General features: G+C 38.6%; 5 protein-coding genes and 1 long non-coding RNA gene across 6 annotated transcripts; 3 read left to right on the top strand and 3 right to left on the bottom strand.

Annotated features, from left to right (window-relative positions):
- Positions 1-3396: 3396 nt before the first annotated feature.
- Positions 3397-17956, top strand: LOC136012750 (uncharacterized). The gene is made up of 3 exons (XR_010611934.1): positions 3397-3445; positions 16772-16847; positions 17784-17956. It is a non-coding gene; the product is annotated as an uncharacterized LOC136012750 (long non-coding RNA).
- A 5758-nt stretch (positions 17957-23714) lies between these two features.
- Positions 23715-32034, top strand: ACOD1 (aconitate decarboxylase 1). The gene is made up of 5 exons (XM_065678097.1): positions 23715-23807; positions 25162-25323; positions 26939-27028; positions 29002-29207; positions 30053-32034. Exons 1-5 carry the CDS (start codon positions 23796-23798, stop codon positions 31002-31004), a joined length of 1422 nt encoding a protein of 473 aa, XP_065534169.1. The 5' UTR covers positions 23715-23795; the 3' UTR covers positions 31005-32034.
- Positions 32035-32794: 760 nt separating this feature from the next.
- LOC136013752 (glutamine amidotransferase-like class 1 domain-containing protein 3, mitochondrial) lies at positions 32795-38555 on the bottom strand. Its single transcript, XM_065678096.1, has 4 exons — positions 38282-38555; positions 36608-36779; positions 34539-34743; positions 32795-33083 (listed from the first exon to the last, which is right to left on the bottom strand). The coding sequence occupies exons 1-4, from the start codon at positions 38387-38389 to the stop codon at positions 32891-32893; spliced, it is 678 nt and encodes a 225-aa protein (XP_065534168.1). The 5' UTR covers positions 38390-38555; the 3' UTR covers positions 32795-32890.
- A 3283-nt stretch (positions 38556-41838) lies between these two features.
- Positions 41839-50181, top strand: CLN5 (CLN5 intracellular trafficking protein). The gene is made up of 4 exons (XM_065678095.1): positions 41839-42050; positions 44367-44532; positions 46332-46557; positions 49040-50181. Exons 1-4 carry the CDS (start codon positions 41932-41934, stop codon positions 49549-49551), a joined length of 1023 nt encoding a protein of 340 aa, XP_065534167.1. The 5' UTR covers positions 41839-41931; the 3' UTR covers positions 49552-50181.
- Positions 50182-53850: 3669 nt separating this feature from the next.
- FBXL3 (F-box and leucine rich repeat protein 3) lies at positions 53851-70481 on the bottom strand. Its single transcript, XM_065678094.1, has 5 exons — positions 70304-70481; positions 66176-66533; positions 63721-63843; positions 59336-59507; positions 53851-55774 (listed from the first exon to the last, which is right to left on the bottom strand). Exons 2-5 carry the CDS (start codon positions 66530-66532, stop codon positions 55131-55133), a joined length of 1296 nt encoding a protein of 431 aa, XP_065534166.1. The 5' UTR covers position 66533; positions 70304-70481; the 3' UTR covers positions 53851-55130.
- Positions 70482-80049: 9568 nt separating this feature from the next.
- MYCBP2 (MYC binding protein 2) lies at positions 80050-260559 on the bottom strand. Its single transcript, XM_065678093.1, has 83 exons — positions 259864-260559; positions 233924-233999; positions 224819-225034; positions 220587-220740; positions 219052-219248; positions 218598-218840; positions 218257-218328; positions 215273-215369; positions 210883-210956; positions 209645-209783; positions 208765-208841; positions 207054-207258; positions 204960-205124; positions 204105-204263; positions 203141-203345; positions 202329-202474; positions 199850-199951; positions 192976-193083; positions 188097-188216; positions 187588-187669; positions 181472-181589; positions 180909-181113; positions 180332-180485; positions 178260-178432; positions 177054-177179; positions 176814-176941; positions 175013-175104; positions 173846-173980; positions 173683-173766; positions 172300-172396; positions 170269-170461; positions 169278-169552; positions 168157-168378; positions 166341-166532; positions 165774-165980; positions 164874-165005; positions 164157-164335; positions 161153-161295; positions 160166-160266; positions 158766-158984; positions 157162-157387; positions 156706-156824; positions 153728-153815; positions 151288-151340; positions 149873-150045; positions 149389-149533; positions 148092-148304; positions 146394-146449; positions 145866-145981; positions 145229-145326; positions 141223-141339; positions 140317-140457; positions 132352-132576; positions 131301-131433; positions 129256-129381; positions 114676-116319; positions 113243-113412; positions 112213-112457; positions 111371-111538; positions 109762-109919; positions 109154-109353; positions 107853-108002; positions 105881-106041; positions 105262-105418; positions 104359-104583; positions 103655-103720; positions 101067-101306; positions 100763-100861; positions 99739-99819; positions 98212-98478; positions 96487-96770; positions 96206-96302; positions 92874-92993; positions 91180-91281; positions 89419-89547; positions 86886-87018; positions 86513-86616; positions 85701-85889; positions 85114-85221; positions 83858-84067; positions 82523-82630; positions 82037-82202; positions 80050-80855 (listed from the first exon to the last, which is right to left on the bottom strand). Exons 1-83 carry the CDS (start codon positions 260151-260153, stop codon positions 80740-80742), a joined length of 14028 nt encoding a protein of 4675 aa, XP_065534165.1. The 5' UTR covers positions 260154-260559; the 3' UTR covers positions 80050-80739.
- Positions 260560-288358: the final 27799 nt, after the last annotated feature.

The following is a 288358-nucleotide window of genomic DNA, read 5'->3' as shown; positions in this document are numbered from 1 at the left end:
GACTTTGCCTCAGTCAGTGGCTGGCTATTAGATGAAACCTTTCCCATTTCTGAGTGATTGCTCAGGGTGAAATTGTCCAGCTCAGCATTGTACCGAAGTGATACCAAGTAATGCTGCCAAAGACTTGAATTGTTATTATTCCACCCAAAGCCTGAAGAACTCAACTCCTTCTAAAGAAAGTTCTCTTTCCCTGCAAACTCAGTCTCACATGCTGTATATAGCTGGACAACACAAATGCACAAGTTATAGATTTCCATATTTCATGAGAATTGTAATGAATGTTATTTTTGAAGTTATATCTGATAATATCTGTCCATAACCTGTATGTTTGTATATGTAGTTGAATATGTCTAGCTGGAACTGCATGTTCTAGGAAGTCCAGCTGCTACGAAAATACATATGTTCAAGCATGAAAGATATTGAAAAATCGTAGAATAATTCAGGCTAAAAGCAACCTCAGGAGGTCATTGAAGTGCTCAAGCACTTTCCTCCTGCCAGTGTGATACAGACATTGCTCTGAATAATTTTGTGATGGTAATGCTTTGCAGTGCCTGGAGGAGAGGGAAGGAGGAAGGCAGAGAAGGAAGGAGGGAGGGAAGACAGCCATTAGCTGTCTATTTGATGTCCTTAGATGATACAGAGCTGTGGCTGAAAAACATAATCAAGTGAGCAATTAGTGAAGTTCAGAGCTGTATTAATTTCCTTCAAGCACCTTTGCAAAAATTGGGAGACAAAATGCACCCTCTCAGTGTCGTGGTGTTTGTAGATTGTTTCTGCCTCAGTAAAGAAAAACATTGAAAGGAACACCTTCCACACACATCTTGAGTGTCACTGAAGGACACAAGAAAAGAGGCTATGCACCTTATGCCAAATGTGGAAGTACTCACAGCTCTTTCTTTTCAAGTGATATCTAGGAAAATCTGATGCTTGATTTCCTGTTTCCCTTCTTTAGTTCATTATCAGAAAATTACAGCTCTGTCTGATGCCAAAAAAGCAGAGGACAGATAAGTCATTTTATAATATGTAGTGGTGTGGTATTTTACATGCACAACATGTGAGGTTTTTCTCCTGTGCTAAATTGTTCATAACCCCTATGGAGCAGTTTTAAATCAGGATTCTTTTTCTGAACCTTGACTCTGAAATTAATCTTCTGTATCTCTGTGAAATGTTTCATTCACATCTTCAGATCTCCCCTTGGTGATTTTCCTATCTGTGGATAAATAGCATTCTGACCTAGCTTCTACCACAGCGATAACAGAAAGACAACCAGACCTTTGCAAATGTGAGTGGAAACCACATCGATCTTCTACTTGAATCATCCATGTGGATCAACAGCCTTAAAGCCATCTCCTAGAATTTGGCAGTATGAGGATTCAGCAAAGGAGCCTCCTGTTCAGGAAAGTGCAACTCATTGTCTAGCCAATTAGGATATCAAATACAACCTCTACTCCCACTTCTTATCAGCCTGCTTTCGTGTGGGGTCAGTCAGGCTTCAGAATAGGTTTCAGTGGGGAAAAAGCCCATACTTTTTGGAGGGAGCTAAATCAAACTCTAAGAGCATTGGTTTGCAGGGGAGCATGTTAAGAATTGTCCCTAATACTATTCCTCTGAGAAGCTAATCACAGTGGTGGTATCATTCCTGGGCAGGAGCTCTCTCCAATAAAAAATGCTTTTTAATGACATTTTCAAAATTTACTGGTCTTGCTTATATCCTTTTCTTGCAAAAATGTGTCTTAAATTCAAAATAATGAATGTAATTATTCTTTTCAGCAGAGTGATTCTTCAAAGGTAAAATAGCTAATAACAATGACATTGGTGGTTGTGTGTTTCTAATATATGCATTTGCTTTAGCTGTGATTATTGGAGACATAGTATTCACTAATCTAGTACATTTCAAAATCATACCTGTGGTCAGTGAACAGTAATTAATGCATTTGCTTTTTCTTTCTGCCACTATGTACCAATGCAAGCTGTACCTAACCAGTGTTAACTCTTCAATTTAGATTAAAATAAACAAATGAAATGCAATCATTCATTCTGACAGACTCGTTTGAAAGTTCTCACTGAACTCATTGAAATCAAATGTACTGCTTTGTTCTCTTTACATCTTTTTTTTTCTGTTGAGATCAGTTTAAAATCTGTTATGTTTAATAGAAGAAATATCAGAATCCTTACCAGGGATGCTTACAGCATCTGTAAAAGTATGAAAGAGGTGAAAGCCTTAGGTGAAAGTCCACAGCAGGCACACTAGTGTAGGTAAGTTGGCAGCTGATTTTTTACTACCTTATCTACCTTTCTTCACTACCTAAGAAAACCATGTTTGCACTAGTTTGATTTTTGGTTTTTTTTTTTTTCTCTATGAAGACATAAGCTCATATTCTCAATGGCAGAAGTGACTGTATTGGTGTCAAACCCTGCTTGTTTCACAGTCCATGTAAACTAACAGGCAATATTAAACTGTCAAGGAATGGATATCTTCAAGGAATGAATGGCTGCACAACACTTGCATAGTGTTGCGAAGTCCCCTACTTGCTCATCTCCTACCAGGGTAGTAGTCCCAAAGGATGCTTTGAGTATGGTAGAGGTGGTTTTAGCTTTCTACTGGGCTCCACAGCCAAGTATCTGTCCACCAGATTTCATAATTTCTTGACACAGACTGAAATTAAATTAATGAAGTCTCATTAGAGACTCAGTGTTCACCTTGCCACCCGGAAGATGAAAAACCATTTATATACGCATAAAGGAAGAGACTCTTTATTGTCAGGATACTCAAACTTGTTTCTCCTTTGGCCTCTGAGCACAGATGCTTGTGTGTGGAGGATGCAGCTCCAGAAGCTCTTACTGCTCCAGGCATCCTGGAAAATATCCATTCTGTCAAGATCTTGCCAAAGTACATCACCGACAGCTATAACTAGGGTTCATGCCAGTGGGGACGTCTGTGAATGAAGGCTGTAATTAATCTTAGCTCCTGCAGGCAGCGTAACACAGCTGTGCAACCCATACCAGAACGGGATGCTGGACCTCCTATTCACTGATACCCTCTCTGACCTGCCACGTAAATTAATGTGTCATTGAGAATACATTTCTTTTCACTTATTTAGCAGGCAAAATTATTTGCTGCCTAACTGCCAAAAATCTCCGCCTAGAGAGTGAAATAGCAGAAGTCAGCCTCTTCTAGGGCCAAACTTGAGTTTGCCAGAACAGCCCTCATCCTCAGCAGTGTTTCCAGAACTTTTACCCATTATCCACTGCATAACCCAACTTGATTTTCTGCTTGGGCTGAGCCAAGCTTGAAGAAACTTAGAATCAACTTCATTAGGCATAGCTGATGATTCCCCAGCTTCCTGAATTGCTATGTTAATGAGATGTTACTGCCCAAAGTAATGAAAAGCAGCTGTTTCTTACCTGTAAAGAAAAGCTGAGAGTTACTGTGGTTCATTTGGAGGTGAGTTTTATAAGGCTGTCTTCCTTCTTAGAAGAGCTCACTGCATGTATTTTGCTCTTTAGTTGCAGAGGCCTAAATAGGTTTAATTTAATGTGTCTAGAAAATTCTGAATGTGCTCTCCTGTTTCAAGTGTTCACATAGAAGGATTACCACTCTGCTTTGCAGGAGTTTCCTGTAAGATATCATCTGTCTACAATATGTGGTAGTTTCAGTCATGTATGTTAATAAAATAATACATTATTACTAAAAATTAACATATTGGCAGAATAAATGAGGGATTGTCAGGACGTTTAAGAAATATATGAATGAAGAGTGTGTTTAGATTTAATGAAGTTTTAATGAAGCGAATGTCTGAAATCACAGCCACTTAATTCCAGCTGCCTACAGACTTTTTAAGCCCTCAAGGATACAGGAATTAGATTTTTAAGAGATTCCCCTCTTTGTATACCTGCATGCTATTGATAAAGATTATTTCTTATTTGCTTATGAACTAAGCACAGAAATTATCTTTTTTTTTTTTTTTTTGTATCTGCAATGTCAGGAGTATATGCCGTAAGGTTTTGCTAGCCAAGGAAGAGTTATGCCCATGAAAAGGAAATTGCTTGTTTGTTTTTACCCTTTAATTTTTCATGTGTGTTGTGTATGTAAGGTTTTTGCCAAACTGCCTTTCTCAGAAAAATGGAAAGCTCTCTTCATTATTGTTTATATTTTTTAACTGAATGCCACAAGTCTAGATTGTATCAGAACCTAGTCTTCTAAATAAAATCCTTTCAAATAAAACAAGCAAAAGAAAATCTATTTATCTCAAGGAGGTTAAATCACATAGAAATAGGTTGAGATTATAGGATGGATCTTAGTGAAGGGGGAGCTTATCTGAGAGGCAGTAGATAAGCGTAAAGCCTGCAGTCATAGTGATAAATAGGAAAAGATCTCTTTATAAGCCAAGATGCTGCCTGTGACTGACAGTCTGAGAAAGGAAAAAAATTAAAATTGCCAACCATAAGGCTTGTTAAAAGAGAAGAAGGGAAGAAATGAAATATATAGCTAAGGATAAGCAAAATAAGTACAGAACAATTATTTCTGTATTTTATAAGCCCTGAGGTCCAAATTTTCAGTATTTTAGAGGAGTACAGTAACTATGCAGCCAGGTCTTTAATACTGTATATAGATAATAAATGTAATTATTCAGATCTGTTTGATAGTGGAATGACTATCAAAAGCGAACTGCTCATCAGTAACCTACCCAGGTGACCTCGCAACCTCTTTCTCGGCCTCTGTCATTTGCTGAAGGCTGATGTGTCTGTCCCCTTGATTTCTAGAGGAAAAAGATGATGTTTGGATCACTGCCATTTAGCAACATGAGATGTACTAGGAGGGCATCTTCCAGTTGTTTTCTCTAGGAAAACTCTACTTTCTTCCTTTTTCTGTGCTGGAGCTTTTCTTCCATCATCCAGAGTGAATATATTCAGTGCATCTGTTCCAGGTTTTCTTGTTTTGTAGTAGGAAAAAAATGTTTGGGAAGCCAGAGGAGGTGCTTACATACAACCCTAAGAGTTGGCATCTCTGCAGATAAGAGAGGACAGATTATCAACAGTACCAAATTAAGTACGCGTCATGTGTCCAGAGGAGTCGAGTAAGATGGAGGAGCAGATAAATGGAATGGAAAGAACAAAGGAAAAAACATATTCGTAGCTATGTTTAGTATTAGTAACTGTGTCACCCACAGAAGCCCTTCAGAAGTGAGATGAGCACATTCCAGCAATACATATTTGATAGACAGGTCGGAAATGTCAAGATAATCCCATCTGCACGTGTTATAATGACTGACACTCTGCAAAACTGATTGTGCAACTACTGCCCAACTAGTTTTTTCTCTGCTTCATGTAATTTATTCTTCTGTATAAACCCTTTATTCCCATCCACTGAGCAAAAGTCCTTTTTCTGATACTGTGCTTTCTCTGTGAAGAATGAAATTTGGTTTACTAATCTCAGCTGGGTATTGTCAGGAAGTTTATTGAGCATTTAAACCTTACAGATCACACCAGCTTAAGCTAACACTGGGTTTGTTCCATTCCCCAGTCCTGAATCTTATTTGAGTGTTCTTGTAGGTTTTAAACAATACTTTTTTTATATAATATTCATCTTACCTGGAGCATAAATACTAGGTTCTATAAGAAAATTTATGATGCTGTAAATATTCTTGGTTAAAGACACAAAACCAATTAGCAGTCTTAGCCACACAATTCCCACTTACATTAATTGGAGCTGTTTGGCTAAATCTTGGGGTAAGTGATCATTGTAGGACCCTTCCAACTGAAATATTCTGTTCTGGTTTTCTCTACTTTGAGTATCTCAACTCTTGTTATGCAAATCATAAATCCATCTATACTTCTGGCAAATTGCTGCACAGGAAATGCTAATTTAATTCATTAATCCCCATTCCTAAAGCACAAACATCTCTCACCTGAGGTAGTTAGTAGGTAGTTTTGTGGTCTTTAAAGCACATACTGATATTTTAAAATGTCGGTGAGAGACAATATACTCGTAATGCATATGAAGTCTGTATGTTTTTTCTGCTAACACTGCATGAATAAGCAAATATGAACTAATTTAACCTGTATATTTTTTTCCTAACTTCTGCTTTTCATCCTTGTTAAGTTTGAACTTCATAGTAGCTACTACCTCAAATTATATTCAGATGATTGCTTGATTTATTTTTTTATCATTTTGAGTGTGTGTCATGAGCTTTAACTAGTCTGGAAGTATCACATTCAATGTCATAATTTGTGTTAGGATTCAGAATAATTTGTCTTTAGAAAGGACTCGGTACATTCACAGTGCTTTGGCTGGGCAAACCTCCTAGCCTGATGCATCCAAATGAGGACCCAGTCAAATATGCCACAGCTGGGAAATTCCAGGAAGCTGGCTATCCAAAAAGCAATGCTGTTAGCCTCTTTCTTACAGCTGAGAATCATGTCTGGCTGTGGAAATATTCCTTAGCTCAGCTCTTGTTCAAACCACATACTAGAAGCCAACCTGTTCGAATTTGCACCAAAAGGGGAAAGAAATACATTAGCGTGCATTTGTCTCAGTTGCCTTTTTTTCTGACATCCAAAAAATCTTCCAGGCATAAATAAAACTGACTAAAAGCAGTAGTAGAGCAGGGCTTAGGTTCAGGGATTTGAACGACTTATGAGCAAGGACTTTAATAGGTACAAAAAAATGGGCTTACAAAGCAGTGTTAATAAACCTCGGGTAGTGCAGCTTGATAAGCAGAGATGATACTTATTCAAAGCATTGGAAGACAAAGTATGAGCTGGTTTAATGCCACACAGGGTGCCAAGTGCTGTGTTTAATGTGAAAAGCAGTTTTCTTTAGAATCAAGCACAAAGAAGTGATGTTCCAAAAGCCAGGAAGTAGATCCTGGTGAAATCCACATGCGAATGTAAACACAGAAGTTGAAATTTTGGCCTCTCTCAGCTTGGTGGCAAACTTCCATGTGGTTTGAGCGAGGATTTCAGACAGCATGTGTGACTGACAGCATTGTATGCAGGCCTTTCCATATACACTTCTCTACTTCATGAAAGCATTTCTTAGGGGAAGAGCTGAAATTTAATTTCCCAAACAGTGCAGTGACTTGCTGTTAAAATTTCATATGTGTTGCTGTAAGAAAAAGTCACCACCCGTTTTGCAGTTTCTGGCAACCTTTGCAACTCAGTATTTAAATCACAAATTCTAATTAAATTCTTCAATAAAGTGTCATCAAAAGCTCCAGGGTTGCAGGCACAGCAACCCTTACAACCCCAGTTTAGCTTCTTTAGCACCAATTTTATAGTCACCTTAGAATCACCCTTCACTAGACAGGTCTGTTGTGATTGAATTAGTGTGGATAAACCACATCCTTTGCTAGCCACAAACATTGGTGCTCCATTTCCAAAAAGCTCTTAGCTTGTACCATTAATGTACTATTTCAGTACTACAAATAATGTGATAGTTTCTATTATGACCTTAAATAGTAACTCCTTAGGTGCATTTCTGGTAGTGTTTATCAAGGACAAGGCTTCTAAGACTCAGGTTAACAATTTCAGATATATAGGACAGGTGTTGCAGAAAAAATAGAAATACATGCACTATCACTTTTAGGTCATGCATTTTAATATGATTTTGAAATAAGTTTTCTTGTGTGTTATTCTCTCTATTATCACTAATGTCTATTATCCATCATACCTTTCTTTAAGGACAGCATAGTTAATATAAAGACTTAGTCTGGCAAGATGCTAATTGCCTCAGTTTCAGTAAATTCCTAACAAAGCTCTTTACATTGAACTAACTAAAGATAAAAGTATCAAAGTATGTGACTAAGCTACAAAACAGGGTGGCAAGATGGATTGCTTGGTTTTTTAAATTGTGACAGGATCATAATGGTAGCTTATTTTATTCCCTGATGGTTTGCAAAGGGAAAATTGGGTATTTAATTTTATAGTAAATATTATTTTTTTTAGCTATCTATTTTAAAATTACTTTGAAACATTTACAGTAAATGTATTTTTGTGGTACATGCCAACTTCTACTACCCCAGCTTTGGTTCCCTTGCTGAGTGAGAGCCATGTCCCTGGTAGCAGTAGGTGGCAGTGCTGTGTCTGCGCTCTCGTTTTAAGGCACTGCAGTAGCACAGCTCCACGAAGCCATTTCACGGAGAATGTTTAGAAGTTCAGGTTTCTTTAAACAGAGGCACTTCTGCTCATGGGCAGTGCCAACTAGCCTTATCAGGTGGTATGAACTTAATCATACCTACATGACTACGAACAGTATCATTCTCCATGCGAAATTCCCCCAAGTCATGTATATAGCATTTGCAATAGTGTATGTAGCAAGGAGTAGAGGTGTATAGGTATATAGCAAGGAGTACAAGTGACTTTTCATTACTTCTATTTTTAACCCAAGATTTCTTTACCTAAAAGTGAACAAACCATGTATCTTTACTGATGCTGTTGGCAGCCCTCACTGGCAGGTGCAGTTGCCTTCTGTTTCTATAAGTTAAAGAAAAATGGTACCACTGTTGTGCAAGTAACAAAATGTTCCAGAACCATGTGATTAAATTGTTCCAGAATCACATCATCAATCAGTGATTGCTTTTATTTTGGCTCTTATAGAAGCCTTCCAGTACTTAAAGAGGTCCTACAGGAAATCTGGAGAGGGACTTTTTGCAATGGCATATGGTGACAGGGACAGGGTGATGACTTTAAACTGAAAGAAGGTAGATTTAGATTAGACATTAGGAGGAAATTATATACTGTGAGGGTGGTGAGACCCTGGCACAGGTTGCCCAGAGAAGCTGTGGCTGCCCAGTCCCTGGCAGTGTTCAAGGCCAGCTTGGATGGGGCTTTGAGCAACTTGGTCTAGTGGACGGTGTCCCTGCCCATGGCAGGGGGTCTTTAAGGTGCCTTCCCACCCAAACCACTTTAGGATTCTATGATTCTTTTCTCAGCAGTAAATACAGTAGCAGTGTCATTGACAGGAGCAAACACTACTGATGCAATAAAACTAGTGCTTCACCATGTAACTAGAAGGGCATTAGGGAGGCAGTAGATGGGATGCCTGGCTGTGCCTTTGTCTTCTCCAGACCTGAAACTGTTCACAGTCCTAGCTCTGAGGTCAAGTGAGACTGGCTGGCTCATGTCTGCTCTGCTAATGGCTTGGGAACAGGTTGTCTTGCAGATAGAGCTAACTGCAGTGGTCCAACAAAGAGCCAAACCACAAGATTAATGATTAAGCAATGCAGATAATCCGGGGTCCACAACCAGAGCTCACTGCCTCACTCTTTTGTTTATGCATGCAGATATACCAAATAGGACATCTGTTACCTGAAAGGACTGGAGGAGGAAGGGAGCAGGGACAGAGTGACAGCAGCTGCCTTAGCTTGTTTGAGAGTGGTAGAGAGAGTTTGTTGCAAGCACATGGGAGTAAGCTGGGAGACCAGGTCTTCATGATGGGTGTGATGAGGTATATCAAGCTGGGTCATCCTTTCTTTCTTCTTTATTTGCCTGTGATTTGAATGTTCAAGACAAAAGCAGAACCAGTAAAAACAGGAAATGTAATCTGTGTGGCTTCTGCTACCCCAAGAGGACTCACAGAAAGGACAAATTTGGCCTCTGGAGTTCAAGGGAAGTAAGATAAAAGGCACAACTATAAACTGAGAGAATAAGTGAAGTAAAATATTTTTCTTTGAAAGGATGAGATGTGAATCACTGAGGTCAACAATTTCAATACATGCTAAAACTAGATGTTTGCATAATGATCAAAGCATTTCTGTCAGCTTATTTGTTATATAAATGTGGATCTGGTTTTATCTTTAATATGGACTCCTCGAATGGGACATCTGAGTTACCTGATGGGCAACAGATTTGATATTGTCACCAAAATAAAAAAAATAAAAAAAATCCCTGTTCTTTTAACAGTACACCCTGAAAAGACAAACCTGTCAGAATGGAGACACTTGGAAGTTCTCTCCAAGATTGGCTTTACAATTTATTCCTGTAAATAAGGGAATCTGTTGAAACACATTTTACAGAAAGGGTTTGGATGAGAAGTGGTATTTTGGTTGATCAGCTGAGGAAGTCATGCCTTCCATAAGGGCACACAGAAGCAAGAGAAGGAAATGAACAGAGGATGTTGACCCATGGGTTACTTCCAGGGCTGAGAAGGGGGAGATTACTTGTGCATCACCCTGCTTTGGACTCAAAGCAGATGGAATGCATCTGGCAAGAGGAGAACAGACAGCATCAGCACAGTTCAGCATTAAGTGAGTGAAATTAAATTAAATAAACACACACACAGAGGCCTGGAGGAATTGCAGACCCATCTTCAGGATTTTGTTCTTTTCTGTTCCAGTGTTTTCCAGTGTTTGTTCTTTCCTATTCCAGTTTTTTGTTCTTTCCTATTCCAGTGCTCCACCCCTGGCAGTGTTCAAGCCCAGGTTGGATGAAGCCTTGGGTGGGATGGTTTAGTGTGAGGTGTCCCTGCCCATGGCAGGGGGGTTGGAACTAGATGATCTTGAGGTCCTTTCCAACCCTAACTATTCTATGATTCTGTGTGTCAGTTATTACTGCCCTTCCCATTGAATTATCCCTATAATATGCTTCTCATCAGTCAGGCAGTCACAACCATGTATCACACTGCTGAATCAGGATCACAACAGCTTTAAAAATATGTGACTGAGAAGAAAACTTCAGAGCAAAAAAAATACATGGAGCCCAGAAGGGAGAAATATGGGAAGAGTCCCATTTAAAGCAGAGGAACTGATTATTTTATGATGTGTCTGCATTCTCACACATAAAAAGAAAGAAGATGCTAATGTTACAGGGCAGAATGGGGAACAAGTTAAAAAATATCCTATGCTACATGTCACAAAAGGATGGCAATGCAGACTTCTGACTATTTAGCTCACAGAAGCAGCGAAGCCTTTTGAAGTTTCCTCTCCCTCTGTAATCAGTCCCATTAGAACAAGCAGATCCCAGCTTCAAAGGTAGCAGGGCTTGTAAAAGAAGAAAGCTGCCTGCTCCTCAAACTGTGGATGGCAGCTTTGTGTCCCACAGAGGTGGTTCCCATGTGAGGCTGCACTGGCATCAGCAGGGTGGGCGTGATTGCACAGCAAGTTCTGTGCTCAGATTTCTTTGAAGGGTTTACGTACCCTTCCCAAATTATTATTGATCCTCTCCATTTGACAGGACTTCCAAGGACTTGAAAAGATAATCAATAAAGCTTACTTCTTAGCTTGATCCCTCGCCTGCAAAGTCTTAGATGAATCCACAGACTTGCTGCAGTTGAACTGTTTTGCCTAGTTACTTAGATAACAAAGTTCTATTAATCAATTGGCGTATTTTCTTAATAAATGACTGTAAAATTATTTGGTTCTATTCTTCCTACAGGGCTCTTCCCAGAACTTCCCTACAGTAAAGGGAATAGAGAGTTCTGTGTAGGATGTGGTGTTTTGTTTGTCCACAAAACAGTTCACTAAAGAACTTCACTAATAATAGCATTTCTTGACTATGGGAAGACAGAAAGTTAAGTATATTTCAGTATTTTCCCAATCAGATTCTTTGATTCTGCAGTCTTTAATTTCTGGAAGTTTTCCAAAAAGAAAAAGGTATAAAAGAAGTCCTGAATACAGCACATCCCTCTACTTAATCTTAACCCCAATTTCACACTTCTGCAGATTGAATATGAGCATCATTTATATTTCAACAAAAAATTGCTGTTTGTTATACTTCTGATATATTAATGAAATTGTGTATCTTAGTGTACCCATTTCCCAGTTGGTGACCTGATTTCCAGTGTCTGCAACTGGTTTTCCATCATGCTTGAGCAACTGCCAATGTTGCATTCCCGTTTGTGGAATGAACCATAAGCCTGGGGATCACGTCTGAAGTATGACTTATTCTCATGGGATTATTTTCATGCTGTGTTTAGAAACCAGCTGTGCCAATCTAGGAAGTTTTCCAGAATATAAAGCAGATCATGAGCAGTGTGTTAATAATGTGTCCATAGACAGTGTGTTCACAGATGCTTCTCTGCTCTTCAACAAAGTATTAGTCAAGTAACAGTATTAGAATCTGACACTATTCTTGTTAAAGCCATTTTTCTAAGTAGTACTGAATTCAGTTAGAGCTAATTCAGGCAGGATTAGCCTGAATTCTGGTGAACTCAGTAAATCATGAAGTCAGAAAAAGGGAGGGATGGAATGAATGATGAGAGATCATCCTCCAGTTCACCTCTGTACCAAGGCAGCAAGAAACTTTGGACAGTCCTGGCAGACATACCACACACTGGTAATGATTCCAGTGAAGGCAATTCCACAATATTCTTATTTATGGTGTTTTAATGTTTCAGTACCCAGTACCATTCCTGTTTTAAAGGTGGGGTTTGGTTGTTTTTTCACATAAATCAAGAATCTTTGATAAATACTTAGCAGATTTCTTTTTGTCTTCTTTCTCAGCAGATAGAGCAAAGTTTCTCAGCATCCTTTTCTTCCTAAAATACAGATTGCATTTGTTTCATGTACCCATATATGGTGCACTTTCATATTAAAACTAAGCCGGTCTGAAGGTTAGCTGTTGCCAGAATTAACTACCTAAATCCTTTTCCCTGTTCAGCCAGCCCTTGTGTGATTGTGATGAACTAGTTCAGATGAAAAAGTGGAGAAGCTTTCAGTTCTTTAATGAAATTAATTTTCTGCTGACTTAGTTCAAGCCCTATGGAGAGCATCAGACAAGTGCCAGTGGTCGAGCTGGCTTAGCTGGGATGTGAAACAGCACAATTTCTCTTTTTTCGGGCTAGGCAAACCTCCTCGCACCTCTTTTTGCAGGCCATGCTTTCTAAACCTATTATTGTTCTTATGCTCTGAATCCTCTCAATTTTTTCTGTATCTTTTTCATACATAGTGCCTTTAACATATTTCTGTATCCGATGAATGTTTACAATGTGTGATTCAGTTACGAGTGAATAAGCCATCAGAAGGGTTAAGAAGAGATGTTGCTGCTCATATCTCTTCTGTCCATTTTTCCATGTCTCATTTGTGTGTGCTATTACTGTGATTTTGCCTACAGGCTTAATAATTGTGCTCACAAGATGGGTGACAAGCACAAGTTTGTCACCCCATGCCATGCTTTTGCAGTTTAAGGAAGGTCACCTCAACCTCTGCTCATCATAGAATCATGTTTAATTTTAACTTAGAACATCATCCAGGCAAGAGTTTCTCTAGGTGGAGAAGATAATTTCCCTTTAGTTTCCTTCAGTTTTGCCATGTGTACGCACTGACCTACGTTGAGAGTAGGCACGTGACATTCTCAGTCAGTCTTTCATGTGGTCTGAACTCTTTTGGGGTTAATGGCTTCATGCAAATATAATTTTGTGGCAATGTGTATGAATAAGATGTTAAGATTTCCTGTATTCTGTCTTTTAGATACGCATAAATAATTTATATTTCCCAGTATGGATTCACTCCTGATTTGTATTCATATAGTTCTCTTAACACATAATCTAGAGTCTTGAAGTATTTGTTTTTTTGCTTTTAAAGCCATCACCACCCACAGTCATGTACCCAATTAAGAGTTTAAGTTTTTACTATCATAGTTTCACCATAAAAATGTGGAGAATGTGAAGCCTGAGGATACAGAAACAGCAAAGTTAAAGTAATAAAGGTCCCGAATATAAAGGTCTTTTAAATCCCATCACTCGTTAACAATAGTGAGCTTGGAGTCTGTGCTGGGATGTCTGCTGTGGATGAAACCCGCGCTGTAGAGACGGATGCACTAATAATGATTACATCACTGACTGTGCAGCTGAACTCACATCCCACCACAGACTGTGGTAACCTGTGAGTTGCATTATCCTTTGTAATCAGATCATGACTGAGATGAGCCAGCTTGTTCAGAAACATTCAGAAATGCCTGATCTGAAGGTAAGAATTGCTGGTCTTTCCTGTCCTTCTTGTGAAGGCTCTCATGGCTCTCAGAGTGTGGAATTAACAGAAGCCTATGGGCAGGCTCTGGTTACTGCCCTTCAGGCTCAGAGATGATATGGATAATGGATGACCTTCAAGCCAGGTCTCTCCGTTATAGGCTTCCTTATGCTGTGATGACATGAAGGAAGGAACTCCATTCACGTTTATATGCTGCCCACCCTCTTGAGCTTTTGAAGCTCATCTTTCCATATCCTTACAGGGATTTCTCAGGGACTGACCATACTTTTTTCACATCCCAGAAGCAGATCCTCCAATTCAGCTTCCTCCCCCAACCTTGCACAGTTTTTCTTGAATGTTCCTGAAGCTCCAGGTCCTCTGTCAGAAGCACCCACCCTAATGGAGATTGTTCAGGCTGATGAATTATGGGACAAGACAGAAAAGAGGGCTCACCGCTTTCCAAGTGCCACCTCCAGCACTCACTGCCGGTCCCATCATGATCTCATTCCAGCATTTGTCACTGTCCTGTTTTCGGCCAGTCTGACTGAAGATCACCATTTATTCAGCATCAGTGTGGCATCCACATCTAGGACATAAACTGGAGTGGACTTTTCTGATAAAGTTATGGGAAGGTGTCACCCTGCACTGGTTTCAGGTGGGGAATGGTCTCAGCTGACCTATGAGAATAGGAGTGGAAGAAAAGGAAGGAATAAAGGATGGGCAATTTCTCCACATAAAGAAGGGATACAATACCAGCAATAAATAGCACAGCATGCTGAGGGTGGCCATAGATCTATTGGTATTTTTCACCTGGATTCAGTGAGCAAGCTCACCATACCTCTGACTCTGTCTGGAAGCAGCATCACGTTAAATGATACTGCATTTCATACAATAGATATCAACAGATACTTTCCTCCCTCTCCTAGCCATTGCTTTCCCCACCTTTTTTATGGGCATGTGGAGGGTATGCAGAAGTTTGACCACAAAACCTTTCTTCCTCTCTGTCTCTTTAACATTTCCCTTTGCTGACCCTACAGTGTCGGGGAGGGCTTCACAGCACATGTCCTTCTATTACACAGTAACGAAAGCTGAGTTTGGATGCATGATGCAGAATTGCAAACTTTGGAGCATCTGCCTTAACAGCTACTAGCTAGGAAAGATGCCTATACTTACAGGAAGAGACTGGGTACAGACTACATTTGGAAGCAATCTAATCCTAGGAAGGAATGGTGTGCTTGGGATTTTTGTTTGCTTTGGGGTTTCTTTCTCAGCCACAGCTCAAAAGCAGTCATCAACATGGTCAACTCCCATGTTGCATCAAACCCCTGCGTCAAGAAGTCTCTGGCACAAAGTCAGCTCACAGACAACCTTCTTACTGTGTCTGGAAGAGGCAGGCAGCATTTCTGACTGGAAATGAGAGCAGTGACAAAACTAAGTCAGGAGCAGAGGACAGATAGCACAAAGCTCATCTGCCCTAGGTCCTTGTGTGCATGGCCAAGAAAACAGGGAAGGAGCTGCTGCCTCTCCAGTTGTGCCAGACAGCTGGACACAGCCCTGAGGCTATTTTGAGATGTGCTATACTGTCCAGGGGACCAGGAAGAGGCAAGCCAATTGCTGCCAGCAAGGAAAATGAGGGCAGACAAAAAGCCGTATAACCCTGGCTCGGGAAGCCGTGCAGAGCAGCCTGTGTTAGTGCCTGCCAAGGCCCAGCACCAACTGAATGGTCACAAACCACTCGTGGACTATGGCAGAGGGTGTGGACCTTACTGCAGTGCCCAACTTGGTACTGATCTGTAGAGGCTCTCTGGGCTGACTGGGTACTCCTCCATCCAACAGCTCTGTATACATTGCCCTGCACCCCAGTGTACTGACTCCCTCTAAAACACTGAAATTTTGGAGCAGCTGCCCTTTATTTCGAGGAGGTTGGTTAAGCAGAGGGGCCTCTCTTGTCTCAGCCTGCTGCTGCTGCTGGAGACATCGGATTTGATGCTATTGATTTTGATTGGATAGGTTTCCCAAGTTTGCATGGAGTAGAAGAGTGTGGGAAAACACATCTGGGTCTTATTAGCATAGGAAGAAAAGGGGCAGAGGAAAGCTGGGTTGTGCTTGGAAGGTGGAGGAGAGTCCTCTTGCCAAGGGTAGTGGGGCAAGACAGCAGGAGGCTGTGAGGAAAAACAACTTCTCAGCACCAGTCACCCTGTTCCTCCTTAAGAGCCCTTCCTTTGGCTGCAGTGGCTGCAGAGGAATGCAGAAGCACAAAGCAGCAACAGGTGGGTCAAGCTGAAAAACACACAGCTTTATTTTTTCACTTGTAAGCAGCACAGGCAGCAAGCTGCCTCCTAAAAGTTGGCACCCTCAGAAGCTGCCTGCTTTCCTTACGCAGTGAAACAGCATTGCATTGGCCCTACCCTGTGTATCGCTGGTTGAATAGCATGATTTGTGCCCCGCTGCAATTGTGCTGGCATTTTAGGATGTGCCATATTTCAGTATTCCTTCATTTGCAACCCTCCCCAACCCCAAGTTTAATAAAATACTATACCAAATAAAGGAAATAAAAAATCCGAAAAGAAAACATAAACTTCAAAAGAGACTTCAAAACTGCCTGATTTGATAAAGAATGGAAATAGCCAGATCACAAAAATGGAGAAATCCTCTAATTGTAGAAAGGAGGACTCAGAATAGTTTATTTGCTTATTATATTAAAACCATAGCGCTGGCATTGCACCATGCAGAGCAGTTACCAAAGTCGGTAGGATAAGCTGTGTGAGTTGGTGGTAGCACTAACATCATATATTCTCACTGAATATGACCTGAAGCAACTTCTTAAATCAAGAATGCCATGACTCAACATATTATTTTCCTTACAGCTAACTCTGTTGCTCCTGCAACATCCAAGGCCACATAAGGAGGGACATCTTCCGACTATGGCTGCAGAGCAAAAAGGTACACAAAATACTGCCCACTACCTCTGACAGTAGGTATCTTTTTTAGGTGAATAGTTTTAAACCCTGCTGATGCTGAAGAGTCAGCATGGATGATCAAATCTTACAGAATCATTCCTTTCATGTTGTGAAAGTATTTTCCTTGATTTTTAATGCTTCCTGCATCTGTCTCAATCTACTATGCTGAAGATGAGTAATGTTAGGGGAAAAAAATAGTGTCATTATAAATTCTAAAAGCCAAAATTCGTCAAATGCTACTTATGTAAAAAAGGGCCAATTTAAATCAAATAATTAGCTTCTGCTTAAATGTTCAATTAGAAAATTGTAACAATAAAATCTTCTATATATTCATAGCTCTTGTCTTCAAATTTAACGTCTCTTCTGGTTTTGCTTGTATTTCTCCCTTTCATAAATGTCAGTGTAATTACGCCCATTTTCTCTTTAGAGGTGAATACACAATCACAGCTAGAAATTCTCCGGTATGTTTTACAGTCTGAGACGTGTCATACTCAATCTCACAACTAATAACTACCATGGCATGTTTTATAATTGCACCATAAATCAGAGGCTGCCGCATTCAAAGTGTAATTTTAGGCCATTTTGCAATATTTCCTCTAACTTCTGAAATATATCGGGGTGGAAAATACATGACGTAGCTACGTACAGCCACAGATGAGGAAAAGGAATCTTTCTACAGTTACTGGAGTTCCCCAAGAGATTTTAAAGGGCGGTGATATTTGTGTAGCTCATGGGATGTCCAAGCTGCCTCAGGGACCCCAATGAGAGCATATATTTTGAGCAGATGTTGAAGTCCATGTATTAAGAGAGGGGGGTGGAAGGGAATCAACCCATGGTCCAGGCTTGCCGAGTGAGCAATCCATTAGCAACAAGTACTCTGTGGCTTTTCCAACATGGTTGGTTGTCTGAATCTTTCCAGGCCCTTTATGTTTAGGAGGTACTAAGCTGGAAGGAAGAGAGAGAGCATCTGTGGTGAAAGCTGGAGAAACAGTTCTGCCAACTCGCATAGCGTCTCCCAGTACCTGTCTCAAGTGCTTCTGCATCTGCTGACAGGATCAACTCCCACAAAATTAGATTACTTTTTCTCCCACAGCCTGTTTCTGCTTGAAGGAGAATGTTTTATTATTCATTCTGGGTTTGCCCTATATGCTTTAGGTGTTATTTTAGCCCTGCCACTGCATACAAAAGTTTGTAATGGCATGCGGGATAATTTCCTAGTTGTTCAAAATCCCTGAGTAATAGTTTAGATGCAGAGAGGCTCTTTTATCCCTCAGTTAGTATTGAAGCTTGTCGTACACTAGGACTCAATACCACATCTCCCCACTGGACCACCACTGCAGGCTTGGTGGGACCTGTTACAGCCCGACATCTGGGCTTGCTCTGAAATGATCAGGTGGGGCTCTTTGCTAGGTACCTTTGCACGTACGATGCAGCAGCCCAGCACAGTGACTAATGCCTCACTTGCACCACAGAGATCTGCTGTTGATTTAATTAAAATTGCCACATCCTTCATATGTGCTCACAGTAATCTGGTTTCCACTAATCAAACTCTGAATTTATGTTAGTCAAGTTTTAAAGTCTCCCCAAATGGCACAAGTCCTGTAATGACATCTGGCTGCATTTTTGGCCGAGTACAGACATCATGACTGCTTTTTGATTAAGAGAGCAATGTGTGCCCCAAGCTGGAAAACCATCAGCGAGGGGAAGTTACAGCAAAGTCTATGCACATACAGAAAACCTACGTGATCTCCTACACTTGGTGCTATATTCAGAGTGGAGGTCATGCCATACAGAAACCCTACAGCCACCTGCTACTTGTCTAGGTAACCTTATTTCTTTAGCAAATAGGGTAGGAAGCTACAGCGGGATGAAGAAAAGCTTTGGGAACTTGCCTGCGAGGCATCCCAAGGAGAAGGGGTAGCACTCCAGGGTGCAGAGTGGATCACAGGGGTCTGGGCCTGGCTGTCTCACCTTCCCCTACACCTCCTCCTCCTGAGCTCTGAACCTGGGGCAGGTAAGTACGGTGTAGCCCCCTGCACTGTCAGCATCTGAACACTGGCACTAGTATTACAGGTAAAGGCTATGGTATGGGTGAGACCTAACATTTGCACTGTGCCAATGGGAATTTCATAGAAATATGGTGTCTTCTCGTGCTGTTATAGTTCATGCCCCTTCACATTACTCCATCAGTTATATCAAAGGGACTTGCCTAATCATCCAGCAACATACTCTGGCTTCAAACGTGCTTTTGACTCTACTGCAGTTGCTTGAGGCCTGTTCACAGTATGTCTATACTGAAATGATTGATCTGTCTTGACCAAGATCCTAGATGATTATCCTAGCTACGTCTGGTACCTCTTACAGCTCGTTTAAGCAAATCAACGTCTGCATCACAAGTTTAAATGAACTGCAAGGACTTGCCCTTCGGAATAGCACAGCTAATTTATGAAGGCCATAAGGACTGTGTAATGTAGACCTCATGTGCTGACTTGTAGCAGCCTTTACCAGAATATGGCCTGGCACTTCCAAGACTTGCTGTGAGGAGTTTGAGAAAAGGAAACAAGGGTTTAGTAACTTCTCACAGACCATACTGCTGTTGTAGCTAGTTGTGCAAGTAAAGGGAACAAGGCAACTACTGCAGGCTAGAAATTTCCAGAATTATACATTTTATGGTGCAATCATTGCCTACTACACATGCTATGTATTAGTGCTGGCTGGCTCAGTGTTACATATGCTGTGTTATTATTGCTGGCTGGCTCAGTAGCTGCTGTTGAACATGAGATGGTAGGCTTGTGGAAAAAGAGGCACAGAAGACTATAATGATAGTGGTGAAGAATTGTGGGATCCCAAAATTTATGGCTGTATGGCTGTTAGCAGCATTCAGATTAAACCACCTATTCCAGACCATTTGCTAAGATTCCTACCTCTTTATTGTACTTAAAATATCCTAGCAGAGGGAAAAGGAGCAGGCCCTGCACTTACAAGGTGCTTTCAGACCCTCAGCAATTAGAAAGGCTCTGCAAACAGAGCACATTGGCACCTGCCTCCCATTTTCTCATCTTAGCGCAGTCCATGAACAAAGTCACATCTTAAAAGCTGGCTTAAAGAAAAGGAAGCTTGGACTCTGCATTTTTTGTCATCATTTTTTTACTTCTTTAGAACAAAAGAAGCACAAGGCTAAGGCCAAATCTGCTTTTAGTTGCAACCATACAGCTTGCAGGTGTGGGCAGAGTTTAGCCTGAAATAATTGGAGGCGAAAGAAAGAAAAAAAGCAGCTTAAAAATGTGATGTCAGCAGGAGAAAATAGACTCTGTGGGGCACTGGTTTTCTAAAGCCTTGTTCTGTAATCAACAGAGCTCATTACTGTAGCTGTGCACGATGTTGCAAATGGCATTTGGATGAACGCATTCTGTCTTTCCATCATGCTCACTAGTTAACAAATTGTCTGCCCAAATTGCTGAACCATGCATATAGTGTCGAAGAGGAAAGCAGCAGATTCCCTTTGTCAGGGTGGACAGCCTGTTCCAAACTCTCAGTCACTGCTTTTCAATCTTCTTCTGTTTCGACTCCTACGAATTCTCCTGTGGACTTTGTATAGATGCCTCTTCCTCCTACGGTGATAATCATATTGCTTTCCTTTCACTCCTAAGTCTCCAGTGTCCATCTGACTGTGAGGTCTTCAGACCACATTTTGGAAACTGGTCTCCCAAGTAACTCAATTATTTGCATTTACAGTTTCACTTCATTTTTTGTTTAAAGAAGTCACTTTCTCATATCTCTGTCCAGTCCTTAAATAGTACTGATGCTCCTATTGCAATATATGGGACAATCCATCCTGAAATCAAGGTCACGTAAGGAAGTGATTGTGTATCTGAGATCAGCGAGCAGCGTGTGACCATACATCACACTGCAAGGCACATCACAAATTCTGACTAATCTAAATTACTTTGGAGTCTTGACATGGGATTAAAGGCAGCTATGCACTTATTACTTCCAGTAATAATGTTTCAAAGTGTTTGGGGGGGACGTAAGGCATTGTAAACTGTAAGGTGTTGTATGCACCTGGTTTTGAGGAATAATGAAGGCTGAGGATGCAGTCCTACAGGCTGACACTACACTGTGCCTTCTAGAAATAAAAAGGGTTATGGGCCATTTTTGCTCAATTCTGATTGTGGGCTTTCCAGTATAATGCCAGCTGTATTAGAGCAGTCATTAGAATAATAATTAATCAGGAATTGCATTACTGCATAGTTTTCTCATGCTTTTCAGGCATTCAGATGTATTCACTGTTCTATCCATTGGAGTTGTCAGGGGAAATGAAAAGGGTCCCACATTGCTTCTTATGTGGGGAAATTCTCCTGTGAGGCGGTTGTGTCTCCTTCGTGCCATACAGAAGCACAGAGGGATCAAGGAGATATTAAAACTTTCACTTCAGTCTCACTTGAGGAAGAAATGAGAAACAGAATGAGACTATAACGGATACCCCAAAGGTAAAGGAAGCAAATGACTGAAAAAGGACTGACTTTAGGGTATGAATATGCAATTTTTTGGTGGTCAAACACTGTCACAAGTTTCACAGAGAGGCTGTGGAGTCTCCATCTTTGGAGACATCCAAAACCCAACTGGACACAGTGCTGGACAACCTGCTCTGGGTAGCTCTGCTAGAGTGTGCAGTTTGGATCACATGATCTTCTCCAGCCTCCGCCACTCTGTGATTCTGTGGTTCTGTGATTTAGATATTTTCTTCCATTTTCTGGAGGGAAGAACAAAGTGAAAGTTAAGATGTTTCCTTTTTTCAGACTAATAGCATTAACTTCTACTAGCCTTTCTAACCGTTGCCAAACTTGTCTATATGAGTAATCCTGTTAGCTGGGCTGGATTTTATCAGCACCAAAGGTAATCCTTCAGCACATCCAGGCCACCTGTGAGGTTTTCCTTAGTGTGGAAATGAGGGGGCAAGGAAGACGCATTGATGAACATTCTGATGCTGTCTCCCCATGTGATCAGGATTTGGCCAAAATGCACATCTCACCCAGGAACTAGTAAATGCTGCTTGGATATTGTATGTAGATGCAGGTTATGCATACATGAGTGAAGAAATACTCATATAAAATATGTGGTATACTCAAAAAGAAATGTGTGTGGGAAGAGGTTTAGCCATGCCATGCTGAACAGCTGCTCATACTGAAGAGAAAGGATAAGATTTTTAAACAGAGCTTACACATAATGCAGATTAGCCCATACAAAAGTGTGTATGTGTTTGTAGGGCTGGGGTTTGGGACTCCTGGGCCTCAGCCTCTTTGGCTAAATCTGAAAAAAGTCACATCACTGCTTCTATCATTTAAGGCACTCTTAAGTTTACCCAGTGCAATTGTCAGCATCAAGTTAGGTACCTGAAGATGACATCCATAAGCAGAGCTGGCCCAAGGCACAGGCAAAATAAGCAAATGTCTGGGTTAGAGCTTGCTCAAAAACAGCTGATGCTCTCTCATCTCTTTTTACCTGCACATGCCCTCCCAGAACTTCATGGAATACTGCCAGCCCTACTTCTGTTTCCCTCCATGTGTGCTGCTAGATTTCATTTTGCATTTCTGAGGCAAGAAACTCAGTTTTGCCTGGCTGCTCAGAATCCCTGAGCTGGCTCTGGAGACAAGCTGCTCCAGCTCAGAAAAGGGTCTGCTCAGCATCAGCACTGGCACAAGGAGGATGAAGAGGACTATGTGTCCAGGAACAGGAGAGGGCAGAGGATGCAGCCTAAAACAGGACCTGTTAGTATTAATAGAAGCCACTCAAATCAATGTTTGACTTCACCAATAGACCTGTGCCAGTCTCTACCTGGAAGCACTCAGGGGTTAGACACAGCTTTACAAAATTATTTGAGGCTAGGCTGAGTAAAGGTCTGAGGTTCCTACAGTAAGTTCTAGGCAGTGCTTTAGCATGGAGGTGCAAGACTGCAATCCTGAGAAGACTTGATGCTTTGTTCCCTAATCCAGGAAGTTCCCAAATTTCAGACATACATTACTTTTTCACTTCAGAATTACTCAGTGGCCTCTACTCCTGCTCCTCTGGGGTCTTCTCCCTTCCTGATGGGATGGGCAGGGATTTCTGACTCACTATCTTGTAGTAGTCTGGGATTCCCCTAGATGCCTAAACTGGTGGTGGGAGAATCGCCTCCTTCTTCAGCGAAAGCATCCTTGACTGAGATGCAGAAAACCTGCTAGTAGAAATTACAGTCTCACATAGTGATTCATGCTGTTAAAACACTGTTAAATACCAAGAACCATAGAATAATAGAATCATAGAATAGTTTGGTTTGGAAGAGACCTTCAAAGGTCATCTAGTCCAACCCCCAAGAGCTGTCTTAATACAGCTTATGTTCTGAAGTTCTTATGCCACACTTCCCATGTCTGAATTCTACATATTATAGAACAGACATATAGTGAAGGAAGCAAAAACCAAAACAACAGATTGTTTAAGTTAAAACAGCTTCTGCCATCCTGTAGTCTAGTACTGGGCTGATTGCTCACTCATCCAGTAGAGTTATCCATGGACTACTGTGGTTGCCCACAGTACACTTGATGACCTCTTCTTTCCATACGAACAAATGTAAGACACTCAGTATACTGGTTTCTATCTGGTAAAATATCACATATATCAGTTTACACAACATGTGAACGTGACTGGCAAAGTCCTATAGCACATGTCCCAGCAGTTTATGCTACAGTTAGAGGAAAGTTGAAAGAAAGAAGAAAAAGGAACATTTCCAGGCAGAGGAGGAAATGGGCAGGACATGATGAGCAAGAAAAAAGGCCCAATATCTCTTTCCCCACCCCAGACTTACCCATATAAATAGTGAGAGAATTATTTCTCCTGATCACCGGCTGCCGCTCATTTGCTGCATCTTCCTGGAACCTTGCACCATCCCTCCGTGATGTGGGCAAAGGTACTGTCTTGTTTCTTTGCACTGTAGGATGCACTTTTCTTTTTAAGCTTTTGTATCCTCACTCTCTATGTTTTAGGGAACCACACCATGGGATATGTGGTTCACCTCCTTTAAATGACTTGTGTTCCTCAAGATAGTCTTAATGCTTTAGTACAAAGCTGAGTGAGAACTTATCTGAAATAATGGGTACAATTCTGGTCACCGTTGCTATAGAACAGAAATCAAATGTGAACAACGCATTGAAAAGCTACTAGCATAGTTAGGGGTGAGCCTACTTTATAAAGGAGAAAGCAGCACTGGTTGGTTTGTTTATTTTAGCAAAACGAAGGCTAAGAGGAAATGCCACCTTGTGTGGGTATGTGCAGGGGAGTAGAAGAAGAGGAAGGATGAAGGGAAGGAGACAATTTCCAAAAGGGACAACAACTATATTCAGTAATGCCAATATGAAAAAAAGCAAGTGTGTGTGTGGGCTGGTTGTAAATAATATATACCTCTATATGGGGACATTTCTAATGGTCAGAAAAGGGAAGCTCTAGATTAATTTCTAATAGATGTATTAATGGCAGCCAACAGCTCCAGCCAAGAAGCAGGCCGAACTTGCATAATGGGTTCAATAGGAAAGCAAAGGGAAAAAAAAAAAATCAGAAATATAATTCCCAGATCAGCAGGAGCCAGGAATAAGGAGCCACTGCTTTCAAAAAGGTGAGATCTTGTCTTGGAGAAAAGCTGGGACCCCAGCTGAGTACGAGTTCAGTGAGAGCTGGGAGTGAGGAGCAGCGGGTGCAAGGTAGAGGTGCCAGTCCTACTGAGCTCCAAGCTCAGCAAGATTTGGGAAAGTAAATCTGCTACTCAGGGAGATTAAATCTTTCCTCCTTGTGTGGCAGTGGCTGCACAGGATTGAAATGCTACTTTCCCACTGATTGCAATAGCAAGGTGCTATAGGAAGCCAGGTGGGTTTTGCTTCTATTTGTTTTATGTATGTTTGTATGTGTATAGAGGGGGAGATGAAGATATCTTGCAAAGTTACATCACCTGCAGTGCTTACCCTCAAGGACTCAAGTCAAGGAGGAAGCAGCAGAAATACAGAGCAGAGACTGACACTGATGAAAGTATAAATAAAATGTAAATAACACTGTGGCATTTCTGGGAATAAAAAGAGGAAGAATTCAAACCTTAGTTTTGCTGATGCAATTCATGTAAGCATGGGCAGGGCAACAGAAATGGCCGGTATGCTGAGCAGTAGTCTGAAACTGAAAGAGAGAGGAAAAAAAAGGAAGAAAAGAAATATGCTTTCTTTACATGAACAGAAATATCTTTTTCTTCTTCTTTGCTTTTGTTTTTTTTTTCCTCCTAGACAATTACAGGAAATTTTGCCAATGTTATTCACGGTTTGAATGCAAACCACTTGACAGACCAAGTCATTCAGAGAAGCAAGCGAATGATTCTTGATACTCTTGGAGTGGGGCTTCTGGGTACCAACACTGAGGTCTGCCACAAAGTGACACAATACAGCAAGGTAAGATGCCTGCCATTCATAGCATGCCCTAAAGTTCAGCTTTAAGGACAGTAAGGGAAAATTTGGGCTGTAAGGGGAAACTTCCTCATGCTGAAATTCTTTGGGGAATGAAAGAGAGACACAGGGTTCTTCTCACTTCACACAGGGAAACTTCATTGCTTGAGTTATTTAACTCTGGATGGGCAAAAGCCTCTGTAACAGACTGCATGTTAAGATAACCCCCTGCAAGCACGGATAATTAAGAACTGTTGCTTTATTTCGCCTGTGAGATTTTCTTACAAACATCAGCAAAGTAAATATCCCTTATCATCAGCTTTCAAAAATAAGAGACTGCTAGTGGGATGGAGAGCTAAAAGTGGCTCACTTCCCAAAATATAATTGCTGTCTGGAGTACATTGGTCATGTTTCTCCTCCAGTCCTGCTTTCCCTAAACTAGAGCAGTACTTGACCCTGAGGAGAAGCCTTCCCAACAGAGGAGCACATGAGGAGGAGTTTAACCTACTGCTTTATTGATCAGACTTGCCCAGTTGGACTCGTGCTCCAGAGCTCTGTGAGTCCATTTTGCACAGAGATCACGCCTTCCCAAACCATGGGGGTTTTGTTCTATTGTCGTGGTTTAAACCAATCCACACAGGTCGTCCACTCACCCCCCCCCCCCGACCCTCCCCACTCCCGGAGGGATGGGGAGGAAAATCAGGAGAATGTAACTCCCACGGGTTGAGATAAGAACAGCCCAGTAACTAAGGTATAACACAAACCACTGCTGCTACCACAAATGATAATATTGATAAGAGAAAATAACAAGAGAATACGATACCACCGCCGAACGAGTTCGACCCCCCCGAAGAGCCAGAGCCTCCCCTTCCGGGTAACTTCCAGTTCCCCCTCCAGGCATGACGTGCTATGGTATGGAATACCTCCTTGGCTAGTTCGGGTCAGGTGTCCTGTCTCTGCTTCCTCCCGGCCTCCCTCGTCCCCAGCAGAGCATGAGACTCACAGAGTCCTTGGCCAGAATAAACATTACCTAGCAACAATTAAAAACAATCGGTATTATCAGCTCTCTGCCCAGGCTGGAAGTCAAAACACAGAGCTTGCACCAGTTACTAAGAAGGAGCAAAACGGCTCCTGGTAAACCCAGGACATCTATTTAATTCTGTAAAATCTTTTTATTAGCTACAAAGATCTGCACAGCAAAAGCAAAGGAGCTTGGGGCTACTTGCTCCAGGAGGCTGTATATCATTTACTCAGGGTCTTATGAAAAGTAGAAAACCAGAACCTTTAGCTGGAGATCTTCCCCAACAAGATGATGACAGTATTGAGACAACTGCAGATGGGCTGTGGGAAGGGATACCAATGGCCAGAGGTTGTGTGAAGGTATTGAGTAGCCAGGTGCATGGTGTTGGTCTGGCACAAGAGGTCTGTTTGAGTAGAAAGGGACATAAACCAACAGGAAAGTGAGTATCTTTTCATACTTTCTAAAGAACAAGATTTTTCTCATGAAAGGGAACAGTTGGGTCCAGAGAGGGTACAGCCTGATGTGGGTTACATCAGAGATACAGTGCACGTTTATCCTTGGGTTCAGGATTTTGAATTAATTTATGTCAATTTCTTTCAGATCTACAGCTCAGATATATCCAGTACCATCTGGGGCCACTTGGATTTCCGACTGCCTCCTCTGTATGCAGCTTTTGTGAATGGAGTGGCTGTAAGGGATGCTCTTTTGTTTGCTCTTAAATCACAGTAATTGATGCCATTCTTGCTCTAGAGAGAACAGAAAGCTCCTAAAATCTCGGTTTACTTTATTCTTCTGCCTGAAGCCTGCTACAAAACTTTCCTAGACTGTTCTCCTAATGTGCTTCAACTTTCTCCCAGTGAGACTGAGATCGAGGTATAACACGTATCTGACCCAGCTCAGCAGCATCCCTTACCTTTAATGTGGGAGTCGAGGGTGTTTTCAAAGGCCAGAACTCTACAGCCTGTTACAACCTTGCTACAGCTGCATTATAAGGAGATACTCCTAGCTCTGGCTGATTTCACTGGGATCCAAATTTCATGCCGGCTGGCAAAGTACAATTGCAGAAAAACACAAATACAGACAGATGCACATATACCTACACACACAAGGCAATTTAATCTTTGGTTATGCAGTTTGCAGAAGCCAATCATACATTTTGGACACATACACTGTCATTAAAGCAGTCACTGTTTCCCCATACATTTGTCTAAACTCAGATTAAGGTTGAAACCATTTGAAACTGAAATATGCACAAGAGGTGGGGTAGACGAAATTGGCAATTATGCAAAACTAGGGAAGGTGACCAACCAAGGAAATGGTAATATTAAACCTGTCTGAATTAGTGCAACAACAAGATCAGAGGTCCAGTCTGACACCTCATTTCCAATGTAGAAAAAATTACCTTGAAAAAGAGGTCTGGAGCCTCTCAGCTCCCAGCAGCCCATTTGACATTTAAATCTGGCTTTTAGCATGTGTATGATCATTTCAGTTTACATTTCAGTCAGAGGTTGATTCTGAGTGCTTACTGAAGATGCCAAGAACACAGCTTACCAGGTATTGGGCACAACTTTCCCTATCCAGCACCGCAAGGCATCTTTTCAGCTGGCATCTAAGTTTTTCAAGGTAGAAACCATGTTTTCTTATGCCTGTTCAGAAACACAGTACTCAGAAGGGCATATTCCCTGTATTATGGGGCAAGACCAGAGCACTGGGGAGCCTGACCACCTTCCCAGTCGCTCTGAAGTAAGACATGGGTGAACAGGAGTGAAAGTTCAGCTTTTGAGACATCATTATGTTATTAGAAGTGCTGATGTTCTCAAGTCCTTGGGGATTCTCAAAATCTTGGGGGGAGGTGTGGGGGTCCGTCAAGCAGTACATTGCAAACACTGACTGCACTGCTGGGAGTAGTCTCCTACCATGCTGGGAATACCCAAAATCTTCCCGAGCAGCTGGGCTGTGGGCATGGGAGAGAGGAGGCACCTCTCTGGATACTCTCAAGGACTAAACAGCTTATCCCAGTTGTAAGACCAACATTCTCCTAGTCCTAGCAATCCCAGGGAGTCTGGTTCCTCATGTGACAGGTCAATGTGCTGGGAATTCAGGCTAAAGCCTTGCATACATTTGCAGGCTAGTACCTACTGCTGTGGAGGGTTGCACTGAAGAAGGTGTTCTGATGGTATAACTTAAAAGAGTTAGCAATATGGACTGCACTGCTACAGCTTTAATGGTGTGAGCCCTAATGGCAGCATCAGTTGCAGCATTGGGGAAGTAGTTTCAACACATTTATATACTGTTTTGGGGGAAGTGAAAATTCACCATTCATATGATGGACCTATATTTATACCTTTATACCAGTCTAATTAAAGCAGCAAAAGCCTATTGTAGGACAGATGAATCATTGTCATATTGTTTTTAGACTGCTACAACTTGAATTAGAATTACACTCCTTTGAGGCAAGATTTGTATTGCATTGCCACTTCTCATGGAGCCATGTTGGGAGTAAAGGTCTTTGAAAGAAGGACTTCTGAAGTTTTGCTTTCTAAGGAAAATTTAGTTCTCCGGCCCTTTTTTATACCCATTTCAGTAGTTTCATTTGACTGAGCCAATCTTGCCAACTCAAGAGTTCATTTCTGATGACACGTCAAGGCTTTTCTTTCCATTAGGTGCACTCAATGGATTTTGACGACACATGGCATCCTGCCACACACCCATCTGGGGCTGTGCTTCCTGCTGTGATTGCACTCTCAGAGGCCTTTCCTCAGAAGAAAAAAATCTCAGGTCTTGATCTGCTCTTAGCTTTCAATGTAGGAATCGAAGTGCAAGGCCGGCTGCTGCGCTTCTCCAGCGAAGCCAGGAATATTCCAAAAAGGTACGTAGAAATGCTTCAAGTAGAAAGTTGAGTGGAATGGGTTTGTTTTCTCTGTGTTAATACTCTTAATTAAATGCCAGTTAAAATACAGATGGCATAGTCATTCATATTTGCTATGTTGCTTGTCTGGGAAGTTAAGAAAGGTTCATCTTAAACATAAATACATTTACATGACTCCTTATGGCTTAGCTAATAGCTTTCTTTATGAGAGCATTAAGCAGTTTACAAGAAGGAGGTAATGATCTCCCTATCTATTAAAAACAGCAGCAAAAGGGCGATGATTAACAGCAGAGATTTCAGGCTCTCATGAATACATACGATCATGCCTCAACTGCAAACAGTGCCTTGCTCTCAGCAGAGGGTAGCCACTGGAGCTGGGCCCAGAGCAGAGCCCAGGAATATGGGGTGTGCTTAGGGGAAAGCCTTGAAACATGGGATGGGCTAGATGTCTTCTTGCTATTTTCTGTGTGTTCCTTCTCTCAGTTTTACAAAACTAGTTCAGAATGACAAAACTTGCCTCTCCCAATAAATATAATTTATAGAACACTATAAACTGTGATGCTTTTGCCATTATTCTGCTTGGTGTACCTCAAATTATGAGCAGTTCTAAAGTTTTAATTGCTTTCTGAGGAAGACGTATTGGAAGTAGTACTATTCCAGTTTAACTTATTCCTGAGGAAAAAACAACAACTTTTTCCACTAGAACCACACATGAACTTTGAGTGTGCGTTTCCTTATGGCTCAATCTGTCTTCCACAGCAGTGCTAGGAAATTTGAGCTTTTGTATACAGTGAGTTCAGATGACTTTTTGAAATACGTTAATGCAGGTATTTTTGTTTTCTCAGGTTTCACCCACCTACTGTGGTTGGTACAATGGGGAGTGCAGCAGCTTGTGCTAAACTGCTAGCTCTTGACCAACTGCAATGTAAAAACACCTTGGCTATCGCTGCCTCCTATGCAGGTGCCCCACTGGCTAATGCAGCAACCCAAACGAAGCCCCTCCACGTTGGCAATGCTGCCAAGCATGGACTGGAAGCAGCTTGCTTAGCATCACAGGGCCTTCAGGGAAACAAGCAGATCTTGGATATGGAGTCAGGGATAGGTGCCTTTTATACAGATTACAACCCACAGACTCTGCCAACCTTGCAGTCCTACCCGTGGCTGTTGGACCAGCAAGATGTCGCCATCAAACGCTTTCCTGCTCACCTTGGAACACACTGGGTGGCGGATGCAGCATCTTCTGTTAGGAGGAAGCTTGTGGAGAGCAATAACTTGCTCCCCCTTTATAAAATTGAGAAAGTCATTCTCAGAGTCCCAGAGGTCAAATACGTGAACAGAGCCAGCCCCACCTCAGAGCATGAAGCTCGACACTCCTTCCAGTTTGTTGCATGCTCTACTTTGCTGGATGGCAGCATGTCAGTCCAGTCCTTCACCAGTGAGAACATTCACCGGCCGGCCTTGCGGGAGCTCCTCTGCAAAACACAGCTGGAGCACCCTTCTGATAACACACCTAGCTTTGAGAGTCTTTACTGCGAAGTGAGCGTCATGCTTCAGGATGGCAACGTGATCAGCGACCGCTGCGATACGTTCTATGGGCACTGGAGGAAACCCCTGGAAAAGGAGGACTTGGAGAAAAAATTTCAATCCAATGTCTCCAGCATCCTGTCTGCAGAAGCCACAGAAGGCATCATAGAGACCGTGTACAATCTGGAAAAAGTAGAGGACTCTTCTGTGTTAAGTACATTTTTATCAGGACAGTCAGCTAGAGCTCTTCTGGAGAAGCTGCGCTGCCTTTGACTGCTTGAGCCCACAGCAAGACTGTTCACAAAACAAACACAAAATTCAGGACAAACTCTTATTCAGTGACTCAAGCACTTTTGAACAGGACTCCTGTAACCCAAGAGCCACACTCAGTCAAATACCGTGGGTTTTGACTAAGTAAGTTAGTGATTATGTGTACAGCTCAGGCTGAACAGAAGATCCTCTGCTGGCATGATCGGTGGCACTTCCATTATCTCTATACCTCTAGAGGCAGAGCACTGCTTGTGCATGACACAAAAATGTGCCCGCTCTGCTGCCAGAAGTGCCTGTATATTCTGCCTCTGCTAAGTAAATCCATAAAGGAATTTCTGGAGGAGTATAGAAATGCTGTGTCCATGAGAAACGTCCCTGAAGACAGAGAATAAAAGCCTCTATGTATTTACTTCTGTAGATTTCACTCTAAAACCTCCTTGAAAAAGCCACCAGTTACATCTGAACTTTGATGTTTGCGTTAAAATAAACACGGTACACACAGAGTCAGGAATCACAGGTAAAGGTTAGTGCCCTCCCTGACCACGCTGGCTGCTGAGCAAGAGGCACAACTCAATGCTCCCCATCGTAAAGGCATTATTTCCTAGTCCCATCTTTTGACTGCTCTGTGGTACAGGTTTCTTCCTGCTGTATTCCCACTCCAGGCCCTTGATCAACAAGACACGATTAGCACTAGGGATGATGTTTATACTTCGGGCACTGCAAAGCATGGACTGCAGTACATTTGTTGTGAGTAGTGAAACAGATCTGCAAGCATCGTACCACTTCTTATGCTGAGACAATTAAGTGTCCACAGTGACTCTCAGCTTACCTTCAACAAATTCCGGGAATTTCTAGTTCCTTCAGGAGTACAAAACCTTGCCATATTGTGCTTATTAGAGAGGCTGGCCACCTTTGTTCACATTTGTGAGATCAAAGCACGTGTTACAGCATATGTGAAGTGCACCTTCCTTAGGGGAATAAACTATGTATAAAAAAAATCATAAAATAAATCTATTTCATTTTACCAACTAAACCTCAAGTAATTTCATATATTACAGCAAAACTTGCGTGTTTTCCTTGAACAATGTATTAATTTGTACTTAAATGTCTGACTCTTGGTTTCTAAAGTTAAGTCCATGCTAAAGTTACATGTGCTTAAAGACTTGCATACTTTTTCCCTTCCTATTAGAAGCAGAATATAACTACTCACCTATACTGAAGGCATGCAGACTCATTTAGAGCTATTTCAACAGTAACTATAGCTGAGTAACACCAAATATGAATTACTGATAATCACACCACTGGGCAAAGAGGGTTCCTACATTATCACAGAACCACATGAAGGGACCTTAAAGCTCATCTAGTTCCACACCCCCTGCCACAGGCAGGGACACCTTCCACTAGACCAGGTTGCTCAAAGCCCCGTCCAGCCTGGCCTTGAACACTGAAAAGGATGGAGCAGCCACAGCTTCTCTGGGCAACCTCTTCCAGTGTCTCACCACTCTCACAGTGAAGAACTTCATAATATCTAATCTAAATCTACTCTCTTTCAGTTTGAAGCCATCTCCTCTTGTCCTGTCACTAAATGCCCTTGCAAAAAGTCCCTCTCCAAGAAGGACTGTCTCATCATGACTGAATACATTGATTCATGAGAAAAAAAATGCTGACACCCACACACACAACCTTCAACACATTTTCTATTTTAAAAAAGAAATAATTAGAATAAAATTAGCAATAACCCTGTGATGTACAGATTTTAAAACTAAACCAACCAAACAAAAAGAACTGTGAAGTTTAGTAGTTGCATTATTTTATTACTACATTCAAAGGAAGCTAAATGCTTATTCTCAGTTAAACTTATTTCCTTATAGAAGTCTGTATGATTCCAGTCACGCAAGTTTCAGGACTTCTTGTACCATTGTTCCAATTCCATCAAAGATTTCGTGCAGAGGAGCCTTGCACATGAAGGCACAGGTAGTAACTATTTTATTGGCTTTGTCCACATGGGATTCATTTACATTTTTGCAAATGTGCTTACATCCAAGCTCGACTATAGCAGATGCCGTTTCAGCATCAGGAAATCTGTAAATAAAAAGACTGTCATTAACTTAAAGAGGCAATATGGGCATAAAGTTCTGCCAACATAGCTTGAATGAGAGAAGTACAGTAATATTAAAGTGACTCTTGATGATGACAAGGGAATCAGACTGCTACTGCCAGGTCCTTCCAGCCCTTATGGCAAAACAGATTATCCGATAGCTCTAAAAATGAGGTCAAAAATGCAGAGCCAGAGAGTGGCAGCAGAAGGCGTAATTCTGTTTTTAACAATCTTTCAGTAAGTTTACAAAATGATACCAAGTGATCATAACTGATCCTCAAAAGTTTGAGAGATGCCAGCTGAACTTGCAGACACTTTAGACCTTTTCCAACATCTCCATGTAAGCCCTTTTGCTGGGATTCTGCAGGATTTTGTTGGTCTTTTTTTTTTTTCCTAAGGATAAGGGAGGAGCAGAGGTAAACCCTCAGTATCGCTGCCGAGATGAAATTCCATTCAGACGTTTTATTGGAGTTGACAGTTCCTGAAGCAGCACATACTTCTGCCAGGTCCTGTTCTCAGCTGCCTCCCCTAGACTGGCCCCAAACCACTACTGACTGAAAAACTAAAAATCCCTGAGCAGACAAAGGCCCACAGATGCAATTTAAACAGCCACTCCAATTACCACAGGGTACCAAGTTTCTGAATGCCAGCTGGCCACATGCCTGTTCTTCATTCCCACATTTGCAATATGAATCATGGCCTTCAAAGGCACTGGGTAAGCACATTCTGTGCCTCACTCAGTATGAGCTAAAATCCATCTCTCAGTAACCATGAATATAATGCAGAAAAATATTACTTGATATCCTTGGTCATCTGCATGTTTGCACAGCTATGATTCCATAAAAGTCGCTTTGTTCTGTCCCTTTTAGGACTGACAGATGCTACATCCACTGACTCATTAGTGCCCACACTGCACAATAAAGCCAGTGCAGGAACTTACATTACCTTCAGAAGCTCACAGTGTCAGCTTACACAAGAGATAAGGTTACCTAGAGTCATCAAACTACTAATTGTAGTGTGCCTGTGGATGCTGGTATCAGAACACTGGAGGCATGTACAAGATGCGTAGATGTGGTGCTTAGGGACATGGTTTAGTGGTGGACTTGACGGTTCTGAGTTAATGGTTGGACTCAATGATCTTAAAGGTCTTTTCCAACCTAAATGATTCTGTGATACGTTTTTCTGAATTTAGGGATAAATTGTTCCGATGTTGTAGTGCACAAGTCACCTGGCCTCACAGATTCAGTCTCTCTCCCCTGAAAGCTCTGCTCATTACACGAGAACTATTATGCAAGTGAAAATTATAAATAAGTGAAAAATGTCACTCAGAAGTTATTCAGGGATTACTAGCACCAGAGACCTCAGACTTCAGCACAGAAGACTGGACATTTCCTAATCTGAATTCTCATGTAAATTATCTCTATCCATTTCCTTCTTACCTTCCATCTACATCTTTATCTTGACCAACTGTAACCTCACAACCAGGAAAGACTTTAGCTGCCAGAACCGGTGATATGCAGCACAGACCAATGGGCTTTTTAGCACTGTGGAAAGCCTGGAGTGTAGAGTTCACGTGCTCATTGACAGTACAGTTCTTGCCATCTACAGCCCAGGAACACAGGTTCTTTGCTACACCAAAACCACCTAAAAAAAACCCGAAAACAAACAAAAAGCTCAGATATATGACACTGCTAAAAGTCATTCAATGCAATATCAGACAGAAGTTCTTCTTTGTTTGTTTTTTTACAACATAATCTTGGCATAGATAGGACTGCTAAGTTACTACACCGAAAGCTTTCAGCACCTGAAACATGAAGGGTTTACAGTGTTAAAAGTTTAACTGCACTTTTTTGTACCACGTACGTTACATAGGCCAGAAAGCTTAACTTTGGGCAACAAACAAAACAGGAAAGCTCATCTTCAATGCTTGTCATTGGAAAAGCTGCACCATCTGATACGCATTCCTCAATAAGCAAGAGAGGGATCAGAAAAAAGACCAATGACAGTCAGAAGTAGAAAAATATAAGTCACAAGAATAATGCAAACAGTGATTTGATGCTCTACAGTAATTAATTCTCAAGTTTTAGTTGACTACTTAAGCTTTTTTACTACTTTATTATCATTTTTGGACTTAAAAGAGCAGGCTAACACAATAAAACTCAAAGGAATATTACATAAAAAGGAAATTATAACATGATATTCTGAGACACACCACTTGTGAATGATAACATAAATTCCTATTAAAATAATGCAGGATTTATTTTTCTAGAAATCAGTTATAATAATAACTACATATATATAACAATAAACTTGCATTTAATCTTCATTTAATTGTATAAGCAGATTGTATTTTACAGCACCTTCACTCGCCAGATCAGAATAATCAGAGAAGGTTATTAATAAGAGTAACCATCCATTATATTTGAGTCCTTAAGGGATGTGCACAACATCAGCTTTTCTACAGTAAACAATAAGAAATTTCCACAAGCACTGCAATGGACAACATCAAGTAACTTTGCATTTTTAATCATTTCACTCTTTGCTCACTTTTGAATGCTATCAGGAATCTCTAAGGTAAGATTTTAATTTTCAAATTTCATATAGAGTTTATTTCCCTGTAACAGTTATTATAGCAACCCTTCTGAGCCTGGGTTATAACAGCATGAAATTAGCGTGGAAAACACTTGGCTAGCCTCTACTCCCTGATCAGCAATGATGTCACCCGTACACTTTAGCGCTGGATGTTTCTCTTGCCTTATACACACGCTCCCTCTGCTGGCTTTACAACAGAAGACAGCGTCACAACTCCAAAATTAATGCTCAGGCACAATCATGAAGGCAATATTTAACAGTACTATGAATATTCTGGAAAGTGATCTTCAGCAAATCGTAATTTCCTTGTGACACTCTGGTTTCTGCATTTCTAAAGTGATTCCAATTACCTCCATCTGAAAGGCAATTCTGTGGTCTATAAATAAAATATTGTCCATAAATATGTTTAGGGTAACTTGATCAGCAGCAGACCAGACACATAATTAAAACAAAATGTACTCACACCTGACAGGGCACATAATCTATTTGGAAACCTGCTCTTTTGCAACAATTTCAGAGGTCCTAAAATCAAGGCATTGCCATGCGCTGTCGAGTTCTGGCCCTACTTTTGTTCTTACCCGCAAGTAGGTATTCAAGTTTCCACTATCTTTAGAAAGAAGGCACAGTGTGATGTATAACTTCACACCAAAAGAACAGTCTGGCATTTTAAATTACTGAACTATAAATTAATAAATAAACTGAGATGACTTATCAGCCCACAAGAGCTTGCTAAAACATTTTCTCATCCTCGAAAGAAAATATGTTAAAAAAAAACAAAAAGAACATCCCCCCCACATACCTCTCAAATCAATGAGTATAATTTATTCTCTAAATAGATCTCAAAATCAGAAAGTAACAGAGGAATTTCAATTTGCAATTGAAAAATCACAAATAACTTTCTTTCAAAAGCACCTACCAGGGAAAATGACTGCATCAAATTCACTGGCTTTCAGTTCAGCCAAATCTTGAATGCTTCCTCTTGCCAACCTGGCGCTTTCTACTAACACATTTCTCTTCTCTTCCGTTGGACTTCCTTTCAGGTGATTGACTACATCCCTTTGCTCAATATTGGGGGCAAATATCTTCACCTATAACAGAGAGACAAAGCAATTTTGTGAATGTAAACAGACCTCCTACCTATTGGTCAAAATAAACAAGAGAAGTGGATTCCACAGGATGGATCTATGGCATTAAATAACTAAAGCAATAGGTGGCATATTAGGACAGGTAAACCTGCCCATCTTCCCCATCCTATTCCTGCAGCTTTTTGCCAGGACTGCATTCTGACACCAGCATGAAGCTTACTGATTTTGCCACGGCCTGCTTTCCCTTTGCAGAGAAACCCAAGGACAAGCAGAGCACCACAATTTATACCAGCAGCCTGGCTGGGGACACAGCTGAGTCTGAAGAAAGGCTACTCTTAACAGTTAATGGATCAGAGTGCTAAAAGAGTTTTACAAAAAAAGTTTAAAATATAAGGATGCAAATTTCACAAGCATTTCTAGCGCAGACATTAAGAGTTAGCCGCTTTCTCAAAACACTGGTAGCAGGAAGGGAAAACAAAACATGGAAGAACATATTTTGGTTAGGCACAAGAGGGGAAAGCTGATTCGAAGTGCAAAGCTTTGTGAGAGGTGCACTGCAGGGCCTACTCTCACATACCTGCTTTCCAAAACAGAAGTCTTGCTTTGCAGACTCCAGTTAATTTTAGAGAGGATAATCTTGTGCTAAATATGGGGGTGCTGTTGTTACCATCAAACACCCGAGTGCAGCTACAAGCATACAGAGAGTGACCACCTTCCACTGTGTGAAGCCACAGACAGGACCACAGCACACCACAACATCGCTTTGAGCAGCCCCGTTCAGTGGAAGGTGCCCCTGCCCACGGCAGGGGGGTTGGAAGTACACAATGTTTAAGGTCCCTTCCAACACAATCCATTCTCTGATTCTATGATCTCGGCCCACGCTCCTCCGATTACTTGAAAAAGTAATTGTTACTGTAATTCAGTAACAATTTACTGCCCAGTTACTGAGCCCAACAATTTATAGCCCAGTTACTGAGAAAGCCCAGAAACGCGTAACAGAAGGCATGCAGGCGAACGCAAGCAAAGGCGAGCCCCTGATCTCTCCAAAAACAATCAGAAAGCAGATCAAGAATGTTAACTGGGCCCCATCTCCAGGACCCCACAGACAAAGGAGCAGGGCAAGGCCTCCTGCCACCCGTCGCACCCGGGCCTGCCTGGCGCCGCTGCTCCAGTCGGGGGGGCATTTACGGCTTTGGGGAGGGGCTCAATAAAGAAAAGGGAGAGGGCAAGACAGTGCGATTATGGCTGAAAAGGCACTGTCGTGTGCTGTGGCGGGGAAAGCAAACACCGTGAAGCGGGGCAGGCTCGATCCCACAGACAGCAGGAGCCACGGGCTGCCGTGGCCCGGTCCCCGGCACAGCGCGGAGGGTGGGCGGCCAAGGCGGGCGTCCCTCGGTTGCTGAGGGGCACGAAGAGCCAGCGGAGCCATACCCCGCGCTGAGAGCCCGCCCCGCCCGGCTCCACACAACCCCGCGGTGCCGGGGAGCGGGACCCGCCGCCCCTACCTCTGCGCCGCCGCGGCTGAGGTGCACCAGTGCCGCCGAGGCCTCGTGAATCTCGCTGCCATCGAAGACGCCACAACCGGCGAGAACCAGAGCCACCCGCTTGCCCATAGCGGCCGGGCACCGGGCACAGGCTGCCCGAGCTGGCGAACCCGGGCCGCGCAGAACCCTCCCTCTTCCACGTCTTGCTGCTGCGCCTGCGCCGCTGGGCTCCGCTCGGTCTACGTCTTGCCGGGCCCGCGGCTTCACAGGCGGCACCCGTGGTCGGTCACCGTGCCCTAGGCGTTTGGCACACCGCATGCAGCCCCCTGCGGGCAGCTGTCCCCTGCATGCTCCCCCTCCTGCCTACGACGTGTAGGTGAGGATGGGTTTTAAACGGCAAGGGGGAAGCTGCGGAGGGATGTGAAATAAAGACGTGCGGTTTGTTTTAAATTAAACGGGCTCAGACGTATTTTCGGTCTCACTCTCTGGCCTGCTTACCGCAGCGGAGCAGTAGCACTGAGCTGGTGCTGTGTGGTGCTGTTTCTTACCTGTATTGCTGCAGCTCTTCTGGAAGTTGGGTCGCTTGCAGCAGGACCTCACAAAAGCTCAGCAATGTGTTGGTTTTTTGGTTTACACACAGGACTATAATGATGGAATGAATATACAGCTTTGAAAGCAAGAGTAAGTGGAGTTTAGGCAGAAGCCGCCTGGGTTTTGACGCTGTTGAGGATCCATGGTACCCTTGCACATGAGACACCTTTTGTCTACCGTAGCCTCACATTGTGTTCTAGGGAGTGGCTGTATTTTGCCATGAAAACCAGAGTTTCTTTGGGAAATGAACCTACCTTCTTTGATCTGCTCCCAGCTTCACAAATTTGTAGTATGGGGGTTCTGCAGGGGGAAACAACAGTGCTTACGCTGGAAATAGTATATGAAAGAAAGCAAAGTCTCTAGCAAAATGCATTCAGCTATGTATTGAGAGGCTGGGAGTCTGGGCAGGATGATGGGTAGAGATTCGTGAAGAGCAGAGTGTTGAGATAGCAAAGGTCCCTGCTTGAGGGCAGACTGCTGTCCACTGGACAGTGTTTGTTTCAGTCTTGGTTTTTGTTACAGTGCGATGACTCCTGTAGATGTTCAAAACCAAACTAGCTGTTCAAACCCACAACCTTTGGCTGCAGCAGGGGTTTGTTTTCCCCTTTCTCTCTGTTCCTTCTATACTGTTGCTCTCAAGAGCAGAGATGGAGAACGTACTTCTATAATTGGAAATCATATTGAAGAGTCTTCATTGTATCAGGAAAATGTTTGGTTTTCTCTAAACAAAATACTCCAGGAAATGAGAAAAAATGTAGGAATCCTGTCAACTCCAGAAGCTGATTTTTCAAAGAATCACAGAATGGCTTGGGTTGGAATAGACCTTAAAGCTCATCTAGTTCCAATCCTCTTGCCATGGACAGGGACACCTCCCACTAGACCAGATTGCTCAAAGCCCAGTCCAGCCTGACCGTGAACACTGCCAGGGACGTGGCATCCAAAACTTCTCTGAGCAACCTGTTCCAGTATAATCTTTATAGCCAGTCCCAATCTTTCCTCTAAGCCTGCCAATGGACAAAGATGCAGATCAGTTCTGTGGGTTTATAAAGGGCACTTTGACATGTGTCTGGCTAATAAAGAGATAGCTGCTGATTCAGAAATAGCTAACAGTAGCTTTTTAGTTCAAGTATATTTATTAGTTTATTTTCTATGTTAAAATATGTTTCACAATGTAACTTAGAAAACTTTTGCTGCACAGTACTCCATTTTTTTCTTCTCATACAACCTAAGGAGTGCAATGAAGTGAGATACCAAAATGCTACTGAAATGAAAAACATCAATAGCTTGGCCATCTTACCCACTTGACCCAACACTTTCAGCAACCACAGCAGTGCCTGAACAGGGACTTAATAGTCCAAACTGCAAACACATGCTGAGCCAGGGCTAAGAACCAGTTCATACTGTATTTCTAGTTTGGCTAATGAACAGTTATGGCACCTTTATTATGTCATTTCACTTCCCTCCATCCTGGCTTTGTGGAAAGGATAAATTATGCTTCCCTTATTTCATAAAGTGCTTCCAAGGTTACACATCAGAATCTCTAAAAAAACAGGAATGACAACTGTATTCCATGCAAACACATAACCTTTTCAAACACATGAAAAAGCTGACATCTTGTACTACACTCAAGCTAGAAAACACGTGAATAATAGCACACTTTATTTTATAAAGAACGCAGAGCTTTACTTTAAAGCAGAAACAAATAACATGCATGAGATTAAAAGGAAATACTGAAATATAGGTACTAGAATCCTATAGAATCATGGTAGACTCATGGAATCATTGAGTACCAGGTTGGAAGGGACCTCAAGGATCATCTGGTCCAATCTTTCTTGGCAAAAGCACAGTCTAGACAAATATAGATCATGTCATGCATTAATCTATAGTGCTGAATGATGTGGATTTTAAACATAAGCAGTACAGAATCAGACGGCAATGAAGTGAGATAGAGAAAAGTGGCTGAAATGAAAGATTTCAATAGCTGTGCCATCTTATGGTTTTTTGAACACTTCTAGTACCTCCAGCATTACAGAGACTGGTATTCAGCAGCCTATCATGCATATGTATGTAGGATGCAGGGTCTTCCACCTCCAGCTTTGTTTGGAGATAGGCTAGCATAGTGCTGACTAGAGAACTGATCGTTCTTTAGGGGTTTATATGCAGTGAATGAACAGGGTTATTTCTTTGCCTCCTCGTAGTCAGAAGTTCACAGCACAGTTATTATTTACCCAGTGAATAGCATACACCAGCTCTTTCACCGTGGATGCTAACTACCAAACTTACCCTCCTGGGCTCTGATGCTCCATAGCCGGTTTTGAACTTTACAGAGCTGGAAAGATCTCTTTGCTGCAGGGATGCAGCTTGCAAAGCTGTAGCTGCTGTTTCTCTTAGCCAGAGTTCCTCTGATAGACAGTTCTTGCTATGTTGTAAAAATGAGAGAACAAACCTCTATATAATGGCCATAATGTAAGCTGTTACAACCTCAGTAAGTGTTCTGGAGTGGGTGACTGATGTATGAACTTAGCCTGAAGCCCTGAAAAGCTTCAGCCGAGACTTCTGGGCAGCCAGAAGAGGCTCAGGGCAGCTCTGTTTGTCACAGCAAACGTCCTTCTGCCGCTTGGTGAGGCCTCAACTCACCGTCGGGGGTCCAGATCCAGGTCATCCCTCTCGGGGCATTCCGCTTGTAAGAATGGGTGTGTTTTAACCTGGCCCCAAAGCAACGCTTGGAACACCACCCCGGGCTGCTAACAACTGCTTCAGGTAAATTAAAAGGACGCATAATTGTGTCCAGAAAACCGACATCGTGGCTCGTCAAGTGACGTTTCAAAGGCCGATTCACCACACGGCAGGTGTCCTTCAGGAAGCGGTTAAAAACTCCCTGCGGTCGCTCAGGACCCCGCGTACAGCGCGCACTCACCCCTCCGGCCCGGGGACACCCCGGCCGCCACCTCCTCTGCGGGCGCTGTGGGCGGGCTCGGGGGCGGCCTCACTCCTTCCCTTCCGCCCGGCCGCCTCAGCCCCGCCGCCTCCGCCGCCGGGCCGCAGCGCCGGGGCCCGTAGGCCCCGCAGGCCGCGCCGCCATGGCCGCCCCTCGACACTACGGGCTGCTGCTGTTCCTGCTGCTGGCGGCGGCGGTTTGGGGCCTGTGTTCCTCGGCGGGGTCCCGCTCCCCGCAGCGGCGGTGGCCGGTGCCTTACAGGTGAGTGGGCACACGCGGCCGGGGCGGGAAGAGGCACGGCTCCGCGGCTGCCCGCACCTCCCCGCCGCCGTCAGGGCCCGTCAGCTTCCCGCTGGTTCTCTTTGCTTATTTAACTTCTAGACTAGAATGGCCGTGAATAGTTCCCCCTTTTTAACCGCGGGGGTGTGTGCCGTATATGCAATATTGGGTGCATTTAGCTCGCAAGGGAGTGGGTGTCCCATCCCTGTGAGCTCTCCGTCAGCTTTGGGAATGACTGCCCTTGCTTGAAAGATGATCCTTTAATTCCCATTCTAGCGAAGAGTTACGATGAGGAAGTCAGGCTACGATTTACTGTATTTTTCTAAATTTAACTTTCCTTCATACTTCTGTTCATATTAAATGAAATTGTATAAACTCCCCATTTCTGCTGCAGAGTTTTCTTAGCTCCAGAAGAAGCCGTGGTGGTGGGGGGGACAGAACTGTTCATGTTACTGCATTATACTGGAGCAAACAGCTGCAGTGTGAGTTATGCTGAGGAAAGGAGCCTCTTCTGAGCTATGCTTGTGTGTGTATTTGTTGCGGGTTTGCTGTTTGTAAAGGGAGGTGTTCTCAGTACACAGCTGCTATCTAATACACACCTGAAGTTTTGAAAGCCTGTTGTGTAATTATGAGCAGTTATGTTTGTATCAGGCGATGCCTGAAGGAGCTGATCTTGCAGTCACGAGTTGTTGTTTTCCAGCAAGTTCAGTAGTTGCAAGACTGCGTCTTGGGGTGCTCAAACTGGAGTGCAAGCCTGTCAGTGTGAGAACCTCAGAAATGTGGTATTTTAGTGCTTCTTAACATGCTTCCTACCTCTTTGTCACATGCAAGGTGCAGTGGGAGGGGAAGTTGAAAATACAAGGTGTGCAGTTTAGAAACAGGACTTAAATATGTGGTTGGCATAAGTCTTTGCTTTGTGACTGTGTGTTCTTTTTTCAGCTTCCTTTCCCTTCCCTTTTGCCCTGGACAAAATAAAGCTGACATGCTGAAGTACCCAGCAAGCTTGGAGAAGTCGGCGCTGACAGTCAGTCATGTCTCAGCAGGGCTACTGCCCTTACTATGGCTCGGGAAGTCCCATGTCCCTGAGTCATCTCATGGCTTGGCTATTTGTGTCATTCAGTAGCTCTGGGTGACTGTGTTTGGTTCTCAGGCTGTGCTCTGGGCGAAGCTGTGTTTGCCAGTCTGTCTTGGTAACAGGAATATAGGAACCTGTGTTTTAGCTGAAATACAAGGAGTGAATCTGAGGGAAATTGGGGAAAGGAAGACTTGTCGGAAAAGTGTTTTGCTGTTTGTATATAAAGTGATAAGTAACCAGATTTGGTCTTTGGTTTTTGAGGCTTAATAGGAATGGTGGATGGAAACAGTGATCCTTGCAAGGTTCTTAGACCTCATTATCTAAATTAGGATAGAGGAATAGATTACTTTTTGTTCTGATACTGGCAATATTCTAGAGGAAAAATAGCTCCATGGGAGGAGCTCTTACTGTACGATAGTTTCCCAAAGCAAACTGGTCAATCCCTGTGTAGACCAACTGTTAAGAGAATATTTTTGAGGCAGGTCTCAACTGTCCTCTCCCTAGCATCTGATTTTGTGGGTATAAGTCACCCTTTGTAATCTGCATCATTTCAACTCCATCACAGAATCAACCAGGTTGGAAAAGACCTTCAAGATCACCATATCCAACCATTACCCCAGGACTGCCAAGTCCACTACCAAAATCAGTCATTAACATTATAATGTCCAAGTCATACAATCAGTTAATTTCTTCCATTTGAGCCATAATATGGACATTTTCATTAACCTATTTGAACTTTGGGATGTTAAGTACACAGAAATAGTTACATGTTCAATAGATATCCATTTCCAGTAGTGTTAGTTAATAAATAACTGTGCTTTCCAAACTTGTTCTTATGCAGGTTATATAAAAGAAGTTAAAAGAATTCAGTGCTTGCTGTAATTCACAACTGGCCATATGTGCTCTTTGCATTCAGGGTTCTTCATTGAATATTTCTTATAAACAATCTTGTCAGTTGCAGAAGAGTTGTATTTCCGTTTGTATTGTGATCAGTACTGTGTACAACATGACTGGCATTTATGAGTCTGAAGTCCTGTTTCTGCAGATGCACACCTCAGCATCTTGTGTAGCTCCAAGTGTTGCAGTGTCTGGATCACAGAACCTGTCTTTGGGGTGGCTGGACACCTGGGCTATCCTACTCAGGCCCTTAGGAAGCCACAAGGCAGTTACTCCAGCTGGGAAGCTGTGCTTGTCATTCTCTGTGCTTCTCTTTCTCAACGCAGGCGCTTTGACTACCGTCCAAAAACCGATCCTTACTGCCAAGCTCGTTACACCTTCTGTCCCACTGGCTCTGCCATTCCAGTTATGAAAGAAGAGGATGTCATTGAAGTGTATCGATTACAGGCTCCAGTATGGGAATTCAAATATGGGGACCTACTAGGACATTTGGTAAGGTGATGTTTCTGTTTAACAAAGTTGTAGTGGCAAATTCAGCTGAGTTCAACAGAAGTTGTCAAGAATGGGAGCTGTAAGGTTGGGATGTGTTTGCATGGAAGAGTATTGGAGCACTCAAGTTCAGCTATCTATAGGGAAGATACCCAAAGAGCTGTAAGTTTTAAACAGAAGTTACAGAGTTTAGCTCAGCTAAAGAAAAGAGCATGACCAGCGCTGTTGGTGGGTTTGAATGTGTTCCCCTGTGAAGCTTTGGTAATGTTTTGTTTAGTCACACCATTACATTTGTTGTTCTTTTTTCTGCACCAGAGCTGCATCAAGAAAATGCATTTATTTATCCCCTTATATCAGATGAAGTGCTTTAAGGAATCATAGAATGGCTTGGAAGAGACCTTTAAAGGTCATCTAGTCTCAGCCCCCTGCCATGAGCAGGGACATCTTCAATTAGATGAGGTTGCTCATCTTCAGTGAGATGAGCCCTGTCCAGCCTGACCTTGAATCTTCTCTGACTTCTGGCAATTCAAGTGAACTTAAATCAAACGTTTACCTGTATCCAAAAGCTTGTTGCCTCCTTCAAAGCAGACGTAAGAAGCACACCTTTCCTCTGCAGAGGTTTTTGTAACTTCCGGACACCCTGCTTTAGCCTTTGCTATTGGTTCAGTACAATAATCCCGGTCTGCAGTGCCAGTTCTGCTGTGCTTGCTTGCCACTGTCTAAGTTGAAATACTAGGTTACAGACTGCACAGTTAGTTCAACACTCTTACTTTAGTTCCTTTACACCTCTTGGGTAAATACCGTCTGATCACTCTGGTTTGCACCTGTCTCATCCGTGTTCTGTCCCATAACCTTCACCTCCTGGAGTTGAAGGTGTTTTGCCCTCAAACTGTGATGCTGAAACCTGAAACAGAGCCATGAGCTGAGACTTTGTGAGTGCTGAAGAGAGCAGCAGTATTACCTGATATTAATACACTTTCTTAGTGTATTAACTTTTCTGTTGTTAAAAACTTACATATTTGCATGAACATGAATACCTGTCAGGAGTGGACAGCCGTCTGGTCTGAATGGTGAATTGTGGGGAGTTGGTTGCTTTCATGGTTCTTTCTTGAATGTTATGATCTGTATTTAAGACTGATTGTTAGACTTTACTTAAGACTGATCACAGACTTTCATATTTGCATGACTCCATGAATGAAGACTTAAAGAGTCTCAACTTCAGTGATATTTACAGTTGTATCAGTAGGATAATTAAGCTTCAAAGCACAATCCCTAGTGAATAAGTACTAGTGAACATGAAGGAGCAACATCAGAACCAAGCACACAGAGTCAAAAATGGAAATAGCTTCAAATATCACAGTTGCCAAACTAAGGTTGGATTGATTTGTTTACAGCTTTTAAAAGATATATTTATCTCATTCCTCTTGTGGCTTTAATTACTAAGATCTGGTTTTGGTAACTCTGTTCTGGTCTTTATTTCTTTGATAACCCCTTGTGACATTGATTCAAAAGTAAATTTGGGTTTTGAACATGAGCTCCCACTGAGTATCTGGAGGCAGAATTCATAATGGATGGATAGACAACCACTGAGACAGTGTGGTTCTGTGATAAAAGTATGTGTGTGATACAATCCAGTATGTTGTGCACCAGTGCTGAATAATCCAAGGTGTTACAGGAACCTCTTTCCCTCTTCTTGCCCTGTTACACAGCAGCTTCCAAGTGTCTTGTTTTCTGTACAGCTCAAGCTGAAGTAATTTTTATGTTAAAGTTCTGGGACTTAGGTGGTTTTTTTTCTTTTTCAGAAAATTATGCATGATGCTGTGGGTTTCAAGAGCTCTCTAACAGGCAAAAACTACACAATGGAGTGGTACGAACTCTTCCAACTTGGGAACTGCACATTTCCACATCTCCGTCCTGGCATGGATGCACCGTTCTGGTGTAACCAGGGCGCTGCCTGCTTTTATGAAGGAATAGATGATGCACACTGGAAAGAAAATGGAACTTTAGTTCTTGTGACCACAATATCAGGTAGGTTTCAGATGCTTTGGGTAGTGCTAATATAAAATACAGAGTCAGCCTTGTCTTCATGTAAAGCAGTATCTTTTATGTTTGTAGGTTATTTACAATGTTAGTCACCCATGCTAATTTCAAACAGAAATACTGTCTCTGCACTCTATACAAAAAGTGGTCTGAGGCTGCTGGCTTTTGAACACAACACCCTGAAGAGTTGTTAAATGAGAGTCATTTGGTGTTGCTGTACAAAAACATTGAGTCTCTTGAGTGTAAAAATAGAAAACAGCTTCTACAGAACCATTATGGACTTGTTCACATGATTTCACCAAAACAAAACCTTCTATTGTGAAGTGACAGATGACTGCTGAGATAGAAAAACTGGTGGAAATGTGTAAATTACTGGGCAAACAAATAAGGCATATTTAGAAATTGTCTCAGAAATATAAAGAATACTAATCCCTTATTTCTGTCTCCTCCATTATGTGTTATAAAAACTGTGCAGATGTCCCCAGTAATAGGTCTCTGTCATACGGTGTAGAACAAAACCAGGAATTACACCTCTAAATAAGTGGATGATCAGCAGAATAGCTTCCTTGTGTATATTGAACACTGAAATCCTAAAATAAAAAGGTCCTTTATATAGATCTGGCTGACTACTGTAGTAATACCGTGAATGACTTACAAACAAAGCCCACTGAGGACTTGGAGAATTGCAAATTTTGTGATAAAATGACTTGCTCTGCAAAGTTAGCTGTGTATAGGGCACAGTGGAAAGTTGCAGATAGTGTGATGTGGTGCTTTATGTTTGCTCGCATCCACCTTCAGCAGCTTTGCTGGACTTAGTCTCTAGATAATCTATCCAGTGCCGAAAGTTACTGTGGAAGAAGGTGAACAGGTGCAAGCTCAGATGAGACACTGGAACAGGTTGCCCAGACAAGTTATGGCTGCCCCATCCCTGGCAGTGTTCAAGGCCAGGTTGGATGGGGCTTTGAGCAAGCTGGTCTAGTGGAAGGTGTCCCTGCCCATGGCAGAGGGATTGGAACTAGATGATCTTAACATCCCTTCCAACCCAAACCATTCTATGATTCTGTGATCATGAACTGAACTTGCTTTCTTCAAAGAGCAGGCAAAAAGCATCCCGTCTTGTGGGAGAGGGCTTTAACGTATGAAACAGCTGGTCCTGTTTGCCTGTGTGAGATCCTACACTGCTCTTTGTCAGCAGACCACAGTGAGGCAACCTCATTTTCCTTTAATGCCTCCTGGCTGTGTTAATGTTACTTAGGGGTATGTTTCTTCTGTGAAATAGGGCAGGAATAGCCAAAGTCAGATTTTTGATTGCTTAGGCATCTTCCAAGAGATTATCATAGAGATACGCATTAACCTGTAATAATTTTTGTTGAATTTAAGAGGTTAAGGTCAGAACTTCATATGAAGTTCATCTCAGTCTTGTTAGGAGAGACAAATCCTTTTCAATAACATGCCTTAAAGAATACACACTTGGAAGGTAATCTGGTAGGAATTAGAGAAGCTGACGGGGAGCTTCAAGTCCGTGTATAGCAAGCTGTTGTTTGACTGTGTCTTCTGATGTGTTGTGCAAGAAGAATCTGCAAAATTTGGTCATGCTGTGAATATGAGGTGACAGACAGATCTGAGTCATGGATGGTTGTACTGTGCTGTGGCTGAGGAAGGAGAGGGTGGGAAGGACTCAGCTGAGGTGCAGTGCTAGGACTGCAGGAAAAACAGAAGAAGGAAAATTAGCCCTTTGCATCAGCTGTATTTTGGAGCAGAGGCTGGTGCATCACCTGTAGCAAGCTACCAGAGAGATGAGTTGAGTTAGAGATATCTTCCTCATTCCAGTTGTGAAAACACCATCATCAGAGTACTCCAAACATGTATTCTGAATTAAGAAATAATCCCCAAGATCTTTAAGTTTACTGGTCTTCACACCCCACTCGTCATTTGGCTTTTAGTTGTTTGCTGTCTGAGGAGCTGCTAAAACAGCAGGTATCCCAGTCTGGGGTTTCTTGTGTGGAGACGTGAAACTTCTGCCCTGAGGCTCTTTAAGATCCCTTCCAACCCAAACCGTTCTATGAATTGCTGAATTTAGGTAAAACTTCAGGAAGTGCAGAAACACCTGTTGTGCCGGCGAGCACTTTGTTAGCATCTCTGGTAGATTTTGCCACCTGCGCTGCTTGTCTGCATGGATAAAACAAAATCAAGACTCCAACGGTTCCCTGATGTTTGGATGTTTTGGCATAGTAGCAGGAAATAGGGCAGAAAAAGGAATTACAGTCTAAATAACTTAACTCAGCTGAAAAAGCTATATTTACATGTATTGCTTCTCCCTCCTACTTAAGCCTTTTGTCCTTGTATGGTCAGGTAACGTTGCACGTAAACTTCTGCAGGGAAGGGAGGTGAACCTTGAAATAGATGGAAAATATTTTGAGTCATGTATTTGTTACGTTGTCTCTGTAATGCTTATTTTCATCTCTTACAGGAACCATGTTTAATGAAATGGCAAAATGGGTAAGACATGACAATGAGACTGGCATTTACTATGAGACCTGGACAGTCCAGGCAAGTCCTGACAAACAGTCAGTAGTGTGGTTTGACTCTTATGAATGCTCTAAATTCATACTGAGAACATACCAGAAGCTGGCTGACTTAGGAGCTGTCTTTAAGAAGATACAAACAAACTATACAAGCATAATTTTATTTAGTGGCGAGCCTGTTTATCTGGGAAATGAAACGTCTATTTTTGGACCAGTAGGAAACAAGACATTGGCAGCAGCTATAAGGGACTTCTACTACCCATTCAAACCTCATCGGACAGTCAGGGAGTTTTTTGTGGATCTTCTAAAAATTATTGATCATGTCATTTTGAATCATCGTTTTTACTTATTCTACAACTTGGAATACTGGTTCTTACCTATGAAGTTCCCTTATCTCAAAATAATTTATGAAGAGGTCCCATTACCTACTGGAAGCAAAACATCCTTTGATGTGTAATGGCTTACAGAAGCAGCAAACTTGCCCTTATGACAGAATAATCTTAAGGACGTGGGAGTGCTGCCGTGATGGAGTTCAAGTGTTTCACTGCCAACTGTGAAAGTTGTGTTGGGAAGGCTTTGCTAGACCACATGGAAGACTCTGCCTTTTTTTACTTGTTACCTGTATAGCTTCGGTGTCTCTGACATGGCTGGCTTCTGTGTGACCTGCTATCTAACGGTGGGCCAGCGTGGCTCCTCTTGGCTCGACTGCAGTGCCAAAGGGTGCATGGGAGGCAGCCTGCCTGCTCTAGTCACCACATAGATGGCCATGTGGCCACCACCAGGGGTGGACATGAGCATCACAAGGACTTCCTGGTCTGACCAGCTCAGCTAATCCATGTATTGGAGCTGACAAACCTGAGTGCCTGGATGTGCCCAGTCCCCTCAACATGTGCCTTACATCGACATTTCCGTATTTCTTTGGTTTGTACAACTGGGACCTATGAACTGTTCTCTGATTTGTGACGTAGGTGTTCGTCAGGGTGGGAAGGGGCAGAAACTACTAGAAGATGGCATGGGTGGTATCTTTTTTCCCACTTTGTTTCCTTTACTTGCACTGTAAACATAATACAGATGGCTCTTCCCAAGATTCGTGTGTGTTTTCTGGCACAGATAGAAGGCAAACAGCCTGTGCTGATGTCAGCATTGATGCATAACTGCAGCATTCTAGAAGTCTCCTGTCTTGAAATCTGCTTGAGGCTTCAGTTAGGTCAGTTTCATAGAAATTGTGTTTATATTACTTTTAAAAGTCTTTTAAAAAGCACTGAATCCTTACTGTGAAAGACGCAGTGGCAGTTTGTGGGGTGTCAAAGTCACAGTTAGAAATCCATGCTGGTGATGGATTTGCCTGTGAGAAGTGAGTGCTGTGTGCTTAGTGCTGTGTGCAGTGATGGTGCTGTGCCAGCTGCAGTGTCCCTGAGGCCTGTTCCAGGGGATCATGGTGGAGCAGCTTGGCAGTGGGTTTCCTTTAAACCCAATCAACCGAAGCAAAGGGAACACTGGCTTTCTGGAGACCAGCAAGGTGCCTGTACCCTAAACATAGCAGCAGCATAATCGTCTCCAAATGTACACTGATCACTTTATTTTTCTAACTAGCTGCAGAATGATTAGTGCTGGTGCAGAGGTTGTTGCCACATCATGGCTAAGCAGTGACACAGGAACCCAGCTCTGCAGTTTCAGCTGGCTTGGGCGGAGTTAAGAATCTGGTGCAGGCAAAGAGGGGAGTATGCAGTGATTTGATTCAGTTCATAAGAATGGCAGAAAATTAACCTTGTGTTAAAAAGTCACTAAAATTAATTAGTTGAATTGCATTATCCTGTAATGGGATGAGCGTGACAGCGGGAGATTAATGAGGTGGGCACCTCTGTGCTGCAGGGGAAAGCTGCTCATTAGTTCCACTTATGTGAGACTTCGTCTTCTGCCTCACCTTGAAAGACTTTACTCTGCAACCAGCTCTTGCTTTAACCAGCTGAGGGACTCCTGTGATATTTTCAACTGATACTATGCCATCTAGCATAATACTATCAAAATGGCTGTGAACAGTTAGAGCAAAGCATCATCACCTCCTGAAACAATTTAACTTGGAGGGTTCATACCACTTCTGACAGTCAAAATCCCTTGAAAGGCTTGATGCTACAGGCCATGGGGAAGGGACTGTTTTAAAGCCTCTCTTCTGCTGCATCAAGGCTGTTGCAGAGTGCAGAGAACAGCTTTTGGGTGCCTGAGCCTCAAAGGGAAGAAAGAAGCTGGCCATCAGGTAGGTCTGCAGGACCTTCAGCCGAGATATTCTGTTACTGTCAAGAGATTTCAGTGTACAGGATTAGGAAACTGACCCTTTTCCTCCTTCCTCCACACCCTAAATACTCAAGCCTTTGTCTGGGGGAGGGTTCAGGGGTGACACTTTATCACTTAGATCTTGCTCCTTAGGAATATGGCAGCAAAAGGGGTCTGATGCTACATCCACCAAAGTTCTTGCCTTACTAGTGTTTAGATCAGGGTTTGAGATCCAAGCTGCCTGGTTGCACATCGCAGTTTTTTATCTTATAACCATGTAAGACTGCACAGCAGATGAGGTACCAGGTATAACAAGAGTCCCTCTCCTTAGTCATGTAACAAACCATGACAGCTGATCTTCATGCAAGAGCTTCCTAAAAAGGGAAAACTGCATTTTGTGTCACATTGCAAGACCAGAAGGAGCAGGTACTTTCCTGTGAAAGGTGGAAAGCAGTCAAAAGCACACAGCAGTCTCCATTTCAAAGCACATGAACAACAACGGCCAGTACTGGATGTGATCCCACAAGAAAACCTTATAAAAAGCATGAACAGATGAACATACAGAACATCTGAGGCTAATTGTGGTCTCACCGTCCTATTTTGATGCTATTAAACTTTGATCATACCTCCAAGGAACTTGTTTCCACAGCACCTGTATTTTAGGAGAATTAACTTACAGTTTGTAGTCTGAGCTAAAGACACTGAAGTTGAGTCCCTTTAAGACTTGACTGATTTCCTCATAAAACAATGCTCCAGTTCTGCATACAGCAGCAGCAGCATCCACACTTGTGTTTACAATTGTGTGTGCAACCCACTAGACCAGCCAGAGGTGAAGACATCTCTGAAGTAACATGACAAATTCTAAGTTTATAGTCAGGCTTATTTCAAATCTGAAGAGGCGTGGTTGAACCCTGCTTTAAATTCACAGGAAGTTAATTTGGCCCACGGCAAAGTTTTACCAATGACTGGGATGTACCTAGCTAGCGTATACCTGTGTAGTTACATCAGTTTACGTGAGTTTTAGTGAAAAAACAAATCCTAACCCCCCACTTAAATTCTCCAGTTTGTAGCTGTAGGTAAACTACGAGAAACTACAAAGTTAATGTAAGCAGCTGCTCTTAAATTACTCGCCTTTTCACTTGTATTATCTCATGGAGCATGACTGGTCAGGATTACCCCAGCTGCTTTCAACAGTGATCGTGTATCAAAAACCTCAAGTGCTGTAGCACTTACATCAGGGGTGAATTTATGACTGCACGTATTAACAGCTCCTACACGGAACCAGACAACCAAGCCAATGCTGGATTATCTTCTGGAAACAAGAAGAAATAAACGTGAACCCAGGGAAAATTATTTTATACAGCTGTAAGACACCTATGTTCATGTTCCTAGTGAACATCTGGTACTCTGTGAATGCCTAGTGAACGTCTGTGGGACTCTGGTTACTAACTATGCCATGGACTTATTATTTTAGTATTATTTATTTGTTCCAACATAAGAATCGACAAAATAAGAATTGTGCAAGACCGACTAAAAAGGAGCACTGTAGCTTTTCCTGAAGCCACTTACTACATGGACTTGGCCTGGGAAATTTGTTTCATAGCTGCATTATTTGAACTAAGAATGCTGTAATAAAAAACTGCTGACCTTCAGTGGAAGGAAGAGATTCAATAGAGGTTTCTCTGTGGGAAGCAGAATGTTGGATTTCAAAGACATGAATTCCAAAGTGAGGGAACACCGGCATGTAGGCTGTGCATTGCCTCTAATTATTCCCACTACCACAGTAGTAAGCAATAGGTTTGCCTTGCTGACATCAAGACTGGCCGTCAAGGTTCGGAGATGTTTTGGCTGCATTATGGGTGAGATTACTTCACACACCCATTTAGTGATTTAGCAATTCCTAGTGGCACTCCATCATATAAGGCAGGCAAACCCAGGAGAGAGAGTATAAAAAACACTGAGCTTTTTTAGTGTTATGGACTAAATATATTGACACCTTTTATACAAATAAAAGCAAATTATAGTATTACATTAACAAATTCTAATACAAAAAAAAAATGCATATTTCAGAAAATGCGACTCTTAAATCAAATCTCTAAAGAAACATACAACTCCCCTATAAAGATGTCCAGTCTGCTGAGCAGTGCTTGCTCAAAACAGTTATGAACTGAAATACGCTCAGAAGTGTATTACACTTGAACTGTACATTTGGATAAACCTTCCCAAGTCAGAAATGAAGAAAATGTACTTATTTTCAGGAGTAGCTGTACCGCTCACATGAGAAGAGGCTGCCTGCTCAGCTGAGCCTGGCCCATAGCTGGAGCAGCTCCTCCTTGCTGACGGCTTCCAAACACGTTCAGCAGGGATGTGAAGACGTCAGTGTTACCCATCAATAATGGAGGAGAGCAAGTAACATAACTGGTGGTGGTAAGAAATGAAGTCACAAGCCACATCCAGATCACAGGCAACACACTGCCTACAGCACTTACAGACTAGAAACTTTCTTTAATAAAACTGATGTACCAAATATTCAAAACAAGGTTTTGCCTATTGCTCTACTCCACGCAAGTTTACTGCTGTTAGGTTTTTAAATATGAAGAGATCGAGCTAGCTGAATTCAAAGTATACAAAATGATCATCTATCAAACATTCACTTTATACATAAACATTTCTGAAACAGATTTACAGTATACAATTAGTTTATACAGCTTAAGCAACTGTTACAATGTCATTTTTCTCAAATTGAAAGCAGCCAAAAGGTCTAAGGTTTTGTTAGAAGATTCTTGGTCACCACTTCAATTTTAGCCTTCACATCTCGTGCTCTTCACATCCACATTTAACACTTCAGGGTTCACTTCATGAACTACACCTTGTTCCATCTGACCCCAGCTGCAAAACTGGTTAATGGGCAAGAAAAGCTCATTAACTCCAATGTGGGTTAAATACAATGTATCTACATTTTTCCCCAGAATGCTTTCGCTTCCTGAGCTAGACATAAAATACCTTAAAACAGGTTTAGACATAGATCTGAGGCCCCGTAAGCAGACTGCATTAAAATGCGTAGAGGGTAAGAAAAACCACACCACTTCTGGTAGCTCACACTACTATTGCGCTCCAAATGTATTTTAGATGGATCTAATAATCCGTTGAATAAGGTATTTTAGTAGTCTAAACTATGTTATTGTGTATTGCTCTTGCCTTTTATGACTTTGATATAAAAGAATGTATTATTTCACAGCCTACTAAATATGCCTCTAGGTGTATTTATCTGGGTGTATTTATCTTATTTATCTAGGTCTTGTGATCTAAGTGCCTGGGCTTAGAACGGTGTCTGTAGTCTGCACCAGAAGCATGCGATTTATGTGTGGCTTTGTTTTCGTTTTACGATCAGATCTGATCCTGTTCAATACTAGTATCTAAATGAAATAACCGCATATTGAAATTGATATTTTGTAGGTACATTTCCATATTTTAAATGCACTTTTTTTTATTTCCATAAAAGTTTGAGGTCACTGTCAAAGAACAAATCCAGAACAGAAAAGGGATTTTCATTTGGATAAAAATGGGGTTTCAAGCTATCCATTATTACTGGTTTTGAATCTGGATCTCATAAATAATTCTGAATGAAAAATTAATTTTCTAATCAAACCATGAAGTAACTTACAGTAAAAGCTGTATTATTAAATAAGCTTATACAGTAAATTGCAATACGGTAAGCTTGGGTTTAAGGTGCTATTCCATCTGCCCTGAAGTCTTTTAAGGACTTTACCATGTAGGCATCATGTCTGGGAACCAGACTCTACCAAGATGCTTTGAAACTTCCCAATGAATCTGCTCTAAGCTATATTTCTGATCAGGAATCAAAACTTCCTCCATAATAGAAAGCTGTGAGAGACGACCACCACACATCTTCACAAACTCAACAAAGGCACTGCAAGAGACTTCGCATTCTCCGAGGCCAACGGCTGACAGATACTTGCAACGTTCTGCAATACGGATCAGCTCCTCATCCAGTGGCCGTAATCCGTTGGCGCACACAACCAGTTCAACCAACCGAGGACACGTCATCCCAACACGGCCAAGTACGTCTTTGCTTACCGATCTTCCAAAATAAAGGTGAGTGACAGGTATTTCGTAACGAAAGAATGGGTCAAACTCTTCTTCATACAAGAAAAAGTACATGACTAAGTTTACTTTAGGAGAATGCTTGATGAAAGCGTCCCAGCTGCTCTTCTGAATCGTGTGGAACTGAGTCTGTCCGGGGTTCTCACTGACAACATCAATGCGCAAGTGTTCCAACCTGACATGTTTTTCCGAAGACAAAGCAAGCAGAAGCTCATCGCTCAGCAGGTGGTAGTTCAGCGCCAGCTCACGTAAGCCATGACACTGGTCAGCCACGCAAAGGATACCTGGGAAAAGAGAATACAGAACCACAGAATGGTCTGAGTTGGAAAGGACCTTAAGACCTGTGGGAGTGGATTCTCACGTGACAAACACAGAACTATCATACTCTGACTGTTCTGCCCTTTGGTAAGGCGGCATATATTCAACTTCATTTTTGTAAAAGAGGCTTATACAGAAGAATTTCATTAGCTTGCTCTGGAGGAACTGCTGTCCCCCTCTGGCTCACAAAGCAACCATGAATGAGATCTGTCACCTGAAGGAAGCAAATGGAAAATGTATGCTAGATATTTAATTAAACGTGGAAGTTGCTGCTGTCAGTATTTGTTCTTTCTAGCAAAGCACTAATACTTAAATTTGGAAAACCAACAGCAAGAAGAAAATAGAAGAGGCAAAACACTAAAAATTAGAAGCAGTAATTCATAGAACAGCAATTTCCAGACTCTCATGAATCAATATAACCTGCTGCTCATGGCAAAGACATTAACAAAAAGAATTCAGTTCAGCCTTGAGGCTTCCCACTCATCCTGTTTGCAGACACAAGCAATGGTACCATGCTGGTAACAGTACTAAAATAAACCCAGAAATACTAAAAAAAAACATGCAGTCCTCTGCATTCCATGTGACCCAGAAAACTCTGTGAAAATTGGGGTATGGTCTTGCCATTAATAGGAGAGATTGGAACATCACATTTAATACGGAGCTGAAAAGCTTGAGCTCAATACACTACAGCTTTGAAGCAATGAGAAGAAATACAGAAAGACAGCAGTTATTTTAAGGTCCAGTTATTAAACTCAAAAGAGAAGCCTATACTGAGCCTAAAAACACTTTCTGAAATAAATTACTGTAAAAATATTGCATAACTGTGTACTCCAAAGAAGTTTGAATTTTCCACCTGAGGATCTGCAAGAACACATGCATCAGAAGCTCTTTTAACTACACCAAATACTATCAAATGCAAAAGGTTAAACTAAAAAAAAAAAAAAAAAAAAAAAAAAAAAGGCAGAATTTAGGCAAACAGAATTTTAACCCAACTCTGACAGCAACTATTTCCTATAAAAACAATTTCTAGATGTAACAGTACTCATCAGTTCATTCAGGAAGGAAAGGATGGGATCCAAGATGAAGAGAAAATACGGATTTTTTTATAATTTTTTTTTTTTTTAAGATTGGAGTACAAAATTAAAACTAAGCATAACTACAAACTTGTGTGTACCTCCTGCACATTCCAGAGATAATGTCCTGGCCTGAAATAGTAATGAAGTTATTCTTCCAGCAATACTCCTGGAAAGGCTATTCTGACCACTTCCCTTCAGTAGACTCAAGCATGCTGCTTCATAATACCTAGGGCTGTTGGCACATGAAATACATTAAACAGAGTTTCAAGATCCACATACACTGTCATACCACTCACAAGTGCAATGCACAAAAGGGAAGAATGGGGGTTCAACTTGCTGTGATTTTTGATGGGTCAAGGACTGGATATCCACATCGCATTCTGTCAATGAAGTTACATAGCCAATGAAGTCACGTAGAACTGACCATGCACACAGTGTAGACAGTTACTGGAGGGCCTGTCTGGAGCCCATGCTGTTCACAGAACATCCCTCAGTCAGCACTACCTAAACCTATGTGTCACTGAGAGGTAAATCACTCTTGATATCATACAGCACGGATGCGCATCAAAGAAGTCCCTCTACTGAACTGCTAATGCAGACAAACCCAACAGCAACTCCTCCCCTACTCCCTCACCCAAACAGAAGCAACTCCCTGCCCCCAAAGCAGAGCAGAAAGGCTTTCAGTTCATGCTGTTCCAACAGCTAGTATTTCAGGTAATAACAGCATATCAACGTGGATTTAAAAATTACCATTACTGTTTTTACAAGTTACTGTTGCAGTTCTAATGCAAGTTAAACTGCAGAGAGGAAACAGCAAACAGCAGAAACTTCAAATATATTCAGTAAGATTAGAAATACTTCATTGCCTTTGTTTCTCCAGCTCAAACCCAAATATGCCTCTTTGTACAGTAACTCAGGGACTATTCAGAGCATCCTTTGGAAGCAATTCACAGTTTGGTATCAATCTTTCTCCTTTATCCTTGTAGTACTGGAGTCTCCCTTACATTACTCTTCTCTGTCCTTCAGTAACAAATTTCTTGAGAACTAATCCAGTAATGAACATATTCCACCTCACCCTGGTCTGCAATCTGAAGGCATGTTATACCATGTGAAGCACATCTGTAAGTAATTAGTTTTGCATAACAAATGGCCCTTTCGGTTCAATTGATGTTTTTCCACAGTCTGCAAATGATATATTCCCAATAGAAAGAAATCCAGGTAAGTCTCAGTGCTCAAACTTTCTAATTGTCCTTCAAGAGGAGTCCAAGTCCAAGGAACTGACTTAATCTGCCTAGTTACAAATTACTGCTGGAGCCTCTTCCCCTGGACAAAGTCAGAAAAAGCAGTCACTTGAGCTAATTTAAACAACCTACGATTACAAAGCTTTGAAGGAAATAACATTCCAGCTACAATGCTGGTGAATACCTTGTTAGACAAACGTGCTGGAAAACAAACCTGCATTTTCAGGAATTCTGTATACAAAACCAAATACAAGGTTTTGTCTGAGACCTTTGCCTGCAAAAGGTATGTGTTTGTGTTTTCTTTGTTATCACTATAGTAACATGCCCTCTGCTACAGTATAATTTTCCCCACATATTGGAAGTTGAATTTTACATGTAATATACCTAACATTTACAGTTGCAATGTACTTGCATGAAGAAAGCTATGGTGACTACAGCAGTTTCTACTTATCCTCAAATGAGGAACTGAATTAAGTTGCCAGCATCTCATTTCTCACTGAAAAATCTGAACTGTCAAGTTAATGAGCTGTGAATCAATCTTAAATTTGCTGTGTATTGCACACATCTTCCACAAATGTTAATTCTATGAACTCCAACAATCCTCAGCTATTTCATTCTGATACAAACTGGCTTCATTGTTGCCACAAACACGCTTAGTGTTAATGAAGTACATCTGGTAATGACAGAAGTTCTGCACATCTCAATCTCATCTCCCTGTCGTTGATACTGTTTGCACTTATTCTTCAGTAAAAGATTAAACTGCTTTCTTTCAAAATGACTAAACCAGCATCTTCATAATCCATGACATTGCAGCACTCAAAACTCATACATAATGAACTGCAGAAAAGGAACTCATGTTCCAAAAAGTTTAATTATACTGCAATACTTAAACAGTCACTGAAGAAGCAGTGCACTATCAAGTCAATATATACGCCTTTAAGTTCCACAGGAGGTTGGTTATTTGTCCAGAACAGACATGCACTGTTTTATTATTAGCTCAGTAGTCACTCTGCAAGTGGTAGGATGGAGGGATTGACAACCAGTTGTATTAGTGTTTTATTCAGTGACGTTTTCTGTAGATACCATATTCACCCTTGCTCTTGCCCCACCACTATTTTTTCAGGGTTTTACCAGTTTCAGACAGAATTTAATGAACGCATTTCATGTTTAAAACCAAACCAAACAAAAAAACCAAGCCACAGTAGCTTACCAGCTGGAGAAACATGAGGACAACTGCTCATTTTCAGCAGTTTCAGTGTGTCGCTGTTGTTAGCCACTAGTACTTTGAGAGATGGATCATCTACTGGTGTATCATCAATCTTAAGCGAAGAGAGGGATTTCGAGTTTACGAACACCACTGTCAGCGCAGAAATAAAGTGAGACTGGAAAAAAAGAGTGTAAATGAAACACTAGTACTTGAAATAAACATCTCAATGGTGTTACACTGTGCACAGCAGTCCTAGTTTTATTTTACTTATTGACAACATTTGCTGGAAAAGCATTCCTTTGATACTGCATAATTAAAAATATTATAATTTACATATTTTTGAGTAGAGAAAAAACAGTAACTTTTTGCTATCAGTCTATGCATTTGGCAAAGCAGAATGTCTAACAGACATCAATCAAGAACGTGGCCCAGGACAATCCACTACAAACCTAAATCCATAGGAAGAACACAAGCAAAGAAAAAGCCTACAAGCCCTAATTTTGAGGGTTATTTGTGTATCTTCGAATACACATTTCCATGTGGCAAATTAAGCTGCACCGGTGAGATGCAAACAGAGTCAAAATTGGCAACTCTATATTGTTAAGATGTGTCCAAAGCCAAATAATACTACTGCCTGCCTAACATCCACGCAGAGAATTTAGGGTGTGAATGGATTTGTCTTGGAAAGCAAAGTGGTGCAGTCTAAACAGAGCCAAGGAGCAGGTGATCACAGAATCACAGAACAGAATCATTGAATAGTTAGGGCTGGAAAGGACCTCAAGAATATCCAGTTCCAACCCCCCTGCCATGGGCAGGGACACCTCACACTGAACCATGTCACCCAAGGCTTCGTCCAACCTGGCCTTGAACACCGCCAGGGATGGAGCACTCACAACCTCCCTGGGCAACTGATTCCAGTGCCTCACCACCCTAACAGGAAAGAATTTCCTCCTTATATCCAATCTAAACTTCCCCTGTTTTAAGTTTGAACCCGTTACCCCTTGTCCTGTCACCACAGTCCCTGACGAAGAGTCCCTCCCCAGCATCCCTATAGTCCCCCTTCAGATACTGGAAGGCTGCTATGAGGTCTCCACGCAGCCTTCTCTTCTCCAGGCTGAACAGCCCCAACTTTCTCAGCCTGTCTTTATATGGGAGGTGCTCCAGTCCCCTGATCATCCTTGTGGCCCTCCTCTGGACTTGTTCCAGCAGTTCCATGTCCTTTTTATGTTGAGGACACCAGAACTGCACACAATACTCCAGGTGAGGTCTCACAAGAGCAGAATAGAGGGGGGGGCAGGATCACCTCCTTCGACCTGTTGGTCATGCTCCTTTTGATGCAGCCCAGGATACGGTTGGCTTTCTGGGCTGCGAGCGCACACTGAAACCAGCTTATGCTCTTTTTCTCATCGACCAGCACCCCCAAGTCCTTCTCTGCAGGGCCGCTCTGAATCTCTTCTTCGCCCAGTCTGTAGCTGTGCCCGAGATTGCCCCGACCCAGGTGTAGGACCTTGCACTTGTCATGCTTGAACTTCATAAGGTTGGCATCAGCCCACCTCACAAGCGTGTCGAGGTACCTCTGGATGGCATCCCTTCCCTCCAGCATATCAACCGGACCACACAGCTTGGTGTCATCGGCAAACTTGCTGAGGGCGCTCTCAATCCCACTGTCCATGTCAGTGATGAAGATGTTAAAGAAGACCGGTCTCAACACTGATCCCTGAGGGACACCACTCGTTACTGGTCTCCAGCCGGACATTGAGCCATTGACCACAACTCTCTGTGTGCGGCCATCCAGCTAGTTCTTTATCCACTGAGTGGTCCACCTATCAAATTGATATCTCTCCAATTTAGAGAGAAGGATGTTGTGTGGACAGTGTCAAACGCTTTGCACAAGTCCAGGTAGATAACATCAACTGCTCTACCCCAGCCCATCAGTTCCACAGCCCCATCATAGAAGGCCACCAAATTGGTCAGGCAGGATTTCCCCTTAGTGAAGCCATGCTGGCTGCCACCAAGCACCTTGGTGTTTTTCATGTGCCTTAGCATGCCTTCCAGGAGAATGTGCTCCAAGATTTTACCAGGCACAGAGGTGAGACTGACTGGTCTGTAATTCCCCGGGGTCTTCCATTTTCCCCTTCTTGAAAATGGGGGTTATATTTCCCTTTTTCCAGTCGTCAGGAACTTCACCTGACTGCCATGATTTTTCAAATACGATGGCCAGTGGCTGAGCAACTTCATTCGCCAGCTCCTTCAGGACCCGCGGATGGATTTCATCAGGTCCCATGGACCTGTGTACCATCAGATTTTTAAGATGGTCTCGAACCAGATCCTCTCTTACAGTGGGCCCAAGGTCTTCATTCTCACAGTCCCTGCATTTGCCTTCCAAGACTTGGGTGGTGCAGTCAGAACCTTTGCCAGTGAAGACCGAGGCAAAGAAGTCATTCAGAACCTCAGCCTTCTCCACATCCTGTGCAGCCATTTGTCCCGATAGCTTCTGGAGGGGGCCTACATTGTCCCTAGTCTGTTTTTTATTCACTACGTACCTACAGAATCCCTTCCTGTTATCCTTAACATCCCTATCCAAGTTTAATTCTAACTGGGCCTTAGATCAATTAACTATTCTATGATTCTAAGTAGCACAGATAATGGTGGTCCAGTGGTCCAGGTTGGTCCTCAGCATTTCTATGTAATCACTGAAACTTACCAGTAAAGGCAGAGACCAGAGCACCTGAACTTGAGAAACACAGACTATGGAGCAGATGCAGCAGTGCTTGCAGAAATCATTGATGGTACGCAGGAAGTGAATAATAGGCTTATCTTCATGATTTCTTACAGGACTTACTGAATAGAAGACTTAAAAAAAGTACTTCCTCCATGCACTACATTAAGTATCCCGTAAAATCACCTGCTACTTTGACTTCAATACAGTTTCACTCTGAGCCACATGTACTTGTAGAATCCTGAATAGTTATGTGAAAGAAGGCCTGGCAACAGTATTAGCCCATTCTTATGTGATACATGTGTGGTTTTGGTAAAACTCACACACACTTAGATTTAGAGCAGGAATTAGCATTTTCACATTAACATAAACTGTCAAAATCAGTTAATGCAAATGGAAACAAAGTTTAAATCAGAAGTATTTGGCATTTTGGCTTTAGGGACCACTCCCAACTGTACTGACAAGCTGAACAGGATCATAACGTATCCCTCCAGTGAAAACTAGGTAGAACAGCTAAACCAGCATTCAGATTAAGAAATAAAACAAGAATCAAGAGCTGAGAGGACAAAGCATTTCCAACACACTGTGGATTGTTTTCACCATGTTCAGGTTTTCTTCTAGTCACTTCTCAAAGCAGATCAAAAAAAGGGAAAAAAAGCATATAAAAAATAGTTAAAGATCTGGAAATCCCCTTTGAAAATTAAGGATTAAAAATACATGTTCAAGAGAACTACATGATGTGGCTGTGATCACTGCCAAGGATAGTAATTGATAATCCTTCTGTAACTAACCTTGCTTAAGCCCTATAACCTACTTCCTTTCCCGAGGCTGTCCCTAGTTCTTCTTTATCCTTGTTGCCGTCATTAGCAATGACGTCACTGAGATCCAGCTAACAGTCTAGCTCTGCTTGTCCCTTCACATACATGTGAGACTGGATTCAAGAACTGAGGCTGTAAGATATCCAAGATGTCACTGCCATAGAACAGGCAGTCCAGCTTACCCCAATCACTCTCCTGCTCCTCAGCAATAGCACCCTTTTACCTCACTAGCAGGAATTCTTGTTTAGAAACACATATAAGAGATTCGTTGTCATCTACGGCAGATGCATTTTAACAAAATCTAATTTTTGGTAAACATTCAAGGTAAAAATCTGACAGAAAATTTCACAAATACAGTGAACTTTGCCTGAGAATCTGACACTTGACTGTGTGACATGAAGTACTGAAAATCACAATTATATTGCTTTCTAAACAGAGCTCATTGAACATATAATCCCTACAGTAAGCCCACATGGATAAAACTCTACCACTCGTTTGACTGAAATAGTCTCCTAAACATCCCCACAGTCCCACAGTACAATTATAAAGATGCAAATCATCTACCCTCCTGACTTGCATCATGTTGCTCAGTATTACATTGAGGTCAATAGACAAAAGGACTTAGAAAAACAAGGTCAGAACCAAGTTCTCACATGATGCAGAGAATGAATGAAACTTAATTATCCATCTTAGTACAACATTTCAGTTCCTCCCTTTAATAGAGCTCAGTAATAAAGCTTTCTTTAACCAAAGATTCATATTCTTACAATAAAGCTTTTCATAAAGTCGTAGAAATACTGCATGAAACACTGAAATACTGAGCTATAGAAAAAATATACATATCAAAATACCTTTGGTAAATCCATGAAGCTTGGCCGCGCAGTTGAAATTAACCCAAGTGTTTTCAGAGAGCAATTCACAAGCTGTGATAAAATATCACAAGCTGCTTCTGCAGATTCTTTGCTACTGTCCACCTTAAAACAAAACAGATTTATTATTCAGAAAGTACTGCGTCAAACACACTCTTTTTACAAAAAGCAAAGTAGAGCAGATACACTTTAATGGGTTTTTTCCACTTTACCTTCTGAATTGCGATGTCAAAAAAGCCCACAAACCACCTCATTGGGAATCCATCAGTGCCATTCTTTTTCCCCCGAAAAGCACATACCAAAAAGCCAAGATAATTTGCTATAAATTTGCCACTCTCCTGAACACTTTGGTAAAACTTATCACAGTGAGCGGTCAGCTTTACAGTTATTTGAAGATATTCAATCCACGTCAAATAATAAGCAAGCAGAAATTGACTTGGGTCCAGAGCCTCCCCTACTTCCTCTTCACTTTCTTCCTTATCAAAATGCAAGAATTCTGTAGGTTGCTTTTTTAATGGTGACTCAGATCATAACATACAGCTGCTGGAGAGTTAAGTGCATTATCACATGAACCTCTATCATAGAATGGTTAGGGCTGGAAGGCACCTTAAACATCATCTAGTTTCAATCCTTCCGCATGGGTACCTTCCACTAGACCTTCATCATTAATACCACAACAGGTATCAGTGGATACCCTGAAAAAATAAAACATTAGTAAGCTTGCTACAAAACTGAATCACTTAACGTGCCTCAAGTGGATTTCCCCCGACACTCAGATGCTCTGTATGCAAGACAGCTTTGCAAATCCACAGAACATGGGTTTGATCGCAAGATCGAGCTGAAGGCTACCATAAGCCATGCTAGCTTGTCGGCAACTGACTCAAGTCCAATGAATGTCCATTTTCTGCTTGAACACAAGCTGAAAAGCCTTGTTTCAACAATCCAGCCTTTCTTTGCCTACAAAAAACCCCTCGTATTTTCAGCCTTGACAGAGTAACACGCAGTATTATATCCATTTCTTTATGACTACCCTTGCTACTTAGTATTCCCTGTGATCTAGAGTTCATTCTATAACACTGAAGGAGAAATGAAGGAACACGTTTAAGAAATTATGTGGGTACTTACTCCACCAGTGAAGGGCATCTGAAATCCTTCAAAATCACTTGGTGCAAAGCAACATAGACAGGAAATAGCACTGGAAGGTCATTTCAATACTGCCAAAAATACTCTTTATTTGGACACTGGCAAAAACCCTGCAAACCTTGGGATAACGGTTTGTACCTGGTATTGCATGACGCAGCAATACATGTCATCAGGCAGAGGTTGGTAGCCCCAGCTACCAACTTGCTTGTGATTCCTACATTAAAATTGCCAGATCTCTGAAACAAACAATTAGTATGTCCACTTGGCTGCAGAAGTAATTTATTTTCTAAATTTGTCACTTAGCTGATGTATACACAGCCATGACTGTTTCACAGCACCCTTCCAGAACAGTGACATGTAAACCAATGTTAAAGGCTTTAGCCTGCTGAAAATAATTCCATGATTCCAAAGACAGTTCTCAGCCAAGCACCATCCTGTGCAAATCCCACGTAGTTTTCCAGTTAACTGCAATGCAGCTGTGCTAAATAGATGCCATACCCAGACAATCCCACTCAATTCAGTACTAAAACTGATAGTTGCTTATTAGGAGTACTGAAGTCACTCTCTGTGCATTAGATTTTCTCTAACCAGGAACAGATCCAGCTCCCTACAGAATGCAAGATGGGAAAACACTCAATTTATGCATCCTGATGAAACTTAATTCTGAGGCAGGTATACACATGTACAGTAGTATCAGAACTGAAGTACTGCTTCCCACTCATTGATGCAGAATTTTAAATAGCCGTTACAAGAAAAACCAAAAAAGCAAGTACCAAGCAAGAAAATTCCCACCTAACTAAATTAAAGCAATGAAAGTTATGCTGAGAACTGTTATTCCAAGATTTAGTCCTAAAAATACATCCAAATAAAACAAATTAATTGGGAGGTAACCACCATGTCCATATGCCCATTTAGAGAACCCATTTCTGCAGGAGGCCTTGTAAACCAGGCCTACCACGCTGAGAGCTGCTGTTTTTCTTTCTAAATAACTGACAATCCTAACCACAAAAATAACATGATAAGCCTTTCTTAACATTTAGTGATGTTAATTTTCAATGTGTTAAAATGTTCTGATCACAACTGTCAATTACCCCTTATCATCAGTTTTTCAATTACTAGCACAAACCATACGTCTCACACTTTGTATTTATGACAGATGAACCATCAGAACTGTCTCAAAAGTATCTGTTTCTTTAAAGCACTCTAAATAAAATGCAGGGGGGAAAAAGGAATCAAGTTTAACAAACGCTTTTATTTTAATAAAAATTGTTTAAAAGTCTATAAAATACACTACCTTGAAGCTTACATACTGCAGGTGATTGGAATGCCTCTTTATTATTTGCTTGATTAGTTCAGGATGTGTAGCCCTCAAGTAAGATGTAGCTGGTTGATTCAGTTCAAACTCAAAACACCTCCAGAGATCAGGCATATGAAACACTTGGTTCCAGCTTCGGCAGACCTGTGATGCATGAGCGCGATCCAGAAGGGGCAAGTACTGAAACACCTGTAGGATAATGTCTTGAAGCAGGTTTGCCCAGTCTGGACTCTGTACGGTTTTCTCATCTGTGACCTTGTGTCTCTTGGATTCTTTCTCAGTCGTCTCTTCAGATGAACTGCTGTTGGCCTCAGTAGTTTTCCTTCCTCGTTTCATTCTACAAAAATAGTAATAATTAAAAAAATCTATACATTTTGCAAATGTAACAGTATCAATAAAAAAGTGATGAGGTGAGAACGTTTTCTGTAAATGCACTTTTGCAGGTTTCTTTTTCCTCCTTTATATGGAGAAGAGAAAAAGAAACAAAAATTCCTCAAGCCAACCCACATGTAACTATGATTTTGAAGTGGTAATCCAAAAATAACAAGGAAGGGAAATGTCAGGCAAGAAGTAAATAACAAGTGTATGCATGTTTGCAGGCACTGCATCTTGCAGAAGCTGTATCTGTCAAGTTCATTTTATTCCCAGAAAGAACCTTTATTTCTTTTTAAAAAAGGTTACTTTGATATACACCTATTTTAAATCAGTACCCTTAAAGACGTATTTCATCAAGAACGTTGGTGTGCTTCCAGTTTTCCAACTAACTAGTAAACAGGGATTATGAAAGATTTCCAGTTACAGTGTGGAAGCTTTAACTCACAACAAAAAAAAAAAAAAAAGTTTCCAAAAGAGTGGGAAAACTTTCGTCAAAATCATACTAAATTCAACAGGTCTGAGGCAAAAGGTAATCTCATTCTCAAGAGCATCCATAGTGGTTTCACACAAGTTCTACCTTAAGTTCCATTATTAAAGAGGGGTAAAAAGCCCCACCACTACATAAATCTGGAATAAATCTAGCACTGCATTTTGATCAATGTGTATTCTTTTATACATGCCAGTTTACAATTGAATTTAGCAGAAAACTGTTTTTTTTAAAAAGCTCAATGCAATGCATACCATATCCTAAAGGGTGATGAATGACCCTCACACTGAACCAGAGCACGCTCAATTTTAGTTTCTAAAAAGCTGAGAGAATCCAGAGGAGGGGTGGGCTTTACACCTATAAACACCTCCCAAGCCCCCATGATTTCTGTAAGATAAACATGTACTTCATACACACTGAAATCATTCTGGTTTAACATTCAAATACAAGTACACATATAAGATTATCACATCACATTATCACATGGGGGACCTGGACACTTAATTTTCCTTGCTATGTACTGCAACTAAACAAAAGTTCAGAAGGCTTTTTAAAAACAAAGTGTAATAGATATAGAAGTAAAAAATTATACTGTTTATCATCCAGTGCATCATAGGTTATTTTCTCAAAGCCAGCATCTCCTTACCTATCTTTAAAGCACTTTAACCTTACCTACTCACATGACAAAAGCAAACTGTCACTTAAGATCTGAAGCTATTCATAAAAGGATGTAAACAAACTTGAACAACTGTCATGAAAGACTGATGAACAGAATTTGTATCTTGATTTCCTTCAGCTTCATTTTCTAATCCTAGTGGCACTGGGGGGCAAGCATAAAATGAAAACACTACTGCAAAAACTATCTGCATTTACTGTAATTCACAATTTATGACTATGAGATGATGCAGAACACGAGTCCTGTGATGAAACAAGCTTTCCATCTGGCAGAGAGTTCTGCTGCTGAGCCACTAACTTCACTGGTACAGAAGAAAAGCAAGAAAAGTGAATAGTGACTTAGAACCATCTGAAAAATAAACCTAATCAAGAATTAGATGAGCAAATCCACTGCAAACCTGACATGTTTGTCTCTGAGACAACTACTAAGCACAGTCCCAGAATATTATTTGTAATAAACTAGTCTGAAATGTAATATTCCTTTAAACATTAGGCTAAACAGATATTCCTAACAACTAGGTTATAACAAGCAATTACCATGTGCAAGCTATTCACTTGCCAAATTTGGCATGTTTGATGTCTTTAAGTCTTTCCAAAGCCATGTCTTGTTAATCTCTCAAAAACTAAAGGTAACGGAGACTTGGCTCTCCAAGTCTTCCTCTAGCTAGATCCTGCCTCATCTTTTGCTAATAAGGTAATACATGTGCATAGATTTTTCTAGTTAGGTAGGCTACTTTTATCATTGCTTCAGGGGGACAAGTTCTGCATTTTCTCCTTTACCACATTCTATGTGTTATTGTGCATGTATAGTAGAGCCGATCCACATATGCAGCATGCTTACTATAACTGATCTTTTCAAAGACAAGAGGACTAGATCTGACACCTTCATTTTCTTCTGAAAAGACCAGGAGTGAGCTGCCACTGACAAAACTGTGAATCTGTATTAATTTTTCAGCTGGAAAATTAACTTCTGAGAGATGGCTGACAGAAGTGGCCCGGGTCATCCACAGCCAACTTACATGCTGCACCTCTGAGCTAACTTGCATGAGTTCTAAAGTAGTTAATTTATGATGGTTACAGATCAAAACCCACTCTGGAAGTTGTGGGGTACTAGCCCAACTTAATTTCTTATTAACTTGTTCATCTAATTTTTGTCATCTTGTTTCAGAAATTAAAGTATTAGAATAGCTTTTTAAAAACATAACTGGTTTCAACTTCTTAACATGCCTAACAATAAAACAAATGCAAAATTGAAAGAATGCAGATTTGCCTACAAAAGTTTCCAGAGTCTTATAAAAAATATAAAAAAAAATAATAATAAAAAAAATAGACCAGTTAAAAGCCTAAGCCTTTCTGCAAATTTAATATAGGAAGAGGCAAATGCAATCAGGCAGTCCAGTTCATTTTATGAATCTGATAGTCTAAACACGTAACCATTTTAAATCCAAGGCCAACAGAAATAAGTTTTCAGCAAGGAAGACACTGATGCTGGCACATTACTGTATAGGTACAATAAATTTTCCAAACAATTATTGCTTATCACTTCCTACAATGCTTGAACCATCAATCCTGCTTTTAACTCTCTCAGGTACATGCAGGAGACACTTATCAGCGATCAGTTTTTCCATGCTGCTGCTATAATCAACTTCGCTTTAAAATCTCAGGAAAGGAAAGCCATAAAAACAGGAATAGCCAACTCTGCCAGGGCAGAAAGATGAGTGAAATCAGGATGCGTGCCTCTTTTAAGACCTTCCAAGTACATTTCTCAAGCTACTGTAACGACTTGTTTCAGAACTCACTGTTCTGAACTCCGCACCTGGGTGCAACCCACTCTATCTTGTTTGCAATACAGTCATGTTCAACCATAATCACATAGTTCAGTCAGCAAGTAGGAGGAGCAAAGCACATGCTTAACATGGTTTTTATTGCTGAGGTGCAGACGAGACAGTTCCAAAACCAAACAAAAAACCCCAACAAACCCAAACAAAACCCCAAACCAACCAACCAACCCCAAAATAGCCAACCAAACAAAAAAAAAAAAAAAACCCAAACCCCCAAACTAAAAACCAAACAACAAAACCCAGACACCAGAACCACGAACACCCTAAAACCACAAACCAAAACCCAAGCGACTATGCATCCTGCTGCTAACGCTTTCCCACGAACAAGCCTAACTGAGACCGTGGTGCTGCTTTACACCTGAAGTAAGGCTTTTCCAGAAATAAAAGCAGCGCGCTAAGGGGGAGAACGTAAAGACCCCCTGCCCTCCACGAACCACCAGCTCCGCCGAAACCAACGAGGGGTCTACAATCTGTTACTGTTATTAGACGGCTGCGAGACAGCGACACCCTATAAACACGAAGGGCTAGGCGTTAAGCCCCGCTACTCTCAGAGAAGCTTCACCTCAGGGTCGGCTGCTTCCGGCCGAGCCCCAGCCTGCGGGGACCCCGCTCCCAGACAGGGCCCCTTCTCGGACCCCCCCCCCCCCCCTCTCCTCCCTCCACCAGCCGCGCAGCCGGGGTCCAGCCGAAGATCCTGCGCCGCCGCCCACCCCCCTCCAGCCCCTTCACCTGACGGCTCCCTGCTGCGCTTCGCATTAACCGGGACTCGGGCCGCGCTGGCGCCTCCGCTCCGACCACATCAGCTCCCTCCACCGAAGCCTACCCACACCACCTCCTCCGCTCCCCTCGCTGTCCCGTGTCGTCCTGTCCCGTCCCACCCAAGTCGCTGTTTCCTTCCTTCCCTCTCTCCCTCCCTCCCTCCCTCTCTGTTTACTTCCCAGCAGCGGAAGCGACGCAAACCGGCCAAAATGGCGGCGAGCGGTGTGTGTGGCGGCGCGCCCCCTTCCCGTGGCAGGCGGGGGCTGCTGCCCGCTGCGGTAGGGAGGCCCGGAAGCGTTGGGGGTCAGCGGGCTTGTTTTGTCCTCGCCTCCCCAGCAGCCTCAGCTCCCGGCTCCGTGCCCTCTGCCTCGGCGTGCGCGGGCCGGCGGGTGCGCCTGGTGCTGCACTGCGGAGCGGCAGGGCCCGAGCTGCATGGAGGGGTTTCGGTCTGGTGCCGGCAATGGGGGAATGAGGTCTAGAGAAGTATAGTGGGGGTAGTACTGATGGAGGAGCCTTGTTGCTGATGGAGCCGATTATCGCAGCAATTTGAAAGCTCCACGTTAAGCTGCCCTTAGAATCATAGAACGGTATGGGTTGTGAGGGACCTTCAAAATCGCCTAGCTCCAACCCTGTCTTGTATCCTTCTGCTCGACAAGGTTGCTCAGAAAGCTCACCCAGCCTGGCCTTGGACACTGCCAGGGATGGGGCAGCCACAGCTTCTATGGGCAACCTGTTGCAGTGTCACAACATTGTTACAGTAAAGAACTTCTTCCTCATGTCTAGTCTAAATCTGCCCATTTTCGGTTTAGAGCAGTTCCCTCTTGCCCTGTCACAACATGCCCTTGTAAAGTCCCTCTTCAGATTTCCTGCAGGCTGTCTTTAGGTACTAAAAGGCTGCAGTAAGGTCTCCGTGGAACAAGAGAGGAATAAATGGGATGGAGAACACAAGGAATTGTTCTCCGTGGGTCCAGGATGCTGTGGGAATGGAGTGCTTGGGTTGCTCCAGGCAAAGGAGGCAAAGCAATGAGTGACAGTTTCTGTGTACTGCAAGTGCCTCTGCGTATGTGGTGCATGGCATACAGCTTGTATTTCAGTCCTCTGTGTGACTGAACTTTCTAACATTGTTGAGATCCCCCAAACTTAATTATTTATTTGTTGCAAGAGATAATAAATTACTGCTTAAATTTTCAGTTTCAGGCTAGTGGATTCTGATTGAAATAATTCCCATCATTAAGTTTATTAAGAAACAGGCAGATGTGATCCAGTGCTCTCCCCAGTCTTGAAATGGCTTTCAAACAGGGTGAGGGTACTTCAGTGATTTCTCAAATGTTACCATCCCTGACGTTTTTGAGAACACTATATAAAAAAAACTTGAGCAGCATTTTCTTGCATACTGAAATCTATTGAAAAAGAAACTTTTCCCCCCTCCTTCCGTTTTAAGTCTAGGTCTTCAAGACTAGTAGTGGGGAAATATGACTTGGATAGAATGTTTTTCAGTGAAACATGTTCATTTTAAATTTGAATTTCTATGAGAGAATAATCAGTTCAGAATGTCTGGAGACATTTACTGCAGCTCAGCTGTTACAGTTCTGTGTGTGTTTATAAATCTATATATGTCCAGCCTTCAGCTTTTTAGGAAATGCAACAGAAATCAGGTGGGTAATCACCTCAGCTTGAGCAGATCAATGAGCATCTCACATGCTTGTAATAGCAAATATGTGACTGTGTAATTTGTTATACAGAACACCTACACGGACCTTGTTAAATAACGTGTGTTTGAGGCTGAAGCACATACTGTCAAGAATACTGTAATAAGTGTTTTGCTGTCTCCACCTGGAAATGTTTGATGTCTTCCATTCTCACTGTTTAGAAATTCTCCTTTCAGTCCCATGTTCTGGTTCATAGCCGGTTCTCTAAAGGTGGGAAGATAACACCCCACAATTACAGTCTCTAGTAATGAAAAGTCATATTTTCAAGTGTATGATTTGCAAGCTGGAGGTGCTGGAGATGAAGGTAGACTCGGACTGCAAAGGGTTGACCCAGACCTGGGCCTGGTATGTGGGCAGAAGGATCTAGTATTTGTACATGAATGCCTACCACACTGTTTTCAGGCAGCATTATGCTGATGATGTGGTGTAACTGATCCATGTTGGGTGAAGTCAGTAGAAATACCTTTTCACCAAGGCCAGTGCTGTGATCAAATTCTGGCTTCTGCATTAAAAAAGTGGAACATCTTGTAGCAAAAAAAAAAAAAAAAAAAGTATTTTCTGGGTGTTTGTGGCAGTCTTGGGAAATGCAACAGCTGCAACTTCATTATTTTGAAGTAGCCTTACTTTAAAACCGCTACTGCATTATCTGGGTTTAGATGTATGGAGTTTCTGGGAGAGACTTCTTACAGTGCCTTGCAGTTCTATTCTGCTGCCTGATATTTGGAGTAAAGAAAATCTGCTTGAACGCCTGTGCACATACTTACTTTGTTGTGATTGTTTGTGTACGTTTTAGGCACACTAAGTGTAGGAGAAGAGGACAAGTGCAGAAGGAGCTCTCCGCATTGCATTATTTGTGAGCATAGTGTCCAAAATCAGGAAGAAAGGCAGCTGCAGCTCCACGCTTGGAGCCAAATCAGGCCTTGGACACGGTACAGAGAGCACTGCCAACAGTGTCTATGGCATCTGTTGGCAAAACATGAGAACTGGGGGATTTACCAGAACTGCATCAGAAGACCTATGGATGGCTGGTGGTGTGGGCACCCTCTCCTGGCACTTGCGGAGCCCCCATGGCTGTCTTTGGTTTAGCCAATAGGCAAACCGTGCTGTTTGTAGAGCTTGTGAGCTCTGAGGTAGCTGGCACTGAGAGAGATGGTAGCAGGTTAAGAAAAGTCCAAGTAGCGAAGGTCTAAAGACAACATTGAGCAGTCTGGGCTGGTCTGTGAAAGAGCTGTGTTGTGGCCAGCTGTGGCAGGGCACCTCAAAGCTTTAGTTAGTAACTTGAAAATCTGTCTTCATTAGGTGGTTTCTCTGCCTTACCCATCACTTATCTAACAGCAAATGAGTTTGAGAGGGGAATATTTTAAATTACAAAGGTGAAATTATTTGTGTACACTTTTAATAATACCAGAAGTCCAGTGGCCTGTACAGAGCAGAGCAAGAACAGTACACAGAAACAAGACTACTGAGGAAAGTGCCTTGTAATGTTTTATTTTTCAAAAAGAGAAGGAGAAGCATTCTGAAGTTTCAGTTTTTCTGATTGGAGGGTCACTCACTTATGGCAGAGATTTGAAGCCAAGAGAATGGTAGCTGGTAACTGCCTAGCAAATGGGACATCTCACCATATCAGGCTGTCATAGTGCAGGTACGCTTCTTCCTATCTCATCTGATAGACTACCTGTCTGACGAAGCCTGCGGCAGCATTGCAGATGGGAGGTCTTGGTTGTAAATGGTACAGCTTTTAGCGCTGACAGTCTCATCTGTGCTGATATTTGGGCTCTATTCAGGTAGATCTGAAGCAGTCATGAAGCAGCTGTCCTCCACCCTGATAAGCCTGGCTTGCATCTGGCTAGGAAAGAAAATGCAGAGGGGAAAATAATAGAAGCAATCAAGAGAGTTAAGTAACAATAAAATGGAACAGATCCAGCAATGATGAAGCAACATGAGGCTTGCAGAGCATGAGCAGCCCACTCAAGGAACATACAAGCTGTGAAGAATATTGGGAGATTAGTATGATGAGTCAGTGGCTGAAGGACCTGTTCTAGGCTGCCTGTGACAGTCTTACTATTCAGCAGGCTCTGCTGAAAAAGGAAAACAGAACTTATTCTTTAATAATGCCAAATGAAGTTATTGTTTTCCAGCTATAGATATCATTAGGAAAACTTCCTTTTTTTATTCTCTTAATATGTCTATACAGGAAAATTTTCTAGGGGAAAGTTCTTATCATGTTGGAATACAGTATTAGGGACTGATGAAGTAAGTATATATTATCTATCATAAACAGAAGGTTACAGAACAAGAGCTGAAACCAGTTATTCAAAACGAAGCCACACGTAAAACAGTCCTTAAACCAGACGACCTCAGTTTAAGGCCTCATGGCCACAGAAAAATAAAAGGTAAAACCAAGGATGAGTGACAGCAGGGTAGAGTGTTGCCTGCAACAGGCTGATTGCTAGGTATTGTTGCTTATGCTCCAGTAAAAACTGGAGATAGACAGTGAGTTTTGAGGAACCTTTTAAAGCAACTAAAATTATTTTTGTCTCTAGAGTCTGTAGTGGTTCTTCCCAGATGAGTGGCTCAGATGGTTGCTTCATTGGTGAAAGCTATCATATCACTCTGCTGTGTTTTGTAAGGTAACTGTAAAAACTGCCATTTACTGGAGCCTCTCTGATACAGGAGTGTCATGGCCTGGCATTCGATAGGAGTTCTGTACAAATGGGCTGAACGTGCTGAGCGGTGCAGCTAGCAGCACAGACAAGAACTGAACATTTTCTGGTGTGGACCGTGGATCACCACCTGAGAGGAGAACAATGCTGCTGGAGAGGGGTAGCACCGTCCTATCAGTAGGTTGACCTGACAACAACCTTTTAGAGGAGCCTGTTGGTTTACAGGGGTTTTCTCTGTGTTCTGTGGCTTTCCCTGCAGATTGGTTCAGCTGTCTCTGCCAGTGGGTGAGGAGGTAACATGATTAGCAAGCTATCAGTGGGAAAAGGTCCCGAACAGACTTAATGCTAAGAGGGGGCTGGCATTGTAGTAGGATTGGTCTTGGTATCAAGGCACTGAAGAAGGAGGGTACCTTATGTGGCATGTGAGATGACTCCTGCCAGACACCGTAATGCTGGTTTTTAAATATGGATGTTTTTAACTCTTGTGTCCCGGAACTGGGGGAAAAACACAGATGTTATTCACCAATTCCTTCAATGTAGGAGTGTGCTGGAAGGAGAGAGGCAATATCCTGCCAATAGGCACATATTCATGTGAAATGTCCACTTCAGTCAGCAGTAGGGTACTTGGGGTTTGCCAGAATGTTGAATTTGGCTGGTGGGGAGTATGTAGTTGTGCCCAGCCTCCACTGGGGGGGAAATGAAGATTTATGGGCCCAGGCCATAAAACACCACACCAGGCATATGGGAAATCCCAAAGGCTAATCCCAAAGGTAAGAGATGATAGTCTTAGGCCTAACAGTGTCTTGAACTGAGATGTTGTTGCTCAAATCCTGTTTGTACTGGGGAAAACAGGGACAGAGTTGGATGCAGATGCAGTGTTACCATCTAATGTACGTTATGTCTATTAGAGCAAAACCTACAAGGACTAAGTAGCATTCACCTTGTAGTTGGGATCATGCTGTTGGTGTTACTGCTCCTTGACAAAGTCCACTGATAGAACCTTCCTCCAGGCAAATGCATTTAAAATGTTCAGGTTCATGGGTCAAGTTTCTAAGTCTCATTAGGAATAGGCATTAGAATGGTGAATTACTGCTAGTGAACCATACATACCCTGTCCATCACAGGAAACCATCCTGAATCTCTGAGTGTTTGGAGGTGGTACAGCTTTAAGTAATGTGACAATGCTGTGCACATGGCCACAGTGGGTTAAGCATTCCCTTCACGTGCCAGTGTGTTTAATGCCATCACATGGCTGCTCAGATGGAGTGGATGACACTCCTAGGAGAGACATAGGAATGTGGTTGGGTGGGGTGGGAACCCTTTCCAGGGCAGCTGAGTCAGCAGAAAGGATAAGCTGTGCAGGGGAGGATGTACACAAAGCCACATCATGCTGTCTCAGGAAAGGAATATTAATGAACAGAGTGGAGGTGGGAATAACTAGCTGAGAGCTACCGTGGGCTGAGGGTGTTGAAATCACCTGGTCCATGCTCAAACAAGGAGCTCCTCCTGTGCCAAGGCGTGGTGCTCGATCATGCCCAGAGCTACAGCAATAGAAGCCAAGCTACAAGAAGGTAGCTGCATGGGGCATTCATGCAAAAAGGGAGCTGTTTGGATAAAGGGCACAGCCCTGTTTGATCCTCAGTGGGGCAGCATGCTTTTTTGGGCCTCAGGTGGAGCAGTAATGGGCCACAAGTAGAGGGAGGGGTTCAGGGGCTACCTGCATCATTGCCGTCCCTGCCAGATGGGGCTCCTGCAGGCTGGTTTGCTCCTCTGCCACAGGTAACTGAGAAGGTCCACAGGCACAGCCCTGCATTGGTGACTTTACTGATGTAAGAACGTATGGGAGCTGTAAGTAACAACTGACCCATTGATGCTACATTTGTTGTTCTGGTATTGCCTACCTTATAGAGCCTAGTTTATCATCCAGTTTGACTTACAGACAGGTGATGTGCTCTAGGGTAGAAGAAAAAGTGCAAGTAGTGACCAATGGAGATGGCGCTTTGTGTGTATCAGCTTTTGTATCTGTATCCAGGAAGGATGGTGCAAATGGTTATCCTTGTGGGCTGCAGAAAAGAGTGGGAGTGTAGAAGCAATGCCATGAGAGTGACAGCAAACAGCATTGTGTGTACTGATCAGCAGCTGACCCAAAGCAATGCCTCAAGTACTGTTCAGGGTTTCGGTGGCCAAATACCCTATTAGGTACAACATGGGAAGACACTCTTAAGTCCAAAGGGACTCAATTTTGACCAGCAGCAGCCAGGCTGCACAAAATCTGGTGGCAGGAGCACAGAGCGCTATGTATCTCAGCTTCCTCCTCAATCCCAGCAGACTGCGGAGGTGGCTGTTACCTGAGGAGACTGACTAGCTGGTGGGGAATATCTTTGGGGGATTATCAATGGCTTGTGATGCCCTGTTGCACTCAACTGCTGTGCTGTATTGGGTGTTACCAGTTTGTTTTTCTGTACTCAATGGCATCCATGTAGGTATACCTAGTGAAGAGCTTGGAATGCTTAGTAGTGCAAGTTATCACTGCTAGACCCCAGCAGTGAGAGCAGGGGGTGTGACAGTGGAGCCCTTCCAGCATGCCTTGGGCTAAGGGGCATGGGGCATCTGCACTACAGCTACTGTGCTCTCAGTCACCTGCAGTGTCTGGCATGGGTTAAGTAGGGGCTGTGGCAAAAAGCCTACAAAGTTTGAGTTGTATCGCAAATGACCGTGAGGTCCTGAAGCTCCTGAGCTAGCCTCTGTTTAGGTGAAACAACAAACTTAAGTACAATGTGATGAATGAAAACTGTTTCGTAAGGTTGGTGACTGGTTATTTGTCTATACCTTATTAACTTTTACTGTTTGTGTTTGGATATGCCTGTGAAAGCTTAAGCTATTTGTGAACTAATGATGTATGATCTGCGTGGGAGCACTGTGGACTCGCCTTGGCCAGGAGCTGAGTTTGGTAGGAGTTAGCTGAGTGTGGTGGCAAACAGGGTGGTGCAGGCAAGAACTATTTCTGTTGCGTGGGCTGTGGCTCAACAGCCGACAGAAATGCACGTGAGGTGCTGGAAAGGCACACAGCAATCTGACAGGGGACTGATCAGATTAGTGGCCTGCACTGGCATCTGGCTATGATCAGCAGTAGAGACTGGTGTGGGGGGAGATGCGGTGATGTGAATGTCTGACGCTATTACAGCTGAGCTCTACCCAAGAGCCTGATGCTCCTGCTCAGCCGTGCTGTCTCACTGGAGAAGTAATTGGGGATGGTCAGTTGTGTGTGAAAGATGTCCCTGACATTGCCTACTCCTGGCTCAGCCCACTTAATAAACTGAATGGAGCAGTGTCATGTCCTTTCCCCACTGTAATCTCAATTTCCTAAATTAGTACTCATATTGATCTAAAATGAAAGAGAAGGCTGGAAAATTAAAAAACAGAATTTTAGTTAATTTAACTATGGTGCTACACTCAGAAGTGTTCTAAAAAGGATAGTGGGTCAGACACCTCACTTCTCTGCTCTCTGTAGCTCAGTTTTCTAGAATTTAAGACCCACAACAACCTATGTCAAGAACTCATGCATAAAGATATAAACCAGTACAAATTATATGCATTATTTCATCTTCCACTGTAGTTAATTTGTGTTTCTTCAATATCTGTTTTGGGCAAGAGCTTTCTTGTTTTGTCTTTTTCTTCTACTGATTCCTAATTAAGTCAGCTTACAATTAGATGACTTTTCTAAACCAAATACCTTCTGAACCACATCCTGGAAGTGCCTGTCCCTCCCCACTGGAGATGACTGTGTCTGAGATAAACATCTACAGTATGGACATCATTTGGCCAGGTGAGTCACACTCCTTGTTTCTGTAAGTGAAGTACAACACAGGAGGAATCTTGACTCTTCCAAGATGCTGAATAAACCCCCCACACTGGCTTCCTCCTGACATGCAAAGAGAGGATTTGACATTATTTGAAATTGTTGTTGGTTTTTTTGGTTGTTTTTATTTTTTTGTTGAATGAAGGGCTTCATCACTGCAGGAATGGGATGAACCCTTCTCTCACCTGTTATTCTTTATGTCCATTGCAAATTGAGTTTTATCTTGTATCTTCCCCTTCCCACTGGTCATCTGTAGGTATCTGTGGGTTTCCCCTTCCCTTTTTTAAGTAGGTAATAATTCCTAACTTGGCCAAGCTGACTGCGTTGTACAAGTTATATCCTTTGATTGCAGTAGGATGGCTGCTGGCTGTGATCTTAGCTGGTTGTTCTAAAGAAAATGTCAGCTCCCATGTATCATTGTTTTTCATTACATTTGATTCCCACAGGATCTTACCCAAGACTTCTCTCAATTTACTGAATGCAGTTTCTTGATCTTGTTTTCCCTCTCCTTTTCAGCCTCACCAGTGCAGAGTGCAGGGGGATGATCACTACCCTGGTCCTGCTGGCTATGCTATCTGATACCAGCCAAATGCTGCTGGCCTTCTTGGCTGCCTGGACACAAGCTGGATCATTTTCAGTGGCTGTCAATCAGGTCCTTTTCTGCTCAGCAGCTTTCCAGCCACTCCTCCCTAAGCCTGTAGCGTTGCATGGGGTTGTTGTGGATAAAACGCAGGACCCAGCACTTTGCCTTGTTGAACCTCTTACCACTGGACACAGCCCATCAATCCAGCCTGTCCTGATCCCTCCGCAGAGCTACTGTGCTACTCTAAGATAAATTGTGCTTCAGAGGTGTGTGTTTTTCCCCAGCTATTCTAAAATGCAGAATGCAGACAGACTGAAGTCAGATGAGATGGATCACACGGGTCCAAGTCTGATGAAGGTCACCTGACATGGATGCCATCTTGAATGTAAAAGCAGCTGCTCATGTCTACCAGTAGTGCACATTTCATCTATGTGAAGAATACTAGAAAAGGAGTTGAACATACCCAGCAGAGAAAATCTGAAAAGTCTTACAGGAAAGAAAACCCTTTAGTTGAAGTTAGTTACATTTTGCTTTCACTGTACAGTAGCAGGTGTTGTGGGACTTTTATCAAATGAACATTTTGGGATTCATGGCAAAAGGCTACTTGTCCTAAAATACAACTGACTGTTAGAAAGTAATTTAAAATAGTCTCCTTTTGTGTTTTAAAATGTTCGAAATTGAAATGGCAATACTTCACATGAATGCTAGTACATTTATCCAGTTTTTTGTTACAGATTTGAGCAGCGCTTTTTATGTCTTAAGTACTTCCATAACCACCAGTTTACCCACCCAACAAACTCTACTACTTTTTAAGAGAGCCTACGAAAGTCATTATGACACCTCCCGTCCTCTCCTCCCATTTAAAAAAAAACCATGTCTGAAAACAGAGGCTTACACATTCATTAGACTTTCACTGTATAAAAATGTACAGTGGCTTTATTGACATGTACATTCCATTATGTTTACAGCTGCAAGATATGAGGCACACTCAGTATTGCACTTCATTAAAATTTCAGGCTCAAACATAACCCAGAAGTTTAAATGAAACTGCTGTTGTAATTTAATAATTCTTATACAGGACAAACATTGATACCTTTATATACAGCATGATACTTGTTACATTTACGCCTTCCTAACACAATTGTTTTTTATAACAGTCTAGGAAATAAACCAGAATATTCCTCTTTCCCATCCCCACTTGTGATGCGTTACAATTGTACAAGATTACAAAAAGTCAGTATACAATAATCAATATTTTTTTCTTTCTCCCGAAAGCCAGCATCATTCATAAGTCCACAGACACACAGATCCTTTAATAGTAATTATTTATTTGTAAATGTCCAATGTTTCCTAGGCGATGACTGTAATGGCCACATGCAAACACCTCACAAGTTCTGATGTCTTGGTTCAAAAAACGTCAATATCTCACAGCAAGAATTATGTACACGGTATTTGGCATCCTTCTTGCACTGTAAATTGTTCCTTTTACCTGGGTTATGAAATGGTCCCGTCCTCATCCCAGCTGGACTTTATTTTCAGGACACTTGAGGGATGAGGGCACCTGTTTTGCTCTGGTAAAAAAAAAAGCTAGTCTAAAAAGTGTGAGCATTTCTGCAAACTCCGCAACCCAGAGCAAATTCTTCACCAGTGGGTGGATGGACAACATGAAGTGGACATTCTGTTCCTTCAAGTTGTTTACCTTTGGGACCTATAGTGAATTTAAGAGTGAGGGGGGAAAACAGGGGGGAAAAAAAACAGAAAAAAGATTAATGCTTGCAGACAATGGAAACAAACGTGTATATATATACACGTTTCCTCAAAAAACACCGTGCTAAGTGAGTGTAATACTTCTGTAATATAAATTTACAAGGCATCAAAAATGAAGGCTTAAGAAGCAGCAGGTAGAAAGGTGCTTCACACAGTCAAAATCAAGAAGTCTAAAGGCTTAATAAGCCAAGAGAAACAGTATCAGTTAGATCTGACAAAACATGATCGAAAACTGTTAGCTCCTTAAAACAGTTATGTCAAATCTTGAATTGGTATTTGAAGAAAAAAACCCCAAATGATCCAAGTGCCATGGAATTTAAAATAAATCAAGTTCCATGTAAAAACACCTTATAGGGAGAATCACCAAAATAAGCTTAATCTCATTAATACTGTGGGAGAAGTTCCACAATCTGAAAGCAAAATCAGTAAATATGAACAAGGAGTAATACTCTGCAGGAAACAATAAGGTTATACCAGGAATTATATTTTTTTTGTTTACTTCTTTCATGTAAATACCTTAAAAAGATCGATCTCACTTTTTTTTTCCCAACAGCAAGGTAAATGATATGATTTATTAAGATCAGTTCAGTGGCACATGAAGTTAGAAACCAAGGCCTTGGGGCAAGTTTGCACATGGCAGGTACCTAGCTACAGATACAGCATTTAATAACATGTTACTTTTTTCAATACGAATTTAATGCATTGCGTCACCAGGTTGGACGGGGCTTTGAGCAACCTGGTCTAGTGGAAGGCGTCCCTGCCCATGGCAGGGGGGTTGGAAACAGACGAGCTTTAAGGTCCCTTCCAACCCAAACCATCCTCTGATTCTATGATCAGGAGTCTGAACTGCAATTGGGAATAGGGAATTTGAAATGTCTTTCTGTATCAAAATATCTAATGTTTGAATGATCAGTGTGATGACATGGCCTGTTTTATTGCCAGAAAAATGAAAGAAAACAAAAGCACGCACAGAACAAACAAATTCTAATATCATTCAAGATACTGAACTTAAAATCTACATGCCTAACTTCGTGGTTTTCCTAAGAATTATCAGTATGAAGGGTATCAATTAGAACTTATCTCAGAATTCAGTGTGGTAAATTTGCTTTGTAAAAATACTACCTGCAGGACAGTGTGGGAGTTCTTCTTTAGGGATGCTTGTCATTCTTTGGAAATCATCATGGCAAGCATTGCAAAAATGTGTTGTCCCAAAACAGAAGAAAACAGCAACCGAACAGCAGTAGCGGCATTTGTACTCTAAGAAATCCGTACCGTGTTTGGGACACATCTGAACGAAAGAAAACAGACACCAACAACTGAAGTACCCATGCTGCAACAATGCAAACTACACACTTCTACATGCTGTGGTTAATACTATACAATACATATAATTACAAATCAATAGATATAATTACAAATGACTGTGAACTGCTGTACAGCTCACGTACTTGGCCAGGCTGGATGAAGCCTTGGGTGGGATGGTTCAGTGTGAGGTGTCCCTGCCTATGGCAGGGGGGTTGGAACTAGATGATCTTGAGGTCCTTTCCAACCCTAACCGTTCTATGATTCAGAATGAAATAAAAACAGGCATCGGAGTTCTTTACTTACCTGAGCCCTTGAAACATCAGAGCACGCACCACAAATAAGCTCTCTTGGATCATAGTCATCTCCTTGTCCAGCCTCAGCATCACAACGAGCTTCGCCACCAAAATATGCCTTAATTTTATACAAACATGATTGGAGATTAAACCAGATACAGCTAGTATTTTAATAAATTCAATTTGTAAGAGGGAAATGATGAGTAACAGCCATGACAGTTGCCTCCACTGATTCCAGATACATTTTTGAGGCACTAAGACAGTATCTCTCGATCTCAGGATAAACAAGACCAAAAAATTGTGCAAGATGCTCTGACCTATGCGAATGAGTGTAAGGCTTTTGAAACAGTGTCTGGATGCTCTATCAACTGTATGTAAGCAAGAGAGGACTGAGGCTGAAAGCAGCAGATAAGCATTCTACCAGGGCTTTTTACCAGCTGAAAGGAGTATCAGGTTTTATGCACATGTGGGATCCTTTATCACAAGATTTTGCTGTTTCCTACAGATTCTTTCTACTTTCTCATCATATTCTACCAGGACACACTGGGCACCGAAATGTACCAATGATGGATTTCCTCATCTACTAAAGTATTTTCACATTGAGTGGTGAGATGAGGCAGTAAGTAACTAACTTCCTTCCTTTGTTATCATTTTATTAACTAATAAGACAACACAGAAAGTTCTTGCTCTCAGCAATTCTCGCCTTTTTGCAGTGATTGTAAAAGGACAGGGAACATGGTCTCAAGGCAGCTATGAGGAAGGAGGAAGTCCAGCTTCCCCCAAACTCTGCAGACTAAAAAGAAAAGGGAGAGTCCTATGGAATGTATGTCGGGGAATTAAAACTACATGTATCACCCAGAGTCCATCAGGCTAGACCACACATTTCCTCCTTCTCTTTTTTCATTCTTCTAACACTTCTCCCCCCCCAAGTCTGCAGTTGCAGTGAGCTCCAACTGTGGAATCTTAGGTTAGGAACTTTCCGTATCACAGAATGAATGAAACCTGTATTTAGACTATTTTAATAGTCATGTAAAGTATAAGTTGGAAGTGGGAGAAAGGGACAGTTGGTGTTCTAACACAGCATCATCTGCACATTGTTCTAAGAAGGCTACTGCCTCAATACGCTTTTGGTTTCTGACCTGCTCTGTATATACCTTTGAGCTTTACAAGGTAACACATTATGTATATTTAATTTGCCCAACACTTTGTTTTTATAATGATTTAACAATGATTTCTTTTCCTGCTTCCCTCCTTCATACACAATATATTAAATATACATTCTGTTCTTTAAGACATTACTTTTGAAACTATAACATTTCATTTGAGAAAGTACTAATCCTCATACCTTTTTGCACTTGTAGCAAACATAATAAGCATATCTGTTCATAGCGTAGCCAGCTGGGTCATTATAAAATCTAACACCTGGTGTTGTGATGGCCTCGCTCTTGTGCAACCCTTCATACTCCAGTCTCATTAGTGCTTTTCTCCTTACGTCTTCATAGAGTTCTTTGATTGGATCAAGCAAATCCTTTAATACTGTATGATTGATTTTGTTCTGAAATGAAAAAAAAACAGCTGATTAAAATATCTTGTATCTTTATTACAACAGCTGTGATAATCTGTATCATGGTCAAACACAAAAGCATAATGAATGTCATAAAACCTAAGAGCTCAGGTAATGGACAATTAAAAAAATTACTGATAATGCTTTATTTGCTGCAAAATGCTTTTTTGCTGCAAAAATAATAACCAGGAATGCTATTTATATGGTCTTTTGTTACATGAAATCATCAGCCCTTACAATAGACTGTAACAACCACAGAGGGATGGTAAAGGGTACATGAAATGCGCACCACAGCACAGGAATATTCTGACTGTATGTTTTCTCTAATTTGGGTCCTTTTTGATTTACTGCTCAGCAATGAGGACTAATGACTAACAGTCCTCATTACTGCAAGCTATTTATCGTTTAATGATCACAAGCTATTGCCGTAAGTTACCAAAACACAGCATGAAGGAAGAAACAGAACATGCAGAATGGCTGGTCATTCACAAATTTCACATTCCTAGGGTGTTACGGTGCTCTCCCTTCCCTGCAGCTATCATATGCTTTTCCTTACAGCGATTACAATTTTGTAGAGCACAAGAGGAAGTTTTAGCAATTTAAACTGAATCAAGTACATGTATTCTTCAGCTCTGTCCTCATACTGAAAAGCAAAGCAGCTTTAAAAGGGTTTAGTAAAATAGATAAGCCAAGTTTTCTGCTTCAGATAATAATGTGCGTTAAGATTACTTCCTCCCCTCCCCACTGTTGCCAAATATGGGGAATTTACAAACTGATGGTGCTAAGAATAAATTAGCATTAATATAATGTCTCCATTATGCTTTCTTTTTAAGAGGACCTTTACTTCAGGGAACAGTATGGAAAGGTAAGAAGATACATCAAGGATACCATTTCTTTAGCGACATGAAAAATTAAGGAAACAAGTGACGTACAAGTAAGTTATATTGTGACAAGCAATATATTATTAATAAAAAATAGAGACAAGACAGTATTAAGTAGCTTGTTTGACCTAGGCAGTAAGCACGTAGCTCATTTACCTTACAGATCGGACAGGACATAAACCCAAAAGTTATCCTTGGCCCAAGCCATCTGTTTTCTAGTACTCGTTGACAGCATTGCAAATGGAAAACGTGGCTGCAGTCCAGCTTTAGAAAAGAATACATGTGAGTGAACACCTCAGTTCAATTAACCACTGAAGTAGAAGATCAAGTGGCAACATATATCAATTACAGAATTAAATCCTAGAAGACCCTTATTTTCTTCTTAACAGAGAGAAAGAATATAAAATGGTCATTTAAATTATAACCTTTCCACTCCAAAACTGCCGGTGAACATACGAAATAATATGAAGTATATCCATTAATTACCTCAGTTGTTTTACTAATTTATAAATTAGCATATATTTTAATGAAGCAAACACAGCAATCTAAATTGATAGTCTGCTGTCTTGAAACAGCAGTAGTGCCAGACAAAAAGAAAGCTTTTAAAGTAATTTATGTACTGTTACAGTGTCTGTCTTCAATTTCTTAAGAGTATGATTTGAAGGACTTCATATTTTAACTTCTTCCACAATTAATATTTCAACCATAATATTAATCTCTAAATGGGGACAAAAAAGATATACCTGGATAGCTGGTGCTGCTGAAAGTGCTTCAGTAAAGCAGATCATGCACATGTCATCAGCATCTTGTTTAAGAGTTGTAGCATTCTTATCACAGCCATGCAAGCACGGCAAACAGTGCTCTTCATTCTTGACGCCTCCACATGGATGGCCACAGGGGTGTGTCTTGCTGCATGCAATTTTAGCATACTCCTATTAAATGAAAGTAAATAATTAATCAGTCCCTTTCTTCCCCTCTGGAAAATACCAGACCACTGGATGGGGTCTGATATAATGTTGCTTTTTGAAGCATTACTGGTTTGTGCAGTAGAAGAAGAGGAAAGAATCATGATTCGCATTGTGTAACTGCTACAGCAGGTACTTGAGAAAAACTGCAGCTTTTGTACAGTGTGTGTATTAGGATACATTTGACAAATCTGGCCAAGCCCTAAATGTTCTATGCTCACATAATAAATAGATTGTTAACACAAACTACTTTTATCAAGATTTCCAATACACTAGACTTTACGTTGACAGCGTGCATATTACTTTGTAAGTCAAATGCTGTTGTGAAAACTTAAGATACTTCTGAAGACAGTATTGAAACTACCCAATATTTTGATTGACTGCTGGTGTTTGTAGCCTGTAATTAAACATTTACAAATTCAGAAGTATCTGAATTATAATATTCAGTATTAAAACCTTTTCATATGAAAACTCTGATTTTAAATGGACCACAGGGATGAACAAGGTTTACTCAAAAGAAGAAATCATTTTGATCCTACAGTCTTTTCTATTTATGGAATTAATAAAGTTTGATACTTGTTAATACACACCTGGCAATCTGTATCAGAACAAACGCTTCCCACTGCTGATAACTCTGTTCCACTCCTACATCCACAGAAACGACATGCTTCGGAACTGCTGGTGGTTGGCTTGCCTGAGTAAACAAAACCAGAAATTGTTGTAATGGGACACAGGAGAGACTGATATTCTAACAATAGACATTTAAACAACAAATGCAGAAACTCACCAGAAAAACAGCAATTCTTATGCAGTTGAACTATTTTATTTTCATTAACAAAAGATTAAAAGCATTGCCCTAAACCAGGTAAAAAACCCAACTGATTGATTCCCCAACCGCTTGACAAATGCCCATTTAAAAGGTAAAAATCATCAGGATAAAGTGCAATAACAGTTGTGTTTTACCTGTCTGTTCTCTAAACTCCACCATAGCCTTCATAGTTTTAGAATCTGCTAGTGCCATCAGCCAGAAAAGTTTGGTCCTGCCACAACCCTCATGGAGATCGACTTTGATAGCTTCTTCTTCTTCTTTGAATACCTGTCAGGTTGACCAAACAGATAATAAATAGCATCTCTATATGTTATCTTTGTCACTGCTTTTTTGGGTTTTCATCAGATGTTTTATAGATTCTCTAGAGTGTCTACTGCAAGATGCTTTTCTTCAGGCATTCTATTAACTTGCATATATTGCAGTATGGATAAAGGTGTTTTTAGAAATAAAAATATGTAAGATTAATGCTGCACAGCATTTTTTCCACTTAAAAATATGGACCTATGACTTCGTAACTACTATCCAACTCATCTAGTAGGCCATAGTATATTAAAAGCACAAGGTAACACTATCTTCACCATACTAATAGTTGATCAAAGCAACATTGATAATTACGATTATAATAATATGTACTATGCAGTAACAATTATTTAAGTGTGTAATATTAATATTTTTGACTTTTATATAAATAGTGGATGCTTTTGGCTACAATGAGGAAAATGTAAAATTTTTGCAAAATCAAAAAACCGCATGAAATCCTTAGTGGACTTTATGCAGTTTCTCCTTTCCTAGGTTTTGAAGGCAGTTCTGTTCTCTTTCATTTCACCTGCAATGCAATACATGTTAGAATGTTCCTGGGTATGGGGATGTATACACTCAATTTAAACTTCGTATTACTTCTCATTGGAATCATGAAATTAACCCCTAATTACTTCACAGAGTATGCGCATAAGCAGATCATAGTAACTTACGGGTTGTCCTTTCCTGAAGGGAGAGAAAATATGTTAAAGAGAGGAATGTATGACAGAAGATGGACAAAGAACAAAGATAACAGAAAACAGGAGACAGGGAACATGACAGTTTAAATTTAGGTGCTTAACACAAGAGATGTAAAGGTAAAAAGGTGGTGAATAAAGAGTAAAAGTTTAAACATGCTTTTAGAAGTAAATAGGAAAAATCTGATAAGTAGCTATTTTGGACAGATTAAAGGAGAGATGTGAGGACTTCTGTGAGGTAAGAACTTACTTTTTATCAACTGTAATCTGAACAGGCTATATAGGAGAAATCAGAAAAATAAATGAGACTAGACTGTGCTGTGCATGAAGGAAGAGTAGACATAAAAAAATAACCTTCTTGTGATGACAAAACAGGAAAATTTCAAAGGGGATTGCAAAGACTCTGGCAAAGAAAGTAACAGATCCCCATGCACCTTCCAGGCTGAGTCTAAACTGCCAATGCTGAGGCACCAAGGAGATCTGTAGAGTCAAACTCAGTGCCCATGACCTGATGTTTACATCACACGTGCTCTAGACTAGCTGATCCCCTGCACTGATGACCATTAGCAGTGTGTCCCTTCATCTATCTTGTTTTGTTGTTTTTAGTCCCACCAGAAAGGAATCCAGTTCATGCACTCCAAAGCTGCTCTACAACACAAATCAATGCATGTTAAAGAGAGATAAATGTATCTGTTTCAAAAGCCCATTCCTGATTCTAACTAAAAAGCTGATGTAGATGCACTCTAGGAGAAGAGGAACGATTTCTATTAAATTAACTTTATTAATGTGTAGATTTATATTTAGCTTTTGTACATAGGTAAATAATCAGAGAAAAGGGAAAATAAAGGACCACAAAAGAGAAATAGTCAAAAAAGGGGAAATGCTCAGTAGTTTCACAAGTAATAGAATCTTCAACATTAATTTCAATTAGAAAAAGAAATATTCAAAGGAGAATGTAGCTTCAAGTTTAGAGATGAAGAGGATAAAAGAATAACACAAAAGAAAACTAATTAGCAGAGTACACAGCAATTTATAAAAACTCATCTAAGTCAAAGAGGTGAGATGTTTCAATTCTAAAAACAAGACCAAAAGAAGTCAGGACAATTTCAAGGTTATGGATATGACAACATACTTAGCTGTGAAAGACAGTGAGAGCTGAAGGAATATTGAAAAATAAGAGAAGACTGACATAAAGGAACAAGTAGGAATATCTGCTGTCAAGTGGTCTTCCTGGATATTTAAAACGGTATCTACATTGAAAATTAGGGGTTGACAAGCACTGACTCATATGACAGAAGCAGTAAAGGAGATAACAATTTAACAGAAATAAAGAACCAAAGTTTACTTAAGAAGTTCCTAGATTCTCCTAAAAATGTTCCTAAACAATGTCAGAACAAGAGAGAAAAAAAGCTTACGTAGCATAAGCGTTAGAATTAGGGACTGCTACAGATTTTCTAATCTTCAAAAGATAAAGGACAAGGGAATTTAACTAAAACCCCCCCCCCAAAAACCCTAAAACAAATTAAACGGGAAATTATCTGTCCCATTTCCAGAATGAGGGAAAACGCCATTTTCAGGTTTGATACTTGCTACTGCCTGTTGGTTATATATTAATAGGGGAAATGTACACAATGCATGCAGTGCACACAACACGATGTCACATGTACTCTACCTGTCTCTGATGAGATTTTGTTCGCCGATGGAGATGAAGGAATCGGTCACAATCTGTACACAAGTTCCCACAGACATTACATAGAATGATTGCGGCAGTTTCACCATCATCATGGTTATCACACATTGGCTGGAGGAAAAAAAAAGAAGAAATAATTCTATTAAATCCCTCATTTCCTTTCTGCATCTGTTTTTATTCTCTCCCCATTCATCCCCGCCCAAATCAATAAAGGGAGTAAAGAGCATGTTTAGACTATTAATTGTATCTTTAGAATCATCAGTATCTAAATAACTACTCCAGGATACAAAACCCCCATAATTTACTACATCGGTTCTTCTGACATTCTTCATCTCCTATTTTGCATGATGTAGCAAAAATGTGGCTTTCAATAGTATAGTTGAGACACTTTTCAACTAGTCTGAGAAAAGATTTATGTGGTAACAATAACGGGTTATGGGCATGTTAACAGAGAAGTTCTGCTATGAGTACTTGGGTCAGTCAACAGGCAGGATATTTACCCTTCATTACTTTGATATGGCATGCTTACTCTCTTCAAACATTAATCAAATCTGTAGGCCACCTATAACTCAGAGATAATACAGCTGTAGTAATAAACTTTAAAATCCATCATAAAATTGAATTGCTCCACTGATACGTATATATATTTAAATTTAACACAATTCTGTTTTGCAGTTCAAAATATCTGTACAAATAAAGAGTTCAATGACTGATTTGATTATGCATATGCATACGTCTGAGAACAAGTCTCCATCATACTCCCAGAACGTTGTTTTCCATGATACTGTTCAAGCAACTCAGAACAGAATCCTTTCAACAACAGTCCTGGTAGGGGGACACAAAGTTCACCTCAACATCTGAATATCCTGGTACAATATAGGAGTGGGGAATTTCAGACTGGGTTCAGCATCCCTGCTCAATGATGTCTTGGACCACTCCTCTGACACTTCCAAAGCTCTGCAGGAGTCCCTTGACTTTCTTAATTATCTCAGAAACTGTCTCAGCAGGGTTTTAGTCCTTGCTGCTGCTGCAGCTCTCTGTCTCCTTGTATGCTCATTCTAACTATACTAAACTGCTTAGGAGGCTTCTTTGCTCGAAGCATCCTCAGCTGCTAGTCGCAAGTCACAGTCTTCCCTTGCCTCCCAGAGGGATGCACCTAACCAAGTTATAATGAGATCAGCTTCATCATTTTGGTCTTTCCAGATGGGTATTAAAAAAAATCATAAGCTTTTTGTGATACTGGAGAAATATAGACAGAAATTCAATCCATCATATTCCATATTAAAGTTATAAATTCTCTGGGTAAATGGCAGCTTTACTAAATCCAGTTAGAACGTTTCTTTCTCTTTGGGGTAATCACTCTCTGAGATAGGGAAGAGGAAGCTAAGTTACAGAGAAGTTATTGCACAAAACCAGAATTGACTGCATTATGTGACAGAGATCCAGAGAGAAAAAAACTTTGATAGAGCATGTCACATCTGCTCTCAAAAATCAGTCCTACAGGTGTTAGGAAGGCCTTGCTCCATCCTGAATACCAATAGAACTGCCACCTGTTCTAAGTTGGAAATTTGTTTTTCTGAGCAGTGCTTGTTTAGAACAAATACTTCAAACATGTATGTACATCTCCACTGGGAACAAAAGGGAGCAATAAGGTTAGGCCAAGGCTAGCTTTTCCTATCATTCTAAATTCTCTGACTACTGAATAAATCAAAATAAACACAAAAAGGTATGAGTCAGTCTCACCATCTGTTTCTGTTGTCCATCCTTTCCCATCCATCTTCCTGAGGATAGTCTATCAACATGATCCTGATCAAGTACACAGAGGGATGCTAATGCCAGCCATAGCTATTGAAAGGAAAGGCAGAATTAAATGTTTTAGAAATATATATATATATATATATGAAAATCCAAACAAAACTCCAAGCAAAAAACCCCACCCAAACAAAAAACCCACTCCAAACACTAAAGATATGAACTCTGGCAGATAAGAATGTCACTGTTAACCTGCAAACAGTATCATCATTAGCTGAAGCCTGCTCATACAATGCAAGTTTTCTATTTTCCACAAGAAGTCAAGCACGCAATAAAATTCACTGAATTTCTGGGAACTACCTTGTTTCTTTCAGGTATGTCAACAACAGAACTTCAGCTCAATGAGGCTATTTGGTTTCCCTATGTTCTACCCTTGCTGCATGGGGCGTTTGAGATTACCTAGAAGAGGGTTCTGAGCTAACTATTCTACAAAGGAAGCTTCTTTCCCCTCTTCCTCTCCAATGACTACAGTGAAATTCTAGAGAGTCGAGCTACGTGAGGATAACTTATTGACAGGCCTGCAACCCAAACTGAAATACACTTGTCAGGTGCATTTTGCAATGGTTTTGCTCAAAGGTTTGATTTGAACAAAATAGCTTTTGTTGAGAAAAGTCTGTTGGACTCCCAACCCCCAAAACAACACCTCCATGACAGAACTAAGTTCATTGACAAGGAGTGGTCAGGGCTCCTGACCTGCTTAAACTAACACAGGACAGCAGGAGCTGGTGGGACTCCGAGATTGTGTCTTCCAAAAAGCAGAGAATATACGAGTAACAGGATGAAAAGGGTAAGTGGCACAGCCTTTTAAGATCGAAAATAACATGAGTGTCAAATGCTTGTAACCACTGCAAACCTCTTCTTTTACATGTCGTTATTATGCTTGACAAGCCATGCAATAATTTACAAGTATGCTTTTCATGGTGTTTCAAGCAACCTAGTAAGGTTAAATTAGTCCCAACTTCTAGAAAAGATTCATGGAAGAAGTAAAGGGAAAGGAAAAAAAACCCACCCCATGTAAATAATAATGGGCTCAGCAAATGTTTTGTCGTTTTGAGACTGGACAGAGGTGAAGTTTAGCTTAATTGTCCTAGAGAATGTTTGTTACTGAGTGTTTTTGTAACAGCCTTGAGATGTGGCTGATGACCTAGAAGTCAAACCACTTAAAATAACTGTGTTGGAACAAGACAGCTGACACATATTATGGAATTTTCTACACAAATGGGCTCATAAATTGAGTAAAATTTATCACAAATATCACAAACTTAAAGGAGAATTATACCTCAAGGATAAAACCCCCAATGTATAAACATAACACTTTTTCCTCATTATTTGGGAGGTACCCAAGATGCATATTTAAACACAATTCAGTTTTTACTGGTGTATTTCTACTACAAAGAATAAAACTGTATCTGGTGTGACACAGAGAAAGCAAGACTTATGAGGACAAACACTACCTGTCCATAATGCACACAGCTAGATTTGGAGACTATAAACCATACATGTTAGGTATTGTTTCTTGAAAAATCCTGTATAAGGAAGGTTCTTCTAAAATATAGGAAGGCTGCTGGATAGGCTCCTACTGCACATTTGCAGTGAACTAATGTTAAGTGTAATAAAATTCTTACCCTGGTTGTTGCAATGCACCTCACTGGTGACCTGTATTCTTCTTCCATTTTGGTCAGAGCTATGATGGTTTCAGCAATAGCATTCTTCGTCACACGGGACCAAGCTTCTGACAGATGGCCCTGTTAAAGAGAAAACTCAGTTTCTTACAGCTTTTATTAAGAACAACTAAAACTGTAATTGGAGCTGCTACAAGCAACATCAGGTTAGCATTGCAAGATAGAAGAGGAAGTCAGGGATGACTTTGACAATTCATGTGTTTTTATATCAGACAGATCTCAAACATCAGCCCTCAAATATTGAGGTGACTGACTGAGGTAGTCTCTGAGCAGCTATTGCAATAACCAAGTTGGTGTAGGCAGAGGGCATATGATTTGAAGAATGAAAAGGCATATTCCTAAAGCCCCCCCCAAGAGAAAGATATAGAGCTGGAGCACAGGTAAGTGACTGAACAACACATAGATTACAGTGGATCCCTAGAGAAATCAGCTTTGCTTGCCTAGCTTGGTGTTCCTGAATACTCTCCACAGTTTCAATATTTGAAAGAAATAAAGAGAGTACACAGAAAACATCAGAACTATAGCACACTTTCTTAACCAGCCTTGAAGATTCTGAACCCATGGCACCTCCTACCCCAAAGTTCCTCATTCAGAGACTGCTGAATCCTAAATGTAATCTCTTCATTTGTAAACCTCATGCTAAAAGTGACAAAAATAATTAACACTCACTGGACTCTAAAAAGGAAGCTATAGTGACTAACTTGGATGTAGATACAGTTCTAAAAAAGCCTCAGAGAAAGGTTTGTAAACCAGGACCCCTTTAGTCCTCCACTCTCTTTTGGGTAACAGGGCTGAACCCCAGAACAAGTTTCGAGTATGCCTAAACCACAGAGGTCCCTGACAAAACATGATCAAGAAACATTATTACTCCCACCCTTAAATAGCCTCAGTCAGGTCTCCCTCATCTAGAATGAAATGGAATAAAGTTCAGATCTCTTCTTCATAGAAGAGGAGAGGAAGAACCTTATTGTTTGGCTACTGAATACTTCAGAGTAAACTTAGTCCCAGTCATTCCTGTAGGAGCTGCTACTCTTTAAGCAATTCAGAATCTACTGAAAGGGATTTATATCCACACCTGAGAGGACTACACTTTACCTAAGTGACTTGATCCCTCTCCTTTTGTAATAAATATTTACATTCTCTTAAACAAGAGAATTCAGGACCCAACAGCCAGCACTATTGGAAAGCTAACAGGTATGTGGGAGATGGAGCCTAGCATACTCTGGATAAGCATACAAGTTGCCATATCTAACACCAGAGGGTTAAGAACTTCCCTACTAATTCTACAGTGGTTTTGGAGAACCAGATATTAGCAGATACAAAAGTTTCATTGGTGAAAGTCTTGGCTGGAGGAGCTGCTTAGACAACAATACAAGCATCTCTTTCTAGTCAGCCAGCCAGTATCTATTTCTACTAATCTCATTCTTTGATACCTGGCAAAACTTCTGCTCAGCTTAGTTTTAATCAGCTGCTCATTAAGGGACAGGCTCTCCCATCATCATGTGAGCCAAAATCCCATAAAACAAGGACTAGAGAGTTTGCTTTAAAAGGCTTGCCCAGAATTCTTTCCTGTTAGGGTGGTGAGGCACTGGAATGGGTTGCCCAGGGAGGTTGTGAGTGCTCCATCCCTGGCAGTGTTCAAGGCCAGGTTGGATGAAGCCTTGGGTGGGATGGTTTAGTGTGAGGTGTCCCTGCCCATGGCAGGGGGGTTGGAACTAGATGATCTTGAGGTCCTTTCCATCCCTAACTATTCTATGATTCTATGATTCTAACTATTTAAAAATGCTGCAAAAGAGAATCCAGCATTTTCCTGATATTTTCCTGCTTACCCAAAGCATACCTACCAATAATGGCTACAGGTGATACTGACAAACCTTAAAAAGGTCTTGAACCGCCCCCCCCACCTCAATTAATTCCCAATATATGTTTCATCTTACACACTGAAAGAAGCACGGTGCCTGAGAAAAACATATGGGCATATACTTACAGGTGCACACCATCTTAATGCTGGCATTTACTATCTTCTGAGTACTTAATTGCCTTTGCAACTGCTATTTTTGGGGGTCCTAATTTTTATATGCAATTTCCTAAAGCGTTGATAAAGTAAGCAGAAATAGAAATCCAACATGCAGGATCACAGTGGCACCTACAACAGACCTTTTCCCTTTAGTCACTGGACCTTCGGAAGCAAAGACTAAGTGACCATTTTATGCAAGGACCAGCACTGCTGAGGATGAGACGCACTTTAATTGTAACTCTTAACTAAAGACAAATCGTGAGATTCTGAAATCTTGGTCAGAATCAACAATAGCAATTGCAGAGAATTCCAATCCAGCTTCAGCAACTCTCAGAAGGGATCGCCTTAATCTAAACACAATGAATGGCTTAGAAAACAGGACTCCAAAGCTGAACATAGCGAAAAAACTGTCAAAGGTTAATCACAGGGGAAAATCTGGGTCATTTAGAGCATCTCATTGAAATAGGTACAGAATTAAGGAAAACAAAACCAACCTCCCATCTAAGCTCTTTTCCCAGTATATATATATATATATATATATATATATATATATATATATATATATATATGTATATATATATATATATATATATATATATATATATATATATATATATATATATATATGTATATATATATACAAAACCTGTTGTGTTTTGGTTTTTTGACTTTGGAAACAGGTGAATCACTTTTCATTGAATTCTGCCAAAAAACTTGCCTGTAGCAGACATAACTATGGAAGAATTCAACCCGGGTGGTTAAAGTAATAAACAACTATAAATGTAGATTTCAGTTAGACTGAAAGGCAGCAATCGTAACATGCAGTCTTTACCAGAAACTCCAAATATAAAATCTACATAAAGTGACATGAAAACAACACTATTATCTTACTCCACAGACACTTTCTGGTTCCAAGTGGAGTTCTGAGTGCTCAAGATTAACAATAGCAGGCTTCCAAGTTAATAATGTAGAAAATGACACACAATTACTGTTTACTTCTTAAGTTTCTAGTACAAGTGACTTATTTAAAAGCTTATTTCAAAACTAGATTTCTCTTTAGCAGAATCAGAACTCAGTTCCTACTGCTTCTAGGCCTAGACTCTACCTAGAAGGCTATACCCTTTTCTTCTTCAGACTGGACTCATATTTAAACAGCTCAACCCAGTACTAAGTGTAATAAGAAAGCAATTAAAAAATCTACTCTTCATTATCAGAAATATATGAATATCCTCCACACATTTAAAGCATAGAAACTTACTGCTGCCATGTCTTTAATGAGTTTAATAATGATCTCTGAAATTTGTGTAGGTGTTGAACCCTTCATCCACCAGTGGCTTTCACCTCGCCGAATATAGCTGCAAGGGACATGAAATAAATTCAAGTTAATTAGTTACTACTTGTCAAAATCCAGCACAGAGAAATTCATACTCAGTTACAAATTTTCTTCCATTTATAAAACAAAGACAACATAACTGACTTCAAAGAATGTCATTATTTTGTGTTTTTAGCTTGAGAATATATACGTATTTTTAAACAAACCTGGAATTGAAGATCATGGGAAGTGTGACTGTAGTAACTCCTTTGCCTGCAGTAGTGCCAGCTGTCCCTGTTATTGTAGTTCCTTTGGCTTTTAGCTGTACAGTGAGAGCTTTGGCAATGCATCCCAAAAACATGTCTAAGATACCTAGTTTGTTCCAGTCTCCTTTTTCTGTTGAGTGAATGATATCACTTATATCTGCCGGCGGAAGAGACTTCACTCCGATAATGCTAGCCAGGCGACTAGGGGTTACCTCGGGCAAAACACGTCTTAGTAATGATGTTACCTGGAGAATAAAATCAGAACACCAGAATCCTTACTCAGACAGCTAGAGTTTTCAAACAAAATCAAATAAGGTCTTTCTTCACAAGTTACTTCAGTAAGGACTGAACCTACTTTCTGTACTTAAATCACACCTGTAATTCTGTAAGGTGTCTATCTTGCTTTGAAGTGCTTATTAATATACCCAATGAGACAATGCCAAAGAGACTAGAGCCAGTCTCACTCAAATAATACTTGGTCTTCATATAATAACAAAAATATGCTTGGTACTGGACTTAGGACAACAGTGATACAGATATTTGTACAACTGACTCTCAGACCCTTTCCCCACAGTGCAGTGGCCATGAGATCTTCCCAAAATAAAAGCAGTCACCTCAGGAGTTTCCTTACACATCTGAAAACTTAACTGATTTTTATACAGAATTCTTACTTACAATAAATAAACAAAACAGCTTTTACAACTTCATACATTTGAGATATGGAAAATTAAGAGCTCTTAGGAGCACCTCTGGTTCTTGCAGTTATATATAATAATTTATAAATAAGGCAGACAAATGCAACGCATGAACTTCAATTCTGAAATGTAATACGTAACACTGGTCTAAAGTTAAGTACTGCCATCACAAGGCAGTGCCAACTTCAGAATCTGACCTTTCATCTTAAAAAAAGAGACTTCTTAGTCATTGTGACAGAAAGGAAATACGTGACAAACTGGACATATGTAACAGGACACGGATGAATCGAAATGTGAACAACTGGGATACTGTGAAGTAAGATTCACTGAATGCTGTGAAGTTTAGATTCACTGAAGAATCCTTTGCAGCACCACTCCAAAAGGAAGGCCGTTTGCTTGTGAAAGATCAAAATGATAAAAATAAAGAAATGATAAAATAGAAATAAATGAATAATTATAAATAATTATAAATCAAAATTATCTAAATATAATTTATAAATGTAATTTATAATCTATAAATAATTATAAATAAATGATAACATCTTGTGAAAGATCAAAATTAACATGATTAATTGCTTTTGTGCATCCTACTTCATTCCAGTAATAGCCTCTGCCAAGCAAACCGTACATCCATTTATTGTACAGTTTGAGAAAGCAATTTATCCTGCCCTATTCCAAATCCTTCAGAACAGAGACACGAAAGGGGAAGAGTGATATTACTCAAAGGTGTTTCAGAATAGTTTGCTGATTGAGGTTCATAATGACATAAGCATTAATTAAGCAGCTTTGGGTTCCTACACCTGAGTTCTAGCTCTTGGCAACAATGCATTGCAAACTTACTCAAAAGTGAATTTGTTACAATTTCATAACTGTAGCCTTCATTGTCTTCAACACTGTGCTTCCTACAAATAGTTCTATACAGTCAAATTTTGGTGATGCTGGACTTTACATGTATTTATGTATCGGACACGTAAAACTTGTTAGCACTCACCTGTCTCTGCACCCTGGGAGAAGCAGTGTGTAGCAATGAGAAGAGATCCTGGAGCAGAGTCAGCTGCTGAGCCAGATACTGCCGGCCTACGTTGGAACCGCTCAGTGCCAGAACCATTGACAATAGCTCAAAGCAATAAGCATCAGAAGAAGCATCTTCATCGTTAGGCTGCGAGTTGGCATTCTCTTTGCTGGAAATGGCATGCTCCCATTCTTCACGTACACGGGTTGCTTCCATTCGTATGGCCTGGACTATATGAGCACATACCTATCCAAACAGAAGCCAAATACATAATAACTCTTTACAAAGTGAAAAAGATTGCATTTTATGTAACTTCACAACTATGACTAAAATGGGAAGCCTGTGAAATTTGGTCTGTACTTAAATTACTTTTCAACATAAATTCAAATGAAGAATAAAGTTCAGATTTAAAGTCAGAGTAAAGATTAAAAATCTTCAGAATTAATATTTAGATTTAATACTGAATTTGATCATCTTCATTCTGGAAAATTTCACTGAAATAAGTATTTTCTTATTGTAGTTTCTGCCATTTAATTTGCTTTTTGCATAGAATTCAGGTTAACAGTACTTCCTCCTTCCCCTCCCCCAAAAAACCCCCAAAGAAATACATTTACTCTACACTCACAAAAGAAAGGGGCTTACTAAAATACTTAGGCTCTTATTTAGTTTACTCTTCAGGAAGATTAAAAAATATATCTTAGAAACTGTGTTTTCATTTTACCAATAGCATGTTAAAAAACTTACGAGATTTGAAAGCTTTCTAGGATGGGTGACAAAAAAAAAGGTAGATTTGACTTACTAGTCTAAAAAACTTCAAAATTAATCCAAAACCTCTTGTATTACTGTGAAAATCTTTACGGCAATGTCTGTCTCATGATAGGTTTAATGAAGACAATATTAGAGATGCTTTAGTTGGTATATTAAAAAGAAAGTATTCAAAAAAAAAAAAAAAAAAAGAAAAAAAGAAGAAAAACCACTTTTTAAAGAAAAACAAAGATAATTAAGAAGACCACAAAGCCAATCTTTCACTGGCTGCAGGAAATAATAATTTAATGATATATGCATTGATTATTTTTTATGATTACATTTTATCAAACCCAAATACTTTTTGATTACAGAAATGGGCTGAAAATGTGCAAACTTAAGAATCTAAACTGTCACTGATCCTCTCCTAGAAATCTGAGATGGCCTACTATAATGCTATTATTACCAGCAAACATGAATGAGTGCCATTTATAACTCAATTATAAAGTTTTCATATTGAGTATAATAGCATGGGTTTTTTCTTAAATCCTACTAAAATGGATTTTTTTCAGTGTCAGTTTCAGCAGGTTTTTCATATAAAATCCACACACATGCTATTTAAAATATAAATAAAAATGTGATTATAAAGAACAACAGAAGAACTGAGAGTGTCATATAAAAGGTTCTATATTCATTGGAAATGAGCACATTTATCATAACACACAAATATTTGAACTACAAAGCATTTCAGAATGAACAAACCTGCTTCTGCAAATTTGTCAGTTTGCTCCGGCTGAATATGATCCCTACCATGTGCTCCTTGAGGTCTGCATCTGATGTTGCCTTTATAAAAAGTGTATTTAATATTAGATCAAGGGTTCAAGAACATTTCCTAATTACTGTAGCAATTAGCATGAAATACCAACAAGCTGTTGTAAAAGTTTGTAGCTTTCTATTACAGAGAAGTAAGATATCTAAGCACAATCAATTTAACTGTGGTTAATAAATACCTCTTAGATGTATTTACTTTCTTAGAGGAAATTTGATCATGAAATAAAATACAACAGAAAAGAAATATAAAATAATCTACAAGCAAAACAAGTCAAGTATAATCATACAAGATTCAGCCTCTTCACTGATTACCTCTGTAAAGCAGTGCATGGAATATACTTTTCAGTTCATACATTTCATAATAATGGAAACAGGGAACACATAACTAAGTTACCACACAGCATGTGTGAGAAAAATACACTGTTAGAAATTAATAATTCAATTATGGAACTTATTGTCACAAGGTTCTGGCTAGAGCAAAACCATCTATCATCTGAAAACCAGAATTCCTTTCACTGGCGACAGTCCAATTTTGGCTGTTAAAACACAACAGTCCATATACGGGGACTTCTTCAGGAGCAACTATGAAACTATTCTTGCTGGAAGACTATGCGGTAAAAGGATACTAGTGTGGTTTCTTAATACTAGAGACACCAACAGAGCCCCTCCTGAGGCACGACATAATACACAAGAAGGACTTTCAGGCTGACCATCGCTGCAGGTGTCAAGTATTTCTGTAATTGTAGGCATAATTGATGTTTCCATTAAAAGATATGCCCCAATTATAATTTACTAATAAAAGCCAGTATCGATTAATTTTAAAAAATAAGCAATTGTGACATTTTATTTCTGTTCTGATCTGAAAATTCTTTAGCATAAGACATAGGACAAATACTGAAAATCATCCTGAGTAATTTTTTCAGCAAAGTATTATTGATAGAATACAAATAAATACATTGTGTACTTTTTCTTCTCCTTCTGGGGAAGACAACAGTGCTTTTTCCTCTTGTTCTGGGGTTGGCTCAGCATCTCCAGAGATGAGTTTTCCGAATACCTGGAAGAAAGACTGTGACAGTTAGCTTATCTGAAAGATAAACTTGTGCAAGTGTGACATTTTACATTACAATATAAACATAAAGTACTGCAAGTCTACAATTTACACTAACTTTCATAGTATTTAATGATTTCACATCATTAAATGATTATTATTTCACATACTTAAATGATTATTGAATGATTTCACATCATTAAAATCCCACCTGGGATGTAATAAGTCGGAATACTCGCAGTGTCTCAGATTCACAGTTTCTTTGTTGAGCAACACTTGCAGAAATCTGGCCTGCTATTTTGATGCTTTCACCGTCTTTCCATCCAAGAATTTTCACTTGTCGAACTCTTAGTGTGTTCTCTGGACCCTTCAATTCAATTTTGATGATGTGATTATCACCCCCAGGAAGTTCACTTGTTACCCAGCCAATATGTCTTGAATCCAAGTCTACCTATTAAACAGGAATATGGGAAAGATGGGAACTGACACTACATCAAACGAAGTAAGTCATTTACCTCTAAAACAAACCCTTCATATAGCGATGGAACCAATACAGTTTCTGAAATGAAATTTTCATCCTGTGCAGTTAAGACTATCATGTGCAATTATAAAAACATTCAACCTCGTGAATTCAAATTAAAAATAAACTTATAAACCAATGACATACAGCCATTTATTTCTTGTTTTTTAAAGCCTATTAGAAATACTGGCCTATCTACACCTTTTACCCTCTAAGCAACAGTTCACATATTCAAAACCACTCTGAAATAATATTTGCTCACTACTTTTAATTAGAAGAACAAAAAAACCCCTAACTGCCATAATTTAAATGAAAATATAACACACACTTATCAGTAGTTATTTCATTCCTGTTCACATAAAACCCCGCCACAGAAATTGTAACTCTATGGAAGTCAGTGTCTGATAAACTTATCAAGGGATGCAAGACTTAATAACTGTAAAAAGGAAAAATAAACTGTATCAAATTATTTTGAAATAAATATGCTTTGAAAAATACTGTTATATGATTTAAACTGTGATGTCACTACTGATAGCCAAAAACTGCAGTGCCTCACATCTTTGCTCAGAGCAACCCATGTGGGCCTAAGTCTCCCTTGGGTTGCTCCAAGCCCTCCCTCATATCAATGATATGGCTCAATGATAATGAAGCTAACATCTGTTCTTTCCCATTTCTGTGCTAATGCTCAGTGTCTGCACTGAAATGTGCTGCAGCAGACAAGACTGACTATTTTTTTTAAATACCATGAGACAGAAGGTACAGTATGTGGGTGTGTTTGAAGATAAAAAACCTGTTGGAGAAGTGATAGAAGACTGTCCAGCAAAGAGAAGCAAAGCTGAATCAAGTCCCACCTGTCTTCTGGGAGTGAACCATCCCTGGAAAAAATGCCTGGGCACTGGGTTTGAGCAGAAAGAAGTAAGGCCAGGGAGAAAGATAACAAACAAGCTATAAAAATGATCCTGAGTCCAGCACTTGATGGCCAGGCGTAAGCAGTCTCACAATAAAATAAAAAAATAATAATAAATAAAATAATATTTTTTGGGGGTGTGTATGTGTCCATCAATATTTTTCATCTACATATATACGCTCATGAGAAACACGCACACACACACAAGCTTTAGATCTGTTTGCTTACATACACACTCACACTTCACTGTTTAGTATGAGCCCACTAAACCAAAGTTTTGTTTCTTCAGATTGGTAGTATCTCTTGGAGCTGTATCTGTGTCTTAAATGCTTTCTAAGGCTACAAGGTAGAGAAAAGCAAACTGTCTCCCTGTAATAACAAAACGTGTCCTCATGAAGAATTTTATCACTGACTGTCAATAATCCAAATAATAAAGTTTTGAGCCCAATATGGTACCTGCTTGCTTGAAACCTTAAGTATCTTTAATGGGTCACCCCAGTGTCAAATACACTGTTCAAAATACTTTGTTCTATGTGTAAAAACCATGCATCTCTCACATGGCTTAGCAACAGAAGTACAAAGACTGAATACCATTCTGAACTTGAGTTTCAGTACTGAAGTCTTCAGCTACCTGAAGAATTAAAAATGGCATGATAAAATGTGTGCTATAAATATGTATTAGATCATGTGACTAGAAAAACTTGTGCTGAGGATAAATGATTTATTTTCTCCTTTCTCATGGCATTCTGCTAACTTTCAAGGTGCATTTCTCTAATGAAAAATGATTCCATGAAGCAGATAAAAGGCAATGACAGTTTAACACTAACCTGGGCATCAGAATATTGAACAATGTGTAGTACTACTTAATGCAAGTATTTCAGGTATATTCAGATAAAAGTACCCAAAAGAAATCAAACAGCTTGGTGGTCATAACCTAAACACACTATTTTTAAAACTTTCTAGATAATTTCTTCTCCTTTCTTTGATGTTCTTTCTTCCAGCTACAGCAATTAAAAAAAAAAATCTAAGGAAGATCTTACATCATCCTGTTCTGTTTCAGTAAAAGAGTAAAAGCTTGATCAACACTTAGTAGAAAGTGTCCCTGGCCATGGCGGGGGGGGGATTGGAACTAGATGATCTTTAAGGTCCCTTCCAACGCAAACCATTCTATGATTCCATGACAATATTCAGTATGTATGGCTGAATTCCATCATTAATAATACCATATTTTCCAAGAATATTACAATGCCTGATACCTGTAATGTAATTTATCTACCGTAAGGAATGGAAGCAATTTGCTTAGAATTTTCTCTGCTACATACAGCCAAAAATATGATAGCAATTTTTCAGTGTCAACTATTAAAATGTTTACCTGCTTTATTCTGCAGAGATCTTCTACTGCCTTGCCAGTTAGGAAGGTCATTGAAGTCACTTTGTTCTGCAACAGACAAGCAAAATAAGAACAAAACACTTCACCTGAGAACCATTCTGACTATTTCTTCTGTATTAAGAGAGTACATTCATAGAAGAGACAAGCTGCTTTCAGTTAAAAAAAAGAAAAAAATTAAAAATGATCAAAATCAAGACAAAGAATTCCAAAGCACGGCTCTCTCTCAGCAAAAAAAGAGTAATTTGCTCCCTTATTAAAAGCTGTAGCTGAAATACAGACTCGTAACATCACTGCACAGATCAATAAACATGAAGTAAGTCTAGCAAATATTTTGGATTTTATGAAAACTCCTTATTTGAATGTTTCTATAGAAATTGTGAGCAGAAAAGGTAACTTATGAAAATATTAAATGCTTGAAAACACATTTGAAATTGAACATGCCACTGAGAACTAAGTTTCCCAGTCATGGGTTCATGCAAACTGCAAATTCAGTTGGATTGGTCTGATTCTACCAGGTACTGCTTTCAAAACCACAGGAATTACAAAGTTTACTTCGAAATGCGAGGTTCTAAATTAGAATTACAAACTGAACGGGACAAAGAAAATGGTGGTTCTTGATTGATAAATTCATACAGCTTTGACTATGCACCTTCAATAAGAGACATTTCATTTCATTCTCCTCTTACCCCAAGATCTCTGGAATTGTCTACATGAACACACACGTAACGTGCATTAATTCCTTTTACACAGTTAATTGTGATGTTTTTAGTTTTGTTTTTATCTTCATCTCCTGACTCCCAGAATGTTTCTGTAGATCCATCTGTTAAACTACCAATCATGGCAGGTCGGCTTGATGTTTTGATGTCAACAATGCTGGTTAGGTCTTTTAGACAAACCACTATACAGAGTTCCTGTGAAAACAAATGGAAATTGCTACAATATCTGAAAGTAAGCCCAAAGACAGGCATTATTTACAATTCTTAAAACTATACAGACACTTCTGTTCTGAGGAACATGCCCTTTGATTTATAGAAGAAATTTGTCATTTATTGGTTCAAATTATTCAGCCCTTTAAACAAAGGAAGTATTAATACCTAGCAGCTGAATATATTAATAAATACTTAAATGTATTAATAAATACATTTATTAATATAAATATAGGAAGAAGAAAACGCTTTAAAGATATTCATCAGGAGTATTAATTTGTGCTCCTCAGAATAACAGAAGAAAAAAAAAATCTAAGCAAGTACAAACTAGAAGTACACAGCATCTAAATGATGAATTAACTCAAAGAACCCAAATGAATTACCTAAATGAACTATAAGAGATCCCCAATTACTCTACTTGCAAACAAACTCTTATGAGCATTGCTCCAGAATTTAGGTTTGAGTGATAAACATGCTAAGGGTCAATATTTGGAACTCTGAAGCCAAGCATGAGAACCTGAATATCAGCAACAAGATTCCAAACTGAGACACATTCAAGGAAATACAACAGTGCAAAAAAGAATGTTTAATTCAAACAGAATTATGAAAGGAAGTACAGGCTGTTCACAACTGATCTCCACCTCCGAGAGGTGTAATACTTGCCTGATTCATGACTTCAAAACCAGACTGAACACTGATACTGAAACTCTCTTCACTATCTCCATCATCAGATTTAGACAAAATATTGTTGATATGATGAAAAACATTGCTCTGGTGCAGGAACTGGTGATCCGATTGTTTGAATTTGAGACTCCAGCACCTGAAAACACAGTAAGTGCAATCTGAAATTTTGCATATTGTTTAAAAGACACAACCTACTAGTGGAACAATTACATTTTTGTTTCTCAAAATATCTTCTATAAACCTTTAACTTCAAATATTCGCAGTATCCTAAGTGGTTCCATGCATCATTTTGAGGAAGACAGCAATAAATTTATCCTAAATTTTAACAGCTGGTTATCGGTTATGTTGTGTTTTTTTTTTAAAGTGGATACAATAAGGAATGTAAGAGCAAATATGCTTTTCTTTACACAGCCTTTTATACAATCATTCATATGTATAAACACATATAGAGATCTTGTATCTTTCCTGCATGTAAAGACATGCTCTTTTACACAATGCACACAGTTGCCTCAAACTTCCTATCTACATTACAAAATCTTTTCATATATAATGTTACAGTGTTTCCAGCCTTTTAAGATTTTTCTTAATTTGTGCTTACCTTAAGGCCATTTGCTGTAATGCACTACCACTGGGAAGAGACATCATAAGATCAGAGATTGTCTGGAGCAGGCGATGAAATGTGTGGGGTAATGGGTGGGCTGCTTCGCCAGCAATCACTATATCTGACAGAGGATGTTCACATACTCTTGTGTCTTTTTCCTAAGATGCAAAGCAATTTGTATGTCAAGAGACTTTGGAGAAAATGGGTCAAATAAGTAGAAATAAAAACATTAATGGTATTTGGTTGAAGAGTAACTGCAACAGTCCTATAACGAATGTAAATTTCAAGCAGCTCTTGTCAGAGAATTTTTACAAAAACATTTTATATATGAACACCTAACAAGGAATTTGGGAAGTATTCTGCATACTGCCGTATATTTGTCACGAATTAAAGATGTGAAAACTGTGTTGCAATAATTTGAACATAAATAAACTAGAAAAACGTGACCTATTCAAGCCGTTAATAACAACTTTTTTGAGCAGCAAACCCCAGCCATAACAAACTTGGTAATGAAACTAAGGTTATCAGATGCCTTATTTCTTCAGAGCTGTGGAAATAATGATTCTTAATTAAGGTGTGTCAGTATCAGAATGGTTGTGTAGTGGGACAAGTTCCACTGAGCAGTAAGTACAAAGGCAGAGGACTAAGAGGATAAGGTCCAACGAGATGTGTTACGAGGAAGATTACCAGAGAAAGAGAAGGACGTTCGGATCATGATAACCTATTTCAAAAGGCAAGGACAGACTCATCTATGAAGGATAGAAACTCTTTCCGCTGCTACTCTATTAAAAGAAAATCTGATCCTGCTTAAACCACAAAACCCAGGGGAATTTTTTAATTCTCCCCTTCATTACGTCAAAAGAGAAGCAGCATTCTCACCAGAGCAGAAGTGACTTAACACTCCCTTCCAGTATCCTTTATCTTTCAGTCAGTAATTATCCAAACTACAGCTAAGACAATATTTCTTTTATACAGTAAAAGATTCTTATTTTGGAGGCTGACCAGGATAAGGACCAGTTACAACACATTTCCCTCACTCCAGCTGCGCTTTTAATGTAGCAGTTGAAATTATTATGGGCAGAAAACTGTTGGAGCCAAGCACAGGAACAATCTTCAGAATATAATACATAGAGCTACTGCAAATCAGCTTTAATGTATACATAAAAGAATTTGGCACACTTGATAATAAGCTGAATTATAATCCTGCATGTTGAAACAGTAACATTGGAAAGCTGATATGCCACATAAAATTCAAGACAAGCATACAGTTGCTCTGTAAATGACTATAGCAGTGTACCAGGGCTGCAATGCTGAAAAGACTCATTTCAGAACTTCTCATTGCAAACCTGAATTAGATTTGGAGACAAAAATTACCCTGACTTACTGACAACACAAGCATAATTTCTTGAGCTATTAATTGTGGACATGATTATGTTTTCAATCAGAGCTAAATCTAGAAGAGATTGAAGATACTTTTTGGAAGAGTGACATGGTAGGCTATACCTTTTTACGTGCTACATTTTCAGAACTATAGATTTTTCTATCTGTAGTGTATATATAATTAAAGCACTGAAAGACACAACAGACCAAAGAACAAAGCTTCTCTCAAAACATTTTCTTTTTCATCTGCTCTTTTTTTTTTTGGGGGGGTGAAGGGAAGGACAAAGCAAGAATAAAAAGCCAACAGTAATTTGTTTTGTTCCTGGATCAGCAATGTGCTTATGCTTTTGCCTTTTGTTTTGTTGTTTCGGGGGGTTTTTTGTTTTTTTTTTTAATCTGGCAATTTAAAAGAAAAATTTATTTATCTATAACTATCAAAAGACTTCAACTACAATTTAAGACTATGAATTTTTGTTACATAATTAAGGTTCTGCTTCACAAAGAGTGGATTAGTTTTGTTGTTGTTGTTTGCATAATAAACCAACCGCAAAATCAACAGAGACATGGTATTTACAAAATGAAGGCTCACTTGTTCTGCATTTTCTTTATTTGATTTATTTTCTTCATCTTCCTCTTCTTCAGGCTCTACAGGTGCAGGAGTCAGGGAAGCCACAAAATGCCACAAAATATCATGAAGAGAAGTTGTCTGAATGACATTACAAAGAAGCCAGTTGAAAGCCTAAAATAAAATACACACAAAGAGTTATCAATCGGTTAAGGAAACCTGGAGTAAAACCATTTGTTAAACCATTTATGTAAGTAAGGAGGTGCACTGATGCTTTTGGACACGCAAGTAAGGTCTTCAAGTGAGACACTGAAACAGTTTGTTAAAATGACAACTATACTACAGGGGACATAGCAAAGTAATGGAGAAACTCCATACACAAAAATAAGTTCCTTGACAAAAGCTCTAAGGATAAAAGAAGCAAAGTTCTTATGTATTTTTAGGCACAATTACAGGATGAGATAAGCACTCCTTACTAATCAAACTGGTTAACAGAGTAAATATCCTTTTTAACTTAGAACTCTCTAGGCTGAGATTTGGTTTCCTTGTTTGGTCTCTGTCATTGACAAAATTAATAAAAAAAAAAATCAGACACAAAAAAAATCAACATAATGGGGAAAAAAGTGGGTTTTTTTAATTGTAACATTCATATGTTCTAAAAGCTGCAATATCACTGCATATTGATGTTTGGAAATTTGATGGGTGGTGTTTAACAATAGAGGTGTGGTACTTTATCTGAGAAAATCCACCTATATTTTCACGCTACAAATACCTGAAAAATACTCATCCTGTATACAGTTTCAGAAGAACTGCCACTAAAGCTTAGGTGAAATTAAAAAAAAGATGGCCTCAGCTTTTATTGAAGCAGTTAACCTTTAATTAATCCTTAATGGATCTTTTGGCTGCTCATTCACTATCTACATAACAGGGGTAGCATTCACCTTTATCAGAAGGAAGTTATGAAGTATCTAGATATTACCAACATCAAAACAATTCTAAAGAAAGAATACTCAGTCCAATATTTGAAAAAGGAAAGACCTTAAAAAGTTAAGTAGAACTGGGAAGATGCTCAGCAAATGAGAAGAAAACAGTATTCCTGTAACTGGTTAATAATATTTTCATCAGTCATTTTCTACATGACAGACAAACTACTGAAGGTTTACAGGCAATACTTCCGTATTAACACTTTAAGAGTGACTAATATTAGTAAGTAAACTTTCAGAATAGGGTTACTGCACATCAAAAGTTAATTTTTAAAAGAAATCTGAGTCAAAATTTAAAAATGTCTCATTTTAATCACACAAGATCCATTAGTACATTAATACCTCCATGGCAAAGACTCGGCAAGCAGATTTCCGTAAGGCTTGTTTCATTGCTACTTCAAGTCCTTCCAGATCATGATGCTGGATTACAAATGCCAATACTGGCCACTGGAAATTTCTCTCTCCTTTGGAAAGAGAGCTGTGGGCGGAGATTAACCGAGAAAGTTCAGGAGATGGATGTCTCAGGAGAGAGGACCCCACTTCTATTCAAAAGCATAAAAATATGCATACATTAGATTCTTTGTGCATTTTAACTGTATAGCTACAGTAAAAATAAAAAGCAACAGAGCAATTTTAGTATTGATATTTTAATTAATTTTTTCCACAAGGAAAATGTGGAAAAATGGTGTTTCAACTGAGAAAGAAAATACCACTTTTACATCAAGCACAAATGATACACCACAAATTTTCAGAACCACAGTAATTTCTGAACTGTTTTTAGGCTAATTCTGTGTGGATTAACAAACAGATGTTTATTAATAAATAGAAATAAAAGCCATTGCATGTAGTTACAAAAACCCCTATTTGTCTACAGTTTCCAAGAAGAACTGCAAACCCAGTGCCATATCCTTGAAGACTTTTTCTCCTGCTTCTGATGTCTGTGCTCTTACCTGCATCTCCACTGTTGACTCGTCTCCTAGGGATTGCCTTTACACGTGCTGGCAAAATTGAGTGCTGTTTGTCATATTCTGATGCAACGACTGAATATGATCTTTGAAAGACTGTACGCTTCGCAAGATCTGTGTCTGTTATTGGACTGGTTTCCAAACTACAAAGAAATCAGTGAAGTTACAGATCCATTAATGAATATGTAGGGTATACTTGAATTTGACATAACTATTAAAATAAAGACACATGCATTTCATAATGGCAATGTTACTACTGCATGAAACTTTACCTTATGTACCTAATAACTGCTTAAATGCTGGGAAAGAAGGAATACGTATTAGAATTACACATTGTGAAAACACATGCAAAGTGCTCTATAAACAAATGTAATAATGTACATAGTAAGTTCCAAGAATTTAGGTACTTTTCAGAGAGAACATACTCAGATCATGACTAAATTGACACTTCAGACCAAATTTGCCCTGAGAATGCATGTGAAAACATCTATGGGGTGAATTTTTAATATGCAAGCCAACTGAAATTTAGAACTTTATGGGAAGTAACATTATTAGCCTTAAAGACAATTGCTATGGCTACACCTCTGACATGTTTTACTCCTTACCTCCAGTGGACTTCTTACAGTCTGCAGAAGAACTCCCAGTTTATGCTGACCCTATAGGCCTCAGGAGACCATGGTGTCCACGGTTTTAATAAAGGAACATACCAATATGATGCACTCTTAAGGAGTTTTGTAAGAAAAGTTCTATTTCTGAAAAGACTACATTGTAGATTGTAATATTCCAATAAACTGTTTTTGCAATCAGTATTAAATATAACAGATTGAAATAAAAACAGATTTAAAGCAAGTTTTCATTACATCCTCATTATGAGGAAACACTGTCTGACATCTGAAAACACGGAGTATCTAAGTTGATTCCGGGCTATTATTAAGAAACAATAAGAGACTTTTTCTTTTTCCCCCTATAATTGCATTAGTTAGATCATAGTAAATTTAACTATGTAAATTTAAGATAAGAAACTGTCTTAACCTGACAGAAACCATCTAGCACTCTTGGTCCCAGGCAGCACAAAATTATAATTTCTTCAGTGCCATTTTAACTTCTTACAGAAAGAATCAGCAACATTTACTTTGAAAAACGTAAGGTAATGAAATTCCCTCCTCTTCAAACTTCCCTTCAGAATGAAATCCTGAAAGGAAGATAACAGCCACTTCCTTTCAATAAACACCATTAATCTGCACTCCAGCCAGTTATAGAAGTACAGGGGGAAAAAACCTCCAACAGCTATGGTCCTTGGACCATTGCTCTTTAGATCACTTCTTCAGTTCTGTAGTTCTGAAGATTCTGGAAAAATTGTATTTGTGTCTATGGGGAAATAAGCAGGCCTGGAATGGATGGATGGATAAATTTCCCTGAGGTACGCTAAGAGCCCCTACCAATTTCTTAAGCTTTTTTCATACTTAGGTTGTAAACCCAAGACTTTACTACAGAGAAGCGATTTCAGAGATGGATCTGGGCTGCTCTTTTTAAAATTGGTGCTATGCTAATGCTTTAGCATTTGTATGTAGTACCTAGAGTTACAAGGAAGTACCTTGGGGGCATAGATTTCATGTTACTTTCTGGCTCTTCAAAGACATTAGGGCTTGCATCAGGAGTAACTGAGATGTACGGTGCAGGTACTGAAGTTGAGCGCAGGTACCTCATCTCGTCCTGGAAGAGGTTGTCATCCTGGTACCCAACAAAGTTTTCATGATGATGCCTACATCAAATTAGATTTTTAAATTAGGATTAAGGATTACAAGTTCCTGAAGCACACACGCGCGCAAAAGTCCTTTGTCAATACATTTTGCCAGCTAACACTATTCATTTACTCCTCACCTAATGCATTTAAGCTGTGACTTAAAGTGCTAGTGGAAAATATAATAACATTCTCAATCAACAGGGAGAGGGAATCACTCTTTGCTGTAACTTAATATTAGGTATTTCCATTATGTGTTGTATGCACAAATGTCTATCCATCATAAACATGAGCCACTACAGTGAAATCTACTTAGAAATACCAAGTAAGAAGAAGTCTTCTGGTTTCCTTCTTACTGTTTTTAACTGTGAAGAATGAGAAGTAGCACTATGTCTGGTACTAACACACTAAGTTAAACTCTTCAGGAAATTCTAAATTCTCTGAGGAGAAACTAAACTGTTGTTAAAAAAACAGTTAGCATCCAAAAGGTACTCGGGGTATATTTGATCCTCGAAGCAAATATGTGGAAGAAATTGAACAAGATCATGGAAAGGGAAAAGAAAGAATAAAGATCATAAAAAATTAGGAAAATAACTATTTTCTATGTATGTATTAGTTTAGTTTATACACATTTTTATCCAACACAATAAATAGTTAAGTATTAAAATCTATATTCATAAATGTCCTTTAATTACCTTGCTAAAGTCTGTAGATAGAGACATGGCATTTTAATGGGAAAGTCTTCAGAAATTCCTTCTTTGACACTGGGAAGTTGAGACTGGAATGCCTTTGTGGGGTGATAGCAGAGGATACTGGGCTCAGCAGCACTACTCAGCGACAGCAAATACAGTGCATTGGCTTTAATCACTTGATGAGCTTCCATAGTTGGCAAGGCACGAGGAGTTTTAACTTGCATTGGTTTTCTCCTAGACTGTTTAATCTAGAGAAAATAAAAAAATGTACATTTAAACTATACTTCATGACAAGGAAGCTGACAGTGTCACTTATACTAAAGTTGCTTGGCTCTTCTTGCTATAAAACGTTTTATATGACAAAATGGCACTTCTATTATTTTCATAACTTTGCAGACTTTTAATAAAAAGATGAAAGTTTTGATGTTTGCGTCAGGATGAGTTTTGTGTGCAAAAAGTTTCAACAAATTTAATTTCAAAAATAAAGTTAAATTAGCATCCTTTTGCTTATTTTAAAACCTTAACTTGTTTATATGCTTTAAGCATGAATTTGAAATTGGTCATGGAAGATGAATACAAGCAAAACATCTTTCGCACTATTCCCATTAAAAACTGCTCTAGTCTGCCCAGTGTTTGGCATCTTATATCCAATCATATCGAGGATTAGGTTCATTAGAGAAACTATAAGCATATAAAGTTAAAACAGTACTCATATTTCAATAAATAAAACAAAAGTTATATGAGCTGGCACATGCTTTTAAAAAATTAGGTACTGCATTCTATACTGCAGTTGTACTAAGAAAATAAAATTACTTTACAAATTTGAAAACACCTGTCTGAAGGGAAGAAATCCAGTCAGAAGTAATAAGCAAAGTTTCCTAGTATTTTAAACCTATAAATGACACAAGTGAGTATTCCAAAATCTTCTGAAATTACAAATTTTTTAAACTGATCCTACCTTATTTTCAAGTTGTGAACACAGTACTATTAAGCAGGTAAGAGTGCTAAGCATATGAAAACCAAATCAAAATACCTTCTCTCTTGCTGCTGCTTGCTTTTCACGGAGATATTTTTCTCTGCATCGATCACAAACCAAATACCAAGTGCTTCCTCCAATACCACCATCACCACAATTACCAGCCCATCCTCCACAAAAGTGTCCAATGCTATTATAACCTTGGCCACCTGCATAACGGCCACAACCTATATTGAGAAAAAGATGGAAGAAGAGTTATTTCAAAAGAAGGCTTATTATTATGTTATCTATTACTGTCAAAGAGGGACGGAGAAGGGGAAGGAAAATGCTTGTCTTTTCCTGGCCTTTCTCTTTTTCTGTATCTCTGAACTGATTAAAAATGAAAAGTGCATGTCCGTGTGTCCCACCAGTACCCAAAGAATCCAAATGCATTTTAGCTTTTAAAGTTTTTATTATGAATTTATCCAAAGTATCAACAGCTCCCTATTCAGAGAGCTAAGGGATGGTAAGATCAGTATTAGCCAAGATAATAGATAATGTAACACAGAAAACCTACCCCCTGCCTAACAAAGCTTAAAAGGGAATTAAGTGCATTTCTTTGAGATTATGTTTCTCGGAAAGGTTCACGGCATTCATAACTCTGAATAATAAGGCTCCTTAATTTTGTTTTACTTTTCATACAGTGCTAAAACAAGCTCATACATCTTCAGCCTGATAACATAATTAGTTATGTTTACAAACTAGAAAACACGAGGTTATTTATTACCAGCTACGTTGTAGCTAATTCTTTCTATTAGCGATCTCTTTTCTAAAGAAAACACAACTTAGGTAGCTTTTGAACTCATATGACTGGCTAAGGTAATGCCTACCTAGCATTGATTTACTCCATTTTCCTAAAAATAAAGTCCTGAAAAAAAAATCAGGGACCCAAATCAAGAGACAAAATATGAGACTGAGGCTGTGTTTTACCATACATATTGTCTAGAGGCATGCACTGGATTTTTTTAAGATACATTTTAAACCCCCAAAATGAAGTTACTGATACCCAGTACTGACACAGCAGATAAAGAAGTTTTCTATTATTTACAGTAGAACAGTAATAGAAAACGTTTGGCAATGCAGAAACTCTAATTAATCGATCTCACATTTTTTATTTCCAATTTTCTCAGCACAGCTTCAAGTCCTAAAGTTTAATAAATGGCATGCTTCTGCTCTGAAGATCTACTCTAACGTTAGCTTGTTATTTTGGCCTTGTTTCAAACAACTTGCTTGAGCATCTTTGAAAGCTTAGATCCATAACTACTTAAGGATAACATATATAAACGTGTAATTTCTACATTTAAGTTTTACTTTAGCTTATATAGCAAAACTGTGTTATAATGTTAAATAAGACAGCCTGACACATTTTCATAACAATAACTAATACCAGAATGTGCATGTGCAATATACTTTACAGATGGACATGGGAATTAAAAAATATGAACTCTTACCTGGATGAGCTTGTCTCATGTGGTAAGTCACTGGATATGGATGGGATTCTCCACACAACTCACAGATGGTGTCTTTTTCAGGTCCTCCCACTGCAAGCTGGGCCATCTCGCCAAAAAGATTTCCTCTTGGCCTAGTCTCAACCTTTTCTTTCTTCTTTTTCTCTTTTTTAGTTTTCTTGTTATCTTTGTCACTTTCCTTCTTCTTTAACACTGCACAAGAACCAGGACTTGGAAAAATCATGTTCTGGGAAGCTGCTTTAATAGTTGCTAAAGAAATATCTTCCCAGAAAGCTACCAAGTGCTGCAATGTTAATGGAAGAGGAGACTTGGATTTTATTGTGTGGTGACTCGATGTTTCAAAGGAGGTAGTTTCAGTTTTTCCATCTTCACACTTTTCATGCAGAGGTGGTTCTTTTAACATTGAGAGGACTTTGTTTTTATTGATGCTACCCATTTTAGATATATCTGGTCCATGAGGCGAGATGTTGAACATGTTAAGAGCAGATGATATTTCCAATGAATGTCTATTTTTCAACTTTGTTTCTTTTTCCTCTGCAGGTTGTTGAGTAAGACTGCTTCGAATTGGTGCATGCTCTTTGGACAGCTCTGGATTAAACTTCAGAAAAGATGAACAAGCCATAGCATCATGAACAATACCTTCATGCCAGAGAAATGCAGCAAATACAGCTCTAGCACATTCTGCAACAGAAGGTGACATTGCTTGCTTGGCAGGCTCTACAGGCTTGGAGCCATCTCCTTTGAAAAGAAAGCTGGATTTTTCCTTTTTGGGCCTTGTGTGTCTACCAGCACATTTACGGCTCACTTTTGGAGATGCTCTCATGTCTTGCTCATCTTTCAGTGGTGCTTTTCCTATGCTGAAATGAACTTTATTAGAACCATCGTCCAGACTTCTGAATTCTGTGTTGTCTTCACAGGTAGTATCTATAATACTGTTAGTCTTTAAAGTACTTGAAGTACATACTTCAACTACCTCACTGTGAAGATTTTCTTGTACAACATGAGGGGAAGGAGCTCTATTTTCAGTTTCCGTAACAGGTTTTCCATCTTTTGCAGTAATTTTTGGTTTGGGTGAAGTGGACCTGCCCCTCAAGGGTTCTGTTAGCGGTACTTTCTTTTTGCGAAGGGTATCTGGATCTAAGGTGTAAGAATCTGACTTGGAGCGTTCTCGAGGAGGATCAAGCTTTGTTTTTACAGGGGAAGGAGCTTTCTGAGGTAGAGTTTTGTCATGTGGTGATGAGGATCGTGGAGAACTAGCACCAGATCTAACGGCTGTAAGTGTCTTTGTCTTTGGAGAAGACGACCGGGTTCCTGGCCCTGGAGATTCAGCTCTCAGACCAGTAGTTGTTCTACCATCAGTTTTTAGTGTTTGCAAAGTGTTATGATTTGGAGACAAAGACCTGCTGTGAGAGTCTGATCGTAATTTTGCAGCATCTGATTTCAGCATAAGAGACTCACTGGCAGATAAGCCATCTGTATTTCTAGGTTTCTTCTGGTCAGCAGCAGCTCTATTTATTCGCACATCAAGCTTGGGTGATCTGCTGTCAGCTCTATGTTTTGATGATATGTCTGATTTTCCTGATGGAGAAATTGGTCTAGCAGCTCCTGTGAAATTCATTCGGTCACCTGTTTAGTATATTTTATAATTATTATACTTTGACAGTGATACCTTTAATAATAGAAAACAGTAATACAAAAGGATTAAAAAGATCTGAACACAAGATAAAAATCAAACATGTGCTTCTGTTCACAGCAAAATGAAAGGAAACCGAGAGGGACTTTCTTTTCCTCTAGAATATTTTCAACACATTTCTTGTATCAAAGACACATGCAAACAAGTTTTAGGAAATATTTACAGAGAAACACTACTATGAAGGTATCAAAAGGCATAGTTCTCTACCCAAAAACACTAGTAAAGGAAGCACAATCCTTAGGCAAATGTCAGGAGTTATCCAAGTTTACCACAGTTGCAACAGAAAACAGGGATTATTTATTTATTATCTCTGTGAGTTACAGCCTGACTGCAACAAGAGACTTGCAGAAAGACCAAATGTATTAGCAGACTTATTTTCTTTGATGCTCAAAAGTCAGGAAACGTAGAAAGTAAACACAGCTATAAGGTAAACTGAGTAAGAGGTTTACAGACATACCTAAGATGATTCACATTTATAATCTGAGGTAAACACCTTTTAAAGGCCACAAACTATCATTGTTCTGCTACCAGAACACAACCTACTAAAAAACCACCCAACAAACCAACCCATCTTTTCCAACCACTAAACTATCAACTGTGGTCTATGATGTCCTCTTATTTTGATGTACTAATTTATTGTTTCTGTGCACATTGATTTTGTACATATATTAATCCACAGAACTATAAAAACTATGGGTAGCTAATATAAGTACATAAAACCCAAGCATATGCAAAGTAGCAGCTCATTAAAGCAATCTGCTTCTAGTGATTTTGTGAACACAGTCTCATAGAATTGTATTTTGAAAATGAAGACAAGCAATGTTGAAATTACTGGCAAGCAATGCAGCAGTTGTGAATTAAATATAGCTGTTTCTCCACAAAGTGAGACTTTACACTGCAAAGTCTTGAAGGTACGGTTAAGTCCTTCTGATCTGGATGGGGTTTCACTAGTTAAAGATGGGAAATCTGTGTTTACTTCCTTTTGAATGATGGGATCTGAATCATCTTCTTCCAGTTCTCACTCATGAAGCCTTATCTGTATGCTAGAAAATATACAGGAGCAGTTTCTCCTACTGTTACCTCTCATAGTACAAAAAAACCCCATTTTTTTTGGAGCAAAGCCTAGCAACCCAGACATTTCCTGAAGTTACAAAACAATTATTATTTCTCTACCTCTGCATTTAAGTAGCTGATAACAAAACAAATAGTAACAGGAAAAAGTGAAGGATACCTATACTGGAATATTTGACACACTTGAAGGCTAGGGTACTCTCCTGGCTTCCCAGGAGATAGGACATGGTACGAGTTAATACTTCTCCAGGCAGAGAAGAAATATTTTGTCTATATTCAGAAACAATATGCCAAAAGTAAACAGCAGAATATAATGAGAACATCTCAAACATGACCATAAAAAATTTTGAGAGTCTAATCCATCTTTATTCTTTTTTCTTATGAGTTCTGTAATTATTTTTTTCTTCGGAAGGAGGGGGAAGAGGAAGGGAAAACATAGCATGGTACATCATGATTTATAAAATGATTGCTCTTGCTAAAAAAGAAACCAAAACCAAAAAACCAAAAACCTCAAAACTAAAAGGTTTCTTTCCAAGCATTTTGCTCATGCCAGCTCACTTATTCACCAGTTCTACTGATGAGCTATTTTGAGATGTCTACTTTGTGATACACAACTTCAGAAATGTGAACAGTAATTACTTTAAACACACTTTTCCTACAAACAAACAAAAAGATTAATTTAAGGTCTGGTCATCTGCCAGATGAGAAAATTCTCATTCTATAGAACCTTCTTAAAGAATTCGTCATAAAGGAAAGCAAGCATAGTGAAAAATCGACAAGGACATAAAACACTACAAGCCATTCAGCAATGTATCAAACTAAAAATATATGCATGACTAGTGAATATCAAGTAGGACAACGCTCTGGAATGAAACTGCTTGTGAAAGGCATAGCTTAATAGCAGCTTCCAGCAAGAAAAAAAAAAATACTTAAAAAGCAAAGGTTTGGATTTGCACACATATAGATAAATAATCCTAATTCTAGAATATCAGCACAAAGAAACCCCCAAAAAACCCCAAAACGAAAAGCTGCATAACCACGTAGCAAACTGCTGGAACTGCAAGCAAACAAAAAACCCTTGTATTTTTTCCCCTTTCTTCTTCTATATTTCATTTGCCTATTGTTTGAAAACAGGCCTTATTAGATCAGATTAACAGTCATCTTTCTGTTTCCAAAGCAGAAAGAATTAGCCAGATCATGTATCATGAAGTTGAGGCAACTCAGAAAGGCAACACTGAATGGTTATACCAAACAAGCTCCCAACAAAGACCAAACCTGAACATTTACTCTCAAAACATTATTTTATTAAGTGAATGAAATGAAAATGAATGGAAGGAGGAAAAAAAAACCAAAACCAACCAAAACCAAACCAAAACCACCAACCAAAAAAACCATTTTGAATGTAAAAATCTGAATAACCTTGCTATGTTGACATGCATACCCACCCTTCAGTTTGTGAGAGAGAGATGAAATAGCAGAGGCAGGCCCAGCTACATCATTAGTTTTGTAAATACGCTCACGAGAAGCAAGGCAGCAGGATGGAGTTTCTACAGTGGAAAACAGTTGCACAGAAGCAGCACAGATTCAATGGAAAAAGCAGTAAAGGCAAAACAAGCACTTCAAATGATATGCATCTCCTTTGTTAAGTATTCGGATTTCATTGTTTAAACTCCTGCATTAGTTTTCATTGAGAAGCAGTTCCTTCAAAATATTTTCCCTGAACTAAATTTTAAAATAATAAAAGATAACCTGTGATTTCAGCATTAGCTTCTAGGGTCTAAAAATATGCGTAGATTATCCAATGAGAGTTATGGTTTTGAGAAAATTAGAGACAATCTAGATGTTTGTGTTGGAAAGTTTCACTGGAAAGAATGAAGAAAAAATATATTAAACCCATCAAAACTACCTGTTTTGAAATCTGAATGCACCTCAATAACGTAATGTTCCGGAAAACTTCATGTACATAATATGAACTGTGGATTCTCAGTATTCTCAAGCGACAAAGCTAGCAGAAGAGTTTCTCTATCAAACAGTATAGACATAAACCCAAGTCTGTATCAACCCTTAAAAATAATGTTGCCTTAAGCAAAAGTTAAATCTGATGCAATCCAATATAATTTAGGTAGAGAGGCTACTGACATTAAATCTGTTAGAGGTACAGCTCCAAATGAAACTTGGAGCGAGATAACAAGCAGGAACTGTAAGTTTCAAATCAATCATTTTGCATTCCTATAACGTATTTTTAGTTATAATTCCAATTCCTGTCCCTTCATTTAGAAAAAAATTAATCAAATTCTCACTGCGTTAACAATTTTAAAGAGATTTTGTATGTTAGAAGGCACTCTTTTAGACAGACCCCTTTGTACAACTGGAATAAGACAAGTGTATTGAAAATAAAAGTTATTGCAATTCCTGCACTGCTCAAGACATCTTTTTGTCTGGTAGTACATTCAATAACTTGCACTTATAATTATACTAAACCCCCTATCTCATGTAATGGGCTATATTCTATAGACTCTCCAACAAGGCGTTCACACATTTGAAGTAAGAATTTCAGTCTTTAAAAAACCAAAATACTCTCTATTTTCTTAATCCAGGATTAACACAGATTTAAGAGTAGTAGTGCCTACTATGATGCCTAGAAATGATTTGGAGAGATCCAGTACTAATTATATAGCTTCTGAGTAACAGGATGTCATTCCACTGATTTTAAAAGGTTAAAAGGCAGAAAAAACACAGTAAGACCACAAAGTAGCAGCAAAGGCAATCCTAAAAATGTCAAATTGATACACTGGATTTCTAGTCTATGAATAATTAAACGAAAATCCATACTAAATCCATCTCCATGAATCCACATTTACACTTTCTTCTTTCATTCTATGTCTGAGAATACTTGTATTGCTGGAATCTCGTTTTATACTGAACAATGTACTACTAAATCATTTCAAGGGGACTGTGGCTCAAAGAGAATGAGTTTCCCACATAACCTCCATGCTGCCTTGGTGAACGATCTGCATCTATTCATGACAACCACAGGGACCAGCTTTTTGGTCAGCATTCCTTCTTTTGAAACACCCTCAAAGACTACAAAAACTAGACATACAAGGTAGGCAAGGTCTGTCTCACATCACATTTGAATGTGACACTGTACCTTTAGTCACATGCTTTCCTTCAGCATGGAAATAGCTCCAGCTTGACAAACCACACAAAGTAGAGACATAAGAGCTCAACTCCTATAGCAGGATACAGTCTTCTAACAACTATGCTTACTTCCTCTGAGGAAATGCTGGTAAACCAATTCAGGAGCATGACATACCACCATTAAACAAACTTGTAAAATGTCTCTGGAGAGCAAAGTTAAGAGTTTCTTTCAAAATGTCACTGCTTTTCTGCATGATGATGAAGGAAAGCACTGGCCTTCTCCTCCCTTTCACCTAAGCAATGGATACCGCTTCATAAGAACACATTCCTCTTTTACTCGCTCTTACTGACATGGAAGCTACAATAAGGCTTTTAGCTGAATTTCCTCAAGCACTGCAATCCATGTATCTTTTTCACACCCTGAAATGCCAAATACCATAGGGACAGATGGAGAAGGAAGAAAAAGGGGAGAAAAGTATTAAATACTGTTGCAGTAGGGGTATGAGCCTGTGAGTGAGAGCAAAAGCTGAGACTTTATCATTAGTATCATTAGAAAAACATTAGCAACTTTACCCAAAGGCAGGGCTTGGAGCATCAACACTTGAGCCACTTAAAGTTATTGACCAAATGTAAGTATTCCTGTGCTAGAAAGGTAGATTAAAAAGATTCTACGATTTTATAAATTGTAACTACAATTTTTGAAGATGTGATAAGCCACATTTATATGCTTCTAAAGCATAACACAGTTTGTGCTCTTCCTACCATCCCAGTCTCCCATGGATGGTTTCGGGTTGACTTGGACAATGTGTGCTTCATACGTATCTTTGCTAATCAAGTCTGTAAAGCCCAAGGTATGAAACATTAACTTAGCTCAAATTTTCAGGAATGATGCTTCAGCAATACACAGCATCTGAAAAAAAAGTTAAACCAATACTCTGGCTGTTTTGCGTGACAACTGGGTCATTTCAGCATGATACGGAAGAGATCAGTGTGCCTGGTTGAGAATATTCTCTCCCTTCATTTTACTGAAACACTACTGAGAAGGGTTATACGCTCCATATGTGTGCTGGTTCTTTGTGCTCCCCTCTCCAACTTGAGAAAAGCGCTACAGGCAGTGCCCAGTGGTTCTAAATGTTCTCTAACTAGCACCTAGAGAAGAAAGGAACAAAACCAAAAAGAAAATGGTCACAGTACTGCAGGGATGCATAGGAAATCCTAACATGAACAGTAGGGGATGATCATGTATAGTGGGGCTTTATGCTTGATTGCAGCTCTGCAGCATGGCTTGGTGGGGAACCAGCCTGACATGACACTCACTATGAACGTACTGAACAGCAGTTCAGCTTCTGCCTGGGCTGAGATGAGTCAGGAAGCACAGGATGTGCAAGATAAGGCTAACATGGGGGTTCCAAAGCCTCTTCAGCCTAAAAATCTATTCTTCATTTGCAATATGCAAATTATTGCAATCTTATGCCACGTTTCCTCACATCCAAGTCAAACACTGGTAAATTCAAGGTCTCATACTTCCCAAGTTCAGAGTTCAACAGCTGACACTGAAAATCTAGTAACTGACCCTGGACAGCATGGCAAGATCATGTTTCCTTGACTTGTCACATCTAAAGGCTTTTATGACACAGCACACACTGCTGAAGGCTGAGAAACAAGCCTTTCTTGACCCTTTAAGTTTCCACACTTCATTTATACTCAGAATTCAAGCAGAAATTTGAGTCTTCTGTACTCTTCACAAAGTTCAGAGACAAATTAATCAAGCGGCCATTAATAATCTTGTAGCTCTGTGAGGTTGCAGTCCTGAGAAATCTGTCACTGATGATCCTACAAACTTCTCAGAAGCAAGCTTTCAGAGGCTGGAGTAATTACAGGCTGCTTTGTTGAAATAATCAAGGAAGAAACATACATAAACTTGTGCTCTTTCTGAAAAAAAGTCCTTCCTAAGTTTCCAAGTCAACACAGCTATTCCTGAACTCATGCAGGCTATACAATATATAGAATCACAGAATCATAGAATAGTTAGGGTTGGAAAGGACCTCAAGTTCCAACCCCCCTGCCATGGACAGGGACACCTCACACTAAACCATCCCACCCAAGGCTTCAACCAACCTGGCCTTTAACACTGCCGGGGATGGAGCACTCACAACCTCCCTGGGCAACCCATTCCAGTGCCTCACCACCCTAACAGGAAAGAATTTCCTCCTTATATCCAATCTAAACTTCCCCTGTTTAAGTTTTAACCCGTTACCCCTTGTCCTGTCACTACAGTCCCTGATGAAGAGTCCCTCCCCAGCATCCCTATAGGCCCCCTTCAGATACTGGAAGGCTGCCATGAGGTCTCCACGCAGCCTTCTCCAGGCTGAACAGACCCAACTTTCTCAGCCTATCGATACCATCTTTTGTAGCTTTTTTGGACTTCTATCTGTATGAAAGACTGACAAGGAATTAAACTACATGGCAAGAGCACCTTAATTTTTGTCTGTCCCTGTGAAAAAGAAAATAATCTCCCAGCTTTTTTCCCTTGTGTGACTATGTGCAAAAATTAGCAAAGGAATTAAATAGTACAGAACCATCAGCCCTTCATAGAGTTCTAGGAAATAACTTGAAACTTAAAGGAAAACTACAATCTCTAAGTGACATATAGCATATTTTATAATCATACCAATGTTTTTCTTCCTATTGCAAAAATCTAACTTAAGGAAATAATCCTAGAGGACATTCAACAGGATCCTGATTTTCCTCAGAATCATGCTTCCAAATAAAATTTCTCCCTAGGAGGACAGATACCTGAGGAAGAACATAAAAATCTAAGTGGTAGACTATTTAGGCAGATTTTCAATCAAGACTGGTATTTAGTATAGAACTTCTACAGCCATAGAAATCTAGGCTGGCACAACTTTTGAAACCATTAAGACTGCCATTAGGCGCTTTAAAACAGCAGTTATCGACTACAAATGTTTATTTTAATTTTTAGATCTAACTTTACAGCAAGAAGCATTTAAGGATGGAGCACATAATTTGAAACTAAAAGCAAGCATGTCTAGGGCAAAATCCAAGTGATTTGATATGGAGCCTTGGGATGTGTCGTTTAATGGATTTAAATTTAAATTACATGTTTGCTAACAGGAGACTGAAAAGTACTTTGGAAATAATGAATGAAAATTGAACACTTATGCGGAGTTTCCATTACAGTTCTATTATAACTGCACCAGCACTGAACACGGATTAAAACCCACACAGCCGAATTCGACCTAAATAGAACTTTTCTGTCTCAATATTTTTACTGCATATATGCCTTGCTATTCTAATTAACCGTATATTGCAAATCAATCCATTACTTTCTAGTATGTGAAGTCACAGACATAGTCATACACAGTCATATAGTCATAGTAAAACTGCTTAAAACACTTAATCTAGAGTCCTATATCCCTCATAATTTCCTTGACTATTAAATGAAAAACTATATGAATTTAGTTTTAGGACTCCGTAACAATATTCTGAATTTGGATGGAGGAGTAATATATTTGCAAAAGACTAAAGGAAGTTCAAACTGGAAATTTTTCTCCATATTATACTTAAATTTTCACGGCATAACCAAAAATTTTATTATTTTACTCCTTCATGCATAATTTACATTATCTGCATCAATCTTAAATTAGATAATAAACTGGAAAAAAGAACTTGTATCAAATCACAGTTAGTACAACAGTATATCCAGTCTGGTTGATGATTTTTGACCTGCTGAAAGGGTAAAGAACCATACTGACTGAGATCTTATACTAAGCTAAGATCCCAAATCAGGCACAAACTTGAAAAATTTTTCCAGTTTCATTATTATTTTATACTGTAGACTACCAGTGCTTTCCCTATTCAACAAAAAACGTCCCCTTTTGGATAAAGTATCCTTACTAAAACACAAACCACGGATGTAAGCTTACTGAATACAGTTTATCTACATCTGTTGGACAGACAAATCCATTGAGCAAGATCTTGTTGGGCAACCAATAAAAAAATCTTGACAGCTTTCCTTTTCATACAGTATAGGTCTAAATGAATGAGCAAATAATCTGAAATTTGAAAGAAGACATTTAGGATTATTTTTGATGCAGAGCTGAATAAGAAGCTCCGACTTCATTACTCTGAATAAGAGAAGAAAGCCAAAAGTGATGGGAAAGAATACAGAATTGACAAATTCTCAGTGATGGTGAGCTAATGCCACTGGCAAACAGCTGTTTTATTCGAGTAGGTTTTAGAATATCCTGCTTTCAGGATGTTGGACTATTTCTGGTTGTCTTTATAAATGCGAATTAGATATTTTAATCTAGTTATTATATGAACCATGTCACTGTCACTTCAATAAGATGAGCTGGCTAGATCCAGGACTGTAGAGACATAGATGCTGAACTGACTAACAGGGTCCCACAGGAAAAAGCTGAGGCATTTCTGAAGGACATTTTATGGGAGGCAGGAAAGGACTAGTATTCCTGTGACCCATGCTATACCTGTTCTGCACATACGGGAAGATTTACTGCAGTACATGACATCCATCATGAATGCTGAGCTTTTATTTCTCACTAATTAAAAATTAAACAGTTTCCTGTCCTCCCATCAGTAATAGGTTAACTACTATTCACCTCAAGGTGTAAACTTTCATGTCCATGCCAACCTATGAGCACTAAACTCACATACTAGACAGAAGACTACTTAGGAGTATTTAGTGCTAAGTTGTTCCAGCTGTCCAGCTATATCCCTAAAGTTAGGACTGATGACAAAAACAAGAATTCAGAAGGTGAGAAAATGTAATACCTATGAATTCACTGCAGTCCATTCCTGGTGTTAAAAGAATTATCAACACTTTGTAGCATATAAAATACTCATCTTAAGGGTAAACCCAGAGTTGCATACAATACTGAAAACACTCTCATGACTTATCTACACTGCAGAACACATACAAAAGCAAAATATTATCAATATAGAAATTTAAGTTTAACAAGTATACTTCTTTAGGAGCATTACACATCACATGCTTTTGAATCGAGAAAAACTTAACAAAATAAAACCAGAAAGGTGCACTGAAGGATGATTAGTAGCTGGTAAGCAACTGAGAACAGCAATGTCAAAGCTGCAGAAATGGACTGATGAAGCAGGTAAGGCTGACAAACTTACTCTGAAGCTGTGGCTGAGGCTGCTGGAAGGAAAGGGGCTGTCCGAACACAAATGGACTGTGGACTAGGGAAGAGGGAGGTTTTGCAGCTTGATCAAAGATGGAAGGAGCTGGGAGATTTGGCCGTGACTGAATGGAATTCAGTATGGCACTCAGTTGGTCACCTGTAGCGGGCAAAACAGTCAAAACTACAACCTGTTACCTATCATTCTCCAGAAAGGCAGAGTAAAATGGTGCTCATTAAAGTTTAAATGATGATAATAGAGAAAGATTATAAATCTCGTTTAGCCACATAAAACTCTGGTTGTGGCTAAACTTAAAAATCTCACCCCATGCATGGTGTCGTGGTTTACGCCCAGCCGGTAACTCAGAACCATGCAGCCACTTGCTCACTCCCTCCCCTTCTTTCTCCCCCCGCTCCCAGACGGATGGGGAGGAGAATCAAAAGAATGGACACATGACAATAAAATTACTGTAAATTACAAGCAGGGTTCTTAAGGATTGCATGTATTTTATTTCAACTGTTTTAAACATTTTAAAATAGAGATTTATAGTCACCTTACTAAAAAATGAAGAGCAGCCAAAGGAAAAAAAACAAACAGAAAACCCTAGCATTTACAATAATACACACATGCAACAGAACATGCAGAAAAAGATTAGAAAAACTGATGAGAAGGGAAAGGTAACATGTAATTAGGCTTTGGCAAGTGTATTTCTGTGCCAAGGATTTGGTAAATATTTGCTTATTTTGCAAATATCTTGAAAAGTATCCCATCATGCTGTTTTCAAGATCAGATTAAAGATAATTTAGGAAAATCTAAGTGCCACTTACAAACTGGAAGTGGTTTTTTGAAGAACTACATATATTTGTTGTGAGGCACATGAAGGCCTTCAAAAAACTAGCATGTTAAGAATAGTTTTTACTTATGAATGCCAATTTGCAACAAACTCTAGGTAAGCATTAGAAATACATGAAGCCTATAGTAAGAAGGCAGAGTTTATCATCCATGTCATAACTTGAAGTATACTTAGAAATATGAGCATTTTGCAAGAGTTTGCGAGCATTTCAGATTTGAACTGACACCAAGAAAATCCTAACAGCATCACTTTATTCTGCAAATTCATATAACTTTGGCAGCATTCTAGAAATCCTAGTAAAAAATTAGATGCTAATACAGAATTTACAGCTCACTGAATTTACAGCATTTTAAGGTGATTATCAACTGTCTTTTCATGGAATTAGAGAAAGACCGGAGTGTGTATGGAACCCTGCATTACCTGAGAGGTCCAAAATTTAATTTTATTTTCTTGATATTTTGATTTCAAAATTGAGAGAACAAAAAATCCCAGAAAATAACTGGAATGCCTTTCTAAATAATCATCTAAACCTATCAATAACTATTTTGGAGGTAGTACACCCCCAAACATACTGGAATCAGTACTTGATCATTCCTACCTTAATAAATCCAGATAATAAGTGGTTGACAAGTTTGAAAAACCACTACCAGTACTAAATACATCAGGCTTCTTTCCTAAAATGAGTAGTTATTTTAAAGGGAAGCACATCTGAGAAGAGGCTGAAAGTCATCTGCCCTCAAAAACTGGATACAGAGGTGAGTACGGCCATTTATGAGGAATACTAAAGGCTTGTCTGCAAGGTATAAGGCTGGAATAGAGAAGACACAGCTAAATCAAACAGAATGATTCTGGAAATTATGTCTTCTGCCTTACAGGTAATAATGTAAACACAGATGTATTGCATGGGGATCTTTACATTTGACCAGCAGTTTGAAATGCTCGTAGATGGTGATTCAATTTTCATTGAAACTAGTGCATCCCAACAGAAGTTCTCGTAACAAACAAGCACCTAAAAAAAAGAACTGCTTCATGCAGAAACTCCCCTAAGAGATTGTGCTTGTGCCTTCAGTTTTTTTGTTTTCCACAAAACTCAAAGCTTCTTAGACCTGAGAAGGCAAATGACTGTATGCGAAGTAATGATACAGATGAGGGATTTTATTTTGGGGAAAATAATGCAATTATTCTTCCAATCTAGTTGCCACCAACTCTCCACTCTTGGGCAATTTAGAAGAATGACAGTACACAGAATGAAGCCAATCATCTACCTGAATTGCTCACTCACACTAAACAGCACGGCCCGAGGGCATGTCAAGACAATATTGTGAATAAAATGGTATGGATTTCAATACCAGGAGTAGGTTCCAAACTTCCTGTAATTAACTGTAATATCCCAAAGAAACACCTTACAAACTGTTTAAGATAGGATCTATTAAAAAGAATCATGAGGTCTTCAAAAACTAAGATACCTGTAAATACAGCATATTGATCTCCAAGATTTTATCTTTGGACAACAGAAAATAAAATATTTTCATAATATGCTTCTGCAGAAAAAGAATAATTGATGCTGAGAGACAACCTGTAATAATACTGCCTCACACAGTGAATAAAACACTTCCACTTCTGTGATTCAACCATTACTTTGAAAAGACTATGGCTGAAGTGGGAAAAGCAGTTCTTTATAAAAACCCCTATAAATCAAAAAGAAAACACTTCAACTTTTCCAGCTTTTGTTTAAAAAAATAAACAAAAAGTGGGTTCCTATAGGAATGCATGGACAAGTATGAACTGCTTCTTTATGCAGTAAAACACTTAAATGATGTAAAACTTTGTTGTTATGGAAACATCAGACTAGAACATATAGGAATAATCTTCTCCCCTTCATCTTTTCTCTTTTAAAACAAGTCTTAAATTATTTTATTTAGAAGACCACTAGAAAGATATGCTGGTGTTAGAAACACATAGCACACTTCAGGCCCATGGTTGTAGCAGCATGGACAGACTACAGCAATGGAAGAGCAGAACGACGAAGCTCATGTTTCAGTAATACTTCTCAGGGACATCTGCCCCAGCAAAAGTCCCTTCTGCATTATTAAATCTTCTAGATCTAATCAATGAATGAACAGAAGGTATGCAGTTTCAGTTTATTGGGATTGAAAGGTAACTTCAGTTTTACAACTTAAATCTCAGATGGTATCTTTTTATCTTGGCATCCCATTAGAGGCTCTTAAAAATGTCAGGACAGGTGAGAAGTGTTTACTAATGTTTCTCACCAATGTAAAGCACAGCTTTCTAAATCAAACAGTTTTCATTATCTTGTTTTACAAGTATGTATTTCTGATTTCTGCATTATAGTTTTGTGTCTGCCGTTACAGAAAGCCTCAACTGTAAGTTACAGATCTTTGATGACGCTTTTTATACAGGGTATTTAGACTGAGTGATATTAAAGCAGAAAAAAAAGCAGTTACAGCACTATGTGCTTTGTAAAACGCCTTGCAATTCATTGCGCTACTGCTTATGTCTTTTGGAGATCATCTCATAGGGCCGAAAAGAGTAGGAAATGAGTAATACAAATATACACAAAGTTAAGAAAACCATGATTTTTAAAAATATGAGTGTATAAACATACCTTTGTTATTTCCAAGGCCATAATCAAACCCTTGTCCATTACTACAGCTTGTCCCCTTACTGAAAGCTTGTATTGAAAAAGGACTTGGGGGAGGAGTCTGAACATTCTGATCCAGAAGAACTTGTTCTGTGAAAAAAAAAAACAACATACTACTTCAGAATTAGACCTTCTTCATAACTGGCTTACATTGGAATGATGAGTCACAAAGCAAAGGAGTGATACTTCTTTCCCCACAGATAGCATTCTTCCACTTATACTCAATTCTCTTCAAAACCAAAAGCACACATCTCTTGGAAGCTCATGCTCTAAAAATATAAAGATGAATACTTAATACCATGCAGACTGCTTTTACGTTTGACTGAGTTGCTGCAAATTTTGCTGCTATATGCCACTTTGGAACAGGCTGAACACTGTTTTTTGGTGACATCACACCATTCAATGCTTATGCTTTAGGCCGCAATTGTTAAATCTGTTAGAAAAATGCCTTTCAGAGTACAAACATTTAAAAGATACACACAGCCAAATTAAAAGAAAAAGAATTAATTATCAGCTCCAAGAAAACAGCTGGAATTTTCTCAACTGGAGGCAAATGTAGATCTTGCTGTAGTGTTCCCGCTAAAAGACTTGTGGATTCAATAAGACTTTTGCTTTGTCTCTGGCAGAAATCCTACTTCTTTCTGAGAATTATAATTTTATTAAATAAAGAAAATACAAAGGTAATTTTAAAGACAGTATTATTTCTGGATAAAAATATAGATAGTTGCAAATGTAGCTGGAGCTGCTCCAAATACTAATTATTTTCCTCTAGCAAAATCATTGAAACTGATGACAAGGAGTAGTTGTAATTAATTTCACAGTAAATAAAAGCAATTAATTAAAATAATTTTCAGATGTCGCTTAAGCACATTAGTTTCACTTGGTACTAAAATAGACTAGGAACATAAAATAAGTTGAAATATTAGTAACTGCACTAATAACTACTGAAAGTAGGTAGATGCACAAGTGACACCTATCTTCACTCTACTTAAAAAACATAGACTCATCTAGAAAGGAATAATACCAGACATGTCAAGACTTAGGACAAAGTTTCTCAGAGGCTTAGGAAAGTTTCTAAGATGGTATCCCTATTCACTGGATTGTAAAAGTCCTACTACAGGGTTTTGACCTCAAAGTCTGGACCTTGCATTTCTGTTTTTCTGTGAAAACAATTATGTACTTGAAGACATCCTTCAGTAACAGTACAGCAATATAAAAAATCTGAAGACAGACCTTCAAGAAAGGGTCTTATTTAAATTCTTCCAAACTTGGGAATTCTTTCTTAAAGCACCATGGAATTTCAGAAAAGATGAAATCACATCTAAAATTACTAAAACTAGAAAAGACTAAAATTACACAAAATAGTGTGAAGTTATTTAAATTTAGGTTATATTTACTAAAAATAAGTACTCTTGAGTGGAAATTTCTGCACACTGCTTAATTTATTAGCTTCAGAGAAATCATTTTCTACTGGAAAAGCAAAAGCCTCATATTAGAACAGGAAATGATGAAGTTAACAACTCTAATATTGAATAAATACGCTTTCAACAGCACGGTATTGTTCTAATTCACAAATATTTAATTTCTAGAATCTACTTGTGCTCTTTGAACTCCTCAGAACCTGACATTATTAGACATAACCAGAAATGGAGAATCTATGACTACAAAAAAGACACTGTGCTAAGTACTAAGAAAACACTACTCCCCTGTCCATAATTTACACATTAAAATCTCCTGGTTATTCCACTTCCTCGCAGAAAGAAGGATGGTTAAAATTATGACTGGTAACTGGTACAGAAGAAAACATGGGGAAACATTTTTAACTATTCTTTTAAAAAATATTTGAAGTATATTTCTAAACAACTTTGAAGTCCAACTGTGTAAAGTAACTCACATGAAAAAGTGTAAATTAATGTTATACCTGTTTAAAACTCAGTTCTGTCTTTACTTCTTTGTCGTATTTAGATTGCTTAATTTTTAATAAGTTAAATTAAAAAACAACAACTTGCCATCTTCATGTCGGAGGTACTGGTTTCCACCTCTGTCTCTAGCTAACGACCATGCCTCGCCTTCATCACTTTCACAGAACTCTACCATGCTGTTCTTATCCATTTGCACCCATGTACCTTCTGAATTAGTCACCTGATGCACACACATAAAAGAAGTGCAATTTATTGACTTTTCAGATAATTCGGTAGCATTATTCAGCAACTTCTTATAGTACATGAAAAACACACTCATTCCAATCTTTATATTACAAAGGAAATGTAAAAAAGTTTCTTAAATTAAGGCCACAGGCTGAGGCAGACTGAAGTACCAAATCTACTTATGGCACATTTACAGTTAGGAGTATTTCCAAAAATCTTAGCCCTGTTTATGTTCAAAAGAAGCAAAATGCCAACACCACAACTTCAGAACACCCGAAAAAAGCCATATAAAAACTTGAAGGAGATATTCACCAAAACATGCCTTTTTATTGGCGGCTGTAACAGTAGAATTGTAATACCAAGGTCTTTATGCGAAGTTTGTACAATTGCTAATTTTTTCCCTGACATTGTATTTAGGAAATAGCATGACACACTTCATCCTTAAGCCCTTCTTAATCATAAAATACCACAGCTGGGAATAGTAACAATAGTTCAGCAACTGAACAAATGAATACAATCAATACAGAGAAACAGAATGTGTTAATTGGTTAGATCCTAGAAAAAACATCTTTTCAATTAAACAAACTTGTGTCAAAGAATACGACAAAAAAGTTGAACATGAAATGTAATTTTGTAAGGAATACTGTAACATAACAGTAACTGTAACAGAAATACATAAGCAAGCATATGCAACTGCAATACAATTTTAACATTATTCCAATCAAAGCACACAGCTAAAAGGCAAAAGACATAATTGCATTAGTACTTATAATATAAACCAAGTTCATAGGTTAGTATTTATTGTGAGGGTTGGAAAAGCAAACCTGTACAGGGGCAGATTCTTTTGTTGTGTTTACTACTGTTATATACTGGTATCTATGAAGACATGAACTGAAGCTACAAGAATCCATACCTCGCCCACTGCCTTGACTTTGTTTCCCAGAACTAACATTCCAATTGGGATACCTCTAAGGTTAGGGCAGCTTCTGATGTTGTGACCTGATGGGCCAGTCTTCACTACCTTGTACACTCCAGGTCCACCTCGAAGGAATGGCATATCTTGTTCTTGCATCACTGCTTCCTGTGGGCAGTGTGAATTTAGGTCTTTGAAAAAATCATCAGTATTACACCTAGATTCCTGAGAAATTAAAAAAAAAAAAAAAAAAAGGCAAAACAAAACAGAGTAAAACCTATTAATAATACCTTTGAACTCTTCAGGTAATAAATACTTATTTTAAGACTACAGTAGCTAAATTTCAAATCTAAAAGAGGTACTAGTTATATCGTTAATTTTAATGTGCAACGATGAACAACTAACTACTAGTAAATTGGATATTAACTTGAAAGTCACCATATTACTCCTGAAACAAAGGTGGTATAAACTTAACCATTTATATAAAAGTAGTATCTCATATCTACCACTATAGACAAATTATGTATTCTAACCACTTTCACTAAACCTCGTTTCATACTGACATTTATCAGTATACACACTTTCTTCCTGCTATATTTCTGAAATTTTGACAAACAGTTTGGGGCCATGTAAAGGGAATTTGAAGATTATCTCTTTCCAAACGATATGCTTTTTTTGATTTAACATTTAGAATACGTTATTAATTTAAAGACAAAGAACAGCAACACCATAGATTCTTAAATGCACATGTCAATATTAGTGCATATTTATTATTTTCATTATGAGAATAAAAATGGTCTGCAAATTTATTTCACCTGGTACCAATTACAGAGAAAATCTATACTGAAATCTAAAATGTGAAAACAATTTTTGAGTTTCCTATTGAGAAAAACTGGGAGTTACTGAGAGAAATATTAGCATAAATTTTTCAGCCAGCCATAGCCTGAAGAAAAAGGCTCTTGTACAGAAAAATACAAGGTACAGGAGTAAAGTAATGCACATTTTTTTTTTTTTTCAGAAGCAAGCAAATAAGAAGCAGGAGCGAGCTCTATTGTGCTTATAATGCAAGTATTGGCTGCTTTTAAAGCAACAAGTGAAAGTTAAGAACTAAGAAATGCCCTACAGGATGAAGCTGGTGGATCATCTAGTCTAATTTATTGTGTTTAGCAGTGGCAACAGGAGATGCTCTTTAGAATTAGCATACAAGTCCCTAATAGTGGTCTGTCCTTTATACACCAACTACATTTAATATCTTTTTATTACAGATGTTGAAGGCTATTTGCTATTTTCCTTAATATTTATCTATGAATCTAATTTCTATAAATTTGCTTAATTTCTTCTGAATGTGCTGATAATTTTTGCATCCATAGTCTGTAACACCTTCCACGAGTTCACTTCCTGCTTTTTAGAATACTATCACCTGCTTTAAACCAAATTTCTCTATTAATTAAAAAGAAAATAACATAAGTATTTTCTTAATCTCTTTAATTATCATACTTTCAGCTTTTTGGTCTGTGCACTATGTCCAGACTAATACTGCAGTCTTTACAAGAAGCCTTTATGCAAACAATGAATCTGTTTTGTAAGTACCTAACTTTCAAAGCAAGTTAATGCAAGCTGAGGTAAACTGGTTCAATGAAAAAAAATATATAAATCAATTTGTATGTTTTAAAGGCAGCTTAAATATTGTCTAGATTTTGACATAATAATAAAGCAGTTTGCTATTTTGGGGAAAAGATTCAGCGGAAAAAACAAGTTTTTAAATCTCTAAACAAATACTGCATGTCATCTTCATTACAATGTCTTCTGAAAAAAACACCTTGATTCTGAATTGCTACAGAGCTACAAAGTGATTTAGAGAAGCACTTCTGCAGATGATTTTAACTGCTTAACTGTGCATAACATAACTTGTTCCTATCATTTTATAATCTAAAAATAAAAGGATTAAGAATGGGCTAAGTATTTATTAAATATTTGTGGCTTTCCTCACAGGAATATCATCTTATTAAATGCTGCAACTTAACGCGAACACTGCAATAACAAAAAAAAATTACTAGGACATGGTGCATCAATGAGAATGAAAGCCTTTATTATGTTACTAAGCCATCACTCAATTTCTAATCTGGTTTGTTAAAAAAGGAAAATGCTACTTATGAGTTAAGGAAAATTCAGTAATCTGCCCTGGTATTTTTTCTCATCCTAAAGGAAGAAACACAGATACAGCACCATATGCAAATCTGCCATTTCCTGTAAAAATAATTCAAAGTAAAACAGACTTCAAGGAATATTTAGTATGAAATTGAGTCATAAGGTACAATCTGAAAACACAAGATACAGAGTGACTGTTCCTGTCATTTAACTCACCTTAAGGGGTAAAGCTTTGGAAGTCCATGTAAAAAAGTCCAAATCCCTTACTCCTTGGCTAGCATTAAAGACATTCTGAGCAACAAAGTTTGAAAAAAAGACATATATCAACAAAGAAATGGGAACAGAGAAACACTGGAGGAAGAAGTTTGAGGTACTATAATGCAAACTTTCTCCACATGTAAATTTACTAGTAGAATGTTTTGCAAAAGGAGGAAAGTTTTGCTTTCCTGATCAAGTCACCCCAGTCCATTGCTCACCATGGCAAATCACCCATTAAACAAAACCAGTTCAGCATGTCAAAAGCTCAAAATGGATGTAGTGTGTCATGCCATTTACTGAAATTAAGAGCCAGACATTCCTTATAAAGCTGGAGACTTTGTGCAGAGAAAAATCCCTTGCTTCTGTTACAACGAAACAGTAGTTGGTCTCACCACAAACCCCGGGTTTGTATAGCAAGACAGTCTGCTGTTCTGAAAGGTAATTTCAACTACTGCAAGACAAATGCACATGGACTTTTAGTCACCAAGTCAGAACTGAATAGCTGCAGAAGGGCTAAGCGCTCTGTTGCTGAAAGCAATTCACTTGCACAGAATGATTTCACCAGTTTGTACATCAATATTGTGCTCCTCACCAGAGCCAAAGATTTCAGAGTGCTGTAAGGAGAATACTAAGACTTCATCAGTTTCATAAAACAAAAAATGCATTTACTAGTTCGTTATGAACTATTGTAAACTAAACAGAGCTGCCAGAGAGACTTCATTAATTTTATAATAGATAACAAAAACTCTAGAAATGAGTACTGCTGTTCTGTGTATTTTTTCCTCCCACAGAACAGCTAGGACAGCATTTATTAACCACTGGAAAACATGAAAAAGAAACCATTTTTTCTCCATAAACTGTTTTCTACTAATTTCAAATAATTTTTCACTTTTCCTGTCAAATAGAAGGATTAATAGTATGTATACAGTAGTATTAATAATGGGTATTTATGACAAAATCCCTTGGTCTGTGGCACATCAAGCTTTTTATCTCCACGAACAGGAAACAAAGTCTCATTTCCTAACCCCATTCTGCTAGAGAAACCAAGTGAAATCACTGGACAGCAGTCACATTACAATTTAACAGTAATTAAAGAAAAGGCAATGAACCCCTTTAAGCTGAAACAAGTACAAAACACTTTTGGCATGCCTTCCCTGTATTCTTTGAAAGACATTCACATATTAGAAGTAAGCAAATCTGTACGTCTGTCTCATGATAGAAGCAAATCATTCAGTTACGTTCTGGTTGTAAGCAGATGTTTGGCAAAAAGTTTCAGTAACAGAAACGATTTGTGCTTCTGACAGAGGAACTGTCAAAACACCAGCATTTCTTTTGAATTTACAGTACCTCTACTTAAAACAGAAAGAGGTACCAATGCCCTAGTAAGATATGTTTGGGGCACCAGGGAAGGTGGGGAGCGTCTTAGATAGGAAGACTGGCAGGGCAAAGGCTTATCAATTTGAATAAAACTACAAAAACTATAAGAAGCCAATGCTTGCCTAATGAGAGTGGATTTCATAAGCATCCAACATAGATTAACTGACTGACTTATTTTTCCAGCATGTCTCATATTTTGCCATGGACTTCTACAGAGAAATATGGACTACCTGTACATAAAATATTTAAGTATCACCTTAAAGATCTACTTTTCTGTGTTGGAAAGCTGTACATGTAAAACACAAAAGAAACCAACAGTAGTGAAATGGGACCATGCTGGCTTCACAACACTAACAAGATCAAACTAGAAGCTCTCCTTTTGTCTGGGAGCTTTAGAGCTTCCTGGCTATTATCACACTGTATATTAGTTTAGCTGAACAGATCGGGCATGTATTTTAGTTTTCACTCTGAAGAAAGTACTAAATACAAGCTCAATATTTAATCCTCATGCTACCATCTGCAGATTTTGGTCCTTTTTTTTTCCTTTCAAGCTTTCCCTTCCAAAAAGAAAAAATAAAAATATTCAGGACTTCATACTTTTTTTCAATAGAGTTTCAGGGAAAAAAAAAGTTACTTAAATTTGCCACCAAAAACTAGCAGATCATTGAGAAGTATTCAAAATCTCAGTATTATTAAGATAAACCTCAGCTTTGAAAAAAAAAATCTTGACATTTGATTCAACACTGTCTTACTTTCCAACTGCCTTCCATCATGCCTAAAACATGGTAGAAATCTCTTGTAAATGTCCTTCAATGTTTCCACAGCACATTCAGCTCTCTGAAGTTCTGTGACCAAACACTGCAGTCTATATGCTAATTCTGGTTCTTTCTTCTACTGCAATAATGTTTTTTTTTAAAAATGCAGTTTCTCAATCCTGCTTGCCTGCCTGGTGGTTGAGGAATGTAATGATGTAACTGGCCAGCAGGGTACAATATGCCTTAAAGTTTTATATTTAAAATTAAGTAACAAAACAGTATTTAGAATATGATTTATTAGCAGTCATGTTCCAGAATTTAATCAAGATCAAATTTATTGCCTCCTACTGCATACTGGTTTACAAAGTTTGTACCTTTCTACTAAGTACTGTAAGCATAAGAACATAAATGTTTAAGGAACTTTACAAGTACTTTCTCAGAAAGTTAACTGAAAGTCACAAGACAAAAAGAAAAGTGACTACTAGGGATGGAAGCAGTTTATCCAAAATCAGAGTCTATTAAATTCAGAGTCTATTAAATTCATAGTCTCACAGTCACACTGCCTACAATGGATTGGAAGCACAATTTCAGATCAATGGCTGTATAGCAGTTTCTCATGAAAGCGCAAGAGCTAAAAGAGGAACAGACTCAACTATGCAGATTTTCTAAGCAGGTAAATGACCACAGCTCAGATAAATAGTAACTACAGTGGATCTCCGCTATCCTGAGATCATTTGTCTTTAAATATAACAGCTTTGGTCAAAACATACAGAAAAAACTAAGTATTTAGGAGATCTATGATATTCAATGTTTGTTTTACCATAAAATATCTACTTAATGTCAATCAATAAAACGTAGATACAACAGGGGTTGTGGAATCTCCTACGCTGGAGATATTCAAGGCCCGCCTGGACAAGTTCCTGTGTGATGTACTGTAGGTTACCCTGCTCTTGCAGGGGGGTTGGACTAGATGATCTTTTGAGGTCCCTTCCAACCCTCGGGATTCTGTGATTCTGTGATATGTTTCAAGAGGACAAGAGGCCAAAATTAACACTGCTGCAAAATGCTGGGTTTTTTTGTTCACTGTTCAATTAATACAGTGACAAAGCATTACAGCTTGCATTTAAAAATACACTTTTTAACATATTTTAGAAAACGTAATGAGATTTTATTTACTTAAGGGATGATTAAGATTTAGCAGAAAAAAAAGTTTTAAGCTGAGCTACAAAAATCAGGAGCTTACAAAAGAGTTTCTTGAATTTTGTGAAGTTGTGTGGTGCGTAATCCTGGAGAAGCATGCAGTAAAGACTAAGGCACTCAGAAGTAAGCCACTGAACCTTGACTTTTGTTCTGTGGCCTTTAAGAAAGAAAATATTAGAGAACAGTTTTTCCTTTTATCTCTTATTATTATGAATCAAATGACAAATCTTTATGCTTATATATGGTCATAATGAAACCCAATAGTTTCAGGACGTGCTAAAACACATCTCATTATATACAGCTACATTGTTACAATAGTTGCTTCTCTAAGACTTCTACTATGTTGGCCATTGCTTATCAGAAACTAAGCAAGCGTGTGTTGTTTCACCTTGTGTCATTAAAGATGTAGTGTAACTGGCTACTTAAAAGAAAATTAGGCATATCTACCAGCTCTTAATAGTCTAAATGGTATCAAAACTAATTTACAACACCATTAAAGAAAAAAGAAAAAAAAAAAAGATTTTATTTGAAGTTCACGAAAAGAATGAAATGTATAATTAGATGCTGGTTTTCACATTTGATTGTACCTGACCTACTTATTCAAATAAAATTTGAATTCTCAAGATTACATTATCAAGATTGAATGTTATTTATGACAGCCATTTCCTTTCAGGCTTTTCTCAGGGAGCACAGGGTATGTTCTTCTCTAGAACTAAGAGTGTACTAGAGCTATTTGAAAGTCATGTATGCGGTTAGCAGAAACTTCTTGCTAGCCACCTACATGACTGCTAAGCTCAAAACTATTCCCTTCAGCAAGTAAAAAAGAATTACAAATAGTTAAATTAAAAAACAAAACAAAAAAATAAAATCTAGCAATGTAATACCCATCCAGACTTACAATATTTACAGAAGTTAACTACTTAGTCGTGGCGAATTTACTTTTATCACTGGTGAACGGGTAAAATGCAACTGCTGCATACAAATATTAATATTTTGTGGAAGTATAATATAGCAATTCTCATGAGCATCAATTTCTAAGGCAAAACATTTTAAGCAAACCTGAATTTTTGTCCACGTTTTCATATATTCTACAACAAATTAGGTAAGTATGCCCATCATCAGTGTTTAGTGTCTGATGGCTGACTAGAGAAATACTTTGCTTCCCAAATGCAGTATTAAAGTAATTCCCAAAATTACAAATAGTTTATAGACAAGACAGTGAATAAGAAGATAATCTAGTCCCATCATAGATTTATAGAGTATTTTTGGTTGCAAGGGACCTTAAAGATTATCTAGTTCCAACCCCTCTAACATGCGCAGGGAGTAACAGTGTCAGAACACAGACTGCAGCCACAGGGAATTTATGAACTTTCACAGTTGGCTACTAGCAAACAGCCCTGTTTCACTGGAACAGCAGCAGCAGCTCACTCATGTAGATGACAAATCAGATCTAAATAGCAGTATTTGCAGTTGGATCAGGTTCTCACATTCTACCTTGAAGAAACCAAGGTACTGCCCATTTTAGGGAATGCGCAAAACCGGATGAGCCAGAAAGGCCTGCACTTTAACAATTTTTTCTGAGAAACACTGGTTTGGCTAATGTACTTTTTTTAAACTGTATCTTGTTTCCAGAAAAGAAGCAATCTTTTGAATTGTCATGATGGTGATCACCATTAAAATTACTCAGTTACATTGTGCCTCCTCTTATAAATTCAACTTTTTACTCAGTCTTGATGCTCTGCGACTCTTTGATAACTCAAGGATTCAGGCGTGAAGCTCACAAAAAATATACACAAAAAGGAACAGAGCCTAAAGAACTTTCCCACTTTTTTTAAGAAAGCCTCAGTTACATCAGTTCACTACTGGCTGCAATACTCTTCTGAAATCATGGCATCAGTGGACCACTTTATGGACAATGAAATCTTGCATCGAAACATCTGGTGCAGACAACAAACTAGCACGATTATACTTTTGTATGCTGTTATAGCAGTCCTTGCATTTTTGTTTCTCTTCTAGGACAAGAGGTTTCAACATAAAAGCCTCATACCTTTCTACACTCCACCCTCATTACACAACAGCCCTCAAAAATGCAAACACATATAAGGTAGTATTTGGTAACTAAAGTATTGTTTACCTCAGGACTCATTTGCAGCCTTAATTAAAGAAAGTCTTGTAATGAGGATAGAGTGTACCTTTTGGATATTTTTCAAAGGCACCTTTTACTTACGTCAACAGGTACCAGAAGGCTCTTGCCAAGATGTTGGTTAAAAGACAGACACCAGGCTTCACTGTAACCATTCATGTTAGGAACATACTTCTTTATTGTCTCATCATTCAGCCTCAGCCAAACACCATCATCATTGTGGATCTATGGGAAACAAGCAACAAAAACGAGCCATGCCCTTCTGTAACTGTTCCAAAGCTAGTAAGGATTAACAGACTTCAGACAAACAAACAGCAGCAAGGAAGCAATGATCACCACTATGCTGACAGAATTAAGTAAGAGGTAAAGAGAAACATCAACAAAACCAGAATTTCAAAGCAATGGGAGGCATATCTTTTTAGAAGGCAAGGTGCAAAGATAAATTTAAATCAGATCATGCAGTAATAAGAGTTGCTTTGAGAGAAGAGGAAAGTCAAGTCTTCATAAGGCTTTTTTAAGTTCCCCACTTGCCAGTTTTCCACTGTTTTTATACCTTCGTAAATTGCAAAAATATTCCTCATATATGAAGTTATATTGCAAAAACCATACATGCATAGTAGTCTAACACACTAGTGATCTTTCAGAAGTGTAAGCAAAAGATGTAATGAAAATAACACCTACATCTAAATTTTAATGTAGGGTTGAAATAGTAAGGTATGAACACCTTAATTCTTAGAGATATTACTATAAGACGAACTCTAGGAATTTTGTTTCCTCTTATTAGTCTTGAAAGTTTGTTACACAGGTTTTCAAGTAAGTAAAAGGAAATGACAGCTTGAAAAACTAAATTAGTAAATATTTAGATTTTTGTGATTTATACTGTTATGTTCTTAATTTGTGTATGTCAACATCTTAAGCATGAAAAAAACATTATTTGCATGAATTAACTTCACATCTTAGCCCAATTTTCAAGAGCAATCCCTTAATTACCTCGTCAATGAAAGTGATGGATCCATTGACTTTCACTATGCCTATTTGCTCACTCTGAAGGGAAGGGTGGCTACGGATACGAAGCCCTGCACTGTCCTTGGCCACAAATTTGCGAACCTAAGAGAAGCAAAGGAAGACAGTAAGGAAGAAAAAATTCGAACAGAGCTCTCAAAGAGTAAAAGAGGTAGGTTTAATAGATTCTGAAATGCCAGTGATGAGATGGCAGTCTTAGAGTTACAGTTTGTTGCTAGTTTCCCATGGCTGCTGTGTGTAACTTCACTTTTTTACTATAACCAATAAAATCATAAACTTAAGAAAAGCCCTGAAAGTGCATTTACTCAGCCTTAGAAAAATCTGCATTATACCACAACAATACTCACTACAAGCTTCTGATTCCTTTAACTGCTGCCCTCCATTCATTTTACTAATTCTTCCAAGTTTCAACAGTTTTGCCTTTTCAAATTTAGTATTTCCAGTAACTGATCAACCTGGGATTACCACTTCTCATTTGTTCTGTGACAATATCCTCTTTAGTCAGCTTTTTGGCCAGAATGTGGATATTTTCTTTAGCTACAGAGTTTAAATAGCCATTGAAAAATAGAGAAATAACAGACCTTTCTACTTCTTTATTTTTCAAATAGCTCTTTCAATAGTTTCTCCCTTTTTCACAGGAAGGTTAGATCAGACGCTTCTTGTAACTAGATTGATTTACCACACCCCCAAAAATCTCCTAGTTATTATTCACTATCATTTTTTTCACCATTCAAACACATTATCAGGCACCTATCCTATGGAGAACAAATGTAAGCCATGCTTTTGGTCTTTGGTTTTAAGAAGTGCATATATTCTATCCATGCAGTATAAAGCTTTTTTCTTGTAAGGTTATTTTCAAACTCCACAGGCAAAACTGAAAAAAGTATCAACTGTAGTGTAAACTCATAACATAAAGCACAGAATGGTATGGGAAGAATAAACTCAAGAAAATGTAATGAAAGGTAACAGCTAAGTGCCTGATTTCCTCCCTCCCCCCAAATAAACTATTTATTTTACGAAATGGTGTTTATTTTAAAGCTAATTTTTAAAAAGACAGAAACGTGAAGAATTTCAAATGTAACTTACTCCAGGATGTGCAAGGTTTTGTTTACTAACAATCCTGTTACTCCAAAGACCTAGATTTTTCAACAGGCAAAAGCAGGACTTACAAGGTCCTTGTAAAAATGTAAGGCTGAATCACTGCTGACGGCACTCTCAACACAGAAAGGCCCATAAACAAAGCCTTGCAAATTAGGGTCCCTGCAGTAAAAAATGTTACTTCAGAAAATCATACAATAAGAAGCTGAAACTTGAATTAAAACCTTGAATTTAGAGGAAGAAGTATTGGCACTCAAGATGTGGATATGCAGAGGCCAGGAAAGAGCATTTTTCCCCTTTGCGGCAGCTAACTGATTAACAGAAAACTTCAAGCTGTAACTACAAACAGTGTAGTGATCAGATCCACTGACAGACAATACAACAAAAAAGGAGATGAAATTATATTCCATTTCTGATCATCACAAAAAACTTAACTGTCTGAGTGTTCTTCCTGATATAGCCCCTCTTTGCCTGGAATATTTCTCTCTGGTTCAGTAACTGCCCTGTAACCCTCATAACCAGTTCCTAACAAAATGGATTCTGACTAAATGAGTGACTAATGCAGAAAGGCTCAGCAATTAAGGTACTGCAGTGCACAGCAGTTTTCAAGAGATTTGTGGCTGTGGTACCAGTTTTGCCACTTCCAATTCAGCTAAATAAGAACTGCTTCCTTCCTCTTGGTTCCAGCTACTCTAAATTACATTACATAGCTTGAAAGGTAATGTTTCCCTCAATAGAATGTGGAATGAAATTTTCTGCGTGTTAATCTAAGTTTCACAGCCAGTGAGGAGGAAGCAGCTCCTATGGGTCATATACTCCAGGCTGAATACAGATCACTGTGATAATCTCCTTTAGCAAACTGAATGGACAGCAAAAAACAGACTTTCATCTGACTTCAAATAGCAGAGAAAGAAGTCTTTAAAAAATTGTAATATGCTGTATTACTATATACTATTCCATTTTCATCTTGCGATTCAAGTAAGGTTTGGCTACAGAATTGGAATGTTCCACTACCTTAATGAAAATATTTTGGCATTCCTAGTCTAGAACAGATCATAGCTGAGAATACACTGTTATACTAAATTTCAGGCTGACAATGAAGAGGAAGAAGCTTCTAACAATGCCCTTTCTCTCAGCAAAGTGTGATTTGGTATATTGGACTTTCTCTGACTAATACATGTCTAATCTGTACACTTGGCTTCGTATATACGTAGCACAGTGCAATAATTACCTTTCTAGACTATTTCTAATGCTATTGTTTATACACAAATTCTAACCTGGTTTGTTATATGATTATGGGATTTACCATGAAAGTCTAATGTATTTTTGCAGCAGTCTCTACAGCACAGAAAGATGGCTCCTTTTTCAAGAGACTAGCGCTTGGAACAAGAAACAAAACATGCAAGCAGAAGAAAAAAGGGAGATTTTTAAACACTAAGTAATGCCTAAGAATACCAGAGGCCTAACTTTTCTCAAGTATTTTTAACTATCACGAAGACTGTTGACAAAACGTAGCTGCTATTGTATGAACGAGTCATGTCAATTTCCACTGCAAAAATTCAAAAGAACACAGCGGTTCCATCCAGCAATTTATCTCGTCTTAGACCAGATGTCTCTCTCACTTTGGCAACAGCAAACAACACATATGATGATCAGCTTGGATAGATATCATTAAGTTCCGTGAGGTGAATCTCACACAGTAGGAATTAGAAGTTTTAATTAAGATAATGAAGTAACCAGAAGTCTCTCTTTCAACAGAAGGGAGAAAACCTAAAAATATTTCTTTTTTTTTTTTTTTTTGGGGGGGGGGGGGAGAATAAAAAAGAAAGAGAAATAATGCAATGAGGGATAAAAAAATTGTGGGGAAACTAAAGGTAAATATTTTTATTTTGAGGTGTGGGTGCAGGGAAAAGAATCTTGTTAGTAGTACAAGCAGATGCTGGATGCATTTACAGATTGGGTAACTGTACAACAAAACTGCTGACTAGATTATTCAGAAAGTTGTAAAACAAGTAAATCAGGATGTGCTGTATAGGTAAGAAGTTGGCAAACACCCAATCATTTTTGTAATCATGTATTTCTTAACCCCCTCTGCAGCTGTACCAACACAGGGAAGGATAACCTTGTGGTATTTCAGAATTCCACATCTTTTAATACAGGTTTCTTCATCTGAAAAAGAATTTAATGACTTATTTAATATCCTTTCCTTTGCATTTAAGAGGAAGTGGATGATGAGGATGATTAGTGAGAAGATGAGGTCCCCTCATCTGGACATTTTCCTTATAGCACTGCCACAGCACCTTCTGGCTTTCCTCCATTATTTATGTCTACTTTAGTCCCCCAGGGCGGAATGACAAGGTGAAATGGGGAAATCAAAAGCTACAGAAAGAGTAACTATTAAAAATAAAATCATAACACTCTAAGAAAGGTAGATATTACTAAAGAAGCTAATTTTGGATTTTATATTGACTGAAGAAGATTCTTATCACAAAACAAAATCTTTGTAAAGCCCTTTACACAATTAATTTCGTAGTACAGTATCAAAGAATTAATAATAGTGCAGAATGCAGCCTGGGGCTTTTATAATAGTTGCACAATATTTGCGTGACAATCCAAGATTAAGGAAGTTTCTGTTGAGCTTCTAACAGTTTTATTCATGGACAGACAGAAAGAAAATGGAATGAACAGCTTTCACTGTATCCAGTATATTCATTTCATTCCACTTAGTACATTAAAATGGTTTAAAATATCCTTAAGTCCTGCGGAACCATAACATGGAAAGTATGTAGTAAACAATAAAATCCCACCCCGATGTAACTATCTGTTTGTGTTTGATTGTGGAGTTTGGGTTTTTTTTTTTTTCAGTTCTCCAAACCTTGTTTGGCTGAGGCTCTGCTTTTGGTTTGATAAGCTGGGTTCCTGGAGGTATCATTCCTTTTGGAGGATCTTTTACTTTCACTTCTAGTCCAGCATCTATAAGCAAACAAAGACTAAGTTGGAAAAAAAAAAAAACAACACAAAAAAACCCCAACCAAAACCAGATGGATATAACCTCGAGTAATAATCTTAAAAGAAATTCTCTCTGTAATCGCTGTTAAAGCCAAACTACAAATTAATGGCCTCAGTAGACCTTTATGGAGGGGAAATCTTTCCACAGCATGCTATAGTATTTTACAACATAATCTCTAGGACTAGCAAGACAACTGAAAGACTTTCAGCAAAGAAAAACCCCAAACATTTAAAAATTAGTGCAAATAATTGAGACCTAGGGTAGTCTCAGTTAAGACAACACTTTCTCAGTTTTCCACAGTAAAAGTGATATTATTTACTCCTGCATGGTCAGGAACAATTTCCCCTTTCCTTCAGTTCTTCTGGAGTTTTTTTGTTACTTGGGTGCCAAGTTTTTCTATAAACTGTAATAAAAAGCCTTGTGAGCACCAAGATATACATTTATTAGTATACAAAGTGGATATAATATAAATTTATGCTTAAGCATAGTGAAAAATAAATACCTATTTCAATGCCATCTATAGTAACATGAATGGTATAGAGACCAACAGCTCCAGGAGTCCAGTTTGCACAGTATGTACCATCATTATTGACTCTGATCAACATGTTTTCACTGGGTCTAGACATAAATAGAACAATTCAAATGATTAAACAATTACTGTCTTATTGGAAACCATCTGTAGTACCTTTTTTCTCTGTCTAATGGACTAAGCCCTTATTATTTATTATGAAGTTGTAACTCTCTATTTCACATTTATTTACAGCAAATGACGAAAGAATACATTCAGAGAGAAGATAACACAAACAGTGAATCAACATTAGCACAATTAAGAACTAACAATTCTAAACAAAATCCCTAAATTTAAGAAAAAATATGTAAATTTAAAAAGAAAGAGAAAAGAAGCTATTTTTCCACTTCTGCCCTTAAACAAGTTTACCTCGCAATCAAGGCTTGTGAATCTGTATGCAAGCAGAAATAACACAGCATTTTAATTAAGTCCCTATCAAAAAGGGAATTTTTTGATGTTTACCTCTTTGGTGTTGGTGAAGCAAAGCGTAGTTCTTCAAAAGAATAATTTTCATATGCCTATAAACAGATTAAATTCAACAAACATAAAATCAACACTTACCAGTTATAGGACAGTCATGGATAAAAGAAAGCAGAGAATTTTCTCAAAGAACACAGTAATCTAACTTTACAGTCACCAGAAGCATTGGTCAGGGAACCAGAATCAAATTACAAAGCAGAGAAACACAGACACATGTATACATGTATGAAAAAAAGTACCTTCACTTTCTCTTTAAAACAGCCATTATTTAGATAATAAATATAAGTATTGCTAACTAAACCTTTGTTCACAGTGAAGTCCTTGAATCTATTCTCACCTCACACTTGTATAAAAAGCCTTTGAATGCAGGAAGAGAACTGGATATCATGTGAGGATAAAGCAAAATATGTTGCAGGTCAAAAACTGCAAACCAGGCCAGTGGATTTATCAATGGAGTTTTCTTTCTACTGAAAGTGAAGAACATATTCACTCTATATTGAGGTGGTATTTCCACGGATTCCCACTACAAAAAAGACCTGGTTCACTTGCACAGTTTCCTGTGAAATTAATGCACAGAAAAGCCCCAGAAGAAGTAACTAATGGTAGTCCTAGAACTTCACGAAGTCCCTCAGCAAGAAACACTCTGGGCTGCAATGGTTATATGACTCCTGTGTTAAATTAAAAACAGGGGAAGAAGAGGTGTTTAAATATTCAAGAACATTTGAACATAGATGCAGCTTAGCTATTTTGGGTCTCCATACAACATGTCATAATTTACTGTCATGAAGTGAGAAGACAGAGTTTGTAATCATATCTGGATGTTTATATCAAGTATTGATACAACATGCAGGCTGGTATGAAAAGGTCAGAGGACATCTGCATTTTACACTAAAATGACTGTACTCGGGTAATGCAGGGAGGGAAGTAGAAGAGAATGTTTACACTTTCTTGAATCAGTAAAGTTGTTAATAAGCTAATATAATACACTAGGTAACACATCTGCATTTCCCAAAATGTCAGACAGCCCTTAATTTAAGCAGCAAAATATCAGCTCTCTTGTGAATTAAAAAAAATGTTAAAGTTTTGGATGTAAAAGACTAACCTGAAAGGAACCTCTGGAAGATTCCCCAGGAACATGTTAAATATAGAAGTCAAGCATGTTTCAACAAGAATAGAGAGCTAATCCATTTGACAACAGCTAATTTAAACAGATGCTGTTTAAAATTTCCTGCATTGATACAGAAATCATGACTTTTTTACTGTGCTGAGCTCTGATTTTTTTCTGTGTGTTTACCAGTTGTAGTTTCTAATACAGATTCACTGCAACACTCCAACTCTATATAGATACATTGCTTTTACTTCCCCTTCACCATTTCAATAGCTGTTTTCATTTCTCCTGAGTGGTTCAGACTAGTTCGTTAATCAGTACGATTTAAAATCAAAGACAACTTTCTTTTTAAATGCTAATCCAGTTTATAATGGCCTTAGAATTCAGGCAATTGGCTCTTTTGATGCACCTAGTTTTCTGCTGAACTTAAATATAACCAAAGTAATTTGTAATTAATGTATTTTTAGATTGTGACCAAAAATAAATATACTTTTCCCCCTCTCATTTACATGCCTTTTCACACTTTGAATGTTGAATTTTACAGTTACATTGATGAAATGACAGTAATTTACCTTCATCATTGTAATAGCAATATATCGAGCTTCTTTTACTATCATTGGCTCATAGGAAGAATCTAGCTTTGGTGAAGGAAGTCCTCCAAAGGTCATATCACTGCTAGGGGATGCAGCCGTTGCAGGACTCCCTGGTATCCGTTGTACCTTTTTAGCTTGCTCTTGTTGCAAAGATGTTTTTTTCTGAGAAACAGGAATAGCTTTGACTTCTACCTGTAGTAAGATATGGAATACAGAAGGTGATTCAGGGAGAAAACACACACACGTTTTTTATATCTGATAATGTACAATGCTAAAGTGATGAGGGAACTCACTATAAATCCAGCTATGTCAAAAACCTATGCGTCTACAGCAAACAATTTGCAAAGCCAAGCACAGCATCTCTGAACAATGTAAATATACATGAGAGAAGCACCCAACTGACTTGGCACATGACTAGTGAAGGGGCAGGCAGCGTGAGTTCTGCCAGCCCCAGAGTATCCCCTGGGAAGCAGCATGTAGTCTGGTTTGCTTAGTTAAGTTTTCCCACAACTCAAAATCCTACAGACTAGGAAAAGAGCCTTCCAAATGAGTACACAGATTTCAGAGTGTTATCATCAGGACCTGCAAGATGTGGGTCAGCACTGGTGAGACTGGATCTTGTCTAGCTCTGCCACCCTAGTTTATCAGCACTGTACATTTATACTGTGCTCTTTAACATTATTTTAACTGACTTTTTTCCTCAGAGGTACTACAGACCTCCATTAGTGCAAGTAACATATCTGTACATAGTTTGCTGAGGGAGAACAGACTACCTGGAAAATAAGTTTATGCATTACTCTTCCTAAATCTGCAATAAAGTATGTTTAAATACTGCAGATTTCACACAATTTATCAAAATTTTACTTCATTCACCAGAGGTACTTCAGTGGTTTGCACACTGAGAGAGTCCAATAGAATGATTAAATGAAGGTTTCTGTTACTTTAACACATTTGTGAAGAAACACAATATAATTAAATTGAAAAACAGATTCTTATGTCACCTTACACATCATCCCCATCAAATATTGCCTACAACTGATTATTTCCATATGTACACAAGTGTAGCTCTTTACAGACAAAATATAAACTGTAGGAAATGGTGCTGGCATAATAAAGAATTTGATAATGTTGTGGACTTAGAGGTAAGAAAGTCTGACTACACTGAATTTATGAATGCCATTTTCTGCCCTATACAAGAGTATTCTGTAAGTATCTACAACAAATACTAGAAGATGGCACAATGAAGTGTAATAATCATCAAGATTACAGTAATTACCTTCATATTAGGAACATGAACAACATCTCCATACTGGTCTTTTGTTTGTACGGTAATAACAGTTGGCCAACCACATCGAATGTCATCTTTATTCAAAATCAATGATGTTTTTTGAGGATCAGCATATGAATCTGGCTGAAGCCACCTACAGCAAAGGAAACCACCTAACATTAAAATCCCATATAGCCCCCTCAAAAGATAAATTCTTACTCTGTGCAAATTTCACTTCCAGCTAAGAGAAGGTCTGAATACATAAGCAAACACTTTTACCCAATATATTAACAGAAAACAATTCAGCCAAATAGTTTTCTTTTACTAGCATTTACTATAACTGTTAAAAGTTCTATAGCTAGTTTTATAGACATGCAACAGTGCATAGGTTTTAAAATTTAGCAGACAATGTAACATTTTCTACTTTGCTGTAAAAGTTAAACAGTACAACAATGAAGCAATGGGTTTATTCATGCAGCACACAAACTTTTACCTTGCAAGTCGTCCACCACTTGATCCTGGTACACAAGCAATGAAATCCTCCAGAAATGACTGTTCATTGCTCTGTACCTGAAGTGGAAGATTTCCTTCGAGAGCTTCCAGAATGGTTGGGGAGTGAGACAGTGCCAAGCCCTTCCCAAGAATGCCGGAGTGAGATTTGCACACCTGTGTTTTTTTGCAGAGGTTGAGGTGGGGGTGAAAGGATGGAGACATAAACCAGCTTTTCAGTATCTTACATGTAGGCACTTTCCCATAATATGACACAGTTACAGACACTTTGGGCACTGAAAACCATTCAAGGAGGAGACGATAAACTTAAAGTTAAAAAAAAAAAAAAAGTCAGCTCAGTCTGTAAAACAGTAATTTATGTTGAAGGAGTTTAAATGATCTTGAGTTAAGGGAGAATTTCTGAGGAAATAAAAAGGTAATGTGAACTTTTGTCTTAAGAGTACCCTAAACTACTGAAATGTGACAAGAAGAATGAAGAAAGCTATTCTGAAAATGTGACCAATGAGCACGTCCCAAAGAAATATAAAAGGCCACAGATACATCTTACAGAGAGGCAGATCTCTTAAAGAAATTTTTTTTCATGAGACAAAGTAAAATAAATCCTTCTTTTGCAAGAAGGGAAGTAAGGTGGGAAGATACAGGAAATACTGAACAAACAGGACTGAAACCGAAAATCCTTTACTTCCGCGCACACTCCTAGCTCACATTTTGAATTAGAACATGGCGGGTCTAAGAGCAGACTGCTGAAAAACTGTTTCTTCCAAGGAATATCTGATTCTTCCTAGACAGTTTCTGTTTACTATTCTGTCATCTAAGGCCTCTGCAACAGTGTCATGCAGTAGCACTGATACAGTTTTCCAACAAGTACTGTGACAACTGAATTTCAAAACAACTGCCCTGAAGATAATAAGGAAAGAGAGAGAATGTGAAAACTCCTTTTCACTGCTCATCATCAGCTAGGGACTACAGACAGGGAGTTACCGAGTAGCATTAGCTCCCATTACAATAAACAAAATACTAACAAAACCGTAACAACTGAAATCATATTATCCGGCGACTTGCTATATGTTACCACTCAACTGAAGAAGTGATTTTATTTCTCCAATTACAAAGACATGTAAAGGATTAATTGTGGTAGCATTTAAAATTTCCTAAATAGTGCAACTTCAGCCAAACACTTAGGCATTTTGAAATATAGGTGGTAATATTACTTTCTATGTAATAATTAATACATTTTTCTGTAAGTAAAGTTATTATAAAAAAAGACTGAATGTAAATACTAGACATCCGTAAGACTTTCTTAAACTATTTTATAAAAAGGTGGATTCTGTCCTATTATATAAACCTTAAAAGCGATTTGCTTAAGAATGTTGCAATGGATAAAAAGCTGCAGTATACCTGTAAGGCAGCCTCTTCAAGTATCTCAAGATCTTCTTCAAATTCATTACCTGCTGTAAAAATATAAGTATCTATTTTTCATAACAATAACACTGACACTTATTTACATATTATATGTTAAATTCAACTCTGTTTAGTGAAACTTTTCATATTGCAAAATTTAAGCTTGCGTGAGGATGTGTAATAGTTTATCCAGCAATTGAAAGATGAGTATTTTCAAGTAATACAGTAAACATGCAGTACTGTGTAGTTCAGTGCACAAGCAAATAAACAATTGTTGTTTGCCCAGAGCAACAATACACATTACACAAACCAAAAAATTGGCACTTCTTATCTTCAAGACAACATGTATGCCAAATCTTTGGATATGACTAGAAACTTTCAGAAAAAGATTCTGGTAGGTCAAGATAGTTTCTGGGAAGCAGTACCAACTGCTCCCTTTTACAAGCTTAACCGCGTATTTGAAAACCTGAAAACTCTGCACAATTTTGTTCATTATGATTTCTCCTTAAAACATAAAACTCAAATACATTCTATTATACAATACTTCTTTCTCACGGATGCAACTCGAAATTCTGATTCCAGGGTGACCAGAATTGCCAAACACAGTCTCTTAATAGAAAAGTAAACCAGATAAGGTTACCATATTCCTACTCTCTCTCAAAAGCATATCAGGAAATTCTAATAGTCAGAAGAGAGAAAGAGAAAGGAGAATAATCAAGTCCTAAGGCACTCTAAAAAATCAAAGAAATAGAGATATATAAAAATTCTGCTCTCAGAAGTAACTTCTACCAAATTTGAAATGCCAGTAATTACTTGCTAGTAATAATGTTAAATATATTTCCACATTGCTGTTCAAGTTCGATCTTTGACAAAGATCAGCTCTGTCTTGGAAAGAAGCATCTTAAATTTAAAAATTAAGAGAACTGGCAAGGATGAAGTGTGACTTTCTGAACAACCAACAACTGCTGCAAAAAAGCAGCTACCACTGGTGCCTGGAATTAACCTGTTTTATTTATTCACAGGGTCTAGTGGTCTTGTAGATTAATTTTGTAGATGAAAAAATATGTATGTCATTGGCACTGTAATATTATCAGTAACACTAACAGAAGTTGGCTGAAGTCCTCAAGCTGGTGTAAACGGTCAGATGAATCAATTACATCAGTACTCTAGAAATTATTTGCAGGCCAATGCACTTATGACTCTTCTGCACATCTTACAGAACCACTTTTATAGATGGCTGAGACTTCAGGAAACTTTGTGTTTTTTATTTCAGATTCCTTCTATCTGAAAGCATACAAAGCCCATCTATGTACCACCTACATTCAAAATAAGAACAAAACAAAAAAAAAACACAACGCTTTAGAGAGAAGTGTGATGTATTAGGAAACCTGGGAAATTAAGATACAACCTTTTTATTTTTCATAACAGAAGTATAAATGGATGCTAGGTCAGTCAACAAAACTAAGGAGTTAATGCAGCTGTTTGGAGGATAAGAGAAGAGGGCACTATTAAAAGTACAGAATTGCCTTATACTTTTGAGAGAGAAATACAGATCTACCAGTGCAACTGAGGTGCCTATTTATAATATAAAGAAATTTGCACATTCAAATACACAAGCAAAATACCAAGTAAAAAAAATAAATTTCAAATTAGGTTTTGTGGTTGTAACTGAACACTGATCAATGCCTTCCAGCTCATTAAAACACACTTCAGTCTCATTAATATTTGAGCTCGTTTGTGCTCCTAAATTAAAACGAACAAAAAGATCCTATTATATATTATGAGTGTTTTTCCTATACACTAATGTTGATTAGGAGGAATGTTATTACACAGAATATGGCAGCACCAGTAGGAGCTCAAATTCATCTCCATATCCATTAGTTTTCATAAACTCATATTTTATCTTACATTTTAAACTGCATTTGGGTTACTGCAAGCTCATTTGCTGCATCTGCTGTTGAAGTGTGTGTGGGGGTTTTGTAATTGTAAAGAATACCCCTGCAGCAGCAATATTTTGGTCAATGGTCACTTTCAATTTTTAAACTAGCTATTTTAAATCTTGCAATTCAATGCTGCAGGTATTTTACATTAAGAAAGGTGTGGAATGCAGGGACAAAAACCAGTGAAAGAGAAATACAAATAAGATACCTGCACATTTGTGAAGTGCCACGAGGAAGCTGTAAGACATAGCTCGTACACTGATACACTACCTGTGGATGGGGGGAGTTGGTTCAGATTTAAATGACTAAGTTTCCGTCCTCCCCATACACACTTGAAGGGAACACCACTTTACTATCTTGTTCGCTTAATTCAGTTTTAAGAATTAATTTCATATGATTATCTCTAACTAAAAGCAACATTAACTCTTAAAGGTGGTACTAATTCAGAAAACCCAAGGTAACGACGAAATAGCAAAGTATGTTCTTTGAGTACTTACCAATAGGAAGTGCTAGATCTTTCTTCATCAAAGCTGCTGCACATGATCCTCCTAAATTTGCCAATTCCTTCTCCAGCTGAATAATACCCTTCAAATTGAAACAAATTTGAAAACAAAAAGTGTCTCAGAGAATAGGACAATGAATATGTTTCCTTGACACTACCCTAACAGAGAGAGTATGTGCTCCAGTTTGAAGTTTCTCAGCAATATACTGTCATATTTTGCTGTGACATGGGCCAGGGTACCAAAATTTTTAACATTAAAGAGAAAGGTAACTTCCTAATACAAAAAAGCACTACTCATACATTTTCAGATTGTAAAGCAATGCCTCTTCTAAGCTGTACCACATAGGCTCACATTCCCATCTTGTTTATATGTGGCACTGTTCAAAACCTTTTTTCCTTTCTCCTTTTTCCTCTTCCCTCTCTCTAGTTGGAGAGGCAAGGATGGAAAAAGATTCCATAATTTCCTTTTCTCCATTAATATCCTGGGTAATGCCCTTGGTGGTTTCTCCCTTCTATTTGCACTGCAAAGTTACTTCTTTCTATTGACGCTGCTGTTGCAGGGAATGAGAAGACTCCCTCCTACCCACCAGATTGTCACTGAAAACACACGAAGAGTCTCTCACTAGGAATATCATCAGACCATGCAGATGATTTTCAAATACCTGGAGTGATGGAGGCTGGGCGCAAGGATGGGGTGCACCTAAATGGCAAGGGAGGTTCTAGCTAGTTTTTACACCACGAAGAAATGTATGGTATTTCCCCTTCAACTTGTCCCAGCTACATGCAGGCACAACCTCCTTAACTTTGCTCACAAAAAGGTGCTGACACTAACACCAATTTGAAATTTTCAAGGAATCTGTGGGAGGATCAGCACACACCTCTGACAGATGCCTCTCCTGGAGGAAAAACAAAAACCAAACCCAACCCCAAAAAACACTACCAAAACCAGTGGGGAAGATGGGAAACCTCTCTATGACAGATTTTCTAGGCAGACTTACAGAAACTGGCAATATATAAAGTAGATAAAAATACTCTTCTTTTGGAAAGAGCCTTCAAAATCAGTAATCCCCTGTAACCTCCGAGATCCCACTCACACTGATAAGTCTCCAAAATGCATTTTAAGCTAAACCCTTGACAAGCTGCATCTTTAGGACTTAAAAAAGCAAGTGCTGAAATAGCAAGCAAGTAACGATGTGAAATGTGGATCAACCCACCAGAGAGGTCCCTGCTGTGTGAACACCCTTTATGAAGAAGGCAGATTTTACATATATTTTGCAGATTTAATAATGACCAGCAAAAAAAGCCTTCCTTTGCATTCAAAGCATAAATCTAAAATTTGTGCAAAAATCCTAAGTTTCAATGAAGATTAATAGCTCAACTACACCCAATTCCTTGGTGCACTAGCTCACAGTATGACACCTTTCATTTTTTGCAGAGACTTCCCTAACAATGAATGTCGTTCAATATACTATAGTTTGGTAATGGTACCACAAGCTTGTTCTTTGGAAAGAGAGAGAATCAGATGTGGAAAAATTAATCCCACTGCCTTGAATTAGGTCTTACTGATTCCTTTTATCTACAGAAAACGCAATAGTCACCAGAACATACTCTTCTTTTTCTACTAGTGATGACACTTTCAAAAATTATCATCACATAGTTCCCAAAAGAATGAGAAACTCGCATTGTGTACCCAATTACTTAAGGCTTTAGCACTGAGACGCAAGGTAGCTTTTCTATTTATAAAATTTTAAATTACAGTTTTGGGGCTATAAAACGGTATGCTTGAAAACACAACTTTTCTTTAGCTGGTATAGTTAACTAACGCACTGGCTGCCATATTTTAGCACTGAGTGTGAAAAACACGCTAGCAGCTTAGTTTGTAAACGGCTTAAAAAAATTAATGATGTATATGATTCTGCATCTTTTTTTTCTGCTTAAGCAAGAATTATTATTACTCAAACACAGACTAGTTAGATTATTTACAGGATTTGTAAATCTGATTTGGTACAAGCACGGGAGACTGTTGTGGTTTAAGCCCAACTGGTAATTCAGAACCACACAGACACTCGCTCACTCCCCCTTGGCCTTCACAGCTAATAATCTTGCAGTACGTTTTACTCCAAATACCATGACATTCTGAAGAATTTCATGTTTTGAAAACCTGAAGACATGATCTAGCTTGAGAAGAATCCAGGAATAAGACAAGGTAAATCTTCTGTGAGGGCTGTCGTGTAAGCACTTCATAAAGTCTGCAATGGGCTCAAAGACTCCCAATGTAAGGGAGGGGCTATTTTTCCAGCATTATTATAAAGCCTTTTATCATTAATCTCTTAAAATAACCCAAAATGATTAACTGGGCTAAGAACATGAAGAAATTTATCTTCCCTTTGCAACAAGGCAACAGTGGTGGAAATGACATACGTCCTTAAAGGCAAGATGAGGTGACCACTGCACAAAATCTCAGGCAGCCTAAATGAGGCCAGCATCTCCACGCAGTCTAAGAGCTCTGGTACGAGTGAACATGGAAAAATAATGCAAGTTTGTCATCCCACGATTGGCAGTGACAGCAAAATACTAATCACTGTGTATCTGAAAATCCCAATACTTTGGATTTCTGATGGAAGATAACGTCAAAATTCTAGGAAATTTCATATCCTGTTGACATGCTATTTATTTGCATACTGTCAGTTATTAAAATATCAAACCAAACAAAAAGCCATTCCACTAATATTCAGATTAAAGAATCCCAAACAAATGTCTGTAATGAAACAAACCAAAAAATCCTTAAAAACTTGTATGAAATTAAGTTAGAACCATTTTACTAATGTTATTTAGTCAGAAGTGGAAATATAAATAAAAAAAAAAAAAAAAGAAAATCAAACCAAAACAAACTCCAAACCAAACAAAAAACCCTAGCCTTATAGAAGAGAATTAATAGGTGCACCAACTATAGCCATTGCACTTTTCACTTACCTCATCAGATCCTGGACTAAATTCATATCCAATTGCATAACATTTGAAACCATAAAAACAAGATTTTTCATCTTTCACATAGTCTGATGCAGTCTCCAGAGAAAAAAGAGCTTCATTTCCTTGTAAGAAGCAAAAGGATACATAAAATAAATACATAAAAACTTGATACTTTTCCTCTTTTTGTATGTTTCTTCCATATGATCATATATGAAACCTAGACTTTATGACATGTAAAGTAAAACCATGAATAATATGCAGATCAACACTTCAAATAAGAAATCTAATATAAAAATGCAATCAACTGATGTACAACAATGGCTCACAGTATCTTGCCAGCTTGGATGAAGACACTTTTTAAACTTTGCTTTCTAAGATAATTTTGCAGAAAAATCAAACCTTCTTTCATTATTTTAATAATTCACATTAGTAGAAAATGTTGCAATATCTATTTATTACCTGGCAATACTAATACCATGGTAGGCCATCCTGAAGATCCAGAGAATTTTTTTAGCTCTACCCATGAATTAAGGTTGTCATGAACAGAAGCATGCTTTGGTCCAAATCCCAGGCTCTGTGCAATTCTAACAGGAATTAGTAAACGAAGAACATCCTCCGATTGAGCAGTGCCACACTGAGTGTCAAACTCTATTGTTATCCACCTGACACACTCAGGAAAAGTCACCTAGAACAAAACAATAGTCTAATTAAATGCTTTTTTACTTTTATATGGTTTTAACTCTTTAGGCTAGAGAAGTCATTTAATTATGCAATTCTGTACATTTGTTTTGATATGCCTTAGATTAACATAATCCTAATTTATTTTTTGATGTTCAGATATATCTGAAATGCTTTACACCTTACTGAATTATAATTATGTATTTTAACTTACATTCAGATTAAGTATCTGTGCTCATGATACCATTTTGTGATTGTTTTTAAGAACTCTGCACAAGACCATTAAACAAAAAAGCCACAGACCATTAAAAACATTTAATTCTCAAATAAGTTTTTAAATGCAAACTTCAACAGACACATTCAGTATCTGTTTTGTGCAATCTTTGAAAAGTACACAGCAGCTGAACTGCACTTGTGAACATGGCCTGTGGTATGACAGCATATAATTACAGAAATTCAAAGGCAGCAACAACTAAGCCTAGGGCTTCAGATGAGATCTATAAACTTGTAGAACTATTAAGTGCATCAGGAAGATCATACGGTAATTACATTTTCTCCAGTGAAGGTCTTGCTGTCTTACAGGAGAACCAAGTGGAATAGTAATTAATGAACTCATCCAGCTCTCTATTCCACGTTTGGTGCCCCATGATTCACAGTCATGGAATCAATGTGACTGCAGAACTCACTATTTCAAGAACTGAAACATGAGATTTCTCTCTCAGGCAAGTAATTTATGCCTCAGCCCTTAACTAGAAAAAACACCCTTTCACTATTGACCTTGAGGAAAACCTAGTTTTATTGCAATAGTCACGGATGTAAGGTGAAATGCATCCTACTCAGAGTGATTTAACACATTTAAAGACTTCAGAGACTTCTGCAATGCCAGGTCACAGTCCAAGTCAAAGTAATTAATGAAAAATTAAAATTGGCAGACCAAAACCAGCCAGCATAGCGATCCCTACACTATAATTAATTTGATTTGAATTGACAGTAAGTATTTTTACAAAGCATTTTTTTATCATTAGGTAAGAAAGTCTGAGATATGATTACATAATGTGTACATAAAGACTTCCAACTTCTACAGTCTGTACAGTTAGAGCAAAGAAACTGTACATGACAGTAGCAAAATCTAAGACTTTAACCCTAGATACCTGCATTAGGGGGTCAACACTATACTTGTTTCCACTCCAGTTTCCATTATACTTACCGGACGGAGTTTTCTCCAGAAAGCAGTACAGTAATTGTATGTAAAACTGTCTCTGACAGTAGACAATATGAATTATCATCCATGGCAACAATTTTTCAGAGAGCAAACATTGACAAAACAAAACCCACATGTCGAAATCTCTTAAGAAACTGCATAAACACTTGGAAATGGTGCTCACCTTATAGTGCGTAACACAGGCAGGTTTATAAGGATGCTCACTTTCTACAACAGCATAATGATTGGAGGTAGTACAAGCTGAAAGCCCTTGCTCTGGTTGGTTTCCGGTAGTGCTGTCTGTGGACTGATTTGGGTTAAAAGCTGGAGGAGCATATTTCTGATTCAGAACTGCCACAGAAGGAAGCAACTGTTGTACTAGGCCAAAGACCTCAACAGCAACCTGTAACAAAACACCACAAGTAAGTATTACTTGCGACTGGGTAAAAACAATACTCACAAACACATTTCTCTACAATGGTTGTTTTGGATATTCTCAGAATATCACTACTACTACAATTCATTCAGTCATTTTCCAGTTCTGCATCTACACAATCCTGACAGAAAAAGCATCACTACATTAATCCCAATTACTCCTCTTGGAGACTTGCCAAAGCTGAAACAAAAATCTGTACACAGCTGCAAGATACCTTCAACTAAAAAGCTGTTAACACTAACAAACAATAAGCATGAGCTGACAGAAAGCAAATACCATACTGAAGTCATAGTCCAGTTATATTTTGTTTTATAATGACATTAATATTGTTTTCCAAATACTCAACATACTTTAATGCAGGTAGCATTAAGCACTGCATTACTCTGTGTAATCTTCATGATATTTTAAAGGAAAAGAACACTTCTAAAGCAAAACACTTGGTTCTAAACACAGTTCATCACAGTAACAAGTTAACTTTGAAACTATATTTAATTAAATGAATCTGCTAGATCTTACGTAGCCACTCCTCTTTTCTCACACTTTAAAGAGAAGTAAAAAAAGAGCACACAGTAAACGAAAAAGTAGTAAAAGGCAACAGTGTCTACTAGCTAAGTTTACTTGTAAATCTAGTAACAGATTTGAAGAGTGCTCCAGACTAGGCACATGGAAGAATGCTAAGCCACTGAAAAGTACGGTTATTTTTTATTTATAGCTGACATCTTCCCATCTCTAAATTTGACAGAAATAATCTTAATTTAAGGAATGGCTACCACTGCTTTGGATGTTTACCGTAAAGATAAGAATTTACATAATATGAGAAACATTTCATCGCACCAATATTCATCAATGAGTAACAAATACAGATCCTTCTAGTTTCTTGTCTTTTTCTACTGTTAAAGCCCATAATCTTTCCCTCTGCTTCCTTAAGATATTTATTTCATCATGTCTTCAATTTAAGTTTTTTAAAAGTAACTTTTAAAACTTGATTATGTTACTAAAATTCTTGACTCTGGAAAATTCATGAGTCGCATGGTCAAATATAAACCACTACTTTATAAAATCATAAGAAATCAAGATGCTCAGATTTTCAGAGTAAACCTTGTGTAACATTCTTTAATTTCTTCAGTAATTTCTTTTGAGGAGCGTACCTTGGGAATAGCTGCTGCTACTGGTCCTATGTAGGCTATTATGAGGGGAAGCAGCATTGAAAACAGACTGGAAGAGCTGAGTAGTTCTGGAATGTCTTCAGCTAAACAAAGATAATTACAATGCAGGTATTATTAACAGATGTACCATGATTCAAAATACATTTCTGTAGTTTGATTTCTGTAAGTTATACTTCACGCTTCTACATTGGCTTTTACTTCAAATTATTTTAATTCTAGGCCCTGTCAAATTTTAAACCTGCAAATTTCACCTGAAAGAAACGTCATTATGTACAGTTTTCTGCTTAAAAATTTTCTCCTCTTAAGAGCATAATTTTATTGCATTCTTTACCATTTTGTGAAGCTGTGCACTTACTTTCTATGGTACAAAATCTAGCACAACAAGCTCTTCCCAGCCCTCCAAATCGATTTCTATAGCACTAGAGAATATTCTGCACATTTTGAATAAAATGGCTGAAGACAATAGCTTAAAAACATTCAGGTTTAAGGCTAATGCCTACATTTCTCAAAATGGATGATTAAGTGCTTGTAAATGCACTACATTGACCAGTTTTCCTGATTACCACCAATGTGCAAAACATGCAACAAAATCTGGAACTTATCCATCACAGCGTATCATACAGTCATAGAATGATTTGGATTGGAAGGGACTTTAAAGATCATCTAGTATACTGTGTATCTTTTGCAAATACAGAATCGTACCAGCTTTAATATGATACTTGCTAAATTGATGTGCAAAAATTATAGGAGGTATCTGCCTATGATATCTCAAATGTAACTAAATGACTTAGAAAGTTACAGTTTGATACCTACAGCAATGAAAGGTTAGAAAAACATTCTTTGGAAAGCAAAGAGAGATATCACCATTTTTGTATCACTGATACAAAACTGATTCTACTATTATCTCTTGCTATCAAAGAAAGAAGCTTTGAAAAGCCAATTCTGAAAGTCAATTTTCAAAAGCCTTACCATCTACAGCAAGAGCCCTGTGCAACAGGTCCTTGGCTGCCCGTACAACAGCACTCACGACAGAAAGAGCCCGGCTACAATTTTTATCTTCTTCATTAGCTTTGTTCAACAGCTGTGATTGCAGATCTCCATCATACTCACTCCTGGATGGTGGATTAAAGTAAGTTCACAAAATACAAAATCATATTAAAAAAAACTGTGCCTGACTGATTTTTGGCATAGAATAAGTAAAACAATTTATGATGAAGTAGTAAAGGAAACAAAGAAACCACAGAGGATATTTGGAGGCAATGCCTCAGTTTTAGCCCTCTGCAATCTTTTCATTTGGCAGAAAATATCAAAAGCATTTTTCTGAACTGTTTCTTTTGACTAGATGCCTTTCAGAGCACAGAAATATATTAATTGCTGTGCTCTTCCAAGCCCAACCACCCATCTTGATGAAAACAGAATACTACTAAATGCATCACAGAAACGAGTACAACTATTTCAACAGATACTTCTGCAGTAACATAACTGGGGAAAAGATTCTCCTTCCATATTCTAAAGATTAATTTTGATTTTGAAATACAACCGTAGACTTATCCATAACAAACAGGTTTTTTTCTTTGGAATCCACTCTATGTCAAATTAGGTTCTCATAAACAACATTATCCATAAAATTATTTCAATAAGGTATACAGAAGATCTGGTTTGATTACTTTTTCAAAGCAGTCAAATGATAATTGCAAACTAGTTTAAGCCTTCAATATGATAGTGATTAAGCCTTGCCATAGACAACCAAAACCTCTCAATCAACACATGAAACAAAACTTCCCATTGTCTTGTAGATTTCCTGTGTTTGTCAAAAAAAAAAAAATCTGATCTTTCACAATACGATTCCAGAATATTAAGATCCCAGGGCTTGCACGCCAGAATGCTCAAAAACTTTACTTGGAGCAGTTCTGTACACAAAAAGGATACCTGTCTTTCTCCATGACTTAAATTAGCCACTCTGACAAAAAAGCTTTTTTTTTTTTCATTGTTTTTTTGTCAGTGTGTCCTAGAGCTGTAGTTTTGCTCAAGTCTTTTTAATTTATTAGTGACTGAGAGTGGGTACAATTCTAACTGGGTTCGTTTCCAACAAATCCTTCTAAAGCATTTCTGCCATTACCAGAACTGTGTTAACACACTCCTTTTGGTATGAACTTTTGTGGCATTTGCATAAGCAGCAATTCTACCTGTATTAGAGCATCCTTAAAAAATAATTAAAAAATCAAGTGTGACTCTTACAAGCTGTGTTCTATAATAGTTGAGTGAACATTTGTTCCTTCCCTACAAACAAACCAAAACCTCAAATCATCATATATCAATCTGGGAATCCTCAAACTAAGTCCATGACTATAGTCACACATCAGGTAATATTTAAGTTTCTGTTGTCCAAGCAAACTTCAAAAGACAGGCAGCAGTATGCAAATTTTCCAAACAGAACTTAATTTATTTTGTAACGGCTCTTAGTTCTGCTATTATGGTCCTTCAAAAGCTTCTCAGAATTTTATCACAGTTGAAACAAAAAAACCTGAGACTGTTCTGAAGAAAGCACTTCAGTGTGGGTTTTTTGCCATATGTTAGCTTATTTTTAAGTTAGAGTGCCTTGAAGCTTCCATTTACTGAAGTTTTCTGTCCTTTTCTGAAATCAAAGTAATTGTTATTTCTCCTTTATTTCCACTTTTGCTTATATAAAAGCATATATATTCTAGGAGTGTGAATAAATGTTTTGTCTTTTTTCTTCCTTCTTACATAATATGATACTTCATAATTATGAATCTTCATAATAAAATTACTCAAAATGCTGGGGGAATTCCCTAAACATAGGTGTCCAAGCTTCAAGGAGACCAAATCAACAGAAGTATGATATACACCACTGCAATTCCATTCTTTCATAATCAATTACTGTTATTACTGACAGGATGGATCTTTGAGTACAGCCAATCTCACGTTTTAGAAGTGCAGAACTATCTTTTATCTTCAAATAGACCCACTACTACTGTTTTGTTGGGAATTTTATTTCTTCATATTTTATCTTCTTTAACACTTTAAGAGCAACATGTTATTGTGATTTAGTCCAAAATATGCCACTTGTTGCGGCATCTTTTCATCTTTTATTAGGTATGTACATCTCACACATAATAAAATAGCAAAGTAAATTACTATTTCTTACTCCTTTGTTCCTTGGACCTACTGTTGATTAGCCTTTTATGACAAAAATTGAGATTTGAGAAAAAGATGTGACACCTTTTTTTTTCTGTAGACATAGTAGTAATTCATATATTCAGGTGCTGACATATTTTGAAAATCATGTCTTCATGCATATCAATGTACGTACGCACATCAAAAATTAAAGTAATGCTTTCTGCAAAAGCATTACCTTAAGTGAATTCCTACTATTATCCTGAAAGATTAAATTAAAGCTTTCCTGCAGGACAGTCAGATGTTTCAGTTTATCTTTTTCAGGCTGTTGCAATTTCTCTCCCTACAACTTTGGACAGTTCCTACATAAACAGACCGTGCTTCATTACATAATGCAATCCTTTCTAGAAACAGAGGAAGGAACTAAATGAAATCAGAGAGACATATATTCCAGCAAGTAGGCTCTCAAAAATCTCATGGGTTATAGAAAAACATACAAGATTGAAGTGGTGCATCTTACCAGTTCCCCATACCACAGCTTTAAAGCAGTAGACAATGGACCTTATAAGAGAGGTCAACCATCAAATTATTTGCCAAGTCAAAAAAAAAAGAGGATCTAAAACAAGACTGGAAGAAGCACCAGTAAAACTGCTGTTGCAAAAACTGTCAAGTCTGAAACTACATAGGAAGAACACAGTACTACTGTTAACGAAACTCTTTCCTCAGACACACTCTAGATGTATTTCTTTCTGTTACTTCTCAAAAACATATGTGGTATAATTGCACTACAATGGTTTTATTTACTTTTCTTAGAAAAGGATTATGACAACACACAAACCTGTAATAAAGAATCTGTGGAATTTGTCCTCGTGTTTGGTTTGTGCCATTACTGCTCAGACTACATGTACTAAATGTAAATGTTACACCATCTGGACACTGAACTGTGGTCATTCCTCCATCTCCGTTGGCAGTCCGGCTTCCATAATTCCTCAAGCGAACTGCATATTTCACATTTTCCTTAAAAAGGAGAGCAAAAAATAGTACTGATTATACAACAAGTTAGACTTCATGGTATTGTGAAAGCTATTATTTTATATTAATACTGAAGAGCCTGAAAAGTCCTTCAAAACACTACGAATGAAATTAACTGGGAAAGATCCAGCATTTAACAAAAGTCAAAGCTGTTCTTTGTTCCCCAACAATGGGCCATAACATTAGTAAAATATTACTCCTAATTACTTGAAAAGTGACCAGGTATCCAAGAAAGTGAGCCACCAAATTGCATGCAAAAAAGTTGCACATTCAAGAATATTCTGGAATTACTAAGCAGTTGCAATCTATCTTATACTATTATTAAAATTGAGATTTAATTTCTGTTTGCTGTTAAAATTTAAAAGAATTTGAACTTTTCAGTTAGAGTAAACCAGAGACTTGATAAAGCAAACGTGTCAAGAGCAAATGTATACACAAACCCCCAAAGTTACGTTGAACATTCTGATTTTTGTCATCTAGAGAAGTCATATGAAACCTATAGATGTGCACTTCTTTTATTTACCTTCAGTGGCACAACTTTGTCAAGTCTGATTTCAGCTATGTCACTGGGAGAATCATCTGTGGTGTAAGTTCCTTTAACCAACTCTAAAGATGTCCATCTGTGTGAATGAGTCGAATCTCCAGTATGATCACTCTGATTCAAAAAAACAATACTTTTATAATGTAAATATATGACATATTTATGCAATTGTGCATGTTTTCTTGCATAAATTGTTACATACATCATTACAAATACACCAAAGCTGAAAAAGCTGTTCAGAATCAAAAGTAAAGCCCTTCTGCTAAAAAGGAAATTACTGAGCAAAGGATTTTTATTAATTTCCCATAGCAACCTATGCTTGCCCTCTAGAAGAGGTTAGAACAATCAGTTAAATTGAACAGGTGAGGTGTAAAAGAACAGATGTTTTTCTTTATTACAAGAACACACAATACAGTTTTATGCTACTTCTAAGAGAACCCACACAAAACACCTGTAGCTACAGCCTGACCATGTTAGTAGCAACCCCTTTCTTCAGCTGTTGGTTTATATTGTTTTAAATTGGTCCCCTTTATTTCTTAATTTTCTTGGCAGCTGATACTAATTTACGTTTAGCTCCAGGAAGTGAAAGACCCACTATACTTCAAATATTATTTGTCATAAATTAAGATTTTGAGACCATAATAAGGATAATCTATAATCAGGATAATCATAATCTATAAGGTGGCTACTGGATATGGTATGTAGCTAGCAATATCACAAAAACCACCACCACAGGCAAACAAAAAACCCCTACTACCAGTGTACCGTTTCACTGGCTAGACTGTAAAGTAATGTAATAATATAGTCTTACTTTCTAAAACATATTACAAAAAACTCTGAGGTTACTTCTGTTCAAACTGATTTTGCAAATGCAGTACTTACATCATCAACTAATACTTCCAACTCATATTCATGAATTCCTCCTCCACCATAAACAGAAAATCCTACTACAACTACACCAGGTTTATCGACGGAGAAACATATTGCATCAGGGGATCCATTTCCAGTATTCCAGCTTCTTCCCTGACTTGTTTTAGTGAATCGGTTTGGCGTGGACTTCACAGAATGGAGAGAATTCAGCCCATCAACCTGTACAACGTTAGAAGCAAGCACCAGAAAAAAATTACATGCTAAACATTAACTTTAATAAAGTGAACTAAACTATGAGATTTTCAACTGGGCAAATTTTAAAAGTCAACTGACAAAACATAGAAGATGCCACTAATAGGGCTTCTATTCAATACTGACTAAAAAGAAAATGTAATCTCTGGCAACTGCGAATTAAATTAGGAATAGTTAAGAATGCGATTTCTATTTTTTTTTTTAAGAATTTAAATATATATTTTATAGGCTGAATTAGCAGCTATAAAATTTCTGTCACAGTGTGTATCACATTCATAATATACTTGTCCTGAAAGACTTCTAGTCATGATTTCATAGAATCTTTACCTCAGATCCTAATGCTGATGCTGTGAGCTCACTCACAATACTAGCAAGCAACCCACAGGTATTAGAAACCAGATGTGAAGAGAAAAGTTCATTTTCTCTTCTAAGGCTGTTCCGTACTGGTAGAACAACAATGACCAACATCTTTTCCAGCACTTCCCGAAAGCTTGTCATCCCTGAAACATTTTCTTCACTCTGCATTATGAAGAGAAAAATGACAAATTACATCATACTTACAACGTTCTTTAAACAAAACAAAACATTGATTTTCACATATTATATGCGTCAGACAACTGAGAAATCAGTGATCTCTTAAAAACATGAAATTGCCTAGAGGGTAAAAAAAAGAATTAATTCTCAAAGCTATTAGAGAACCTATTTCTTTGTCAACAAATAAATAGCTACCTTTGCTCTTGTGAGACCTCACTTGGAGTACTGTGTAAGGCTCTGGTGTCCTCAACATAAAAAGGACATGGAACTGTTGGAACAAGTCCAGAGAAGGGCCACGAGGATGATCAGGGGACTGGAGCACCTCCCCTATGAAGAGAGGTTGAGAAAGTTGGGCTGTCCAGCCTGGACAAGAGAAAGCTGCATGGAGACCTCACAGCAGCCTTCCAGTATCTGAAGAGGGCCTGCAAGGATGCTGGGAAGGGACTCTTCATTAGGGACTGTAGTGACAGGACAAGGGGTAACGGGTTAAAACTTAAAAGTTTAGATTGGATATAAGGAAGAAGTTCTTTACTGTAAGGGTGGTGAGGCACTGGAATGGGTTGCTCAGGGAAGTTGTGAATGCTCCATCCCTGGCAGTGTTCAAGGCCAGGATGGACAGAGCCTTGGGTGACATGGTTTAGTGTGAGGTGTCCCTGCCCATGGCGGGGGGTTAGAAACTGATGATCTTAAGGTCCTTTCCAACCCTATTCTATGATTCTATAGAATTCTTCATGTCAATGTCCTCCCCAGTGTCTCAAAATAAACTCAGAAGCTTTTGGCTTTGATGTTAGCAATGAGACTCTTCTATGCAAACAGGTAGAATAAAACCTATGGTGGGATGATTATAAAAACAACTGTTCTTTACTGAAGACTATGAAAAAATTCTAAGCTTAGGCATCTACTGTTATCTTCTACCTAGCTATAACACCCAGTATTTTTTTGAAACATTTACCCATACTGACAGTCATTCCCAATAAGGAATATTTACCTTTCATGAATAACTTATAATTTTGTAAGATCTTACCCCTCTTGTCTCCCAAAGTAAAGAATACTATTTAGTAGTCCCATACCTTTTATTATCTTCTTTACCCTTTTATTCCTGTAAATCTATTCTGAAATAATAGAACTGCAATACTATGACATTTGGGAGCCCAAAGGTTTAATAACCTTTGATAGAACTATATGAACTGGCCTTCTTTTGTCTACCTGCTTGCTGACTCCTTTAAAAAATCCAATTTGAGACATGACTCTATTACCAAAGATGTGTTGACTCTTCCTAAAAACAATGAATCTACCCATATGTTAATTCTTGTGACTATGAAAAGAGCTAAAAATTGTTGCAGAAAACACTCTGCAATGGAAAGCAACTCCAAACTGTATTGCTACCAATTCAATATGCTCAGACATTCTCCAAACAAGAAATAACTGGAGTACTTCCAAAAGATGAAATTTGGACAAAATAATAGGTTTCTAAAACAGGATTTCTAGAAAAAAAAAAAAAGCTCAGACAAATTCAACTACATCCTTATAAAGCTAAAACTTCGGCTTACATAACTGGGTTTTGTTGCAAAGTAAAACAAGTCATTAAATTTTTAGAATATATCCTAACCTGACTAAGTTTTTCCATGTGTGCAACCAGAAGAGGAAAACGATGGGCCAGAGCAGAGTCATTCTCAGTGCTGACTTGTTTAACCATTGAACGCAGCAATGCCTCTCCATCATAAGCAATTGGAAAGATAGAGGTCAGCTTTACTGAAGTATGGCAGAGAGCAGACATAACTGCAGCAAGAAGCCGGCTACTGGAGGTTTTGAAGTTTGCTTCCTGGATGTCCTAAAAACATAAACAGACATTAATAGAATGGTACCATTGCATTCCAAATAAATGATGAAGAAACTACTTTTGAAACGAACTTTCCAGTTCAATCATAAGAATAATTTAGAGAAAGCATTTCATATACTGATAGCTTTCCTGTTAATTTTACAGTATCTTCTCTCATGAGCTTCCACTGACATCTTTCAAATTGGAGTAATTAAAATTTGCTGGTTGACATGTTTTAAAATAATAAACCAATTTAAAATTACTTTTGAAATTATGACACCCTTTGTATACAAAGCATGTATTTTAAATAATTTAATTAGAATAATGTATTAAAGAACTGATTCTTCATTGAATTTTTATGTTAAATTAATTTCCATACAAATTGGAAAGGAAATTGTTTACATCTCACTTGAATCAACGCAAGCAAGCAACTACACTGTTTGAACAAGGACTGTCCATTCACACTAAGCAAGACACTGAAAACATAAAAGTTGTTGATTGCAGAATAATACTGTCAGCTTCTCATATACCTTGCTGTATCAGAACACTATTGTTAACACTTAGCAATGAGAAATTATTCAACTATTAGTAATGTGTATAAAAAATGCCACATGTATGCTCCTAAGCAACATGCAGCAAGAGTAATCACATACAAGGCATGGTCTCAACACCGAAAAAGCAGGTGAAAACAGTTACCAGCACCACAAATTTTCTTCAGTGTCCCAGAGAGAATTTTACTGCTAATGGAGACAGAAGTTCCTAAGCTCCTGTTGAACTTGTATACAACAGAATTTGAACTGCAAACTAGAACAAACACTGAAAAAAAAAAAAGGCTTTAAATACTGCTTGGCTTCTCTGTATACTAAAGGGAAAGCTAAGCTGTAGTATTTATTTATGCCATTTTAATGTACCTGGTCCAAACAATTCAACAAGTCACAAAGACATGCCCACTGGAGAGCTGGTGTTGGATAAAATGAATGAAAACAAGCTGTGAATGTGTTATGACATTCCTGAAGAACAGCTTCTAAAAGAGTGAGAGGCTGACTGAGGTATCCTTGTGGATCATTGTCCAGCTTCACCATGCAATGATCAACTCCTTCAGATAAAATTTTTCTCAGCAAGGTCCTTGTTTTTCCAATGCAATCTGCTAATTTGCTCGTTTCTTCTACCACTGCCTTAGCTGTAGCTAGAAGGTTAGACAAAGAGGAGCATTAGAAGTAAAATAAACGAAACATTTTCACACTAAAATGTACACTTTACATGCAGATAAACCAACTAGAATTTAGCAACACTGATAAAGCTATATTCAGTGAAACTAATTTCAGAAGGAAAACAATGAAGGGTGTTAAACTACATCACAGAAACCTGAACATCAGAAACTTCCAATTTTTCGGTCTTTCAGAATCACAGAACGGTGTCCCACAGGCAGGGACACCTTCCTCTAGGCCAGATTGCTCAAAGCCCCATCCCACTTGGTCTTACATAAGCACTGTTAACCTACAGGCATGAAAAACAGATACTGCCCTCAAATTCAAATTGTGCTCACCAGCAAAGCAACTACTAAGTACAAAAACAAACAAACAAAAAACCACTAAAAAAACCCAAAGCCCGAAATAGCCCAAAAAAACCTCAACTGTCAAGCCAAAAAAGAAATTAACTTTTAAATATACAAAAGTTAGTGTAAACATCTGGTGTTGGATGCTTAATTATGCAGATTATTGCAAGTGTCCCATTTCTGACAGCAAGTCTCTTAATTGCTCCAATAAAACCATCTGTACAGGCAATTTCAGCTGATAACATACCCTACATGAATACTTACATCAAATTTTGAACCTTCTGTAGATTATTTGCTGATAAATATGAAACAGGCAAATTAAGAGGATGTTGTGGTTTAAAGAATACCTGATATTGGATATATTTCACAGGTGTAGACCCTCAGCAATCTCAGGCAGCAAGTGCCCACAAAACGCAACCTTTCTAAATCCAAAAGAGTAGCAGTGTATTGGAATCCTTTAAGTCCCCGAAGTTCTTCAACTCCCAGCACCAGTGTTGTCCAGCTCCAGTGAAGAATGCTCAATAAAGATTCAAAGCATTCCTACTCAGGTTATGAAAAACAGAAAAGACAGATTTTGTGTTAAAAACAAAACCTGAATTTTCAGCATCAGTGTAAGATGAGAAGCAAATAGCATTTATATCCATGTTTATTATGGAAACATATTTATGTCTCTACACATGTACTGTACAACACACAAATCCTCTCTGCTTGAGAATAAAGAGCACTGCCAGTGTAGGGAAGGTTGCACTGTTAATAGCATACTAAAAGCAATTTATATCATATCTGTTATGTATGTTATTTGTGTGTGGAAGTCTCCCAGTTATTTAAGATCTAGCAATTGTTTGTATTCACCTGTAATAGAGATTCTTCAATATATTCTACTTGCTTCGTCTACATATGAATAGTGTAATACTCACTTTTAACAATGTATTTTTGTCATAGCCGCAAAGACTTATCAGGCCTGTCTCTTTGTCTTTATAAACAGTTAGCATTTGCAGGGTCATGGGAACTATATCACATATACAGTACTTGAAAGTTCAACAGAAGCACATGATAGTCCACAAAAACTCAAGGACTTAAAAAGTTTTGTTCTTCCAAAAACTGTTTTCTAGTATTATTAAGTATGGTTGATAGTTTCATAAAGTTGTACCTCAGAAGGCAAACTACAAGTATTTGGTATTGAATACTTTCAAGTATTTCAAGCTGCAGCAATCAAGTTAATTGTTCAAAAGTTAATTATAAAATATCTAATGCTTCAGAAAGCCAAAACTCTCCTCTTATCCCAAGTCAGACCATGAGGGATAACAGCAGTAAACTAGTGAAGAGGAAGGATGTAATATGAAGAATTAAAAGTAGTAAGAATTCATAGCTTAGTGCATTTTTTTAAGCAAACATATATTAAGAGTATCTATTATTGTGCCAATAAAATTATTACTAAAAATGCAAATCATGTAGATAATATATTTGTAAAAGAAACCTGAACAGAAGGTAATTCTGATAATTAGAAAATACTGAAGAAACAGAGAATACATAAATGAAAGCAAGGGTGATAAGAAAACTGGACTCTGTGTGGCCATATGGAAGCACTAACTTCAATAATATAACTATCTGTGGAGAATACCGACAGTACTGTAATACAGTATAAAATATAAACCAGGATGGAACTGAAAAAAATCATTGCTTGTAACACATAAGCAAGGGACCATACTTTAAAAAACACAGCGCTTGAATTTGCCTTGTCCTGCATGCTAATACTGCATTTCAATTAATGCAGTATTTCTCACTATTTGACTAACCTCCTTGTATGTGAAGAACTGCAGATTATCTTCTATTAATAGTTGCAGTTCACTGTGCCTATTAATACTCTTTTCCTCAGCATATGGAAGTTAAATTGAATGCTATCTGATCCTCAGTGTACACTGGAATGCATCCAAGAGGAAGACAAATCTCACCAATGACAGTAATTTAAAAGCCATGGAAGACAGAATATAGTAAAGCTCCCTCAAAGCTCAAAACCACATGCTAATATTAATTGATTGGCAGGGAGTAAGGCTTGTACACTGACTACAACCAGCAAGTATGAACCCCCAAATCTAAGTAGGCTCAACCTTGTAAAACAAGTGTATTTCTAGGCTCTTACCCTCAGGTCAATACAAAGCTTAAGTTAACATCTGAAATATTCAGGAAAAGTTAAAAAAAGACAATGGTATAAATATACAAAATTGAGATATAAGATACATATATATTTCAGTTTAACTAACTTCTGCTTGATAAAGCAGACACAAAAATATCATTAGTTATTTCCACATTTATATCTTCCTGTTTTCCAAGTATGAATGAAGTTGCAGGGAACACAGAAGATTTTTGATAATACTCACCACTGAGACAGTTCTGGCAAAAGATCTCTTTAAAATATGCACAGGTTCGCTGGTTTGCTGTTTTCCTTTAGATGCACTGCCATCACTTGTTGGCAACCTGGAAGAATAATTTAAAGAACTGACTTGGAAGTCTCCACTTTTTACTTATAGCAGTTCTTACTGTTTGTATTATTCAAGTGGAAAAGAACTGGAAGAAACTTTATAGGTAATTAACAAAAAATATTCAATTTCAGCATAACTTCTCCCAGTTCCTAATCATTCTAGAACAGTAATGAAATATCTAAAATTCTGTTCAATTGTCAGGATTATGACAACCAATAATAAAGTTCAGATTTAATTACACATGAAATTATTACGAGTATTTACTTGTAATAAGATGACATTTTTAAGACTAGAAACATTATTCCTTTAAAGAACAGTAGTTTTGTGGAGGTAAAATATATATGGAGATACAAAAAATACAGACTACACTTATCACTACAGAACTTCCCCTTTTGTGCCAGGCATGGTTCTTCAGCCATATCCTTCCTTCAGAGGCACCTACTGCCATCTATCCATGGAAATCACTCAAATGATAATAGGTTATGCCAGGACTTTAAGTACACCAGTCAAAATGAAGCTTTGCTCTAGAGAGATGGAGGACTATGGACACGAAGCTTACCGGCCAAAGCAAGCTGCTCTGATAAGAGGCTCTGAAAAGGACATGCTTACAAAGGACGTAGCAAAAGAACTGCTATGAAGAAATTCCAAGCTTCAGAATTAATGTGGGAGCAGATGGCTACATCTCTCTCTCTCTGTCTATATATATATATATGCATAAAATACAAAATTACGGTTTGTATATATCTGAGGAAGTCTGAAAAATATACCAGCAATACAGCAAAAGAGCTCTGGCTTTTGAAAACAGAGCTACGTAACATTTAACATGAGAATAGTAAGTTTATGGTAACTTGTTGTAAAGGACAATTAGATGTTCCTTTGCTTCTTTGGATTGTTTTTTTGCAGGATGGAGGGTTGGTGTTCATTAAGTTCATCTGTTTGATACTATACTGCTCCTAAACTAAGGCCTACTAAATAGAATACTTCCTAACTAGTAAAAAAATGAAGCATATTAGGTGAAACCATGAGGCTCTACAGAACTAAATGAAAGTCTCAGAACATAATATACGAAAAATGGCTGCAAGAAAAACGGCAAAGAAACAAATGTTGTTATAATTGGTTTATTATATTTCTCAAAGAGACTAAATTTTCCTCATATTTTTCAGATACTGATTTCTATAGCCTAATACTGTAATAATTTCATGAAACATACACTTACTTTAACCATGCTTCTATTTAAAAAACATGCCAATAAATTGTTCTAAATAGATATCCAAATGTTACCTGTATAGTAACTGTGGGATCTGCCCTGCATTAACATCTGTACCATTATTTGATTTCTTGGAACTTTTAAACTGAAATACAACACTGAAAGAGAAATAATCCAATTATTAGTCCAGTCATATTAGAATCTCCTTTTGCATTAAAAAAAATAAAAAAAATATACCCATCATCTGTAGTAATAGAGGCCTGTCCATGAGATCCACAGTCACTGCTGGGTCCTGACACTCTTGCCCAGGCGACATACCACCAGCCAGCTTGTAGGAGTACTGGTTCATCAAACATCATTGCATACTTCTCTCTGGGGTAAAGAGATTTTGAAAAAGATACACATGAATTAGCTTTCAAATTAATCTTTAATGAATTCCACCCTGCCTCTAAAAAAAAATTAAGAATTAATGGAATTTAGTTAGTAATGTCAATTATCTATTAATATGCAGAAAGTAAAAATATTTCATTGAAAAATACTTTAGTAATTAAAAAAATTAATCAGAAGGACCTACAAATGCCTAAATCTAGCTTGACCTTGCATTTTGAAACAATCAGATATCAAATGCCAAGTAAAGATTGAGTTAAATTAACACACACAAGCGTAATTACATTTAATACATGATACTGCAAATAAAATATTAATTATAAAATATTATTTATATTATTTTAATTCAATTCCATAAAGTTTCTGTAAATGACAAGAGCTTATATGTGAATTCTTAGGAAATACACATGAATATTTAAGAAAGTATATATTTAAGAGTATTGATACGTAAGAATTAAACCTAAAAGAAATAGTCATGGATGACTTGAGTATTAAATTATTTCATAACAGGGAATGGAAAAGCAGCTAAAACATGGCTAATCCCATCCATATGCACAAAATCTTTCAAACAATAACTGCTTATATTCTAATGAGCTGAAGCACAATAATTCTTCTTTTGGTTATGATAATTTCACACTGCAGTAAGTTTAATGATGAACTCTTTAATGACAACACCTGTTTATGCTTGAAAGCATTTTTTTGATAGAAACATTCAAAAGAGCTGCTGCAACATCTTGTCTTCTCATCACAGGAATATGTGATTTGACTTTGATTTATACAAGAACAAGTGAGAAATGATTTCGCCTTCTTTTAATTTAGTGCCAGAGTGGTCTGGTGAGGTATTTGGTGTTTTACTGCTTCAGCCAATACACTTTGTGTGGAAGTTTTACATCACCTGTTACAAACTTCTAATAATGCAGATCATCTCTGATATTTAAAGTGATTTTAAAATGTGCATAAATAGAGTAAAAATAAAGATCAAGAAGTAGGTAGCCACAGGTAAGAAAAACATCTTACCTAGCAGCACAATCATACGCTAACACATCTGTTTCAGCAAGAAGGTCTCCATCAGTCTCATGGTCTCCCCCATCTGGACCCAATTCAAACAACTAGTGGAGTAAGAAGAAAAGGTAAAAATATGTCTTAGGTGTTATAAACCTTATAATACCACTTTTTCCTGTCTGGCATTCTGGAAACTGTCTACTTCTACTCCTTCTCCCCAAAAGTAATTGTCAGTTACTATCACTGACAGAACTGTGATTCACACAAATTCCCATCTGGAAATCAGGATTTTTTACTATCATTAACTGTCAAAAACCAGCAACTGACACTGACACCACGCCCCCCCCCGCCAACCTTATGCCCAGATATATCCTCTTAAGTGGAGAAACTCCACTTGCAGGCAGGTCAAACAGAGCATTCAAGGCAAAGATGTGTAGAAGGTGCAGACTTTTGTCATAGACTGAAATGCACTGAAGATCTACCCAACTTCTCTGGAAAAGGAGAGCTTGACTGTGTAGCAGAGCTAGTCAACAGTGTCATAAACGGTGGCTAGGACAAAAGATGACACCTTTTGTAAAATAACTTGGGTTTCTTGGTCAAAAATAATTTTCCCAGTTTGAGAAGTTTGAAAAAGGACGATGACACATGACTTCCCTTGCAAACACCTATTTAACACACAGTTTATCCGCAGTATGACTGGCAATTCTTATTTTGGCTAAAAGGTAATCCTAGAAAACCAAAAACAAATTGAGAAAGTATTACTAGTGTGCTTTCACAGGCTTATTACCTCCAGTATATAAACACTAGTCATGGGTCTTTTTTTTCTTTTTTTGGTAAAGTTTCTTGGATTTCCTTATTCATTGCAGTATTTAATCACTGTGTTAAACTAGAATAAAGTACAGCTACTTATTTTGGACCTCCTGTTGACTTATGCAAATGCTACTGCTAAGCATATGCCATCTATTTCCCTAAAACAAACCTGAATACCTAGTCATCTGAAAATGAAAAAAACTCAACAACCCACTAAATGTCAACTAGCAACAAAAATGTATTCTGAATATATAAATCAGATATAAATCTCAGATATTTGATCCTTCCCTCACATTATGTTTCACGGAGTTTCTGAAATCCTTATTAAATGCTGGAACAGAAATTACTCATTGGAAACCAGAGCTCTGTCATCACACTGTGTGTTTATGTGAGCTTTTTTTATACAAAGTCAGGTTGGTTTGTTTAAGTCAGCACACATGCTCCAGCCCTAATCATTCTTACATTTGGCACAAACCAGAGTTAAGTATCTTTGGTGCCATTCACTCTCAGTTAAATAATCCCAGCTAAGAAGTTACAGATAAGCACTCTTTTCCTGGTGTTGAGAAGCAGTCCCTCATGCTAGTTAGAACCAGACGCAATTCTAACTTGAAGCCCACAACACCAATTTTTTTGCAGGTGGACCTCCGAGCTTTGTATAAATAGGTCACAGAACCTTTTAACCCACTACCACATCTGCTCAAGACACCTGTAAAATGGCATAGCGTTTAGCCAAGGCAAGACTGGGCCAATTCTTGACAAGTAAGAGGATTCTCAGATGTCTATTTCTCAGATGTCTAATTCTCAGATGTTTATTTCAACCACCTTACCTGCATAAATTTCATTACTTCTCACTGAAAACCTGTGTTCTAATTCTATTACAAGTGCTTTTAATATACAGCAAACCACTAATTCATCAAGAAATAAAATTAAATCAGGTTTTGGTTGGCATTTCTAAAGTTCTGATTTTGACACATAACATTGTTTACAATCAAACTAAAAAGCTTACCTTTATTTTAGCGGTGTATTCACCCCGACCTCCAAACAGACCAAGACCACCTAACAAAATATCTGTATCAGCACAGAAACGGATAGCTTCTACTGAGTGGGCTGAATAACCCCAGCCTCCTCCATGACCTGCAGGAAAAAAAAAAAAAAAAAAAAAAGAGCAAAAATACAGTTAATCTTTCTCAGGCTTTCATTCTGCAAGCTGACTGGCTTGAGCTACGAAATTATACTGTGTACATACTTTCAAATCTGTTAACAACGCTGTAGTCTTCTTTAGAATAAACTTTCATTACTGCTTGAGTCTCTTCTTCCATATTTGCTACACCCATTTTTAAGTCCTGCATAGCAGCCAAAGTATCAAGACAACCTAAAAGAAAACAAAACCAAAAAGAAGTCAAAATTTCTCACTGTTGATTATAATAGCAAAATGGAAATAACCAAACATACGCTACCAAACATCATTATAGCTTCAATTAGGTCAAGGGTCACTGCTGTAGAATCTCAAGGTTCACTACTGAAGATCAATTTCATTTAAATTACTCATTTTCCAGAATAAGCAAGTAATGTGATTAAATCTACTTTGCAACTTTTACAATGGTAAATAAATTACCAGCAACACTTTAACTTTTTTTTTCCTTTTTAGATTTCCCATATTACCAAAAAAAGAGTTGAAGTAGTAACAATTATGGGCAGATTTGAATGTCCCTGCCCATAACAAGTGGGGTTGGAACTAGATGATCTTTAAGGTCCCTTTGAACCCAAACCATTCTATGATCCTAATATCCCATATCTCACACACACTGAAGGAGGCAACACAAGGGACAGATCCCTCATCACAATCAGTGAGCAAGTGACCCAGAATGACTTCCAAAGCTGTGCTTTGAAGCACTGTGTATGTTACATATGGCCAGTTTTCACATTAATATCATGGGATTATTTTTGTTTTGTTAGGCCTTTTAGACTACTAAAGGAAATCATATTAATGTTAGTGCCCCATTATACAAAATTAACAAGAGTAAATTCTCATTTCGGGTACTGCATTTACTTTAAAAAAAAATTAGCTTATTTAAGAGCACTTCTTTCCTGTCTCTTGGAAGCTCCAGGTTAATTTATCAGCATTGACTTGACTCTGCAGACAGTCAAAAAACCCCAATCATCTAACAAGTCAAAAAACCCCAATCATCTCTTGCTGACCTCTAATAGCAGCTTCCATCAGAACTCTAAACCCCTCTAGCGCCATTAAGATAGCAGAAGATAACTATTTTGATTAAAAATAATGCATAGCAGCCAGACCATAAGTGTTAAAGAGCAATGGTGAAAGATTACAAAGTAAGATTTTAACTCAAAAAAGAGAGTCAGAAAGCAGTTAGATTAGGATTCATGTGTACATTAAGGAATGTTTCTTTATTTCATCTAAGCTTCTGACTTATCAACTATAAATGTATACCTAGAATGTGCAAAGCTGCATGAGATCTTGTGGTTAGAGCTTTAGAACCAGTTGGTAGGGCAAGTTCTGGACTCAAAATACTACACCGGGATTGCATGTCTGGAGCTGAGGGAAGTCTGGAATCCGCAACTACTGCATTGTAACTCCACAGTTCCCTAGCATTTGGTCGAAACCTAGAGCAAGGCAAAATAGAGTTAAAAAAAAAGCCTTTCACCTACAAAAAAAATTAAAAATCTAACTGATAATTAAATTTTGTAAGCTATTTAATGTAAAACGTAAATCATTGCAACACATATAAACTTTACTAGCACAACACACTAGGAAATGGAAAGACAAAACATTTTTACTGTACTTCAAGTCAAAATAGTATTATGAGCTTACAAGTTTCAGAAAATGTTAGATACTTTTCAAAGCTAATATTAATATGGTGTAATCTATTAAGAAGCATGAATTAACTAGCAAATTACTAGATATAATGGGAGGTATGCTCAAAAATTAAAAAGATGCCAACTTTAAGTGAAATGGTTATCTTCAAATAAGAGTAAAAACATCTTGAGAAATCCAGTATATTTTGTTTGGGCTTTTTTAAATGGATAACATCACTTCATAAGATTACAAGGGATTATAGAAAAGGGCAGCATAAACAAGGAACTACAAAGACTTTCTGTATTATAATTAACGTGAAGAAATTAAGATTAACATAGATTAACAGGGAAAAAAAGAAAAAAAAAGAAAAAAGTTTGTCATTGATGTCACTGTGTAAAAGGAAGAAACAAAACCCGTGGGAATGTTCTGAATAAGCACAAAAAGAATTTTCATTTGGCACGTTTTTCTAAATTGGGTTAAAATGATCTAACTAACGGAGAAAGAAACGGTTTTGATGAAAAATATTATAGGAAACTATATGTACTCAGGATTTCAACAAGTTAGCAATGTGCAAGTTTATACATACAGACCTACAAAATTATTTAACCACTCACATTTCACTACTACCTGGAGAAGGTTATAAAGAAAATCTTTAAAATCTACATAATCAAGAATGCCGTCCCTCTGCACAGAGAAACACAATTTAAAAAGGCACGAATAAAAACGTCCAGGAATAATTAATATACCAGATACTTCACTACTGAAGGGCATATTTATTAGTGTCTCTCTTCTTTGTCTGTTTTAATATTTTCTATTACATAAGAATGGAATTCTGGATGAATGCATCCAAAGTAGGATGTAAGTAGCCTACAGACACAATGATCTATTAAGGATCTGACCCTACATGACACTATAATTTTCAGATGAATACAAACCAGCTGTCTCTCTCCTTTATTCTGTGATTATTTTTGATTTTCCTAAGTCTTCAAACAGTTTAAACGTAACTCATCACCTGCACTTGGACAAAAGTCAATTTTTTCTCCCAATATGTGGCTAACACAGCTTTTAAATCATTATAAAAGAATTGGATGTTACAATTCTGTTTTGGAACAAGCACTTTTGATCTATGCCTGCTCAAAGACCCCACTGAAAGCAATCACCCCGAAGACTGTGAAATAAGTACAAATCAGAATTTGAATGTCTAAGCCATCTAAATAAGTATTTTTATATGTTGATCTCCCAAAATGTCATAACTGCAAAGAATACAATTACTCTACCCCTTCTCCTATTAAGTCTGAACCAATAATACCAGACAGAAGGAGGAAGATTTAAGGCTGTGGAAGCTGGGTATGGCAAGAAAATTATTCAGTGAAGTGTTAAGCATATGGAAGCAAATAAAGGAAGAGTGAAAACAGTAAATAAGCTGAAGAGATTGGAGTTCTCCGAACATCATGAGACCGAAAAAAAATGATGTAAAAAAAAAAAAAAAATTAAAAAAGGAAAAAAAAAATCAGACAAGAGATGTTTGTTTCTGGCCTACCTGAACAAATCATCCAGAAAAAAAAAAAAAGTGAGAAAAGATACATGGAAGACCAAATACTGTTCTTCATTTTCTAGGGAAATGAGCATAATCAATCTCCAGCCTCCCAAAATATTTTAAATAGGATTTCTATACTACAGCTTTAATAGCTATAATCCACACTTGCCTCCAAATAACATCATAGACAGGATCCAGACACACACCAGAACCCTGAAGGTCTTCCTGCTCAGAATCATTAAATGTTTTACAACTGCCATCTACTTTATTTATCAGAAGACATTTGAAAGGAGGAGGTTCTGATATTGAAGCTGGTACCAAACCTAGATCAGGGAGCAAAAAGAGCAGAAAAACATGATGATTCCCCTCATTATGTGGCATTATTCTCCAATGAGAGCCAAAACACCCCACAGTAACCACTATTAGAACGAAAATTAACTCTATCCCAGCTGAAACCAGGACAAGCGTTAGTGTAGCAGGGAAGAATAGATATACTGCTACTGCAAAAAATAAACCACAGTAAGAATTAAATGCAAGAAAAGATTAGATTTTTACATTCTTATTTTTAATAAAATTAATTTCTAAAGGAACTAGGACCACCATGTGCAGTATAACTAGACAGCCAAAATATTTTAATTCCCTCCATTCACATTTTTGACCTGTTGCTCCTCCACTGTTCACAGGACTGACGCTATTTTTTCCTCTAATACTTCCATAAACATTTAAATATATGGAAGAGTTCTTGCCTATTATATGCCTGCTTGCAAATATCTCTGATGTAGCGAGCACATGAGAATTAATGAGAGCTTCATCGATCCTGAGAAAAGTCTGGTCTCCACTTGCTCCAATCCATGTTGCTTTGCGTCCATACTTGGAGCCTATATTAGGCATAGGTGCTGGTTTTGCATTCCAGTAAGGCATATCCAGAATTGGTCTACCAAGCTGACCTTTCTATAGAGAGAATACAGAATTAGTATGTAACACTAAGAGTAAGTCTCAAAGATTAACAAGTTACTTTGACAGTTACAATATAGAAAAGTAGTAATCTGGAAGAGATATCTTACCACAAGATTACCTTCACAAAGTAATGGCTACTCTAAGTGAAGCACTACACATTTAAATACAAGGAATAAGTTATAACCACAAAAAATGTTAAAGGCCACATTTTAAAACATGACAGACACAGAAGACATGCAGAAGACATAAGCAGTTCTGTAAGAACAAGTATGAACAGTTTTGAAAAAAACCCAAAACAAACCAACTTTAAATACTAGCATATTCCCATGAGTAAGTATTATTATTTCCTTACTGAGAAACTTCCAAATGTGAAAACCTGGCCATCCATTAGGAGAATAGCTGTATGGTTGCTCCCAGCAGTAACTTGTGTACTAGGACCCGGTAATGCCTGCACCAAAGTGGGACATCCTCTATATCAAAATATATGAATTCTGTATTAATATATGTTTATGCAACATTTAATACATACATTAGTATTATAAGGATTTCATTCACGTGAAATGTATTCACTATGTTCACATACTACATGGAATCAGAGTCAATCAACAGCTTACATATTAAAGAAACAGTGGTTTTAAAACACTGTACCAGATACTTAAGTTTATGCCATCTTGTAACGAGGAAGTGGATCAAGTACACTCTCTCTTCAGCTAAACTCAAATTAGCATAGAATAAAACCAGTTAATATATAGTTGTAGGATTCCATTAATATTACTGTAGTTATATACATGTGTGTGTATACATATGAAATATATTGCAATGAACTGCAGCAGTAAAAAAATTCTTTTGTGAGGATGCTGATGAAACACTTAAAAAACCCCCCAATCTACATTATGAAGAATCAAAAGCCTTATGCAGTTAGTACACCAGTACAATTACCAGAAGCAGCATTTATATAGCCTTCCTGAGATCACTTTCTAGGGAACTATAAAAGAAAGAGGACTACCCACCTTATCAGCTTTCTAATGAATTATTATAATGTGATAGTGTGTTATTCTCCATTTCTAATGGAGAATAACGCATTCAAAACCTGCTCTCCATTAAAATCACAGACTCAAGAAAGAACAAACCTCTCCAAATGGTTTTCCAGAAAGATCTGAAAAAGTCTAATCCATGTGCCTCCCAGGTATAAGAAAATAAATCTCCTATTCCAGTAAAAATAATGGGAAAAAAACCCAACAGGATGATCAAAAAGCAAAGAAAGAAAACCTGAAGTGATGACTTGTAATAAAAATAGCAGAAAAGATAAAAAAAAAGAAATATGAGATACTAAAACATGATCTCCACCCAACAAAGTGAATAGGAGCCTACACGAACCGAACCAGACTCTGAATCCCGTAATGAATGCCCACCTAGACTTCAAATTTATTGTGCACTTAGAGAGAATGCGAATATGAAGAACCAGTTATTCCCAAATAACTCTGTGTTTGGGAACTCTAATCCTAGAGAACAACAGAACTATTTAAACTTACTTTTAAACACACACTTTCAAAAGTAAATTAATCTAAAATAAGAACAGTTTGTCTTATGATGGAATAAAAGAAGACAAGTGTCAAACCACGATCATCTAGTGATTGCTTAGCAGCTGATGTGCAAAAAGATGGGTTGTCTGCATATTCTGATTTTGGCTGAATTGCAGGTAGAACGCAAGCTAAGAAAGTAGGAGGAAGGAGAGGCATTGTGTTCAGCAGGGAAGGAGAGATAATATGTGAACATCCAAAGATGTGGAACACAGGAATGTAGCATGAAGACAGGTTGATGACTTGAAGGAGGGGGAACACAGGTATACAGAAAGAAATTATTCCTTTGTGGTGAATGTAGCTTCCAGTGGGCAGTTCTAGTGGAGATGGAGAGAGTGAAGAGCTGCACAAAATCTGGTAGAGGATGCACAACATAACATTCATATGTATAGCAGCCTTTTTTGGAGTACAGGCACATGGGTTTGGACATCAGTAAGATTATACACAGACACACAGAGCAAGTTCAGCAGCACCAATGATGAAATATCTTAAAACCAGGAAAAAAAATATCATGTTTGCCTCCCATAAACTTTAAGGAAGCTCAGAAAAGCACTGATGCAGAAACAAAATATAGTTAAGAACTAATCCAAATGCATTCCTGTTAAAAGGAAATACTTTTATTACAGTTTTTTCTTCCTCTCCCTCAAAATTCTGATAGCTGCAGGCACAGAATTACCAATCCTACGCTTAAAAAAAAAAAAAAAAAGCTGTACATGAAATTCCCTTGGCAGCAGCAAAACAAAAACGGACAAGCAACTAATGTAAAGAGATGTACATTATCCTCTTAAACAGCTCTTTTATTAAGCTAACCCAGTTTTGAGAATGGCCAGCTACAATGTATCAACTAAAGAACTGTAAAAGGAAAAAGCTTAAGACACTCAACTATGTCATTTTTGAAATAAAGTGAAATTACAGAAAAATTGTTTTCACTTCATGAAAGGAGAATGGATCTTGACTGGTGTATATGGAATTCAAAACCTGCAAATACAATTGGCTATTTCTCTATCCCTCTAAAACTCAACACAGAAGAGCTCAGCACAGACAAGACTTAAGAGTCTGAGAGACTCTTTGAACAAAGTTTTGATAACTAGGGTTTCTCCATTTGAAAGAGAGAAAGGAAGAAGTTGTCTTCTGGGATGGAGTTGAAAGACACACTGCTGTCAAATCACAGATTCTTTGGCTTCTGGATATGGCACAGGTCAATCACTAAAGACCAACCTCAACTATACTGAAAATAAGCTAAGATGTCTTGGGAAAATGTAAGATTGCTGAATGAAAACCAGCAGATATACATGCATCAGCTAATTCAGGATGCCACGGAAGGTCCAAATGCATTATGGCTGTCCACACCAAAACTCTCTTCAGACCTGAAGGGTAAGCATTCCTGGGAGCAGATGCGGTCTTTGAAACCTCATCCCGCATTAACAGTTACTGTCCATAGTACTTATTCAGGCAACAGCTGGCTGCCAGCTCCAGAATGATGTCACTTGGGGCAACTGATCCTAGTGCTGCTGCAAATTCAGATTCACCATGGACTGTTACTTAGTAGTGGGTTAAAGGAAACCAGCAGTGACTTCCACCAGTTGCAGGCAGAGTTGGACATTATGGAGTTAAAAAGAAAATTGAGATTTTTTTTATATTTGAGGTAACTGGAAGTCTGGTGAAAAGATGTAAATAAGACCCACACATAAGAATTAAATAGTCAGACGATGTACCTATAAACATGGCCCAATCAAACAGAGATGATGGAACACTTTTTTTTCCTAGAGATGTTAATTGGGTATAGTGTCTACACTTCATCTTCAAACAGAATGTGGCTGACTGTCCATGGAAGGTCTGCTCAGTTTTCTTCCATGTTATCATTGAACCTTCAGAAGCAAAATTACTTCAGGATTGTCTTACTTCAGCTGTTCAATTTCTTGAGCTTCACTGCCAGATCATATTCTTGCTAGCATAGTGCTGAAGACAACAGTTTGCACAAGAAATTCAGGTGATATTTGAACAATAATAGAAAGATCCTGGAGTTTTAAGTTCCAGCTTCATCAGCAACAAACAGGCCTTTGCTTACTTGAATACAAGACATGCTATTTTTCACCAAGATTAGATTCTGCAAAGCATTTCTGCTTCCACTTTAAACCCACTAGCATCTAATTTGATGAGAATATTTTCAGAGACTGACAAATCCTTCATGTAGCGAATAGCTCATCAACATCTGCCTCTGTGGATTTTACAATAGAAAGCCCACACAGACTAGTTTAATGGCTCCAACATACTGTCAAAGAAAAGATGGACTCCCAAGAAACAGATCACTTGCATTTTTAAGTGGCCCATTTGTGAATGGCTGAAGTGTTTGCTGGATTAAAAAAAACCACCACTTTGTGCATATTGCTTTTTCCTCCACACCATTTCAGTTCTATTAATGATTTATTAAGAATCACATCGTCCTGTTCACGTGATGTTTTGTTTGTTTGTGTGCATAAAAAAGTAGTAGTAAATCCTTCTAGGGTATGTAATACGTCTCACTCCTACTGAAGTACGGGGAAGAATTTGTAGTGTTTACCATACTCTAATAGAGAAGTCCAAAATCCTTAATTAAGGAGAAAGCCATGCCGGAACAGGTGCACAAAATTCAAAATAGTTAAGCATTTTCAAGACTTTAAAAAAGAAGGTCTCGCTATTAAATCTTTACACTGCAAGACAGAAGTCTCTGAAAGGATAAGTCATCAATCGCTGCGCAGGAACTTCCATAATTGCTTCATTTGGCAATGAAGATGGCTCACTCAGATGAAAATGAGAGCTCCTGTATTTTCCTTTACAGTTCTAGTTTTCAAGGGTCCCATGTTTAGATATACTAGCTAGGCTGTCTAAACATTGGTTCCTTTTTTCTTTCTTTCCCTCTCTCTCAGAAATACAGCAGAATATCAGTTCCTGGATTCAGAAGATGATAGTCTTCCTGAAGTCAATACAAGCAATGTGACACACTGCATGACTGACATACCACTGACCTGGCTGGAGCTGGCCATCTGAGCACCACTGCGTCCCAACTGAGGTGGAACTCTGCATAAGGATTCCCTGTTTCCTTCTCTGAATCCCTTACTGTGAGGATAGAGGAGAGATCTCTACTTAAAGCTGGAAAAAGAAGTACATCAATGAGGAAATCATAATTTGAATGAGTACGCTAAACAGCAATATAGTACTACAGCCAGTTCTCATGCACAGGACATACTCCAAATTTCTTCAAGGCTTTTCTCAGACACTCTCTAGGGTCTGCTGTAGAATGATATAATAGTCAGTGCCAGGTCGTTTGTACCTCCTCAGCTTCTAGGACTGGTCAAGCACTATCTTTTGGTACAGGATGCTTCATGTTCTCTTCTAGGATCTCACCTGGAACTACATTTGGTCTCCATCCAGTCTCTGTCTAACTAAGCAACAGATGAGGGGTTTTACCACCTGAAATTCAGCAGCAGATAGCTCCGATGCCTTCAGAAAAGCCAAGCGATTTCATCAAAGTTGGAAATGCCACTGTTATTTGTACCTCTTCAGTCTTTTAACACAAAACTGGCCTTATTCTAAGTAGTGACATGAATTGCCAGCTAAAAGCCACTGTAGCTTGGAACAAGTGTCCAAGAATTTCCAGGAATGACAACAAGTGATATGGCTCTACCATGGGCAAAAATGCAGACTGCATTCACCAGTCCAATGCAAACTGAACAGCTAACAGTTTAGAGACTAGCATTATCCACAGCAGTCAATGCAGAGTAACACTTCTGGCAAACTTCCTTCCTTCCCTCTCCCCCTTTTGTTTAGTGAAACCAATGAAAATTTTAAGATGATGAAGATTTCTTCAGAAACTTGACAAAGAAATTATTTGGAAGTCTCCAAAGAGATTAGGAGGATAGATGTTTAGTCATTTTCATCTCAACTACTAAAAGAGAAACGACAGAACTGAAGACAGGTCACAGATGCTCCACTCTGTATGCCTTTCACATAAGGATACCAGGCATTACTGGACATACGCAAACCCTTAGTGATTTCTACTTTTCAAAATCCCATCTTACGTGTTATACAGTATACGTACATACCCAAGGACATTATTACATTTCCTTTTATGGCAGGACGTTGATTTTTTACTTTAGTGTGTAGATAAGATGCTAAGGATGAGATACTAAGGGTGAGATTGAGCTTCACATTAAAGATGCCTATATTTAATTATGTCACTGTAGTCAATGGAGATCATGCCCATGAAGTTTACAGAGCTACACAGCATACCTAAACCAGTTAAGTAGTGGGTGATTAGTCAAATAGCTCTCCACACTCTGTTGACTTCTCTATTTCCACTGACAGCAAAGAAAGCACACATCACTCTCATACTGACATCCATAATAAGTGTCTATGAAATGCAGCTGAGACCCAAGCTTAGTAAACTTACTTTGGAGAGTAATAACAAAAAAAAAAAAGAGATTTTATCATAACTAAACTACTGTCAATGGTGTAACAGAAACAGGTTAATCTAGGTTTACAATATCATGCTATTATAATTATTGCATATGCAGTATTTTACAGAAACAATGAAACAATGAGATTTGAATGTCATTCTCATATATAGGGAGAATTAAAGAGACAGAGGCACTTCAACTCAACCCAGTTATCGAAGCTCTGATAATAACTTTACACAAAAGCCTTTACGTATTAAATTATACAGTATAACAGTATTGTTACCGTACCTACATCCAGAGGGGTATGGAAAATTAAGTGCAGAACAGCTTATCAACTTCATTTGCAATATATTTGAGTTTTCATGCTTGCTACTACACAAAACCAGAAATTCAGCCACTTTTTATGCAGCAATACATCAATACACAATCACATCCTTTAATTACCAGCTCACCTGGAATTAACATCACCATGTCCAAGTTGCCCATGCTGCCCATATCCGAATGTGTAAACATCACCATTCTCCATCAAAACCACTGAAAAACAAACAAGAAGAATATTTTTGACATGCACATGTTAATATGGTATTGCACCAGTGCTGGTTAGCCTTTCTGAGCAGCACAGTTAATGTTCCCTACTGCAACACTAAGAGATTCCAGATTCCACAATCCTTCACAGCTGGCATCTCTATGAAGGGCTAGAACTGTGTCATGCAGATGTTTCCAAATGACTAAAAAATTGCTTAAAAGCTCTGATGTAACTAAATATATGATACCCATAGTCCTCTTCAATGTTGAAGGACAGTGTAGCAGCCTACAAAATGATACTGCAACCTTTCCAAAATTTATCATTCTTGTGTACACCCTTATTGAAAATTAAACACAAAGCAGTGAAAACACATATGAAAACTAAAAAAAAAAAAAAACCCAAACCATTCTATAATTAACAATAATTTTTTTTTACCTGAATGATGAAATCCACAACTGACTTGCACAGCTCGCAGTTCACAGTCAAAGCGGACAGCCCCTGGTGGATAGGTTGTGATTTTGCTGGCATCCTTCTCACCTCTCTCTCCACTTCCGTCTATAAACAAAACTTAGTTATATCCTGTGTTATAACTAAAAGAGTTATATTAGACAAATAAATAGAACAATATAACTCACCACCCTGCCACTTGCAAGGCATGAGAAAGAGCTCGCAGAGGAGTAAAAGAGACAGCTCAAAACGTGGTATCAAATTAGATGCGAAAGACAATAGAACCTCTACTTCTAAACAACCTACTACAAAGTCACACATCGGAAAATATCACCTCTAAAGCAAAAACTTCTGAAAAGCGGGCAAAAATGACCAGCAAAACAGGAAATTCAAATAACTTCGGAAGTTTTGCTTAATGACTACCACTTTGATAAGTAGACAGAAAGCCCTGTAGTTAAACTTGATAGACACAGCTTGTTATTTGTTTTTTTTAATTACTTCTTGTTAAGCATTTCACTTGACTCTCAACTTGGCCATGTAGCCCCTGTTTTTCATAACTAACAACGCAGATAATTTCTAACAATGTCAACATGCTCACTACTAGCATGCCTGTTTCCTATCAAAGATGCATTTTTAGACATCGTCTCTGTGACTTCTTTTAATATGAAGTGCATTATTAGTTCTTACAGTCAAACTGCTCTTACATCAAATTTAAGCACCAAAGTGACAAATTGTATAATTTATAAGCTTACTGAAAACCACTATCTTCTCCAGAAATCAAAATATTTATATCATCTAACAATTACACCGTAATTAAACTACATGGCCACAGGGTCACAAAGGAAGGTGGTTTCCCAACGGTAGCTGGAAACCAACATGACAGAGAAACAGACAACATGCTCATCACCATTAAAACACCTATACCTGTGTAGAGAGTGGGCAATGAAAGCGCTAAAGAAAGTGCACTTTTACAATGAAAAATACCTAATGTATGACTTCAGTCACACCATCTCTAGTCTGGAGAAATGAAAGAACCAAAACTGCTTTCAAGGAACAAAGAAAGAGCTTGTTCAGTCTCAACAGCAAGTAAAGTCATAAACTATAAATCAGAGTTCTGCTGAGGGAAAAAAAACCCAAACAAAAAACAAACAAAAAACCCAAAACAAAACAAAACAAAAACCAAAACCCAAAACACAACAACAAAAAGAGGAAAACATTTTGTTAGTGTTCCCGAGTTGCAGTAAGGGGGTGATGGTATTTCGCTTCTCACTGACCATCTCTGAAGAACAGAGAAAGTGCTTCTAAAGGTATTAAATACATTTTTTCTCCCCAAAGATGAAAAGTTTTAATGCAACATGATCATACATACACACACAGAAAATAATTCTTACAATAACTGTCTCTTTAGACCACATAATTTGCCAACAAATCTATCTTTAGTTCAGCAGCAATTACCTAAAGCATATCAGTCAAGTCACTAGTTAACACCTATGATGTTAATATGCTGATTATGTATGCTTGTGAGGTCTGACATATTCTCACATTCTTCAAGTCTCAAATTCCGAAAAGGCGCCTAACATGTCTCCTTATTAATGGCAGTGTGTAAAAACCTAGCAAAAAAAACAGTGGCTCTGAAACACTTCTGTGCAACTTCAATCTTCTTGAGCAAAGAGCACAAGTCTTAAGCAATACACCTTCAGTTGCATTTCGTACTTTTTTTTGAACACTTTGCATATAGAGCAGGACTACTGGACTATGGAAATGCCAATATGGAACATACTGACATACTGCAGTATCATTTATTTCTATTAAATCTTAGGCACAAGTTTTCATTGTCAGCTTTCTCCAATGAGTGCTTCAAACTATGCTTCAGATGTAGTATTTTACAGTTAAAAAGTACATTCCAAGTAAATTTTTCTGAACACGTAATAAGTTTGTATTAGCATTTGAAAAAATGGTTCACTTCTGGCTTGTTCCATCAGTGCAGGTTCAGTTTCATGTAACCTTTAACCTTTTGAGGGTTCTGGGTTTCATGTTATTTAGAACACTGTTTTCCCAAATACAGGAAAAAGGTGGTATTTGCTTGCAGAATCTTAACAGATTCAAGGAGCTTACTTTGGTTTTAATTGCTATTCAGTTCATTTCTACAGTTGAGAAAACTATAGACTTCCATTAATCTTTTTTTTACTCAGATTGCCAGTGATGAAGTCCATGGGGATTGGAGACGCATACTGGGAATTCGCTAGCTCACTGAAGATTGAGGATGAAGCACAAGGTCATTTTCTTCTTAGTACTCAAAGCACTCCATGAATACCAAGAAGGTGGTATCTACTCCTTTCTATCTATACCTATAATGAAGGCACAGATATAGATCAGAAAGATTATGATTATGCTTAACATGTATTTTTTGTAACAAGGATTTTGATACACAGACCCTGTAAGTGTGAAATGAGATGACAATAGCAAGCTTTCCATAAAATGGGTATTTTGATGAAGCTGAAAGAGTTTTCAACTGAGCAATTCAGCAGAAGAATTCCACAAATGAAAGTCATGTAAATTTGATAGTATGTACAAATACATATAAAATACACTCTTAAAATTAAGCCACAATTGTTAGACCTGAAGGAGCTGTTCACATTCAAGTTTAAATATCATTACAGAGAAGTTCTACAGCTTCAGAGAAGTAGGAACAGGTACCACCAAGTTTAGTACTGGCCTCATCAATACTACCAGTCAAAATAAATTTTCTTTGCCCTATGATCTTGAAGGTCTGGTTGGTGTGAAGAGTTGCAAGACTACTTTAGCAGAATCATCTGAAGTAAGAATGCCAGTATGGAAAGCATCATATTCAAAAGTAAAACAAAAGAACATGCTGATTTCAACGTCATAGGGTGCTTTTACTGTAGTCAACATCCCTGTTTCAGATTGCTTGATAACTGCTTTTGCATCCTATGTATAGTAAAAGAGGCATGCCTTTTAAGATGAGGTATACCACTTATCTTTTTCACAATTCCCACCTTTCCCATTATTTTGATAACATCAGTTTTGATAACAGTTTCCCTTTTTCCCTTGGAAGCTCTTCCAGAAGTTAAGGGGCATTTCTAGTTTCTAGTGGAATTTATAGTTGTCTTTTGAGAAGCAGTCTTCTGAGGCAGAGAAGGATGTCAAAGTTTACCTGTAAGGATGTTACAATCTTCCTTATGTGTTTAGCGTGAGACACAAAGAACTAAAATAAACGTTTCTTCACATACCACTTTCCTCAACGAAAAATAAATGCTCAGCTCTTCAGAGCGTATCTGACAAAATTTTTCAGCACAATACAGATCTTCACATTGTTCTTGTAACTCCAAGAAACAACGTAAACCTCAGACTGACACTAATGAATATACTCTTGTAAGGAGAGCTGAGCTGAAAGCTGAAAAACTACTAACACATACCAAAAAAGTACACATATACACAGAATGAGTATACTCCTTTATGCATTTGCCTACAAGCTCAAGGGCTTGCAAGCAGTAAAACCAGCAGTAGTATCCAGCTCAAGAATACTGGTCATCAGCAAACTGTCACTCAAATGACAGCATTTAGGTTCTGTATGTTCTGTCTTTCATCATCCAATCTGTCCCAGGGAGATTGTAATAGGATATTCTATTTAATCCATCAAGATTTAAGCCTCAGATGATAAGTTTTTCAAACAGATTGAACATATGTTATGCAAATAGAAAGGACCAGATTCTGCTTTCATTTCTATAAACTTATGATGATTTCATGATCCAGTATGCTCATAACTAGGTAGACCTATCACCCACACACTGAAATCAGATCCCCAAAAGCTTGAAGCTGTCACACAATTTGTTTGCATACATGCCAAATACTACCACTAACTTCCGCTATTTCAACCGAAATGGCATTCCAGCAATTCTTTTCATACTTAGCTGTTCTTCAGAAAATAGCTGAAACTTCAAGGCCCTCACCATTTTAGGAGCTTTCTGCTTACTTTGATCAGGTCTATAATCAGTATTTTACATATTTATCCCTTATATATACATACATACAGCCATGGCTATATACAGATACACACAAACTACAGACAGATTTGATACAGCTCGACTTTAATAAATTCAGCTGATTTTTTTTTTTAAATGTACTACGTCTTCCTAAGTTGGGAGTGGGGAGGAATCACATCTGAACAAATTACACCTTTAGAAATTTAAGGTACAATGAAGTGGCTTTCCAGACATACAAACCCATCAGACATATCAAAGACACCTCCTTACATACATTCTGCAAAAGGACATTTAAATCAAGAATACTGCAACATAAAATCTGTACTTTGATTTGTATTTTCCCCATTCAAAGATAGTGAAAAAAAAAGTTCCTATTTACATTATTTTAAATATTTAATTTCTAAAAGAGCTGGTTAAAAGGTAACACCAACGAATAACTGTGTGCTAGAATTAACAAGCCTGGAATTGATACATTAAAGCAATCACACCAGATACACAACACAAAAGTTCAAAAAACCAACGCAAAAGCAATGCAGCAGTCCAAGTCCCTGGAAGCTGCTTAAGTTTTGTACAGTGAAATTAAAGAATCTTAGGAATGAGACAACATTATAAATGAGGAAAGACACACAGAGAGACAATGCATATTTAGGAAAAAAAGATGATGCAGACTACCAAACATTTACACTTTTAAGAAAAGGTCAACATTTAAATGCGTTTCTTTCTCCTCAGGTAACAAGATACTAACAAGAGGAAAGGCAGAACCCATTTTGTGCAGTTCTTTGAGAAGACAGATTCAGCACACAGAAGAAGTGACTGGGAAGATGGGTTTGTTTCCACCCTAGCCAATAAGGAAGACCAAATACCTTTGTGCTTGTCCCGTTTATGCTTTAGCTGTGCTGGATGGGGTCTGATTCTGGCTAGAGCCTGTTCTCGATGGTTCATAAAAATAGGACCAGGAAATACAAGGGGGCCTGAGGAGAAACATTTTGCACATGCATAGGAAAGCTCACAAAATGGAAACAGTGTGTTAAACAAAAATCAAATAAAAAGCAATGAAACAAATGAATAATAACTGTATAATAATCTTGTTTTCCTAAATTCGAAAGACTAAGTAAAGTTGCCATTTCTTAGTAATAAAACCAAACCATTATGCAAAGAAACAATAAATATCCCATAGTGACAGTTCTACTTGAACTTAAGTGCAGAACTGTACTCCAAGATTAGCTCACTCAGTAAATGGTCAAGTTAGGTTTATTACATTAATTGTACATGTAGCCCATGGATTTCTGTAATCCATTAACGCATAATTTAATGGACTAAAGACTAAAAAAAATTAGGCGTTTCTTAGAAAGGAAAAATAACATATGTTAGAATGCTCTGAACATTCTGAGGAAACTTAGAGGGAAAAAAAAGGCTTATAAAATATTCTGAACATTTTAACATACAAAACTTCCTCATTAGCACTGAATAAAGTGCAACTGCTCCCACACTCAGCTCCCACTACTCATATCAAGCCCTAAACCAGCTTGAAAAACAATAAACATTTCTTCATATGGTACATCAGCTCCTTCACTTCTCACCAGAACAGAGGCAGTGGAAAACAGAGAAGCATACATCAATAATTATGTTGAGCTAGTATGAATTAGCATAGAAGTTGTGATGAATATAGCTGGCTTTATTTCTCAAAAGGTCATACATCAGACTCAAAAATGTGGCATTGATTTTGAGCGCTCCTCACTGCTCGTCACAGCCATTAAGCTAGAAGCAGCTGAGTGAAGCAGCTCTATTCCTGTGGCAGAAGAGAAGCAGAACACCTGAAGACACTGCATATACTTGTTGCACCGAAAACAGCAAAGAATTAAAAATAATATTAAGAAACTCCCGGGGTTTCTGAAATTATAATTTTATTGTCCCGAACTCAAACACTTTTAGCTGCTGTTAATTTTAACAAATCTAATTTGTTCACAAATATTTTTTTTCCAGAGTGAAGCAACACGAATAACTGATTCTAAACATAAAAATTATTTACTGCTTACAATTCTATTATAGCAAGTGATATCATAATCTGCTGTGACTCATTTCACGTGACCAGTTAACAGAGAGTTTGTGGGTCAGGGCAAAAGTGAGAATAGCTATGGGGGACATTACTGCGGGAATCTGCTACAGACCGCCTGATCAAGAGGACACTGTGGATGAAGCACTCTACAGACAGATAGGAAAAGCCTCACACTTGCAGGCCCTTGTTCTCATGGGGGACTTCAACCACCCTGACATCTGTTGGAACAACGGTACTGCCTGGCACAAGCAATCCAGGAGGTTCCTCGATTGTGTGGAAGACAACTTCCTTCTGCAAGTAATAGAGGAGCCGACAAGGAGAGGTCCCATGCTTGACCTTGTGCTCACCAACAGGGAAGGGCTCGTTGGAAATTTGATGCTCCAGGGCAGCCTTGGATGCAGCAATCACGAGATGGTCAAGTTTGAGATCCCCAGGACAGTGAGAAGAGCATGTAGCAAGCTCACTGCCCTGGACTTCAAAAGAGCAGACTTTGGCCTCTTCAGGAACCTGCTCAGTAAGGCTCCATGGGATATAGCCCTGGAGGGCAGGGGGGCCCAAGAGTCTTGGTTGATATTCAAGGATCACCTGCTACAAGCTCAGGAGTGTTGTATCCCAACTTGAAGAAAGTGCAGCAGGAGGGCCAGGAGACCTCCTTGGATGGATAAGGAGCTGCTGAGGAAACTAAGAGGGAGAAAAGAGGCTTGTAAAAGGTGGAAGCAAGGACAGGCAGCTGGGGAAGAATACAGGGATGTCGCCAAGAAAGCTATGGACCAGGTTAGGAAAGCTAAGGCCCAGTTAGAATTAAACTTGGATAGGGATTTTAAGGATAACAGGAAGGGATTCTATAGGTACGTAGTGAATAAAAAACAGACTAGGGACAACGTAGGCCCCCTCCAGAAGCTATCGGGAGAACACAGGATTTGGAGAAGGCTGAATGACTTCTTTGCCTCGGTCTTCACTGGCAAAGGTTCTGACTGCACCACCCAAGTCTTGGAAGGCAGATGCAGGGACTGTGAGAATGAAGACCTTGGGCCCACTGTAGGAGAGGATTTGGTTCGAGATCATCTTAAGAACCTGAACGTTCATAAGTCCATGGGACCTGATGAAATCCATCCACGGGTCCTGAAGGAGCTGGCGAATGAAGCTGCTAAGCCACCGGCCACCATATTTGAAAAGTCATGGCAGTCAGGTGAAGTTCCCGATGACTGGAAAAAGGGAAATATAACCCCCATTTTCAAGAAGGGGAAAATGGAAGACCCAGGGAACTACAGACCAGTCAGTCTCACCTCTGTGCCTGGCAAAATCTTGGAGCACATTCTCCTGGAAGGCATGCTAAGGCACATGAAAAACAACAAGGTGCTTGGTGACAGCCAGCATGGCTTCACTAAGGGGAAATCCTGCCTGACCAATCTGGAGGCCTTCTATGATGGGGCCATGGAACTGATGGGCTGGGGCAGAGCACTTGATGTCACCTACCTGGACTTGTGCAAAGCGTTTGACACTGTCCCACACAACATCCTTGTCTCTAAATTGGAGAAACATCAATTTGATAGGTGGATAAAGAACTGGCTGGACGGCCGCACACATTGAGCGGTCAATGGCTCAATGTCCGGCTGGAGACCAGTAACGAGTGGTGTCCCTCAGGGATCGGTGTTGGGACTGGTCTTGTTCAACATCTTTGTCGCTGGCATGGACAGTGGGATTGAGTGCGCCCTCAGCAAGTTTGCCGATGACACCAAGCTGTGTGGTCCAGTTGATACGCTGGAGGGAAGGAATGCCATCCAGAGGGATCTCGACGCTTGTGAGGTGGCTGATGCCAACCTTATGAAGTTCAACCACGACAACTGCAAGGTCCTGAACCTGGGTCAGAGCAATCCCAGGCACAGCTACAGGTTGGGCAAAGAAGAGATTCAGAGCAGCCCTGCAGAGAAGGACTTGGGGGTGTTGGTCGATGAGAAAATGAACATGAGCCGGCTTCAGTGTGTGCCTGCAGCCCAGAAAGCCAACCATATCCTGGGCTGCATCAAAAGGAGCATGACCAGCAGGTTGAAGGAGGTGATCCTGTCCCTCTACTCTGCTCTCATGAGACCTCACTTCGAGTACTGTGTGCAGTTCTGGTGTCCTCAACATAAAAAGGATATGGTACTGTTGGAACAAGTCCCCAGGAGGGCCACAAGGATGATCCGGGGACTGGAGCACCTCCCGTATGAAGACAGGCTGAGAAAGTTGGGGCTGTTCAGCCTGGAGAAGAGAAGGCTGCGTGGGGACCTCATAGCAGCCTTCCAGTATCTGAAGGGGGCCTACAAGGATGCTGACGAGGGACTATTCATTAGGGACTGTACCAATAGGACAAGGGGTAAAGGGTTAAAACTTAAACAGGGGAAGTTTAGGTTGGATATAAGGAAGAAGTTCTTTCCTGTTAGGGTGGTGAGGCGCTGGAATGGGTTTCTCTGGGAAGCTGTGAATGCTCCATCCCTGCCGGTCTTGAAGGCCAGGCTGGTCAGAGCCTTGGCTGACATGGCTTAGTGTGAGGTGTCCCTACCCATGGCAGGGGGGCTGGAACTAGATGATCTTAAGGTTCTTTCCTACCCTAACTATTCCATGATTCTATGGTCTCAAGTTAAAATTAAAAGAAAGAAAAAAAATCTTCAGCATTAGCAGCTAAAATTTCTGAAGATACTTATTACTCAAGGTGGTGCTGCTGAACAGCCTAGATACATACACATCCCTTACAACAGTAGCAGGCTACTGTGACTTGTAAGATGTTTGAGAGATGAGTTAACTGCTCTTCATTGAAAATACAGTAACATTTAACTCGGTCATTGATATTGTTGCTATTCATGAAAGCTACTTCCCCCCCCCCCAAAAGTCGTACTTCATATTTGCAGAAAAATGCAAATAAAAATGGTAATACTCATCTTCCATATAAGAGACCACAACTGACCTCGTTAAAAGAGTTACACAACTGCCACACCTGTAGACATAACCATCATTCTCCCTTAATTCAAGTGGACCACTGGAACATATTTTTAAATCAGAGGTCACTGTAACAGGACTAAAACACACAAATAATTTGATCACTTAAAAGCCTGCAGTGTGAAAACCAGTATACTTCCAACAGTTGTGCTCTTATGCCTCTGTCCTAAACTATACTCATATTTCAACACATTTGGTGGCAAAAGGAGTGAGAGGTTTCTTTATGATCTTTTTGTTTGTTTTGTTTGCTTGGTTGGTTTAGAAATAAAATATTCCTCTATTTATTTAAAAAGCTTTCACAGTCCTCTTGTTCACATAACATTCAAGATCTGAAAATGTGTTAAATAAAGGTCACCAATTGTAACTAAAGAATGATCAGCAACATTCAGTGATGGATCCTACTCCTGACTATCAGAAACTACACATAGTTTGTTTCTCACTGATCAAGTGTAAAAGAACAAGCCACACATTAACACAGTACAACCCAGACATCATAATCCTGACAAACAAAACACTGTGCACCCTCAAAATGCTAATCTGGCCTTGAACTGTCTAAGCAACGTTTGCAGAGAAGTGAAAGGTTGAAACACTTCTTTGGATTTCTAAACAGCTATTTCATTCTGCTATGTTACCTATGCACAAATACTAGTTTTTGGGGAAAGCTAAGTTATACTAATGTTGAATATGCAGATTGCTTTTTTTTCTTTTTTCAGGGTGCAAAACCTTTTTTGCATAGCAAAATGAAAACTTAGTAATTATTTAAATGTTCTTGGTCTCTCTCGGGAAGAGAGCAGCATTGTAAGAGTCCTCAAGAATGGTGTTATCTTTACACCCGCTCATGGAAAACTGCAGCACTTGGATGGAGAAGCAACAGAACTCCATTTTTTTTCATCTGATTATGTAAATCAAGATTAATTACCAAATCAAATTTTCACACCTGATTATGTAAATGAAGATCTCTAAGTGTTTGTGAAAAACTATCCCCAGCTTTATCACTTAAGTCATTCTGAAGCAAAACAGAAGAATAATCTCCAACCCTTCCAGCTAGACATACCCCACTAGCTCCAGTAGCCATACAGGTGTGACATTTCAATGTTCTTTTGCTATAGAATGGATGTGTGCAACAAGTTCGCTAGCAATATATTTAACTATAGTCCCTATATACCTATCAAGCCAACAATAACAACACATTCCTGATATTGATTCCCTGAGACTCTGTTAGAAAGAAAACTTTGTGTGCGTGTGTGTGTATGTGAGTGTGTGTGTATGTGTGTGAGGGGTTGGATGGAGGGAGGGGAGTTACTTGCTTCCAAAAGACAGATGGTACACAAAATAGGTGAGTTGCTCTGGTTTTACTTCTAACCACAGAAATGGAAGCAAAATGAAATGTTTCTCTGCTGGTTTGTTGTTTTTTTTTTTCAGCTGAAATTTGCCTCTTAGCTCTGTCATCATTACCTTCCTGGGCTGAACAGCAGCAGCTTCAATAATGTCCAGACATTCAGTGAGGATTTAAGAGAAAAAAAAGTCTGCTAGCTGTACCTAGTATTTGCCACCAGTATGTAATGCAGCTCCAACATGACGTAGGCAAAGGAAGAAAAAAAGGCTTCCCCTCTTCACCTCACATCTAAAATTAACCACGAAGATTGAAGGAAAAAAACCTCCAAACATCCTTTTCCATGCGCACAGGACACAATAATCTTAATCTTTCCTGTTGCTCCTTGTTTGTGACAAGACCAGTAACTTCTTACATGCAAGTGAAATAAAGTCACACAGTTTGCCTCACAAGGTTCACTGGCTTCCTGTAGAGGAGCCAGGTTTGATTACAATGTGCATTTTGTATCTGACTAAAACCAGTTATCTAATTCCTAAGAGAAGACTCAAACTGCTATTTTACTAACACAGCAGGAACTTGAAAAGCCTAACATTCCAATAAAGTTGCTCCTCTTCTCAACACACACTAATCTTACCAACCACATCCTCATGCTTCACTAAAATATGATTTTTATCAGTCTAAATCACTCAACTTTAATTATTTACTAGACTAAGACACTGAGGTATGTTAAAGAGAGTGCTGAAAACCTGTGAAGGAACATAACAGTAACATATTTCTTGTGGAAAATCAGCAACAATTCCAGAGGCAGATAATACACAAGGTAAAAAAATGTTGAAACTATGCAGTGTTTTCTTGCTGGGTTTTAACTCAGTGTGTCTTTTTTTTAATGCTACTCAAATATTGAAAAATTCATTTTATAAAACAAGAAATTCTGCTTACTATTATACAACAGAAATAATTTAGAACAGTAATTAAATAATGTGTATTATAGGTAACTAGCACTGGACAGGCTTGCAGTCATTTAAATTCTTTGTATAAAAAAGCATATAAAGACTTCAGGTGAAAATATGCTTTAGCATCTACATTTTAGAAGACTATTACTCAGCTGGGAAACAAAAAAAAATTGACTATATGAAAGTGATACAAAAATGCTATTCTTTACCATTAAAATTCTGATTCTTATCAGTGGACATGCAAATTTTTCACAATTTTCCAAAAGCATGCTAAATAAACTAGCTATTTAGGTTTCGATTTCTGGCTGGTTACTGTATTGGCTCACCAGAGCAAAACTAATTAACTGCCATTCTTAGAAAACAGACTAAGAAGTTTGCTTGAACTATTCAAGCCTCTCATCAGTAAGAAAGCCACTTACCTCTTCCTTCTTCCAACCTATGTCTCCTATTTACACGTTGCCGCTTTTCTTCTTGCCGTAACTGAAGGTGTTCTTCAATATTTACTCCAGGAACAGGGACAGCTACATAGATTAACAAAATAAAATACGTAAACCTATTTCTAACAACTGTTATGATGGTAATAAACCCTAGAAGAAGTGAGAGTAAATGAAAACCAAAGCCTACTTATTTCCTACTCTTCACACGGTGCTGACGGTATTTAGAAATAAAGAAAGGAGTTGAGTAAATCTGGAAAAGAGTTTTAGGCCTCATCTACAAATTACCCGGTTTTCATGAACCTGCCACAATTCCAACAACACGTAACAGTATTTATTACTTTTTTTCTATTAGGTATATATTTATATTTAGTTATGAGCTGTCACAGTTACCTGAATTTTCCAAAAAAGTTTCAGAAAGGAGAATTATTAAAACAAGCATAAACTTTGTTATATTTTAAAAACATTTGAAATAGATCAGGCATTTTTTTGTTTTAGAATGCTATACAACTATATGCTTTGTGCTTACTAAAAAGCATGCAATTACTTCAATGCACATGTATGTCAGTCTATAATCAGACTTACTTACCAAACTAGCCAACTAATAGGAACTTGAAGCAAACTGAGAAATCACATTTTTAAAATATTGATACTTGAATGAATAAAACTACTAGTAAAAGAAAAACTTTTTCCCAACTTTATTCAGCAAGTTGCAACTTCCTAAAAAAAAATATACCTTGCTCCGATATCAAACAAAAACTCCATCTGAAAGCACTGCTTTTTTTTCTCCAGATGAATGTGGTCAATGCCCTCACCTCAAACTATGCCCAGCCCAACCCACGATCAGAGCTGTTGTCTATTCCATTAAGAGAGGAGCTAGCAAAGCAGAGGTTAGCAAAAAACAAAAACTCCTCTCTGGTCATGCATGAGAATAGAGCTGTGAAGCAGAGCTGGTATTGCCACAATCACCATCAGGAGAAATCTACTTCTACGATAGTCATCCACAACCAAATTATATTTAGAAATATTTGTATGGAAGTATCAGGACTGCACACTGAGGTTATTTGCGGTCCTGAGTGTTAACTTAGAAAGAGAAACACTTCCAGTTTCCATTTAACTTTGGCTTAATTTTGTTGGGAAAAAAACCACCAAAAATCCCACACTAAGTATTAGAATCTAATTTTCTAATCCCTCACAACCCCCATGATAAATTGGTGGTATAAATACTTTAAGCCACATATCTGACTGGTTTATGGTCCTTTTCTATACCAGATACTATAACCATACATCTATGCAGGATTAAGGGCTCTATGTAAATCTAAACATCTGAAGGGGGCCTATAGGGATGCTGGGGAGGTACTCTTCATTAGGGACTGTAGGGGTAAAGGGTTCAAACTTAAACAGGGGGAGTTTAGATTGGCTATAAGGAGGAAGTTATTTCCTGTTAGGGTGGTGAGGACCTAGAATAGGTTGCCCAGGGAAGTTGTGAATGCTCCATCCCTGGCAGTGTTCAAGGCCAGGTTGGACGAAGCCTTGGGTGAGATGGCTTAGTGTGAGGTGTCTCTGCCCATGGCAGGGGGGTTGGAACTAGATGATCTTGAGGTCCTTTCCAACCCTAACTATTCTATAATTCTACGATTCTATAAACATTACCAAAAAAAAAAAAAAAAAAGAAGAGGAAAGTCTGATCTCCAAACACCTGTAACTGCCCAGTACCAAGAATACAATATTAAAAATGTGATAATAGATCTTACGGGGAAAGATCCCAAACTATAGTTTCCAATAATCATACCAAGTGGTATCTTTTCCTCTAAGATGGGTATTTTTGGGGAGACAATCTAGAGTGGGAGGTGTTTTGGGTTCTTTTTTTAAAGCAATTTTCAGATTCCTGGCAGCTTTTTCACTCTGAAAATTTCTAAGACTAAAAAAGAAAGCATCTTCAAGAAACAAGATTCCTACTCTTTTATGTGATTTAAAAAAAACACTGATAAAAGGATTATAATAAAATTTTCAGGCTATCAAAACAGGACAGAACAACTTCGTAGCATCAGCATTAGCATCATAACCACACAGATCAAAACGGCACACGTCTACAAGGAAGGTCAAGTTTAAAATATTTCACTTACCAGTATGATGCCACTTTGCTATATCATCAATAAACAAATTTCTTTAGTAAGAAATATTTTATCCATTTCAACAATTTTAAACTAACATTATCCTGTAATCCTAAAATCTCAGTAATTTTACTGGAAAGAAAGAACTGGATTATTTAAGATAGTTTTATCATACAAAAGAATCAAAATATTAACTGAAGAGAACAAACGTATTACTAAACTAATGTGTTATTCCAAATCATGTTTCAGAAGTCAGCAGTGGCATTGAGTCTATTAATGGGGGCGGACGGACATAGAAGTGTAGTAAGAAAGAAAATTAAAAGTAATATTGCTAATTTTGTATAACTTACCCAGCAAGAGATCTAAAGGTATCATCTCTTTTACAGCATCAAGGATTCCTCGCTGCCTTGCTTCCTGGCCATCCAGTTCTCTAGCACACGCCTTGCAGCAGCCACATACAGCACAGCCCGACTCACCTGAGCCACAGCCACAGATTCTGCAGCAAAGAGAGTTGCTTCATCACTTTTTATTTTCATGCATTACTGATGCCGTGGTAACTAAAACATAATTAGTTTGTTCTACTGTGGATATGTCATTTTCCCGAGATAAACAGAAAGCACAGCAGTTTAAAACCTAGTTGCTGTTGTATGGTGCCAGGCTGCATACACTGACTGGCATATGTGAACTGACTTCTCAGCATTATCTTTTCTCCATTTAATTAAACACAAACCACATGAAAACATAAGGAAAAAATAAGTACATGCAATGCTGAAGAAATAGTAATGGCAATATGTAAAGCAGTAGCCCTTTATGCAGCTCAACCCTGAGGTGACAAATAAAAGCAACCAGAAAAGCAAGATAAAAAAGCTTCCATCATAGGATTGAGAAAGGTTATGCCAAAGCCAGCAGCTCTGTCACGAGAAAGATTATACTGGTGCTTATATTCAGTAGCTCCTAATAAAGGCCTATAGGCTAAAGAAATGTAAAAAAATGTGTTTAAAACTGAATCACCTACAACCATCAAGGTATTTGGAAAAATGTTATTACTTCTGATTTTAAAAGCGCAGCTTCTTTTTAGATATGATTTCACCTCAGACTGAAGCTTAAGAATACATCAGCTCAGTTTACACTATAGCAAGTGTATTTCCATATGTTTCCTTACCCTCCAGGTACTCTGTCAGGACGCCCACTACTAACACAGCTAGCTCCATAGCCTGTGCAATCTCCACATACAGTGCACACCATACACTGCTCTAGCTTCCATTTATGCATGCCTGGAGGACACATCATGGACTTCTCATCTTTTTCATCCAGCTCCTCTTCTAGGTCTTCATCCATTGCTGTTGCCATGTTCTCAACTCCAAAACCTAATTAAGACAATGAAACAAGAAACAGCTGTTTTTGTGTGACTGACATTAGCTACTGAGGAAGCTATGACAAACACTCACAGACCAGGTTTTAAAAGGAATGCCTAAGCATGCTTGATTTGCACCCTCTGCCAGCACAATGACACTTTTGAAACCTCTCTGAGCATGGGCATGGTATATAGCTAGGTTTTACAACGAAGAGGGAAATGAAGCATTTATATTCAGCATGCAAGTAACAGGTCATTTACTTGTCATATATAAAATACTCCAATCAGGCAAAAGTGAATCAGTTTGATTTTTCATACCTATACTTAGTAGTAACGGGAAAGTTCAGTTGTGTAGAGGAAGATGTAGACTTGCATTTATGCCTGTTTAGGCAAAAAAGCCTCAGGACTAAATGCTGTTTGCAGGTAGAAAATTTTTTCTTACTAGGAAAACAGCACATAGTTAGACAAGAAGTGATGAGTTTTGGTTTAATTCTTTTTTTTTTTTTTTTTTTTTTTTAACAGAAAAGCTTTTTCACCCACTAAAGAAAAGTAATTGAACTTTGTTTTCTAAATGTAACTAAGTTTATTAGTATGAGCAGAACACTAAATAGCCGACAGTTGAAGTGACAGCATCCATACCTGTTTTTTTTGCAAGCATGCAAGCATGCTGCATATACTTAAGCTTTAGTATTGGAATTATAATAAAATGCTTAGCTATGGTTTCAATTGTAACCTTTTCCAGCAAACAAAAGTAAAAATCTAGGTCTCTTACCTTTTCCTCCCTGGCTCATGGAGCCTGTGTCTCGTCCACACTGTCCTTTATTATTTACACCAAATGTCCAAACTTCTCCGTTTTTCATTAACACACACGTGTGAGCTTTGCCCATGGCTACTTGAGTCACAAAATGGCCTTTCAAATCTGTTACTAAGCCTATAAGACATTAAAAAGTTGAGTGATAAACTGCACTTTCTACGTAAGAAACATACTTCACTGATTATAACAAAATTGCTGGGAAATATGACAAATTTTTAGATCAATGTCAAGGAAGAAAATCAGCAAATACAAAAAACAAGTGCTAGAATAAAAAGTAAAAGTTAAATTAGGCCTAGACCATTTGTTCTGCCAAGGAAGGAAAGCCAAAGCAAACACTGCTGCAAATCACTTGTTCTGAAAAACGACTCTGAAATTGTCATAATGCCATTGAAATTTATTTCTTTAATATTTCATTTAAATTGAGATGTACTGGATCACCTGTGAAGTCAAAACAGTCTGTCTTGTTTGTGAGCAACGTATAAAGCTTGGTTTCCTACAGTCTTTATTCATAACATCTCATTTCTGTGACATTTCCCCCTGTGGCCTTTTAGTGTCAGATTAATACAACAAATCATCTTTGTTTTTTCTTCTTAGTGGAAGCATTCATTCAGGTATTTCTCACCAGTGCTGTTATATAAATATACAGAATCTAATGAAACTCTTCTCTTTCTATCCTTCTGTCATACTTGGCTGAATCAGCAGAAATTGGAAAATTCTATTAGGAGAGTAAGAAACACACAAAATTCCACAGGCTAAAACATTCCAGACTTAGTTACTGTAGTTGAGAAATCACTCAAACAAATATTAACTTACTTGTACTATCAGAGTAAATGGCATCTTTTCCAAACATGTAGAGTTCTCCATCTTTCGAAATTACAGAACTGCTGCCATTATTGCACGCTGTAGATATGACAATCTTTCCTTCCATTTTAATAATTTTTTTAGGCTTGTATGGTTTTGACTGCCGTCTGCTTTTAGCTTTAAGTAAATAGATACACTACAAGTCATTCTATTAAAAAAAACAAAAACCACAAAACAACCCAAAACCAAAAAATCCCAAACTTTCAAAACCACAGTAACTTTTTTTTGTTTTCTGTTGTTTTTAATTAGGTGTTAGCTTTTGGATTGCCACTGACCAAAAAGGAAAAAAACCAAACCAACCAAATTCCATCTATATGATCTCCTGGTCTAATTTTTATTGAATTACACTCGTTTCTCTCAAAAAATTTTAGGGCAAACAAAGTCATCATTACATAGGTAACTTTCAGGAATGACTCTTAAAGGTTTTCTTTTTATATACATGTACACACACACAACATATACTGAACTAACTTTGTGAACTTCACAAAGCAGAGCATATTAAAAAAGTCCTCATCGTCAACTGAGGAGAATATCTATGGCAATATATGTACAATAAATCCACACAGAAATGTTACACAAGTTCTGTTCTCTTTTTTTTTTTTTTTAAGAACATACTAAATCTTCTATTTATTAAAATCCTGATTCAAAAACTTTCAGTCACAACATATTCCCACAAGAGAAAAAAAAGGAGGAAAAAGTACTAAACTCCCCCAACTCACCCCAATATCATTGTTTGCAATCTGGCCTCAAATGAAACAGTAACAACATAGCTGAAGACTGGATAAAACCACTCACAGGTGCCATTACTGCCTGCGAATTTTCATGCAAGTGACAGAACTGCCAGCTACTTTCACTTGATGACAATTACCAACTTTCGACAAAGAACACACACACACCCTGTCTCCCAACACAAATTTAAAAGAAATCAGGGGAAAAAAAATAAAACTTGTGCATTGTCACTTCTTAATTTGGCTCAGAGTGGATAAGAGAACTGGGTAAGTCAGAAGAGAGCTGCGCTTTCAAAGAACTCAGAAAGACCTTGTGCAGTTTCTCGGATGGACTTTTCAGCAAGATCTGGTAAAGCACAAAATCTTCTCACCTAAATTTTGTTAGTTCAAACAAAAGCAGTGACAGCAATTTACTTCAAAGTGTTAAACTTCTGTTTCATCTGAAGTTGTAGCTTAATTATATACACAACAAAAATTATCAGTCCAATTGTGTTTTGGCTAACTTCCCAATAATTCCTCAAAGAAATCTTGAAATTTGTGCCTGCAAGTATATTTCCTGCAATCTTTTTCTTTCAATCTCTTAAATTTCCTTTACATTTACTGAAGAAAGTAGCATGATTTTGTCCCACATAGTTTTGCATTTAAGAAGACTCCACAAAGTTACTATAGCACATACCAAGTTTGTTATCCAAATACTTTTACACAGGTGCGTAAAAGTACTATTAGTACTACTATTAACTCCCTTCCCCCTGAATATATTCAAGAATCCACTTCATATGTACCACTGTATTTTAGTCACATTACATTAGAAACCCCGCACATTCCTGCGGAATACATTAGTGTAGTTAATCAAATTAATCTGTCTTCTCTAATGTCTGAAAAGTTCTGCTTGAAGACAGAAGACCATGCTTCTACAATTTCTAATCAATGTACTTCTCCATTACGGAGAGGCATTAACTGGCAAAACACACATTTCCAAAGTTCCCTAAAAGAACTGTGAAGAGGCAAAAGTTTGGCTCTTCAGTATTTCAAAGTCCCAGGCAGACAGCATGGCCTCTTGACCACACTTAGGACTGCCTTTTCTCAGGATAACTCTAAAACAGCACTCCCATCACACAATCCAAACTGTACAAAAAGTGAGATCAGCAACTCTTGCTGGGCGACATGGTGGCACTAGTAGTCAGGACCTGTGGCTCACATAAAATTCAAACCCAGTGGCATGCTTACCTGTTCTTGGAAAACGTTAAACCCTTTATTTTCAAATTAAAAGGTGGTTAATAGGCTTATCAACCATTAGTCAAGCAAGCATAATACATACTTGATTCGCCATCCTCTCCTTTACTAGCAGAACCTGTGAAGAATATGCTCCCATCTTCAGCAACAAGTAAGGCATGTGAGCCATCATGTCCAACAGAGAACTGAATGATCTTTGGAGATTTTGTGATTGGGAGTTCCACCCATTTTCCTGCTGAAGGACCACCTTGTTTGATACCAAGGCTTTGATATTTACCAGTATAATAAATCTAGAAGGAAACAGTTTATCATTTTCAGTTATGCCACCGCACTTAAAACTTGCATAATTTTTCAAGTTTCACTGTTTTTAAATCCTGTCATTTCAGTACCTCTACCCTAAACCTGTGAATTTCACCTTAATGGGGGAAACATTCTGATTAGATTCTGCTCGTTTTAAAATGTGCTTTCTACTGTGCCACAGTTAGTTTTCACATATAATTGTTTGGCTAGATGAATTAAACACAACAAAAAGAGTTGTTCAGGAGAAACTACCTAGAGAAAATTAAGCATTTAGAAAATTTCAGAAAAATGTCTGCTTTGCGCAAAACCAAAATGGTACTATGATAGTAAATTTAAAATACCAAACTGCTACAACCTTGAATATGCTTCAACACATTTTTAAAACTTATTTTCAGTAAATTCACAGTGGCCACCGAGTACATAACACAGAATAAAATATTCCACATCAACAAACAAAACTACTAATATGGACTAAAAAGTTTCCTCTAGAACCATGCTTTTCAATAGTACTATAAAATGGGTGTATTAATCTATGTGGGCACTTAAAGCCATTTTCATTGTTTTATAAAGTGTATTTCATACCTAGACACAGAACTTTAGATATCAAAACTAGGAATCTGTTAATTTTATATTGAAGAGGCATTTGTTAGTCTGAAGATCAAACTAATCTCTCTCCTCTGATGCCTGAAGAGTTCTGCTTGATCAAATGCTGTTTCACGCCATTAAATGTTATTATGAAAAAATGGCTGCATTTATTTACAAACATTTTCAGCACTCACACTGTTCTGAAAGCAGCAGAGCAAGGTCTTTATTCCAATAAAAACCCCACAAATATGAACACAGGAAAACAAAGAACTATGCCTATACAAGTTAAATAACATTATTTTCCCAAACCAAAATAGAAACACAGTAAATCATGTAAAAAGTCATAGTGACAGAAAGCAAAATTATTTTTACATTTCAATGAATATTCAAATGCTTCTGAAATACAGTCTCCACTGAGCAGAACCAACATATGAAACCGATCCAAAGAGGTTTAAAGGAATGAATTGAAAAACTCTGCATAGGGGAAGTCAATAATTCTCTGAGGTATCAGAAAAATCAGGCTGGGATTTAAACATATTACAGTGGTGAGACTTATGCAAAGTTACGAGGTAAAAAATTCTGCTAATGTACATCATTTGTAGACAAAAGGTAATTCTGCCCTTCAAATCTAAAACAAACCTCATACTGTCTCTAAGTGAGATTGGCTACAGCAATTCCTATAAACCCAAGACACAGATTTCTCAATGTTTCCAACACCATCTGTTTATGCTTTCAAATAACCATTTGTCTTTTTCCCTTTAACATGGGCTCCAAAAATGTTTTTAAATACAGTCATATAAATTCATTCTAACATACTAAAAAGGCAAGAAAGGAATTTGAGAAAATAAATTAAAAAGCATTTAAAAATACATTGATGCAATTTGTTCTTTACTACAGAACATTTTCAGTACCTTTCCACTAGCAGTTTTCATTAGAGCAAACTCTCTTCCAGCACCAAGGACAGCTGATTCCTCATCAAACCCTGTACCTGTGCAAGTAAGACTGCGTTAACTGAACAGTTTAGACAGCCACTTTCACAGACCAGTTTACAGACTTAAATCTGCCAGGAAGAATGTCTCATAATGAAGGTTCTCAGAAAGTTACAAGTGAAACAAAGTTTTGCTGCCACGATGTGGCTTACTGGGATAGACATGACAGAGTTGTTCAAAGAGGAAAAGCACTAGCATAGGAGAAACTGGTCAGACAAAAGCTCCATGTAGCCAAAGATGCATTTGTTCTGACAGTGCCAAGAACAGACAGCTAACAGAGAAAAAAAAATGCAAACAAAAAAACTCAAAGCAAAAGCCAACTGATATTTCTCCAAATTACCTTCACAGATACCAAGAATTTTGCAACTGAAATTCTGATGCAAAGAATTTTTTTCCATGTATTTAGTATTTTTCAGTGCATTTCTTTTCCATTAATACAGCCAGCAGTCCTTTCAACTTCTGTTAACTTTGACCCACAGCAAAGAGCTCTGTAGCTTAAATACATGTTATAGGAGTGCTACTATGAAGCCCAAGCTTCAAATAATATTGTATTTATTACAGAACTAGAGGAAAACACTGGAAAACCATGGATAATGCTATAGACAAAAAGGTGTTTCAGACTGGGCATATGGATTACTATGAGTCAAATAAGAGCTTTCAAAACCCTTGTACTTCTCCTCATGTTTATAACCGAGCTACACATTCTTGCACATAATAAATCCAAACAAAGGCAAGGACAGTGTTTCAGTTTTATTATTTGAATTACTAGGCTTGTTATTAACCTTCAAAGAAGTGGACTTACTGATAATGTGCAGGTCTTTCTCCAGATCAAATAAGGAGATGCCACATGCATGTAAGCATTTTCTAGCAAGCTTAAGCTGCAGTTCTTGTTGCAGTACTGGCTCAGTACTTGTTGCAAATATTCGCACTACAAAGCCATCCTGCAATAAATAAATAAATATTTTTTTAGAAATCTACTTTAGACTGTGGAATAAATGCATTAATTTACTTTACCTGGCCTAAGTACATCCATATAATACTATTTCAGACTAAGTTATTAGAGGACACATTGATAAAGTAACATTTATTATAGAGGAGAAAAGAAGAAAATGCCAAACAGGATGAGCTGAACAGACCTTAAATGTATTAAAAAATACTACAAACACTATGAAAATAGTAAATTGCTATAGAAATACTTAACTTCGAATTTTAATACAGGAATTTTGCTTTTGCAACTATTTACATCTATCTTTTAAGCTGCCTAATTCTCCCGATTCAGAACCCAAAATTCTGGCTGTGTTAAAACCCCCACAATTGTTCTGTTAGCATGAAAATGGATTGATCCTGGTCTTCTTATAGATGCATGTCCGGCATCTCTCAACAACCCTGTCTCACCCCATCCCTGTTTTACAGCTTTCTCTAAAAACAAGGACCAGTCCAGAACTAGGAACATAGTAACTGTCTGCCTGTTGGCCAAAGCTGTAGAGCCAACTAAATGTTTCTAGTAGGGGCAAAACCAGTTTTAGCTGTTCTCTGTTTTCTTCAGCAATTTTCATATAAGAAAATCTACTGGAACATAGTATCTTTCATACCTCCTGTATTAAATCTGGCTGAAATTCCCCAACAGGTACCAAAGCAATTATAGGGAATCAAGTTAAAAAATAAATAAATAAAAAAATTAAGCTCTAAGAAGCTTATCCCATAGAGACCCTGAACAATAACATGTTAAAAAAACATTATTCCACATAAGATTATTTTCCTCAGGAAGAGCAACAATTTTTTTCCTGAAAACTTATCTGAAAAATACCTGAAAAATCTATCAAAAATCAAAACTGTGTGGATAGGTACTAAACTACCACTCCTTTACGCACAAATGTGGCAGTATTTTCTCACTAGTTATCTAGCTAGCTATCTCTAGCTGCATGGATTTCAGTGTTAATGAAAAAGCCAAACAGGAAGGAAAAAGGAAGCTGTAAGTATTGTAAAATAAAACAATTCAGTTCAGTTCAAAGTAGTTTACCCAATACATGTAAGACTTACATCTCTAGATGCTGCTATTTGATTAATGTATTCTCCATCAGTGAAAAGGATATTCTGCCCTTCAGTATGACAATCTGTAAGAGAAAGATGTAGACTGCAGTTTATATCAACATAATACAGACACTGTTCTCTGCTTCTGTCTAATTTATTCTCATTATAGTGAGACTATGAGAGTTCTAGTTTGTCTGACGAGAGATCTTACTGTTCTGATAACATGCTATTTTATGCTAGGATCTCCTCTCTCATCAAAAGCATAATACTCCTTTGTCCCCCATAAAAGTTATTAAAGCACTCTCCACTGTATAAAACTTAAGAGCTTACCGCACAATTTAACTGCAAAAGCATTTAGTGAGGGCTATTCTAAACTATAACAACTGAATTCTAATTTTCTGAGAGTGTTAGTCTTTATCCTACCCCAAAGACTTTTTCTTTTAATAAACCCATTCTGTAAAGATTTCTCAGTCTGTCGTATAACCCTACAGAAGTAAATGAAACAGAACCAAACTTTTCATTATTCATTTTTCCAGTGTCTATAAGTTTCACCAAACTACAAAACTAGGAAGGCTGAAAAACTATACAGCATATATTTGAATATACCGCACCTCTACTGAAAACAGGTCAGCTACTTCTAAGAAAAACAGGTAAGGAAAGAATTCTGGAATTCTGCCCATATTTTGGGGGGAGTGGGGTGGTGAGGAGGGGGGAGTGACCACTTTCTCTACAAGTCTGAAACTATGACCCTACACCATCCATTCTTTCCTACACCATCCATTCTTTCCTTCCTGCTCTGCTGGCAAAACTACTTACATAGTATTATATTGCTTGTAAGGCGCTCGTTTCGCTGATTACACACAGGAAGGAGATCTCTACTACAGGACACCTATTCCACACTCTTAAGTATCTGCTTCATAACCCGAACAAATATCCAGCATCAGTCATTTTATCTAACAAATTTAATGCTAAATGAAGCACATACAATATCTTTCCGGCATACTCAGCAAGTTTGCTAGTTTTTCTAGCTAGCTGGAATGTTCTAATAAAAATAATACAGTTGGAAAACCCCACAGGATTCACAAACCCATAAACATGCTTACATTTTCCTGCTATACTGCCCAGTCTAATACAGTATCTTACCAGAAATAGAATATGCATTAGATGGCCTTCTCTAATTCTCACATCTTGAAGAAACAGACCTAAAGTAGTCAACTTCCCTCTTACAGCACACACAGGTACGAATCACAAAGGGAGTAAGCAGCAAACAGGATGGAGAATGGCAGATACACTGAAGTTTGAAATATTGCTGCCACAGAAACCATCTCTGATAATCTCTGTCCAAAGTCAGTTCATGTTACTAATTCTCTATGCTGTAAAGTGGTACTAGTGATAAAACAAAAGAGCTGTCTATAACTTGAAGACAAGTTACAAAAAGAATTTAGATGACATTTCTGAAAGGTTATAGAAAATTGCTAAGCTTTAAGAACCCTTTAATGGCTGAAAATTAAATGCTCACACAACAGTCAAGGAAAAAGGATATTTTGGCCACCGGTGGATCCATATTACACTGTTGGCCGATCTCGAGACATTTCAAGAAGAGGCAAGGCTCACAGTAAACGGTTTTGGGTGTTGTTTAGATGTTTTGTAGAGGTGTTCATATAGAAAATCTGAACAGGGATGTTTTTGAAGTGTGGGTGTTTTTGTTTGATTTGGGGGGTTTAATGTATATGCTCTTCTGAATCATTCCTAAAAATTAGCACTTAATAAGATAACATCCAGGCCCAGCATTAATTATCAAATTAATGAGGAGAGCAGAAAATGGAAGGCAAGTGAAATATCTGCAAAAAGTAGAATATTATAGTGTCTCAGCTAGCAAGGTGCTCTTACTGTAGTTTTATTCAATCTGACTTTTGAAATTAGTCTGGGGACAAAGCTATCCAAGATTACTGTATGAAGATTACTGCAACAAAAAAGGGCTTCTGTTTTACTTAAAGGACATTAACTATAGACATCTGTTAATCACAAGCCTCCTTAGAGGCTTCAAGAGAAGATGACTGTCAAGCACCACCTTTGTATTTACATATTTATGCACAGGGTGGTGAGACACTGGAACAGGTCGCTCAGAGCAGTGGATACCCCACATCCCTGGAGGTGTTCTAGGTCAGGCTGAATGGGGCTTTGAGCAATCTGGTCTAGCTGTCCCTGCCCATGGCAGGCGGTTGGAACTAAATATCTTTAAGGTCCCTTCCAACACAAAACATCCTGTGAATCTATGACAGATCATCTTGGGCCTGCTAGTAAGTACTCTTGAGCTCATCTAGGCTAAACTAAGCAGTACTTTTCAGAAGAAGTGACTAGGCCTGAGCACCAACATACTCGTGCAATTTCAAAGAACAATGAAACCACATAACATGTAACTTCCACATAACATGTAACTTCAACTTCTTCAGCTGAGCATAGCAACCTTTCTAAGCATTACAGTTAAAGACATATTCAAGATGAAAATCTCCTCTGTAAATTCAGATTCAATCACCTAGAAAATCTCATAGAACTCAGGGATTCCTTTATGGTATTTGCACTGGAAAGACAGATCCACAGCTCAAGGACAGTGTATGAAGCTTGGCAAAAGCATTAGATACAAGAATGCTGACACACAGTCTGGTAGCTCCAGACACCCTGTCAGATTTGCTAGATTATCTATCATAGCAGAAATACTGCCTTTTGAAACAGAAGTTTATAGTTTCAAGAAGCTGATGGTTCATACTGAGAAAGGAAATATAACATTTCCATAGCTGACTCAGTTTTCTAAGGTCACGTGACTTCTAGCTAGGATCAATTCCTAACCATATCTCCTATGCATACCTGCATGAATAAATATGAATACCTTATTTAAATGCACTACCACCAACCCAGGCATTTGAAACAGATTAACTTCAGATACAGCCATGTCTGAGTACCTTACCAAGTAGGAGCCGTATCAGTGTTCAGCTGTTGGCGAGGTTACTGCTCTCTACTTCTATCTGGTGTGGTTTTTCAGCACTACAACGTGTGAGTTATTAGCAGCCACTACTACTTAGAGTTATGTACCTACTTAGGTTTCCTCAAGATAGATACCTCCCATTCCCCTTCATTCCTTCTAGCAGGAAATGGAAAAAACCAGAAGTGGACCCCTTTCAATTTGTCCTAGACAAAAGAACAAGACCATCTCTGCTCACAGTAACACTGAGAGAAGTGCAGAAAGTAAAACAGCAAGTTCAAGGGCTGAAATACAAAGGACAGTCATGAAAACATCTAGCATCCACTTCAACACAATCAGAAACCATGCAAAATGCAACTGTGTGAAATACTTTGAGGGATTTATGGATGGGTATTCCCGCAGTTACAGAATTTCCTTTTGCACTGAAAGATTAATACATTTTTGTTTAGCAGGCATGCTCTTGTTTAATTTGTGACTTTTTACAGTATAAACACAATACAGTCTGTCTTGCAGAATGACACTTGTCACTGAGATTTGCAAAAGAAAGCTAGCAGTTCAGAGGTGTAGACTTAAAATGAGCTCAAGTGCCTCTCAAGACTTGCACGAATAGAAATGGTTTGTTTACCAGTGGTAACATAATTGAGAACCTCAAAGGACCGCTATTTGTTGAAGAAGCTACCTTGAGGTGAAGAAAGTAGAAAAACAATTCTACAAAGCAATTCGAAAATTACTGTTTGTGTTAGAAATACAGAAAGCCTGTTGATTTTTCCCGAGGTTTCAATCAGTGCCTTTTATTCATGTCAGGATGCAACACAAAATCTTTCTTCTGACATATAGAATAAGGCTGTAGTTGTTCAATCAGAAGATATTCTTATGCCTTTCTACACCCCAAACAAAAAGCCCAAACAAAACTAAAAAAAAAATAATAAAAAAAAATCCAAAACAGATAAACTAAAATCCACAATTTAAACATCAGGAGCACAGTTCCTCAGTGTTCATTAGCCTCCTTTGGTTCTTGAATACATTTCTACCTATCTTAAAAAACAAATGGGTTTGGGCATAGTTTACTGCCTAGATGTAAGAGCTACTGGAAACAAGGTCACATCTGAGGCAAATGCTCAAAGTTTAAACAAGGGGTGAAACAAAAATTCTTTAAGAAAGGATTTAAGCTCTTGGAGTCTTTAAATTAAAATGACCATACATTCTAAAACGTTGCAGTATTCTTGCAGCAGTCAGAGTAAGATGGAAGACCTCTGAAGGAAATACTACAGTTGGTCTAGCGCAGCAAACCAAAGTCATAAAAAAGCAATCTCTTCATAATCTCAAAATCTGTCTGTTTCTCTTCTGCTTACCTGAAGATACATTGCATGTAAACATGCTATGCTATATAACCATCTTGTCATAGCTGGAGGTTCTTACCTGGCAAAGCAACTGTACCGTCTTGTTCCAAGGTTTCAGGGTTTATTCTTATGGCTGTCATACTGTGACTATTCGCATCTCTATATAATAAATAACCCTGGTAAGAGTAACAATACATATATATTGTTATGGAAATATTCTTAATTACATTAAAGGGTATCGTCAAGAGTGAAAAAAAATGCAATCATCTCAGGTATTTTTTAAAAATTTTGGAAACCTTTTAGCTTTACATTAAAATTACTTAATTTTATCAACTTTTTTCCACTAATCAAATTCTACAGTAAAAAATGGAAATTTGACCTTCTTCCTCCACCATTTTTACATGCTGTAGATCAGCATACTAAAGATCATATACAGCTTTTGAAGCCATACATAGTAATGATGTTCTTCATATGTGCATACGATTACAGTTCAGATCCACAGTCACAGTAAAAACCAGTGCTCCTGTTCCCACTTTCCACATCAACAGAAGATTCACAGGAATTGCAGGAAGGAGATACATACATTACCCTATATAGAAAGGTGATCATTAATAAAAACATGCATTAAAAACTAGAGAATTTTTCAAAAACCTTGATTAACTACTTTGACCCCCACGCTAACAAGATTCCATGTATTTATTCTCTGAGCTCTTCAAAGAAATGCCCACAAAGTATATGGTGATTTTGGTGACAGCAGCCATGACACAAGGTTACATACAACGAGCTACATACACTGCTCACCTCCTAGCTCTTAGCCAGACCTAAGGGAACAGACATATTCAGGACTACTAAGTTTCTCTTTCTGGTTCTCCATGGGCAGAATACCTTCATTTCCCCAAAACTACCTATTCTGGTCAGCAGTCTATGTCAGGAAGCTGCTTTGGTATAGCAAAATAGTATCCTCTCTCTATTCATTTGTGCATGTGTTTGTAAGGTTTGATTCAGTCACCAGTTTAGAAGGCTTCTCAGTATAAAGATTTGCCTACCTAAAACTCACATTTGATGTTTATTGTTTATACCTATAATTTTGAGTGCATGTTTAAAAAAAAATACAGTCAAGTGAGGTTTTCTTAGCTCAAACAAGATTGGTTCCATAAGCCCCCATGTGCGTATAACGTGCACAGATCCGTAAGAGAGGCAATATGGCAACTTTCCTCTCTTATCTTTTTTGATGCTACAATGCTTGTGGACCCTTCAAAGATTTTGAGGGAGCAGGGCAGGAACACATTTGGGGAATTTACACTTAGAAAGCACTTCGGCTATAAAAGCAGCTACGGAAGAAGACTACTTAAGGGCTCTTATAAACACACTCATTCAAGGTGACTGAGGCCCAAAAAAAACCAACCTGAAGGAGTGCTGCAGAGGCCAGTATGAAAAATGACTAAGTAATGATCCTGACAACAGCAGTGTCATAACAGGAGATACAACAATGGCTTGCACTTGCTCTAAAAGCACAGCTGACCTCAGGTGGGGCTTCCACACATACAAGAATGGATGCATTTCACAGGGAGGTCATTAAGGCTTAACCTCAGAATACCTTCATCTGTCAAACCTAATTAAAATCATCAACAGAAAAATCCAACCAACCCTTTTACTTCCATCTAAATTACTTGAAATTTCATGAATAAATCAATCTGTGTGAAATTTGAAAAATCAAACCCACGCAAACTAGGAAAAATAAGTAAAGAGCATTAGACGAGAAAAAGTTGCAGTCTAAAATAACTGATACGACGAAGTTAGAAAAATCATTTGAATTTGAGCTCACTTAACCAAGCACCTGAAGTGAAATGAGACTGAAGGCACACCTTAACCTCTTTTATGAACACATACTTAGCAATAAGTGCAATTTACACATCCTCCCATAAATACAGCCCTAGAGTGGCATTCTTCCAATTAACAGCGTCTTTGGGTACAGTCACTAGGACTGCATGCACCTGTACAAGCACTCAGAGAAGACTATCAAATACATTTATAGCTATGTACAAAATGTCCAAATGTGCAACTCTATATAGTGAAAAGTGTATGGATACCATTATTTTCCAAACTGATAAAATGGGCTCCTGAATGAAGGCATCTGAACACTTGTATTGTGCCAATATTCCTTTTGGTGACCTGTTTTGATACTAAACAAAACCCAATTTTGTGTGTGTATGCATATATACGAGACAATTCCACAATAGAATACATATTTGTACTGAACAATTTTACTTCAAAAACATGGCAAGGAGTGCACTTAATTTCACAAGGGAACAATGAGATCACTCATAAAAATTACTTAGTAGTTATAAGATAAATACATTATATTCTGAAATTTAATTTGTGTTTTGTTGTGGGGGTTGTTTTTGTCTCTTTTCGGGTTTGTTGTGTGTTTTCTTTGAAAGTGAGAAAGAGAATACACAGTGGTAGTAACAGGATTCTAAACACCCCACAACTTTTATAAAGAATGGCAAAGGTATGAAAAAAGGTGGTCGATATTCCAGAAACTAACTCTAAGAAAACAAAATATCCAAATATAGTTAACTCTGCAGTAGTAACACAATTATCTCTACTTATGGCTTACACACCCTCAATCCTCCCCCAACCAAAACAGCACTTCCTTATTTTACTGCAAATGTTTAAAAGTCAATTTATTTTCATAAATAAATATTTCAAGTATTTTTACACTATTTTTTTGCAAAAGCATATTTTTACATCCACTAACTTCTTCAAGAAGCATGCATCAACTGACTGTACAAATCACAAATTTACATGTTCAACCATCATATTGTGAGAAAGCCTAGAGTGACAACACCACTGAAACTTTTCATTACACGTTTCTACATGTCAGCTCCATCAGATGTTCCTCATCTTCCACAATTTAAAAGTCAGTACCAAAAACCTGATTTTCACAACTGAAGTCAAAACAACAATACATTATCCATGTAAGCTTACTCTAAGCCAAGGTCTACCTGAATTACTCATGAGGGATGGGGGGTGAGGTGCATGTTTTACTTATTCACCTACCTGAGCATAGCCTAACCAAGACTTTTTTTCCTTTCTATTTTTGATGCGGGATGTAGAACTGTATATATGGCCCTGGAAAGCAAACAAATCCAATCATTTAATAAATATCAGAGTGACAATTTTACAAATAATCATTTAGTGTCTAACAATGTCTTGAACCATATTGACAAGCAAAAATTTTAAGAAAATACCGTAAAATTCTCATAGAAATCATCAGAAAAATTTAGACAAACTGCAGAAGAACTGATCATTAGTAAGCTCAAAGATTCTTAATGGAAACAGGACATCATAAAAGTTATTATTTTAACTGCCATTCATCAGGCAAGAAGAAATCACATTACCCTCACTGTCCCGCTATATCCAGAACCGATTTTGTAAAGTCCATCTTTACACAAGAGATAGAGGAAAAAGCCATCACTCTGAAGTAGGCACTGGTCATCATCATCTACAGATATTTCTTTCAATGGCCATTTGTGCATCAAGGCTGCCTTCTTTATCCCATTACTGAACCAGTCCTGGATTTGGATTTTGCCCACCAGAACTGCCTGTACACTCCGTTGAAGAGAGTTTAAAATGGTTGGCACCTAAATGGTAAAATAAACAGTAAAAAACACAACTGTTTTTCAAATGTTCCATTTTCTGTTCTATCTCTAATTCAAGAAAGAAAAACCTACTCTTATTGCAAAACACAAGAGGGTAAAAAAATTAACTGAATTTACACAATAGATCTTCTCAGAACTAATGTACACATCATTTACATAAACCCCCAGATACAGAGAAGTTTTACTGTAAGACCTGAATCGTCTGACAAGCATGGCTGCCATTATTCGTGAGGATAGCAGAGATTGCTTGCAACGTCCTTCCTGTCTCTCCCCATGCAGCTACCAAACTGAAGAGGCAAGCACAGGAAAGTGCTGTCAAGGACTGTCCTGTACTGTCATTCATTCCTGTGCTACGGACAGTTATCTCCAGAAGAAGCTGGAACAGGGATTCTGCAGATAAAACACAGTAATTACACAGACAAGTCACAAAATCACACAAAGCAATTTGCCAGTCGATGTGAAATTAAAACTTACTTACAAAAAATACATCTTTCCTCAGCCTAGAAAAGAAAGCATGCCACTTAAATATGCCTAAAACATCCTGAACTTTTCATTGTTTTTCCACCAGAAAATGTTGAGTCTTGATTATCACAACAGCCAGAGAAGAAAACCAAAGTCCTTCTATTACAGGGGAACACATAAAAAATGGTCCAGAGTTATTTTAACTGCCTATTCAGTCTACCTCATCACTAAGATGACATGTAGGTCTTTATGACCACGATCCATGTTGAAGCACATCCCATTTCTCAGAAGCAAGCATTTCAAATCAAAGCTTGAAAATTATTCTGATTGTGTGCCTCTTTTCAAGCACTGTGTAGTGACTGAACATCTGTAACAATCAAGGTGTGAACTGAAATCCACCGCAATTTTTTTGATTGTATACACAAATAATCACTAAGGCAGCAATCAAAACAAAGCCTTCTTTGTAGCTTTTTAATACTCTACATCAATACAAAATAAAAGCCTCCTGGAGCAAACTACTGTCCTGTTTGGAAATGGCATACTGTTGACCCATAATATACGAAAACATACATAAAAACTCTGAAGATGTATTTTATTTTTTATTTCACTTTCAAACAAAAGATGCTACAGCCTAGCCTTCCTCACAGTTCTATAAACCAGTAAAAACTATGAATTAATGACAGGTAATTAGATTTTAACTTAGATGACATAATTATACACTCAAAGCCGTCAGAAGTTCAATTTTTATTTTCAGTATCATTAAAAACAAAATTAAATTCTCAGGGAAGCTTTTGGACGACCAGAGGAAACAACAAGAATTCTGACACTTTTCTTAATAGCTTTACATAAATTGCAACATTAAATAGCTAAGCTATACATTACAACAGCAGATGGTAAGTTCACTGTAGAACTATCTTCTTTCCAGTAAGACAAAGTATTTTATACCTTCAGTAAGACAAATGAATTTGTAAGGCTGTACGGTTTACTATGTTTCACTGAAATGTCCCATTACACAGCAACAAAATCCTTCATATATATATATACACACACATACCCCTTTACATCCCAAGATTACTGCTCTATAAAAAATTAATGCTGAGAAAGTACTGGTTACACCATAAGGAGTTTACACTCCAGAATAAAGTCAGTCAGTTGAGAACAACCACATTACTATCTCACAAAAATACCTGCAAGAAAACATTTTATTCTGTCCAACACAGTAACAGATACGTATTAATACAAATACAGTAATAGATGAGACATTACCTAGGACTTCAGGAGGTTCTGACTGCAGGCCTTCTGGTTGCTGGCCCTGAAGCACATTAAGTAGGGCTTGTAGGCTCCTGAGACACAAGGATGGATGAGAAAATCTTGTCTCCTTTATTAGTTCAAAGACTTCACATAATCCAACTTCAATGATCTAAGGAAGAACAGATATTTCAAAATAACTGTTAGTATTTTTGCATCTTCACCAATAAGGGTATATCCCAATGTTCATAGAACAAGATAGTTATTTGAATAACGAAAATGTAACACAGAATACAAAGGCATTAAATACAAAATACAAAAGAATTAAAATCAAGAACCCACCTACACAACTGTACTAGCAAATACTAGAAGTAATCTCATTATATGAAAATGCTTATCTAAGCAGAGTAATAGTTCCCTGAAAAACTTATATTTTTTTTTTATAATGTAAGACAAACTGTGCCTCTGAGGCCTTCTAATTTCTATGCAGTTTGCACTTTGACAGACCTTTTTCCTTGCTCATTAATGAGAACCAGAAAGCTAGAACTGGCTTGCAGCCTGAATTCCCAAATTGAGTAATGATGCATTTGACAGCTGATACTGGCAGAACTTTCCTCTTCAAAGCTTCTGAGATTACTTTTTGTCATAAAAACGAGGATTAATTGCTCGTCACTGGACATGCATTATGCCAACAGATACAACATCTGTAAAAGCACTGTTACAGCCACTCCTGATTTTCCCTTTTAGAATTCCTGAATATTCTGAGATTACAATTATTCTTCTCTCCACTGAATATTTCCTTTCACTTCCTTTTCAAAGTATGTAGCAACGATGCAGGTGAAAGAAGGTGGTTAACTAGTTAAAAATAAGCAACCTTCCTGGGTTCAGCAGCAGCAGTCATTTTTCTCCTTCAGGAGGAAGCAGAGACAGGACACCTGACCCACACTAGCCAAAGAGGTATTCCATACCACAGCACGTCATGCCAACTATATAAACTGGGGGCAGTTACCCGGAAGGGCTAGATCACTGCTCAGGTCGGGCTGGGTATTGGTCAGTGGGTGGTGAATGGTTGTATTCTCTTCCCTTGTTATTTTCCTTATCATTATTATTATTGGTGGTAGCAGTAGTGGTTTCTGTTATACCTTAGTTACTGGACTGTTCCTGTCTCAACCTGTGGGAGTTACATTCTTTCGATTCTCCTCCCCATCCCTCTGGGAGCAGGGGGAGATAGAAGGGGAAGAGTGAGCTGTGTGGTTCTGAGTTACCGTCTGGGTTTAAACCATGACACAACTGTGCCTTCAAAACTTCACCATGCGCTTCTGTCAGGACCAGAGCCCCAGTGCTTAGAGTGTTTAATGAAGGCTCACCCCTGACTAAAATCTAAGAAAAAACATGACTGAAACATGAAAATAAGTTAACGGAACTGCCACTCACACTTAAATATATTCTGATGGGCAATAGTAAGTTCTACTGGATACCTCATAAATGCCTTTTCTGTCATTCAATTTATTTTTATTCCTGTCTTCCTCAACTTATTTTACCACCTGTTTGATTTCTGGAGGAAGAACAGAAACATAATCAAATCAAGTCTTCAGAGTGCAACGGCAATTTTCCTGCAAATTACACCTTTCATTTCATATCTTCAGTGCAGTGGAAGAAAACACATGCATAGGATCTACAGGGGTAAATATATCAACAAAATAACAGCATGGATGGTTTTTCCAGGATCCAAAACTCAGTTATCATCTTTTTATTTCTTTTTATAAAAGCAAACAGTGATAGGACAAGGGGGAATGGCTTTGAACTGAAAGAGGGTGATATAGACTAGATACTTGGAAGCAATTCTTCACTTTGATGGTGGTGAGGCACTGGAACAGGTTGCCCAAAGAAGCTGTGGCTGCCCCATCACTGGAAGTGTTCAAGGCCAATCTGGACAGGGCTTTAAGCAACCTGGTCTAATGGAAGGTGTCCCTGCCCATGGCAGGGGGCTTGGAGTTAGGTGATCCTTAATGTCCCTTCCAACCTAAACCCTTCTATGCTGATTTTGTAGGGCTAAAGAATAAAATGCACTGTAGTATATAAAATGCACTGTAGTAGGCTAAAGAATAAAATGCAACTGAGTAGTTTATTGTATTCTTCCCGATCTTCAGACTGAAAACCTTACCTAGCAGCTGACAGAGGCAGCTGGAGAAAGCAGAGAATCTAACAAATAGAAATTATAATTTTATGAACTTCCACTACAGTAGGAAATCAACAATGGATGGTTCTGCTGGGATTTTGCCTGATCTGCACAGGTTTTGTGTTGTTTCGTTTTTTTTATCAGTATCTGGTATCAACAGACTGGGTAAACTTCTTAAAACAGGTCTTTTAACCTTAATATACATATATGTATATTATAAATATAGACACACATATATATAATGTCTCAACTCCTCCAAACTGTCCACTGAAGGACAGAACAAGAAAAGTTCTTTTCAAGACATCTTAAGCTTGTGCTTGCTGCTGACAGGTCTGAGCCAAAACAAGTACTGCTGCAGCCATAGTCTCTGTGTCAGAACCTGCTAGCTCTTACTGATGCTCTCCATGCAGCCATCCTCCCATTCCCTTTGCAATATCTTTGGGACTTCAGATCAAAAGTGTAAACCCACCTTATGAAAGGTACACAAAATTCTAGCCTGGACATAGACATTACAAGACAAAAGAAAGTTTCCTACCTAGAGTTTCCCTACCATTTTTTCTAAGCCACCATCTTTTTAAACCTGCACCACTTTTCTGGCTTATCCTTCTGATAAGCTCTCTAACACCTTTAAACAATATCAGTGTTTTAGTTTTCACATGCAAGTGTTCTGTCTGTACCCCTGATAAATCTCATCCTTCCTGGAACCTCTTTAACTTCAAAATCTCTTTAAGACTCCATTGAATTCTTTATGAATGCTAATAGCTACATTGCCTTTTATTTATATTTCAAATGACACATCTACAATCACTTGCTAATTCACTTAACACAATCCACAAAGAGTCAAATGCAGTTCCATAAACAAGGGGAATGGCTCTAGACTGCAAGGGGAGAGACAGGAAGGTGAGGCACTGGCACAGGTTGCCCAGAGAAGCTGTGGCTGCCCCATCCCTGGAAGTCTTCAAAGGCCAGGCTGGACAGGGCTTTGAGTAACCTTGTCCAGTGGAAGGTGTCCCTGCCCATGGCAGGGAGGGTTGGAACCAGGTGATCCTTAATGTCCCTTCCAACCCAAACCAGTCTATTTACTCTGTGATTTATCAACCATGAAATTTCAGTTATCAAACTGCAGTTACATGACTTTGTTTTATTCCTTTTCAATTCTCCACAGCTATATTTGGGTGCAAACTCTGACCTTCAGATAATGATACCTAAACACAAGCACCTATAAAATTCTTATTTTCTAAGCAACTAGAATATTCTACATAATCACTGCTACAAGAACCTTTTTAATTCAGTGTCTGGTTTAGAGCAAAAAGTTAATATGAATGCGCTTTTTAGACTCAGAACAACAAAAGGAAGCAGGATTCATAGCATCAATAAGCTAACAATAATCAAAACCACATGCACAGAAGTTACATAGTACAAAATCAGTGAATCAGCAAATTAAAAAAAAAAATAAAAAAATCAGTAACTCCTATATAAATTATAAGCACTGAAGTAGTGAACAGTAAAAAACCTACCCTTTTAAACTGTAATGTCCAAATTCTTAATGTGCATTACTATAGTGCCAAAAGGCATTAGAGCCAAAACGGGATGATCAAAAAAACTAAGGTAGTAAGAATAATAGGCAATTACTGCAATTACACATATACCTAGCAAATCATCTTAGAAAACACTCCGCCAGTTGAATTCTAATAGCAGAAAGATTTATTCTTTTATAGGGTAAAGCAAAAGAAAGCAGCTTTTATCACTACATGTAGTAGCCTCTCACAGGTAAGAGCGGCCTTATTTACATCTTTTGTAGACCTTTGAGGCTGTCGGTTATTTTCTACCACCAGTAAAGCAGTACATGCTTAATGTTTACCTGACATTTAACTGATTTAAAATTAATTACTGGGATATAGAGATCTTCCTAATTCAACAAATCAGACGATTCTGGACTAGACTGACTACAAATAAACTATAGCTATTTTCTGAGCAGCTGGCTTGTAATGCTGTTCTTTATTCCCCACAAAGAACATACCAACACTAGACAAAATGCATGGCACACTTTAAACTATATCTAATTACTTGCCTTTGGGAGTTTAATAGGTGGCTCTTTGGATTCCTCTTCTTCATCACTGTCCGAATCCCCACTCTGTACACTGTTCTTTGAAGCCAGAGATACAGATGCTTCCTTTTTTTGCCACTCCAACACACAATGGCGGACATTGCAGTAAACATTAAAAGCTGACGGGTTGCTGTGTAATTTGATATCTGGTATGGTTATGGTACTCTCTAGGTTTTCAGTCTGAAAAACAAGATTAGTTTTATTAGAAGTTTCATGCTTTGCTAAATGTAAGTAATCTCAACAGTCTGAAATTTTGGCCAACCAAACAATTCTCAAGCTGGAGACTAAACTTTCCTGTTGAAGTACCAATTATATTTCAGGGAAGAAAGAAAGGAGGAAGATGAAGATATTTAGCTATATTCCATCTGGCTTTAGTCTCTGCCTCTCACAACTTGTTGAGGATACTGGGATGGAAAACGAAAGCAGCTCAGGCTGTGGAATGGTCCAAACCTCTGCCACAGTAAAAAGCCTATTCTCTTTTTAACAGGCTCATTTGTCAGGTTTTTTTTTAATTATTACTGGATTTTAAAAGCATTATTCTACTTGTTCATTTTAACCCCATATTAAATAATAATAAAATATAAGCTAAATGTAGATTAGAAATTAAAAATACCATCACTTGTTTTGTCATTAAATGAAAACAGATGGCAAGATAAAAAACTCCCCTGGCAGGACGCTGTGGATAACAATTTTGTGACTAATAAATACCTAGTGGACAAACTACTGAATACAAAAATCTATCAAGGCCTATGGCATAACAGGACACCATCCTGTTCTCACAAGCCCCGAGCTGCAAAGAGTTGGGAAATTGTTCTGAGAAACTACCACTACACATGCCCTTACCCTACCACTACCCTGCCCCTACTGCCCTCCGTATCTACTAGTGGTACACTACTCTCAGCCACTGCCAAGACAAAGAGCCTCCACGAAGCTGTCATTAGACTTGGAAAATTATTAGGAAAAAAAAAATAATTCTAAAAACATCTTTTAAACTCTGACCTCTACTCTTTCTGCTACAGTAAGATGCGACAAGAAATGGCAGACTTAAAAAACAACCAAAATGTAACAACAACAAAAAATCCCCAGGCAGAGTTATACTTTCTTTTCAACCGTGCATTACCAAATACTAGGCTGGTTTGAACACAGGTTTTGAAAACCTGAACTTCAGGCATATAGGAGGAAGCAATTCCCTGTAATACCTCGATGTAGACAGAAGGCACAAAAACTACCTAAGGAGAGAAGGCCTAAGTTAAGGGTGAAGGATAAAACTACTTCAATATGCAAGGAAAAATTTGGAGGGTGAAGGATAAGTTTGCCTCAACATGCAAGGAAAAATTTGGAGACACATTAGGCCAGACTGAGTCAAGGTCATGACTACCATCGCAAGGCTATTTTGGTTTGTTTCTTGTATTGGGGGACAGTAAGGGTGGAGGCTTCTCGTCTGTTCTTTTTAACAGGTACTGTGAATGACAACCTTCATTTGGCAGGAAAGTACCCAACAAACTGTATTACAGTGATTTGGAACTGATCAGTGTGGAAATACACATCTATGATAACAGTGATAGGAAAGAGACCCATGAAGTGGATAATGTTTTAATGGGGTGGTTTATTCTGCAATACAGTAGTCACACTTTGTATATCAAAACACAGCAATAGTTCACAACACGTTTTTATCTGTGGTTATTATTACCAGAAATAACACTGGCTTCTAAGTTAGATCATTTAACACCACATTTTACAAAACTTAAAAAAAAATATTCAAAATAGCTTCAAAATATTTCAGTTTACACGCTTCATTTTATTTTTGACTATATTATTATTCTAACTGTACTGGCACATATTTGCCTATCTTTCCTTTCCACTATTACTACAAAATTATTGCAAGCTAAAACATCAAGAAGCAATGACTTACTTTATACCCTATTTTATACAACACAGACAATGTGTTAATTTTTTACCCATGTCAGGGTTAGCAGTAAGCACAAAACAATAAAGATGGGAGTGGGGGAAGGAGAGGAGAAAAAAAGCAAGCTGGAAAAGGGTCCCTACAAACTTATTGGAAGTGTGGGGGCTTTCTCGCTTCTTTTGTTAGCACAATGTAACTTCTGCCATTAGGGCTTGAAAGACCACGTAAGTTTGGTCCTTGTTAAGCATCAGTGTTTTTGAAATAATAAAGCTGATGTTAAAACCCCGAAAGAACTCAAACTTCACATTATTCCAGTATCAAAATGCATCAGAATAGATTTGGACTGATACCAACGATAATGAGCTACTACATACTTTAAAATATGCTCAGCACCAGAAAACTAAACAGCTGTAACATATGACACCTCTGTATGTCAAATATCCATACACATACTCCAAGAGTTTTTGCAGCTGCTGCTAAGGCAAACACACAAGGTAAGTTTTCAGCTTTAAAACTAACAAACACAGCTGAACTCAGGCAGGTTAAAAAAAGAAGAAAATTTAGTGAGTTTCCTATGCATTTCCTAGTTTACTGACAGTTACAGGAAAAGTATCTGGAATCTCTGAAACACCTCTGTCTGAAGTTCACTTATCTAATTAGTATCAGATACTGCAAATATAAAATCTGTGAAGAGTTTCTACTCCGGTTTTCTTGTCAGGAGTTCAGCTTAGTCTTTGTTCCAGAACAGCCTCACTTCTGTAACTCACATAGCCTCTTTTGAAATAGATTGGCCAAGTTAGCCAGCACAGATAATTTTAGACATGACAGTGCTAGACAAAATATCAATGTATGTTTTCTTGCCTATTAATAAAAAGCTGACTAACTTTCAGAAATTAACTCCTTCCTTGTTCTTAATACAACTATTATAAAGTCCCTTACCTAATGTGTTAGCTTTTAAATAGTAAGCACTTTAACCATTCTATCTTTCTGTGTTCAGGGTCTCAGTCTTTTACGACGGGGCAAACTACAGTTCTATAGAGTAATCTCCTACCCAGACTTCAACAGCACAATATTCTCCAGAACCCAAACCACCCTGCTCTATCTGAACAGTGCAGCACTAGAATATATGACTCATTAGTTTAATTCCTAGCTGTGATGTTAACCCACTGTCTACACATCTTGTCTCATACCTCTCTTTTCTCGTCACAATACCATATCTGAGATCTGTAAATTCTTAGAAACTAGAAGTATATTATACTTCATTATGTCATACACTCAACGAATACAGTAGCAATCCTAATGCAAGTACTTACAAATTTTGTCAGTTTAAAAGGACTGGCACGACTGCATGAAATAAATCCCTTTTTGAACAGTAAGCTGAACAATAAGGGTTGTAAGAACAGCTTAAAACTTACGGGTAATTATGACTTTCACCATTTACCATCTTTCACTTGAGGAGAAAACTCAACTGAATTAACATTAAATGTATAAGCATACAGATGGTTGGGATGCCTAAAGGCAAAAAGAAAGGTGCTGAATGACACGACAGTTTCTGGTTGGAGAGTAGAAACAGAACTTCCAAGCATCACCTTGTTCTCTCTCCCCCCACAAACTTCACTATAAGGTAAACACCACCGACAATTTATTCATGATGGATTTGCTCAAGTCTCTGAGGAGCTTAAACTATAATACTTATCGTTTCTGGATCTTCAAAACAAACATCTGTTCAAAAGTGAAGGTATGTAAGCAGGTTGTATTAGCATCACTTTTTTTCTTTTACAAAAGACAGAGATGGAGCTGATTAAAACAAAAAAGAAACAGGAAATGCTTCTGCTCCTCTAATGCAAATACTCATTCAGTGAGCACTTTCCATGTTTTATTTTCTTCAACAATGGCAGTGGAAAGTATTAACAGATATCAGAATTTTTTTCCATATGAGGCGAGTTTTTTCTTTTAGATTACAAACAGATTCCTAACCTCACTCAGGTCAGATGCACTGATGAGATCAAGTTAGGAAACTGGGACTTAAGTTCATCTCATCATCAACTGGAAATTTCCTTTTCTGCAAGTAATGATAGCTATGGCACTGGGTTACTCTTCTATGCTACCACCAGTACAATCTTGCTATCAGCTCCCAGATTTTGATGTAGAATAAATCCCTACGAAAATCTAACCACTAACTGTACCTAGAGAACCCCATTTAATAATTCTTACATCAAACTAATAAAGTCTATTTTAAGTTACAACAATTCTCATAATGATACTGCAATTCATTAAGACAAAATGTTAATTGACTTCTAAAAACTCATTGAAGCAGTTTATTAATTTTGCACATATCTAGGATTACTAATAATCCAATCAACTGCTCTTGAGCTATCAGATATATTATTTCAAAAACTCCACCCTATAGCTTGTTTCTTGGTATTAAGGGTATGAAGATTCACAGAAGTATGAAATAGCTTTACATGACACTATGCATACAGTGAAAAGCTACAATCATATTTTCTACACCTCCAAATGGCCTCTTCTTAATGGCTGCTGGAATTCTGCAATCCAAAGCACTTACCAAGTATAAAAATGACTAAAGCCCAGCTTCTAGGATGTCTTAGTGAAGACCAGATGATAGGCTCTACCTTTTTGTTCTCCCAAAGCATTTGGATTCTCAAAATATGAAATTGCTACCACTCCCCCCAAAAAAAAATGGAGCATCAAGACTGGAAAACATAACAATGCTTTTTGATTTAGTGACTTTCACACGAGCTGTAAGAAAGTGGGACATTCTGAAATCTTTCTTTTTTGCTTTACTTGGTACCACTGTGAACTGAAAATGCAACGTCTTAATCTAGATACATGATGAAACATACATTATAGAACTTAAGAGATATCCAGTATTCATCACATCTTCTGTCTCAAGTGCTGCAAAACTTTATCTGTGCTAGACAAAACATTTTTAACTAATTTTGATGGAAAGGAAGAGCAATTGTTAAATACAATGTCATTCTCACAAAATGTACAATGTTAGGCTTCAAAAAGAAGATTCTGAAACCATACAAGGTGAGGTAACAATGATGAAAGGTCATTTTGACAGTCAGACGGACTAAGGCATCTTTTTCAGATGAACAGACAGAGGATTTGTGAATGCAAGAAACCTAATTATACCACTCAAAAAAGTTTTCTGTATTCTAGGTAGACAAAAGACCAGCAGATTATGTTCTCCAAACATTTAAGAAAAAATTAGAAAAATCTTTCTCTTGAAGTTTTAAGGGAAATTAAAGAAATAATTCAATCCTGACCTACTGAATAATGAAATCTAAATACAGGCCTGAGAAATTGCAATGCCAATGTACGTAAAGAATCATGAACATAGCTTTAATATATAAAGGTAAAATTTTATTTCTTGTGTGGTACTTTTTCTAAAAGTAACACAGAAGCCTCTTATATAAAAGAGGCTCTTATCTAAAAGGTAAGAGGCTGTTTTACAAGAGAAAGAATGAAGTGCAGATGCCCACACTCTGATGTGTGACATGTTCTTGTAAACATATAGTCCCTGCTGAATGGCAGGATGCATTATGTAGGAGAGGTTAAATGGCACAGATTTGGTTCATATAATAGAGCAACCAGACTCACAAGCACCATTCTCATTTAGCCATTTGTAATGTTCCTGTACACTCAGGAAGTGGGGAAAAAGAAACCCTCTAGTCTACCCTTACACTTGTCTGACACATAAACAGTTTTCCCAAAAGATTACATCCATACATAGCTTATTTTCTGACCAATTTATTTCCTTCCTCTTGAACCAGATGACTGCAAAAACTGTTTATTCTCAGATGGGATAGAAATAAACTATAATCTAGGAAAGAAAAGTTAATCTGTTGTTAAAGATAGATTTAGGCTATAATAACCATCTGATCTAACCTGTGCCTAACAGAGCATAGAACCTCACCAAATTCTTCTTTGGACAGTTCAAACATCTCTTGGAAAGGGATGCCCTCTTGAGGTTTAAATACCAAATAATACAAAAGCCATTGAAAACACTACCAAATTATTTGAGTAGCTATGAGTGGTTTTGATGAGGCAAATATTTATCCTCAGTTGATTCACCTTATACATCTAACCATTAGCTTAAATTTGTCTGCTACATGAACTGTCCTTTCCAAAGGTTTTATTCCTTCCATTTGTATAAAGCTAAAGAAGTCACAGTTTAAAACTTCTGTCTAAACAGGTGGAAGCTGATCAGTGGAAGTACATTCCATCTCTGGTGGATTCCAGTTTTTCAGTCTTCTTCAAATAACATTATGAGAACAAAAGATAGTGAACTCTGGCTTTCCATCCAGTCTCCCAGCTAAATGCCCTAAGCAACACCTTTATGAGTTAACAGAAAAGTGGGAAAACTCCAAGGAGTAAAAAGGAAGGAGGGAAAGGAAGCAGCAATATTCATAGGGCTGAGGTAAGTTACACAGCCTGCAATTTTCTACCTGCAACTGTTGCCAAAAAAAAAGGAAGTTGGGGGAAGGTGGGGAGGGAAGTGGGGCCAGGGGCAGGAGTCCAATGTGCTACGCCCACATCCAATAACCACATACTTGTTTCTGTGTCAAAGTCACTCTTATTTAGCACTGGATTTTGAAGCCAAAACACACTGCACCCACATGGAAAACTTATACCTTCATTACAAAAACAAGATAATCAACCATAAAACCAAAAGTTAACAGTAGTTCAAATACAACGACCATAATATGACCACAGCTTAGAAAGACATTAATGCAGTAACTACTGGACTGCATTAAACACCAATTAAAGTTTTATACTTAAAATGTTGTAACATTTAATGCTTAAATGGCAGAAATAATTTTCTTCCAGTTGCTCAACAATGACCTCTTTTATTTCTTTTTCTTAATGTTCTCTCCTCTTCAATTACTAAATTCTAATATTTATTAAATGCAAGGTATAAATGACAAATTTTTGCGTTCTTTCGGCTTATTCTTAATTTAAGGCCTTCCCACCCTCTACCAAGCCTATTAAGAGAAAGCTCTTATCTCTGTTCAGACTGAAAGACCCTGGGTATTAAAAAACTAAACTAATGCACACAAGATCTCTTGCTCAGAACGTGCAGTAGTGATGGGCTTTTCAATAAACCCTATCATAAGGCTTCAAATGGAAGCATGCATTTGCCTGACAATACACACATCTGTTTTCAGACATTCCATTGTAAAAATTATTGTGAATATTCTGCACTGGTAAGCATGGGGATGCATTAAAAAGCATGGTGGGGAGCCAACAAAACCAAACAACAACAACAACAAAAAAAAAAACCAAGGAAACACCCAAAACAAACAAAAAACCCCAAAACACCTAATTTTGTCAGTAAACAAAGTTTGATAAAGACAGCCTCACATCTTTAGGTTATCTTTCCCTTTTCAGCTATATTCTTCATGCAATACACAATTTCCTGCTATCATGCAGGAATAAGCTGGAGTACCTTCCTCTACCTCAGTGACTCAAAATACCAGTACTCTGCTGATCAACCCTGGCTTGCCTTAAAGGCTGTCTAGAATACAGGCATCACTAAAAGACATGCAAAAACCCATTATGCCTTTCAAACACAAATAAATCTCACTTAATACTTCAAGTAGAAGACATTTTAAATCCAAGGAAAATCTTGTAAACAACCCTCCATAGGCATGAAGTGCAAAGATGATCAGTTAGTGCCAAATCTGTAACTACAGACAAGAACCAGCCTTTAGGTTGCTCATATAGCCTTTGGCCGTTCAGAAGGGATCCTACCAATCCATTTATGCAATGCAAATAAAACCAAGAAGCACATTTGACTGCCAAGCTTGCAAAGAACAGAAGTTCTGGATTTAGCTTCTACTTGGCAGTTGAACTAGGGCACCACTATCCAGAAAGACAAGGTTTCCTTTATATAGTAACAATGCTGAAAGATGAAGAGTTATTTTAGAAGCACAAGTTTCTGACAGTAGATAGAACACACAAAGACTAACTACTTTCTGCAAAATTTCTTCAAATTTCTAACTTGGTTTTCTGTGTTGACAGTGGGTCTGATAACATCATGATAGGAACAGGGCTAAAACTGCTAGTATCATAGCAACTGAAGAAAGGGCTGGAAAATTCAGTTTGGACCAGAAATATTTCACCGTACAGTACTGAGAACAGAAAGTGAAGATAAGACCCTTTTATACCATAGTCTGGAGCTGCACTACTTGAGATAAGTAGAACAATCTGGTAAGTATCCAAAAAGGCAATACCAAGTGCAGAGATACAGAACTTGCTTCACCCTCCCAAAATCATCTGGCTTGAGATAGAGGAACTACTCGAGGTGTGGCAAACAGGGATAACATGGCCAGCCTGATCTACAGTCTATTTGTACTATAAGAGCATTCAACTGAATACTGTATTTTTACTGGATATTCCAGTGGTTCTTCAGAACTATTCCAGAAATGAGCTACTTTTTCTTTACTGATTACACTGGGAACCTAGGAAGAAGCCTCTGTCTGCAGTAGGCCTTCATGAAAATCCCCCCAAGACTCCAGCTTAAACAGAGAAATAACATCTCTGTAATACAGAAAGAATGCAGTAGAGCAGTATTTTAAAATACTGCTGCTTCTGCCTAGATTTCTTGTCTGCAACAAGTAAACATTTCAGTGAGGTTCACTGTTTCTGCTACCACACATTTAAAGGGATGGGGGCAGAAGTTACACAGGGAGAAAATATCAACAGAAACAAAAAAGTATCATCTATTATGGAGGAATTCTCAGAGGTAACTTTGGCTTCTTAGACACTAAATGCTCCCTTTTGCCTTTAGGTGATATGGGCAGAACTCCTTGCAGCAGTAGTCTCCAACTGTTGGCTAGACATGCATCTCTTAAAACCTAACTGTAAGACCAACATGTCTAGACATATTTACACTTTAGGAACTGGAGAACATAAAATGCTCTTCATATTATTTCATGATGAACATTACTAGCAAACACAGTTGAATAAGGTTAACATTATAGCCATGTAGAATACAGTAAGCATACAAACAATACTGGCCTATTATTATCTTTTCTAAATAAATTGCTAGTTACACTTTTTTATTCTCAAATTTCTTTCAGTTAAAATCATTTTCATTTTTGAGTCAGAACTTTGTCCAGTTACAGACTTACCTTGTTGCGTGTTTTGACTTTCAATTTAGTCTTCTGTTTCCTTTTCAATTTTTTCTTGCTAAAAAGTTTCTTACTTCTGAAAAAGAGAAAAACCATGAGAACAAAAGAATTAATCTCCCTTCCATGCATCACAGTAAACAGCAGAAATAGCAGAGGAAAAAAATCCTGAACAATATAAATCCTTTACAGGAAAAGAAGTCCTTTAAAATATTTTCTCCTAAGCAAAGGAAACCAACAGAGACAGAATTTCAGAGTATAAAGCGCATAAGTTGATGGTTTCCTAATGCTTCACTGCTTTAGGGGCCCTTAGTCTCATCAATTTAAGCAGAATATATGCTAGGACAGACAAAAAAATACCTGTATTTTATACTGTTTTACCCTACTGTTCCTATTAGAAGTCCATTAGTGCCACACCAATGCTAGAAGCAAGAATTACTGATGATCCCCAGTAAGATAACCTGTTCTGTTACTACAGAACACATATGCTTTGTGAATGCTTTACCAAATAAAGATTCAAGCCCTCCAAGACAAAAAGGAAGCTTTAAGATGTATTATTTGGCAGAAAATTCAGCTGGTGGAAGAAACTGCCACTTCTGAACACAAACTTTTACATTTTTGTCTGGACTTTTCCCACCCTCAGCTTACAGATTTTTCATTTCCACTTCTTCACGTTACAGCTCTAGCTAACATAAACTCTTCTAATCCTCTTCTGCCCACACCTCATTCCTGTCACATTCTCTCTCCTCCATTTTACTACTAAATTAAAAAATTATAACACCCCCCACCCAAAGACACCATACACACACACACACACAATTATTTTGTCACCATCACTGAGATTACTCTAAAATGAACACTTTTTAACCTACTCTACATTTCTCTGGTCTGTTCAGATTACAAATCCTCTGCAAAGAAAAAGCAGACGTTATCTGTGCAGCATACAACTCATCCTCTAAAGGACTTTAAACAACAGCTACTAACACATTCTTCTGTGCCACTTAAAACATTACTCAAATAGATCACAGCTCAGAATAGCTGGGAAAATAAAACTATGGAATCTGAAAGTCACAGGTAGAAAGAAGTTGCACTTTCGGGTAACAAATTTGAAAGAGATTGAGAATCAGGAGAAACTTAGTATTTTATTAAAAAAAAAATGGTCTAAATAAAAATTTTGAAAGACTAAAAACATACTGATTACTAGTCTCTCCTGTACAGCATTCAGAATGCAAGAGCATACAAGTCTCATGGTCCAGCAGTCAAAAGCTGGTGACTAAAGTCTGACCAGCGGCCTGGCAGTCAGAAAATGAAAGAACACCTGCAGAGTATCCCAAGAAAGCTACCTGCTAGAAATTTCATCGCGTTTCCCATCTTCACCTATTAACAAAGAAGTAGTACATTCCTCATCAAGACACTTCCTGAAGAAGCAAATCAACTGACCACTTTTCATATAAGGAACAATTCTGGAGTTAAGTGATTCAGTGATGGGGATCCCCCCTTCCCTCCCCCAGGAACACTTCACCCTCCCAAGGTAAATTAAAGCTTGTAAGGAGAACCTAGGTAACCTCCTTCAACAGCACAGTTTCAATATATAACAATATACAACCTGTTCAAGGAGGGTTTAATGCAGTTAATTTTATTCTGTGGTCAAACATGAAGAACAGTGCAGTCCTTTCCATTCTGCAGCCATTCGTCCTCCTTCTCTGGACCACATAACTTTTTGTCAAAAGTCCTGATAAAGTCCTGAATTATTTTTAATTTCTTTTGAACTCTCTCACTCCACACAAGTAAACCACATTGACCAGAACTGAAAAAGGGACTTGACTTGCTGCCAACAAGAGGAAGAATTACCTCATATGTCTTCAAGGTCACACTTCAAACTGTATTTCAGATATTATTTGGCAGCTTCACAGCAATACACTATGGCAGACCTATGTAACCCAGACTAACCTGAAAACACTTTCCTGCAAACCTCTAAACTGAGCTTCTGCCCTTTATCTAGTTGTGCCTTTTACGCCTCTTATTATGCCTTTTAAACACAGTACAACTTGCACTTTCCAGAGACAACTTGATAAGCATTGCTTTTTTTTCTTCCTTTTTTTTTCTGTTTTGTTGTTGTTGTTGTTTGTTTGTTTGTTTGGTGGGGGTTTTTTTAGGGGCACTGAAGTTGCCAAAACATTTCAAATTTAATCCTGCTTGAAAAAATCCTTGCAAACGCTCCAAATTCATTATGGTCTGCAAACATTCTAAGCACTTTTTCTTCTTGTAAATATGTCACAGGATCAGTCCCTGCATTTTTGCATGCATTTCTATGTATGTACATCCAGAACCCCCACCATTTTACAGACTAACCTCATCTGTCAATAATACCTAGACAACATTTTCTCCAATTAGAAGAGATCAGCAATGAGCTTTACTTCATCTTTCTGATTCCAAGTGGTGGTGCTTTGATCATCCATTAAAGAAGCCAGAAGTATAAACGTTTCCTAGTCATTCCTAGCATTTTCCTAGTATTTCCTATACAATTTCTGGCAGTCACTATCTTCAGCAGGTCTTAGGCTTGAACTATTTTTCACATGGGAACAACTTGGGGTATAGGAATGCCACATCAAGCATCCACATCATCTCCCTATTTTTTCTTAAAACAAAACCTCAAGGGTACTGAAACCCCAACATTCTTGTTGGGAAGCATACTTTCCCCCTGTATCCAAATGAAATTTTAGAACTAGTGATTAATTAAAAAAATGAAACACCCTCATCAACACTGTGGATATGATTGTCCACACTTCTACTGCTATATACCATCATGCCAAGAGGTTTAAATATTCAGATAGAAAGGATAAAATGCAGGCAAGTATACTCATGAAAAACAACATTAAGCAGATTATGAGTAATTTCCTGTTGGAAACCACATGGGTTAATTATAAGCCTGACTTTTGTTGCCTGAAGATTAACAAGACCTGATATGGCTCAGTTGGATTTTTTAGCTAAATTGTTAATTATGTTTTGGGTTAACAACTGTAAATTGCTGTAAGCTGACATTTGCAAAGGTCCTAAAACACTATGCTGACAATCTGCTTCCAGTGGCAGAAGGCTTTTAGCCTTTAACTCAGCTGTCGATACCATCTAATTCACACCAACACTGATTATCAGCAAATCTTAGGTAGGTTTTCTGCAAACTGCTTCAAGCCATTTAACATTCGAGACTAAGTTAGCAGTTTTCAACTGGACCACAAAGGAAGTGCAAGTCAAATGAGTGCAGAGCATGAAGATTCCTTGACAAGAAAATACTTGTAGCAAAGGGACCCAAAGACAGAGTTACAACCTTCACAAAAAAATCTGTTCAGAATAAAAGCAAAGGCCTCAAATGTTCAGCCCTGGAGCATGGAACAACTGTCTCAAACCAAAGGGGGAAAAAAGGGGAAGGATGGGCAACAACCAATTTCTGGACAACTTAAAATAGCTGTTAAAGTATATGATTACAACTTCTATTCAGTTTTGTAGCATCTATCATTGAAGAGGGTAAAAACATGCTTAGTTTATTTGTTTTCAAACCAGAAGCAGCATTAACTAGCACTTGCAATATTTGCTGCATTATTACGGGGACACTCTTCAATCGTCTCAACACCATTGCTCTTACTCTGTTCAAAAGAGCTGAGGGAAATGCAAACAGATCCTCAAAGTCACAACAGTCCTGAATTGCAATTCATAGGCTTAAACTTGAGAAGGAAGCTTTGCGTGTTGAGTGTGCCCCCCACTCAATGTTGTTTCTCAATTACTCAATATGGGTTAACACATTAACCTTAGGTTAATAGCGTCACACCTGCACAAGCTCTTCTAGGCTGTATGTTACACTAAAGGTGTCACTAATGAGTGGAAAAAAATATTATTCTGTCTCTGCTGCTGAGGTAGAATAAGAACAGCAAAAGTGTTATTTAACTGCTGTCTGACCTAAACCCTTTGTTTCTATCTGAAACATGCTACCAAAGGTCACAGCAGCTAGTACAGCATTAGACCCAGTCATCCTATTGTTAATTAAATCCTTGAGTACACTTCCGAAAAGAGCAAGCTTAATAAGCCATATGCTAACACATATGAGAATTTTAAAAGCTTCCAACTGACTTTGACTCAGTGCATCTGTCTAAACTTGCTTGCTCTGGTTCAGTGGCTACGCATCTTGGGGATGAAGTACACTGTTGAGAGGCGAGGTCTATAAAAGTCATGCTGTATCCAGACAAATGACAAATACACTGTATTATTTTGTTTCCATAGGTGCTTACTCTGCACAGTTAGCTTAAGCATTTGAGGGCTAGTGGAAATGCTCTTAAAAGGCAGCAACCATTCAATAACACTGAAATTAAAGTCACATTTGTAGTGCCAAACAATTCTGTCATTCCCTCCACTTGGTTAGTTATTGCTGCTGGTGGTCATGTAGGCTGGACAAGAAACAGTCCAAAGTAAAGTCCCAAGCTGAAACCATCAAGTATCCAGCAACGGCAAGTTATTATCACTCATGTAGTCACCACCACATCTCAGGGTCTTTCATCACAGCATCGAGCTCCTTAAAAAGCTTTAAATTTACCAACACACTTTACACAAGGGCAGTAAAATGCAAGTACTGACATGAGGACATTGGTTGAAAAGTAATGAACTCATGCTTCCTCCACAGCTTCCTCACTCATACGGAATAACAGTGCAAGATCAGCAATACTCATTTTACTGTGCAGCAATCACATAATGACTAAATTACAGACATCAGCCTAATGCCGTTTGGCAGCTTTCATTGTATAGGTATATTACTGCCATAGAGGATCTACAGATTACAAAACACATTATCCAGAGGTTGTCACTACATGATAGAATATCATGTTTGCCATAAAGGCAGTGGCACTACAGGAAGGCTAACTGGTCCAAAGTAGACACAACATCAGCCACAGTGCCACATCTTATCTACCTTAAGTTCTGCCCACAAACTGACAGCGGAGTACCTGACTTGCAAAAGTCTATATGCCTTTATGATTTGCTTCTTGAGTAAGCATGTAACAACATCTGACTACCCCCAATTTTTCAGACTTTTCTTTACCATCACCCAGTAACACAGAGAAATACCACTACTCCTAAGTCACCACTGGAGAACTTAAGTACTACAGACTTATATACAACAAAGAGGTGGGGAATAAAAGCTGTTTTGACTAAACAAAGCTGCATCAACACAGAATGCCCAGAAACTGTGATGACGTTACTACTCTCTTCTTTTGATCTCTGGGAGGTACATATTATACTTCTTAAGAATACAGCAAACACAGCAACTTTCACTTTCCACCATTTAGTTTAACGGTTCTCCTTTACCTTCCCAGGTCCAAACTTCACCAGAACTTTCATCGCAGCTGTTGCAGAACACATCCCTGTTCTTTTTGTGACTCAGAATATGCAACAGCTGATGGCAAGCCAACTAAGAGTTTAAGGGTTAAAATTAGAGAGTAGGCCAGTATTACCAATATTGCTTTGGGTGTCTACTACACACATTCTGATCAGGGAGAAGTAGATCAGAAACCTCACATTGACAGGTCCTCATCCTTACGGGGGATGTTAATTGAGCTAGCTATCCAAATATCTGCTGGAAAGGAACACAGCAGGGCACAAGCAACGCAGGAGGTTTCTGGAGCGCATGGATGGTAATTTCATGACACAGGTGGTCGAGGAGTCAAGGAATGAAGGCACTTCGCTGAACTTGGCACAAGAAAGAACCAGTCAGGTGCACGAAAGCTGAGGGCAGTCATGGATGCAGTGACAATGCAGGTGAAGTTCAGGAAGCTCGAAGAAGGAAGTAAGGCAAAAGAAGGATCACAACCCTAGACTTCAGAAGAACAGACTCTGGCCTGTTCAGCAATCTACTTTGAAGACCCTCATGGGATACAGTCTCCTGGATAGAAAGGGGTGCAGAATAGCTGGCCGATAGTTTCAAGGATCACACTTTCACACATGCAGGAAGTCAAAGGAGACAGAAGGCCTGCATGGATGAACAAGTTCCTGACAAAGTTTAAGCACAAAAAGGAAGCATACAAGACGTGGAAGTGGGGTGAAGGAAGCTCAGGTTAGGGAACATTTAAATAAGTCACAAGACCTGACAGAATGCACCCACAAGTACTGTAGGAGGTGGCCAATGATACTGCAAGGCAACTCTCAGTCTCTGAAAGGTCACAGTGATTAGCATAGGTTCCTGAGAACTGGAAGAAAACAAATGTCACTCCTACCTTCAGGAATGCCAAGAGGGAAGATCAGGCAGTCCAAACACGCAACGGGCAGGACAGTGAATAGTCAGCTTGGATTTATGAAGAGGAACTCACGCTTGACCAACCTGGTAGTCTTCTACAATGAGAAGGCTGGCTTAAGGCCTGACTAGAGAGCAGTGGATTTTATTTTAACTTTCAGTAAGGCTTTTGACACTGTCAATCACAACACCCCCATACACAGACTGATCAAGTATAAGCTAGATAAATGTGGACTGAAGACGCCAAACTGCTATGGTCAAAGGCTTGTGAGTGATGGGACAGAGCACACCTTCAAGACAGTTTGCAGACAGCACAAAACTTTGAGGAGTGGCTGACAAACCAGAAGGTTTTGCTGCCTTGCCTAGGGAGCTTAACAGGTCAATGGAATGGGCCACCGGTAGTGTCATTAACAGGGGACTGCGAAGTCCTGCATCTGGAGAGGAACCACCTCAGGTACCTGTACACACTGTCAGCCAACTGGCTGGAAAGTAGTTTTTAAGAAAAAAACCTACAGGTCCTCATGGCAGACATACTGAACATGAGCCAGTAACATTGCCCCTGAAGCGAAGACGGAACACAGCCTTCTGGGCTGCATTAGAAAAACTACCACCAGCAGGTTGACGAGTTGGCTCTTACATACTGCACAACACTAGCAAGACTACATATGGAGTAACATAATTAGTTTTTCTCTCCCCAGTACTTGAGGGACTCACTTACTGGAGCAAATCCTGAAGTTCCATTTAAACATAAGAACGGTAAGAGTGGTCAAACGCTGGAACAGTTTGTCCTGAGAGGCTATATTCTTCCTTGAATAGATGCATCCTTGAATATATTCTCAATCCAATTTGACAATGTCCAGAGCAACCTGATCTGGTTGATTCTAATTTGAGCAAGAAGGTTGGACTAGACAGTCTCCAGAGATCCCTTCTAATCTCATCAATTCTGTGATCCCTCACTGTTTGTTTACACACTAAAATTTGACTGCAATAAATGTGCTTGTACATTGTGGAAAGAGTACCTTTTTTTCCTCATTCCAAGTTTAGCATTTTTTCCTGGTGTCATGCCATGTTTCTGATTATGCTTCCAAGTAGAGACATACTGAGCTTTTCATCTGTTCACCATCTGGATCAGCAAACATACAGCAAATTCAGGCATAAGAGCAGACTTCTATGGGAATTAGTCAGCACAATCAAACCTACAATACTACATAACCCTTACAAGAGAACAATGTATGAAAACCACTCTACCACATTTAAAATGTATAAGACAAGCCAGTCACTTGAATTGATCCACACCTTCTTGGGATATAATCAATGCCCAAGGGTATATTAAGACATGCACAGCAAAGAACACGTTTACATTCAACAACCAAGAGTTTCTCTGTGCAGATGGATCCACATGAACACTGAATACAGAACCTTTAACAACACTTCCCCAAACTTCAGCGGCACAGGACATTTGTGCATGTCCCCAGGAAACCTAAAATACAATTTGACAAGAGAAGAGTACTCCAGAATCATTAAAAACAGTGTCTAGAAAGGACCCCCAGAAGCCAGTCTTTCCATTCCCTGGTCCAGCACAGGACTAGTCAAATTCTACTTCATTCTTTACAGGCATTTTCCCTATGGAGATATTCTACGCTGCTAATGATCACTTTTCCACCATGTCCTCAACAATCCTACTAGAAAGTTCTTTGTGAGGGCTTTTCTAAATATCTCTTCACTGTAGAAAAATCAGTTTATTTTCCTCCTTTTCTATAATTAGATTTCTTTTTCAGGTCTGAGGAAAAGTAAGTCAATTAAGCAGTCTCAGTTCCTTCAGCCTAAACCACAAATCATTTACATCACTGACGTCTAATTTCACTATTCTCTTATACTCATACTTAGTCCCTTCTTGTTGAGGGAAGGGGGAGGGAGGGGTGAAAGAGAGAGAGACACAGAGAGAGAGACAGAGAGACAGAGAAAATAAGCGCCACAATCCTGAAGTGCAAATAAAAGGTCACTCATTAATTCAGGTTTCCTACACAAAAGAATCCCTCTCATGCATTTTGAGGGAAAAAACAAAAGGAAAATATCTGAAACACTCCAACACAGCATGACACTGCTAAATCACATGCATGTTATAATTCTATACAATGTGTAGAAGCTGTCATGAGGAACTTCTACATCGCCTTTTATTCAATGTTGTTTTTACATTTGTGTTTGCTAGTTAGGTTTGGGGTTTTGGGATTGGTTTTTTGGCAGGGGGGTTGTTTTTTTGTTGATTGGATTTTTGTTTGGTTTTGAAACTAAGCATTTGCTGAGGTTATTACTCCAGTATATGTGCAGTGTTTCCTAGTTTTGCATCTTCTATGAACTTTTTCATCTACAATCTCAATTCCCACAATGGAATTGTCAGTGGTGAAGACGAACAGTTCAGGACCTAGGACAGATCCAGATGCAGAACAAGAGTTACTGCCTCTTTTGCACTTTCCTGGACAGCCCTTTGACAGCTCTTTCCAGAGCACCCCTCAAGGGTGGTCTTATGTGTAGTTTTAAATCCACCTTACAGTAGTTCCAGCTAGAACAGGGGTGGCCAAACTGGTAGGTGGAACTGTACTGGAGTAACTTCAGTCCTTCTTTACTCATTTTTTCATCACACCCTGTTTAACAATTTATGAACTCTCCAAGGTAATAATTACTCCAAGGTAATAAAAATAGCTTGGAATTTGGCTCAATTTTTCCAGCCACTCTAAGGGGCAATTTCATCATACTTATGAAAATACACAACTACTTTCTAGCCTGTTCTTTCTCTGTTACTGCCTTCATCACTGTAATTGTTTTAACTTATTATAAGGCAGAGCTACTTTTTCTATCAGATCTGCCATCAGACTTTTCAGCCATGCAGAAAACCAGGAGGTACTCTCCTGATGAACTACTACAAAGCGCGTTTTGAGTTTTTTTCTTATCTTCTGTAAGCAGATAACTATCTGACACATGATCACATAGATGAAGGGCAGAGAGACATTAAAGCAATCGCATTTTCTGCTGGGCTTCCCTATTTCCCATGCCATTTACTCCATCCTCCAAAATGCTCCAAAACAGCTGTTAATTTGTAATCTAGCTTCAAGGCATCTTAATATCAAATACAATAATGGAGAACCATAGCTGATAAGTACCAGCGCCCATGTCAGCAAGAGACTTACTATTCACTGTCTCCTTGCTACAGAAGCTCAGCTGTAAGGGCTTCAAAATACAAGAAAGGGAATACTAAAAAAAAAAAGGGTTATCAAGGCTGATCAGAAAAACTGAAGGAATCTCAAAATTGGGGGACCATATTATGGCAAAAAATAAGTTGCTTTATAATCCTGGCTCACATGAGGGAGTTGACAATGATAAGAAATAAAACAAAGGAAGTAGGAAGAGCTTTAATAGCCTAATCAAAAGCTGGAGAAGAGGTTTTATGACCAGATAACTAAATAGCAAGAAAAATGTGTGGAATCTGGATGTTGGCAAGGAGATGGAAAGGTACCAGTAACAAAATGCAAACACTGAATATGGCTATAAAATAAAGTTGCTGCTTTTCTTGCATAATCCCTATTTTGGTACCTCTCCATATTTACATAAGCTACAATCTTCACAGCCTTACTTCTATGAACTGGGGGAATGCTTTTTCTTTAAAGCAACTACTTCTCTTAAAAGCCTCTATATGTAAAACCTCCCACATTTAGCTAAGCATTGAGTATCCTTCCAATGAAAATCCCCTTTAATTTCTTCAACCTCAGTGTGATCTCTTTGCTGCTATTTCAGCTGCCAAGAATTCAAAGTATGTACAATGAGGAACTGCCTCACAACACGCCTCATAAAGCAACTCAAAGTAAACAACTCACATAATTAAAACACCATATACCTTCTCCAAAGTTGGCATACAGAATGTATCACTTAAGGGTAGGTGCTTTAAGATTACATTTATAACTGTAAAATCAAGAGTTATTCAGAAAATGGCTCAAGTACTAGGTCCAATCTATCCAACTAAACCTTTAATTCTGCCCTTAGCTCATTTGTAGGTTACTCCATCTAACTCCCTTTAACACAAATCTATCAATCAATGTGAAAGTGGTTCAAGTCAACTGGACCCAGCAATGTTTCATGTTTATAGAGGCTACCCTAAAGTACCCTAAAACCAAACTTTCCTGAGTCTGTCTTTGCCTTACTTTTTGCCTTTACAGATACCTCCCTTTGATGACTAAGTAGTAGCCACAGGTAATCATTCCCTTTACAGCTGAAATATCCAACATGCTTTCAACCATAGGGAGACAGTGTCAGCAGACTGCAAGAACAAAGAAGGAAAATAAATACCACTCAAATAAATCCAATCTCTTCTTATCCTGATAAACAAAATGCCTGCTTACAGACAATAGTTCCAAAAGCTTTTTAACGCTTCATTTCTCATATGACCTACAATACTACCTATCAAGTTCCCAAAAGGACTTGCCACGATATGACTGACAGGAAACACAATACACAAATACAGACTGAAACGTGGCATGCAAATATGTATCACAAATACACAAACTCAGTGTAATGCAAAACAAAATATTAGCGAGCTTTATGAAATATACATGCACTAAAAGTGTATGTTACGCCATACACCAAAAATTTTACCTTACAAATCACAAATAGAAATAGAAAACCCAAGAATTTCTGAAGAAATACACTCATCTAAATCCTTTCACTGTAACTTGGCAACAAAACCTACAGAACCCTTCAGAAAAAAAAACCACCTTTTGCTAATATTGGTTAGTTATCTCCGGGTTTTAGAATATCTCTGACAAGCGAACAATTGCTCTGTGAAGCAATTAAAGAAAAATACCTCCATGAAGCACTGGTTTGACCTTCCTTTATTCTTTGCACAGTTGCGGCCAGCGTAGGAAAAATAACAGTTACTGCTTCTGCCAATATCACAGCAACAGCAGCTCAGTTACATGGCAGTTGGCTCGCAGACCATATTTTTGCCTGTTGTGATACAGTAGAAGTTTGAATATGACATTTGCTGGCAAAACAAAACAAAACAAAAAAAAAAAAAAGTGGAAGACAAGCTGCAGAAGAAGAAAGCTAAGACTTCTGTAGTAATACCCCCAAACTGGGGACTAATTGCCACTACATACTCACCCACTACCTCAAGACCTTAAAACAGCTTAAAATGCTCCAAGTAATAAATTACTTACATTTAGATCTCATTACCATGCAGCTCTTCCTACAAGAATGTTAGCAAAACATGTCATTTAGACTTATTTAAAAATGTGTTACTACTCTTCAGTTCCCCTCATATTCCATTTCTGTTGAGCTATACCACAGAGGTTCAACGTATGTTTCTGTAAATACATTACAAAAAGAGAGGGCGAAAGAGAATCTCTGTCCTTTATTGGGTACAGGGGAAAGAGTGTCAAAAGCTAAGGAAAAGGGTGAGGTATTCAATGCCTTCTTTGCCTCAGTCCTTAATAGTAAGACAAGCTGTTCTCTGGGTAGCCAGCCCCCTGAGATGGAAGACAGAAAGAATAAAGCCCCCATAATCTGAGGGGAAATGGTCAACTACCTGCCACACCACTTAGACACACACAGGTCCACGGGGCCGGATGGGATCCACCCAAGGATACTGAGGGAGACTGGCAGAAGTGCTCCCCAAGCCACTTTCAGCCATTTATCAGCAGTCCTGGCTAACCAGGGAGGTCCCAGATGACTGGAGGCTAGCAAATGTGATACCCATCTACAGGAAGGACTGGAAGGAATATCCAGGAAACTCCAGGCCTGTGAGTCTGACCTCAGTGCTGGGGAAGGTTATGGAGCCTTGAATGCCATCACACAACAGCCCAGCCAGCATGGGTTTATGAAAGGCAGGTCCTGCTTCACTAACCTGATCTCCTTCTGTGACAAGATGACCCACTTAGTATATGAAGGAAAGGCTGTGGATGTTATTTACCTAGACTTCAGTAAAGCCTTTCACACCATTTCCCACAGCATTCTCCCAGAGAAACTGGCTGTTCATGGCTTGGACAGGTGAACTCTTCATTAGGTTAAAAACTGGCTGGATGGCAGAGCCCAAAGGATAGTGGTGAGCGGAGCAAAATCCAATTGGTGGCTGGTCACAAGTAGCTCCCCAGGGTGCAGTATTAGGGTCAGCTCAGTATAATAACTTAATCAATGATCTGGGTAAAGGGATCAAGTGCACCCTGAATAAGTTTGCAGAAGATACCATACTGGGCAGGAGTGGCATCAAGACACTGCTTGTGGGTAGGAAGGCTCTGCAGAGGGATCTGAACAGACTGAATCAATGGGCCAAAGGCAACTGCATGAGATTCAGCAAGGTAAGCCCTCGGTCCAGCACTTGGGTCAAACAACCCCATGCAATGCTACAGGCTTGGGGAAGAGTGCTTGGAAAGCTACATGGCAGAAAAGGTCATGGAGTGCTGGTTGACAGCCACTGAACATGAGCCAGCTTGTGCCCAGGCAGCCAGTAAGGCCAAGAGCATCCTGGCCTGCATCAGAAATAGTATGGCCAGCAGGACAACGGAAGTGATCATCCCCCTGTACCCAGCACTGGTGAGGCCACACCTCAACTATTGTTGTCCTGGGTTCAGCAGTAGCAGTCATTTTTCCCCTTCTTAGTAGCTGGTGCAGTGCTGTGGTTTTAACTTTCAGTCTGGCAACAGTGCTGGTAACACCGATGTTTTTAGTTGCTGCTCAGTACCGTTTACTCTGACCAAGGATTTTCTGAGTCTTATGCTCTCCCAGGGAGGAGGGGAAGCCGGGAGGAAGCAGAGACAGGACACCCGACCCAAACTAGCCAAAGAAGTATTCCATACCACAGCACATCATGCCAACTATATAAACTGGAGGCAGTTACCCAGAAGGGCTAAATCACTGCTTGGGTTGGGCTGGCTATCAGTCAGCAGGTAGTGAGCAGTTGTACTCTCTTCCCTTGTTATTTCCCTTATCATTATCATTATTGGTGGTAGCAGCAGTGATTTGTGTTATACCGTAGGTACTAGACTGTTCTTATCTCAACCTGTGGGAGTTACATTCTTCTGATTCTCCTCTCCATCCCTCTGGGAGCAGGGGGAGAAAGAGGGGGGTGTGACAGAGCGGTTGCCTGGTTCTCGGTTGCCGGCTGGGCTTAAACCATGACAATTATGTTCAGTTCACTACAAGAAAAACATTTGAGGTGCTGAAACAGGACCAAAGAAGGTCAACAAAGCTGGTGAAGGATATGGAGAATAAGCCCTCTGAGGAGTGACTGACGGAACTGGGCTGTTTATAGTCTGGAGTAAAGGAGGCTGAGACCTCTCTGCTCCTACCTGAAAGGAGTAGAGAGGCGTTCGTCTCTTCTCCCAAGTAACAAGCTACAGGAGAAGAGGAAATAGCCTCAAGTTGTGCCAAGGGAGGTGTAGATTTGACATTAGGGAAAATTTCTTCACTGAAAGGGTTGTCAGGCATTGGAAGCTGCCCAGGGAAATGATTGAGTCCCCATCCCTGGAAGTATTTAAAGGATGCATAGATGTGGCACTTACGGTCATGGTTTAGTGGTGGACTTGGCAGTGCTAGGTTTACAGTTGGACTCAGTCTTAAAGGCCTTTTCTAACCTAAATGATCCCATGATTCTAAGTTTCCAGTAACGAGGATCACATCTTGCAACACACCTCTGCTGCAAGAATTGATTATTCATCACTGTGTATTTGTTCCCTGTGACACCTCCTGTTAGAAGACAAATAAACCTCATATAGATCCTTTCTCCTTATGCCCTGTTTTTCTAAGAATTACAGAATCATTTAGGTTAGACAGGAGCTCTTCAGGTAAGACTTTTTTCACTGTGAGGGTGACTGAGCACTGGCACAAGTTGCCCAGCAAGGTTCTGGAGTCTCCATCCTTGGTGATATTCAAAGCCATCTGGACATGGTCCTGTGCCACCAGCTCCAGGTGGCTCTCCTTGAGCAGGGGCAGTGGACTACTGGGAGTACTTTTACTTTTCATCAAGGGCTACAGATTTTTATTAACTCAGCAGTCAGAGTCACTGAAGACGAAAACAGCTCAGCTTGATAGGCAGATCTCAAAACACCACCAGAGAGCACAACAAACTTCCTTCCCAAATAATAAAATCTTGGTATTTTTGATTGTCAACAATTACAATATTAACCTTAGATGACCTCAACTATTTAAAATTACTAATAACATCTTCATTTAGTAAGCCTAAGATCTGAAGCTTGATGAACTCAGATTTTTAGTAAAGAGGGCAACAGCTCAACAGTCATTCTAACAGCCATGTGTATGCCCTCCAAACCATTACCAGCTTATGCACTATCTTCTTTGAATTACTAATTAAGTATTCTGATGTGAATTTTCATGTAGGCCAATATAAAAGGAAAGTCACGGCACTTCAGCAGTGTATCTACAAATGGAAAAAAACATCAAAATCCTGTCACCTAAATCCACAAATCGGGGTAAGGAGCACCTTAATCCAACTAAGACAGGCTTAGAGGAAAACAAAGCCAGACTAGTAGAACACTCAAAGTTTCTTTTCTGTAATTATCTGATATTTATTATTTGCTGCATTGTCACCTATAAAATTAGAGCTGTAAGAACACACGCAAAGAAAACATTCAACTCTATTTTTTCAGTGTAAAGTACTTCTGTATCTCTTACACTTAAAAGATTTTTAGGACTCCTGATTAAAAAATAAAAAAGAAAAAAAATAAAAAATAAAAATAAAAAAAGGTGACATAACCCTAGCAAATATGACAATATCCACACCTTTGGACACTTTACTGTCTGAACACAAACACCAAAACCAAAATGCATACAACGCTATCCTACACAGAATCACAGCAGCAGAGTTTTAATTTAGGGAATATGCTCTATGAAGTTTAGGGGGAAACGTACTTGTTCAGAAAGGCACATTACCAGTGGTTAATGACAGTATAAATTCCTTAGACTGATTACTGTCACAAGTAAACCAAATCAATCCTACATTTTCTTCGCTGAATCACAGAAGATGCAACCACGTAGTGCAAACTGGAAACTCACATGTACAGCTGTCAATGGTCTACCCTGTATAACAGTATATTTTAGAAATAAAATGGGAAAGAGAATTGGTTGGTTTGAAGAGAAACAGAATAGAGACGTGACTACTCTGAAAAAATGCAGGCATAATGAAGATGTATGAGCATATCCATTAGAAAGAATACCACACTGGGTAGTGGGAAAGGAAAGGCAAAACCAGGTAAGAGGTGAGTCACAAGTAACCCTACAAATAATTCATAGTGAAACTATCAAGAAAGGAGGCTGAAAGAATAAAAACAGGAGAATAAGGTATTTATTTAATAACAAGCTTATCTCAACATAATACAAATGACTGGCTGCAGATCTGTACAAAGACAGTTGTCCCAAGGGCTCAGCAACAGAAAAGATGAGTAATGTTTATCAACTGCAACAAGGAGAACACTGAAGAAGTGAAAAGCTCAGGGTTTGACCTTATTAGGATCAAAACTCTTAGCTAGACATTTTTGAAGACTGACAAGAGATCATGACCAAAATAATCTAACTACTATAGCACCTGTGAATTTAAACTACAAACAATATACTTTTTTGAATTTAACTTGCATTCTCTTCTTGGCTTTGGCTAGGATAAAGTTAATTTTCTTCAAAGTAGTCTGTATGGTGCTTGTATGTTTTGCATTTGTGATGGAAAGAAGTGCTGATAATATGCCTATGTTTTAGCTGTTGCTGAACAGCACTTGCATACAGTCAAGAACTTTTCTGCTCCTCATTCCATCAATCAGTGAGTAGGTTGGGGGTGCACAAGAAGTTGGAAGAGGGAACAGACAGGACAGCTAACCCCATGGATATCTCGTACTATGTGATATTATGCTCAGCAATAAAAGCTGTAGGGAAGGAGGAGAAAGGGGACAACATTCAGAGTTCTGGGGCTTACAAGTACCTACTATGCACAATGGAGCCCTGCTTTCCTGGAGATGGCTAAACATCAGCCAGCCAATGGGAAGCGGTGAATGAATTCCTTATTTTGCTTTGCTTGTGCACATAGCTTTTGCTTAACCTATTAAACCACCTTTATCTCAACCCACGAGTTTTCGCATGTTCATCCCTCCAACTGTCTCTCCATGCCACTGCGGGGGGGTGAGTGACTGAGCAGCTGTGTGGTGCTGAGCTGACTACTAGGGTTAAACTACAACACCCTGTCACAGAACTGATAAAGTACTTTCCAAGAGTTCAAAAACCTGAGTTCGAAAACCATTACCTCAGACAATCATGCATGGGAAGGTGAGTTAAGGAAAGCTAAAGGAAGAAACTGAAAATAAGGAATAGTACCAATCTAACTACAGGACTCCAGTTTTACATGGGGACAAAGCAGCTGAATTTTTGTTTCTTTTCTAAGGTGTACGCATCCTCAGAATATTCTCAGGCCAAAGCAGTTGTAGATATACTAGATGCAAAGAAAGAAGTTTCACTCAGCTATAATAATAAAAACTAATTAAGCCCATCAACACATTCATCAGTCTGAAGGGATGCAGTGAGCTATAACATGCTATTTACTATAAAGTATTTTGTAAAAAAAAAAAAAAAAAAACAAAAAAACAAAAAACCCCCAAACAGAAAAAAAAAAACAAAAAAATATCAACATATGCAAGATTAAATCTACATGTACAGAAATCCTATACCTTCATTTAGCCACTTACAGCACACAGAGCCATTCACCTGTGCCAGTTTCCAGTATTCATCCCTCGGAGGGGCACAACAGTAAGAATTAGCTGAGAAAGACCACGGGGAAAGACCAGCTGTGAAAGAGCCTACTTACAATATAAAAAGTTTAGTTAGTTGGCTACTATTCCAATCAGCACCTCAGTGTGAAGCAGTGTTTATGGCAAGCAAGGTGAGAAAGCAAGAAGACGAAAATAAAACCATGTGCCTAAGAGATACTGCAAAGGGCTAGTTTCCAAAGTAAATGAAGGGCATGGAAAACAGTTCGGACAAAGTACTTTAGTACCAAACACTGTACTGTTGTCATATGTGTTTTATAAAATATATGCCATATATCTTTAAATTATGGGTTTGGTGAAATGGACGTAGTCATACATCAGAGAAGAATTTACCCAAGAACTATCTTCAGAATATTTTGGCCAGGAGGAAGATCATAATATAGGAGGAAAAACAAAATCAACACTCCACAACTGATGGTTAACATGGCAGAAACACAAATTCAGCATCATGGTTTTAAGAAGCACATTTACTGCATATAACACAGCTAGCACTGAGGAATGGTAACTTTTTTAATTGGTCCAGCCCCCATCTAACTGATTATATTTGCTACCTAAAAGACCATCAGCATGCCAGAGCAGATAGCATAATTGAAACTGAAACTTTAACTGGTATTTCCTCTTTCTTTAAAAAAGACAAAAAGCACACCCAAAAAACCCCACCACAAACCTACAACATAAAAGAGAAAAAAACAAGTAGAACATGCATGCTGTTTCTACATCAGTAGGTGTAAGAACCTCAGGGACACACAGATTAGAAAGCCTGAAGATGGTTGAGAACAGAAAATCAGACTTTATCTGAAAAGTGGCAACAGAGCCCATGCACCTTTAAAAAAATGGAAGCAAAGTCTAATTTCAGTTAAGCAAAAATAACTGATTATTTCTTGAATTGCCAGCTGTAGCCATTTTGAAATAAATTACAACAAACAAATCAGTCACTGCTTAAAATATTAAGCAGAATTAACCACCATCGTTGCAAATCTAACATGCTGATTCCTCTCCAGTCACACTTAGCAGTTATATTGACTTATGTTTTCATATTAAAATTCTACATTCTTGTGAACTTCAGCAGAACATTCAGGCAATGTTTACTCGTTCCAAATGGAAGAGTATTCATCATCCACATAAAAAACACCCATAAAACTCATGCAATGACCTCATATGAATCATAGAATCGTAGAATAGTTAGGCTTGGAAAGGACTTTAAGATCGTCTAGTTCCAACGCCCATGCCACGGGCAGGAACACCTCACATTAAACCATGTCATCCAGAGCACCGTCCAACCTGGCCTTGAACACCACCAGGGATGGAGCATTCACAGCTTCTTTTGGCAACCCATTCCAGTGCCTCACCACCCTCACAGTAAGAAAATTCTTCCTTATATCCAATCTAAACTTCCCCTGTTTAAGTTTGAACCCATTACCCCTTGTCCTATCACTACAGTCCCCAATTAAGAGTCCCTCCCCAGCATCCTTATAGGGCCCCCTTCAGATACCGGAAGGCTGCTATGAGGTCTCCATGCAGCCTTCTCTTCTCTAGGCTGAACAGCCCCAACTTTCTCAACCTATCCTCACATGGGAGGGGCCCCAGTCCCCTGATCACCCTCGTGGCCCTCCTCTGGGCTTGTTCCAACAGTACCATGTCCTTTTTATGTTGAGGACACCAGAACTGCACACAATACTCCAAGTGAGATCTCACAAAAGCAGAGTAGAGGGTCAGGATACAGTTGGCTTTCTGGGCTGAGAGCACACACTGCTGGCTCATGCTCATTTTCTCATCAACCAACACCCCCAAGTCCTTCTCCACAGGGCTGCTCTGAATCTCCTCTCTAAATACGGAAGTATTTACTGAGAGTATAACGCTAAGACCTGAGCCAGGTATGTTGCCACTGTTAGACCTTTGCCATTGTATAGATACCAAGACTTACAATCATACCCCCACAAATATTTTCATCGCAAACCCCAATATTAAATTCAGAAAGGATAAATTATTTTAAAAGTTTAAAACACATTAAGTATGGTAGATCCACAAAAGTAGCAACATTATCAAGAGATCACCAAATATCAAGAATTAACCTAGCAATAAAGGGGAATTACATACAGCTTGAAAAGTGTATACAAGAATGCCAAAACCCCAGAGCGGGTAATGAGAACTGGAAAAGAGGCAATAATCTGCTGTCATTAGTATTTACTTTAATAAAAAGATGCTTCCCAAAACAATTACTATACGAACATTAAAAAGGTTTAACTCATAATGACCAAAATATTACAGCTGAATAATTAGGTATGCAATAAAAATGATTCAGTAACAAATTGGTTATGTGGAGAACATGTCAATCTACTCCATAGGTGAACATTCAGAATTTTCACCCATGGAGAAGATATTTAACAGTACAAACACTGTAGCTGCTGCTACTTGTTGACACACTCTCACACAAGCACACTCCCATGGCTAAAAAATTTAGTAGTAGTAACAGGTTTTTGTAAGTTTGGCCTATAATTGAACTTTTAACTGAAGAGCAAAAGGTTCCATATAGTATTATTTCATAATCCAAAACAAATAACAAGAAAAAAAAAATCATCACACAATGTGATTCTGTCACATGCAGTAATTCTTTTCCAAACTACATACCTTCCTTCTAAGTGAAGAAGCAGAAGGATGCATGACTACAAAAGAGAAAGGTGTCTTTTAGCACCAGTTGGCTTCAAAGGCTGCCTCAGCCTCTACTTTTGTGAAAAGAAAATGTGCTTTTATCAGCTCCCAAAATGAATATTCTTACAGATTTCAGGGTGGTTTGGGTTTTTTTTTATTTTTCAAATAGTTTATATAAATCATATTACCTTTACACATGCACAAATAAACATTTTAAGACTCTCAACATATTATTACCTTCTTTTCAGCTTTTGCACAAATATAAACCATGTTAGACTAAGTGACCACAACAGATTTTTAGAACTACTACCATGCGAAACTGTCTTCCTTATTAGAGTATGAGGTAAAGATGGTAAGTACAAATAGCTAATCCCTAAAAAACAAAAGCATAATACAGTATTAAAACACTACTATATTCACAGAATCCCAGAATGGTTGGGGTTGTAAAGGACCTTAAGATTATCTAGTTCCAATGCCATGGGCAGGAACACCTTCCACTAGACCAAGTTGCCCAAAGCCCCATCCAACTTGGCCTATTAGCTGCTCACAGCTAAAAAGCCTACAGCAGACAGCAACTCCTACCAGCTTTTCTAATGCACAGGTTAACATAGAGACCCAACAGCACATTGTTTTTCCAACAAAATGAAATGAAATTTTAAGTTTACATAAAGGCAAACTTTTGTTTCAGTACAATGGCATTTACAAAACATGAACTGAAAAACAGATGAGACTAGAACAATAGACTTCACTAGAATATTACAGGTGGAATGGAACTACGAAGCAAACATTTTACAGGAATAAGCAGGGAAATGTATCTAATGCATTTGTCAGACTTTATTTATACAATCTTATTTTCAATCAAATGAATGCTTCCAAACTTTCTGCAATTACAATTTTATTTTAAAAAAGCATCAAATCTCAACCAGAAAACAGCTTACAGCTTTTGTAAAGGCTTTAGATCTGAAGAAATTAAGGTTTTCCAGTGTGCCTACAATCAAAATAACAAATTTGACATATCTAAATCTATTAAACTCGGCTTCTACAAATTCTGTAATAACATGGCAGTACAAGGCTAAAGTGTTTCAGTAGCATTTCTCCAATAAATTTTAAAAAATATACACTTAAAACTTCACAGGGCCTAATAAGTGTTGCATTACTAAGCAAAAGAAGGGGCATAAGAGAAGACTTTGTGTCAACTTTGAAAAGCCTAAAGACTAACACCTAATGATCTATTTTCTCCAGAGGATGCATAATTTACTATGAGTGTGGATGAGCTGGCCTACTTCCAAAAATTTCTTTTATCATCCAGTAGAAAGAGTCAGTTTAAAATGAAAGAAAGTTGGCTGCCTCTTCTTCAGCCAAAATGGCTGGAAAAAAAACACCCATCTGATTTCTGTTAATAGCAGAAATCTTAAGATTCCAGTCATCACTGAAATGTTCCTTGATCTCAACAAGGGATAGCGTACCAACAGATTGACTCCACACTTCCAGGGATGCAGCATCCACAGCTTCTTTGGGCACTCCGTTCCAGTGTTTCACTGCCCTCGTAGTGACTTTTTTTCCCTAATGTCTAAACCTTAATATTTTTCCCTATGTCTAATCTAAATCTCCCCTCTGCAACCTTAATATTATTCAGTGAATACTGCTACATCTCTGATACCTAATGTTACTACAGAAACCCAGACACGGTCTTCAAATTTTTATTTCTATCTATATTTGTCTCCTGGGGTTAGCAGAGGCAGTCCATTTTTCTCCTTCTTAGTAGCTGGTGCAGCTCTGTGTTTTGACTTTCAGCCTGGGAACACAGCTGATAACACCGATGTTTTGAGCTGTTGCTCAGTAATGTTTACTCTGACCAAGGACTTTGTGAGTCTCGTGCTCTGCCAGGGACAAGGGGAGGCCAGGAGGAAGCAGAGACAGGACACCTGACCCAAGCTAGCCAAAGAGGTATTCCAGACCACAGCACATCATGCCCGGAGAGGTAACTGGGAGTTACCTGGAAGGGCAAGGGCTCTCTTCTGGGGGTCGGGGTCCTTTCAGCGGGTGGTATCATATTCTCTTCCCTTGTTATTTTCTCTTATCGTTATTATTATTATTGGTGGTAGCAGCAGTGGTTCGTGTTATACCTTAGTTACAGGACTGTTCTTAGCTCAACCCGTGGGACTTACTTTCCCTCGATTCTCCTCCCCATCCCTCTGGGAGCGGGGGGGAGGTGGGTGGAGGGAAGGAAAGAACAAGGGAGGAAGGGAGGGAGGGAGTGAATGAGCTGCGTGGCTGGGTTTAAACCACGACAATTTGACAAAAAGTCTCATAGAACACACTGAGCCTAACTGATACTTCTGGTAGTACGTATGTAGGTAAAGGAAGAGTAGAGGAACTGAGAGCTCAGGGAAAACCCGAAGATCCACAATTAGTAACAGCAGCAATTCAGCTAGATAGCAATGTTTGTTAGGATTAAGTTATACAACAGAAAAACTGTGTATCTGAAAACAACAGAATGTGAAAATTGGATAAGTAAGTACCTTACTGTGAATACCTTATTTAGCAAACACAAAGCTTCAGGACTGAAAGTAGTTAACAACTTACATTACTTCAGTACCAGAGCAGACTTCCCATTTCATCCACTCAGAATCCAGCATATGAGACCACACTCCAACAACATGAAGTTTTCACTTGCCCCCTGAAGCTCTTATTTCCTACTAATGTTTTACAGATTTTTATAGCTACATTAACCATTATACCACTACTAGTCATTTTCATATTTTTCATTAGACACAGAGACTATGAATTAGGCACACTCACAGTTGACTTATCTTCCAAACCAATCTTGACAAGTAAATTTCCCACTGCTAGTAGTACCATAACAGATTTTTAATATTGTTATCTGAGTAAAGACAGTTGTGCGTTAAATTGCAGAATTAGGCAATTTTATGAAAAGAAACAGAAAAAGTGTTAGGCTGGCATTAGTGCTAAATCCAGCAGTTTCTGCTCCCACCACTGTACATAGATCTTAGTGGAACCCTTCACCACATACTGTCACAAGCACAACCACAAGGTGAGCCAGATCAGGGAATTAGTCTGGATTACAACCAACCATTTTTGCCAAGTTAATTTTAACTCAGACCAAGTCTCTAATCTGTTACTGCAAGAAACTATATAAATAATAATGTCAACGCGGCAGGAGGAACAAGCACACTAACTGAACGTCCCCTTTGGAGACTGAAGTGTTCACAACACTGCAGCCAGTACCACATGAGGAAATGCAAAGCACTGCTACTTCTGTTTCAAAGCCAATTACTGCATCCTACTCAACATACAGTATTCATCACATTCAGATGACAGCCAGCACAAACACCTTGCAAATGTGATCGTAATCTCACTTGCGACTTTCAGACAATCTCCACAATGTTTCATTTTCTTGGCTACACACAAGCATTTTCAAATTGCACTCTAGTTCTTCATAAACATTAAAGGCAGGTTTGGAATAAAATCACTCACTGAGGCAAGCATTGATGACACCATGTGAAGTACAGAACACAATTCTGCAGACTTGAATCAATGATTCTTTTGAAATTGACATATAGCAAGTAGGTTGCACTATCATTCTTCAAATTAGTCTTCTTGGAGCACAGGAAAAAGTGTATTAATGTTCATAAGCAAATCAGTTTAGTTTTTTAAGTAACTTCAAGATATTTCTGTAGTCACAAACACTTAATGACGGATTAGGAGGCTCCAGATTTCCCACATTTTCTCTTATAAACTATATTATCTTAGCCTCCAATTAATTTATCTGGCACTGTTATCTACTGTAGCAATTAAACATAGTCTCAAATCACTTTAAAACATCTCTTTAGAAAATGTTTAGGATTTTTACCATGTTTGTCAAAAAGCATTTTTGACCATTTCTGTTCAAGAAAACCAGGTGGCTGAAGTTCCCAAACCTTCAACTGCAATATTTTGACGCTAATATGGAGAAAGGGTGGTGATCATGAGTAGTACCTTGGCTGCAATCAGTCTGATACATGAGATGTTGGGGGTGAGTACCACAAGATAGCTGGCAACCAGACTATTATTAAACATCCTCCCTTTTAAAGTCCCACAAATACACATTGGTTGTATTCACTAGTATTAACTAGCTGTCATTTACTTGCCAATAGCTTAATATTACCTGTTTTCTCCACATGTAGAGTCTGGCTTCTTTTAATGGTTCCAAGATGACTAAATCTAGCCCTCAAAAATAAAGACATACAGTAACTGCAAATGTTACTGTTTCTTTTAACAGGCATTCTCCTAAGAATCTGCTAATAAAAAAACAGAACACAAAAGAATGCAATTTATGGTACCTTGGAGTTAAAAGTAATTATTATAAGAATGCCAATTAAAAGAAACATTAACATTTACACTCACCTAAAGCTAGTGTTTTCTACAACTGTAAATACAAGAGATACCAGCTTAATTATCTTGAAACTGAAAAACATGGAGGGCAGAACAAAGTCATGACTACAGCATTAATACAGACACGTTAAGGCAAAATTCAGATAAATATCTGAATACCATGGAGCAATCGCATAGCTGATCTCCTTGCATTTAGTAGCTCCCTTACAACTAGCTCTTGCAGACCCAGGACTAAATGATACAAAGGTCAAAAGCAGGAAGAAAAGATTTAAAGGAAAAAGCATGAGCACTGAACTAAGGAATATATGCAGTAAGAAAATGCTCACAGGTCTACACAGGGAAAAAACTATAGTTTCCCTCTCATACACCCTGTACTCAGTAATTGCAAAGATGTCAAATGCCAGTGTCAACAGTCCACGTTTGCAGCGTTTGCCATAAGCAAATTGGGAAAGTTATGTTATTCTTTCAGCTTCTTATGTTAACACCACTCCCAGGCACAGACTTTTGGGGCGGAAGGAGAGGAGATAAGCCCGGCTGTTCCAGTCAGACTGAAAAAAAACCTAAACCGAAGACGCCAAGCACCTAGTGCTTTACAACCATTTACAAAGTTAAAACAACGCTGACTCAAAGCCCTATCGCGATCTGGCCACTCACATCACAGCTCAAGGCCGGCAGAGGCCGAGAACACAGGAAGGTGCCGGTTTCTTGTCACCCGCATTCTCACCACCACCTCTGGAGGGAAACAATGGCGAGCGCCCCGGCACCTAAGGGGAGCCGGCCCCTCGCCCCCCTCATGCAGACCGGCCCCGGCCGGGCACACCCCGCCCTCGCCTCCGCCGCTCGGTCTCCAGACCGGGGCTGGGGCTGCGGGTAACTACAACGCTCGCCACCTCTCACCGCTTGAGCCCACAGCCGCCTCCCCAGTCCTGCGCTGAGGAGAGGTAGGCGAGGGCAGCCCGGCCAAAGAGCGGCAGGCGCAACAGGCACCCTGCTGCGGCCTGGGGACGGAGCCCGAGAGCCAGCTGGCAGGACCGGCGGGACAGGGAGTCCCGAGAGGCACCATCCGCCGGAGGGACCCGGGCACACCCCACACACCACCACCCGAGAGCGCTGCCCAGGGCGCAGCCTCCCCACTGTCACCAAGGCCGCGTCCAAGGTGGCGGAGAAAGAGATTACCGAAACCGGCGGAAAAATAAAGGAGGTCAGGCAAAGGCTGCTCCGACATATGGCAAGCGCTAAGGTCCCTCTCTTGGGCGGCCCAGCCAGCGGGTGCCCTCGTCAGAAAACAGGGGGTTCAACCCGTTTCAGTGGCACCACAGGCCGCAGCCAGAGCGAGGTCTCAACATGGACACCACGAGTGAGGAAACGCTCCATCCCCCGCGGCGGCCAAGGGAGAACGGGTGGAGCGGGGCTTTACAGCGCTCCCCCCGCCACAAGGGCGCGGTGGAGCCCCCGGTCTCCGCGCTGGGGGAGGGGAGCAGACGCAGGTAACCACCACACACCCTCCCGGCCCCCAGGCAAGGAGGCTGTCAGCGCCATCTGTACGGTAACGCCGGCCAAGCTAGCGTCCTGGCCCGGTGGCACCTGGGCAGCTACCGCATTACATCACCGCCCCCTTCGTCTCCCGGGGCCCGGCGACGGCCACATGGCAGAGGCAGCGGGGGCAGCCGCGGGAGGAGGGAGAACTGGAGGGCGGCTGCCGGGAGAACGGTGCACTCACGGGACCGGGAGAAGGGCCGCTCCCAGCCGGCGATGGGAGGGGTGGTGGCGGCTGCCGAGGGCTGCCCGTCTCGCCCAGGAGGGAGCTCGGCGCGCGTTACCTGCCCGGGTGGCTCCCCAGCTCCCGATCGCTCAGAGCCGCCGTGTAAATCTTCCGGTATCTGTCGGCCAGGGCCTTCCCGGAGAGCAGCAGCTGGTAGCGGCTCCGGCAGCCCAGCGACGGCGCCGCCAGGGCGCCAGGCAGGGCTCCCAGCCCGCCGGCTGAGCCCTCTTCGGGCCCCATGGACCCCGCCGGGCCGGAGGCGCTGGAAAGGAAGAAGAAGCCGCCCTCGGCCCCGGTGCAGGCGGCGGCGGCGGCTCCCGCAGAGGCGGCGGCGGCTGCAGCGCTCATCCCCCTCCCCGCCCGCCCCCTGCTGGCTGCGCTGCCTCCCGGCGCGGCGCGGACACAGGCGGCTCCCGCCGCCTTCACCGCCGGGGCCCAGCCATGGGGAGGCCGCAACAGCCACCGCCGCCGCCCTCGGCGGTGCACATCCACCCGGGCGGGGGCCGGGGGGTGCGGGAACACCCCTCTTCTCCCCTCGAGCGGCGGCTCGGAGCTCCGGCTGTCCGCCCGCTCGCTTTCCACTCCGGGCGCCGCGCCGAGCTCTGGGCAAGACCGTACGCCTCCGGGAAGGGGGCTGGGGGAAGCAGCCGTTCGCTCTCCCCTTCCCGCTACGGGGATGCGGGGAGTTGAGGGAGGAGGCCACCGGCTGCCGCGTCCCCCCACCGTTTCGCCTCAGCAGCGCCGCCGCCCTCCCGCCGCACGGCCGCGCCGGCCCCGCCTTCCGCCCGCCTCCCCGCCGCGGCCAGCCCGGCCCCAGGCCGCATGCGCCGCCCGCGCCCGGCCTCTGCGCGGCTCCCGGGAAATCCGGGATTGAGGGGGAGCTCGCACGTGCGGCGAGGGGTGGCGGGCGGGGCCGTGTCTGGGTGCCGGTGGAGGTCCCCGAAGTCGTGCTCGTAGTGGGGGGACCGGGCGCGTCATGCTCGGCACGGAGCTTGTCCTTCACCCTAATGGCACTGCCTGCCCGTCTGGTTTTATTTAAGTGTCCTGCTTAAAAGCAGAAGCTCCCGGTTTTAGCGGGGACAGCTGTTAACATTCTCGTCATGTCGCCATAAGGCCCCACGTCTGAGCATCAGCGTACGGTTTGGGCGCAAGAAGCCTGGTGTGACCAACTGCAGAAGCTATGTCCCTGTGCATTAATGCCGCCCCCCCTTCCCCCCCGCCAATGCCTGGTGCATATGCTTTGTAGTGCTTAGCTAGGCAGGGTCTTCTTCAGGAGCAATGGCCTCTTAATGCAGAGTTCACTAAATCCAGTTGTTACAGGGGGCCAGGATTTCCTTAAGTTGTCTTCTACTCTGCCCTCATGAGACCCCTCTTGGAGTGTGCCCAACATAACAACATGAGACTGTTAGGGTAAGTCTAGATGATGTCCATGGGGGTGATAAGGGAGCTGGAGCACCTCCCATACAAAGACTGGCTCAGAAAATTTGGGCTGAGCAGCCTGGAGAAGAGAAGGCTGCATGGAGACCTCATAGCAGCCTTCCAGTGTTCAAAGTGGGCCTACAAGGATGCTGGAGAGGGTCTCTTCATCAGGGACTGTAGCGATAGGGCAAGGAGTAGGACCTTCAAACTTAAATGGGAGATTTTGGATGACTATGTAGAAGAAGTTCTTTACTGTGAGGGGTGTGAGGCACTGGAACAGGGTGCCCAGGTAAGCTGTGAATGCTCTGTCCCTGGCACTGTTTAAGTCTGGGTTGGACAGGGCTTTGGGCAACATGTTCTAGTGTCAGGTGTCCCTGCCCATGGCAGGGGGGCTGGAACTAGATGATCTTAAGGTCCTTTCTAACCATTCTGTGATCACTAGCTCCAGGATACCTCACCTGCTTTTCAGAGGATAATGGAGGCCTGACAGCAGGCACCCTAGCAGTAGATCTTACATCCTTTCACCAAGGATACTTTCTTATATTCACATTTCTTATATTGATTTTGTTTTTATCCATTGGAATTGTAGCACTTCAGTTTTACCACACTTTCTGCTGCTTTACACAGCTAAAAATTTTAGGTTGTACACAGGCCAGAATACACGTTATGGGGCAGGGGGAGAGAAGTCTCCATGCCAAGTGTGGCTTGGATGGCACTGTGCTGAAAACTGTCATCCAAAGAAAGTATGTTCTGTCATATTTTCTTCTTTTTATTCTCCCCTCCGAAAGAGGACCTGAATAAAGTCTGGAATTCTGCTGATTCTGAATACAGATAAATACGTTTGCAAACACTTTCCTCCTGCATAACAGCAAATATAAAAGAAGTATGCAGGTGTCCTCTTTCTTAAGCTTGTGTATTGCCCACTGATGCCTAAGCATTCAAGCCAAGTTTCAAGCACTTTTTTACAGAGAACTGGGGATGCCAAGACTGGTAAATTCATACAGGTTTTCTGAAAGGTAGCTGTCCAGGTAGCAGAAAGACAGATTTGTACCATCACTGAAGAAAAAGCTACTTTCTAAATGCATTTAGTGGAACCAGAGACCATCCAAGAAGGATTTAAAATGCTACTTCAAAAGCTTTCAATTACAATTCTTTTACTGTAGTTGGAGAAAAAGGAAATAATAATCTGGCAGTGATAAAAGGAGACACAAGAATTATGTTCATCACCACCAGATTGCATTACCTCTGAGAATCGGAGGAACAAGTCTGCCTAGCTCCTCTTTTAGGGATTACCTATAATCATTCCTACAGGCAAGAACTGGAGGAAGAGAGGAGGAAGAAAGGAGAATAAAAAAGAAAAACCTTTTAGCTTATTTCCATGTTTTAAGCTGTGCTCCTTTAGATCCAAACCTTTACCAAACATACTCTGCTTGACAGATACACAATCTTCTGGTGTAACATTGTCCATCATATCTCAAAATCATTCTTCTGCACTAATGCTGTCCTAGCCATCTTAATGCATGTGCCATAAAAGCCAAGTGCTGGCAAACTTTTGTGAAAGTGATGCAATTTATTGCAGTTCTTGCCTATTGCTCCAAACTGTGGTATTTGTCTGGGCTTGTGTTGTAGACCCACATGCAGTATAGTGAGCATTACTCTTTGCAAGTTGCAAGTGCTACGCTACATCTCTTTTTTTATTTCAAGTCCTTTTTGCTTTTAGGGTGATCTTGCTGAGTTTCCACAGTGCAAAGTCCACCTTCCATAAGCTTCAGCCTGCGATGAGCAATAGTGTTTGACAATGCAACTAGGATTTGCCAAGCAATAATAACTCTGGACGTTCTTTATAGTCTACCTCAAGGTCTCTTGACTCAAAATACAAAGTAGTCTCTAACTTGTGAGGACCTTTTTTTTTTGTTTGTTTGTTTGTTTGTGGTGTTGGGGTTTTTTTGTTGGGTTTTTTGGTTGCTTTTTTTTAATATGGCTGCAGTACTCATAATTCATATTCTTTCTCTGGACTGATTCTGAGCAATAATAGCAGCACTGTGCCACATTAGAATGCTACATTTCATCTGGACCAGCCTTATGCTAAGTCTGATCTTGACTGTACTCTTGTAGTTAGCATTAAATTATTACAGGTTCAATATTTTGTTCAATTTTTGTTGTTGTTTGCATTTTTGTGTTTTCTTCTTTGGTTTGTTGTGTATTGTTGGGCTTTTTTTTAAATGATGGCATAGTTTGAAGGCTCTGTTTGCACCAGATTAGCCTTTTACTTCATGTAGCTGCAGAGGATCTAGCAGTACATGTTTGAAAGAGGGATTTATTATACCATCAAAACAGACCCAGTCAACTGAAAACCACTGCTAAGAGCTTTGCAACCAGAACATGTCTTATTTCTGACAATACTCAACTTTTTTCCTGCTTGCTAACATCTGCTTGCTGTTACAGAATGAAGCACTTCATCAGTCAGCCTCTCCCTTTTACTGTAAGGTGGGGTTTTCAGCAGTTGCATTCATTCACTTGGCACCTTTATGAATAAGTTTTAGCAGAACAAATTGTTCAGGTGTCATCCAGAATCAGAGTCTGGCAGTCTGTCTTGTTCACTATCACTGCTCACATGGATCAGTGTTGTACCAACGTGAGTTTCAACAAAGCAGAACAAGAAGGTAATTTGAAAGCTCCTCTATCCTGTGTGACGGATCATAAAGGAGAAAATTCCACAGTTTCATAACCTAACCCTTACTTTCAAAAGATGATACAAACCAATACAGTAATTTCTTCACAAGCAAGTGGGGAGTTTGGAATAAGATAACTTCAAAGTATGTAAGCTAGACAGTTTACTTATCAAATTGCAGCCAGGGAGTTATGAATTACAGAATTCAGTACTTGTGCAATAGAACTTGCAATTTACTATGGTCAGGTGATATTAGAGTTCTTTGTTCACCTGAAGCAACTAGCTCTTAGCATCACATTTTCTCCATAAGTAGGATTTAAGGCAGTAGAAAGGGGGGGATGGGGAGAAAGTAGTCTCCTGGTCACTAAGCTTTTGTCACCATCAAGATGTATTGTGAGGCTGTTAATTTGATTAGTTAAAAAAAAAAATCTTCATCACATGTTTACAACAAAGCTAAAGTTTCTTTTTGTGTTCTTACTTCATAACATCCATTTATCTTCATTTTAAGTTGTCAGCATTTATTTTGAGACTTCATTATTATGGAGGGAGCCAAACCCACAAAACTTTACAACAGAATTCTTTTCCTGTGCTTTTTTTTTTTTTTAATTATTATTATGAGGTTTTCTTTAATGATAAAAAGCAAAGGATGACCACCGTACTGCCTCCATATTAGAGACAAGGCCTTCTCCATTCCTGCAAGGGAGATGCTTGTTCCTCCCTATTGTTTTCCAGCTCAAATAGCGATACCAATACGCTTGCTCATGTTTAGTTTCTATATACAGCATAAATGAAGGAAAACAAAGGTCATATATTTTAAAAATAAAAATAAAAAAAATAAAATTCAATTCTCCAAATTTGTTTGCTTTTTCATGGCTCTTTTGCAAGTCAAGTTTTCCAAATCTTAATTGTAGATACATGCAGAAGGAAAACAAACAAAACCTTTATTTATTTATTATGCCAGCCATCCCAAATCCCAGAGTTTGCTATCCAAAAGGTCCCTCTGTGCACCCCCTCAGTCACTTTTGCCTTCATACTTTGTATTGTGTCTAACATGTAGACTTTAATTCTACTTTAGCCAAACTCCTTTAAATGCTTTCTTTAAAACTCAGTACACATACCAAAAAATAATAATAATTAAAAAAAAAATAATTAAAAAGTAAAAGCTTACAGTTCCAGCACCAGAACTCTATTGGAAACTAAATTAGCTTGGCATACATAAAGAACCCTCACAGCACAAATGTGTTAATTTGCAAGCAGTAATCTTGTATATCCCAATAAGAAAAACGGGATGAGATTATTTCCGTTTCTACTGTGCTTTCACACAAGACTGCAATCACATTATTGAGACTTCTCAAACAGATGAAACAGGTCAATTTTAAATTCAAATTCCAGACTCAGAGCAGGATGCTGGGGATTACATTTAGGACAATTGTGTTGTCAGTGAAAGCTTTGGAAGCCTAGCTAGGAAACTGAAGGGATGGTGCTGTGATCACAGAAGAAAGCAGTCTGGGGTGCTTAAAAACCCACACAGTTATTCATGGACATATTTTTAGTAACTGCAAGATATTTAAAACCATTTTATTGTGCAACTGTAAATTAAATTAAGCCCTTTCAGGCTATGTGTTGAGTTTAAAATGCAGAGTCCTAGGGTTCTGTTAAATTAATAGCTCACTGAACTTCTCGGCTACAAGTCCAATCACACGGAGACTTTCTAGACGTGAATCATCACATTGAATTTACAGAACTCTGAGGCTTATGCACGTACCAGTTGCTGCCCTGGTCACATTATTGTCTGCAAGATTCTTTCTTTGTATTTATTTCTTCCCCTGAAGACTTATAATTACTAAGTAATACTACACTAGCTGCTTGACAGATGATTTTCTTACTGATATGTATCAGTAGGGCAGCCAAAAGGAACTTCCCATTTCAACCAAACCCTAGAACAAGCACTGTTCCTGATATTTCTAGGAGAATACAGTAAACATTTAAACCAAGAGGCAAGCATACAATCCAAAATTTGTTACTGTACTTAGATTATAACATTTTGCAAAGCATCTGGACAAAGCCTACTTGGTAATTATTTGTGTGGCATTCTCTAGTGTATGGATTTTGCCAGTTCTGCCCTGAGGTACTGCAGTTTAGTAACACACTTCACATTGCGGATTGGTTCTTTGTTCTGGAGGCTTTTGACTGACCTGATAAGATAGGGAATAGATCTTAACCCAGCTGGCTTCCTCAATCCCTGTTCTCCTGTCTGCTCCCATTCCTCTAACTCACAGTTAGGAGTCCACTTAATTTTCTTCTTTGCTCCCCAAAAGTTCTTGCGTTACAAATGGTTCTGCTCACGTGTATTTAGAAGCATCAGATGCTGTGCCTACAAGAGTATTGAAGGCAACAGTTCTGAAGCATTTCCCTTAGAACACCACCCGCTGTAGATTAGTCCGAGTCCTATTACTGTTGTATGTTTTACCTTCTCTTCTTCTATTTGTTTTTGGTTTGTTTGGGTTTTTGTTTTTTTTTTTTTTTGGGGGGGGGGTTGTTGTGTTTTTCGTTTGGTTGGTCTTTTGTGTGTGATGTTGGTTTTTGTGGGGTTTTTTGTTTTTTTGTTGGTTTTTTTTTTTAAGCTTTATCATGATATATATATAGAGGCATCACTTCTGGAGACTCTGAAATCTCAGATTTTTCAGTTTAGCATAGTTTGACGTCTACGTGTTCAGGTTCTATGAACTGTTTATAACAAGAGGCATCTGCTGTGGACAGGTTATCAGGATCTTTTCCTTTAGATGGAAAATTATGGGAAAAAGAGCCCTGTAGGTACTCTTACAGCCACTGTGGTACATGATCTCTCAAAGGATGTCAAGAAAGCCGTTGCAAGATGCACATTTCAAAGCTGGTAGTCTGAGTGCATGACAACATGCTACTTTCTTGCATCTTTGTTTTCCTGAGTCAGAGTTTTATTCTATTTCTTTGTCTCTGGTATGGAGCACAACTCCATCATTCCTTATTCATCCTCTTTGCTATCCTTTTTACGAAGCCAACAGGGCACAGATCCTCCCTGATAAGACTGCTGTCACATTTAATAACACATTAACTTTGAAGCTCATGGTGGGAAAGCTTCTTCTCTTTCTTTACTGCCAGCTTAGATCCACTGAAGAAAGATTCCTCCCTATTTGGAAGGAAGTCTTAGGTAATACAACTAGAGAGGGCAGGAGATTAAAAATAAAAAAATAATAATAACTAAAAAAAAGCAGTAAAACCCAAACATACCTCCCTCCCCCCCCCCCCAAAAAAAAACCCAAAACAACAAAGAAACACCAAAACAAAACAAAACCCAACGACCAGAACCAACCAAACAACAAACACAAACCTCCACAGCCTCTTTATTCACCTTTTTGAAAAAAATACAAGAAATATAAGCTCTTGGTTAAAACTGGGGATTTGAACCAGTGTAAATTTCAGTGTCTCTCAGTGTTTCATATTTGGAAGAATGCTATAATCATTAGGCTACCAAATCCCTATGAAGGAACATCTACACTGAGCAAATTCTAGGTACACCATATTTCAGCACATAGTATTGTGAATAGTGAAATCATTTTCAGAGGTAGAGTTAACACACCAATATGTGTTTCTCTCCTTCTAATCCCACAGGAGTTTAGAACAACAGATGAAAAAACAAAGAAACTGCCTCTCTCTTCCCATCTCCAAAAACCTGCCAAACATCTATCTCATCAGTTCCTTCAAAAAAAGTTCGCTGTGGTAATATAAGACAAGGCAGAAACACAAAGATATGGAGGATGTACCATAACAGGGGAGTAGAAAAATTGAAAAAGGGGGGAGGTATGAGAAGACAGTAGTTCAAGAACCCAGTTTAACTACAATTCTCATAGAAGTTATTGCATCAGGAGAGATTCAAATAAGAATCTAGTTCCATTTGCCCTCATATAGGTATCACACTAATAAAACAACAAGAAAAAAACCCAAAACACTAAAAACACCCAACCCCAAAAAAAAAAAAAATACCCCAAACTTCAAGGATCGAATGAATACTTGGATTATTTTGTTTGGGTTGTTTTTTGTTTTGTTTGTTTGTTTGTTTTTAATATAAAATTGTACAATCTGAAGCATCCAACTTCAATTTCTCATGAGGAAGAACAGGGTAACCTATTTGAAGAGCATCATGTTTTAAGGAAAGCTGATTTTGGAAGTTACTACATTCATATAAAAAAATCTCCCTTGGGTTTCTCAAGGTATTTATTGAAGAAATTAGAGTTCAAGAGTTCTGTCAGAGAGATGATTTTGGAGTACCATGAAAACTCTAATTTGGGACCAAATTGTATTATGAATCAGAAACCAACAGAGAGGAAAGCTATCAGGATTCTTCATTAGACTTAGGGGAAGTGTGAACTTGAGTTACTCAAGCACATCTGTATCTATCTTAGAGTACAAGCTCGAACAAGAAAATAAAGTGATATCACAGAAGACTGAGCAGCAAACTAAAGACAAATGGATTAAGTGAGGTTTACAGAGTCACAGAATCGTTAGTGTTGGAAGGGACCTCTGGAGATCATCAAGTCCAAACCCCCTGATAAGGCAGGGCCACCTAAAGGAGGTTACACAAGGAGCGTGTCCAGGCAGTTTTGAATGTCTCCAGACAGGGAGAATCCACAGCTGTCCTAAACATCCTATTCCAGTGCTCTGCCACTCTCTAATGTAAAAAAGTTCTTCCCCATGTTGAGGTGAAACTTCTTGTGTTGTAGTTTATGGCCAGTGCCTCTCATCCTGTCACTGGTCACCACTGAAAAGAGTCTGGCACCATGCTCCTGGCACCTGCCTTTAAGATACTTGTATGCATTAATGAGATCCCCTCTCAGTCTTCTCTTCTCCAGATCAAACAGGCCCAGCTTGATGCTCCAGACCCCTGATCATCATACACTAAGAATGAAAAAATACAAACAGACACACCTTTGCAAGAAGTAGAGCATATGGTGTGAGAAGGAGACCTAAGCATCATTCTGCATTTAAACAGCTTCTGTATTTGGGAGAACCAAAAAACATACTTAAGAAATTTAGACAATGTTCTAAACAAACCATGTATCTTCTTAGAACATACTAAAATCCTATTTGGATGAAGGTGGTAGCTACAGCAAAAAGTGGCTTGTTCAAGAAGCATCTATAGCCAGTGTCTGAAATATTACTCTAAATATGAATGGAACACATACTTGATTCTGATGGCATTTTAATATGTATTTCAAATGTCACAAAGATAAAGAGTAATTATGAAAGCAGAGAGGTAGCATGATCAGTCTTTGGAAAGATTCATCCCAACATGAATGCCTGAGAACTAAATACAGCTTCTTGAAAAAGTGCCCTAACACCAGTTACAACCTATCAAACAGTCCTTGATTTTGCTATCCCTTTTAAAATAGCTTCTGTTTTGGAGGGAGGAACACTTGAAAACATTTAAAAAAAGCAAGAAACCTACCAAGAGAAGGCTAGAACAGGAAAGGAAAAACTCGAATTCAACTCAAATGGATAAAAATCACAAGCAATAAAGGATAGTACAATAAACAGAGCAATAACAAATAAGAAGTAAGGTCACACCAGAGCACAATTGTATATGTATACATACACTCAAATAAACATCTGCATTCATCAACATTTCTTACTTGTGACTGAAATCATAGAATCAGCTAGGTTGGAAAAGACCTTAAAGATCATCAAACCCAACTGTTACCCCAGGACTGCCAAGTCCGCTACTAAACCGTGTCAGTAAGGGCCTCATCTACATGTTTTTTGAACACTTTCCAAGAACAGTGATTCCACCACTTCCCTAGGCAGCCTGTTCCAATGCCTGAGCACGCTGTCAGTGAAGAAATTTTTCCTTATATTCAATCTAAAAATGCCACTTACCCACTTACGTAAACTTATTTTCTTGGAATACTTACATTACCATGAAGCAGCCAGGCACTTTTCATTCCATTATCACTTAAGACAGATATAAGGAAGATCTACAGGACTAAGGTTTTTAAAACTAACTGGTCATAGAGACAAACCACAAGAAGTGCTCCAAAAGCCCTGGCTGAAGATTCAAAAAAATTTTTTTTCTCCCGCACTAGAACAGTTCTGTCTCTTAAAGAGCTTCTAAAAGGGGAGAACTAGAACACTAAATTTGTGCTAGTATCAGAAGTACAAACAGAATGACAAGAATAATCACTCTCTAATTTAATGTCACTCTTCAGGTAACATGAAGGACTGCAGTGCTAGACAGCTGAAGATGAAATAGCATTAGTTATGCTTTTGTATAAAAGTAGGTCTCATTAAGTAAATCCTCTTTCTCTCTTTGACAGAACTAAAGGTATGGGCTTCCAATATTTCAACTCAGACATCAACACTATGTGGACTGTAAAATGAAGTATTAACTAGCTGATTAATAAGTACTTCTTAAGATGTATCAGTATATGTCATTTATCCTGTAATAGAATTCAGTTCTGCAACTATGAATGCTTCTACCATTATCCACTCTTATACTAGACAGTAATCACAGTAACTAAAAAATCAATACTGTATGAATAACAACAACAAAAAAGACCTGTCATGGTTTAAGCCCAGTCAGCCACACAGCCACTCGCTCATTCCCACACCCCTACCCTCCTCCCCCAGCTCCCAGAGGGATGGGGAGGAGAATCGAAAGAACGTAACTCCCACAGGTTGAGATAAGAACAGCCCAGTAACTAAGGTGTAACACAAATCACTGCTGCTACCACCAATAATAATAATGATAAGGGAAATAACAAGGGAAGAGAATACAACCGCTCACCACCTGCTGACCGATAGCCAGCCCAACCCCAGCAGTGATCTAGCCCTTCTGGGTAACTGCCCCCAGCTTATATAGTGGGCATGACGTGCTGTGGTATGGAATACCTCTTTGGCTAGTTTGGGTCAGGTGTCCTGTCTCTGCTTCCTCCCGGCTTCCCCTCCTCCCTGGCAGAGCATGAGACTCAGAAGATCCTTGGTCAGAGTAAACATTACTGAACAACAACTAAAAACATCGGTGTTATCAGCATTGTTCCCAGGCTGAAAATCAAAACCACAGCACTGCGCCAGCTACTAAGAAGGAGAAAAATGACTGCTACTGCTGAACCCAGGACAAAACCCAACAACAACAAAAAACCCACCACCCCACCCCACCCCCAAAAGAAAACAAAACAAAACCCCACCAACGAGAAAACCTCCACAGAGCTACATATTTCAATGCCAGGCTAATATTTTGTGTTGTAGAAATCGCTGGCCATCAGGTGAAGGAGCAGCCATGGAACTTTTTAAGTAGAAAGTTATCATTTGGGTTACATCTGTATCTGGTTACTCGCCCTATATTTTTATAGCTTACAGAGCAAAAAGTAGAATGAATTTATATGTTATAAAGTTTAATATTGCTATATTCTTCTTCTATATTTTTAAAGAGCTTCTTAATTATGATTAACTATTGAGAAACTATAGAGCAGGTGGATAATTAGCCAGTTAGTTTAAGTTTTAGTTTTGAATACCCTTGCTTTTTAAAAACTGGTATAGCAACATCTACTAACCAAAACAAAAACCAAAACAAAACCAGAAATACAAGAATGATATTCAGTGAAGTTTTACCAAGAAATGAATCATCAGATTTGTGAACGCTGTATCTTTATGTTTGTACAAAGCCATACAGATACAGGTATTTGGGGCAACATAAAAAAGAAATAGTCATATACAGGTGGACTATCTCCACTGCTTTCTTCCAGACCCACTTACACGTGATGTGAGGCTAGGACTGTTCACAGCACAGTGCTCAAAATAATCTTGACGCACTACGTGTAACTGTTGAATTTAGGGTAACTTGACAAGCCTTTTAGCATCTCCTTCCATTTAAAACAGTTATTGGGAAAAATATTTCAACACAATGAAGTAAAATGTAAATTTATGATGAATTATAATTATGATGATTTATAATATAAATATTGATGAATTTTTCAAGTATTTCCTGCTCACAGCATTCACACTTGGAATGAGCTGTAAGATGACTTGTACTCTCTTTTCTAGGGTAGTCATCCTTGTCACTAGATAGGCTTTTTTATCTGACTTTAGTCATCTAAAGGTTAGGCATCTCAGACTAATCTGGCTTGAAATTTAACTAAGTACATAACATATCTCAGTCTATCACTGGCAGCTAATAATCAATATCCTCCAGGCAGGGTTCACTCATTTTAACCACCCAGACAGGTATTCGCTATGTTGCCTACACTAGACAAGTTATTTCCATAGTAAAACAAAAGAGGTGTGTATCTCCAAAGACCAATTCATCCCACTGTTTTAAGCATCTGTTTTTATGGTGGAATGAATTGCCCCCTACAGGTGCCTACCATATTTTAATTAGAGCTTATACAGATAAATAGTGCGTAAAAGCTGTAGACATCTTTTCATCTTTTTAGACATCTTTTCATTAGGCATTTATGATGCTTTTCCAGTTTCTTTAATCATCTTGATGCAATATAAAGTATCAAAATATGAAAGCATATATGGTTTATGGTGCAAGTCTTTCTAGAATGCGGTGATGGAGCCATGCTTTTGATTTCTGTGGTTAGAAGGCCATTTACTTTGATTATAGGTGAGCACTGAATGTAAATGATCTTTGGCTATGTCTCTGTTCTCTTTATAAGGCAAGTAAAATGAAAATGTATTTATTCTCTTTAGCCGTTAAACTCTTACTTAGCCATTTTCACCAAAGGTCTTCCAGCAAGACTTACCAACCTCATTCCATGACCTCTACAAAAGAAAAAGTTGTATTTCAAAGTTCAAGAATCTTGCTGATCAGCTACTGTCATTTTATTTTCCACAGCAGTTCAAGCTTAGTTGAAGCTATATCGCAGTGGAGTCCTCAGATCTTAATTATTAGAGCACTCCTAGCTTCAGCTCATCTTATTAATTTTCCATTGCACTTAAGCCATTGTTGGTGGTGTTGTGGTTTTGCTTGTTTGGTTGTCGTTGGGTTTTTGGGTTTTTTTTTTTGTTTTGTTTTGGTTTTTTTCAGGGGTTGGGTTTATTTATTTAGTTATTATATATATAAGAACTGCTTTTGACTGCTACTTTAAGGTCCTTGGTCAGCTGATCCCTTAACTTGTCCTGGTTTTAGGAAGTTCTGCAATGTTTCTTTTGCTTCTAAAATTTATCATATGGTTTTTCTAGATCTTTTTTACCTCACGAGTTTCCAGAATTTTACTTCTGCTATGTTCTGAGAAAAATAGAAAACTGGGACTTAATTTATTGTTGTCTGAACCTCAGTTAATATGTTTATGCTAAAGCTGTCAGCCGTTGCATTTGCCCCATGTAATTTTTAGATATATGTGAAGTTAAAGTGGTCCCTCTTGTGCAGTAGAATTCTCCCTAACATTAAAGAACAGATCAGAAATAGCTCTTAAAAATTCCAGACCTTCTTATTTATTTATTTATTTACTTAGCACCACTCTGTAAAAATTATGATGAAGCTACTATGGCTATTTGGCTTTGCAGAAATGCAGTCAAGGGAAATACAGATCTAAGAAGTTTGCTTTATTTGGATAAAATGAAATGAATTATGGGCAAACTAATAAATATGTTAGTTTACTAGCAGAAGGACTTTAATTACCATTTAAAAATCTTACTGATGTCTAGTAAGGAAAGTAAAGCTATACCTTTATGAATCTGGGATGTCCTGGATCCTCAGTAATTTGCTTTTGAAAGCATCCGAGTTCAAAGTTAAGTTATATTGGTAACTTAGCATGGCAATTTGGTAATAGAAGCTAATATAAATTCAGTTTAAATGACTGTAGCTATTAGTAAATAATGTCTTAGAAATGCTTTAGAAATTAATATGTTGGGTAGTTTAGGAAGTCCGAAAGGTATGAAGAGAAAAGACACACATTTCTTTGAAGAAATATGTTTCCCCATAATTTTTTATTAACACGAAGCTATGCTTTCTACCAGCTTATTTTAGAAGTAAACCAGCAACCAGGCTGGAGCTTTGATTCTAGTAATTGCATAAATTTAAAATTTCTTCTTGATTTCTACTGAATTAAACTTGTAACTTCCTTTAATAATCCTAAAGTGACTAGTGCAGGATGAATGCCGCAAAAGAAACAAGTGTTGACTGAGTTCTAGCAAGTCAAAATCTGAACTGACAGCCAAAATTTTATAGCTTTGAACACTGTCTCTGTAAAGAGATGGATCAGCCATTGCTACACTTTGGAAAGCTAGGTCATAGAATCATAGAATCAACGAGGTTGGAAAAGACCTTCAATATCATCAAGTCCAACATTTACCCCAAGGACTGCCAAGTCCACCACTAAACCATGTCACTAAGGGCTTTATTTAGATGGTTTTTGATAGCTTCCAGGGATGGTGATTCCGCCACTTCCCTGGGCAGCCTGTTCCAATGCCTAATCACCCTTTTGGTGAATAAATCTTTCCTAATACTCAATCTAAACCTCCCCTGGTGCAACTTGAGGTCACAGGAAGCCTTATAAGGAAAAAGAAAAAAAATATACTCTTTATTTTCCTATTTTACTTCCTTTCTGATGTACTGATAGCACATAAGGCAATCTAAGCTGTGGAATGTGAGGGCATATCCCAACATCTAGGTCCAGCTGCACTGCATTTTCATGTCAGATCCAGAGCAAGTCTTCACCAGCCTCCCTTTCCTCCTCTTGTTTGTTTGTTTGTGCAAGTGTAGGGAACAGGAAGTGACTTATTTGTGTACCAACCACACAGCTAGTGCTCACAACTGACATGCAGAAATTTTTTTAGAAACCATGCCTTGCAACATGATTCATCAGGAGATAATAAAATCCGAGGACACTCATCAAGAAACAATGAGTAAAGAATGGACAGAGAAACGGATTAGTAAAATGTTAAGAACATTAGCAAATTGAAATGAGAACTGCCTGTCAATCTGATAAAATTAGCCAAAGAGATATAGCTGCAAACTAGATTGGCTCAAGTGCTTTGGGCAAACCCTACAGATATTTTGTTAAAAAAAATTAAAAAAAAAATGCTATCCTAATTAAGGTACCCTTTTTAAGACTGATTGTGATGACTAGAACGGAAAACTGTTTTAGGACTGCTCAACTTGAAACAGTGCTTCATTGCTACACCTGACTATTTGGTTTACTTATACAGAAGAAATAGGGACATTTCTACTTTTTCTAGCTCTCCATTCTGCTCTACAGATTGCAGTTCATTCTGTAAGAGCCGACAGTAGCTTAACCAGCCAGCATGTTGAAACATTTCAGAGTCCAGATTTTTCCAAATTAGTTTTAGGCAAATAACCAAATATCCAATATCAAGAATGTAATTGCCTTTGACACTCAACAGTCAGTGGGTGACTCAGATGATAGGTGGGCTAATTTGCCATCTGGACGTACTAAGAGAGTACATGAGGACATACATGTCTATTCTCCCATATCTTTAAGTAGAGGCTATGGTGACCTAAATTACAGTTCTGGAGCTAGATGGGATAAATCCACAGACTTTTTCTGCTGTCATTCAGATGACAAAATCTTTTAAAAGTATGATAAGGTTTCTCACATTTCAACAGTAGAAAGATAAAATCTTAGTCTGATAGGACAGGCCTTTCAATTAGTATCACAACAAAAATTGTCCTGCTGGAATATTTCCCGTGAAAGAAGGCTTCTTCCTGTCTTTCCTATCAGAGTTTGAGATGATGAGGAAGTCTGCGTGATGAATCTGTTTTCTAAAACATGTTATACACATGGGAAATCTTGCTGAAATACACAATATTTGTTGTAACTGGATACAGTTTCTCACAACTTATATGAACTGCATTTAGCTACATCACCAAAGAGTCCTGTGATTTGGACTCTGTAATCCCATACAGAGGTGTAGAGACCAGATTCTGTCCAGCACTATTTTTTGTCTGGCTGAATGGCTGGCATTGGAATAGCGAGGCTTCAGGTGCTTCTCCCTGTATTTGTCATCCTAAAGAAGATAGTAAACTGTAAGATAAGAGGCCTTAATAATGTGACTGGATCTATGAACCTGTATACTGTGCAGGTTTTTCCATAGTTAAAAGAAAAAAAAAAGTTACCTATGCAGTTGCAAAGCAGACTGCTTTAATGAATTTTGGTCAGTTAAAAACTATAGGGTTAGGCTATTTGGATACTAATGATCTTATGACAGTCCTTTGTGGGGAATCCCTTTGTATAGTCCCATGCAAGTTTAACACAGAGTTTCTGAGACTGTGCCTGGGGCTGTCTGAAATGAGTGGTGGGATTTAGCAGTCTGAAAGTAGTTTACTCAAGACCTTCATTCCATTTAGCAGGCTGAAAAGGTCAATCCAATAATTTCACCATGGCTCAAATTGTGCAACAGTTGTCCAGGAATGCAAAGAAAGGGAACCACTGACTTCTCTCTCCAGATCTCCACAAAACTTCAGGTTGAGTTCGGTCATGTGGGTGCATGTCCCATGTCTACTTTGCTGAGTCAGGATGCTCCATGGCAAGTCACTCATCTTGCAACTTGCAACTACTGCAAGCCAGCTGTTTCTGGCTTGGCAATCATCTGCTTTGCTCTCTACCCCAGACAAACGCCATGGAGCTCAGCTCAGGGGTAAAGATCAAACAATCCCACTGGACTTTTTAATTCCACCCATATCTTAAGGGAGATGTGGCTTAAAGGCTTGAAAAGTACATTACTAACTTTTAATAAAAGAAATTATTGTACTTACATCTGTCCTGGGTTCAGCGGTAGCAGTCATTTTTCTCCTTCTTAGCAGCTAGTGCAGTGCTATGTTTTCATTTTTTGGCCTGGGAAGAGAGCTGTTTTTAGTTGCTGCTCAAATGTTTGGTCTGGCCAAGGACTTTCTGAGCCTCATGCTCTGCCAGGGAGGAGGGGAAGCTGTGAGGAAGCAGAGACAGGACACCTGACCCAAACTGACCAAAGAGGTATTCCATACCACAGCACATCATGCCCAGGATGCAACCGAGAGTTACCCTGGAAGGGCTAGTTGACTGCAGGGTTGGACGAGGTATCAGTCGGTGCTCAGCTGGGGGGAGTGGGGCGAGTTATTGGTCGGCTGGTGTTGAGGTGTTGTATTTCTCTCCCCTTGTTATTTCCTTTATCATTATTATTATTGGTGGTAGCAGTAGTGATTTGTGTTACACCTTAGTTACTAAACTGTTCTTATCTCAACCCGTGGGAGTTGCATTCTTTTCGATTCTCCTCTCCGTCCCTCCAGGAGCAGGGGGAGGGCAAGAAGCGGGGGAGTGAGTGGACGGGCTGTGTGGTTGGGTTTAAACCACTACTTTCCTTGTTGCTTCTTTGACTGATCTTGATAGTTTCAGGAAAGTAATCTAGAGGGAAGTCTGCAACAAAGCCTCAGAAACCTTTGAAATGCTGTTCTGTCCACAACTGTATGTAGCTTTCCAAATGAGTTTGCCTTACAGTCAGTTAGTTTAGAGATAGGGAGCATGTTATACCAGAGTCTAATGGAGAAGGGACACCTGATATATTTGTGACTCAGAGGCTGTTCCCATAGGAGAATATTTGCGGAACGAGTGTTCAGGCATTAAGTGGGACCAAAATTGGTATAATATTTTTTATTGAGAAAGATGTAAACTCTGATAAAAAATAACCTCTCACTTTCCTGAAATGGCCAAATGCAATTAGAATGTTAATGACAAGATTAATAGGTGGTTTTAAGACTGCTACTGGAAGCATACCAAGTGTTGGACATACAATTGCACATACAGTTAGAGACAGCTGTCAGACTATGTCAGCATTTCAGACATGAGGGCAAGGAATGGTTTGGGCTCTACATGTAACATTAAGAGCATAGGAAACCACTAAAACTACTGTTGCACAATGCACTTATTTTGTGTGTCCGACTTGGAAGGCAGCGTTAACACGAGATAGCTGGAAGCGAGCTGGGAGCAAATAGCTATTTCTTCATAGGACTATAAATAGGAAACAACAGGCTGGTTGATGTCAATGTGAAAGCCAGCACCTTTTGAGTCCAGTCTTTGTGGTTCTAGGGTTCTAGCTTAGCCTCAGCTCTGTTCAGAAGCTGATCCTAAACTTGGATATTTAATTTAGAGGATATGTGTAGATTATGGGTTGAAGCCTGGTAGTTGGCTCTACTTTCTGTAGTGAGGAGTTAAATGTCAGCTCTAGACTTCTGATTTGGTCTAAACTCCAGAAATCAAACAACTTTTTAAGGACTTTTACAAGTCAATACTTTGCAATAAATTAAAAAAAAAAATATGTGTATATATAAAATAAAAAATAAAATTTATCAAAAAAGACAGTAAATATTTCCTACATGTACAGGCTAAGGAGAATTCTTTCGAAAAGTTTCCCATGCTCTTTGGGAGATAAACTAATTTAGGACAAGTTTCTCAGGGTGGCATGTTCTTTGGAGTGCGTCCCTTTCCTGTTTCACTTTGGGATTCATTCACTGCTGCGGAGCATATCTTCCTCATGACTGGGTTCCCCTGTAATACCTCCCAGAAAGACAAGTAACCACTGTCACTTTGGGGGTTTTTTGAAGAACAGGTCATATTTTTAATATTTCTCTACAGCTTTGTTCTCTAAGAGAACTCTCAGGTAGATTTCTTGTTCTGTTATGCCCATTACATTTTTTTCCTGTGAAAGTGACATCCCTTAGCCATAGAAAACTCTCACCTTCTGCTCTTGAAAGAAGACTGGGAAGAGACTGTTATGCTGAAGACTGCATTATGTTTAAAATTAGTGAAAATGATTGAATAAATGGCATGGGTAGCTCACATTGGTTCATTATTCAGTTGCTTTTCAGAAGAAATGTAATTTTATGTTACCTTGAGAGAAAATCAAATACAATATAGAGTATTTTAAAAGTGGAATAAAACTAGGTGACTATAGGTTCCTGTATAATTTTAATTTGCTGTGTTTATGGGAGAAGAATGCTTTTATCTTACACACATCTGTTAGTTGGCTTTCCTGTTACAGACTTTAGGAAAGTATTTGCCTTGGAAAGAAGAGACAAATTCAGCCACCATCTGGAAACAAGATGCAAGGAAGCACCTTCTCCATGAAAAAAAAAAAAAAAAAAAGAAAAAATTAGGAAACAGGAGGTCAACTGAACCCAAAAACCACATCAAGCAGAACTCTCACTGAAATCAAAACCAATGATAAGTAAAAACTGCATGAGAAAGGACTGCAGGATGAGATGTTGAGATGTGTGTACAGCATAATGGGGTTTAACTTGTGATACCTGGAGTTATGGTGACTGCAAATTCCTCAAAAGAATAAAACCCAGGTAATTCAGAAAAGCAGGATGATTATTTTTCAATGAGCTTAAATCATTCTATATGCTACTGAAAAATGGCTAAGCTTCCAGAAGTAAAAAACATTGAAACCCATATCTGTAATATGTTAGCTCATCATTGTGGGAACATTTGAACTGATACTGTCTTTGGTGTAACTGTATTCAGTTACAAGGTCATTCTTTGACTGTGAAGCCCTTTTATGAACCAGAATGTTTATTCCAGGTGGGATTGCCAGTTTCAAAATAAATTAAACAAACAAACAAAAAAAAAAGGACAAGAATTAAAGCAAAATCTAAGAAATTCCTAACTTTAACTCTTAACCAAATATTTTTTCAAGCTTTTGTAAGATTTTGAAAACTTTGAGAAAACGTAAGTACTAACTTACCTGTGTTCTTGTACATCCATGGTGAAATACAAGAGGGCCACAGAGTGATCTTGAGCATGCTACTTAAATGTTAACTCAGTTGCTGTCTATGTGTTGGATTAACTCCATCCAAGACATATCAATTTATCAAGGAACAAGCACTGAGCAGTGCGGATTTGAGATGGTTATAGTGCCATTTGCCCTTGGCTTCCTGGCCATTGATGTAGGCTAACAGTATGGGCCAAGATTTTGTTTAAATATATTTATTTAAATGCTGTTAACGGCACTCTTAAGTGCTCTTCTGTTAGTGCTCAGGCCAAATACATTAAATATATGTTTTGTGGCATCTTTTATGGTTTCCATTATTTTATCATCTTACCCACTTGCAGCAAAATGTATTTAGTAGGCTGAAAGCTTACAGAGCACTGCAAAATACCCGAGAAAGCTTTTACTTGAAAGTAAGCACCAAGAGTCTCTAAGGCCTTAGAGAACTCAGCTGGGCTCGTGCTTTTCTTTCATAGAATAACCTAATGGTTAGCACAGTTGCCAAGGAAATGAGAGACTTATATCCTATTACCTCCTCTAACTCAAAGGGCTGTAAACCAAAACTTCCCAAGAGGATGTGTCAAAAGACTGGATATGGGGATACTCTTCCAAAATTACAGAGAAAAATCTTCTTTCTTAAACACTTTCTTAAGAGCCATGTACAAATAGCAGAAGGGTATTTAATGTTGAAGCCTAAAGTGTCCAAATCACAGGTTAGTTTCATTAATGAGTGTTTGCTTCACTGATGCTGTATGTGTCTCTTTTAATACAACTGGAAGTTTGTAGATTTTTTTTTACCCCCAATCGTTCCTAGAATACATTAAACCTACTGAAACAGTTTAGTTAACAAAAACCAAATATTCTTTGAGTTTTGCACATATTGCTTAAACCTCAAAATCCCATGATGTTATAATTTCCCTTGCTGTGATAGTCTTTTGATTTCTTTCACTTTGTCTCATGTCATGGGTGGAAAATGAGGAGAACTTTGGTGGATCTCAGTCCTTATGGGAAGTCAACCCACAGTTTCAGAGACCCAAAAGCTCTGGGCTTCCTGCACATAAAATTCACTACTGCAGTGAAAAGTTACAAAATGTCACATAATATCAAAACCTTTTCAATCTTTGTATTCAGTTTGAAGCTGTAGACTGTGTCCAGAACTCAGTAACTTGAGTCTAAAATATCTTAAGAGACTGAGTTTATCGGTGAGTACTGTCTATTCTATGCTACTTGCCAATAATTATGAAGAAAATTATTGTATGATAACTAGAACAGTGTTAACAGGAATATGTTTTCAGAGTATTTTTGTCATCCATATAATCATGAACAATGGGAGTAGTGTATTTGTTGCAAACATTGCTTAATTGCAGCCCAATATTATTCACGTGCATTATATGCCCTACATTCGAGTGAGTTTTAATTAAAAAGACCATCTAAAGATTGCAGTGAGTGTTTTTTAGAAAAAATCATGAAGGAATGTTGCTTTTGGAAAGGGCTTTTGCTCCCCATGCTTCCAAGAGCACAAAATGCAAAGTTGCTCTTAGGTAAATGGCAGGTCTTCACCCTTCTGAAACTGGAAGATAGTAATGGAATGAAGGAAATGGCTGTCTTTGCTAAAATAACCTTCACTTATTCCCATTCATTACAAAAGAACACAAATCCTAAAGAATAGATTCTTCAGTGAATTTGTTGTCTGGGGGATATTTTTCCTGCATCTGTGTTAGAGAAGAGACTAAATATATGAAGAGAGAAAGAAAAAGTTATCACTTGTAGTGTTTAGATATTTAGATAATCCACAAGATTCCAGTGATTTTTAGCACCCTGGCAAATTTCAACAACCTCTTATTCTCTTGTTAATATCACAAGGTACAGAGAAAGATGTAGCATTGGGAGCAATATTTCTTAGGAAACCAATCTGAAATCATTTTTTATCCATAACAAACTACTACATCTATTTCCTCTCCTCACAGAAACTGTTAAGCTCAGAGCGAGCATTGCTATGGTGATAATGTATTGACTTTTTCTCACAGAGCAAAGAAACAGAATCTCCCCTATGCCTGAAAAAGATGGATTTTTTTATTGCACCTGTGACTGATGCCTTCTGTCCCTGCCAAGAATGGCTTCCAGTAATAGTAACATTAATACATTTCTTTTCAATACAGCAAAAGTTACATGACAATTAAAGAAAACAGAATTACTAACTATTCTAAATATTGAGGCCAAGCATAGCTGTGAATAATGAAGCAGCACAAAATACCCCTTAACTTTTCAGGTGCAACTGTGGCTCATTGTTTTGAAACACAAATATATATATAAAAAAAAAAAACCAACAAAACAGAGAACAAATCAGTTTATGATAGAAGTAGTTCATTTGCATCAGGAGAAAACAACTTTAGAAAAGACCAATGTAGCAGGCCAGAGGCATCCATCGTGTAAATGGGAACTCAATCGCCCTCCACCTTCCATGTATCAAAGTAACGAAACAACCCTATGATCCAGGGAGGACTAGGGTATGCATATATGCTACGGATATGTTCTTGGCAGTTGCATGGCAATATTTTGGGTTTTTTTTTATTCATTTCTCAGCTTTGACAAAGCCAGAGAGACTCTGGTGCTGTGCTGGAGAGGGGATGTGTGAATTGCCAGCTTGGTGGGTATAGAGATGGGTGTTTCGTGTTTCTGCTCCTGAATCTTCTCACTGTAATCCTAAGGCTGAAAAATAACTTAGCATAAATGAAGAACTCCTTAAACACCATCACCCCCCAAAAACTAACAAAAAGAAAAAACACAACAGCAACAAAAAACAGCTATTTTTTTAACTATTTTGAAAATTCTAGATGGGCTTTTATATTATTATGAAGGTTATACACCCAGGATGTTCCAAATATGCAGACATTTTTTTCAGATGGCAGCTCTTTATCAAGTTTATCTCACCTGCAGATGGCAGAATAGATGAAAAGTGGTGATCTCATATCAGTCTACTTCAATATCATATAAAATACGACACAGATTATTTCTTATGTGGCTGCCTTTGAAACTCTCTGAGTAGAAGGTTGGAGGAATAAACCACTGTAGAATTTGCTTCTACATCTTAAATAGATTTCTATGGATCATTTTATTGAATATGAAGATCTGCTTGAATTTCATCTTTGATTGCAACCAGTAGTACATTTATAAACTCATTATTTAAAAATAATGTGTTAATATCTGTGTTAATATCTGACATTAGCATGAAACTTATTACCTACAACATAGATCAGACTAAAAATAACTGTCAAACCACTGAATTTCTTCATAAATGCTCATGAAACAATTTTTAACTAATAAGCATAGTCAAAATGTAATTCCCCAAATTTAACATTAGAAAGTGTAAGACAAATCAAACTTTTTTATTTGTCAGTATAAGTTTGATTTTATATAAGCATTTTTAATTTGTCATACCCATCTACAGGAAGGGCCCAAGAGAAGACCCATGCAACTACAGGCCCATTAGTCTTACTTCAGTTCCTTGGAAAATAATGGAATTAGTCCTCTTAGCAACTATTACTATCCAAATGAAGCATGTGATTGGGAAAGTCAGCACAGATTTATCAAAGGTGAATCATGCCAGACTAACCCAATCACCTTCTGCAATGAAATAACACCTTCTGCCAACATGGGGAGAGCAGTGGGTGTTGGACTTCAGTGAAGCATTTGACAGTGCTTCCCACAGCCTTCTCCTAGACAAACTGTCAAGATACTGATTGGAGGGATGGTCTGTGAGATGGGTAGAAAACTTGCTAAAAGGCTACACTCAGAGGGTGGTGATCAATGGTTTTTACTCAGGCCGGCAGCCTGTCACGAGTGGGTACCCCTAGGGATCGATACTGGGCCCCATTCAGTATCTTCATAAATTATCTGGATGGTGGGATCAAAAGTACCCTCACCAAGTATAATGATGACACCAAACTTAGTGGTGAGGTGGAGACAACAGAAGGGACAGCCGTCTGACAGAATGGACAAGCTGGAAGAGTGGGCTACCAAGAACTGTTTGAAATTTAACAGGCAAGTGCAAAGTGCTGCACTTGGAATGATATAATGAGGATCAGGATACAGGGTACATGGTAGGATCTGTGTGGCTGGGGAGCAGCCTTGCTGAAAAGGAACTGGGGTCCCCAAGTACAGCAAGCTGACCATGAGTCAGCAGTGTACTGCTGCAGCAACAAGGGCAAATAGGGTCCTGGGCTGCATCTACACTGCATTACTAGTAGAGATAGAGATGTAATCACCCCACTGAACTCGACATGTGTTAGGGTGCACCAGGAGTACTGTGTCCAGGTCTGGTACCCACAGTTCAAGAAAGATGTGGACAAACTGGAGAGGATTCAAAGGAAGGCCACAAAGATGATCAAAGGGCTGGAGAATCTGCCTTTTGAGAAAAGACTGAAAGAGTTGGTTTTTTTCACCCTGGAGAAGAGAAGACTCAGGAGGGATCTCATCATAGTATTCCAGTATGCGAAGGGTGGCTACAGAGGATGGACGCTCTATTCACAAGAAGCCTCATAGAGAAGACAAGGGGCAATGGGTACAAACTGCACCAGGAGACGTTTAATCCTGAAAAAAGAACTGGAAGACATTTTTTACAGTGAGAGCAATCATTCACTGGAACAACCTCCCCAGGGATGTGGTAAAGTCCCTATCACTGGAGCTTTTCAAGATGCAATTGAACAGGATGCTGGATAATTCCATTTAGGCTCCCTTTCCCATGCAAGGTTGGACCAGATGACTTTTTAAGATTATGACAGCCTGCTTGTTCAGTTATCTCGTACAAAAACCATGTCAAATGATTTCCTGGCTATATTGTCATTGATGGTATGTGTCTGGGAAAAACTGAACTGCTGTTTTAACTAGGTGGTCAGATGAACATCTGACGTCATCAGCTGCTGAGTGACAGGACGGAATTAAATGTTCCTTCTAACTGAATCTGTACAAGTTTGTCCATGGCAGTTTCAGCAGTGGGTGATCCTAGGTGTGGCCTCTATGAGGAGAGGCTCCATGTCAGACACAGCCAGTTCCAGACAACTCAAACAGATCCACCCACTGCCGGGCACATCTGAGCCCATCAGCCAAGATCCTGGTGCCTCGGGACATCTTTAAGAAAAGGCAAAGCAAAACCACAAGACAGTGGAAAAGGGTGGGAAGAGTGAGAAACAACAGAGGGAACACCAAGGTCAGAGGAGGGAAGGAGATGCTCCAGGTGTCAGAGCAGAAATTCCCTTTCAGTCGTGAAGGAGCAGGTGGATATTCTTGAGAGACTGCAGCGGATGGAGAGCCCACGCCGGATCAGGGGAAACGTGTTAGAGGGAAGTAGTAGCAGAGAGAAACCACCATATACTGACCATCCCACCACACTCCCTGCTCTGCATGGGGTGGGGGGAGGTAGGGGTATTGGAAGTGAAGTTGTGAGAAAGCAAGAAGGGCTCAGCTTTAATGTTTATCTTTGTTTCTCACTACCTGAATCTATTAATTGCTAGTAAATTACATCAGTTTTTCCCCAGGTTGAATCTGGTTTACCCATGACAGTGACTAGTAAATGAGCTCCCTGTTGCTGTCTCGACCCACGAGTTCTCACATCCCACTTTTTCCCCCTGTCCCACTGAGGACAGGGAGTGAGTAAGCAACTGGGAGGGTGTTTGGTCCTTAGCCAAGGTTAGCCCACCACAACATTTTGAATCAAAATGAATTATTTTACATGCATATTTCAGCAGTTCTTATGATGGTCAATGCTAGTTGTGTTCTCTGTTCTGTTGTACAAGGATCATTATTATTAATTAATTGGCATGGGTTTGTTTTGTGCTGAGTATTTAAAATTTATATTAAATAAATGGAGAGACTTTGGAGTTCAGAGTAAGTCTTTAACATTAGATGCAATTAACTAAAACAGAGATGCTAAAATACTTTCGTGACCTAATTAGAGGAAGAAATACAATATTTTCACATTTTTGTGGTAGGGCAGACAGATAACAAGCCTACTATAATAAATGAGTTATTTTTATTAGCTCATCTGTAGTAATTTTGTGGCAAAAATTCTTGGTCAAGGACACTGAATCTTACCATTCTGATCATGACAGATGCTATAAATCATAAGATCTCACTGAACTCAATAACTTAGAAACCTGAATCTCTCCTGAGAGAAAGTTATTGCCTGGTAATCTCAGCTTTGTATTATGAATCATAAATATCTTTGTTTTGCCTTACCAGACTTCACTGAGGTTTCCAATTAGCTAATGTGGGAGCTATCATGAATCAAAACCGGAGCATTTGTCAACAATCAATGTTGCTTTTCATTTTAGAACGTACTGGTATGTAATAGTAGGATCACCATGTCTTGTTTTGGTCACTGTTTTTCTAAAACTTCAGGTGAACTAGAGAGAATTCAAAGGAAATCAAAAGAATTATAAAGGTGTTAGAAAAGCTTATCTGTGAGGAAAGTTTGAAAAGCTTACTGATAGCACTTTGAGGGCACTTTTATTATCTTTAAATGGCCATGGTGATTGAAGGAGGTCCCCGATGACTGGGTAAAAGCAGATGTTATATCCATTTCAAAAAGGGCAGGAAGAATGATACAGTGACCTTCAGGTCAGTCTGCCTCCCTTTAGTCTCTCAGAAGATTACGGAGAAAGACCTCATGGAAGCCATTTTCAAGTATGTGAAGGATAAGAATATGTTTGGGAACAGGCAGCATGGATTTACCAAGGCCTTTACCGTGCTTGACTGATTGCCTTCTGCGATATTACTGCCTCTTTGTATCAGGTGGAGAGAGTGGTATATGTCATTTGCCTCGAATTAAGCAAGGCCTTTGACATAGTTTCCTATGACAAACATACAGCCTAAAAGCAGATACCGAGTGGACTAGAAACTGGGTGAAAAAGTTTGTAGAACACCAGGCTTAATGGGTGGTGGTCAAACAGATTGAAGTCGAACTAGCAGTGATACTCCTCAGGGGCCAGTATTGGGATTGATTGTACATAATACTGTTATCAATGACCTGGATAATGAAACCTTTAACAATGCAAGCTTGTGAATGACACTAAAATGGCAGGGGGACGGCAGTGAGAGAGGAGGGCAACACTGATGAGTATGCTGGAGGGAAAGGCTTGCCATTTGGAGTAACCTTGACCTACTGGAGTAATGGACTGACCAGAACTTCTCTTAGTTTAGGAAAGGCAAATGCAAAGTTATGTATCTGAGACAGAACTGCACACAGCAGTAGAGGCTGCTGACATAGCAGCAGTGCAGAAAAGGACCTTGGGATGCTGGCAGACAACAAATTGAATGTGAATCACTGCTGTGCACTGGTGGTCATGAAAGCCAATCTCATACCAAGGTACCTTTATAAGAGTGTAGCCAGCAGATCAAAGAAAGTCTTTGTTTCCCTTTACCTGGCACTCTGAAGGCCACATCTAGTGTATTATGTCCAGCTTTGCATGCCCCAGTACTAGAGAAATTTAGTCCAGCAAAGTGTCATTAAATGAATTGAGTGTCTGGAGCATATAATATATGAGGATGAATAAACTGGATTTGCTGGGTCCAGAGAAGAGAAAGATAAAGGGAATCAAATAACTGTCTTCAGTGACCTTAAGGGGCCTTATAGAGCCAGATTCCTGTAGGATGTGCACAGTAAAAAGACAAGAAGTATTGGTCACAGGTTGCAATAGCAAAAATTGTAACTGAATATGAGGAAAAAGATTTCAGGGTGAAAATTGTTAAGCACTGGAACTGCCAAGATAGGTAGTGAAATTTCCACCCTTGGAAGTTTCCTTGAACAGCCTGATGTAACCTTGAGGGTTACTTTGCTGTTAATGCTTCTAGAAGGAAAGTTGGCCAAGATGTTGTTTGTTTTTAAAAATAACATCTGGTCTTCCCTAGGAGCGTTGAGCATGGAAATCTTTGAGGTTCTTTCCAGACCTTCACTTCTAGTCTTTAAGGCCATCTCTGAAAAAATATAGTTTCAAAGCATCTAGCTGTTGGGTTCTTTGATAGATACTGGAATTTATGCCCTGAATGAAGTGCTTATGTTTTGTCTGGAGTTCTGGAATATTCCATCACGTAAGGAAGGAGTCACAAATACAGCGTACATTATACACCATTAAATGTAAGCACAACATAAATACGTAGAACAGATGTATCAGTTTTAAGTTTAGGGAATTTATCCATCTTGTTCTGAACTCTTCAGTATTGGAGGTTTCTTTTCACACTAGTAACCTATTCCAGGAGCACTTTGCCTATGTAAATATTACAGAGCACAGGTAGAAACTAGAAGTTGAGGTGTTCTCTCTTTTTTTTGTTTAATCAGCTGCTCAATTGTTGGTATACTCAGCAAGGCTGAAGATGTGGGAGTTAATGCCATCAGCATTTCTTAAGTGCTTTGAAGATAAAAGGCAATATAAAGCACTAATTATCATTACTAATTAGCATCACACCAAACTTGACTCACTGACTGGTTTTTCAAGTCTTAAAAGGGTTGTCAGCAATCTCTGGAAAACTTGAAAACCCTTTTCTCACAAACAGAAAGTGAGAGCTGGAAAGCATTGATGTAAAGCCAGTGTACAGTTCTGGGTTTATCTGACTCCAAGGAGAGTAAATTCAGTGTTAGGTGAATCAGAGGCCAGCCTTTGATATGGGACCATTCTCTAAGCCAAGAAAGGTAATCGTTAAACAAATGTAATGGGGCCAGACTCATAACTTG

The sequence above is a fragment of the Lathamus discolor genome, chromosome 4 (assembly GCF_037157495.1).
Source record: "Lathamus discolor isolate bLatDis1 chromosome 4, bLatDis1.hap1, whole genome shotgun sequence".
In the NCBI taxonomy this organism is placed as follows: domain Eukaryota; kingdom Metazoa; phylum Chordata; class Aves; order Psittaciformes; family Psittacidae; genus Lathamus; species Lathamus discolor.
This window is presented reverse-complemented; position numbering and strand designations above follow the sequence as displayed.

What these genes read in the sequence shown, in the direction of transcription:
- ACOD1 (XM_065678097.1), top strand. An exon ending in AAGTGACACAATACAGCAAG is followed by an intron (nt 25,324 to 26,938) that starts GTAAGATGCCTG and finishes AATTTCTTTCAG; the next exon opens with ATCTACAGCTCAGATATATC. An exon ending in CTTTTGTGAATGGAGTGGCT is followed by an intron (nt 27,029 to 29,001) that starts GTAAGGGATGCT and finishes TCTTTCCATTAG; the next exon opens with GTGCACTCAATGGATTTTGA.
- LOC136013752 (XM_065678096.1), bottom strand. Translation starts at nt 38,389, where the DNA reads ATGGGCAAGCGGGTGGCTCTGGTTCTCGCCGGTTGTGGCGTCTTCGAT. An exon ending in TCAGCCGCGGCGGCGCAGAG is followed by an intron (nt 36,780 to 38,281) that starts GTAGGGGCGGCG and finishes TCTCTGTTATAG; the next exon opens with GTGAAGATATTTGCCCCCAA. An exon ending in GATAAAGATGTAGATGGAAG is followed by an intron (nt 33,084 to 34,538) that starts GTAAGAAGGAAA and finishes TTTTATTTACAG; the next exon opens with ATTTCCTGATGCTGAAACGG.
- CLN5 (XM_065678095.1), top strand. Translation starts at nt 41,932, where the DNA reads ATGGCCGCCCCTCGACACTACGGGCTGCTGCTGTTCCTGCTGCTGGCG. An exon ending in CGGTGGCCGGTGCCTTACAG is followed by an intron (nt 42,051 to 44,366) that starts GTGAGTGGGCAC and finishes TTCTCAACGCAG; the next exon opens with GCGCTTTGACTACCGTCCAA. An exon ending in GGGACCTACTAGGACATTTG is followed by an intron (nt 44,533 to 46,331) that starts GTAAGGTGATGT and finishes TTTCTTTTTCAG; the next exon opens with AAAATTATGCATGATGCTGT.
- FBXL3 (XM_065678094.1), bottom strand. Translation starts at nt 66,532, where the DNA reads ATGAAACGAGGAAGGAAAACTACTGAGGCCAACAGCAGTTCATCTGAA. An exon ending in TGCAGTATGTAAGCTTCAAG is followed by an intron (nt 63,844 to 66,175) that starts GTAGTGTATTTT and finishes TTTTGTTTTAAG; the next exon opens with GTGGACAGTAGCAAAGAATC. An exon ending in TCCTCATGTTTCTCCAGCTG is followed by an intron (nt 55,775 to 59,335) that starts GTAAGCTACTGT and finishes CTCTTTTCCCAG; the next exon opens with GTATCCTTTGCGTGGCTGAC.
- MYCBP2 (XM_065678093.1), bottom strand. Translation starts at nt 260,153, where the DNA reads ATGAGCGCTGCAGCCGCCGCCGCCTCTGCGGGAGCCGCCGCCGCCGCC. An exon ending in CCTGACAGAGTACCTGGAGG is followed by an intron (nt 202,475 to 203,140) that starts GTAAGGAAACAT and finishes TCTTTGCTGCAG; the next exon opens with AATCTGTGGCTGTGGCTCAG. An exon ending in CAGGGCTCTTGCTGTAGATG is followed by an intron (nt 160,267 to 161,152) that starts GTAAGGCTTTTG and finishes ATCTTTGTTTAG; the next exon opens with CTGAAGACATTCCAGAACTA.